The following is a 288,358-nucleotide window of genomic DNA, read 5'->3' as shown; positions in this document are numbered from 1 at the left end:
ACACCCAGACCCCCACCCCTTCAAGCCCCATTCCCCCAGAACCTGGACTCCCGTGCTGAGCTGCATCCCCCCACACTTAGACCCCCCCATGCTGAGCCCCAATCACATTCTCCTAGACTCCCCTGCAGAGTACCTTTCCTCCTGCACCGGGAACCCCCCCCCCCCCATGTACATCCAGATCCTTGCACCCAGACCCCCAACCGAGCTACCAACACGCAGATTGCCCCACACAGAACCTTCTCACCCCACACCTGGATTCCCCCACACTAAGGGCCTCCATACTGGGATACTGCTGGACTGACCCTGCCAGTGCATATCTGGTGTGCTTGCTGCCAAGGGGCTCCAGGGAGTTTCTGAGGCAGGCCTGGCCTTTGGGCTGTGTCAGGCTTGGGTGCAGCATCACTGCCGAGTCCTTGTCCTGGAAGGTGGAGGAGCTGCAGGGTGATCTCCCACCTCCATGCAGCCAGAGGACTGTGCTCCAACTGCCATGTTGGAGCCTCCACATCTATTCACAAAATTTGCAGAATTTTAAAATATTGTGTGCAGAATTTTTAATTTTTGGCACAGAATTCCCTCTGGAATAAGTTGATGCAGAGACTGCAAAACAGTATTTGTGTTGTCTCCCCTAAAACAGAGCCAAGTAGTTATCTGAAAGAAACTTTGTTTCTTCTAATATATCTTTTACTTACTGCACAGGAGTGATGCGAGAATAAATTCATTAACATTTTTAAAGAGCTTTCACTTCAGATAGAAATGCAAAGCTATGCTATGGAAATGCAAAGCTTTCTTATTAGGGCTTTGCATTCACTTTTTGTCCTCTTCTAGGTTACCCTTTATTTCAGATTGCTACTGCTGCCTTTCACTTTTCAACATCAGGTGTAATTAAGGGATCCACAGCAGGTGTTTTGTTACGTTATCCTCACTCTCTGCTCTACACATTTCAACCAGCTTTGTACAGCATAGAGTTAGATCAGGGTCACTTTCAACAGTGAGATCTCTTTGGCAGCTGTCCTAGGGTTTTTCAACATATTATAATAAACAGATAAGTTCCAAGTTTGAAAAGTCACTCAATAAATTACTATTTTAAACATGTAGTCAGCATCACAAACATGGACACAGTAATGCTTTCTAGATTTGCCTGTGGTAGCAATCTTGGTGTATGTTTTTCCAGTGCTTCTCCATACTAAATGAAACAAAAATATGAGGTAGTCATCCAGGATGCTGAAATAATAATACAAATCCTTTAGCCTTACATTGTATCATGTGATTTCATCAGGAATGAACAAGATGCATGGTTAAAAAAAAATCTCTAGCCATAGTCTAGCTCATCCCTTTGACATATACACATGGAGAATACCCTCTGTGCACAGGTTTCACGACTACTGCATGGAAGAGGAGGTCTTCCTCTTCCAAACATCCACAGCTATAGCACTGGGGAGGTGGATATCTAGTAAAAGGATGTCTGCAGAAGGGCTGAAGGGAGCAGTAATTATATTCTTCACATTTCAGCCAGGAGTGTGAAACACAGGTGAGGTCAATATTCATTGTTTTTCTGTTCGTCAAGCTCCTGGTGATACTCAAGCAGAAGCAGTGACTCTCCTTTCCATTCCTCAACTCTTTTCCTGAAGACTAAGTGTAACCCATGTACCTAATAGGGAGATTTCTCAGAGATCTATTAGGGGGTGGTTAGCAATGAGTTGTCACTGTTGCTAGGCAGATGCACAATGAACTCTTCATACTCAGAAGTTTCTGAATTTAGGTGTGGTACTTTTGGGTATGCTCAATAGGTTCCCTCTTGCTGGATTCACACGCGGGCTCAGGCAAGGGCTCAGGGCAGCTGTTTACAAAAGGAAAGGCCGTGTGCCCTGGGTGGGCTGGGAGAAGTTGAGCCTAGGAGCAGAAAACAGGCTGTTTTCCCTAACTCTGAAGCATTTTGCAGCAGGTTAGTGATATTGTTACCCTCCAACAGGGAAGCCCTGGCAGTGTTAATTGTAGAAAGGGGAAATTGGGAGGGAAATAATTTTACTATATTTTAATTGTATACTTTAAATGTTGTGTAATTTTAGCCAAACTGTTTTAGTTAAATTATCTCAACTAGTATGATTCATCAACTTTTCTCTTATTTAAATGTGATGGGGTGTGTGTGTGTCTGACACCAGAGGGGCAAACATTTTCCCTAAGATGTGCCCAGCTGGCATATGTGATACATCCAGACTTAGGTGACCAGCAAAAGCATAACAGAGAAATAGGAACTGGGTTGTCATAGAGGTTGCTTTAACTCTCTACTCCTGGGGGAATCTTTTTTTGTTGTCTATATATGCTTGCTGACAGGTATTTTGAAATAAATTACCAAAATATTTTAAACTGGTGTGATTATATTGTGTTATTTTGATAAATAAAGTATGCAGAATTTTAAAATATTGTGTGCAGAATTTTTAACTTTTTGGTACAGAATTCCCCCAGGAGTAAAAGAAGAGTTCACCAAATACCAGTCAGTTATAGCTGTGCTTTTGTGCGAAACAGTTGAATACAATGAGTTACACATGTCAGTAAGGCATAAACAAAAGATAACAAGATTGCGGAGATGGAATTTACAGCAGAGTGTGGCCTACAGGGCATTTATTATTGGTGCTAGTGCACAAGAAGGAAAGAACCCAGTTTGACTATTTTGGTTCGCGCTGTCTTTGCAGCCTTGCCAAGATGACATATTTTGCAACATCACTGTAAGCTTGTGACCAGAAAGAGACAACGAAAAGCAATGCCCTAAATAGCCCGATGCTAGTACAAGTTTGCCAGGTCTGAGTGGCTGATAAGATTGTTTGCTGTGCCAGTGTTGTTGGTTTTTTCTCCCCGGAAAGTGAGGTTGTAAGTGAAAGTCAACACCAGAGATGGAAGATGCATTTTCTACTTTGTACTATGCTTTTCCTTTCTCTTTTTGTGTGTGTTTGTCTTTTGTTTTTAAAGTCCGGAAACAAAACAAGCATCAATAACAGCTCCAGCCCTTCCTAGCTAGCTTTGTCTCCTCTCCCCAGAAAGGACAGTTATTACCATCTTTAATACCATCAAAGGTATTTTTCTTTCTAAAAACCTCTCTCCAACTACAGGGAAAAGGAAAAGGGATACTGCTAAAATGAAAGCTGTATTTAATAGCTTGCATTTCAAATGCTTTACCTGTTTTTCCTCCTTTTCTCTGTCTTTAAGGGTATGTTTGCCATAGAACCCTAGAAAGGTGAGGTGGATAAGACTTCGAAGTCAAGTCCAGCCCCCTGCACTAGGCAGGAGGACCAAGTAAACCTAGGCCATCCCTCATTCGGGTTTGTCCAACTTATTTTTAAAAGCTTCCAATGATGGGGACTCCACAACCTCCCTTGGAAGTCTGTTTTAGAGTTTAACTACCTTAATAGTTAAAAAAGTTTTTCCTAATATGTAATCTAAATCTCCATTGCTCCAGATTAAGCCCATTACTTCTTCTCCTACCTTTAGTGGACATGGAGGACCATGATCGCTGTCCTCTTTATCAGAGCCCTTTACGTATCTGAAGACTATTATCAGGTTGCTTCTCAGTCATCTTTTTTCAAAACTAACGATGACCTTTCCCGCCCCCAACCTTTCCTCATAGGTCAGGTTTCCTAAACCTTTTATCATTTTTGTTGATCTCCTCTGCACTCTTTCCAAATTGTCCAATCCTTCCTAAATTGTGGACCCAGTACTCTAGCTGGAGCCTCACCAGTGTTGAGTAGAGTGGGACAATCACCTCTTGTGTCTTACATACAACAGTCCTGTTAACGCACCCTGCAATCATATTAGCCTTTTAGGCGGCTGCATCACATTAACAACTCACATTCAGATCCTTTTCAGCAGTACTACCCCCTCTACAGTTATTCCCCAGCTTGTAGCTGTGCATTTGATGTTTTCCTTCCTAAAAGAAGTACATTGCACTTGTCTTTATTGAATTTCATCTTGTTGAATTCAGAACAGTTCTCTAATTTGTCAAGGACATTTTGAATTTTAAACCTGTCTTCCAAAGTGCTTGCAACCCCTCTAACCGTAGTGTCATCTGCAGATTTTATAATAAGCATACTCTCTATTCCAGGGGTCCCCAACATGGGGCATGCAGGCGCCATGGCTCCTGCGGGGGCATCTAAATGCACCCACGTCCTGGCTGGCTCGACCGCCGCCGCCACGGTCCTTCATCTGGCGCCTGCCAGATGAAAAGGTTGGGGACCACTGCTCTAGTCCATTAATGAAAATATTGAAGAGTACCAGACCCAGGACTGACCCCTGCAGGACCCCACTAGCTACACCCTCTGAATTTGTCAGAATACCATTGATAACTACTTTTTGAATATGGGCTTTCAATCAGTTGTGCACCCACCTTATAGTAAATTCATCTAGACCACTTTTCCCTAGTTTGCTTATGAGACTGTCATGCAGAACTGTGTCAAAAGCCTCACTAAAATCAAGGTATATCCAATTGTCTGTTTATTTCTTACAACTAAATTACATGGTCTGTAATCTGTTAAATATTGCTCTGATCTGACATCATCTGTTACAATATCGACATTGTTCTTACTTTCATTGTCTTACAGTGGACAGTCTGGATAATTATAATTAGAAAGACTCTTGCCTCTTGATTGGTTGATGTGGTTAAATGACTCATGCTCAGTTACAAACATACCTAAAATTGAGTCCTTGAGCTTTACTGTAATCTCAGTATGGCATTGCTGACAATTCTCCTCTTTTCCCCAGTTGTATCTTGGCAGTTTATTCCTATCAGACAATTAAAATACACCAGTTTCTCCGAGTTGGAATGCACTTTACTTGGATTGCTAGAAAAGTATTATCACTAAAGTCAAACTCATCTAGAACACATCACATTGCTTTAGGTTTCATATCTCTGTAACTTGGATAATTTATTATTTCAAAAATCTAGGGCATAGGGACACAGGTGAATGGAAAGTTTACCATTCACTGCAGGGGGCTTTGGATCAGGTCCATTTGAACACAACTAATGTTATATAAACAACAATCAGGAATGATTACTGAAATCAGTGCCTGGAAAGATATTTTTCAGGAAATAGGATTCCTTAGCTTTGAGTCCCTTGTATTGATAAAAAGAGTAATTTTGATTTAAAATATTTAGATAGCTTTTCTTTATCTGTACCTGTTTTGGTTAGCCTCTTCTTCTTTCCTAGGATATAATACAGAAGCAACATTTTATCATTTTTCCATCTCTTAAAATAAAAATTACTTTTTTTCCATCAGGCCCATGTAATCTTTCCCCCCAGTTTTGCATCATACTCGCCTGCGAAACTCCACTTCTCAAAGTGCCTCATGCTGCTGGCAGAAGTCTCACTCCTGACTATTTCATGGTTGGGAGTTTTTTTTAACAGGTTATGCCATTCTGGAAACAATTGGAATATTTCCCTTAAAAGTGGTTTTGAATGCTCAGTCTCTCTCTTTGCTGTTCTGCCAGACTTTCTTCAAAGGTTTTGTGCTTTCTCATTAAATGTGCCTGTTTTGGAGGTCAAACATACTGGGAAGTAGTTTCTAGTAGTTTCTAGTTCCATTCTTCTGCAATCTTTATTCTCTCTCTTGTCATTCTCCTGATTATGTTTACCTGCTCATCAAATGCCATTGCCAGTTGCTTAGCACTCTCCAGCCGAGGTTTGCCACTGTGTTTTATTTCAGCCCATTTTTCCCAACTCATCCCTCAGATAGGAAATGGTACCACAGTTTGTTCATCTTATTTTCTTAAACAAACATTACCATTGTCTTGTTTATTCTTCAATCTCCTATCATCACAACATAAGTAGTCTCATTTGATTTCAATAGGGTTTATGAGTAAGGCTAAGATTTTTGTCATGGATATTTTTAGTAAAAGTCACAGACAGGTTAGGGGCAATAAAGAAAAATTCATAGGAGCTGTGACCTGTCCCTGACTTTTACTAAAAATATCTGTGACAAAATGGGGATCTGTGGGTGCCCACACTGCCTGCAGTGGGGCAGCTGCGCAGGGGCTAGGAGCTGTGGGGTTCCCACCACAGGTTGGGTGTTGGAGCTCCTCACCCTCCCCATGGCTGGGAGCTGCCAGGACCCACACCATCTGCAGCAGGTGGGGGCTGTGGAGTACCCCTGCCACCCAAGGCTCCACAGGTCCCACAAGTCCCAGCCGCAGCAGCCGGGAGCTGCAGGGTACCCCCACCTCCCACAGCTCTCGGGGCCCACAGCAACAAGGGGCTTGGGGGTTCCCTTACCACCAACAGTGACCAAAAGCTGCTGGGTTTCCTTGCAGCCTGAGGGGGCCAGGTGCTGCAGAGTTCCCCCACCGCCTGTGGCGGCTTGGAGCTCCGGGGGCCGCCAGAGGCGGCGGGGGTACAGTGTAGCTCCCTGCTCCCTTGGGTGCGGGAGGGACTCTGCAGCTCCCCACTGCTGCAGGCTGAAGTCACAGAGGTCACAGAAGTCACAGATTCTGTGACTTCCGTGACCTCTGTGACTAATTTGTAGTCTTATTTATGAGTAAGGCAAGCAGGGTTTGGCATGAGGTGTCATCTTCAAAGCCTGTTTGGGAGCATTTAAATGCTAATGTGTATGTTTCCCCCTGCCCCCAAGGTTTCCTTTAAAAAAAAATGGCAGGGTAGGTGCTGGGCATTAAAAGACAAAATCTATATTCCTGTGATGTTAAGGTTATATATTTAGACACAAGTAAGAGAACGTAAATGTTAACATTTTCATAGTAACTTTAACACCCATATCTCATACGTATGTATACATTTGATTACCAGCTATGCTATTAAATGTTCAATATATCTAAATATTTAAACACAATGCACAATGTGGATGAGTGAATGACTGTCAGAACCTTTACATTTACACCTACTGTGTTTTTGTCTAAGTAACCTTGTTGTAATACCATAGGTTCTTGTATTTACGTTGAGAAACATTCCTGAACTCACTGTGTGTTCTGTTTTTCTTCCCTTGTTTTCACTGAAGGAACATTTGAATGATGATCGATTTCATCTGCTCCTGCTTATTCCCTATCTGTTTGTTTTTCTTCTACATGTGATATTGGAATAATCTCCACAGCAACCAATTTTGATGTCTGAGTGCCATAACTTCAGCTACATGTGCACTTACACAAGCACCCAGGGAAGTGTGCAACTCACATGCCTCCGGGGTGTGGTGCTCATCCCCTGCTAGTGGCACTGAGACCACTTAGATAAGGCTGTAGCAGACTTATTAACCTCTTTAGCTCATGCAGTAGAGGCTCTCATGCATTTAGCTCCAAAAGGTCCCAGGTTCAATGCTGCCCGCTGATGACTGGGGTCTGTTGGTGTTACACTTGTCCCTGTACTGCTAGTTCACATACCCCACTGAGTGTCCACATATGCTGTGCTGGGCATGGGTATTCACTGCACAAAGGCATGTACCCATGTCCACATTGCCCCTTTTCAGTATGCAACAGTAGCACAACCCAGAGGCCTTTCCAGCACAGGAAACATGCTAGGAAACGCTTTGCTGCTTGTTGCTGGTACTGCACGCTTCCATCACACATTTGCCAATGGCAGCTCGCTGCCATCTCTCTCTTCTATGAAACTGTACTGAAGATAAAGAGCAAGTCCATGATGTTGTGGGTCTGTTCCTGCTACTGCTCAGAGGACAAATGTCTGCGCTGTCCAGGTCTGTATATTGGACGGAATGGGTCCACAATAACTTGAGACAGGCTGACTCAGAGTGCAAATGAAAATTCATTGGGTCCCATTGAAAACCAGATTACAATTGTATGTGTATGGGTGGATCACCGCTTCCGGTCCTGGAGAACCAATATGGTATGGTGAGACCATATCATTTTGGAAACCTGGAATGATGACCAGTGGCAGCACAACTTTTGAATGAGGCAGCAGACCTTCAAGGAGTTATGTGAGCGTCTTGCGCCAACCTTCCATTGCGAGACCACTTGTTTTTGGAAACCCATTGTGGTGCAGAAGTGGGTGGCTATTGCCCTTTGGAATTTGGCAACACCTGACATTTACTGGTCAGTTGCAAATCAGTCTAGGATTGGGAAGTCAACTGTCAGGGTGGTTGTACAGGTTTGCCAGTATTGTAATATGCCCAAAGGTGGTTGCCATTACACAACTCCCTGATGTCACGGTGTCTGGAGTGGCTCTTGAGCAAGAATACCAACCCCAGGGCAGACTGTTAAGAAGCAGGACACAAACCCCAGACTGGCTGTGAGTTCTATACTTAGATTTCACCAACCAAGTAACAAGCATAAACTCCTCAGGCACTATATAGCCTTACCACCGAGTCACAGACAGTCCCCTGGGGCATTCTGATCTATCTGTCTACCCAGGTAAGCTTGAATCTGTGATTGATGTAAAGTGGCCATCTAAGATCACAAAATATTCAGGTTACTTTCACTCCCAAAGGACCACTCATTTACCCCAGGTAGGTTTTCACCTTGGATCTCACACCAAAGACAACACTTGTAGTCAATCCTGTTACAAACTAATGAACAGCTTGTTAACTGGGGGAAAATACGTTATTTACAAGGTTAAAGCAGGTAAGCATACATGCACAATTGAGATACAATCTTAAATTCAAAAAGTGATAGAAGCTTCTACAATAACCAAGCTTTTATGTGTCCTCTGTGGCTAACCCAAGCCAAGCAGCTTGAGATCTCTTGCTTATATTTAGGAATCTTTGCCACTTGGAGTCCAGACAGTGTAGAGAGACCCCAACTCTTTCTAGTCAGGGATTTTTATCCCCACCTCCCTAGAGTCCAAGCTGATGGACAAGTGCTTTGGCATGTAACCTCTTCTTTGGGTAGATGGGGAGAGCAATCAACAAAGTCTTTGTTGACCCCAGCTGAGCACCCCTGGCTCGGGCTGGTCCCGGCCAAGCGGCAAGATCATGTGCCTACATAAGCAAGCTAAGTGCATGACATGTTGGTTCTGAATCTTTTTTTTTATTATTTAAAGGTATATATGGGGGTAGCAGTGGGTGAGGTTGAAAGGCAGAACGGAGGAGTTAGAAGCAGGAGGAGGAAGGAACCGGGGAATGATGGAGGGGAAAGTGTGAAGGATTAAGATTGGTAAGAGGAGGAAGGCTAGCAGCAGAGGCACAGTGAAAGAGGAGTGCAGACCAAACAACTAGTTAGCAGTTAGAAAAGAATGTCTAGAGTTCAACTTGCCCAATGTATTCCATTGACATCATTGGTCCATTGGTGCTGAAGGCGACTCTTCCTGCCATGCTCATGCTGAAGCTGTTTTGGAATGTTTGTTGCTGGGGAGCAGCTGTGCCTGTCGTGGATGAGATGGTTGGCATAGCAGGGATATCGTGAGGCTTGATAACCCGAGGAGAGGATGTTCTGTCCAAATCTGTTGTAGGCACACAGGGTGATTTGTATTATTCATTTTCATATTTCATTTACAAACCTCTAGTTCATTTAAAATGAAGGTGATGCAGTATTTCCAGACTGCCACACCAGTGTACCACAGAAAATAGGGACTTTACCATGGAATGTAGGTCCAGCATGCTGCAGAATATACTGGGTCTGGTGGGTGGTAATACAGCTCTACTCATATGTGATCTTTTGTTTTGAGTGCAGTGTGAATGGGAGTTTCTCAGCTTGTCAGTTTTATGGCTACCCCTGAATCAATCAGCAACTCCATGCTTGTAACTGCTAATTACACAGTTGTTTGGGGGTGATCAGTGCTGCCAGCTTGATGGATTGTGTACACAAAAGTTTCTTCCTCCACCTGATGTGATGCATCTTGATCAGACTCAGTCACTATCTACACAATCACCCTTTTAGAAATGGTGGTTGCTGTTTGATTTTGTCTTGTACGAAGTTCTGAAGTCTGTTGATTTGTAATGACATGAGACGAGACCTATGTGAATTACTGATATTTTTTGTAATGCACTGCCTGAACAGAAAAATTAAAACATAAACAGTGTTTGGGTCAACCCAAAACATTTTTTTTCAAATTCTATACAAATTCATGAAATATTTTTGTTGACCTGTATCTGCATTTTCAGTGAAAAAAAATTTAGCCGAAACAAATTTGCCCAGCTCTACATAGACTATCACTTGACTGACATCAGCCTCGTGATCTTTTTTTTTTTCTTCACAAATGCCAGTTTTTCCTTTTCATGGAGAGCGCCCTTACTTGTAAGGCTATGGTTAGCCACCCTTATAGACAGGATTTTGTCTTTCTAGTAATATTCTTTGTTATACATTTGTAGATTTGTTCAGTTCACTCCTCATTTCTGGGGGCTAGTCTACACTGCACCACAGAGTGGACTATGGAAGTATGAATTGCAGAGTGCATGGAAGTGTTGCACTGTAACTGCCTTATGTGGACGCACAAACTAAAAGGTACCTAGTTCATGTCAACATAGTTGGTATATTTGAAAGAGGACTATGTTAGCGCAAACTAGATACCTTTTAGTTCAAGCCAGCTCTTCATAGGGCAGTTACAGGACAACACTTTGATGTGCCCTGCAATTCAAACCTCCACAGTCCACACTAAGGTTCAGAGTAGACATAGCCTAGGTGATGTAGCTCCATATCCAGTCCTCTGCCAGGTTACAAGAGTTCCATATGAGTGACAGCCATCCCTAGATATTGTCTTCATAATTTCATGGACTTTCAGAAAGCTAATCCTCTTCCATATCATCATCTCGCTCATAAAATTTCAGTATTTTGGCTGTGTCCTCCTACAATGGACATACTCATTCACTGATTAACATTGTGTGGTTTTGTAGATATAAAAAATTATCTGGTTTGTGATAAAACTTCAGGCATGTTAATCTATACCTGATAATTTTGATTCTGTGCTTAATAGCAATAAACTCAACACTTTATCATATTTAGTGATGTTAGTGGCATCTAAGTGGCTACTAGTACTATATTTCAGTTTCATTTGGTGCATGCAGCTGAATGAATGTATATATATGTCACTCATGTTTGTGGCCTAATTATGTTGTTCTCATGTGAAGAGAAGAGCAATAAATACCTATGTTTAAAAAAAAACGCATAATGGACATGTTTTGGCCCAATACTTTATAACTAAGGAAATCCCTGTGTAACTACTTGCAGCGCTATATTGTCATGTTTACGAGAAACTGGTCGGTGGCAGATTCTTTTTGGAAAAGGGGTTATGGATCACAGTGATTGCCTAGCAATTAGCCTATTATCATCTGTGACTGTTTATAGCAGGGCCACTGACATAGGTTTATTCTAAAACAATAGCAAACACTGTTGTTGGGGAAGTTGTTTTGTTTTTTGATATGTCCAGAGTGATTCAATCATATATCACATTTGTTTGAATATATATTTCAAAAACTCTGACAGAGACACGTCACTCATTGCCTTTATTGTGGCATTACCATTCGTTAATTTCTGTGCCTTGCTTATATGATGTTAACTAGCTGTTCTATCATAAAGAAATTGTTGCTCCTTTCTTCTGACTCATTGAGTAGAATCCTTTGAATATGACTATGTGTGGATTAAGGTTCTACTCATCAGGATAAAGGGTGGGAGAATTAGATCCTAACTGGGCCAGCTATCACTGGCCAAATTTACCAAACTGTGATATCCCAGGTCTCGAACCTGGGGAGATCCCAAACAGCCACTGCATCATGGCCTCCACCCAATGTCTACTGAAACCTGGTGGGACGAGAAGCTAGTAGGACTACAGCCGCAGCCAAGGCACCACTCACATAAGCCCTGACTGGAGGATTGCCCAGGCTACACCAATTGGTCCAACCACATTATTTAAGATAGAAGAAGGCACAGGAAGTTGTCTGAGCAACAAGGTTATTTCCTGTTTTTAATGCTTTGGATGCTGCTTGTGTCTGCTCTGCTTCTGGCTCCTGCCTTTTGCCTTATTCCTGCCTTCGCTCCTGTTCCCACTGTGCTCCTGCTCCATGCTTGATCCTTGCTTCTCCCCCAGTTCCTGCCCTTACCTGACTTCCACCATCAGTTACCAGTCTTGGCTCTGATCCCAACTTGCCCCTTGGTTCTGGCATTTGGTATCTGACCTCAGCTCCGCCTTCATCTTCGATTCCTGACTCTGACTTGACTTCTCTGGCTCTAGTAATTGACAGTTGACTCTGGTGCCATCCCTTGGCTTTGTTTCTCAACCTGGCTGCCTGCTCCACCCACTAGACCTGACTCCTGCTCTGACTACTAGGCCAGTCTATAGCACAAACTTGGGTACCTAAATCCATATTTAGGCACTTAATTACTGTAAAAGTGCCCTATTTTTCACAGGCAGTGCACACCCACAACTACCATTCTCTTCATAGTAAATTGCAGATATTCAGCACCTCTGAAAATTGGGACCCCATAGTATTAGATGCCTAAATATGGATCTAGGTACTGAAATGTAGGTACTCACGTTTGAAAATGTTGGCTCTTAGTTATACTTGCACTTAATATTACTCTCATAGGAACAGGTTTGGTCTTATTTCACCTAATGTCTTGGCCCCAAAACAGGCACTGTAGGTTACATGGCAGCCCCAGAACCAGAAGAACTCTCAATGGTGATAGCATAATTCCTTGTGTTTTTCAGAAACATGATACCACCCTCAGCCCAGTAGCTCAGTGCTTCTCCAGTGAAGTCTGTACGAGAGAGATTCTTCTGTCAGGTGCTCGCTCAGGGTGTCAGTGTTTGTTTCCAACTGCAGAGTGGTCTGAAGAGGATACAGAAGCAAAATGAGGACAGACACGTGCATGGAATGAAGCAGCAGGCCACAATTTGTATCAAACTTTAACATGGGGAAGGGCACTACCTGCCCATCAACCACACTTTCCTATACGAGACATTTAATCAGTTCCAGTGCAGGGGTTACAGGGCTCCTTACCATATAAGCCATAATGTGGGGTAGGCTCTCTTCAGCCTACCTGCACCCCCACAGCCTACTCCCCAGCCTCTCTCTGAATCCTAGTACCCTCCTCACCCCCATGAGAAGGACAGCAGGTGCAGCAGGGTGGAGACCTCAGCCAGTGAGGGCCACAAGGTCTGACCTCCACCCATGAAGGCTACAAGATCTCACCCTATCACATGTGCCCAAGGTCCATGACCAAACTCCCAGGTGTTTTACCTCCTGGAATCATTCATTCTGTTCTCTGAACCTCAATAGAAACCAGCCACAACTTGCAACAAATGAACAACTCCACTCCACTACCTCAGTTAGCTCCTAAGTGCATTTCATACTTACCCTATTGTTGCTTGAAGGTGCTACGAGAAGGGCAACAAACTTCCTGGTCTGCAGTTGGCTCATGAGAGAAAAAAAAATCTTTCCCAACTCCCTAAACAGAAAATCATTTAGATTTGCACCATCTGACAGCTTGGATTCCAATTCCTAGTTGGGGTGGGTAGGATGGGCTGCTGAAACAGAGGTAAAAGAGACTCCACATGGCCCCCGGATGGATTAAATCCTGGGAGTTGGGCAATGCTGGCCAATCAGTGCCCCTCTGGCCAATGGGAGCCAAAGAGTTCCAGTGGGGGAGGAGCTACCTATTGGCCCTTGTCAAGTGTCTTCCTGTCTTACTGCTGGGGTTCTCCCCTCTTGCACCACCATCCCCATCAATTTCCCCCACCCGTTGATGTGGGTAGGTCACATTTATCTAAGCTTTCACCTTCTCCTTTGAATTATTCCATTTGCATTTAAATTTTCAAAGTCACTCCTTCAATCCTTCACCACACTGACAGACTGCAGGAGCTTGTCTCACCTTGTATCCTGTTTGTTAGCAGGATTCTCCTTAAAGTCCTGGCATAAACAGGAAGGATAGTGATTGATAATGTATTACACCAGCCCTTGATTTTCTTGTGCACTAAAATTAATCTTCCGATTATTTGCAAGTGTGAACCCAGACTGTGATACCACAACTATTGACCTGTGCTGAAGAGCAGCATGATGAATCATAAAGTACCTGGTAATGAACTGTCTCCAGGCAAGTTTCTAGTGTAATTCCCCTTTTATTTTTTTCTTAAGGAAATAAGGCAATAGTCATTATACAGGAAAGAATAAACTATAATTCCACTTATGTAAAAATATTCAGAGCATTCAACGAGCAAAGGAAGGCCCTTTTTCTGTGTGAACATTTTCTTTCTTTTTTCTGATTGGTACACTCATTCAATAAATGATTACTGGATTCATCCTCAATGTTCCTTAACTTCATTCAGAAGCTATTTAGTCACTAAGTAATTTGCCAGATTTTTTAGATAGACTTTTATATGTCAGGTGTTCAGTGTAAACACTGGCTCTTTGGGGAAAGAAAAAGAAAAACAGGAAAATCACTGTCACAGACTTCACTCCAAATCCCTAATCTCTTGTCTAGTCAGCGCTTTAACTGATGCCCAGTTTTACACCACAGTGGTGCAACGTTTCTCAGATTATCTTGAGAAGTCTTGAGTGCTAGGGATAGATTTCAAAGACTGTCCTGTTTGTGCTGGCTAATTAGAAGTTAGAGATCTGCCCATACTGAGGGTACTTTGGTAACTTTCCTTCTAGAGGCCTTCTCCATGTTTGTGTGAGATTTTAAGAGAATGGATCACACATGGTCTGGTATTGTTTTCTGCCTCCTTTTGTCTCTTTTAATTTTCCTCTAATTAGGGAGGTACAGTAGAGTCAGATGTCTGCTGTTTTCTAGACTTTCCTGATTAGTAGACTTTCCTGGTTGAAAACTGGAATTTCTGCTAGAAAATTTGATTTTTTTTTCATAATTGGAATAAAAAGCCAAAATTTCCTGCAGAATAAAAATTCTTAAATATTTCAATTTGGAACCACCAAAATCTTTTGTTTAAATTTTGGCAAGGTAAAAACATTATGTTTTAATAATGTTGATTCATTGTAGCTTTTATATTATATTAAAATATAGCATGTGTTTTATATAATATTAAAATTATATAAATGTAATAGTGTAATTTTACTATATTATAGAAGTCTAAACAAAATTAATCAAAATGATAGTCAAAGTAAAGCCTTTACCTTGCTGAAATGAAACATTTAATCATTATTGAAATCAATTTAATCAAAAATTGAATCAAATTCACATGTTCCCATGATACATTTTGATTTTGACTAAACTTCATTTTTTGACAGAAAACTGTTTTATCAAAAAAAAAATTCAACCAGTTTTACTGTTTAGTTAGTTTAACATCTGCCCCATTTTCACCGAATACAATGGGAAAATTGTCATTTAATCGCATTATGGGACTTTTCATTCCTGCTGGGAGCTAAGTTTCCCCCTATATTTGTGGACTATAAACCTAATCTTTCCATATTAAATGTGTGTTTTGAGATAATGAGAGGTCCTTCACTTAAGTTTTCATGGCCTATCCCAAATCTTTACTCAGCCCAGACCACTTAGGAACAAAAACAAAACTTCCAATTTCACATGGAGTTTCCAATCTCTTAGATCCAGATTCTGACCCCCTGACACATTTGAGTAGTATCATACAGGTCCTTAAGTAGTCCAATTGTCATCAAGACAAGATATACCAGATAAACAGAATTGCAGTTAAAATAGCAAGAAAGAAACTGAAAATTCAGAAATGTCACAGTCACATTATTTATGCAACATCTGGATATTTTAATAAATTACAATCTTCAATTTTTCTTCACTTTCAATTCCCGCTGATGAAAAAAAGTTCTTAATAAAATTATTTACATTCTGCCTCTTTAATTTTTCTTGGATCCAAAGTGCTATTTAAAAAAACAAAACAAAACAAAAAAAACTTTCCTCCTGCAGCTTTGCTCAATCAGCTGTTACCTTTTTAATCTATGAAACTTTTCATGTTGTGCAGTTCAGATTTCAACCTAGCAAGGGTCTCTATTTTCTTAGTCCTCTTTACTTCTTTCTCACCATCCTTTAGAGTGGAAATAATGTCTTAATATCACTTTCTAATTAAAATAGATAGGAGAATTTCCTCTCCACTTCTAGCTGCAGGAAGAAAGGTCTTCCCCTGGGTATTCTGACTCTCTCTTAATTATGCCCCAAAATTTGAGTCAGGTTTTTGCTGCTCAAACTAATTTTGCTTTCCAACAATTAGAGATAGCATGGTATCCAAGAAAGTGTTTGAAACACTGGAGGAACCTTAGGAAAATTGTTCTTGTGGTATGTAGTCAGGAATGCATAACTGCTGCTGCTTAGTGAGGAAAAATGACACATGCTCAGAACAGAAGATGAAAGAAGCTTAGCAGCAGCAAGATAAAAAGAGGGAAACTGCTTTCTGACTCTAGGACTGACTGATCTGCTTCATTTGCAAATATCATGGAACTGCCAGCCATGCCTACTAGCTATGTGCAGTAAGTGTAGATGTAGTATGTGGCATTTAGTGAAGATGAATTTGCCGTAGCAGAGGTTCTCAGTCAAAATGCAGAGTTATTGAAAGATTTTTTCTCTCTAATTTGACATCTATGATCAATAAAAGATGTTGATAATGTAATGGTGGATCTTCAGAGCTCCCTCCTTTTCTCAGCTCATTATCCATGTGAGAATATGCACATGCCTTTCAGTGTCCTCTGAGCTCTGCTGCAGCCCACCCCAACGATATCACCCGAAGGAGAACCTGTGGAGCCAGCCAATGACTGATTAATTTCCTGCCAGGGTTGAGAGGTAGTTCAGGGAGTCAGTTCTATCTGAAACTCATTAGGTGTAGCTGAGCCCTTTTAGGCTCAGCACCTTGAAGAAAGGAAGGCTGTTCTGAAGGGGTGTGTGCTGCCCAGGAAAAGGGAGATGTGGGAAAACATACCAGCCCCCGAGGATGGTTTGTACTTTTTGAATGTATTGCATATAAAATTGCATGGAAGCTGGAGACTTTTGTCAAATTATAGTCAATTTCGGTTAACCAGAACTCCTGCCACAAAAGCCTACCTGGACAGGGTGAGTTTGTGTTCCAGGTCAGTCTTATGACTCAGAGATCACATGTGTGAGGTGTTCCATGCTCTGAAGGAGACGTGTCTGGATGGAAGCAAGAAATGGATCAGCCCCGTTCTGTACTTGATAACACTTGCAGACTGGCTCTGGGGAGACTGCATGTAGAAGCTGCTGCTTGTGAGCACATTTGCCTAGCACAACTTGCATCTGCCTGATTCACTGCTCTCTAGGCAGAATCTTTCCAGCCACAGCTAACTAGATAGTGTGTCTTGATGACCCCACTCCAAGCACTTCCCCAATACAACAGTGATTTTAGTTATTAAAATTAAAGTGATCTATCAGGCCCTCCCAACTCCATGCTCCTTAGGCACAATCCAGCTCTTCAGATCTGATTTAAAAAAAAATCTTTAATACAGTAAACCACATTCTACCCTCAATTAATTCCATTAAATCTATTTTTATGTTACTTCTGTCAACAGTTCTAGCATATTCTGTGCCAGGTCAAACCAGCAAACTAAACTGCAAAACTCAGATCCCTGACCAATAAAATATGCATTGGCAGATCAGCACAGGTCAAAGGTTACTACAGAACTCAGCAGTAGGGAATAATGCAAAGAAGGCCTTAAGCATTATGAAGTTACATTTACTCTAGTTAATAATGAAAGTAATTTATGTAATTTGTAACATTTTAATTCCAATTGACAGTTTTCTAATCTGGATCTGAAGAATGAGATGGGGATGGGAAGTGCTAAACCAGAAGCCACTACAGGGAAACTTTATTTTAAAATATTTGGGAACTTAAAATAGAAATGTGAGGAGTGGGGAGAGGTTGGATACTGAGTTGGGATAAGGTAAAAATGTTAAGAATTTGTTTCACTTGACTCTCAGAATTATAAACTGAATGAATAATGACTTCAATTTGAATCGCCCCTTTAATTTAGAAGGAACACAATGCTCTTCACAAATGTAGCTACATCTGTTTTCAGGGAAAACACCATTAACTACTGAAATGCCATCTCTTCTGTAATATTATGCAACTCTTTAAATTAGTAGATTGAAAGACTAACGCGCTGAACCTGCATTATCATCCACAAATCTGGACCCCCTAAAGTCATGCAGACTTCAATGGAACTCTGCACAGGCTCAGAGGTCTGCACTACGGGGATTGTGATGCAAGATCAAAGCCTAATACTGTATCCACCTGAAACAGCACAGGAAATTTAGGACCAATTCTACACTATATGCCTGGTCAGGCTGTTGTACCTGCATGGAGCCCCGTTGATTTCATGGAATTAAATGAGGTTGCAGCAGTCCACCTAAGCACCTCATATTGCAAGAATAGGGCCTTAGATCAGCAGAATATAATTTCCCAAATTCACCTTTTAATGAGGAAATTGGGGTGAACACCCCTACTTTTGTAAAAAGTACCATGGAAACTTCAGTAACCACAGATGTTCCTGAACTTGGTTTCTCATATCTTACAGATGATGTGTCCAGTAGCACCAAAGGCCATTGGTTCCGTAGTAAACCAGAAAGAAGACTGACACCTTCTAAATAATCAATGCCACTTCTGCTGCACCTAGCTTCTCCAGCATGGACTGCCATCCAACTACTGACCAGGTCTGAACCTGATTCATTTATTGGTTGTGACAAGATTATAGCCTAAGGTAACATATCTAAAATAAATAGTTTAAAAGTGGTTTTATATCAAAACAATATCATTCCTGCAGTGCATATATGAATTAATTATTTTTCTAATTTGAAATCTTAGCTGCTTAGTATTGTAGAGTACTGTAGTTTTCCAAAGCCACAGTTTAAGATGGTGTTATTTGCCTTTGAGTAGATAATGATCTGGCTGTTTCAACAGATGGCTTTTCTTTATTTTTAGACAATTCTCTTTGTAGTTCTGTTGGAGGGGGGGATAATTTGCACCTAGAAGTGTGTCATTTCAAACTATTGCTCCTTTTACAAATTGTGAGAAGAAACGTGAAAGGACTTAGGAAGATCTACTGAAAAAATTTTTTTCCTTCTTCTGGTCTTCTTCAATGTCTAGACAACACTGAAATTATTTTTAACACATTTTTATCTCCTTGCTCCATACTCCATGTTGTGAAGGGGGAAAAACACATTTATTCCTAAAATGAAATTGCTTTTAGGTAGCTAATCGCTCTCCCACAACCAATCTTCAGCTCAGAGAGACAGACAGTTTTGGAGATCTCTCTAAGTTTGTCCATGCTCTTAATTTTTCTCATTGCCAATGTCTGAACCCCTTCTAATTCTACTATCTCTTTTTTTGAGATAGGATGAAGTGAATAAGGTATTCCAGGCAAGGAGGACTGATTTTTATAAATATGGCATCATATTTTCCATATTATTCCCCATCCCATTGCTTGTGCATCCTAACGTGTTTGTTTTTCACTGCTGCTGCATATTGGGCAGAGGTCTTCATTGAGCAATCCATTATGGTGCCTAGATCTTTTTTTCTGACTTGATACAGTTAATTTAGAATCTGGTGTTGTGAAGGTTCAAATTATTCCCTCCACAATCAACGTGTGGAACTCTTTGCCAAAGGATGTAGTGAAGGCCAAGACTAACAGGGTTCAAAAAAGAACTAGATAAGTTCTTGGAGGATAGGTCCATCAATGGCTATTAGCCAGGATGGGCAGGGATGCAAAACCATGCTCTGAAGTGTCCCTACCCTCTGTTTTCCAGAAGCTGGGAATGGGCGATAGGGGATGGATCACTTGATGATTACCTGTTCTGTTCATTCGCTCTGAAGCACCTGGCATTGGCCACTGTCAGAAGACAAGACACTGGGGTAGATGGACCATTGGTCTGACCCAGTATGGCCATTCTTATGGCCAATGTGATTTATTTTTTAATTTGGAAGCACTGCCATCATTTTGCCCATTCAGCTAGTATGGTTAGGTCCATGTGTAGTTCCTCATAGAGTTCCTCGCACTTTGAGCTGGAGCTCAAAGAGACATACCTGTGCAAGCTCTGATTGAGCTAGTGCACTAAAAATAGAGTATAGCTGCCGCAGCAGGTAGAGCTAGCTGCCCCAAGTATGTAGGCATCCAAGGTACTAGGCTACATTCTATTTTTAGCACTCTAGCTTGATCAGCTCTAATACAGGTATGTCCCCTCAATCTAGAATTTACACCTTCAGGGATAGACATACCCATAGCCTTCTCTGGTCTTGGCTGACCTAAATAATTCTGGGTGATCTGTAAATTTTGCCACCTCACTGGTTTTCCCGATAATTGATTAAACAATACTCTTCCCTGTCCAGATCTTTGTGTCACTTCGATCTTCACCTTTGCCATGATGTAAATTGACCATTTATTCCTATTCCTATTCTTCATTTTCTGTCTCTCAGCCAGTTTCTAATCCACCACAGTAAATTGCCTCTCACCCCATGACTACTTAGTTTCTTTAGCAGTCTCTTTTGGGAAACTTTGTCAAAGATGATTTGAAAGTCTAAATAAATTATATCAATCAGTTCCCCTTTCCCTGAGATATATTTTATTTGTTTTGTTGACACTTTTAAAGAATTCTAATAGGTTAGTGACACACTATCTTCCTTTGCAAAAGTCTTGCTTGTTAAACTCTATAATATCATGATCTTCTAGACACTGTATAATTTTGTTTTTAATTATCACTTTCACCAATTCACCAGTTCTGATTCTAGAGATATTCTAAAGAATTATTCTAAAGAAAAGAATGATATTCAGAGGCTATTAAAATGTATTTGGAAAGGAATAAAGATTTTTTTGAAAACAAGTCAATCTTCTGGTTTTTGGGGCAAAAAATAATTTTCATACATTGTGGAAGTTTATTGCATTTATATTGTGAATTTTTCTCTGTGAATAACTCAAGCAACCAAAGTAACTGGAGTCTGGTGGCCTCCATCTGAGAGAATGACAAGGCAGTTATGTGGAGATCAGTGTCACTAGCACTATCAAGTACATGTGTGGAATTCTCCTGACATCCCATTTGGCAGAAAGGTACTTTGGTTAATAGTGAAGTGACCCCTGATGCTGAGCTGTAGGTCGCTATTTTTATTGCACTCTCTCTGTATTATGTATTTCTTTTAAAGTTTGTTAAAGGATTCTAGAAAACCAAAGGTGTCGGAGCCTTTCCAAAAGTGGGGGGGACAGGGGGCTAGGGGCTCCTGCCCCCTGAGGCCCCACCCTCACTCCCAAGGCCCTGCCCCATCTCTTACCCCCCGCCCCCAAAGGCCCTGCGCCTGGCCAAGCCGGAAGCCAGAGCAGGGGCAGGGAGTCTGTGCCCCCCCACCTGGGGGCAAGGCCCTGATAACAGCCCCCTGCCTGGGTCCCTGACCCCAGGCCCCCCCACCCAGGGCAGGTGGAGGGACCCACTCCCCACAGCTGCCTGTGCAGCTCTCCCCGACCGGGATCCGGCAGTGTGTGGGTGGGAGCTTGGAGCTGCAGCCCAGCCATGATAAGAGGCATGCAAGGCTGGGCAGCTGTGGGGAGCCATGGCCCACCCTCCACCTGCCTGCAGTGCAGGGGGCTCAAGGAGAGCAGCCACCAGCCCATGTCCCCACCTCCCGGACACCCCACCCAGGGCAGAAGGTTGGTCTGCGGCTCCTCACAGCTTACCATAGCTGGGTTGCGGCTCTGAGGGCCGCTCCCCACCCCCACCCCAGCCACAGCTGGGTCAGGGAGAGCTGCGCAGGCAGCTGTGGGGAGCCAGTGCGGAGTTGCAGACTCTCCACCTCCATCTGCCCTGGGCCGGGCAGGGACATGGGGGGTGGGGACATGGGCAGAGGGTGCTCATGATGTCATCATCATTATGATCATCCTCTCATTATGGACAGAGAGAAGCAAAGATGCTTGTCTTACAGCTGCTTTATCCAAAACTTACCCTTTACCATGGAAGCTAGGTTTACACAAAACTCTTACCAGACGTTCTAAGGATCCACAGTGAAGCATTATGCATTTATTCCCTTTAATTTCTGTGTAATTTCACAGCTGTACCTTGAAACAAACTATGTATTTATTTTATTCAATCTGAATTCAATCAAGATGCTACACATTGGGACATACCGCCTGTTATCTTTACTGAACACTGCATTATTTGTCTTGTGTTTGTACAGAAAAATGGGAATTAATTGTTGAGTGCTGGCCTGATAGTGAGAAGATACTGGTTCAGAGAGAACAATCCCCACAGAAATTATTCTGGTGTTGCCTGCTAGTAAGTTGGATAATGAAAGAGGCAAAGATGAATAGGGCAAGGATAGGTTAATATTTGACAGAAAATATAGACAACTATAAAAGGTTAAAAGCTATACTTACCTCTTTGAATGACAAAGGCCTTGATCCTTCATACACTTATGCATTTGTTTAAATTTACTCAAGTGAGGAGTCCCATAGACTTCAGTGGAGCAACTCACATGAATAAAGTTAACATGTGTTTAGTGTATCGGTATAAATAACTATGCTTTATGATCCTCCTGACAGTCAAAGGATACCAACAACTTATGACCTAGGCAGCACAAAGACTGGGTTAAAAATCACAAAAGGGTTAAAACCCCTAAAAGCTGTAGACATGTGAATCTACATGTAAGATATAACTCCCAAGTCCATACTCAGAAACTAATGGAATTCAGATGCATTTTGCTTTTGGCATTATCCAGAAATAGCCACCGATTAATCTTTTGGCTATATACTATGCTGTAGCTTAGCGTACATGATGAGTATTTTAAAATTCAGTAGCATCTAGTTCCACCATGCATCACTTTTAAACTATTTTTGATAAATAGCAGAAACACAGTTCTAATGTGAATTTATTAAGGTAGAAAGCTTACAGTATATTTCCCACTTAACTTTGAACTTTCATTAATCTAAAGATTTTTTCATTGATGTTACTGATGGCCTCTTTGCATCAATTTTCATGTATGCCCTTTTCTTCCTCCATAAAAATAATTTTATTGGTATATAAATTTGAACAGAAATATTGTTTACATTTAATGTTATCATAAAATCATTTTTCAAGACTGTTTTAATGTAATTACTGTATTTATTTGCTACAAAACTTTCAGCGAGTACAAAGATTTAGTCTAAAATCAAACTGATGGCTCAAAATAATTCTTGATAGTAACAGCTTTCATTCGTGCTTGAGAGCGTTACGGCAAACCCTTCTGATTTAAACAATACAAACCATGAGCTAAAATTCTAAGTTTATTTACGCATTCTGTCCATATTCATGAATTTAACATGGAGGTTGTGTTTCAAGAAAACAAAGTTTGAATAATCTGATTCCATATACCGTTTTTTTAAGAACATATTTTTGTGGGTAAAGTTTTAATGTCAGACTCTTGATGGAAGCCAAATTGCCATGGCAGCAGACCACAGGAGGAAAATCAATTAAAAGAATTACATTACTTTTAGCAACTTACTGCTACCACTTATGAGCAAAATGGTAAATTATATTTTCAACATGGGTCACACAAACCCAATGACATCTGTAAATGCAGCAAGAGCTGCATCTATTCTAATCTGCCCCAAAGCCAGCAACAGTTTTACCCAAAAGAAGAAAACTCAACTGTGTGAGTTGCTTTCTTTATTTTCTTTGGATTTTTTTTAAGTATCAGTTGAGCTGTGTACTGAGCTGATATCAGAGTTTGTCTTTTGACTTTTGATTCACTATTCATGTGAATATAAATAAATATGACTAATGCCTCTAAAAAGCTGAATATTTTGTAAGCTGTGCTTTCAGTTTGTTTTCTTCTACATTTCTCCCTTGTCTGTTTTATTTGTTATGTGTAGTGCTGCATCTATGTTTTATAGGAACAAGGTGCCTGAAGTAATCTCTTATTGGATCAACTTCTGTTAGTGAGAAAGACAAGCTTTCAAGAAGTTGGTCCAATCAAAGATATAACCTCACCCACTTTATATCTCTAATATCCTGGGACCAACACAGCTACCACTTTACGTTTTATGTCCTTTTTAAGGTTTATTTTCCTAGCCACACAACCCTTCCTCTGTAGGTCTTTCCACAAAATGGTGAAATGACCATTTCTTTAAGTTCTGTTCATTTACATACCATAAGCCTATTGATTAAAAAAGCTCTCTAGTAATGATACCATATCCACCAAATATGGCCTTTGTTGATATCCCACTATCTCTTTCCCCTCAGAAGCTGGCAGAAGATTTGTCTATTTATAGGATAAGATTTTAAGGAAGTGAAGGCTGAGTGTATTACACCCATACTTTTATGTATGCAAATATCATAATCATATGTGCAAATCTGCATGCAAAAAGGAGCCTAAATGCAGAATTCCTTATGTAATCGTGAGCCTGTTTGTTCGTTGAAATGCCATAATTTTCCATTCAAATAGAAATTTGTGTGCACAAAAACTCCATTTTATCATGCAATTATGATCACTGTACAGCTAAATATATGCCCAGTTTGGGCCTCTGTCCTGCTGTCACTAATGCACATGCATACATTTATACATATGAGCACTCTCACTGAAGTAAGTGTGACTATTTCTTTGTGTAAAGTTAAGCATGAACCTAAGTGTTGGCAAGATCAAGTACATTTTGCATATTCTACTTTTAAAGAAATTATCCAAATAGCCTGACCACTCATAGTACAATGCATCCAGATCGTTATTTAACTTGTGGATTACCACACCAAATAATGTTTCCTAATAACTTTTTTCTTCACCTTTTCCCTGCAATGTAGATTATTAGTTTGTTCTACCTTTTTGTTCTAGTTAATCTGGTTTTACAAACTCTGGCACTGTTAGCTCTATTGCCATAGACGAGGCATATCTTGACTAGTTTTTGGCATTTTCTGTCTTGTGATGTGCCACATCTTACATGCTCCCCTATTCTTTCTGGCATCTCCACAAGTTTTGTTGCAGCACTTATTGCTTTCATGGCCTTTATATTCCTTCAGGAGAATGTTTTTCTGTTTGTTTGCCTTTCATTCTTCTAACAGTATTTACTTTTTTGTCTGCTCTGTCTTAAACTTTCATGTCTTATTGGAAAATGTCTTAAACTTGGAAGTACCGGAAAAATTCATCATATAAATTTAGCCTCTTTCTGCTCACAGAATTTCCCAAACAGATTAAAATGTCTTTGATTTTGTTCTGTATTCATTTGACAAATTGTTTTGCAAATGTTTTTAACTCACAGGATTAATTGCAAATTTCCTATTTGAGTTGTGTTGCTTACTTGAGAGATTGGTCAGATAAGTCACATGGTTTTGGTTCTGTTCCTCAGATGACCAACATTCATGTATGCAAATGTAAACTTCAGTATCTGTGAATATTCATGATCTAGTGTTGACATTTTGTTTCTGTGAACATTTGTGCCACTATGCACTAATATTTCATGAAAAGTGAATGCAAGTGCCATAAGAATGGGTGAAGCAAATTCAATTAAAATTAATTTGAATTTTCACATATTATTATTTGTTTTATCCAGTGAGTTATGCATATTCCTTTGCAGCCTTTAAAGCTGAGGGGATTTTCATCACTTTTGAATGTTGTGGCCAGACATTAGAATTCTCTCTTTTATCATGTTCTAAGAATTGTCAAAAGGGCCAATTGACACTAGCAACCTTATGTGTGACTTGCTCATCTACAGTTTATCTTCTCTTGGCACCTTCGTAGAAGCTTTTCCTGCACACACCTGAAAAACAACATGACAAAACAAAAAAATTAAAAATGCACAATTCTTTTTTTTAAGGGGTGGTTTGTCTGCTTCAAACATCTCCTCATCTGAGTACCCACAGTTTGACTTAGCCTTCAACTTTTGACCAGCACAACTCAAACAGTGCCTTTTCCCTGCACCTTACCATTTGGAGCCTGCTGAGCCTGCTAATATTAGCTCCTTCCATCAAGCTCAGCTTTCTGCTACATCCCCTGATTCTAAATCCTTATCACTTTGTCAGTCTTCTTTCTTTTAGACGTCCTGCAGAGCTAGCATCCTGTGAGTAATCCTTTAGCCACTACATGTCACTGCTCTAGGGCTGCTTCCCTCATCCTATTCCTTGTCACTCTGGAAGACTTCCAATTGTATAGTATATATTGCTCTTCTACACTGTGAATGTGATGATGCCCTGGTACAAACGCTATACAAAAGTTACCTAGTAGCTCTCCTGATTTTTAAATTCAGCTATCTTTATTTTATCTGTCTGTAGCTTTTAAAGAGGGAAACCCCATCTCCTTGTTCAACCTCTGGAACCATCTGACAGGGCTTGATCCTGTAAGCTTTTATGCAGTATACAACAGGTTGCCTGCATGCAAGTGGAGGTTAGGCCTGGGCACCAAAAAGTTTATGCACTTGGTGTAATCTTCTGCATTTAAAAGCCATACGCCTGGACTCCTTTGTGCTCCAGTCCAAGTGAGCATAGCCTACTCAAGGCTGCATATGAGGTTAAGCATTAGCTGTAGTATTCTGCACTTTAAAAAGTTAATTCTCAAGATTACAGAGAAAAAAAAAGGTGATTGAGCTTAAGTAGGATCCTCATTATTCCTATAAGGTGCTTAGCTATGTATTGTTATGCTAGGGGTTGGGTGAAACCTTTTTGAAGCTAGTGGGCATAACAGCTGCCCTTCCTTTAGGATAAATGTAAAAAGCAATTAGGCTTCTTTATGGAATAGAAAGTTGAAACAATAGGCCGCATGGAAGACTAGAGTGCAAGTTGAGCCTTGAAGTTTGAATCCAAATTGAGGTGGGCTGGGTATTGTTTAATGGAGCTGTGTGTTTGTGAGGGAGGGAGAAGTGGCAGAAACATAACAGAAGAAGACAGGGAAGGCTGATAGGAAGCCCCAGAGACGCATTTGTAGCATGACCCCAAGAAAATGCTAAGAGAGGGAACTTTTTGGACAGACTGCTGGCTGAAAGGGGTTTGGAGGTATGAACAAAGAAACCCATTTCCCATTTCATTCCTGCTGTGTTCAGGGAAACAGCACTTTGTACACTCTTTGTAAATAAACAGGATTGCATCAGAGATACTTGACTCCATCATCACTTCTTTCCCCTTAACCAAAATAACCCACAGGGCCCTGAATTTTGGTTAATTGCTCGGGGCAAAGGGGATAATATGATTATTACAGCACTGGAATATAGTAGCTGTGCAATTCTTAATACTTCCTACTGCTCCATGTTGTCTTGTGGAAATTGGGAATTTGCTGATCTGCAGGGCATGTTGCATGGCTCATCTATTTTCCTGGTTATTTAGGCAAAGTTGAGAAACAAGATAACTTCTTGGGGAGAGTTCTTCTTGCATTTGATTGCCTGGAGGGTTGATCAGGTAGTTATGTGGGTTGGGGTTGTGGTAATCTTAATTTGTATGGTTTATTTGTAAAGTATGTTGAAGCACCTAGAGGTCTAGAATAGATACTTTGGTATCAAAAGCAATAAATAGTTTATATGAACATCATTTAGCCACTACATGGTCATGCTGACACCATTTCCTTTTATTTTCATTGATATTTTCTTTGATTTTTCCCTTATTAACAATAGGCCAGTTCTGCCCAGACGTAAATGAGCACAACACCATTGAAGTCAATGGAACTGTGTGCAGCTTGAATTTGGCCCAGAAAGCCTGATCTCTTGATTTTGTTGTGTCAGAACTAAGTATTATGACAAACCATTGTTATGAAAATGGTCACATTTCCCTTTCAGCTACACCAATGCAATCCCACTGAAGTCAGCTGAAAGGAGAATTTAGCCTCTTATTGCCAAGGCAGCAATTTTTTCACTAGGCAATCTCAGTAAGTGTCCTCTGAACACTAACATGACCGAATCCTATTGGAGTACAATTACACTAATAAACTTTCTCTTTTAACATCTTTCTTTACAAATATTTATTTTGGCTGGAGCTTTGCAAAACAAACAAGTCTAGAACTGGCTCAAACTTACATCTTACTTCTCCTAAAAGTGCAATTTCCTATCTTTGACTGAAAACTAAGACACTGGAACTGGCATAATTTAAGGTGCAAAACATTTCAGTTAGTGTGAAGTGCCCTTTATGCATTCTGTGTTGATCAAGGCAGTGGTTCTCAAACTTATTTGATCGCACCCCCGCTTCTTTGCATCTGTAGTAGTTTATGCCTCCCTCCACCCGCCACACAGGTATATTTACGCATTGCCACTCTTACTTCTCTGCTGCTGCTGGCCACAGCGCTGCCTTCAGAGATGGGCGCCTGGCCATCAGCTGCTGCTTTCGCTCTCCTCTTTGCTTTCAGAACTGAATGGCCAAACACCTACTGACATGTCTGGAGGAATCAGCTTTGCTAGTTATTCATTGCTGTGAATAAAATATACGCAGTATATATTTTTTTCCTAAAGTTTCTCACACACACAGAGAATACATTCCACACTCCCCCAGTTTGAGAACCTCTGGGTTAAGGTATTGTGCTGTTGATGTATGTTCCAAGCCTTAACACCAGGGGTTCTCAAACTAGAGGTCGGGATCCCTTAGTGGGTCACAAGGGTATTATATGGGGGGTCACAAGCTGTCAGCCTCCACCCCAAGCCCCACTTTGCCTCCAGCATTTATAATGGTGTTAAATATATAAAAAAGTGTTTTTAATGTATAAGGAGGGGTTGCACTCAGAGGCTTGCTGTGTGAAAGGGGTCACCAGTACAAAAGTCTGAGAACCCCTGCTTAAGACTAAGATCTTTGAGACAGATGTTTAGCAAATCTCAGCTATAATATTACAGCAGTATATACAGTGACAACACTATTTAAATGATAATTTTAGATGCTACAGTTAGTTTCATCCAAATGCAATATCATATAAAAAGAATTTAAGCCTTAAAAATGGGAGTTTAAAATAAACTATAATGCACCCTTAAAACAGCACTGCTATTGTTGCTGCTTTATTGCAGTTAATAGGGTATCAGCATTTTCAGTTTTCCAACTTGGATAGATTTTTATGGGGTATAGGAATATGTATATGCCAGAATCTATTGCAGCTTTAAAAAGTATTTATTGAAGATCATTTTAGACAGGTAGTGTAATGAACTCACTAATTTGCACAACTGCCTGCTATTGGAAGAGGTCAGAACTGCTCAATTTTGTACTGCTAGTAGAGTTACTGCTAAACTAGTAGAGTTTCTTCTTTACCTCAAATGGTAAGATTGTGTGGTTTTGGAGGAAGAAAATCTGAGTTCAAAACATGTTGACACGAAGTTCCAAGTGTTCATGGTATGCAGTTTAGTGACAATAATGAAACCTCAGAAAACAACAGATTCATTATAGTAGATTGGAGATCTGGGCATTTGAGGTTACAAGGGTATAACTGAGAGCAGAATCTGGCCTTTTTGTTTAGGGAATTCTCACTAAAAGAAACACTCTATTCAGTTAAGATTCTTTTTTGAGGGGCAAGATCATATTACAAAAACTTTTTAAGAAGTAACAAATAGGGCTGACTGGAAAAACTTCAACAAACCATTTTCCATTGGGAGATGCAGTTCTGTCAAAATTGAAGTGCTTTGCAAAATCATGAATTTTGAAGAAGATTCATCTTGGAGAAAATGAAAAAACTCCGACTCAAAACATCTCATTCTGACACTTTCAGAACTAAACATTTTGATTTTTCCCTTTGAAATAACTTTTTGGTTTGTTTGAATTTTGTATTTTATTATATATCATAAAATAAAAAGGTAAAAAGTAAAACATAATGATTCAAATTTGTCAAAACAAAACAATCTGCAATGATTTCTTTTCTGAAATTTTCATTCACAGAGGATTTCAGAATCTGGAGGTTCTATTCTAAATTGAAATAAAACAAATTTTGAAATCTCAAATTCCTCCACAAAATGGATTTTTCATTTTCCACACAACTCTAGTCCCAGCACGGGACACTGTAATAAAGGACTACCCATATATACTAGGAATGTTCAGGTCTGCTTTCCTGATTAAAGCCACCAACTGAAATCATGAATATTTCATCAACATCTATAAAATGGAGGCCAATCTAACATTATTGCTAGGTGACATCATTACTGAGAGAGAAAAATACTGTGTCAGGATCTGTGGAAGTAGAACCTAGGTTTGCAGAGCCTGGGACCCCTGACATTGCCACCAGAAGGGCAGGTAGAACCACATCCAGGAAACTCTGTGGAGATTGGGTATTGCAGGAAGTACCACCCAAAGGGTTCAAAGTGACAGTACCCTCTGATTGGTCAAGCACATTATTTAACCCTGGAGGGTGCCCTAGGAAGTTGTCTGGGCGATCACACAGTCTTCTGGCTTGCTATGACTCCTCACAACATCTTGTCTTCTGATAGCCAGTCTCCAGCCTTGACCTGACTCTGACTTTTGCTTATTGAACCCGGCTCTAGCAATTCTTCTGACCTCTGCTCACAGACTATCGGCATGTGGCTGTCCTTGATATGTGAACACAAGCCCAGCAGTACAAAAGTCTGAGCACCTACACCCCAGTCCCTTACATATTAGTTCAATGTTTCATTTTATTTCTCTTCTGTGCACCATGCAACATATAATTTTATACTATATTCTTTATATGCATGTATTTTATGAGCTTTACATGTCGTGCTCCTGTAATATTATTTTTCACAAAATTTATAAAAAGGCACTTTTAAAAAAAGAAAAAATTTGGAAAGTAGATTCTTCCCTAGAATAGATAAAAGAATAAATGATGGGGACTGTAGGAATCATTAACATGTTCCTGGTGACTTTTTTCCATTACCTTATTGCATTAGAAGATAATATTTTCTCATTTCAAGCTTGTTTATTTTTTCTTTCAGTATAACAGTCCTACCCATTAAAGTACCTTGAAAGCTCAAAGGTGGAACAGATTTGCCTTCATCTCACTCTGAGAAAATGATTTTGATGTATATAGGCCCTTATTTGCCTTTAAAATGTCAAGCAAGCGGTCAACACATTTTGCTGCTGTCACTATGCTTGTCCCGCACCTCTTTGTTGACCAGCCTGTTCTGACATCCCTCCCTTGTACCTGATGTACATTTTGACCTATATTATCAAAACATAGTATGTGAGCTACATGCATAAAATGTTTCAGATGCTTCATTGTTGCTCATTGAAATTGGAAGCATGTGAAGGACCAATGTCTGAAAAGTGGGTATAACAGGTCTGTAAGTTATACTCCAACATATGAAATAGGTGCCCTGTAACTCATAAGGAGGAAATGGGATCTCGTGTTACACCTTTTATAGCAATGACTGAAATGTGTAGGTATGGCTGCTATTATTATTATTTGTTTACCATAGCACCTAGAAGGCCTAGTCATGGGTGCAGTACAAAACAGAGGACAAAAAACAGTCCCTGACCAAAATGCTTACAAACTAAGAATAAGTCAAGCAACAGCAGATGGACACAGACAGATGGGGGAGTGCAGGGAAACAATGAGTATCTTGGTTAGCAGTAACCTCAGCACCCAAGCAGCCTAACCGTTGTCCAGGTTTTTTTTGTTTTTTTGTTTTTTTGTAAGCATCATGGCAAAGAAAGTTTTGAGGAGGATTTTGAACATGAAGACAAGCAGCAATAGAGAAGGGGGGGCTAGAGAGGAGTGAAAAAGGTAGACAGGGAAGACAGATAGCACATAGCAATCTGCCAACGACCATAGTAACAGCATAAGTACACAGTCATGAGCAAATAAACCAACACTCCCCTGGTATCTGATAATCTAGTTGCTCAAATACTATAGTGATGTATGGTATAAATGCACAGAAAGAGAGAATTGCATTGTGGATTTTCAACAGTGAAATATAGTTGGCAATGCCTTCCATAATTGTTTATCCATCCCAGGATTTAGGGAAATCCTGTTTGGTGACATAGCACAATCTGTGTTTAATTAATCTAGGACATAGAGAGCAGATTACATTTGTGACCACATGAGGTAAATACAATTAAAGAACCTATAGCACTTTTCACAGGAGTAGGAGTGTTAACACCTCATTTCTGGCCACAAATATAGGTAATTACATTTTTCTTCATTAAATTCCCATAGAGTTCCAGTTAGAGATAGCATTGTTCATCTCTTTTCCTAAACTGCTGTTTTATGTTGCCAGGCACAATTGAACAGCTGCCTTACTAGACCCCAGAAGTGAATACATTTCTCTGGTGGATGAAGTGAACTTTACAAAACCCTTACCTACATCACAAGGGACATTGTGAGTGGTTTAATTAGATAATGTTAATAAACTGTTGTGAGATACTTGGATTAAAAGCATTATGTAAGTGAAAATTTATTATTATTAATAATAACACAACCTTGATCTAAAGTGCAATTTGAATAAAGAGTAAAACAATGAGATTTCTGTGTGAGTCATGCCCAAATTGTGGTAAATCACCAAAAAGATTTTAAAATCTTCAGCATTGATGCAAATCTGTGGTAATATAGCATATATATTCTTGCCACTAAGCGAAATTCAGTGGAACCAGGATTGCACCCACTATGTGTTTTGTGACATGTTCATCGGATGGTAAGCCATGTAGGCTACTACCACAAGAGTAGAAAAAGCAAATACAACTAAAAAGCCTCAAGTGTGGTCCTGACCTGGCATTCTGGATTGTATGGTGACTAGGAACAGTTTCATAGCAACCTTTTGGCCAGTAAGGTTGAAAGTTTTTTTTCAAGAGAGTCTGGGAAGTTAGGTACCCAACTTACATTGAATTTCAAAAGGATACAGACACCTGACTCCTTCATGCTCTTTCAAAACCACCAGCCTAAATTTTTATTTCAGTTAATATTTTTGGATTTAAAAAGAGAAAGATTGAGCTAAAATTATAATATATAATATAAAACTATTAAAAAAGATGTAATTACAAGTATATCTAGTGCAAAGAAGTATACTGCCTTTAGTAGTAGACAATATCTGCATAATTCTTTCTGTGATTACATTTGAACTCAGTAAGCCAAATTATATTTTAGTTACTATGTAACTCACAAACCTCCTGGATGTGGTGCTCTGTCCCCTCTAGTGGCACTGAGACCACTCAGAGATTAATGAGTCTGTTACAGCCTTAGCTAAGAGCCATGTGGCTTTTAGCTTATGCAGTAGAGGCTCATGTATTAAGCTCCAGAAATCCCAGGTTCAGTCCCGCCCGACGACGACTGGGGTTTGTCAGTGTTACAAGTGGGGACTCATCTGGGAAGTCTTTGAAGCTTGGGATACATTTCCTCAGCTAGGGGAAGTAGGTAACCCACACACCCTCCTGGGTGTGGTGCTCTGTCCCCTGTAGTGGCACCTAGATCATTTAGAGATTAATGAGTCTGCTGCAATGTCACCTAAGAGCCATGTGGCTTTTAGCTTATGCAGTAGAGGCTTATGCATTTAGCTCCAGAGATCCCTACTTCTATCCCGCCCACCAACGACCAAGGTCTCTCAGTGTTACAACTGCAAGTAGGTAGCCAATGACCAAAAAACAAAATTTCAGTTAAAAATATTAAAACTTTCACATGCAGTCAGAGTTCTCTTTGTTGTTGTAAATGCAAGACTTGATGTGGCTGATTAAAGCATAGCGTGTAAATGGCATTCTTAATGTCTGGTTCACTTATTTTCATTTTTCTATCCTTTGTACTACACTATAATGGGGATTGTCCATTTTGAGTTTGTTAGATTATAATTACTTATATCCATAGCTCAGCCTATTAGAGAATATCATATTATTTTTCACTTTCTGGTTCAAGCAAAAACTAGCCTAGAATGTCTGACACAGTCATCACTCTTAACATTTTAATTTGTTCCCTCCCTGTAACACCTAACAGATTTGTTACATTTTGTTTAATTTTTCAACACAAAAACATTAATCTCCCTGCCCTCTGGCCCTTTTTCATAATAAACTTCAGCAGAGACTCACAGAGGCCCTGAGCTGTTTGCATTCTCCCTGTGAGTGCAAATGCAACATGATACACACGAGCGACTGCATGATCTGTGCATGTGCAATAGGAATGATGGTACAGGAGGATCTGAACTTCACCCAGAGAGAACATGCTTTTCTGAGCACATAGCCAGAGCAAGTGTTCTTTGTGTGGGGAACTCAGATGGGGGCGGGGGCAGTTCTGTGGATCTACATGGCCACTAATTCATCCTATATTTGACAATAATGGCCTCAGGATCTGTGTGTCCCTTATCACCAAATTCTGGGCCATTGAATCCATGTAAGGGATCCATCCAATAGTCTCTCCCTTGGCCCATGATAGCCTATTATTATAAGTTTGCTTGAAGACCTCTCCAGGGCACATAGGGTCTTCAGTAACCTCCTACCCCTTGTGGCCACTCCACTTATAACCTTTCCTCTCAGAGGGGCACTGCAAATAGGTTGGAGTCCCTTACATGGGCCGTCCACATTTGGGTGACTGTTCTCTTCTGTGCGCTGTGAATGAAAGCACAGAAAGGTCTGCGTTCTCTCTATGGACTCACTAGGGATTTTTCCTTTCACACTGTTCATCATTTGCAACTTGCCACGCTGACTCCAGAAAGACTGCACACATTGTGATCACAAAGCAAAGACACATATTATTTGTTGTGCTTAGACAGATTTTTCTTTGCATACCGAACATGGTTTATGTTTTTTATTAAAGTAACAGATTTTTTTTTTCAAAATTCAGCCAAGGGTCCAAATTCAAGCCATGTGCAAGCAGATGCAGTTCCATTGACTTCAAAAGAGTTACACCCACTTACAACAGGCCTGAACTGGCCCACAATCTAAGCATCATCAACTAATCACACAAAATTTATTCCAAGGTAAGTCTTACTGTTTTTATCTATATATTAAAGGAACAGTGGAAACAGTGAAAAAGGAAAGTAAAAGAGCCAGTTGCAAAATATCAAGAATTTTGGTTTATAGCAGAATCTCTTTTAACAGGAAATTTCCCTTAACCAAATTAAATTTAGGGAGCTAATTCTACCCTTTGCTAATTAATTTTTTCCCCTCTTTTATAATTCTATTTCCTATTCCATTATAAGGCTTTGGATAGACAGTCTTGCTTAATTATTTCAACATGTATGGTCTATGGGTTTATATGTATTTATTTGATTTAGGCCTATATCAAACTTGTGTGCTGTTTTCATGTATTTTATTGTTAATGGTAGAATTTACAAAAGAAAGGCTTTTAAAAAATTGGTTTATTCCAGGGATTTCAAACTCAAATCACCAGGAGGGCCACATGAGGATTAGTACATTGGCCCAAGGACCGCATCACTGAAACCTCCCATGAGGCCCTGCCCCTGCCCCCACTCTTCCCACCCCTTCCCCGCCCCCATTCCAACCCCTTCCCCAAAGTCCCCGCCCCAACTCCGCCCCTTCCTTGCCCCTATTCCAATCCCATCCCCATCCCAGCCCCGCCTCTTCTCCGCCTCCTCCCCTGAGCGCACTGTGTCCCTGCTTCTCCCCCCTCTCTCCTAGAAACTCCTAAGCACCACCAAACAGCTGTTTGGCAGCAGGAAAGCGCTGTAATGTAGGCGGAGGAGCGGGGACATGGCGCACTGGGAGGGAAGGAAGGCAAGCTTGGCGGGCCACAGGAAATAACTCCAGGTGGGAGGCAAGGGATCAGGGGAGCTTGGCGGGCCACGTGTTTGAGACCCCTGGTTTATTCTATCTATGAGAAATAAAATATGTGCCCATTTTTCTCACAAGCCAAACTAACCATATAGTCCTATGATATTATTGTTAAGGTTTACTTTACCATAGCACCTGGGAGCCCTAGGCATGGACAAAGACTCCATTGTGCTAGGCACTGTACTAACACAGTACAAGGAGGAGGGTCCTGGTGCCCAGGCTCCAGCCTGAGCCTGAATGTCATACATATCCCTCTATGTATGTCATTCGATACAAACCTGGCTGTGAGTTTCAGTCGTCATTATTTTATTTTCTTCTTCCCAATATTATGATGAAGTTTGAATAAATAGACGTCCGTGTCAAACATTTCCATATTCTGTGCCTTTTCACGTGGTTACTCAATAATGTTTCCAGAGATGATGATAAAATCAATATGTACAACTACGGATGCTGAGAGATCATCACTGTAGGGGAAAAAATGATCTGACAAAGTTTTCACTGTATACGTTCTCATTTTGGATTGCAGCCAACTCTTTGTTGGCAAGAGCTACTCATTAAGAGATCGATCCTGCAAAATGGCAGACATAGTCAATTTAATTTGTGTTTTTTAAAAAAAAAACACAAATTAAAATTTCATTAACTATTTTAGTTAAAAAATTTTTAACAAAAACAAACCTGATATTAAAAAACTTGAATGTTTAACTACATTCAAAAATTAATATGCTTGATTTGTTAAAATATTATGTTTGCTGTTGAAGAAAAAAATCCAGACTACATAACATTGTTGTTTTATTTAAATAAAATAATTTAAATGTCTGTCTGGTGACGTTCTCCTACTAATACAGCATGGCAAGAAAATCTTCCAAATATTAATGATTAACCTGTTGAATTGGAGATAGTTCACCTCCCAATGACTTCATAAATATCTGCTTCAATTACCTTTGGTAAATGAAATAACCAAACAATCATTCATTTTCTGATATAGCTGTAAAACTAATCTGAAAAAATTTCAAAATAAATCACTTAAAAATGTATAGTGTGTACCTTCTAAAAATGAAACCTACATCTATCTCTGAGTTGAGAAGATTATGTATTAAGGTTATAACAACCAACAAGAATGCACTTTTATGTAGAAATCCATGATTAAATCAAGTTTTCCTGACTAGTGATTTAAATCATGAGATTTAAATCAAATCCACCCTGTCCTATTTAAAATTTAGTGGCAACACCACATTTTAAATACATGAGAAGTACTCTGATACTACAGTGAGAGGGGGCAGATATGTACCGTGATTAGAGAGAAATAGAGAGATTAGATAAATTCATTTATCATTTAAATTATGATCCCAGTATTTTCTAAATTTTCCATATTTTTCTATTTAGATATTATGTATTGACTGAGTTGAATGATTGCATAGTTTATAAGCAACCCTTGATCACATCTTAAATTGACAACTCTGCTGATTTTGTAAACACTGCAACCTCTGCATCACCCCATCACATCACATCAGAGAAACAGAAAGGGAAGAGAAGGGTGATCATACTTGTCCACTCATCAGCACTTCAAAGAATCTATACTGAGCTTATCCTGAAGTTGAGTTGAAGTTTGTTACCTTAGAATAGCTATTAAAACATACACAGCACACAGAAAAGCATCCAGCTAGCTAGATTAAAATACTTTGACAGATGTCAAAATACTGAAAAAACACAACTGATTTAATAATCCCTTAGCACCAGCGGGTCCTAGATGCTTGCCAGAAAAATGTATTACCTTTGTTGCAGGAAATACCAGCCCAATGCTATTAGTGTTAAGTAAGTGAATTTGCAGGACTTTCAAAACATTTCTTATCTATTTCTTTGACTTTTTATTTTTTTAATAAAAAATACTTTGCAGGCATTGAGAGAATTTCTCTAGAGTGAATTAGAAAAATTATTGGAACATAGGACATAAAAACTGATATGCTTACAAAAAATAAAATGATAAACTGTACCATCCCACTAGACATTGATGATTTGCTGTCCTTGTGGGACAAGGTATACAGAAAACGGCTCAGTTCACTTCCAGATGGTTTTCGCTGGTGAAACCCAGGAGGGTGTAGGATTCCTGTGGCAGAAAATTTACCTAGAGGTGGGTTGCAGCTGTTCAATCCACCTCTAACTCCTGCTCTGCGAGGTGCCCAGAGTTGGACTCACTGTTACCTCAGAAAAGCACGAGCACAGTGTGTCTTTGGGCAGCTTCCACTAGCTGGGTTTTTCTGCAACCCTCATTCAAGTTGAAAGAGACTTTTCACTGGCAGAATCACTTAGAATCTAAGTCTTAGATGATGGGAGTGCAAACAAAGTCTGCCCTCTCTTGGGTACCCACTGACACAAAGCATGCAATTCAAATCAACATGTGCTAGTAGTGATGACTGTATCTGTGGAGTGTGTAAATTCCAGTTTTTGAGAAGAGGGATAACTGGAGTCTGCCACAGAAGAGCCTTGCCATTAAAGAATGGGGCTGGGCCCTGATAGTGAGCTAAGGAACTGCATACAAAGGGAGAAATCTCTCTTGTATTTAGAGATTTGGATTGTGAGAAGCATTGTTTCTTGGGTTTTTTTTTTTTTTATTTAAGAAAAATTTATTAATCCATTAATATTTCTTCAAAATTATTGCAACAGGAAAAAAAAACACACACACACAGTTAAGAAAAAAAAAATTTATTTTTAAATAATACAACACATACACAAGGAAAAAAAAAAAAAATCAGTTGGAATTCCTGCTGCAGAAAGCCATTTGCTTTGCATTATTCTGTTGACACCTGAATCATTCTCAGTGCTGGTGAGTGATCATTTTAACTGTAGCCAATGGAATCGGTATATAAAGACCCCTCTAATGTAAATGGAGTATTAACCTTCTGAACCCTGAGAGTGCTCATGTGCCTGGAAAGAGATTTCCAGTTTCCTGCCAGCAATCATAGTCTAGCCATTCTCTCCCCTGTCTGCCTCTGTGTGGGCCACACTGAAGTCAGTAGGAGCAGCTGTGTGCTCAGCTCTTGAAAATCAGGCCATTCATTTAGGCACCTAATTATGAATTTGGGAGACTAATTTTAGGCAACCATTTTTTACCATGTTGGCCAAAGTGTGTTGACACCAGCACTGTAAAAACAATCTTTCTTATGGCTAACAGAAGTAATCCAAGCAGCATTTGTGAAGTAGTAAACAATTGGGCAGGGCATGCAGCAGTGTCAGGCCTGGTCTACACTACGTGTTTATACTGAATTTAGCAGAGTTAAACCGATTTAACCCTGCACCTGTCCACACAATGAAGCCCTTTATATCGATATAAAGGGCTCTTAAAACTGATTTCTGTACTCCTCCCCAATGAGGGGAGTAGCGCTGAAATCAGTATTGCCATGTCGGATTAGGGTTAGTGTGGCCGCAATTCGACGGTATTGGCCTCCGGGCGGTATCCCACAGTGCACCATTGTGACCGCTCTGGAAAGCCATCTGAACTCGGATGCACTGGCCAGGTAGACAGGAAAAGCCCCGCGAACTTTTGAATTTCATTTCCTGTTTGGCCAGCGTGGAGAGCTCACCAGCATAGGTGACCATGCAGAGCTCATCAGCACAGGTAACAATGCAGTCTCCTGAGAATATAAAAAGAGCTCCAGCATGGACCGCACGGGAGGTACTGGATCTGATCGCTGTATGGAGAGAGGATTCCGTGCTAACAGAACTCCGTTCCAAAAGACAAAATGAAAAAACATTTGAAAAAATTTCCAAGGCCATGATGCAGAGAGGCCACACCAGGGACTCAGTACAGTGCCGTGTGAAAGTTAAGGAGCTCAGACAAGCCCACCAGAAAACCAAAGACGCAAACGGAAGGTCCAGGGCAGGGCCGAAAACATGCTGCTTCTACGCTGAGCTGCATGCTATTCTCAGGGGGTCTGCCACCACTACCCCACCCCTGTCCATGGATTCCGAGGTGGGGATGGTAATCTCAGCCATGGCAGAGGATTCTGCGGACAGGGAAGATGAGGAGGAGGAAGAGGAGGACAAGCTTGCAGAGAGCACACAGCACTCCGTTCTCCCCAACAGCCAGGACCTTTTTCTCATCCTGACGGAATTACCCTCCCAGCCCTCCCAAGCCACTATCCCAGACAATGAAGCCATGGAAGGGACCTCTGGTGTGTGTACCTTTGTAAATATAAAACATGGTTTAAAAGCAAGTGTTTTTTAATGATTAATTTGCCCTGAGGACTTGGGATGCATTCGCGGCCAGTACAGTTACTGGAAAAGTCTGTTAACCTGTTTGGGGATGGAGCAGAAATCCTCCAGGGACATCTCCATGAAGCTCTCCTGGAGGTACTCCAAAAGCCTTTGCAGAAGGTTTCTGGGCAGGGCAGCCTTATTCCATCCTCCATGGTAGGACACTTGACCACGCCATGCATGTAGCAAGTAATCTGGTATCATTGCATGACAAAGCCTAGCTGCGTATGGTCCCGGAGTTTGCTGGCATTGAAGCAACATCCATTCTTTATCTCGCTGTGTTATCCTCAGGAGAGTGATATTGTTCATGGTAACCTGGTTGAAATTCCGGAATTTAATTAAGGGGACAGAGATGGCCATTCCTACTGGGCTGTTTGCCTGTTGCTTAAAAGAAATCCTTCCTTGCAGGTAGCTAAGCAGGGGGAAGGGGGGCGGGTGATTGGCATTGAGCTTTTTCGCGTTTGGCTAGCAGGGATCTTCCCTGTTACCAGCCATGCGGTGGGGGTGGGGGAGGGTGTTTAGCAGTGATCTTCCATGATACCAGCCACGCGGTGGGAGGAGGAGTAAAGCGATCATCCCAGAGAATTGGATGGGGAGGTGGTTTCTGCTGCTGCATGTTAACAGGAAAGAAGCAGCACTGAATGGGCTTTGCTTGCTATTTGATAAAGGAGGGTCTAGATATATGAAGGCTGCAGAAGACAATGGCTTACCATGGCCGCATGCAAGCCGAATTCTGCTGCCCAGACCTGCGTCTGTGAGATCTCTAACACCAGAGCCACAGGCACTCAATATTAAGATGCAAAATGCGACCTTGTAGTCAAATCACATGTGCTATGTAAGGTGAATAATGTTCACCGTGAAAGAGTATAAGCATTGTTCTGTAAAATGTATCTTTTAAAATACTTCTCTCCCTTTTTTCCCTCCCTCATGCAGCTGCAAATTTTTCAAGCCTCCCTACTCCATCCCGAAGGCTATCTCAGATAAGGCGGCGGAAAAAAAAGACGCGAGACGAAATGTTCTCGGAAATCATGGAAGTGACCCGCAATGAAAGAGCTCATCTGAATGAGTGGAAGGACGTGGTATCAAATTACAGGAAAGATGCCAGTGAATGTGAGGACAGGAGGGATGCTCGAGATGAGAGGTGGCGGCAGGAAGATCAGAGGTGTAGGCAGGAAGATCAGCGGTGGCGGGATGCAACTCAGGGGCTGCTGCATGATCAAACTGACATGCTCCGGCGTCTGGTGGAGCTTCAGGAACGGCAGCAGGATCACAGAGTGCCGCTGCAGCCCCTGTATAACCATCCTCACCCCTCACCATGTTCCACGTCCTCTTCACCCTGACATGTAAGAACGCGTGGGGGGAGGCTCCGTGCACCCGCCCACTCCACCCCTGTGGACAGCCCAACCAAAAGGCTGTCATTACTTTGAAATTTTTTTAGTGGCCTTTTCCTTCCCTCCTATCCTCCTCCCAAACCACACCCAGACTACTTTGTCAGTTCTCTCCCTCTTTTTATAATGAATTAATAAAGAATACATGATTTCTAAACGATAGTGACTTTATTTCCTTAAGCAAGCTGTAATCGAAGGGGAGGGTGGGTTGTTTACAGGGAATGAGTCAATCAAGGGGGGCGGTTCATCAAGGGGAAACAAACACAGCAGTCACATCGTACCCTGGCCTGTGATGAAACTCGTTTTCAAAGCTTCTCTGATGCGCACCGCTTCCTGGTGTGCTCTTCTAATCGCCCTGGTGTCTGGCTGCGCATAATCAGCGACCAGGTGATTTGCCTCAGCCTCCCACCCCGCCATAAAGGTCTCCCCCTTACTCTCACAGAGATTGTGGAGCACACAGCAAGCAGCAATAACATAGGGGACATTGGTTTGGCTGAGGTCTGAGCGAGTCAGTAATGTGCGCCAGCGCGCCTTTAAACGGCCAAATGCACATTCTACCACCATTCTGCACTTGCTCAGCCTGTAGTTGAACAACTCCTGACTACTGTCCAGGCTGCCTGTGTATGGCTTCATGAGCCATGACATCAAGGGGTAGGCTGGGTCCCCCAGGATAATGACAGGCATTTCAACATCCCCAACTGTTATTTTCTGGTCTGGGAAGTAATTCCCTTGCTGCAGCCATTTAAACAGTAGTGTTCCTGAAGACGTGAGCGTCATGAACCCTTCCTGGCCATCCCACATGGATGTTGGTGAAACATCCCTTGTGATCCACCAGTGCTTGCAGCACCATGGAAAAGTACCCCTTGCGGTTTACGTACTGGGTGCCCTGGTGCTCCGGTGCCAAGATAGGGATATGGGTTCCATCTATCGCCCCACCACAGTTAGGGAATCCCATTGCAGCAAAGCCATCCACTATGACCTGCACATTTCCCAGAGTCACAACCTTTCATAGCAGCAGCTTAATGATTGCTTTGGCTACTTGCATCACAGCAGCCCCCACAGTAGATTTGCCCACTCCAAATTGATTCCCAACTGACCGGATTCGCCAGCTGTCTGGCGTTGCAAGCTTCCAGAGGGCTATTGCCACTCGCTTCTCAATTGTGAGGGCTGCTCTCATCTTGGTATTCTGGCATTTCAGGGCAGGGGAAAGCAAGTCACAAAGTTCCATGAAAGTGCCCTTACGCATGCGAAAGTTTCGCAGCCACTGGGAATCGTCCCAAACCTGCAACACAATGCGGTCCCACCAGTCTGTGCTTGTTTCGCAGGCCCAAAATTGGCGTTTAATGGCTAGAACCTGCCCCATTACCAGCAGGATCTCCAAAGCGCAGTGGCCCGCAGTTTGAAAGAATTCTGTGTCCATGTCCTCATCACTCTCATCGCCGCGCTGCTGTAGCCGCCGCCTCCTCACCTGGTTTTGCAGGTCCTGGTTCAGCATAGACTGCACAATAATGTGCGAGGTGTTTACAACGTCCATGATTGCTGTCTTGAGCTGAGCAGGGTCCATGCTTGCCATGCTATGGCGTTTGCACAGTTCACCCAGGAAAAAAGGCGCGAAACGGTTGTCTGCTGCTTTCATGTAGGGAGGGGTGAGGCTGTATCCAGAACCACCCGCGACAATGTTTTTTGCCCCATCAGGCACTGGGATCTCAACCCAGAATTCCAAGGGCGGGGGAGACTGCAGGAACTATGGGATAGCTATGGGATAGCTACCCACAGTGCAACGCTCCGGAAATTGACACCAGCCTCGGTACATGGACGCACACCACCGAATTAACATGCTTAGTGTGGCCACGTGCACTCGACTTTATACAATCTGTTTTAAAAAAACGATTTCTGTATCGTTTATAAAATCGGTATAATCCCGTAGTGTAGACATACCCTCAGTTGGTGGAACAGAAGATTGCTGCAAATTGTAATATGTCTGCTCTGAAGAAATATAAACACATGGGCACAATGGAAATGCAAGATAGCAAGGAGAAAGGTGTGTAGCATTTTAGGGTTTCTCTACACATGAAAGTTAATCTGGAATAAGGTAAACTGTGAATTTAAAACAGATTTAGTATCTCCAATTAACTCCATATGTGGATGCTCTTATTCTGGAATAAGAGTGTCTGAATTACAGATGAGTTTAATCCAAGTGAAGGCAAGACTGTAATTTTGTATAGAGGGACTTTGATATCCCAGACGGGGAGGACTATAGTGACTTGGCTGGAGGGCTGAGTTATGAAAGAGCACCCTGATTCTCAGAGGAAAAGAGAGATCACAGGAAGAGGAACCAACAGAACGAGGTGTAGAACCTGTAAAGAGCTAATCCCCAGAGAAACCAGGAGGAGGTGCCCTAATGGTGAATGGGACCCATGACACAACCGAAAATCAAGATTGCAAGAACTCAAAGAAACAAACAAGAAAAGTCCAGAAAGTATCTGCCTTGACAGAAGGCCCCCTTGGAATTGTAGGCATTTAGCTAATAACAGGACCATTTAACTGATTATCTTAAGCTATTTACATTTAATTCATCTGTTTTCTAATTCAAAGACTTCAGTAACAAGAAGTCAATAGTACATTAAGTTATGAGAACAATGCATCAAAACTAACCTGCTCTATCTGATTAAATACACTGAAAGGAGAGTATTGCAGCCTTCAGCATATCAAAAGAGATTGGGTTTTTTTCATTTTCTCGCCTCTGGCAACATGTAACATGGGGAAAAGAAAAATGTTGTCAGTTAACAAAACTTCTAACTTTGATAAGACTAGGATTAGAAAGAATATAGAAACATTTTGAAAATTAACACATTAAGAATACAGTAACAAAGGCAGCCTTAGGTTTCATGTTAATATTTTTTCATTTTGGTTATTAGTCTGTAATATTAGCAAATGTTGGAGGCTTGAACTACAAAGTAAGCTCCAGTCTAATCAGTCTTACTTGAGCTACCAACATTTGGGGAAAAGGGATAAGTACAGGTGTTTGGACATTTCAAAGTCAATGGAACTGTCTTTGGGGAGAGGAAGGAGGAGGGGGTGGTTTTTAGATTTACTGTGAAAAAATTATGCTCCTGAGAATTCTAAATTTCCTCTTTACTAAGGCTTAAAGGCATAGATACATTCTGTATGTACAGCAGTTGACAGTTCAAATGCTTGGAAGCTAATCTCTCTGTGTGTTTACTTTTCGTTCTGTGTGGGGAAAGCCAGCCATACACGGCGCCTATCTGGACAGCAAAGAGGGCTCAATCTAGCAGTCTAGACCATTCCCAAAATAAAAACCACTTTGCATGTCCTCTCCTTCCCTTCTAGGGGATTGGGAGGCAGCCAACCAAGGAGACCAGGTGGAGTCCATACAGACATAGTTTACCAACTATATCAGTTTGCTTGTGCAGTCTTTAAACTCTGGGGGAATTCCTGACACTGAACAGTCCTAAACCTTGTTCTTGAAAGGCAATTCCCAGACTAACAACAGTCATTAAACAGGACTTAAGGCTGTAAACATTTATTAGTTATTTTGTGGGGGCAGGGGAGCTTTAGCAGAGCATGGTGTATCAAATCCTGAAATCTTTGTCCTCTTCTTATTTGGGCAAAATTCTGCCTGAAACCAATAGTCCTGTATTTCTGAGTGTGCTAAGTTCTTTTAAAGACCCACAGCCCATTTTTTAAAAAAAATATAGATACCTACCTTAACTCCAGTTTAATGAGTTTTTACTTGGAAATTCAGGATATACTTTCCACTGAGACGTTAAATGTTATTATCATTATTTAATTAATTGTATTTTGGTAGCACTTAGGAGCCTCAGTCATGGACCAGGACCCCATTGTATTTGATGCTGTATACAAACAGAACAAAAGGTGGTCCCTACCCCAAAGAGCTTACAGTCTAAGTAGCCCTGTTGTGCCCGATGATAAGGTTGAGTGGGTGCAGCTCTGAGAGGCAAGTCAGAGCCCAAAGAAAAATATTTATGTCATGATAGTTAAGTTTCTACATTTCCTAGAGAAAGAAAATGTCAATGTCTTGCATTGTTAGTCTGCCACCACTGACCTCTAGCTTATTTCTCATTCCAAACATGCCCCCAAATCTGAACACATAAAAGTGACTTAAAAAAAATTCAGTGAGGGACTAATATGTGTGTGTAATAGTAGTTCCCAAAATCCCACTGGGTGCCTACCTGCAACTTTAAGCATCTAACTACCGTTAGAAATCTGTCCCAAAGAGCCTGGTATCCAAACACCCTAATCTTTCTACACTATAGAAAAATAATTTTCAGTGAACTACTGAAAACAGAAGGCTTTTGTTAAGAGAAATCTGGCAAACCAGAATCTGTACCTACATAAAAAACAACAAGTCTGGTGGCACCGTACAGACTAACAGATTTATTTGGACATAAGCTTTCATGGGTAAAAAAACACTTTTTCAGATGCATGGTTTTTTAGATGACCCAATAGCCCTGCTCAATACAAACAAGTTTTCTTGCAGTGAATGACATGCAAGCAAAACCTGTGCTGAGCCCCAGTGTAGTCAGTTCGACTCCCAAGCGGTAGAAGGGTCAGGTTGCTCAGGGCCCATTGTGCTATTAGGGCCTAATCTTTCATTTTGTACTCCCAGCACTTTCCAATTCACTCTGCTCTACAAGGAATTGTGTGTTCTGTCAGGCAAATAGAAATATATAAAAATCATTCCTTTCCTGCAGTGCAGAAGGAATCTTAAAGGGCCAGGACTTGAAGGCTGGGATTCTTAGAAGTGCTCAGCATTAGCCTAACTCTACTCCTATTGAAGTTAATGAGAGTTTTACCATTGACCTCAGTGTGAATGTAGTTTGGCCAACATTTAGCACTTCTGAAAATCACATCTCAAGTTGTTGTTTTTTTCAGTTTATGATTTTGAGTAATATTTTCTGACTCACGTCACTATTTTGCTAATTCAAATTATCAGTGGTGAAAAATAAAGTGAAGTTAATTGTTTAAGCCATACTTGCCTCTAATTACAACCATCTGATTCCTTGTTGCAGCCAAATTTGCTCTTCTCATCTTTCTAATAAGAAATAATTTTGCCCTGGTATATATCAGAATCCTTCTGTTCCCAGCTAAATGTCCTCCCTTCTATCTTTTCATTAGGTCTCCCATCACTGTGGTAACTAACTGCTTACTACTTAATCTACAAGTCAAAAACTCAAACAGAACAAAAAGAGGCTCTAGAAAAAAAACCTAGATTCTAGTAAAATTAAAATATTAATTTTGGTGAGGTCTCTGTTTTAAAAATAATATGGCAGCAAAGGTCTTAATATTCTAATAGTTTGAATATAAGCTGTAAGTTCACCATGCCGAAAAAAATGGATTTGTGATTTTTTAGAGACTCTAGTGAATGTAAAGAAATGTTCAATAGATATTCCTGCCTCTAAAACTTGTCAATTTTATAAATTGTTATTTTTAATAAATTGAAATGTTACGTTTAATAAACATGATAGTGTCACTATCAGAAAGCCATGAGAGACAAATCTTGATGTGCTAAATATGGCCATGATCTTGCACTGGATCTGTTCAGACTAGCCCATGTTTTTAGTGGGCCTCTGTGGAGGTATAAGGGTCTACACACGGTTCCAGTTTAGCGGCTGCTGTTTGGAGGTGTTAGCTGGACTCCATTTAAACCCACTTTCGACCTAAATTCTATTTTTAATAGAAACCGTTGTTTGCAAATATTATACATCTTTACTTTTCCTGTTAACCCACTGATGTAAAATACATTTTTACATTTTGCATTAATGAACTTCTCCTCAACAAGCCCAACAAAACAAAACAATATGAAGTTTGGAAGCCAAGCCATTTTGACAAGCCATTAGCAAGAGTATCAAAAAAGTCAATAACAAGTAGATGTTTTAAAAACACTATCATTCAAAGGTGTCTTCTGATTTCCCCCCCAAATATCAAAGAAAATTTCTACCTTGGTTATGATGTATCATGTGGAATTTCAGAAGGATCCGTTTATTTTGGGAGAATTTAGGGGATCTACTTTGTAAATCCAGCTTGTAATGGGCAGTGAGCTTTGCCTCTAGCTAAGAAGTGGTTACTGTAGATCCATAATATTACTTTAATGCTAGCCAATGTATAGCAACACCCAGTGCCCATTTGAGTCAGTGGGCGTCTTTCCATTGATTTCAATGGGAAGTTGGAAGACTTCTAATGTCTGCTCCAAAGAACTTAATTCTAAAAGAAGAAACACGTGAAAGACAGGTGACTGGATACAACATAGAAGCAATCTTTTTTTATACAACTTGTGAAAAAGATACTATGAAAAATAAATTTGTATACACTTAATAGTTTATATTAAGATACCAAATTCTACCTGCAGTAATTCTAATTCTTTGATCTCCATATCATTTACTATAGGCTCCTACTGTACAATATTAGATACCTTGCTTACCTGGCATGATGGTGTGGCCAAATGACAGAAATAATGAGTTCACTAGTACTCTATGCCACATGTGTCACTACAGGACACTATCCTGATCTCAGTAAAGCTGATGGAAGATTTGTGTCCTGTGTGACAATATCAACTAGGTGATATTCTATGGTGAAGTTGATTTACTTCATTTTTATTTATTGCCTCAGCTGACTGTGGGTCCTCTATGTAGAAGATGGAATTAAAACAACTAAATAAGTTGTGATTCAGACCTTTAGTTAGTCTCCATATAGACATCCTTTGTTTGGAATAATAGTGCTCTATTTTGATACAACTTAAGTCAGTAAAGAGCTGACTTAAGCTATATTGAAAGAGGCAACTCTTAGTCTGAAATATATATACACACAGAGACTTGCACCAAAATAACTAAAGATGTGAATTACAACTGATTTAGGGTTTTTCAGTTCCAGTTCCCATGTAGACAAGACCCGAGTTCCAAAATGTAATTAGCAGCTATTTACCAAGAAAATGTCATATTATGACCTTTCAATATATTTTCAGGTTAGATATTATGAAGCAGGTAACTTGAGTGAAAAGATAAAACACCGGACACTCTAAAAGGAAATGATTACTGATGTTATCTTTAACATTATTGGATTTTTTTAATCAAAGATTTCCTTTTCTGTGTAATTTTTTTAACATTAACAGTTTTATAGTATTTGTAGTTTATTTAATATAGCTAAAGCTTAAAAAAATTTAAACAGCATACCATTTTTCTTTTTTCCCCCATCTGTTTTTTAAATTAAGGGGTCTTTTTGGTTTGCATCTCACTAAAAAGCATCTTCTGAACACCTTCAAAGCAATTTCTAAGAAATGATCATAGATATTAGAAATGGACAAAACCTATGAGCCTTTACCAATCTACATTGAAAAAAATAGTTCTATAAACAGCTTGTGCCTTTAAGCATTTTATTTTTATGGAACACTGGATTTCAAAATTATTCTGAGGCTTGTTTATTTTAATGCTTTATCTAAAATAACTGTCTTTCATCACTTTGCCTTTTAAGCTTGAACTATTTAGAGTGACTTTCAGGGGAAAAAATGCTTTTCTAATACTACTATCTCAAAAATCCCTTTCAAGGATCTACTTTTAACACTCATTGACTAAGCCCTTATAAACGTATTATTTGAATTACAGTATTGCACTTATGCTTCTACAGTTAAGGGCCTTTTGATATTTCCATTACAAAGTTCTGTTTTCAAGGGCTTTTACAGCATAGTTGGATCTATAATCCTTTTGGGGTTTCGAATATTTGACAGGATTTTGAAGGGTTTCTGTGAAACCATGTAGACATTGTGCAGGGGACTTATTTAGCAAGTGTATTGTAGTGAATATATATAACTAATGTAACTTAAGGGTATCTCTTTTAGTTACAAATGGTGCAAAACTTATTTTCTCTTAAAAACTTGTAAATACTGTAGCTTGGAAATGTACAGATGATATTTACATAAGAACATAAGAATGGCCATACTGGGTCAGAACAAAGGTCCATCCAGCCCAGTATCCTGTCTGCTGACAGTGGCAAATGCCAGATGCCCCAGAGGGAGTGAACCTAACAGGTAATGATCAAGTGATCTCTCTCCTGCCATTCATCTCCAACTTCTGACAAACAGATGCTGGCTAATAGCCATTAATGGACTTAACCTCCATGAATTTATCTAGTTATCTTTTAAACCCTGTTATAGTCCTAGCCTTCACAACCTCCTCAGGCAAGGAGTTTCACAGGTTGACTGTGTGCTGTCTGAAGAATAACTTCCTTTTATTTGTTTTAAACCTGCTGCCCATTAATTTCATTTGGTGGCCCCTAGTTCTTATATGATGGGAACAAGTAAAAAACTTTTCCTTATTCACTTTCTCCATACCACTCATTTTTTATATACCTCTATCATATCCCTCCCTTAGTCTCCTCTTTTCCAAGCTGAAAAGGCCTAGCCTCTTTAATCTCTCCTCATATGGGACCTGTTCCAAACCTCTAATTATTTCAGTTGCCCTTCTCTGAACCTTTTCTAATGCCAGTATATCTTTTTTGAGATGAGAAGACCACATCTGTATGTAGTATTCAAGATGTGGGCGTACCATGGATTTATATAAGGGCAATAAAATATTCTCCATTTTATTCTCTATCACTTTTTTAATGATTCCTAACAGCCTGTTTGCTTTTTTGGCTGCGGCTGCACACTGCATAGACGTCTTCAGAGAACTATTCACGATGACTCCAAGATCTCCTTCCTGATTAGTTGTAGCTAAATTAGTCCCCATCATATTGTATGTATAGTTGGGGACATTTTTTTCCAGTGTGCATTACTTTACATTTATCCACATTAAATTTCATTTGCCATTTTGTTGCTCAATCACTTAGTTTTGTGAGAGCTTTTTGAAGTTCTTCACAGTCTGCTTTGGTCTTAACTATCTTGAGCAGTTTAGTATTGTCTGCAGACTTTGCCACGCCACTGTTTACCCCTTTCTCCAGATCATTTATGAATAAGTTGAATAGGATTGGTCCTAGGACTGACCCTTGGGCAACACCACTAGTTTTCCCTCTCCACTCTGAAAATTTACCATTTATTCCTACACTTTGTTTCATCTTTTAACCAGTTCTCAATCCATGAAAGTCTCTTCCCCCTTATCCCATGACAACTAAATTTACATGAGGGACTTAATTTGGTGAGGGACCTTGTCAAAGGCTTTCTGGAAATCTAAGTACACTGTGTCCACTGGATCCCCCTTGTCCACATGTTTGTTGACCCCTTTGTGACGTTATTGATATAAATTGGGACCATATAGAACATGGGTTGCAACCAAGGTCCTGCAGTGGCACCAAATCTTAGATAAAGGGGGTCATCTAAGGTGTCTAAGACCAGATTATGGGTTGCTGATTATAATTATGCTGTCTATATGTCTGTATCATTTGTAGTTAAAGTTATAAGTATTGGCTCTGTAATGTCTATAGTTTGTATTCTGCTCTGCCTCTGGGAAATGTCCCAGACAAGCTGATGTTAGCCCGGCATAGCTGGATTGATGGCCCATTAAAGGGCCATCGGCTACACAATTGACCCATGGAGAGAAGGCAGACACGCCTTGTGACTCAGCAAAGTATGCAGGGACTGGCCCATGTGACTCTAGGCTCCATGTTGCTGTAAATTTCCACAGTGAAGACAAAGGAATTCTTACACCTGGAAAAGTCTATATAAGGCCAATGCCTCATCTCCATCTTGTCTTCAATCCTGCTTCTGACCTCTGGAGGGACTTTGCTACAAACTGAAGCTTTACACAAGGGACTGAATGACCCATCCCAGTGGGGGATGTTCTCCAGAGACTTATTCCAAACCTGCAGTTTACTCCAGCACTGCTGCAAGCCTGAACTAAGAACTTTGACATTACTGTATGTAATTGATTGCTTTTAACCAATTCTACCTCTCTTCTCTACCTTTTTCCCTTTGTAAATAAACCTTTAGATTTTAGATTCTAAAGGATTGGCAACAGCGTGATTTGTGGGTAAGATCTGATGTGTATATTGACCTGGGTCTGGGGCTTGGTCCTTTGGGATTGAGAGAACCTTTTTCTTTTATTGGGGTGTTGGTTTTCATAACCATTTATCCCCAGGACGAGTGCACTGGTGGTGATACTGGGAGACTGGAGTGTCTAAGGAAATTGCTTGTGTGACTTGTGGTAAGCCAGTGGGGTGAGACCAAAGTCCCTTTTGTCTGGCTGGTTTGGTTTGCCTTAGAGGTGGAAAAACCCCAGCCTAGGGCTGTAACTGCCCTGTTTGAGCAATTGGTCCTGATTTGGCACTCTCAGTTGGGTCCCGCCAGAACAGCCCCGTCACAGTGGCGTAGTCGTGCTAGGATCCACAGAACCAGGTCAATTAAGCTTTGGGTCAGAACCCCACGCTATTCAAATTTTGAATTTGGGATTGAGAGTTTGGTTGGTTAAAGATCAGTGACCATGAGACAGAAAGCAAGGAAACTGCAAGCCTTGAGAGACAGCCTGCAGTTTGATTATGAGCAAGAACTGGCAGAAATTCGAATGGAGAAAGAGGCTGATGAGAGAAAGAAAGAAGTTGCTAAGAGAGAAGAAAAAGCTCGTAAGAGGCGTCTGGAGCTGCTGGCTGCTGAGGAGAAAACTCGACAGATGCAACAGGAGACAGCTAGACTCCAACTCCAAGTCAAAAAAGCAATGGAAGAACAGCAGAGACTGTATCCTCTTGAAAGTCCAGTTTGTAACAATGTTGGTATGTTGTATAACTCTGAGCAGTTGTCTGGGGTAACCAAATGTCCCCCAACAAGGCCACCTTTATGTCAATGCTGTTACTGTGTGTTCAGTAGGGGGTGGCCCCATAAATTGTGCCAGTGCTATGTATGAGAGTGTAAAAGTCAATGGTAAAAGCTGTTTAGGGCAAATTATGGCTTCTAACATCACTCTTGTTAGAGCAGATCTGGTCAAAGAGGAAGATTATTTACCAAATCAGAGTGTGAATGTTGTGATCCTCTGTGAGTTTACTGTCCTTGTGCCTTTAGCCAGAATCCACCTTGAGTGGAATGGGGCTCAGCATGAAGTGATAGCTGGCGTCAGGAAGTTATTGCCTAAAGATCTTTTAATTGGGGAAAATGTTAAAGATTTGTTCAGTCCAGGTAGCCAGTCACAGGAGAGGAATGATTTTAAACCTGTGTCTATTGTGGGCAATGATTTGCCTGAGGTGGGTTGCTCCAAAGGTTTGTCTGTGCCAAGAAGCAGTGTGTCTGGGAATGAAGTTTCTGAATGTCTGTCTGATGTCTCAGAAGTGAATCTGGAGTTAGATCAAGAGCAGAAAGATCTCATTGGTGAGGAAAATGTTTCTCAGGAGCAGATTAAAGTAGATGGTCAGGTTAAATCCCTAACTGAGGAAGGAGAGGGTAAATTTGTAATGGGTAATGGATTGGTGGCTAGTGCAGCTTGTAGAAGTAAACCTGAAATGGGTAACTGTGATTTGCTAAAAGTAGCTCAGTGTAGTGAAAAGAGCAGCAGCTTATCTGTTGGGAGAGGCAATGTGCCTGGTAGGGAAAGTTTGCAGGAGCCTAGGCAGCCTTGTGAGCTGATGGCTTTGTCTAATCAGCAGTTTGGGAAGGGAGGGATAGTGGAAGATAAGTGTCCATATCCCTACCTGTTTCCTGTGTGGAGAAATGTGACAGTGAGGGGAATGTGCCTGTCTCTGTCAGGGGTATTGACTTGCCTATGAAGGGAGCTACCTCAGTCTCCAAGCAGTTGTCTGTGAACAGCCCTGTGTGCTGGGACAAGGGAAATGAGATCCCAAGCTGTGTGTCTGGTGAAGGAGAATGTGTCTCCGGCTCTTCTGTGTCTGTGGAGCAGACAGAAGGTGCCTGTCAGCCTGTAATGGTTAAGGGTGATTCAGTTGTCTCAAAGTTGGTTGTAAATACAGCTAAAGCCCAGGAAGGGAATGGTCCTGAGTTTGGGTCTGCTGGGGAGAATGGCACTGTGACTAGGTTGCATCCAGTTAGTGTCATAGCAAAATCCCAGAGAACAGACAATTCTGGTGCTTGTAGTTTGCCAGTTGCTAATGTGTGGTTGGAAAAGGGTGCAGCAACTCTGTCTGATCAGGGTGATACAGCCAGGGCACAAGGAGAGCATAAAGGTGATTTAATTGTGTTACCGACTGACAGTTTGACAACTTGTAGCAAGAAGGAAAAGATTCCTGAACTTGTTCATGGCCAAGGGAAGGAGACTACTTCTGACCTGTTATCTAGAAAGTCTGTAGCATCTGTGGTTGCTCAGGGAAGTGTTCCTTTAGAGCAAGCCCTAGGTGAAGAGGGGAAGGGCAGAATTTCTGAGAGGGGTGAATTGCTGCTTAGAGAAGCTCCTAGGGAAAGGAATCCTCATGGTAGCCTGTGCAAGCAGTTTACTGCAACTGAAGGGTGTAAAAGTGATTTAATCAAGAAAGTTTCAGTTCCTAACAGCCAGAAATTTTCTGTTGTGAATGGATCCACTGACTTTCCTTTTGAGAGATCCAGTGTGGGCAGCTTTGAAAAGGTCTCAGGTGGAGTAGAAGCTGTTAAGGAAGTTGAGCAGCCCTATAACCACCTGGCTGTGTGTGGCCAGCTTGTTGGGGAGACAATGCTGTTGGGACAGGAATGTCTCCATGCTGAATCGGTAAGTGAGCAGTCTGTGCTTCAGGGTCTGAGGACAGATTCAGTTACTGGTTTTTCAAAGCAGAACAGTTTTATGGCTGAATACTTGAGGAGGCAGGGGAGAGCAAGCCAGCTCTCACCCTCAGACTCTTTGGATTTGTGTGGTATCTCTGTAAGACAAAGTCCAGCCGTGGAATCCATAGCAGCTAAGAAGTTAAAAGCTAGTGTCTGTGTTGATGCGAATTACTTGGCTGGCAGGGAGAAGAAAGACTTGCTAATAGCTGTTAGCACAGAGGGCCCACCCCATCAGCCGGTGATCTCTGTTAAGCAAGAGAAATCAGGGTTTAATCCTGCAGGACAAGAAGGAAGAGAAGACTGAATTTTGCAAAGGAAGCCACAGGTTAACCCTAAAATGCCCAATCTCCAATGGTATTGAGCCAAGGGTATGGCATGACAAATATGATTGTAAATGGACACTTGCAATGAATTTGTTGTTATTGCTGATGCTAATTTTTGTAACTAATGTGTTGCTATTGCCAAGGACTGTAACAATGTACAATGTGCCTAATCTTTTGGAAAATCCCTTAAACATGTTGAAAGGAATACATGAAAACACACTTTATGTTAAAGGGCCTTGCTATACTGATGTTTCACAGTTAATGCGTGTAAACAATGTTGGAACTTTTCACAGGGCAAAATACATTCCAGACCTGATGTGCTGTATGAAAGGGGAAACTGAGGCACACTACCATATTGCTTTCATGGCTAAATGCCAAGAGTCCTGTACTATGAACAACATCAATATCTACATTGGTTTAATGTTAATTGGGTTCAAAACATTGGCCAAGGCTGGTATGGATAAAGTAGCTGTTTTCTTTAGCTCTTGGCAAGATCACATGAAACATACAGGAACCATGCTGCAAAAGCTAACCAAGTTATACCTTAAGTTTGTAAAGAGATCCATTCATGTTATTGAACATGACTTTGATAAACCATTTCGGTTATACACTGGTACGGCCTCTAGCCCAACACTAGCTGTAGTGAGACAGACCCAAGGAATTGGGATGCAGTCAGCGATGTTTTGTCATCCCTTCCTGCATCAATTTTGCGTTGGGGGTGTGACGTTATTGATATAAATTGGGACCATATAGAACATGGGTTGCAACCAAGGTCCTGCAGTGGCACCAAATCTTAGATAAAGGGGGTCATCTAAGGTGTCTAAGACCAGATTATGGGTTGCTGATTATAATTATGCTGTCTATATGTCTGTATCATTTGTAGTTAAAGTTATAAGTATTGGCTCTGTAATGTCTATAGTTTGTATTCTGCTCTGCCTCTGGGAAATGTCCCAGACAAGCTGATGTTAGCCCGGCATAGCTGGATTGATGGCCCATTAAAGGGCCATCGGCTACACAATTGACCCATGGAGAGAAGGCAGACACGCCTTGTGACTCAGCAAAGTATGCAGGGACTGGCCCATGTGACTCTAGGCTCCATGTTGCTGTAAATTTCCACAGTGAAGACAAAGGAATTCTTACACCTGGAAAAGTCTATATAAGGCCAATGCCTCATCTCCATCTTGTCTTCAATCCTGCTTCTGACCTCTGGAGGGACTTTGCTACAAACTGAAGCTTTACACAAGGGACTGAAGGACCCATCCCAGTGGGGGATGTTCTCCAGAGACTTAATCCAAACCTGCAGTTTACTCCAGCACTGCTGCAAGCCTGAACTAAGAACTTTGACATTACTGTATGTAATTGATTGCTTTTAACCAATTCTACCTCTCTTCTCTACCTTTTTCCCTTTGTAAATAAACCTTTAGATTTTAGATTCTAAAGGATTGGCAACAGCGTGATTTGTGGGTAAGATCTGATGTGTATATTGACCTGGGTCTGGGGCTTGGTCCTTTGGGATTGAGAGAACCTTTTTCTTTTATTGGGGTGTTGGTTTTCATAACCATTTATCCCCAGGACGAGTGCACTGGTGGTGATACTGGGAGACTGGAGTGTCTAAGGAAATTGCTTGTGTGACTTGTGGTAAGCCAGTGGGGTGAGACCAAAGTCCCTTTTGTCTGGCTGGTTTGGTTTGCCTTAGAGGTGGAAAAACCCCAGCCTAGGGCTGTAACTGCCCTGTTTGAGCAATTGGTCCTGATTTGGCACTCTCAGTTGGGTCCCGCCAGAACAGCTCCGTCACAGCCTTCAAAGAACTCTAATAGATTAGTAAGACATGATTTCCCTTTACAGAAACCATGTTGACTTTTATCCAACAATTTGTTCTTCTATGTGTCTGACAATTTTATTCTTTACTGTTGTTTCAACTAATTTGCCCAGTACTGACAATAGACTTACTGGTCTGTAATTGCTGGGATCACCTTTAGAGCCCTTTTTAAATATTGGTGTTACATTAGCTATCTTCCAGTCATTGGGTACAGAAGCCAATTTAAAGGACAGGTTACAAATCATAGTTAATAGTTCGGCAATTTCACATTTGAGTTCTTTCAGATTGAATCTTTAGGATTGAATATGGATTAATGACTCTGATATCTGTAAGAATACATATATTTAATTTATAAACAACTTAATTTATTAACTCAGTTTTAAGAGAAAAAAATCATGAGCACCTTTACCACATACATATCTCTGGAGGAAATAAATGGTGAGGTCACATGTGGCTACAACCTGACTTAAAGATTTCAGAGTGGTAACTGTGTTAGTCTGTATCAGCAAAAAGAATGAGGAGTACTTGTGGCACCTTAGAGACTAACAAATTTATTTGGGCATAAGCTTTCGTGGGCTAAAACCCACTTCATCATATGCATGGAGTGGAAAATACAGTAGGAAGATATATATGTGTATATATATATATATATATATACAGAGAACATGAAAAGATGGGGGGTTGCCATAACAACTCTAACAAGACAAATCAATTAAGGTGGGCTATTATCAGCAGGAGAAAAAAAAACTTTCGTAGTGATAATCAGGATGGCCCATTTCAAACAGTTGACAAGAAGGTGTGAGTAGCAGTAGGGGAAAAATAGCTTTTAGTTTGTGTAATGACCCATCCACTCCCAGTGTTTATTCAAGCCTAATTTGATAATGTGCAGTTTGCAAATTAATTAATTTGCTTCAGGTTGGGGAGCTGTCTGTAATCGAGGACTGGCCTGTCTCTCAAGGTCTGTGAGAGTTAGGGATCATCCTTCAGGATAGGTTATAGATCCTTTATGATGTGCTGGTGAGGTTTAGACAGAGACAAACACCTACAAGATCTCTATCAAGCATTCTTAAAACTACAATACCCACCTGATGAAGTGAAGAAACAGATTGACAGAGCCAGAAGAGTACCCAAAAGTCACCTACTACAGGATAGGCCCAACAAAGAAAGTAACAGAACGCCTCTAGCCATCACCTTCAGCCCCCAACTAAAATCTCTCCAGTGCATCATCAAGAATCTAGAACCTATCCTGAAGAATGATCCCTCACTCTCACAGACCTTGGGAGACAGGCCAGTCCTCGCTTACAGACAGCCCTCCCAACCTGAAGCAAATGCTCACCAGCAACCACACCCCACACAACAAAAACACTAACCCAGGAACCTATCCTTACAACAAAGCCTGTTGCCAACTCTGTCCACATATCTATTCAAGGGACACCATCATAGGACCTAATCACATCAGCCACACCCATCTACCACTGTTCAAGCAATGCCCCTCTGCCATGTACATTGGCCAGACCAGACAGTCTCTACGCGAAAGAATAAATGGACACAAATCAGATGTCAAGAATTACAACATTCAAAAACCAGTCGGAGAACACTCCCTGGTCACTCAATTACAGACCTAAAAGTCGCAGTTCTTCAACAAAAAACTTCAAAAACGGACTCCAATGAGAAACTACAGAATTGGAATTAATTTGCCAAGTGGACACCATTAAATTAGGCTTGAATAAAGACTGGGAGTGGATGGGTCATTACACAAACTAAAAACTATTTCCCCATGCTAATTTTCCCCCCTACTGCTACTCACACCTTGCCACTTTAACTGGGGTTACCAAACAGTTCATTTTAAACCCAATATTGGATTAGTTTAAGGGCTTGCCTATACTTAAAACACTACAACAGCGCAGCTGCACTGATGTAGCGGTGCTGCTGTAGTGCTTCAGTGAAGATGATACCTATGCTGCAGGAAGGCTTCTCTCATCCGTGCAGGTACTCCACCTCCCCAGGAGACAGTAGCTTTGTTGATGGAAGAAGCCTCTGTCGACATAGCGTTGTCTACATAGGAGTTAGGTTGGTATAACTGTATCACTCAGGGAGTAAATTTTCCACTTGGCCACTTGACAGGTGATTGCCAATCAACTTTTACACCTGGCTAGAAACACTGAGTTGTCCTTTGTCTTTGAGAAATCAGTTTACCCACTCCCCAGACTTGTCTGCTAAAGACACTGTTATAATTTAAGCTTGTTTTCATCACTCAGTATACATTTCAAACATACATTACACAAGAATATTAATAATTAGTGTGTTAGTTTTTTAATGATACCCCAGAAGGAATATTTTGCACAAACATGATGATGATGATGTCTAGGGTGTGAATACAAGGGTGCTTTTAGTAACACAGGGCAAAATACTATTTTCTTTAAAACTGTGAAGAACAAGTCCTGACAACAGGGACAGGGGTAAGTACTTTTGGATTGGAGGGAAACATGTTCAGCAAAAGATATCTCAGGTCTGGCAAAAATGCTAGGTCCAGCCGAGATTCCCTTCAAAGTGGACTGTGTCTTAAAAGCCCTTCGTACTCGGAAGCATTTAAAATGTTGCTCCTTGAAGGTATTTATCAGCAAGATATACTGTTCTGGGGGCTAAGTAAATATTTAAAATTAAGAAAATGTGAATGTATAACAAAATAGATTTTGTAGCTCTTAGCATCTCTCTTGCAATGGCTACAGTTATGGTTGAGGAGGCAGTTCTATTATAAAATCCTATTTTATGGTACTTAGAGCTTGTCAAAAATATGACCCTTAGCGCTAATATTTTTCATGTTTGTTCACCATCCAAACACGAATTATTTTTGGAAAATGTGGTAGAGTTCAACCTGGCTGGTTGTGAGTTATGAGAATATGAAAAAATAGTGTTTTTCATCAGCTGAAAAATGTTTCAGGTGCCTTTTTACACACTAATTCCAGTAACTTCAATTTATTATGGGGATCACTACAGGCTAACATGGGGCTTACTAGTCAATTGCCTTTGGCATGTTCAGAGAAATCTGGTTTGGAAATAATAAAGTCACACATTTTAAAATTGCAAAATCTAATCATGACAGTGCCACATTGCACATAAGTATCCAAGTTTGAGATCCCATTTTCCCCTGAGATCTGTGCTTGACTTCTAATGAAGTCACAGGGGGAGTTTTACATGCACATATATGTGCAGCATTTGGCCATAAAACATTAACATTATATGCAAACTACAAAATACTGGAGATGAATAAGGAATGAAAGTTATGTCTCCAGGACAAATAACTATGTTCCAAACTAACCTAACTGTAGATATAACAGGATTATCTCTACAAATACTTCACATGGTACAATTTCATCCTAGGTAACCAGAGATCAGTTCAGAGATAAACTGATTAAATTCCAGTTTAGCTCCTTAAAAACCTTAAGTAAGTTCCATGTAATACATATATCAAGATATTACATAGAACTCAGCTTTCTTTATGTTCTCATGCTAATTACCCAAATCAACAAAGTAAGCAATTGCCCCTTCTAAACTGCAGTTTTCTCCTTCTCTTTTTTCCATAGAACCCAAAAGAATTAAAAACATTTTCAACTAAATATGTTACTTACCAGTTAAGTGTATAATAAAATCTAGTACATGTACAGCTTAAATCAAATGTTGCAGTTAAAATCAATAAGCAGTGATTTTACAAATTATAATATGAAAAATAAGACTCTTTTAAACCAAACCCTAACATAAAAGGAGCACTGCAATTAATATAACACTTTTTGTTTATGAACTATGCATGTAAAATAGGTTTCATGGATGTACAAGGAAATGTCCTACAAAGGGGTTTTAGTGATGATATAAGTCATGACAGCTAAATTTAATTGTAAAAGTATGCATACTGTAAAACCTAGAATCATTTTAACTGCATTGTCTTTCCATCCGATAAGGTATTTGTAGAATAAACTGCTAAGCTATCTCAATAATTCTTTCAGGAAGCAGAGTTGACAACCTTGTAAAACTTTTATATCTTCTTGTGAAGTTATAGCCAAGTATAGTTTTTCTTTTTGAGAACAAATATGGTTAAAGGCAGTATAAGCTATAAATCCTAGCAGATAGGTGACTGTCCATTCCATGGGAGAATTTAAGATGCAGTCAGGGAGGCTGACTGGTATCTTTCCACAGTGGTAAAGGCATCAGCTCTCTCTGCTGATACAGTTTTCAGTAAAGCAGTGGTGTCCGACTTGAGGCCCCACTGATGGACCTTGAGGCTCTAAACCAGTATTCCCCAAACTTTTCACGGTCATGCCCCACCTCCTTACCCCTGTGCACACCCATGGGAGCTGGGGCCAGAAGTGAGGCCGTGGCTCCTGGGAGGCTGTGGCTCCTCAGGGGGGCTGAGGCCGCAGCTGGGGGCAGGGCCAGGAAAGAAGCTGCAGCCAGGGGTGGGGCTGGGACTGGAGGAGAGCCAAGGCCGGGGACCAAGGCTGGGTCCGGGACCTGGAGTGGAGCAGCAGCCAGGGGGCTATGGCTGGGGGCCGAGCTGAGGGTAGGAGTGGAGCTTTGGCCAGGGGACAAGGCTGGGGACGTGGCTGGAAGCTATGGCTGTGCCACAGTCTGGGGTCAAAGCTGGGGGCAGGGCTGGGGCTTGGAGTAGAGCCATGGCTGGGAGTGGCTCTGGAGCAGAGCTGGGGGCAGAGCGGGCCTGGGTGGCGCTTCCTTCCTGCCCCACCTGGGGGTTGGCCCAGGTCCTGCCATGCTCTCTCAAACATTGCTCCATGCCCCACTAGGGGGATGCTCCCCACAGTTTGGGGACCACTGCTCTAAACAGTGGTCTTCAAAGACAACTGTATTAGAAAGAAAACTTGTATTTGGTTAGGATTAGGAAATGTTTCCTGAGCCATACCATGTCATTTTTAACTGATATGTTTGAATCAGCCCCATCAATAAGTGGAGGAGGTAGTATTATTTTTTTCATTATTATTTGTATTGTGGTAGTGCCACCACTTCTCCTGCAATCTCATGAGCCACAATGGTGTGATCTGAGAATGCTGTAAGCAGCTGCTCTCCCTTCGCTGCTGCATCTGCTCAGCTGGTCAGCTTCTGGGAGGGAGGAGAAGGAAGTTTTGAGTGCTCTATTGCCTGTCTCTCTGGTGGGCTGTGGGAGCCCCAGGAAGAGCAGGTTAAGAGCTTGACTGGCTTTTCCTGAGCCTAGAGGAAAAGTTAAAGCATAGATTGTGACTTTTTGAAATAATATGATCAGCCCTCAGCTGGAAAAGTTTGAGCACCACTGAATTACAGTATGCTTTGTTTATCTCCTGATGCGAGTTGACATGTTTGAAATTTGTTGCTCAGGCAACAAAAATGACTTCTAATTCCATGGCTTTTTATGGCAAACTGCTCCACTTCATTTTAAAATGAATCTGTTTAGATTAAATATTGCACTGAGAACACTAGCAGTATTTTATTAGCCTTCCTAGTATTCCGTGAGCATTTCGGAGTTGTTACCTCCTTCTCTGTGTGTGGAAGACACAGGATCGGTGCAAGGATGTTTCGTGTCCTAGGCGAAACTTCCACCTTGCGCCCTCCCCTCCCCCGCACTCCCGACCTGAGGCGCCCCCTGCGGCAGCTCCCCCACTCTGCCCTGAGGTGCCCCCCCATGGCAGCTCCCCCCCTCTGCACTGAGGCGCTCCCCTTGCAGCAGCTCCCCATCTCCGCCCTGAGGCACCCCCCCCGCCCAGCTCACCCCTGCCCCGCCTCCACCCCGAGCACGCCGTCTCTGCTTCACTTCTCCCACCTCCCAGGCTTGCGGCGCCTAGGCTGATTGGCACTGCAAGCCTGGGAGGCGGGAGAAGTGAAGCAGCCACGGCGTGCTCAGGGAGGAGGCGGGGCAGGGGTGAGCTGGGGTGGGGAGTTCCCCTGTGTGCTGCCCCCCCCTTACTTGCTGCAGGTGGCCCTCCCCGCGCTCCCCTGCCCCAGCTCCCTCCGCCTAAATGCTGGCAGTGACTGGGGCGGCTGAAGATCCGGCCGCCATGGTCGCTGCCGAAGAAAATGGCGCCCCCCCAAATCCTAGCGCCCTAAGCAACCGCCTAGGTTGCCTAAATGTTTGCACCGGCCCTGGGTGGAGACAGAGAAACCTTTCCTTCTCTGGGCTTTGAGATGCTAAATTTTTGACCATCTAATTTAGTAACCATGTTTGACACCAGGAAAAACTAACTGATTATCTTAAGCTTAACAAATGTACTGACTTCAATTCAGATATGACAATTTACACCAGCTGAGAGTCTGCCCCACTATTTATAAGGGTAAAGCAACAAAGTTTATGTAAGACACTTCACTTTTTCAGCGTATCAACGGTGAGGACTAAACTGGATCAAATGTTCATTCCATAGAAAGAGGACTATGTAGCATGCAACTATATATGTGGGGTAAAGAATGTAAAAAATAGCCCAAAAGTGAGAAAAGTTCTCTGGATTTACTATAAACAAGGTGCAAAATCTTTCTTTCACCAGATGTGAATGTGTAACATGGATCTTTTATATCATGGGTTAACTATTTTATAGCTATTTCTTCCTTTCTGATTCTGAAACTTCTGTATGAATTTCATAGATTATAAAAAACTTTTGTATAACTTTCATAGATTATAAGAGCAATGACAACTACAGGAACTCCTCACTTAACATTGTAGTTATGTTCCTGAATAATGCGACTTTAAGCGAAACGATGTTAAGCGAATCCAATTTCCCCATAAGAATTAATGTAAATGAGGGGGTTAGGTTCCAGGGAAATTTTTTTCACCAGCCAAAAGACATATATATATATATACACACACACACACACACACAGAGTATAAATTTTAAACAAACAATTTAATACTGGTACACAGTGATGATTGTGAAGCTTGGTTGAAGTGGAGGAGTCAGAGGGTGGGATATTTCCCAGGGAATGCCTTACTGCTAAATGAACTAGCAATTGACTGAGCCCTCAAGGGTTAACTCTCACAACACTCTACAAGGCAGCAGGAAAGGAGGGAGGGCAGACAGAGAGACACACCCTGTGTGTGAGAGAAAAAATGTGCATTTCCCCTTTAAGTAGCTGACCCCAGGATTAAGTACACTGCCTTGTTAATTAAATCAGCTTGCTGAGACCTGAGAAGGCTCCCTCCCTCTGTCTTGTGTGTCCCCTGCTCTATGGAAGATGGGGTAAGTGGGGTGGAGGAGCAGGGGAGAGGGGGAGACACCCTGACATTAGCCCCCTTTTTCCCCTCTCCCCCTGAACAGCAAACAGGAATCTCTGGGAGCAGCTCCAAGGCAGAGGGCAGGAGCAGCACATGACAGTGGGGGAAGGGACAGCTGCTGCACAGGGAATTTAGGGGAATGGGGAGCTGGTAGGGGGGCTGCTGGTCCACCCTGGTTCCAACCACCCACCAGCTAGCTGCAATGGGCTGCTCTTCCTGAAAGCAATGGACAAAACAGGCGGCTGCCAAACGACATTAGAAGGGAGCATTGCACAACTTTAAATAAGCATGTTCCTTAATTGATCAGCAACTTAACATTGAAACGTTAACCAGGACAACTTTAAGTGGGGAGTTCCTTTACTTTTATGCAGCATTTATTTATTTTAATTTTATTTTTTTGCCAGAAGTCAGTTGTTTTGTATGGAGAGAATAAAATAATCCCCAAAAGTGTATTGATATTCTTCGATTAGTAGTGAAATGTAAATGCCATATCGTCCCATCCATTTTTAAGCAAAAGTCCCACAGAAGTCTGCCTGTCATTGTGACCACTTGCTGATATGTTTTATGCTTTTCTTTCACCCTTACTAGTGTCTTCCAGATTGTAAACCAGGGGTCGGCAACCTTTCAGAAGTGGTGTGCCGAGTCTTCATTTATTCGCTCCAATTTAAGGTTTTGTGTGCCAGTAATACATTTTAACGTTTTTAGAAGGGCTCTTTTTATAAGTCTATAATATATAACTAATCTATTGTTGTATGTAAAGTAAATAAGGTTTTTAAAATGTTTAAGAAGCTTCATTTAAAATTAAATTAAAATGCAGAGCCCCCGTCCCCCCGCCCCCAGACCAGTGTCCAGGACCTGGGCAGTGTGAGTGCACTGAAAATCAGCTTGCGTGCCGCCTTTGGCACGCGTGCCTTAGGTTGCCTACCCCTGTTGTAAACTTTTAAGGCAGGGACCCTCTTTCTAGTATTAGTACAGTACATAACACAATGGGGCCTTTTAGAATGACCAAATATAAACAATAGTGATTTTATTAGCATAATAAGGGTACAGAAGGTGCCAAAATGTAAATAAAGTATGATTAGATATCTGCCCAGACAGTGTTTCACAATAACCAGTTGCAAACTGTTACATATTATGAGGGTATTTTATTTGTTTCTTTCATTTCTCCCAAAATTAAGCTTACTTTATCTGCCTTGCTTCTGAATGGGAGATTTTTTTTTTGGCATAATAAGTTATAATAGTTTATTTCTTTCCTATTCAGTTTTAGAATTGGATGTTAAGATGGTTTAATACTTAGTTCTGTCATGAGGTCAGGGAACTGGACTAAAGACCTCTCCAGGTCCCTTCCAGTCCTACACTTCTATGATATAATCCTTATAATGTCTACTGGTGAATAACAATATCTTCTGTGTAAAAGACAAGTTATGTAAAGAATATCATTTCTGATAAAAGTTATCTTAGCTTCTTACTCCAGTTAGGGACATAGTGGCTGAATGTCTTTAAGCTGGTAAGCTTTGATCACGGTTCTTAAAGCAAAGCACACATTTCTTATGCAGAGCTACATAAATGTTGTTTTGAAGTTTTAAAAACAAAACTGTTTTTGAGTTATCCAAACACAAGTGACTGAAATTATTTAAGTGAAAAATTATTTTTAAAAGCTCCCCTGGTCCCTCAGAATCAGTTGAACAGAGAAACAGAGTTGAATAATATGAAAAATATATTTCCCTTTTAACAGAGGAGTGTGGGGGCGCCCATACCTAACATTTGAGAGGTTCTTCCTCTCCCAAACAACACCTGTCTGTATCCCCCAAACTCTAGCAGCAGCAGGGCCGGCTCCAGACCCCAGTGCGCCAAGCGCGCGCTTGGGGCGGCGTCCCGCGGGGAGGGCGGCAAGCGGCTCCAGCGGACCTCCCGCAGGCATGCCTGCGGAGGGTCCGCTGATCCCGCGGCTTCGGTGGAGCATCCGCAGGCACGCCTGTGGGAGGTCCACCCGAGCCGCGGGACCGGCGACCGGCAGAGCGCCCCCCGCGGTGCGCCGCCCTGCTTGGGGCGGCGAAATTACTAGAGCCGCCCCTGAGCAGCAGTGAGTTCATACTCTCCTATATTGTTTATTTGTACTACTGGACCAGGACCCCATTGTGCTAGGCACTGTAGAAACAGAACAAAATGATAGTGCCTGTTCCAAAGAGCTTTCAATCTAAGTATAAAAGAAGGGACAACAGCTGGATAGAGACAGACTGATGAGGGAGTAGCTCAAGTTTAAGCACCTCATCACTTGGAGAAGTGGGGTACTCTGGTCTTAGATGCCCATTATAATATCTGTGTCAGCACAAAATATTATAAGCAGGGACATTTCAGGTGACAAATAGGTACCTTGGTGATAAACTAGATGAATGGAAATCTGGTAACTATTCCCCTTCAGAAACAGGTCTGGCCCACCCAAGGAGGTTGAGTTAGCCTATATGAACTTGTAAGAGGTGAGGGAGGGTCTGGAAAAGAGTCCCAGGCACTGGCCATCTGGTATAGTGAGTGGTGTGGCAGGCGGGCCCCCACCAGAGCTGACTCCTGGCCAGGGGAGTAGCAGAGCAGGTGCGGGGGGAGGGTGCTGCAGGCTTGTTGGATGAGGGGGGGGAGAGTTGCGGAGTCCCTAGGGAGGCTCCACCTGTTCAAGGCAGCGCACACTCAGCAGAGCTGCCCAGAAGCTGGGTAACCGCGGCTTTGCGCGGACACGGAACCCCGCAGAAAGTCTCCAGGAGTGTCCCGCGCAGGGACCCGACACCGCGGGCAGCCCCGGGACCCACTCCGCCGCCTGTCCCCCTCCCGCGCGGGGGCTGCGCTCGGGTGCCGGCCCGGCGGGGCCCTGCAGGGGGCCGCGTGCCCTGCGCGGGGCCGAGCGAGGCGGGGGAGCGTGAGGGCGGCGGCTCCTAGACTCGAGGCCTTCGATGGAGCCGGCGGGCAGCGCGGGCGACCCGGGCTCCTCTGCAGGTGGGTGTCGGCGGGCGGGGCTGGCCCCGATGCGGGGTGTGGCCTGGCCCCGAGGACGCGGAGGAGCCGGCGGGCTGCAGCGGATCGCCGCCCTGAGGGGCGGAGCCGGGGCTCATGCCGGGCGGGCCTTGCAGACCAGCTGTCGGTCCTATCGCCGCCGCAGGCCCCGTGCGCGCCCTCCGGCCCGCCCGCGGCGCCGCTTCTGGGCTGCCTGGCCCGGGAGGGGCTGAGCGCTGCTCAGTGCGGGCTCCCGCCCGCTGTCAGCCGGCGCGGCTCTGTCAGGGCTGGCGAGCGGCGCGCACGGCCGGGGTGGGTCTGCCCCTTTGGTGCCGCTGGCAGTGCTGGACTCATGGAGGCTGGTGTCCCTCCGGCCGAGGGGATACTGACCATAGCTGGGACCTCTGTTGTAGCAGCGAAGATCCCGTGACATCTTTTCCTAAGTTTAGGGCCGGTATCCTGTGTGCAAATAGGCCTTCTGCTTGTAGCAATTCTCCCTGCCGTGGCAATTGATAGCTGCAGATTTGCAGGGCTCTCTCTGCTTTTTATCCACGGACCATTTTTGTTGAGCGGGTGCAGATACACATTTTGTATTCATGCAGGGCTCTATCAGTTGGGTACAGCACTCATCGCCATGTGTGCTGACCTCTTGTTATGAGCTGTTCTTAACTGCCTCTTTTGGTCCTGGGAATTGCTCTATTTAGGGTCTAGGTGAATAAGTTCCTTAAATACCACACAAGGATGTTTAGTGGCCTAATTAATCGCTGTAAATTAAATTATTGAATGAAAGATCTTATGGCAGTGCAAAGCGTTATAGATAATAGAGATTCAGACATTTGTAGTTATGATTTCTAAAAAAAATGTGTATTCTTGGCATATTTGCATACTGTAGATAAATCTGCAGCTCAGGCCTCATTCTCCATCCCCTTGCGCCAGAGTTAAACCTGAGCAATTTGCACCTGATCTCAAGACATCACTATTCCATCTGCCACAACATACACATTTTCAAAAATATCTCCAGCACACCCTCCAGTTATGCCTGGTTTGCCATTGCTATTTTCAGGACTGATTCTAGGCACTGTACATTAGTCACTGTAACAGATTCCCAGCAACCTTTTTCTCTCTCTTCTGACCTCTTCTGCAGATACTTCCTCATCTCCAAGCAGTCCCACTTTACATTTCGTAGAATTACTGATATATGTATAATGGGTGCAACAGAGTAGAGAATTATGGCCTTAAATTCTGACAAACTGTTTCTAAGAGAAAACTCATTAACAGGAATTAATCTGGTAGAGTTGTAATTACTGCGAATCTCATAAGATTCTTGTTAAAATTTAAACTTTTATAAGCTTGTCGGTGTTCACTTGCATAATTATCTCTACAGCTGCTAATATAATAATGCATAAATAATGGTAGTGTCCACCAGCTTATTTAAAGTTTAAAATGGGAATTAATGCAGCAAAGTTCTGTTCCTTGTAACTTTGTTAAAGCAAAGTTTCTGAACTGAAAATTGGCATGTGTGTTCTATACATAGGAGTTAATATCTTCCTGTTCCTATGTAAAAATGTAAGCCAAGAAGTTTGTTATAAATTAAATAAGTACAAAATAATTGGGGTGGAATATTTATTTACATTTTTAGTCTTAAACTGCAGCAGTTTTTCTAGAAATGAGACAGTCTTTGAAAGTAATAGGAGTAACAGAGACTAAATGCACTAAATAATTCTATTTTAATATAGTCAAACAGTCTGTCACACATCACAAATCCGATTAACATTTATGTTAAAGATAAGTCAGTATATCGACACTGAGTGGGTTTGACTCTCATTGTTTATTATAGGCAGGTCTGGCAAGGGGAAGAATGCTAATTGTTTCTTAAGATTAAGGTGAAGATCAAGGCACATGGAAAATTATCTCATGGGAGTGAGAATGGAAAGTGAAGAGACACTTTTTAAAATATTCAAACAGCCATTGCATGTATTTCGGGAAATAAATCTGGGCAACAGTTTGACACATTTGCTGTTAAGACAGAAAGACAAACTAATATTTGGCATATTTACTGTTTTATTTATTTCTATTACTGTTGTGTCCACAATATGCCAAGCACTCTCCAGACATATAGTGAGGCACGGACACCACTCTCCCAAAGAGCTCACAACTGAAGAAAACAAATGAAGGGATGGATTGGGAAGAGCAGAGACAACATACTATCAATGTTTTTATTATTAAAAAGGAAGAGACAGTTATCCCCAATTGCTGCTCCAGCTAATTTCTTGTAGGTGTTATGGTGGAAGTGATCATAGTAGGGAGGGGTTGAAGGAGAAGAGGTTAGGGGTCTGCCTTGCAGACCAGTTCAGGGAGGGCATTCAGTATGGAACTGTCTCTTCAAAAAAGAGGCCGAAGGGCCAAGGCAGGCATAATTGATGGGACAGAAGGTTGGGGACAATCAGAAAAGACACAAAATCAGGTAAGAAAGGAAGCAGAGTGTCAAAGATTTGAAGGTGAAGATGAGAAACTTCAACATGATTTGGTGGAAGATGGGGAATCAATGGAGGGATTTAAATGGGGGGTGACACAGTGAGAATGATAGGTAAGGAAGAGGTTAATGGGGTTTTTGTCAGTGTATTGATTTGATATTGGAGAAGGAGAAATGCACAGTGATTATCAGTTGCAGGATTGTATCCTTTACTTATGTGAATAATCCTGTAGGCTGATCAAAGCAAAGAAAGAGGTTAAGGAGGAATCCTAAAGATCTGCTGTAAGTGGAGTATTTTCTTAAGCATGTGGAGCTTGGTATGTACCACCACATTCGCCTTCTAATATGGCAAACAGAAAGGAGGATATACTGGTAATTTCCCACAGTCCCAAATGGCTTTTGTAAACGTAGTCTTTCTTTTTTCATCATTTAAATTCCATAGTGGCATTTCTGTTTGTATTTTATTCTCTTCTCTGTTTTACCTTCTCCAGTGCTGACTTTCTCCATATTGTGTTTTCCCCCTTTCCTTAGATCTTGACTTTTAGTCATAGTGACTTCTGCTCACTTCTTCTTTATCTATCAATAGAAACCTTTCACTCTTAATTTTTGTCAGTCCGGATACATTTGCAAAGTTAATTGTAAAATGAACTAAAAAAAGCATGTTTGAAGTTAATCCTAGGATCAGTAATGTCTGTTACAGTCTTATATTTTATTAGGGTGGAGTTATAGTTTATCCAAAATAAGATTAGCAGCAAGCATGAAACTAGGCACATGACATAGGGCCTGTGTTATATGACCTGTCTTACAAAGCTATGATAAGAAATGTAATTTCATGTCTCCAAACAGAAGAGGGTTTAGGCCATTTCAGATGAAACAAACAAACAAACAGAAAATTGCTGTTATGCGTTTAGTGAGAGAAATTCTAGAGGGATGTAGACAGGATAGATTAGAAACCTGCACCACTAAGTAATTCTTTAGTTTCTGAAGAGTGAACTTTATGGGACAACGTCCCTGTGTAACTGTGTGTGTGTGTGTAAGTACAGGTGGGACAGGGGAAATCTGTGGTAATGGTACATGCCAGATTCAGTAGATATTCTAAATGACACAGCAAAGAGAGCTTGTCGTGGGAGATAAAAGGATCACAAGAGGAAGAACAGCTTGTAGGGAGAATATATACATAATTTAAAGTTGATCAGAAATCTCAAGATTACACTAGGATTTTGATATTTGGCCTATTCTAATGGGAATAAAACTGAAAAAAAGAATCCTTTTATCTCTGTAAGACTCCAGTAGTGCACGGTCTCCCTTGCCTCAACACTTTTAAAGTCTTTTCAATTATTGAGGGACTTGAACTCTTGAGTGACTACATATTCTTATATGTAAAATTTGTATGTTGTTTCTCTAGTGGGTACGTCACTAAACACAATACGCCAGAGATATGATAGCTAGGAAACCTGTCAGCTGAAGCTGATCAAAAAGAGCTAGGCCAAACCTGTCCAAACTTCTGGAGTTAATTCAAGATGTATCATAGAGTTGTAGTAGCACCATTAGTTTTATGGATGAGAAAACATCTTAAAATAGGGGTTTATAAACTTTCAGATGGGAAAAATATCACCTTGAACTAAAATTTTCTCATATAACCTTTCACTCCAAATGTATGTCCCTTATGCAAGTGGGGCAGACTAAAGTGGCCCATGCATCTTTAATTCTATTTCTTTGGTAACTTCTAAATGCTTGATTTTGTAACTTTCTTTGTAACAGAGGGGTTCTTTAATAAAATTTTAAAAATGTTTGTGTGTGTGTGTGTGCATATTTATGGATTATTTTTTTTTAGTTATTCAAGGTGTAGGTTAAAATGATCAAAAGGGTGTTGTTTTGGAGCCCAAGTCTCATTTTCTATAGGAGTAGCCATGTTGCCACCTAAGTCCTATTGAAAGTCAGTGGCCTTCCTCTCTTTTGAATGTAGAATTTGGGTTCTTATGTCACTTAAGGTATGTCTACACAGCAAGAAAAACCCCACGGTAGTGAATCTCAGAGCTCAGGTCGACTGAGGGCTTGTCTACACTTAAAACACTTCAGCAGTGAAGCTGTAGTGCTTCAGTGTAAACTCTACCTATACCAACCGGAGGGTTTCTTCCCTCAGCATGGGTAATCCATTTCTATTAGAGGTGGTAGCTAAATTGATGGAAGAATTCTTCCATCGACCTAGTGCTGGCCTACACCAGGGATTCGGTTGGTATAATTGTGTCTCTTGGGTGTCAATTTTTCGCACCCCTGAGAGACGTAGCTATGTAAAGTAAAGTTCTAGTGTAGACCAGGCCTGAGTTGCACTCGTGCTGTGGGGCTAAAAATAGCTGTTTAGATGTTTTGGTTCAGGCTGGAGCCTGGGCTCTGAGATCTGGTGAGGAGGGAGGATCTCAGGCACTTTTGAAAATTGTAGCTTTGGTGAAAGTAGAAAAACTTGGGGAACTTAAATGGCTTTATTTTTAAAACCTGAAATAACTTTAGAGTTGAAGTGTTTGATATCAGTGCAACTTTTGATCAAGATTTGACCTAATATTTTAATCTTTATAATTTGCAAAATAACTGAACATGCTCACCATATAAAAAGATGAGTATGTTGGAGCTTTCATTTTGGGCTCAAGGTAGTAAAACTGATTTAGTTTCTCTCACAGATATACATTGTGGATATATTTGCTAGGTGTTATTGAAAAAGGTCATAGTCAAGTATAAATACACATTTATACACTAGAAGCTGCTTAATTGGAACATAAGGTGGATTTGAGTCCATCCTGATTATGCAGCTGTCTCATTATTATTATTTATTTTTTACATAAATAAAACACTAGCATCATGCTAGGTGCACCAATTAAACCAAGTTTATTTAAATGTTACTTAGTGTCATAAAACAGACAGCCACAAAAACAGAAAACCCAATAATAATGGGGGATTTCAGCTATCCCCATATTGACTGAGTACATGTCACCTCAAGATTGGATGCAGAGATAAAATTTGTAGATACCATCGGTGACTGCTTGGAGCAGCTAGTCTTTGAACCCATAAGGGGAGAGGCAATTCTACAAACTGTGGTATGTAACCTATCACTTAAATCAGCCTCTGTGTTGCATGACTTGGAGGGTAGCTAACGTAACACTAGTGTTTTTTAAAAAGGCTGCAGTGACGACTCTGGCAGTTACAGGATGGTAAGCCTAATTTCAATTAATATGTGGCAGGTTTATAACATAAAGAAGTACTTCTTTATACAACACACAGACAACCTGTGGAATTTGTTGGCAGGGGATGTTAGTAAGGCCAAAACTATTAGTGGGTTCAGAAAAAAATTAGATAAGTTCATGGAGGATAGGTCCATCAGTGATTATTAGCCAAGATGGTTAGGGATGCAACCCTATGCTCTGGGGGTCCCTAAATATTTGATTGCCAGGTCCTGGGACTGGACGACAGGGGATGGACCACTCAATAATTGCCCTGGTCTGATCATTCCCACTGAAGCATCTGGCCACTGTCAGAAGACCGGATACTTTGCTAGATGGGCCATTTGTCTGATCCAGTATGGCCGTTCTAATGTTCTAACCACATGTGGAAAGTTTTCCCCTCTTTTGTAGCAGTTAAATGAGAGTTAGGATAGGCCAAAGGTGCAGGACTGGGCATGGCTAGAGGCTTTCATCTTTCTTACCAGTGGCTGGGTTGGGAGGGGCAAGGAAGAGAATTCCTTCTCATTCCTTGCAGGCAGGGGATGGTTTTGGGTGTGGGGGAGGCTTTCCCAGGTTTCAGGCTTCTATCACTCAAGGCTGGTATGAAAGCTGGGGGCTATTAGTAAGGTCCTGGGACAGCCTTTTGTTTGCATTATTCCAGCTACTTAATGCCTGTCTACTGAGCCCCTGGATAATAGGGGTAGGGGCACTGGACTGTCTCAGGAAACCTAAAGGTATTTTCCCAAATTCCCATGCTTACCAACAATTTCCCAACCTTACCAAAGCATGCATTTTATATTAAGGACTTCATATTTTGCCAACTTTGGTGATTTTAAAATGAAACTGCTTTAAACTATTCATGTGCAGAGAGAGTCTGAGCAATTTTTTCTTTATGCTATACTGCATAAAGAGGCTGTTCTCTAGAGCTAATTATTGGAAAACTTGCACTTCCTTGAGCTTGACACAGATGTGAGCTTACTCTCTCAGCCTCGTTGACTTTTGACTGTCCCTAATTTAGTGGACTAGAGCATATTTATGGTTCAGAGATTTCAGAAAACATTAAGCATGCCACCCTTATTGCCCCTGACATGTGGGAAGAAAAACAAGGAATGTGGTTTAATTAGGCTGCAACTTTATTAACTGAACTCATCTGGGAACTATCCTAAAGTAACTCATACAGTGCAGGTCATGATTCCTTCCTTAATGGTTTCCACCAGGTGGAAGGCTGCCATTAGTCTCCTACTTCTCTGCAGCTGGTTCATAGCCTGCTGCTGTGACTCCTCTGCCCATGCTTTGAATGAGGGATAAGGGGCTGAAAAAAGGGGGTTGTCTCCTTGCTGTAGCTCCAATTCTATTCCCCAATTTCTTTAGGAGATGCCTTCCCCTAAGTCCCATTCCAATTCCAGTTTATCAGGGAATTGGACCCTCTATAGAATGAATACTTGTGCTAGAGATGCCATCAATCAGAGTAGCTGAGCTGCTCCTTCCCCAGAGGAATTCCCAGATAGTTACCAAAAATATATCCACTCCTTGGTTGGAAAAGTGTAGCCATATTTCCTGAATTTCACAGGTATCAAATATATTTTTGGTGTGTTATTACTGATCCTTGCTCTTTATGTACCATCTGGCCTTGTCAACCTGTGGAGGCTTCATGGTTCCCCATCCTACCCTCTGCTGCTGCATTTCAGATGGGCGGGGGAGGTCCCTGATCTGCCTTAAATTTCTGTTTGTCCTAATGACGGGCCACTTCTATACTAGAAAGTTGTATCTGTAGCATTTGTTCTTGCAAACAGTGGTTGACATAGCTATTTTGTTAGAGTTCATTTAGAGTTTACTGGTGCATTGCATCCTCCGAGTGACATGTTGTATCAGCAAAAGATGGGTGGCACTGTGGGTAAGCATCCCAGTACACTGCACCACCACCTGGTTTGCTAATTTCAGGGAAATTTTTGCAGTGTATCAGTTCTCTCAGGGAATCATGGGAATTTGGGGGCAAGTTCCTGCAGTTCCCTTTGTCCCATCTAATAGTCTTTTTCTCATGCTTAAAAAGAAAATTCCCACATTCTTTGTTACATCCCATAATATGATCTTCCTCGTACTAGTTTTCAATCTGGCTGCCATCTCACTGTCAAAAGCATGGATGATGAACTGGTCAGCGGAGTTCTGTCCATTTTAGAGACACGGTGCCTGAGTTGTCATCGTCTTTGTGGAACTCGAGCTACCAGCCCAGCAGCTGGTCATGCAGCAATGGATATGAGAAAACAGAGGAAGAATGGATGATGAAGACAGTGAGTGAAAGTGACTAGGTGCAGCTGCACACAGGGGAGCGGTGCTTCTGGTCCCGGGAAACAAGTTTCAAGTGGTGAGATCAGATCAAATGCAAATCTGTGAGGACCAGCAGTGGCTACAGAACTTTTGGATGCAGAAGGCCACAATCTTGGAGTTGTGTGCTGAGCTTGTCTCAGGCCACCGGTACAGAGATACCAGAATGAGAACTAATTTGACAGTGGAGAAGTGGGTGGCGATTGTGCTGCGGAAGATTACAACACCATTGCTGTTGGTGGTAGGCAATCCATTCCATGTTGGAAAGTCTGTAGTCAGAGCAGTTGTCTAGATATGCAAGCCCATTAAAACTGTCGTGCTGCACTGGATTATGACTTTGGGCAATGTGCAGGTAATAGGAGATGGGTATGATGCAATGGGCTTCTCTAACTGTGTTGGTGGCAGCATTGCTTCTGAGTACATAAAGAGAAAAGGGGTACTTCTCCACAGTTATGCAAGCTTTGGTGCATCACTGAGGCTATCTCACTAACATTAACATTGGGTAGCCAGGGAAGATGTATGAATTGTGCATCTTTTGGAGTACAGGACTTTTCAAAAAGCTACTAGCAGGGACACTGGCACTGCAACCCCTCCAATGTGGGGACCCAGCCTACCCTTTTCTTTGCATCATAAAGCCATACACAGGGACAGGAGCAAGGAAAGATTTAACCTGAGCGGTGCACTATGACCATGGTGTATATGTATCAGAGGGGTAGCTGTCTTAGTCTGGATCTGTAAAAGCAGCAAAGAGTCCTATGGCACCCTATAGACTAACAGACATATTGGAGCATGAGCTTTCGTGGGTGAATACCCACTTCGTCAGATGCATGTCAGTATTCGTCCATGAAAGCTCATGCTCCAATACGTCTGTTAGCCTGTAAGGTGCCACAGGACTCTTTGCTGCTTTTACATGAGGTATATGTTTGGCAGATTAAAAGGGCCACTGGAGATGGTTTAGCACTAGGCTGGATCTACGTGAGCCAAATGCTGTTATTGCTGCATGCTGTATTTTTTATAATATTTGCGAGGCCAAGAGGGAAGTGTTTCAGAAGGGTAGAGGGAGGAATTGGAAAGACTGATGATTTTGAGAATTCTGGCACAAGGACAGTTACCAAGGCCTGTTGAAGCACATTACAGCTGAAGGAGGTCTTACAAACTCACTTAGACCATGTGCAGGGGCGGCTCTAGGCACCAGCAAAGCAAGCACATGCTTGGGGCAGCCCATTTGCAGGGGCGGCAGGGATCTAGCATGGGAGCTGAGAACCAACAGGGGGCTCTGGGAGCTGTAGTTCCTTGGTTAGTTCCCTGCCTATAGAGCCAGGCCTGGAGCAGGGAAAGAGCTACATTTCCCAGCATTCCCTTGGCCACTACCAACTGGAAAGGAAGGAGCGGGACCTCATGCGGCAGCGTGCTGTGAATGGTAGGGAGACCATATTTTAACATTCAAAAAACAGGACACTCCATGGGGAGGGAAGCCCCACCCTGCCATCATCCACTCCCTCCGACTGCCCCCCACAGAAACCCCAACCCATCCAACCCCCACCCCCGCTCCCTGTCCCCTGATCACCCCCTCCCAGGACCCCTGCCCCTAACTGCCCCTTGGGACCCCAGCCCCTATCTAAACCTCCCTTCTCCTTGTCCCCAACTGCCCCCTCCTGAGACCCTCCCCACTTCTCCCCTAGAACCCCACCCCTTACCCGTCCCCTGACAAACCCCTGAGACTCCCATGCCTGTCCCCTGACTGCCCCCCGACCCATCTAACCCCCCCTCTCCCTGCTCCTGACTGCCCCCCGAACCTCCTAACGCTTCTCCAACCACCCAGCCCCCTTACCGTGCCACTCAGACCAGTGTGGCTGGCTCCGCGCAGGTCCAGACACGCGCCTGCATACATGCTGCCGTGCTCCCCTGCGGAGCCCACAGCCCCCCCCCCACACACACACACCCAGCACCTGCCTTCCAGATTTGAACACCTCAAAATTCAGGAGTGCTCAAGCTCAGTTTGGGCAGCTGTTACTTCATTTCTCCTAAATCAAAGAAAAAGTAGGATAAAATTGGGCAAGAAATGCTTCCCAGTAGTTATTAGGACTGGGATTGCTATTTTCAACAGCCATTGCCTTTTTTTTGTTTGTTTGTTTGTTTAAAAGAAAGACAGTGATATTGCTTTGGCAAATTCCCCATAGAAAGAAAGAGTGAAACAAAAGAATAATAAAGACTCCTCAACTTTTCCTCATTTATGGAGGACAGTCTTACAATATGCATCCAGATATCCTCCAATCACGCAAGCTGAAAATTGTTCCACTTTACTGCAGGGGGGGAGAGGGGAGCCCAGGGCTGGGGCAGCAGGGCGGTGGTGGGAGGGCACTGGTGGGGGGGAAAGGGGGAAGCCCAGCGCTGGGGCAGCAGGGGGTGTGGGTGGGTGGGGGAGAGCCCAGGGCTGGGGCAGCAGCAGGGTGCGGGGGGGAGCCCAGGGCTGGGACGTGGGGCAGCCAAAATTTTTTTTTGCTTGGGGCAGCAAAAAACCTAGAGCCGGCCCTGACCATGTGCTGTTTTTTGTGTTTTGTATTACTTTGTGAATAGACAGTCCAGATTATGTCCATAAATATGTCCAGATTATGAATGATTATAAACGTTTATGTATTTGATGAGGGACTATTGATTTGGAGGGTTACATCTCTATTGTAAGAGGTATAGTTGTCCCATAGCACTCCATCTTAGCAGAGTGTGATTTTGGAGGTGCTCCCCGCCTCAATTTCCCTTCAACAGGCTTTTTAGTCTCAGGGATTCACATGGCTCAGCCCTCTGGCTGGATCCCACTCACAGTTCAGTCCCCTTCCAGGGTAACAGAAATCCAAACTATCAAAAGTTCTCCTCCTCACTTGTGCTTCTCTTCAGCTTGCCCTCTGTGCTCAGTTCTCAGCTCCTTCTGGGTTACCTTTGTCTTTCCTGCTCTGGGATAGAGCTCTGACTCCACTGATTCTTCTTAACCCTGCTTTAGGGGTCTGTTCATAGTAACCAAACTTGCTGGCTGTGGTTCCTCTACCAAACTGAGTTCTCTGGCATTTTATGAGGCCCAGGTGTTAATCAGGCTATCATTTGACCCCCGTTAGTCCTTCCCTGCTTAGCCTTGGAGGCAGCAAATTATGGCACATATGGGCTTATTGAACAGGGCTGACTAGTTCCAGGCCTCCTGGCTCTTGAAGGGCCAGGCTGCCCTATTCTAAAGACAAATAAATCCTGGTTTTCACCACACAGAATTATTGCAAAGTAATAAGCAGACTATTAAAGATTAAAAAACAAAATGCAAGGTGCATTTTGCTTTGAGATTCATCTCAGGTCAGTATAGGTGCAAGTCATAGCAGTTCTCCTTTTTTTCCCCCTACTGGGGTTGAGTGGAGGAGATAGTGTTGCAGGGACTGCTTCTGCCATGAGTGGAGGGATAGATGGCCCAGGCATCATGAAGAGGATATTGTCCAGGCAATGTAATGGCTGCTGTGCTGTACACCTTCAGAGGCTTTTCTCAATAATACTTTCAAGCATCTGAGTTTGCTGTCTGAGGATGATGTCTTTGTGCATTTCCTGATATACACCTTAGTCCTTCTGCCTTTCCTTCAGCATGTTCCCCCTCTATTCCCTGGCCTTGTGGGTGCAGAACTCTTGATCAGGGCTCAGAACGTGCCTTGCCTTATCCATTTCTTTTCCTCCATATTGAGGTCAATCTTTCAGGTGGTGTGGTGAGAGGTACCTCTCAAGGATGCCTCAGCTGAGACCACTAATAATCAGCCAGAGAGTCCTTATTAGACTTAAGGGACTAGCAGACACCAAATGAGTGTCATAACTACCTACACTTTTCCCCGTGTATGAATAGGGTCACATTCACTACTGCTTGCTTTCAGGGATGTTCAAAAACATACAACATGGTAAATATATGGGGTTACTTTTCAACACTCTAGCCAGGAGGGGTGGGAGGCTGGATGTAGGGTGTCCCAGGTAAATGTAGAGAGAGTTCAGTGAACACTGCTAAACTTATTACAGGCAGTGATGATCCTGGTGGGTATATTGCTTATGAGGGTGCCAAAGGCCCAGAGAAGGTAGGTCCTGGAGATGGCTTGAGGACACTGGGACCATGTGCTACTGGCCTCTTCACAGCAATAATGCTGCTGGAGCTGGTTGTAGAGGTGTGGATAAACAAGGCCCCTAATCCATTCAGTGTGGTTGTAGTTGCTGGCACCTAGGGCTAAAGCAAAATCCATCAACAAGGTATCTAATTTCCTAAACTGGTCTCCTCAGTTTAACATTCATGCATTTTACACAAACAATAAAGATGAGATCATCTATAAAGATGTTCACATTTTCTTTTTATCATATCCATGTCTAAACATCACCAAAATATACTTTGAGACAGGGCCGCCCAGAGAATTCCGGGGGCCCGGGGTCTTCGGCGGCGGGGCCCCCCCCCCGGCGGGTAGCTCTAGACCCCAGCGCGCACCTGGGGGGGGGGCGGTGCTTGGCGAGCTCCAGCTCCATGACTGCGGCGGGCTCTGGCTGAGCCCGCAGGAGCCCGCGACGGCAGCGGCGGGCGCGGCGCCGTGGTCGCGCTCGCGCCAGCCGCTGCCGGCGGGAGGTCCAGCCGGAGGTCCAGCCGAGAGCAGCCCTCGCAGTCATGCCTGGGCGCCAGGTCCAGGGATCCCGGGCCGGGCTGCCCTGGGCGCTGCCGCAGAGCCGCCGCCCGCCGCTCAACCGGGCCCCAGCCCCAGGGGGGGGCCCCAGGGGACGGGCCGGGGGCCCCTGGGAGCCTTGCCCCTGGGGCGCCCTGCTTTGAGATCATCATGTTAATGAACGGATACACCCATTATTACTAGCTCAAAAAAGAGAGAAACTACAGATACCAAGGCAAACATGCTTTTATCTCTGCAAATTTGGAACTAAAGGGCTTGTTAACATGAGAACAGGACACATAGCACACAAAGGAGAGAGCAAGCTGTACTTGAAACTAGAACGAAAGCAAGGGATTCCAGATGCATCAGAAGTAAATGTATTGCAGGTTTGGTCAATGAAACCAACACTAACAGCCTCCCCCACCAGGCAAATCTCTGCTTTCAAATATGGTTCTGCTCTGCAAAGTAACATTGTAAAAATAGGTTTTGTGGGAGTCCATGCTTATTGTCTCAGTAATTTCCATATGAAATTTATACAATTTAGAAGACATGATGTTTTGTTGTTGTTGTTTTTTTTTTTCTCTCTTCTAGCCTTGCAAATTCAGCTTTGGATCTGAAGACCAAGAGTTGCTCTTTCTTTGCGTCACCCTAGTAATTAAGATCCTTACCCTGCAAGGTGCTCTGCACAGACAGACCCCTATGTTGGTCCCCATTGACCTCTAGAGTCCTATGGAGACCCATGCAGAGCAGTTTTCAGGATCACAGTAGAAGATTTTGCAATGTACTTGTTGCCATCTGTTACACCTGTGCAGCTTTGTTGTTTCAGTGGGGTTACACAGGTGTAATTTAGGTCATAATTTTGAAAGCAGTGGAGTTGCACACACGGCCCTGCAATTGGAACAAGAAAACTTCTGTTGATGTATGAATCAGGAAAAAATCCAGTTTGCTATCCCAGAGCTGTGTTTAATTTTGTAGAACTGATAATAGTAAAACTTATTAAACTTTATTTTTTCCACTGATGTCAGATATAACTGAAAACTTGCAGGAAGCAGACTGGTAAATAAGTTATGCAGAAATGACACCTCAAACTGGAACCATGTTTTAGGAAAATAATTTTAAGTATACCATGCATTTTTCAGTGAACTATTCAACGCCTAAAGACCAGTTATCTTACTTGTCTCTTTAGCCATAGAAGAGAGGTTTCATGGTACATAACAGTTAAACTTCAGTACAAAACCAAAAGAAAGTATTAGAAGAAAATGAAAAAAATAAGTTTTACAGACTTATTCTCAAATGTACTGTAGTCTCTTTCCTGTCTTTAACCGTTTGGAGTTAAAACAAGCAAATTCATTATTTTGTTTTGAAAATATAATTCCAGCATATAATGGCTGTACAAAGTTGGTTTTCATTTTGACAAAACTGTCAAGTCTTGCAGAAATGATTGATAAACATATTTATTTGAATCCTTAATGTGCAGTAAAATTGCCCTAAATAAGTAGATGATAAATTGGATAACATACCTTCTCATATAACATCATCCATCTTTCACAATGATTAAATTAACTAATTTAAATGAATTCAGTGTTCATTTGTTTATGTTTCTACATTGTTAAATTATAATGTTATCTAAAATGTATGGCAAAATTAAGGCTCTTCAGTGCAACTTGCAAAATATATAAACTTTTTTGGGAAGTGTATATCAGTGTTTCTCAAACTGGGGTCGCAGGCTGAGGGACGTACTGGCCGCTGCTTCTAGCAGCTCCCATTGGCCTGCAGCGGCGAACCGCGGCCAGTGGGAGCTGTGATCAGCCGGACCTGCGGCTGGAGCAGGTAAACAAACCGGCCTGGCCCACCAGGGGCTTTCCCTACACAAGCCGCAACCCCACTTTGAGAAACGCTGCTGTACATTATCTTGGCTTTGAATTGACCCCAATCCAGTAAAGGATTTTAAGAATATGCATAAATTGGACCAACTTCAGCGAGACTACTAAGGTGTTTAAAGTTAAGCATATGCTCAAGTGCTTTTGCTATATGGAGACCTCTCAGGATCAAGCTCTTTTATATCCTTGCTTGTTGTTAAAACTGACTGGAATATATGAACTGAGATTGTAAATGTAGGAATTGCCTGTCTAATCTCTTGCTTTGTCTGAATTCCTTTTCAGGATCCGCACTTGGCAAAGTATGTATTGTTACCCAAAGTATATTATGGGTGCTATTGGCATTTGGTAGCGCTTAATTATTTAAGTAATAGATTTAAATCAGCAAGCAAGAAACCTTTGATTTAAATAATCAATATTAATCATGTTTTGTATTTGTACATTTTAGTTACTTTCCTAAAGAGTGGTAGATTCTCATTGGTTGGTAACCATTAAAATTTGTTGATTTGCAACTAAATATAGTCTCTATACTAAACTTGAAGCTTCTTTTGCTAACCATGGTGATACATTATTTATTTAAATAAATATATAGCTTAACTTACATTAACTCTCTTTTGTGTTATGTTAGTAATGGTGAATTATGAATTTCTCATTTTATGGGACAATTAATTTTTTACTTGTGATTTGTGTCATTTCATTTGGATGAAAAATTAATTAAAATGTACAAAACCAACATTTAAAAAAATAAAATAAAACTATGTTAAATATGCTGGATTTGTAATAAAAATGTTTATCAAAACATTTTTTGCATTTTAAACTAACAGTTTATTAAACAAACTTCCTTTGTTTAATAAAGGATTGGATCAAAAAAAATCTGATGAGGTTCAGCAGGGACAAATTTAGAGTCCTGCACTTAGGACCCCATGCACTGCTGCAGACTAGGGACCAAGTGGCTAGGCGGCAGTTCTGCAGAAAAGGACCTGGGGGTTACAGTGGATGAGAAACTGGATATGAGACAACAGTGTGCCCTTGTTGCCAAGAAGGCTAACGGCGTTTTGGGCTGTATAAGTAGGAGCATTGCCTGCAGATCAAGGGACGTGATTATTCCCCTTTATTTGGCATGGTGAGGCCTCATCTGGAGTACTGTGTCCAGTTTTGGGCCCCACACTACAAGAAAGATATAGAAAAATTGGAAAGAGTCCAGTGGAGGGCAACAAAAATGATTAGGGGGCTGGGGCACATGACTTATGAGGAGATGCTGAGGGAACTGGGATTATTTAGTCTGCAGAAGAGACGAATGAGGTGGGATTTGATAGCTGCTTTCAACTACCTGAAAGGAGGTTCCAAAGAGGATGGATCTAGACTGTTCTTAGTGGTACCCGATGACAGAACAAGGAGTAATGGTCTCAAGTTGCAGTGGGGGAGGTTTAGGTTGGATATTAGGAAAAACTTTTTCACTAGGAGGGTGGTGAAGCACTGGAATGGGTTACCTAGGGAGGTGGTGGAATCTCCTTCCTAAGAAGTTTTTAAGGCCTGGCTGGACAAAGCCCTGGCTGGGATGATTTAATTGGGGTCCTGCTTTGAGGAGGGAGTTGGACTAGATGCCCTCCTGAGGTCCCTTCCAACCCTGATATTCTATGAAGTGTCTGTAGTTAGTGAATTGAACTGATGATTTCTGGTTACTGTCTTTCAAGATTTTAGAACTAGCAGATCTCATCCTCTCACACCTAGTTTTTAATCATAGATTAGAAGAGGAAACAAGCTTCTCTGCTTTTTCAACTTCCAAATGATTTCTTAACTTTGACTGAACTGAATAAACTGAAATGGAGAAACTATTCTCTCTGCACCTGCAGAAGAGGCTGCTGCTGTCAAAAGCTGGTTTAGCACTTCAACAAACTCTGGTTCCAAGTGTTTTGCCAGTGACTTCCACTAGTTGAGGGGTTTGACTTTTAAACTTGGTAGCACACATGTAGTGCTTAATATTATTTTTTGTATTTAATTTAAATGATTTTAACAGACTGTTATAAGTTTAGACCTTAACATAGATTACCTATTTAAAAATCAATTTTAAGTTGACATATTTAAAAACATAAACTTGTAGTTTAATTTAAATTTTTTAAAAAAGTAAAAAAAAATATTTTTTTAAAAGAGAAAAATCTATTTTTATTCACTGCAAAGTTTAGATTTGGTTGCCCTTGGAGAGGTCATGTTTATTTCTATAAAAAAAATGAAAATCTTGTCATGATCCAATGCAGAAGTTCCCTGAAAAAAAAATCCAGTTGATGTGGTGAGGTCTTGCTAGAATAGTATTCCATTCAAACCATTGTTATGAAGAGGTTAAAGACAGCTTCCCTAACACCTCACCTCAAACTTCTCGCTGGCAGTTATATCTCTGTAGAACAAAGGTCCCCAATGTGTGGGGTGCACCCCTCTAGGGGGATGTGGAGGAACATCTGGGTGGGCACGGAGGGGCATGGGTCATCCCTGACCGGAGTTGGGGGAAAGCACCTCCCAGTCCCTCCATGCCTCCCACCCCCAGCTGTGTCCCCAGCTCCTGGCCCTCCACCTGGCTCCATCCCCAGCCTTGGCGTGGCTCCGCTCCCGGCTAGGGGCAAGACTGGAAGCAAAGCCACACCTGGCCGCAGGCCTGGCTGCAGCTCTGTTCCTGCCCCAGTCTCAGCCCAGGCTGCAGCCCCGTTCCCGGCCCCAGACCTACCTCCAGCTGCGGCCCCCTTATCCTTGTCCGCATCCCCCCTCCCCGTCCCCAGAGCCACGTCCTGGCTCCGGGAGGTGGAGGGGAAGGGGATGAGGGAGTGCGGACAGGGGTAAGGGGGGGCATAACCCTCAAAAATTTGGGGACGGCTGGTATAGAAGCTTCCATGCTGATGATCATTTAAAGTAAAGTGTTAATTTTGAGACTGAACTTCTTGGGGGAGAATTGTATGTGTCCTGCTCTGCAGTTTTACCCGCATTCTGCCATATATTTTGTATTATTGCTGTCTTGGATGATGACCCAGCACATGTTCAATTTTATGAACACTTTCACTGCAGATTTCACAAAACGTAAAGAAGGTACTGTGAGATTTCTAAAAATAGCTACAGCACTTGACCTAAATTATGGAGTCACTGTCATTGGATCCAAACATATCAAGTGTACAAAAAGACAAGCGAGGGTCATTTTATAAAGATCTTTTTATAATATTCTTTTATTTTTAACACTTAACAAAATTATGTACTGGATAAAGTATGTACGATCCAGTACACATTCTGCAACCATGAGGTTGGAACTTAGTGTTGGGATAAAATGTGCATTAAAATATTCACTAGAATATTTTTCCTCCTAAGGTAAGTCTGTTTGAGATGCATACTAGTCACACAATTAGTTTCAAACTACCAAACTGAATATGATTACTGACATTGCCTGCGTGCTACTTTTGCATGTTTCATGTTCATACTATATGTAATTGTTTAGATTTGTGTTTCTGTTGATTGATCTAAGGCCACACGAGAAAAGGATAATTAGCCTCACTGTGGAATATAGCCATCAGTAAATGAGATACATAACTCACTAAACAAAAAAACTTACTGTGACTTTTTTCATTATATGATAGGAATAAAAGACAGAAAAGAACATCAAGCATGGTACTTGAAAATATCAAAGCTGGCACTGGCTTTGGCAATTATCCACTCAAAGCCTCCAGAAAAAAGCAGCAAAGAATACACAGAGCATCTTGCTAAAATTATTTCTGGACAGGATTTTAAATGGAGATCAAAAGTTGAAGCATTAGAAGCTGAAGTCCTTAGATTACGTCAGCAGCTTCTTTTGAACAAGATCTGTCCAAGATTCTGCTTGGAAAATAGTAAGTCTCTGAAGTTGTTTTTGAAAAACATCTAACACTGCACTAACACTTGAAAGACAAAATATCAGAATGTTTTTGCTTAGCAATAGTATATTTTTATGCGTAGGTAAAGGTGTCTTAAATGCAGGAATCTTTGTTTTTTTCCAAAAAGTGTACAGTGGCGAGACACTAGTTTCAGTTATAACAGGAATTCATGTAAAAATTTTGAGATTTATTCAGTTAATAAAAAAAAATCTTTATTCACAGTGGAAAATAAAATATCATAGGATTTGGCTATCAATCTTCAGTCTGTTGTTGTCTACAGCATATTGGATAATTTCAGAAGATATCATGACAAAACTTTTTAAATTTTCACAGCAGAGCCTACTAGTTTTAATTTAATGGGAACATTAATGTACCATATTTAAATTTGGAACTCTATCTTATGAACTTAGTTTTCTATCTCTCACCACATTAAATAGACTTAAAAATCAGCATTTGGGCCTAATATGTAATATATTGATCTATATGGAAAAAAAAGATAGAGGATAATATTTTAATCATTTTCTAATTTGTATCTTAAGTCTAAGAAGTTCTGAGACCAGAAGTTATGACTGGTTGGTGGGGAGGAAGACTGAGTTGCAAGATGCTGCAGGCTTATGCAATATGCTGTTAGATCTCTCTGCACCTCTCTGTGATTTGGCTCACAGGAAAGTATGATTTAAAACCAAAATGTGGTAAAGTTTTATTTAGTGGCATGATTTTTTTTCACACCAGTGTTTTAGTTTAACTTTTGTCTATGGGAGGAGTTTCTTTCCCCTATTTTTTGAAATGGGGAGGAGGCAATTTTATGCTGCTCATCCGCATTCAGTGTTATTTGGGGGTCTCCATTCTGGCAGTTTCTGGACTTTGTCCCCGTTTTTTGTACATCTCTGCTTCCCTTCTTGGTATATTCCCAGCCTCCTTTCTCAACACCCCCATCCCATACACATTACTATACTTTAAGCCAGGGGTCCCCAACGCGATGCCCGCAGGCGCCATGACGCCCGCCGGGGCATCTAAGTGCACCTGCGTACTGGCTGGCAGACGAGCATTCTCCGAAATGCCGCCAACAAGTAGCGTCATCCAGAGGCGTCATTGCTTAAATACCGCCGAAAATTGGCGGCATTTCGGCGGCGATGCCTCTGGATGACGCTACTTGTCGGCGACATTTTGGTGATGACGCCTATTGACGTTGCCAGTTGTCGGTGGAATTTCGGCGGATGCTCATCCGCCACCATGGTCCTCCATGGCTCATCGTCTGGCACCTGCCAGACGAAAAAGGTTGGGGACCACTGCTTTAAGCAGTATTTCAAGAAGAGGAACTCTCAGCTCTTCAGAATACTAAATCAGTCGCTGGCCATCTGTGACAAGAAGAGCTTGAAAGATATGAGTGTGGGAGGCTCATTATCAGGATAGACTGCTCCTCTGTATTGGCTACCAAGGATATTGTAATTGGGGATGTGTGGTCTGCAGAACATGTCGACCAACTGGAAATGAAATCAGTTCACCTGGAACTTCTGCATTTCAACCTTTGTATTTTACAGTCTTGTTCATGGAGGCGTCTTACCTCCTCAGTCAACCAGTGGCTAGGAGTGAAGCTCTGCTTTGAGAGGTACTATTAATCCTGCGGCAGAGAAGAGCAGATATGTTCCAGGGAATGAAGTCTCTATCAAGAGATATTGAGTCTCTCAGCCCTAGTTTAGTCACAGTGAAGGTTGTTCACATACCTCACCCTGATGACTGTAGCCAAGTTAGCCTTCGTTTCATCCTTACATGGATTTGTGTCTGTTGTAGAAGAGTCCTTTAATCGGTGCAGATCAGGCATCCAACTCCAGACATCCAACTCGGACATCAATACACTTTTTCAAATCTCACTGACTAGTACAGAAGAGTCTGGAGTTTCCCTACATTGTGTTGTGCAAATAGGGGGCATTTCCTCTTTTCATATACTACCTATGAATATTCTAATTTTCTCCAGTTCAGCCAGAAAAGAATAATTGTGTCACAGTACGTAAAGCAGAGGTGGGCAAACTTTTTGGCCCAAGGGCCATATCTTGGTGGGAAAATTGTATGTAGGGCCATGAATGTAGGGTTGGGGCAGGGGTTTGGGGTGTGGAAGGGGTGTGGTGTGCAGGAAGGGGCTCAAGGAAAGGGGTTGGGGTGCAGGAAGGGGCTCAGGGCAGGGACTTGGGGTGCAGGAGAGGTGCGGGTGTGGCCGGGGGTTCTGGGATGGGAGTGGGGTGCGGCAGGGGGCTCAAGGCAGGGGGTTGGGGGATCAGGGCAGGGGGTTGGGGTGCAGAGTGCAGGAGGGTGCTCAGGGCAGGGGGTTGGGTGCAGGAGGGGTGTGGCAGGGGGCTCAAGGCAGGGTGTTAGGGGGCTCAAGGCAGGGGTTCGGGGTGCAGGAGGGGTTTGGAGTGTGGGCTCTGGCCCACACCACTTATCTTGAGTGGCTCTGGGGTAGCAGTGGGGCTAAGGCAGGCTCCCTGCCTGCCCTGGCCCTGCGCCACTCCCAGAAGTGGTCAGCATGTCCAGCAGGGGCTCCTGGGGGTGGCGTGGGGCAGGGCAGGCCACCACCACGTGCTGCCCTTGCCTTCGGGTACCACCACCACCCCCGAATCTCCCATTGGTTGCAGTTCCCTGTTCCTGGCCAATGGGAGCTGCGGGGGGTGGTGCCTGCAGGTGAGGGCAGTGCGTGAGCCCTCTGCCCCCACCCCGTTACCCTGGGCTGCAGGGACACGGTGCTGGCTGCTTCCGGGGGTTGTGCAGGGCCAGGGCAGGCAGGGAGCCTGCCTTAGCCTGGCTGTGCCACAGGGCTGGCAATCCCGCCCTCCCTTGACTAAAGAGTTTGCCCTTCCCTGACCTGAAGAGTCAAATTCCATCACTTACTACTACCAGAGGGTCTATGGATGGCTTCTTTGTGGGGTTTCATGCCTCGTTAAAGTGTTTCTAAAAGCCATCAAGCCCTACATACATTTCATGGAAATTCAGTCTAATATTCAAAACACTGTACCACTGTTCAATGGCCACTATTTCTTTAGAATTGCTTTAATTCAAAGTGGCACTCCTAGTTGTGATTACCTGAGCCAGGCAAGAAATGAGCTAGCTGCCTCCTCTAATTTTCCATTTGTTACCTTTTATCCTAACAATTTTGAGAACTGTGCCAAGCTTCATTTCATGGACGAATTCAGGTTTCATATTAATCAAGAGGTTTTTATCCCTTTCTTCTGCTCAAACCTGAAATATGACAAAGACGGGATTTTTGGCAATTTTCCAGGGAAAAAGGACACAAAACATTTAGGTCAGCTGACGGTCTCTCTTTGGTTTGGAGAAGCACAAAAGACAAAGTGGATACATTTAGCTATCCTCTGAGGCAGGTTTCCTTACCCATCATTAATAAGAGCTCATCAAATCAAGGATCATGTTGCTTCTTGGCAAGCAAGTGAGTCAGTCTCTGTAGCAGAGATTTGAAAAGCTCACACCTGGTATTCCAGCTCAGGAAGGCATTGCTAATCTTAAAATGGACAGAAAATTGCAGATTGGCTCCAATCGTTCTAGCATACATCTGGTGAATGGAGTATTAGAGGGTAGATACAGCTTTAGATTAATGCATTTGAAGGGCTGTAATTCAGTTAGCCAACATGTATCTTAGCAAAAGTCATCAAGGGGTACATTCCCCCCACCCACATCTTCTAATTTAGCTCATCTGACTAATCACAGTCAATTGATTTGAATTACTGGAGATACTTGCTGTAGCAGAAGGAATCTTTCTGTACCTCCAAAACTAGTTTGTTCTTTTTGCTAAGGCCCATAGATACATTACTCCGGTCTGCTTACAGCTTGGGGGCAGAACAAGAAAGGAACCAGGTAGGATTAGGGAAAAACTGACTTCAGGGCAAGCAGCCCCTGCTTTCCCACTTCCATTAGGACAGTGAAGTCAAATGGACAGATGGAGAGCTTTTTGCTTTTAAGCTTTACCATACCATTTTAGATGTGTGCTCTCCCCCACTCCCTGGTCTCTCTCCAGAATCATGGTAGCAATAGTACTGTCTTTACCTCTTCCTGGACAAAAGCAAAGCACACAGAGTGGGATGGTTCCTGGAATATCTTGGATTTAGGACAGACCCAGACACATGATGCAGGGAAGCCAATCACAGGCTTGGGCTGAAGATGAACACACTTTTGCTGATTCACCTGTGTTTTTTTGTGTGAGAGATGGGATTTAAGAGGGGACAGGCACTCTTCTTGTGATGATGCAAGAAGCTTCAGCTTCCTCTTGAAGTTCATCCCTGCAGGAAGAGTTTGTCTCTTCACTTGCAGAGCTCACAGGAGGTGAGAGTAGGAGGAGGGAGCAGAGAGCTCAGCAGCACAGCACAATGCTGCTCCCCCACCCCTCTCCTTCCTTGCTGTGGGCAAACAGCACCTCCTCCCCCTCACTGCAACACCCACCTTGGGAAGGAGGGATGGGGATAAGCTCCACTGCAGCTCCCCCGGGCTGGTGGGGGGGTGCGAAGATCCCCGGGGGCTGTAGAAGAAGTGTAAGTGGTGGTGGAGGGGTGCAAAACTGATTGGGGGGAGGGGTTGGGAGGCCTGGCAGATGTGGGTTTGGGGGCGAGGTAGATGTGGGCCTGGGTACGGCATTGTTATGGGTGGTGGGAGCTGGCGGAGAGACAGTTGGTATGATAGGCAATTGTGGGGGCAGAATTAATTGCTGGGCAAGGGATGGGCAGATGTATTTTTTTTTGTACAAATCCCAACATTAAATGCTTCCATAGGGTGGTCATTGACCTTATTCCAACTTTGCAAGGAGAAAGAGCATGGCCTTTGAACCTCATTCTGCTCCTCACAACACTACCCAGATTGGACCTCTTCAGGAAACATTGTTACATTTCCTGTCTTGATGACTATCTCCGATCAGCTGAGACTTTGTATTTAAAGTTGGGAGCATTCTCTAATGAGATGTGATATAGTACTTTAAATTCAGACAGCTAGCTCTCACAACTATCTCACAACTATCATAGCATTCATTCCGTAACTAAATTCAACAAACATTGCTTCTCCAGTTAAGCACTGAATTCCAGTCCTCAGGAGCACTGACAGTCTCAGGGTAGAGTAGTTATGCCTCTTAGATTGAGTTCCATTAGATGTACATTAATTCTCCAAATTCTGCACATTGATCATCCAGACTTACATAATCGTTATGCGTATAAGAAGCACACAGAATCTTTTTCAAGAGTATAATCCGCGGCATTTATTGAGAGTACAGTTTAAGCATTAAAATCAGCATATGCTTCCATTCTCTCTCTCACTCACACACACAAAAGTTCTGCAGCTGGATCTTATAGTTACCAGTCCTTAGTGTTGCTTGGTCAGTTTCAGTGGCCAGCTGAAACTGCACAAGAGGGAGAGGAGGAGCTGAAGCTGGGTCTTTGTTGGACGCGACGGAAGCTCCGATGTTGATGAAGAACGAACCCAAAGTCCCCTGGCAATACACCCTTCCTTTATAGTAATACATTCCCATACAAGTCTGTGGACCTTGCTGTGTCGCATCGGAGCTGTTAATCACAAGGTAGTCAAGGTTGCTCCCAATCAGCATTATATTGGGTTGTTACTGGGAGTATCCACAGTGGTTTCTTATCTTGTCCCTCTGGCTCCACTCTTCATCTTGTCCTTGGGGTGTATGCCTTTGCTTTAGGGTCGTCAATCTGCCATTAGGGTGATTCTTATAATAAGGTTGGTGCCTCTTGACTTCCCCACTCCCCTCTCGACCATCCGGCCCATTAGTACTGGTGCCTCCTGTCTCTTCTCTGTTAGCATGCCATACGTTCTTCATTCATACACAAAACAGTAAATAATTTCAGAAGCAAGAATTTCAGCCATAACACTTCTATTATTCTAAAAACAATCATTAACATGTAAAGCAAAGAATAAAACCAAAACAATTTCTTCTTACTAATTCAAAGCTAGCAAAACGGAGTACAATTTGCATGAGACAAGTTCTCCCCATTAGGCTTTTGGCGTACACAATGCCATTTCCTTTCTTTTGGTAGAACTCTTCTTCATATCTTAATATCTAGGTTTAAACGTATATCCGCCTAGTTTCGGATGTTTTTCTGTAAAAGGTGATCCTGCTTCTCACACTGAAGGTAAACTGCTATGAAAATCTCATTGTAACAGACTTGCGGTGCTTAGCAAGAATAGGAATTCTGAATGCCTGATTCATGCTCATTTCTCTGAGTCTGTTCTTAAATGGGAAATCTGTAGTACAACCAGCTTTCTTGAATCACAGTCCTGTGTTTTTAATCAGAAAAGACCATTCTTTCTTTATTTTTTTTGTAAAGGTCCACTGAAGTATATAAGCAAACCCTAGAGCAGGGGTCCCCAGGGCAGTGCCCGTGGGTGCCATGGCGCCTGCCGGGGTGTCTAAGTGTGCCCGTCTACTGGCCAGCAGACGAGCATCCGCTGAAATGCCGCTGAAATTTGGCGGCATTTTGGCGGTGACGTCTCTAGATGACAGTACTTGCCAGCGGCATTTCGGCGGATGCTCGTCCACCACCATGGTCCTCCGTGGCTCGTCGTCTGGCGCCCGACAGACAAAAAAGGTTGGGGACCACTGCCCTAGAGTACTTGGTGTAAAATCTCTCTAAAAAGAAAATGTGTTGCTTGCTCAATATAGAGAATCTTGCAAGCATTTACCATCTGCAGAACTATTCTGAAATAATACATAGAGGGTGTAAATAGGTCCTGGGCAGAATTTATTTTGTTGACTCAAAGAAATAAGGTCTATAAAAGCAGATTTTGTTTCCAAGGGACCATAACTGCCATAACCATATTAGTGTGCTAAACAGATAAAAGTTCTTGAAGTTGTGAAGGAGGGTGGTTGTTTTTTTGCAATCCCAGCAGCTTAGTTTTTAATGAATTGAATAGTTACCAAAAAAGTAATGTGGTAGAGAGAAGCTTACATAATAAGCCATTTAAAAAAAAAAACCCACAAATACAAATAGTTGAAAGGGTGGAAAAATGAAGTGAATAAACCTGATTCATCATTCATGAAAGTCTACCTAGCAATATTTCAGTCACTGAAGACTTAATGAAGGGTAACAGGGATGCCTCAATGTGAAAAGAGAGACAGCAATAAAAAATAGATAAATAAACCATTCTGGTTTTTGGTATATGATTCCCCTCTCTTCTCTGAATGTATTGACTAGTGATTTCATGTTTGATTCACCAAGTGGGTATTGATAATTTGGATCTTGGTTTTTTATTATTAGTTTCATTGTGTTTTATTAGATCTGAACCATTTGATTTTCAGAAGAAATTGAGCTAAATTAGAGGCTCCCAAACTATGGTTCATGGAGCCCAAGACGGTGGTAACAGTGCTAGCTATCACGTGGTGCTGGATCTTCCTCCTCCTTTCCAGCATTACCAACCAAAAATATATTCCTAACAGCTAAGCAACTGTTGTCATTGCCACAGGGATGATATGCGAAACATTGAAATTAAAATATTTTATGATTGGGGACCTTTCTCTGATCAGCTATGATATTTACAGAACTAAAGCTTTTCACTGCTTACAACAGAGTTCCACCTCATCCCAGCTTTTAAAAAGTTACTTGAGATGTTGTAAAGCTTAATTTATTCTAAAAAAACCCCAACTTTATTTCAAAAAATCATTTAATGTTCTTAAGTGACAACACTGTACTTACCTATCATACCTTTTACAAAATCCAAGCATTTACAAGCATGGATATGTATCTAGTACATAAACATAAAATTTTTAAAACCACCTAGGTTCCATTTTATCAACTAAGGCACTTAGTGGCCTATCGGTCACTGAAGGTCAGTGGGTTTTAGGCTCATTTTTAAGGTGCTTTTGAAAATTTTAGCATAAACAAATTGCCCACTGTGGCAAGGCACATTCTCGGTCTCCCCAGCCTCCGCTGCTTTTAGCCCTGGTGAGACAGGCTTGGGTAATATGGTCCCCTTTGGGGCACAGGGGAAGTCCCTTCCTTCTCTCTTCCAGTCCTTTTTAGCTTATTTTTCTCCCTTGTGGGAGGGAATACAGCCTCTCCTCCTGGTGAGGCTCGCTGTCTTGTTGCTCCTAACCTCCTGGCAGCAGGACTCCTTTCTCTCTCTTCTCTCCTCCCCTCCTTCCTCCCAGGGGAGGGTTTAAAAAGGTCTCAGGCAGCCCTTAGTTGGAATCAGCTGATCCTAATTAACCTCAGGTAGCTCCCTCTCAGCTGATTCTGATTGATACTTTGGTAACCCCTTCTCAGCTGAACCTGATTGACCTGTAGTTACCCTCCAGTTGATAGGGAGGAGGGCCTTTTAACCCTCTGAGACTGATTTCTACCCCCACCCCCCCTTGCAGTTGTCTGTGCTGAGTTTATCACACTACATAATAAATGTAAACACATTTGTATCAAGCAAAAAAGAATGGACATTTCAGCCCAGTCCAGCAATCTTAACTCTGACCCCTTAATTTTTTTAAAAAGGTATATTTTTGTTGTCTTGATTTTGGTATCAAAATATTTTCAAAGGATACTGTTAAGTGACAAATATTAATTAATAAATATATACTGATATTTTAAGATTGATGATGAAATAATAGTATTTATTTTGGGGCAGAGCTAAAGTTTGCACACTTTAATTATCAAGGGAAAAAGGTGAGACTCTGTGCGTGTTTTTATATTCACACTATTCATCAGTCTGGAAATGTGCTGCTCTTGAGTACCCACATCTGTAAGCATTTATGGAGACTGGTCATCATGGGATAGAAGTGTTGGTGACCAAATGATCAGGAACTGAGTCATGTGCCCAGTACTCTGTCTCCCAGTGATAAGAGCAGCTCATTGTACATGCTCTGCCTGTTCTTTGGAGTGGGGAGGAGGATGGCCTCAAATTTGGTTCTGGCAGACCATTCCATATCTTGTCTCTTTCCTTCAGTATCTCTTCTGTTCCTCGTCCTCGCGCCCCCTCGCCATTCTGCTGACCTCAGCAGGGGACTTATTTTGCCTCGGTCTTCACACACAAGATCAACTCCCACATTGCTGCACTGGGCAGCACAGTATGGGGAGGAGGTGAGCAGCCCACAGTGGTGAAAAGAACAGGTTAAGGACTATTTAGAAACACTGGACATGCACAAGTTCATGGGGCTGGTTGCAATACATCCAAAGGTGCTGAGGGAATTGGCTGATGTGATTGCAGAACCATAGGCCATTATCTTTGAAAACTCGTGGTGATCGGGGGAGTTCCCGGATGACTGGATAAAGGCAAACATAGTGCCCATCTTTAAAAAAGGGAAGAAGGAGAATTTGGGGAACTATAGACCGGACAACCTCACCTCGGTCCCTGGGAAAATTATGGAGCAGATCCTCAAAGAATCCATTTTGAAGCACTTGGAGGAGAGGAAGGTGATCAGGAACAGTCAACATCGATTCACCAAGGGCAAGTCATACCTGACCAATCTGATTGCCTTCTATGATGAGATAACTGGTTCTGTGGATATGGGGAAAGCAGTGGATGTGATATATCTTGACTTTAGCAAAGCTTTTGTTATGGTCTCCCACAGTATTCTTGCCAGCAAGTAAAAAAAGTATGGATTGGATGACTGGACTATAAGGTGGATGGAAAGCTGGCTAGATCGTCGGGTTCAACAGGTAGTGATCAACAGCTCGCTATCTAGTTAGCAGCCAATATCAAGCAGAGTGCCCCAGGGTTCTGTCCTGGGGCCAGTTTTGTTCAATATCTTTATTAATGTTCTGGACGATGGGATAGATTGCACCCTTAACAAGTTTGTGGATGACACTAAGCTGCGAGGAGAGGTAGCTACACTGAAGCGTAGGGATAGGGTCCAGAATGGCCTAGATTGTCTGAAATAGATTGCGGTCCGTTAAGCTTGGTATTGAGTGAGGAAAAACAGGCAGGACCAGAATAACAGTGAAAAGCCAAGTGGCTGCATTTATTTGGGGGATAATTACAACTTGGGCTGGGGGAGTAGGCAACTTTGGCTGGTATGGTATCAAAATTACAAACACACCACAAAACACAGTAATACACTTTATACTGCTCACCACACCACACCAAATAGGCAGACACACCAATCTTACAAGATAGGAATCGGGTTTGTCAGGGCGGTACCCTGACACAGAACAGAGACCCACGGGCCACTGCCTCAGCCACACTTGCTTTCACACTAAGGGTAACCCAGAGGGTGGTGCGGCTGCAGCTGGGTAGATTCCACTCACTCAGACCGCGGGGACGGGAACCCCTTGGTCTGCTAATCTCCAGGTGGAGACAGCTCCCAGATTCATGCACTCTGGACAAAGACAGAGCAGTGATTCACACACATAAAACAGTTTGCAATTAACAATTTACTAACAACTAGAACAACTATACAAGCTAGCTAAGCAATTGTGCAATTCTGAGCTCATTAATACAATCCTGATATCCTGAGTAGATACTTGGTACCGAGTTAGGGAGGGAAAAATAAGAGGCTAACTGTCAGATATCAAAAACCAAATACCGCACTCCAGGCGCAGCTGACCAGCAGAACAGAAACCAGAAGCATGACGAGCTGACAGGGATCGGGTCCAAACGACAACGAATCCAAATGATACGACACGAGCGCGCTTTACCGGGAGGAGATCCTGGCCGAAAGGCTGATCAGGTCCTTCAGCTAACACGCGGATGCTCCACACAGATTTTGGGGGGAAATCTAGTTTTATAGAAAGGTCTCACTCCCTCGTGTCAGTATCTGATTGGCTCCCTGGTCCCTCCTCCCTCCAGGCTTTGAGCTGTTGCAGGATTTGCACACGGCACACTGGAGTTGACAAGTAAACAAGCTTGACCCTTAGATGACTGGGTCCAAAAAGAGCGGGAAAGTGAGTCGCTGGGTAGAATTAACCCGACCTCCAGACGACCGGCCCAAAAAACAGGTTGCCGGGCAGAATCAGGCCTTCACACACAGAATTAGCCTGACCTTTAGATGGCCCAACAGAAAAAAAAAAAAAGCAGGAAAGTACACACAGCACTTTAGTGTTGCTGGGCAGGATTAGGTCTCTGCCCTTTCCTATGCAACAAGAACCTGGTCCAAGATGGAGGCTGCCTTGTCCTTTTAACAGGACAAGATGGCCGTGGACCGACAATTGGCCATACAGAGCCATAACTTCGTATCGGATTGCGACATGCCCCCGTGGCCGATTGGCGGTCCATCACGGGATGGTCAGCTTACACCTAGGAGGGAACGAACCTAGGGAACATAAGGGAAAAACAAATTCAAGCAGAAAGCTCAGTGTCTGACTGGTCGTCAGCTGATATGAAGGCAGTGTAGTATACAGTTTGAATAGGAAGTGCTGTCACAGCTTTGTTAATTAGAGCTTTGGTACATGCAAGGCTTAAGCAGAAAACAACAATAACTACTGCTGCTGCAATTAGCCAATATTTAAAGGATTGTGCCCATTGTCCAAGTCCCCAGCCTGACAAGGTTGTTTGCCACCAGTCCCAGGATTGACGCTCCTCACGGATGCGGACAGCCAGGGACAACAGTTGCTGGGTGATGGCAGAGACGTTGTTCCAGTCAGGACGCAAGCGGAGGCAACATTGTCCCTTGAAACGAGAATCGAGATTCTCAAGGGCCTCGCAAAAGTCCTGGTGCAGCAGGGTCTGTATCATTAGGCGGTTCTGCTCAGCATATTCAGCTAGGATAGTAAGGGAATTGTCAACCTGTTGAAATCCAAGGGCTGTGAGATTAGTAAGGGTTTCTAAATTTTTGGACAGACTGCGGAGCTGACCAAGAGTGAATGCATAACTATAAGGATTGAATTGTACATAACCCCAAAAGGGTGTTTCAGTGGCAGATTTGAGACGAGTCCACCAAGTGAGTTCACGCTTCTGTGGACCAAATATGGGGGGAGGCCTGTGGAAAACACTTCCTCCTTTAATGTAAACCTGGCCAAGGGCGCAAATGCCCTTGGGGAGGCGAAGATGATTATAAGCAATGCCATTGCCACAGAACCAATAGATTCCAGGAGGGGAATGCAGGCTGAGGGTATTGCTTTCGTTTATAGCTGTGGGGTCGCGTGCTACTGTAATCCAATAACGATGTGTCCAATCAACAGCCCTAAGGCCAACCGTTTGCTTTTTAGTAGGAAATACGAGGCTAGGAGAGGATAACCACGAGATAGCATCGAAAACAGTAACGGGGACATTAAACTGTTTAAGGGTGGCTTCAACCCTAACTTCAGGCCGGGGCTCGACACTATTGAGCCCTTGAACATAAATAACCCGACCCGTGCGCTTATGGGGGATAGATGGGGGAACAATGGATACCTGCGCCCCTGTATCCAACGAAAACTGAACCTTTTGACCATCGAGAGTGACCGGGGAAAATACGGCCTAGAATCACCGGACCGGGTGTTGGCCATCATTACACACTCGGTCCTGTAGCGTTTTCCTGATTTGGGTCCCTTGACTGTTCCTTCCACCCCAGAGCTATAGCCAGCTCCCTTTGCTGTGCAGGGCTTAACCTGCGGATAGTATCTTTGCTGAGCCCCCCCTTTGTTAAGCAAAAATCCAAAGATTTTCCGCTCTATATAAGAGCGGTCAGGGAATTTGGGCTTGGGCGCAGGGGGTACGATGCCCGCAGCTACTGCAGGTGGTCGGGGGGCAGGCCACTTCAGGCGATCCATAGCCTGAAACAACGACGTTACTGGCCGCCCCTGGAACCCCCGCATCCATATCAGCTTGCTAGTATCCCCTAGAGGGTTGCTATCAAGGGCCATGTCTACCCCCTGTTCATGCACGGGGATAGAAGCAGGGTCAGTGACGTAGCAATACGCCTGAAACGGCCGGAGCTGTTGCTGTTCTTGTGTTAAACCTAGGGGGGTTTGGTCAGGGTCCCACCAAATGAGGGATGCCCCTGCAATAGTGTAGATCAGATCGCGAGGGGTAGAAATCCCACTGGGGGGCAACTGAAATGCTGTGGCACTGTTCTGTATTTGCAGATAAGCGGCCGCTGGTACAGAGATTGGCCAGACAGGAGCTGTTAAAAGTATCCCACGGCCCGTTCCCCTTGACCAGGCAGCACTCCGAGATATAAGGGTTGCTTCCTCCTGATCAACCAGCTCCTGGCTATATTCTAAGATAAGCCGTCCCAGCCAGGTGAATATGGGTTCGTTTGGCCCTCGCCCTGTGTCATTAATGAACTCCTTCATCTCTGCCTTGCTGCGAGTACGCCACTCATAAGTAATGTTCTGTGCCCCAGTGGGGTCCACTTTAGTACAGGTGAGCTGTACCGGCATAGCCTCGGCAGGACTGGGAGCTACCACTTCGGGGGTTAATGATGGTAAGGTTGAATACATACTGGGTGCTGTCGGATATGGTGGAGGAGAGGGCTCAGGAGTTTTAGGATCTGGCAGAGAGGGAGAGGATAGGGTCTTGGGTGGGGATTGAATCGTACCGGGAACCTTAGGGGTATCAATCATCTCCCAAGCAGTAGACGCCAGAGCCCCCATAACAACAGTCAATTTGTCCAGAGCCAGGCCTAAGATCTTGTGATAGGTACTGGCTACAACCTTAGATTTATACTGATCAGGGAGGATCTTTCTGGACTTTTTTCCCTTCCTCCAACTCCTGAATCAGCTGGACTACCAGCTCATGTGCAGGGCCTCCGCTTGGGAGTTTCAGGAGTGGTGCGGCTGCAGCTGGGCAGATTCCACTCACTCAGACCGCGGGGACGGGAACCCCTTGGTCTGCTAATCTCCAGGTGGAGACAGCTCCCAGATTCATGCACTCCGGACAAAGACAGAGCAGTGATTCACACACATAAAACAGTTTGCAATTAACAATTTACTAACAACTAGAACAACTATACAAGCTAGCTAAGCAATTGTGCAATTCTGAGCTCATTAATACAATCCTGATATCCTGAGTAGATACTTGGTACCGAGTTAGGGAGGGAAAAAATAAGAGGCTAACTGTCAGATATCAAAAACCAAATACCGCACTCCAGGCGCAGCTGACCAGCAGAACAGACACCAGAAGCATGACGAGCTGACAGGGATCGGGTCCAAACGACAACGAATCCAAACGATACGACACGAGCGCGCTTTACCAGGACGAGATCCTGGCCGAAAGGCTGATCAGGTCCTTCAGCTAACACGCAGATGCTCCACACAGATATTGGGGGGAAATCTAGTTTTATAGAAAGGTCTCACACCCTCGTGTCAGTATCTGATTGGCTCCCTGGTCCCTCCTCCCTCCAGGCTTCGAGCTGTTGCCACCCCACGTTAGCAGGATTTGCACATGGCACACTGGAGTTGACAAGTAAACAAGCTTGACCCTTAGATGACTGGGTCCAAAAAGAGCGGGAAAGTGAGTCACTGGGCAGAATTAACCTGACTCCCAGACGACCGGCCCAAAAAACAGGTTGCCGGGCAGAATCAGGCCGTCACACACAGAACTAGCCTGACCTTTAGATGGCCCAACAGAAAAAAAAAAAAGCAGGAAAGTACACACAGCACTTTAGTGTTGCTGGGCAGGATTAGGTCTCTGCCCTTTCCTATGCAACAAGAACCTGGTCCAAGATGGAGGCTGCCTTGTCCTTTTAACAGGACAAGGTGGCCGTGGACCAACAATTGGCCATACAGAGCCATAACTTCGTATCGGATTGCGACATAGATAAATTGGAAGCTTGGGCTAAAAAAACCTAATGAGGTTCAACAAGGACAAGTGCAGAGTCCTGCACTTAGGATGGAAGAATCCCATGCACCGCTACAGGCTGGGGACTGACTGGCTAAGTGGCAGTTCTGCAGGAAAGGACCTGGGGATTACAGTGGATGAGAAGCTGGATATGAGTCATCAGTGTGCCCTTGTTGCCAAGAAGGCTAATGGCATATTGGGCTACATTAGAAGGAACATTGCCAGCAGATCAAGGGAAATGATCATTCCCCTCTATTCGGCATTGTTGAGGCCACATCTGGAATATTGTATCCACTTTTGGTCCCCCTGTTACAGAAGGGATGTGGACAAATTGTAAACAGTCCAGCGGAGGGCAACAAAAATGATTAGGGGGCTGGGGCACATGACTTATGAAAAGAGGCTGAAGGAACTGGGCTTATTTAGTCTGCAGAAGAGAAGAATGAGGTGAGATTTGATAGCTACTTTCAACTACCTCAAAAAGGGGTTCCAAAGAGGATGGATCTAGACTGTTCTCAGTGATAGCAGAGGACAGAACAAGGAGTAATGGTCTCAAGTTGCAGTGGGGGAGGTTTAGGTTAGATATTAGGAATAACTTTTTCATGAGGAGGATGGTGAAACACTGGAATGGGTTACCTAGGGAAGTAGTGGAATCTCCATCCATAGAGGTTTTTAAGGCCTGGCTTGACAAAGCCCTGTCTGGGATAATTTAGTTGGTGTTGGTCCTGCTTTGAGCTAGATGACTTCCTGAGGTCTCTTCCAACCCTAATCTTCTATGATTCTATGACGAGGCAAATGCATCTGGACCCTATGCTCCTGCCTCCTCTGGCTGTGGGATAAACTGCCTCCTTTCCCCTCCTCTTCCGGGTTGATCTTAGATTTTTGTCCCATGGGAGTGAGAACTGAACAAAATAGGTTTGCAGTTATTCTTCTGGGATTAGAGAAGACTTATTTTCCTCAAACACTGACAAAAACTTATATGCAGGGATTTGAGCAGGAACGCAGACAGTGGAATGTATGGAGGTGATAGTGTAGCGGGGCGACAACTCACCGGCCCGGTGCCTCCTGCTGGTTGTCCAGGGAATTAGCTCTTTCCAGCCCGGAGCACCCTCTCCAGGCTGGCGTCTCGCCTGCCGCTGGCCTCCGTGTCCCTCCCAGACCCCAGTGTCCCTCTGCACCAGGGTTCTGCCCCCAGCAGCAACCCACCCAGGGGAACCCCCAAGCCCCTATCTCCATCTTGTCTCAGTGGCTACTGCCAGTCACCACCTAGTCCCTGCTCACTGGGGCGGACTGCATTCTGTAAACCACTCATCATTGGCAAGGGGGGTTGGACCAGCTGCCTCTGCCTATTCCTGGGCCGCCCCTCTGCAGCCTTAGTACCGTTTTGTGGGCCCTTAGCTCGGCCTGCAGCCTGGTTGACCAATACTATGTAGCAAATCTGTGAAGAGACAGCTATGGTATGAATCCTTCTAATTTCCCCTTTCTCCTGGGAACATTACATCCCTTTTCTTTGCCCAACAAACCAGCAACATTTTCCAGACCCCATGAGGAAGTGGGGAGGCTTTTTCTAGACAGTTTCCTCCCCATCCCCACTTCCAGGGACAGTACATTTTGTCTGCAGTCTGACCAAATGTCCCTGCCATTGAGAAAGAAGCAGGGTTATTTCCCACAAATGAGCTCCATTATTGTCCTTCTCAGAAAATTTTGCTTGTCTCTCAAAGGATAAAATGTTGTTTTGTACATATTGAACATAATTTGATATATAGATTTCTTAATAATTGGTCTTCAGTGAATCTTTAGAAGTACAATGTTTTGATTGTTTAGGTTTTTATCTAGGTGTTAGGAATCTTGCAAATGATGTAATAATTCTTAATTATTTATATAGGATATATTGTCTCAAAAATGACAGGCTTCCTAAAACAGTTGTTTTAACCAGTACAGTAATCTAGATCTTCATGTTGAAATAATGTAGGCTTTTGCACCTTCAAATCAGTTTTAGCTTTGCTGCTGTTAGTTAGATGTGCATTTGAATGGTTTTGGGCAGTGTTCATGAATAAGTTCTGCACGGGGCAGGGCAGTGAGTATTGTCCTCATTTTCTGTTCTATATAGGTTTATATGCTGTGATCATCGCCTAATATCAGAATGACTTGCAGTAGAGCATTAAGCAACGTGACTACACATCTGTCTCATATTGTTTGTTCTCTCATCCTCTCCCAAGAGGGAGAAGTGTGTGCTGTGGAATGTCTTATGTCTTGTTTGGGTAGTGTATGTGTGTGGGTTTTATTAAAAAATAAATATACCTGTTGCTGTTGCTATTGCTATGTGTTCACATTAGAGAAAGCAAGTCAAAAAACATGCCTTGCAACTGCTGTGGACAATAGTGAGATTTATGATGTTCCTTAGTTCCTGGGGGAGTTCATTCCACAGACTCAGACTGCCCCAGGAGAAAGTTCCACCACACACATGGACAAGCTTTACTCTAACTGTTGAGAGTTCCATTGTTCCAGAGGAGTGGAGGAGTTGACCATGGCCTTCATCCTGGAGCTTTAGACAATTTTTTAGATATCCTACTCGCAGGACATGGATTGCTTGAAGATAAAGACTTAGTCCTTGAACTTGTTTCAAAATTCTGTGGGAAACCAGTGCAGAGTAGAGGGCAGATGGATGTGTTTGCAGTAGCCTGTCTTGCTGAGCAGACATTCTGCAGTGTTTTGAAGTAGCTGGAGTTTCTTAGATGCTGATGGCATCATGCCCAGGTATATTGCATTTCTATAATCCAGTTGAGAGATGACAAAGGTATGAATAACTGAGACCAGGTTTTCATCTGCCAGAATGGGACAGAGTTTCCTGAATTGACCAATTGTGGGTGTGTCTTCAACTAATGGAGACTGCACGGTGGCTGAAATCTCCTCAGAATATTTTCCTGTGCCTCCTGGCATCACCACTGTCTTGCTCGGGTTCAGCATCAGCCAGCTGTTCTTCATCCAGGACCTGAGCTCATCTAATCACTGAGGCCATCGTGGTGGTAACGGTGTGGTCACATGTCTTGAAGGATAGGTAGAGTTGTGTATCATCTGCATGTTGCTGGCTCTTGAATCTGTATCATCTGACTAGTTCACCCAGTGGTTCCATCTATATGTTGAAAAGGACTGGAAAGAGAACTGATCTTTGTGGTACTCCATAAGTAAGAGGTCTAGTGGTGGAGGCGCAGTTTCCCATTACTACTTGTTACGTGCATCCATCCAGAAAGGACTCAACCCATTTTAGCACATTATCCAGGACCCCTGCCCTCTCTGTCATGTGAAACACATCATGGAGGATATGTCCATCAGTGGCTATTAGCCAGGATGGGTAGTGATGATGTTGCTAGCTTCTGTTTGCCAGAAGCTGGGAATGGGTGACAGGGGATGGACTGCTTGATGATTACCTCTTCATTCCCTCTTAGGCACCTGGCATTGGCCACTGGCAGAAGACAGGATACTTTGGTCTGACCCAATATGGCCATTCTTATGTTCTTGAGACAGCATAATATCATGGTCATCAGTGTCCAGTGTTGCAGAGGGGTCCAGGAGGATGAGGGTGGATGTCTGTCTTTTATCCATTGACAGGAGGAGATCATGCATCAGTGCCACTAAGGTGGTTTTGGTTCTGTGTCCTGGCCTGAAAACAGATTAAGATGTGTATAGAATGTTCACTTCAGTTAGAAGAGCTTGATGTAGCCATTTGCTATCTTCTCTACAATCTTGCTCAGGAATGGGAGGTTTGACATTGGGCAGTAGTTGGCTAGGACTGATGTACGCAGGGCATTTTTCTTCAGTGGTGATTAGGCTATTGTGTGTTTGAAAGAGGAAAGGAAAATTCCTGCTCTGGATGAGGTTGTTGGCTATTTGAGGCCTGGTCTACACTTAAAAATTAGGTAGACATAGCTAATAGACACATAGGCGGCGAGTTCTATGGGCCCGTGGAGCCCAGGCCCCACCAATAATCCTAAAGGTGGGCCCAGCTCCACCAATGTTTGGGCCCCAGGCCCTGTGCTTCGGGGGGTCCCCGCGTTGCAATGCCGAGCGCTCTCACGGCAGCGGCAGCTCCTGGGAGAGGCTCCAGCAGCGACTGGGCTCACAGCCCATTGGCCGGGAACCCCAGCCAATGGGAGCTGCCGGGGGCAGTGCCGGAGCTGCCTGGCCGCGCCTCCACAGCAGGGAGGGGGAGCGAGCCACCGGCAGCGTCTGAGCCCTGAGCAGAGCAGCAGCAGCGTCTGTCCCTGTCAGACAGACTCAGCCGGTGAGCTGTGGGGGCAGCCAGACACATGGACACAGCCGGGGAGGGGGGGTTGGTGGGGACAAACAGACACAGCCAGGGGGTTGTGGCACAGACACACACAGCGGGGGACAGACACACACAGCCGGGGGTGGTGGGGCAGCCAGCCAGACACAGCCAGGGGTTGTGGGACAGACACACACAGCGGGGGTGGGGTGGGGACAGACACACACAGCCGGGGGTGGTGGGGGCAGCCAGCCAGACACAGCCAGGGGGTTGTGGGACAGACACACACAGCGGGAGGGGGGGTGGGGACAGACACACACAGCAGGGGGTGGTGGGGGCAGCCAGCCAGACACAGCTGGGGGGTTGTGGGACAGACAGACAGACACAAGGACACAGCCAGGGGGTTGTGGGACAGACACACACAGCGGGGGGGGACAGACAGACACAGCCGGGGGTGGTGGGGGCATCCAGACAGACACAGCCGGGGGTTGTGGGACAGACAGGCATAAGGACACAGCCAAGGGGGTTGTGGCACAGACACACACAGCCGGGGGTGGTGGGGACAGACAGACACAAAGACACAGTCGGGGGGGGGCGTTGGTGGGGGACAAACAGACACAGCTGGGTGGTTGTGGGACAGACAGACACAAGGACACAGCCAGGGGGTTGTGGGACAGACACACACCAGGACACAGCCAGGGGAGTTGTGAGAACAGACAGACGGACACAGCTGGGGGGTTGTGGGGACAGACAGATGGAGCCGTGGGCGGGGAAAGGATCAGCAATGGGCACCCCGGGGCTGGTAGAAAATACACAGGATGGGGGGAGCTTCCTGAGGGGACTATAGCAACACCCCCCGCAGAGCAGACCCAGGTTGCAGCTGGCTCCGCCCATTACAGCCCCCTGCCCCACAGAGACCCACACAACCCTCTGCCCCCTCGAGAGACTCCCAATGACCCCTGTCACTGCTCTCCAGAGAGCCCTCCCCTTTGTGCCAGCCCACTCCCCTCCCGCACTGCCTCCCCTCCTCCAAAGCTCCCTACAATCTCCCCCTTTGCCTTCCGCCCCCCAGCCCAGCCCAGCCCATTCCATTGGCCGGGAGGCTCCCAGTCTAGTGGCTATCAGGGCCCATGGGAGCTGCACATGAGGCAGGGTGCCTGCCTGCAGATGCAGACCTGGCTGTGCCTCCACAGCACAGGGAGGGGGAGCCACAGGTGAGCAAGCCCTGGTCATCATCACAGGCCCAGTAATTCTCTGGATATTTAATTTCACTGAGGCAAAATGTGTGCAATTTTATGGGTTGAATGATTGAATGACATAATACCCACCTGCCCGCATTGTCCATCACTAAGTCCAGTAATTTTGTCAAGTGTTTGTCGCACAACATGGTGGTGCCCTCCCCTACCTTGTGCTTTAGGGGGTGATGGGGTCCAGGGCAGCCTGTTATAGCCTGTTATAGAACTACCTGATTAGTAATTGGATATGTTGGCTGGCATCTTTTTTTACGTGTTCGCTCCCCCTGATGTTAGAACCTGGCTACACCACTGGGGAGGGGAGCTTCCTAAACCTGTGCAGCTGGGGCTTAGGTGAATTTTGTGGTACTGTGCCCCTCCCCAGCTACCACCCTGCAGTCCCCACTCCTGCACCATGCTGGGCAAGGGGCAGCCCCATCCCCAGTGAGGCTATGGTGAGGGGTGGCAGCAGGGGAGGCCACACGTGATGGCAACCTCCCCCCTCGGTACCCACCATAGGGGAGGCGAGTGGGCTTTCTGGACCTGAGAGGGACCTAGGAGCATGTGCAGTGAACTGTGATGGAGAGGAGGAGTCCCTCCCCTGGAGCTTGCTGCTGCCAGGGAGGGTGGAGGGGAGTCCTCTTTGGCCCTAGCCCTGGGGCAGCCTGTCTGCACCCCAAGTTCCTTATCCCCAGCCCTGCCCCAGAGTCCTCACCTGACGGGAAAAACACGCAACTTAAATTTGGTGGTCAGTTTAGAGTATCATAGAATATCAGGGTTGGAAGGAGCCTCAGGAGGTCATCTAGTCCAACCTCATGCTCAAAGCAGGACCAATTCCCAACTAAATCATCCCAGCCAGGGCTTTGTCAAGCCGGGCCTTAAAAACCTCTAAGGAAGGAGATTCCACCACCTCCCTAGGTAACCCATTCCAGTGTTTCACCACCCTCCTAGTGAAAAAGTTTTTCTTAATATCCAACCTAAACCTCCCCCACTTCAACTTGAGACCATTACTCCTTGTTCTGTCCTCTGCTACCACTGAGAACAGTCTAGATCCATCCTCTTTGTAACCCCCTATCAGGTAGTTGAAAGCAGCTATCAAATCCTCCCTCATTCTTCTCTTCTGCAGACTAAACCATCCCAGTTCCCTCAGCCTCTCCTCAGAAGTCATGTGCTCCAGCCCCCTAATCATTTTTGTTGCCCTCCACTGGATTTTCCAATTTTTCCACATCCTTCTTGCAATGTGGGGCCCAAAACTGCACGTAGTACTCTAGATGAGGCCTCACCAATGTTGAATAGAGGAGAATGATCATGTCCCTCGATCTGCTGGCAATGCCCCTACTTATACAGCCCCAAATGCTGTTAGCCTTCTTGACAAAGGCCAGAGGAGGGAGTGTTAGTGCCTGTGCGGACTTCTGGGAAGTGCATGGGGTGGAAGGGGATGCTGGGATGCTCTGGAACCACTCCTTCAAAGCCAGTCAGGACTCTGGGGGAGCCTCCTCTCTGAGCAGACTGTCTCCAGGGCAAGAAGCTTACACCTTCCTGGGTCTGACCTCAGAGCATTCAGCATGCCCTTCCATACCATGCACTTTCCGCAGTGAGTCCGCCCAGGCGGGGTCCTGGGGCAGCCAGAGGTCCCTGCACCCCAACTCCGCAGTCAGATGTGACTCTCAGCCAGACTGTAAAACAGAAGGTTTATTAGATGACGGGAACACAGTTTAAACAGAGCTTATTGGTACAGAAAACAGAACCCCTCTGTCAGGTCCATCTTGTGGGGTGGGGAGCCCAGAACCAAGTTCTGGGTTTCTCCCCATTTCCCCAGCCAACTCCAAACTGACACTCCCTCCTCTGGCCTCTGTGTCTCTTCCGGACAAGGAGGCCACCTGATCTCTTTGTCCCCAACACCTTCAGTTGGCATCTTGCAGGGGAAACTGAGGCACCCACACAGTATTCAGAGAAAATATTAAGAACATTCCCACTTCATCACAACAGGTGCAACAAAATATAATACTGTATATTGAAGTAGGCAAGTGCTGCTTCTGACTTTCCACTTTTAATTGACCCTTGTAATCTTGTGGCGCTGACACATTGTAGCTTCATTTTATATCGGTTTACAGGGCGGGAGCGGGGGGGCACAACCATTTTGGGCCCCACCAAAAATTATACAAACCTGCCACCTATGAATAGACATACCCCTGACTGACGTAGCTTTGCTGACTGAACCCCCAGTAAGATGCAGATATGTTGATGGATGAATGCTTCCTTCAGCATAGCCACTGTTGCTCAAGAAGGTGGTGTTCCTACCCCAGTGGGAAAAACCATTATGTCAATGTGGGCTGCATTTACTCTGTGGGATTATGCCAGCATTGCTGTGGAGATTTAGCTATGCCAGTATAGTCTCTGTAGTGTAGACATACCCTCAGTTAGTTGTTCCTGACTCTTGCTCTAGTGCATGAGATATTAAGTACATGACATCAGAGACTAGTACTGTAGAGTGTTTTTTAAATGCAGAAAGTAAAGTGGAAAAAACCCTGAGAAATGTTCTGCTCTAATCTTTTTTTCAGTTCTCGTATTTAGGTGTTGTTATAACAACTGTAGGTAACACATTTCCGTCCAAAATGTTCTTTGACTTTTTCCCCCCCCCAAATTGAATGTTTCTCTTTAAAGGTTAATTGTGATCAGTTTACACATTTTTAACCAGTTGAATCTAGATTAGCTTCTAAATTGTTTAGGAACATATTATTTAAAGCATGTTAACACATTCTAGAATGGTACGGTAATGCAAATAAAAAGTAATAGTAATCCATTTTCCAGGCATAGACAAAATCCAAGAATTTTTTTTTTCCTAACAGCACCCATAATGTGATACCTGCATAGACTCATATTCGTAAGCTGTCCTCCCTTGCGTAGTGCGGAAGAGAGTAGAAGAACATTCATGTGTTTTCCCATGCAAAGCATAATTTGATTTGCTTGAATGACAAAGTAAATAGGTCACTTTCGGGGATACTTGACAACGAAAAAATTGGAAAGAGATTACTTAGTAGATACAATTATGTTAATTAACTTTAAAATTTACAAAAATACTATTCTTTAAGCGGAAAGAGTAGTGAAAAAGGTAGTGGGAGATGGGGAATGGCATACAGTTCATTCCTTTGGAACTGATAGTAGCCTAAGTCCTATTGTATAACCAATTAAACTTACTATATGAAGTCTTTGAACCATCAGAATATTTAAAATCAGATTAAAACTGTTACTCCTAAAATGCTCAAAGGATTTTATCAGAGATACAGGTTGGGCTGTCTATTTAAGGCAGAATCTCAATAAGCATTGTTTTCAGAGATTTCTAACTTTATTAAAATGTGTTTTAAATTCCATTAGTATTAAAATTGATGGCTGGAAAACAACCTATTCTGTATTATTCATTTTTTGCATTTAAGATTTATGTTATAGTACATTCTTTGTGAAAGTGTCTCAGAAATATAAATATAACGTTCATGTTTGTATTTCAGGAAACCCAGATGCCTTTACTGAAATTCTGCTGGATCAAGAACATATAAACCCTATAATAAATTGCTCAAGTCAGCTAGAAGATTCTGGGTGTGATGTATCTAGTGACTGTGTATTTGATACTGTAGACACATCCCATAACTTTGGGCACTCTGAGCATAGTTGTAACACTTCATCTTGTACATTTAATTCTGAAGTACTTCCCATATTGAATACCCATTGTACTAGCAAGGAAAAAACTCTGGCTGCTCACATGCAGTTCTTGCAACATCTACTTGAACTAAGAAAACTGACTGAAGCAGGAGGTCTGAAAACAGTCTTTACAAAGCTTGAAAGCGACTGCTCCACAATATCAGATTCTGTTTCTCGATTGCTTGATGGCCTGCTTACTTTTTACAAGAATCCTAAATTTCCTGTCTCAAATTTTCTGACAGAAGGAGTTTCTGTTTTGATCAATTTAATAACTGATGCTAATTTATCGAATCATGTTCTGAAAATGTGTTTTGAGAAGCTAGAAGAATTTAAGAAAAACCTAGTTCAGGTTATTTTAAGCAACAGCAATATCAATAGGGTAAGTGAAATAACTTCCAACCTCACTATCTACGTTTGCACGAAATCCAAATATACAGTTTACATTAATAGTATTGTTAGTTAGAAATAAAATATTATGCCTCCTTTGAACTTTCAACAGAGACTAAGAAAAAGTAAATATGTAAAAAAGAGAGCATGTTGTAGCACGTCTTGTTGTTATTGCTTAAGAATAGGATTTCAGTGAACATCAGCATTTGAAAATATTTTATTTGAATGTATGCAAAGTTCTCCTCCAGCCACAAATTTAGGGTTTATCCTCCAACTAGCCGGTTATATGCAGATCAAAACAAATTTGCGGAAACCAGAATAAATACTGTTTTTTTTGCTTTGTTGCATGAGGCGATTGTATAGTTTGACACAAGCTACTAAATATGTCTAATGATTTTTTTTCTTTTGCCTGCATTAAATATGTGGGGTCAGATCCTCAGCTGGTGTAAATCTGCATACTTGCATTGAAGTCTGTGGAATTATACTGACTCACATTATCTGGGGATCCACTCTCCTGAAGCTTGAAAATAATATTTAAAAATAAAACACAGGAATTAAGGAAGGAACATAGGAATTGAATGCCCACTATTATGATAGTAAAGAGGAGTGCATACTTTACCTTTTGTATACCATACATCATTTTATATTTTCTATCATGCTATTTTTGATTAGTTGTCTGTTACCTCAGAATTTGACATTCTTGCGTGTACCTCAGAACTTGACAGTACTACTCTCAGCCATTTTGTATGTTCAACCACTGCGAGCTAAAAACCAAATACCACAAAGTGAAAAATAATCTTGTCTTTGTAAGACAAGGTCAAACAGCTGCATACTTTCAGTTTGCTAATGAAAATATTTTTTGTTAATTTTGTTTTATTTTTTATTTAAAAAATAAATAACCTTAATTTTAAATACTCCTAACATTATTATTATAACTAAAATGCTAAAACATTTTAAATAATAAATATATTCAATATAAACCAATTACTATACTAAAATCACTATAAATTATATATTTTGTATTAATATTAACTATAAAAATAAACAATTTGCTTTAAAAAGTCCAAAAAAGCATTTCTTCAAGCAAAAAGCTAACATCTAAATTCCCCATCAGCTAAACTAAAAAAAAGCCTCTAAAAGCCTGGCTAATAATCACTCAAAACCATCTCAAACTATAAATAACTATATCTAAAATATCCTAAACCTATTGCATGTCTGTGTGTATGCGTGTGTATAATGCTTAAAATCTAATAAATAACTTTAAAAATTTTTGCCAGACAAAAGACATTATATGCGGTTTGACTCACAGCTGTGGCTAGGTAAGTGAATATTCTCTGGTCCCAGAGCCCAGGTAAGGGTGTGGGCCAACAACACCCCCACTCCTAGGCCTGCAGAATCCTCCCCGTGCAAGCTTTGTGGGTTTGGGCTCAGCATGGGAACCAGGCAGAGCTGGCAAGCGGCAGCACATAGGAAGTGACACTGTGCTGCATCCTTCCCCAGCACCGATGGGGATGTGTCTGCTAGTCTCTGAGCAGCAGATCACACAAATGCCTGCTCCAGTTAGTCACTGAACGTGCCGCCCCTTCCTCCCACCCCCAGAGTGCTGGGGAGGCCAGTCGTCTCATAAGGGAACCAATCTGCCTGGTTGCATAGTACACTCAGAACACACGACGCAGAGGCACTGGACCTCTAGATCCCTGCACAGCTGGAGACAGCCATAGGCTTCTGGGGCTACAGCTGATTGTGGGAGGCATGGAGAGGGAGAGGGGAGGCGCTGATGGTGGTGGAGGCTTTTATAACAGAACATTGCACAACTCTAATAGAACAAAAAGAACAGGAGTACTTGTGGCACCTTAGAGACTAACAAATTTATTTCAGCATGAGCTTTCGTGAGATACAGCTCACTTCTTCGGATGCAGTAGCTCTCGAAAGCTCATGCTGAAATAAATTTGTTAGTCTCTAAGGTGCCACAAGTACTCCTGTTCTTTTTGCAGATACAGACTAACATGGCTGCTACTCTGAAACCTCTAATAGAACAGCTACTTAATAATGAAACAACTTTAACTGGGACGACTTTAAGTGAGGAGTTACTGTACACTGAGCCTTTCCTAAAGCAGGTGACTTCTCTTTTCTTTGCTCCTGGTCCCTCCACTCTTGACTCTTGATGCAGAGCGAAGTACTTGGAACATTGTACTTCTGAGCAGCGGAGCCAACAGCAAAGATAATGAGGGTAGTTTAAAGAGAGGGAGAAGAGCAGATGTCGAGTGGTTTTCAAGGGCTCCTTGAGGATCGATTGTATCTAGACTTTCCCTACTTGGAGGTGGGTGGGTGAGGAGAACAAGTGGACTTTTATAGAAAAAAACAAAACTGAAAAAATGATACATCACAATAGCACACCAAAAAACCAAAAACAATCTGTGGAAACTAGGTAGAGTTTATGAATAGAATCAGGAGGATATGGGAGGGAATCCAGGAAGAGGGATTCATTGTTGGGATGGGGAGGAAGAAGAGAGAAGGAACTATGGCTTGGGCGAAAAGTGGAGTTAGCGTATTTTATATAGGAAGAAAGCTGGGTGTGGGATTGGAAGCAGTTGTTTCCCACTGGGCAAACCCAGATAGAAGCCTCCTGAGTTCCAAGTCAGCTTCATCTCTACTATTTAACCACTGGTACATTGAAATAGACAACTTTTTTTGCCAAATTACAAATGATATACGCGCTACAGTATATTAATAGAATTCATTACTGCATTCAAATAGTTTGAGTGAACATCTGTTTAAACATATATTAATAAGTTATCCATGCTGTAGTAATTGCTAAGTTTCTGAAAAACTATTTAAATTGATATAGTTAATACCAGTAATGATGTTTGAGTGATACTTTAAGTAGAAAAAAATGAAACAGTTTATTTTTAGTTTCAGTTTCAGCTTCAGCGTTGAAAGAAAAAATAAGTAGGATGGAGTGTAGAATTTTTAATAGAAGTTGTATGTCTTTTATCTAATATCACCCAGGGACATTTTTGCTTAGTTTTTAATTATTGCTATTTACCCAGTGATTGAAATATGGAGGATATTGATTTAAAACAAGATAGCAAGTGTGTGGCAAACTGGCAGCTGGTGAAAATTCATATCACTTAAACACCTTCAGAATAAAGTAGAAATTTTTTTAATGTCTAATCTTAATGTTCGTGAGGATGACTTTGAAAACACGAACCCAGTACAAACCAGTACAGTATTCTCTGTTTGACGTTGCAGACAGCCTGAAATAATAGTTGTAAAAGGTGTGAACTTTCCATTAATTTCAACAGAGAATAACTGAAACCTAGCGATGAGTGATGGCAATTTAGGGTAACACTTAGGTATTTCACTGATGATCCTGTTAGTAGAAGTATCAAGCCATTCTTATTCAAGTGCTAGTCCCTACATGTAATCTACTATGGGTATGAATGTACTCCATGCACCCAGAGTGCCACAGAATCCAAAGACCTGCTTCAGAAATTTGGTCCAGGTGGCTGTGGAGTATATTAATTGTAACTGCTTAGAGCACCAAAGGATCTCAGCAGTTTATAAATAGTGACTTAAATACTTTAAAAAATTGTTGCAAGGTGGGGAAGAAATATCTCCATAGTATAGATAGGGAGAAAAAAATGAAGCAGAGACGTTTGATGTAACTTACAAGAATCCCATTGCTTGAGTTATTCATCACTAGGTTGGACAAAGCACTAGAAAAAATATACTGTAGGAACCGATAAGACCACTTATTCAAGTTAGGCACTTCAATTACAAAATTTTTGGTCTGAAATTCTAAATTCACATTTAAACAAAAAATTGCTTGTTCTTCAGGATGAGGGAGTTAGAATTAAGGAAAATGCTTCTAATTTTAAAATATAAAACCCCTTTGTCTTGTAAAACTCTAAAATAAAAGAAGACTAAAATACAGTAGCTACTTCCATTTCCTTTTTCTTCGGCAAATAGTTCATAGGTGCATAATTTTCAGAGACATGCACAGATTTTTTTGAAGGTGTCCTATAGATCAATTCCAGAGTATCCATGTAACTGTAAAGTTGGAAATCTGAAGTGTTACTTTGTCTTTTTCCACTGAAGGTGTTTACAGATTCCTTAAAATCTGTTTGGATTGGCATTAGTCTCCTCTAGGTAAACTTCTTAAGTCTTTGTGTCCTCCCTGACCTTCTCAGTGATTACAGTCTATGGTGAGTTGTGCTTCAAGGGCTTTGCTTGCCTTCTGGTTTGAAGGCAGTTGTGGTGTTTGTTTAATTTTGTTTGGTGGTGTTTTTATTTCTTCCATTTTAAGACAAGGGACAGTATCCCACAAAACTGTAGGAAGTTTTCAAAATTGAATAATTCTGTTCCATGCAATTCATTTTCAGGATTATATCCAGTAGTTCTGTAGTGGAGCTTTTTTTTTGCTGTGCCTCTTATCTGGCTGTTGCGAAAACCTATCCCTAAGAACCATTTTTTTTTTCAATAGGCCACAATGTAATTGTATGTTAAATACAGTAACTGTTTGCTTTTAACAGTTTTTAAGTGTTTACGAAGTTGGAATATGCTTATAGTTAATTAAGATTCAGTGAAGCTATAGTTAAAAATATCAAATTGTCTATATAAACTGACATTTAAATGAAGTTTTTCTTTGGGGTTAGAGAACTACTTCAGTGGAACTATTTTACAGTATTTATTTTCAAAATTTTGAAACTGGAAAGCAATTTTTTGTGACAATTTCAGCCTACTCAGGTATAGTAGGTTAGCATCATTTCACTGACATAAAATAATATATAGTCAGGTCCATCTTATAGAACTTAGTGGGCAGCAAAGGCTTTTATTAGCTACATCATCTACTATGCTTTGGTAGTAGTCGATTATAGAACAGTACATAATTACAAAAGAAGCTCTGTATCTGCTTTCCTTTTATGTCTCCTCATAATTAGAATTGAAAATAGCAGATGGACTTTCCTTGTTGTTTTTGAATGACAACATCATAAACAAATCCTTTTTTGAACATACACTAGACATAAACTGAGGATTTTACCATTTAACTATTGGGTGCAATTATAGGCGCCAATCTGCTTGCTGTAAATGTCTCCACTCTGCCTTCGACAGTTCTGAACCATGAAAATAATTGAACAATCATTTATCTTACAGTGGAACCTAGGGTTTCCAAATTATTGTTGAAGGAAGAAACTCACTCCCATGCCACAAGTCTGTCACATCAGTTACTTCAGTGATGGCATAAATTGTTAATAATTATGGGAATTCCCTGGTGCTTGGAATCAGACTTTTTTTTCCCAACTATCTGAAGTCCACTGGCCATAATAGATGTACTGGCAACACTGAATTCACCTTTTTAAATAAGCATGATTGATAGGGCACTTAAAATAGTACTTAAACAAAGCTAACTCAGAAATCCATTGAGGAATAACAGAAGACACATGGTGAAGTATATCACCATGCTGTGTTGAATGAATGGTTTTTTTGTTTTTTGTTTTTGTTTTTTGGAGGCTGATGGTAGCTGCAAGATTGTAGGTGGGGGAGACAGTCCAAAGAGGCACCAGAATTTCACTCACTCCCTTCATTGTTCCTATGAATAAGATCTGCAATACCTATTTCCCCTCCCTTGGAATCCATAAGTAAGGTCCAAATAGCCTGGCTCTATTGATCTGCAGGACCTGCTGTAAGATGTATTTATTGATTCCACACATTGGCAGGGGAAATTGTTTGACTGTGCCTGAGGTTTTTATGAAAGCAGAGTTCTGCAGGAGTTTTGGAGTTGAGCTGTGTAGGTTGTATAGTTAAATATTTATTATTTATCTTGTTTCTGTAATTTGTTGAACACAGAGTCTCAGGTGCCGTCTTAAACTTGCTATAAATTCTCTGCACATGGCAAAATAATTCACCTTTTCTCTACACTGTCTAGAGGATTTATTGTTTCATCAGGATGTTCAGAAATTTTGGAAAGATGGATTGTCATGGGGCCCTGCTGTCCTTAGGTTTTTAAATTAGGAAGCCTTCTATATTAATGGGTGACTTGGCTTGTAGGTCTAGAATTTATCAGGAAAGAATGTCCATAAAATCCAGCATACAGTTCTTCATTTTCAGAGTTGCTGTAAATCGTGTTTTTGGTTTTAACATCACCTATCTTCTAGCTTGCTACATTTTTGTTAAAGTTCTTCCTCCCTGCAAAGAAGGAATGTAAGAAATAGTTTTTCCTTATAACACCGTTGTCTTCTCCAGTGCTTTGTTCCACATCTCTTTGTTGGTTTGAAGAGAAATGACAGTCTCTTTAAAATCTGACAGTGATAGTCATCTCGTTTAACCCCCTGTTATTTGAAGAGGAGAATTTTTGCTCTCAGGAGCTTTACCTCTTTGTGGGTTGCTCACAAACACACACACACAGTTGCAAGGGAAGGCTGAACAAATGTGCTATTTATTGTTTTAAAATATTGTTTATGGGTTTGGGGAAAAATCGGAAACTTTTCAAGTTGGGGAGACGTTTGATCCCCACCTGCAGAATGGGTTACCTAGTTATCTTTTGCAACTGTCCAGCAAAAATTGTTTCTAAATATATAATGTTTCATGAGACAACAGTAGAGATTCATTTTATATAAGTGTGAGTCATGAATTTCAATTGTAGAGTGTGTTGCACATTCATAAAATCCAACAGGTGCTTTTTACCAATAAGTTATGGGGAAATATCTCATACGTAGACTATATGTCACAGCAACAGAATAATCTCAGGATAAGGTAAAGACTATTATGGATTTTACAAAAGCAGCAAAGAGTTCTGTGGCACCTTATAGACTAACAAACGTATTGGAGCATGAGCTTTCGTGGGTGAATACCCACTTTGTTGGATGCATGTAGTGGAAATGCATGCATCCGATGAAGTGGATATTCACACACGAAAGCTCATGCACCAATATATTTGTTAGTCTATAAGGTGCCACAGAACTCTTTGCCGCTTTTACAGATCCAGACTAACACGGCTATCCCTCTGGTGGATTTTACAGTGAGTCAACTAGTAGAATCTCTTTCTTGCTTGCTAGAGTGCTATAAAAGAAGGTTAAAACCTATATGTAATTATGTCATAAAGCTTCTCCAAAAAAAGTTTTGTAGTATTCTATAAAAGCATGAATCAATATTTCAAAATAAGTATGGGGGTAAACGTTATCAAGAAAATATTATGAAATGTGAACAAGCAACATAAATGGAACTCAAAAGTGAATTCTGTATTGTTCATCACATTTTAATTCTAGATAATGTAAATTAAGACCATAGGGAAATGTAATAAAAGTATTGTCTTAACTATCTTTTCTGCTTAGCTTTAAAGTAGATGGGCTGTATGCAAGATTTTAATACAATCTAGCATGTGATTGATAATGGGTTTAACAGGAATGCAGATACAAGAGTTGCAAGCATGGGATTAATGTCTTTATAACTAAAGGGCTTGACAACAGGATAGCCTGCATACTTTGGGAAACATCATTATGTTGAAATAAGCATAATGAAAAACACAAACAGAATATTGGATAACTCAAGAACAGGCAACTAAATTATGAAATGTGTGAGTGTGTTTATATATAAAAATACACCTTAAAGTAGTCAAAAACAGTGCCTGAAAAATCAGGAATCTGTGTCATATTCAGGTATAATTATATGCATCACCAAGGTTTAAGATTTTCAAATAAAGAGAAATCATAATCTTATATAGATAGCTTTATTATGTTACACAATAACTAAACTTGCTGTAGGTGACACTAAATTTCTGTATACAATTGTAACCTGCTGTCTGTGTTGTCAGCAGTCACATTGACATTACCTGACTCATCAATGTACAGGAGCCTCCCGATTCAGGGACAGATAATATTTAAAAATAGACTAAGGTTATCCTGTTTCTCCAGTTCCTTTCAAGTACAGTAGAACTTTAGAGTTACGAACACCAGAGTTACAAACTGACTGGTCAACCACACACCTCATTTGGAACAGGAAGTACACAATCAGGCAGCAGCAGAGACCAAAAAAGCCCAACCAACCAAACAAAACAAAAAAACAAATACAGTACAATACTGTGTGAAACACGAACTACTAAAAAGATACAGGGAAAGTTAAAAAAAAAAAAGATTTGACAAGATAAGGAAACTTTCTGTGTTTGCTTCATTTAAATTAAGATGGTTAAAAGCAGCGTTTTTCTCATAGTAAAGTTTCAAAGCTGTGTTAAATCAATGTTAAATTGTAAACTTTTGAAAGAACCATAACATTTTGTTCAGCATTACAAACATTTCAGACTTACGGACCACCTCCGTTCCCAAGGTATTTGTAACTCTAAGGTTCTACTGTATACAGCTAGTGGGCTTCAGTTCTTCTTTGAGTGATGGTCTCCACTGTGGGGTTATGCATGCACACCATGCATGTGGAGCTGGAGGATTTGAAAATCATGTATGTTTCTCTGTGCATGCACCCTGGCTAACCTCATGCCACTGACCGATGGGATAAACAGCGGAGCAGACTGACTACCTCTCCAGTTTCTTCTCACTGTTGTCCAGGTTGGAACAGGCTTTGTCTTCATCTCTTAAGATAAGATTTAGCTTTGTAAATAGTTTTAGCTTTTATACAGTTTATAGTTTATGTTTTCATAGTTTTAGTATTAGATTAATCTTTGGGGGAACAGTGCCCCATACCTTTTGTGGGTACTGGATGATGCCCTGCACTCCGGACTTCAAACTCTGTGTTTCTTGCCCATGATCCTTCTTGGTCATAGATGACCACCAATGCTGCCTACACGGCCTCAGAGAAGCTCACTTTGTAGTGAGGTGCAGTATCTGTTGCTCATTCCCCAGCTGTACTCAAGAAGGGCTGGAACTCTGTCTCCAAAACCACCTCATGGACAAAGCTATGAGACTTTAATTGGACCCAGGCCCTCCTCCCCTATGCATTGGCCTGACGCAGGAAGGAATGAGCCTCCTGCTGCTAAGTCTGACACTGGTGCCAGAGAATCGATTCCCATAGACTCCCTGGTGGGATTTTTTCTCCAGAAGCACTAGTACACATGAAACTTAGGCTATGTCTACACTACAAAATTAGGTTGAATTTATAGAAGTCGTTTTTTTAGAAATCATTTTTATACAGTCGATTGTGTGTGTCCCCACACAAAATGCTCTAAGTGCATTAAGTCGGCGGACTGTGTCCACAGTACCGAGGCTAGCATCGACTTCCGGGGCATTGCATTGTGGTTAGCTGTGGGTAGCTATCCCACATGTCCTGCAGTCTCTGCCGCCCATTGGAATTCTGGGTTGAGATCCCAATGACTGATGGGGCAAAAACAGTGTCATGGGTGATTCTGGGTACATGTTGTCAGCCCCCCGCCCCCGTGAAAACAACGGCAGACAATCTTTTTGCACCTTTTTTCCTGGGTTACCTATGCAGATGCCATACCGCAGCAAGTATGGAGCCAGCTCACCTCACCATTACCGTATGTCTCCTGGGTGTTGGCAGACGTGGGACTGCATTGCTACACAGCAGTAGCTCATTGCCTTTTGGCAGCAGATGGTGCATTACGACTGGTAGCCATCGTCGTCGTACTCCTGGGTGCTCTTTTAGCCAACCTTGGTGAGCTCAGTCAGGGGCACCTGGGCAGACATGGAGTGACTCAGCCAGGTCATTCCCATCTTCTGCTGAGCACCCAGGAGATGATGATGGCTAGCAGTCATACTGCACCATCTTCTGGCGAGCAGCCAGGAGATGATGATGACTAGCAGTCATAATGCAGCATCTTCTGCTGAGCACCCAGGAGATGATGATGGCTGGCAGTCAAACTGCACCATCTGCTGCCAGCCTAAAGATGTAAAATATAGATGGAGTGGATCAAAACAAGAAATAGACCCGATTTGTTTTGTATTCATTTGCTTCCTCCCTGGCCGGTACATCTGAATTGAGAGTGCTGTCCCGAGCGGTCACAATGGAGCACTCTGGGATAGCTCCCAGAGGCCAATACTGTCGAATTGCGTCCACACTACCCCAAATTCAACCCGGCAAGGCCAATTTCAGCGCTAATCCCCTCGTCAGAGGTGGAGTAAAGAAATCGATTTAAAGAGCCCTTTAAGTTGAAAAAAAGGGCTTCAACATCTGGACGGGTCCAGGCTTAAATCGAGGTAACGCTGCTAAATTCGACCTAAAATCGTAGTGTAGACCAGACGTAAGTCTTACTTGAAATGCACTTGGATATTTTCAGATTAATCTCTGAGCAAGCCCAGTACCTCAAGAAGACTTAGGTTGATTCTGCTTTGAGCACGGGATTGGACTAGATGACCTCCTGAGCTCTCTTCCAACCCTAATCGTCTATGATAAGTCCCAGAGGCTTGACAAGAAAGCCCAAAAACATCAGGCTCCATTGTTACCGGAACATGATCCATTGATACTGTCATCCTTGGCCCCTCCTTGGGATTCATCGGCGTTGACAAAAGACTGTTCGCAGCCTATCCATGGCACCACCTTCGACAGCACCCTTTCCGGCTCCACTGGTCTGGGCACAGACAACCCCTCTTACTCCAGGGGGAGCTGGGACTCTTGCTTCCCCACAGGATATCTCCTCATTCTGGATCTGGATTCCTTTCCAGGGATGTCATAACACCACCTGTGGAATCAACTGCTTGGAGAAGTTTATCGTCCATTCCTTTCTTGAAATACAACTTCCCTCCACTGGCACTGGCGGTACCGCCTCTAGAACAGGAATCATTTTTCTCCTCACTGGCAGACTTTAATCAAGAGGAGCATAAGTTTTGTTACCTTATGTATTCTCTGCCATCCAAAAGACTTACATCACTGTGAGACCAACCTCCACATTTAGCTTGGGGCTGCTGGCACCCTATGCCATGTGGGCCTCTGCGTCCCCCTTTGACCCTTCTTGCTTGCCATATTGGGGGCCCTGAAACCAGAGTCAGTCAGGTCAGCTAGAGTCACCCCTCCCATTGAAAGAGGCACTCAGACTCCTCTCCTGATCCTTCCAAATAGGAAGACCTAGATGCACTGGATCTAGTGGCTTTTCTGAACTGCCATCTTCATCTCTGGATGAGGTGGTAACCCCTACGTTTCCCTCTCCCACACCATCTGTTCAGGCAGTTCCAGGATCATTTTTGTAGAATTGCTGGTGAACTTCAGATTCCTCTTGAAGAGGCTCAGGAATCCAAGCACAAACTCTTAGACATCCTCCAGGCAAAATAGCGCTCCCCATTAATAAGGCTATAATGGAGCCAGCTAGGGCTGTGTGGCACAGATCAGCTATCTGTGCTCCATTATAGCCTCATGTGGACTCCGTGTTAAACTGAGGAGTGATAGAACATGTCCCTCCTCCATACCAAGGGAGTGGATTTTACTTGTCTTACTTCCTTATACCCAAAAAAAGGGCTGATGAAGACCAATTCTCGACCTCAACCACTTCATTTTAAACTCAAGTTTTGTGTGGTTATCCTGGCCTTTATAATACCATTCCTAGAAAAGAACATGGTTTATAGCTGTCAGTATGAAGGACGCATACTTCCATGTCGATATTCATCCTGCTCTCAGATGCTTCCTCAGATACGTGGTGGGCTCTGATTGTTTTCAGTACAGAGCACTCCCTTTTGGGATAGCAACCACCTCCAGAGTCTTCACCAAAGTATTAGCAAAAGTGTCAGCTCACCCCAGATGCCTTGATCTCTCTCTTCTTCCTCTACCTAGACTATTGGCTCCTTGTTGCCATGTGACACCAGGAGGCCCATGTAACAACTCTAATAATGCTACACCTCCTTTCTTCCCTGAGGATCAGTATAAACACCAGAAAAACTGTTCTCGCACCCACACTATCTTTGGACTTTATCATGGCCACCCTGGATTCAGTCACTGCAAGAGCTTACTTGCCCACAGATAGGTTTCAGACCATGAGCTACTTTATAGCCTAGATCACAAACAATCCTTGAGTACCAGTCAGGACATGCCTATCTCTCCTAGGTCATATGGCCTCATGCACTCATGTCATGCCAATTGCAAAACTCCACCTTTGTTGCCTTCAGGCGTGGTTCCAGTTGATATGTTCTCTGAACCACCACCCCATGAGCTCCATGATAACAATCCCTGCCAAGATGGTTTCTTCCCTACTGTGGTGGATGAATCCTTGCCAGATATGCGTGGGTGTCCCTTTCTCCCTCACTCCTCTCCAGACAGGACCATTACCACAGACCCATTTCCTCTCAGTTGGGGAGCCCACGTGGACAGCCAGAAAACACAAGGCACCTGGATTCCCCGAGAATCCAGAATGCACATAAATATTTTAGAGTTACGAGCAGTCCGGAAGGCATGCAAAGCTTCCTTCCATTCATCGATGCTCACCATTGATACTGTCGGAAAACACCATCACCATCTTTTACATCAACAGGCAGGAGGAATGAATCCTGTTTCCCTGTATGTGACTGAGGTCAGCTTGTGGAACTGGTGCGTCAGCAACCAACTCACACTATCTTCCCAGGAAATTAAATACACTCATGGAGTCTCTCAGCAGACCTATTGCTGTCAACCATGAGCGAGAACTCCATGACTTGGTGCTGCACAACATCTTCAGTCTATGGGGAACCCAAACCAGAGATCTGTTCACCTCTAAAGCAAACTGAAAATGCATCGCATACTGCTCCAGAGGAGTTCTACGTCGCCGCTCTCAAAGTGATGCTACACTTCTTTCTTAGTCAGATAACCTGAACTATGCATTCCCTCCATTACTGCTTCTACCATGAATTCTACACAAAATCTGGTAGGACAGGGCACTGGTTATACTGATTACTCTCTACTGGCCCCAACCATTTTGGTTCCCAAATCTTCTGTGCATGTCATGCTGAGTACCAATCCTCCTCCTGATGTTTCCTGAGCTTCTGAGACAGCAGAACAGTAAGATAAATCAGCCTGATCTGCATTTGATTCACCTCAGGGCTTGATTTTTGCATGGGCACCGTCCTTAGAATGCTCATGTTCTGCATACTTTCCAACTTAGGAAGGATTCCCCAAGATGATATTACCTGGCTCAGTGGAAATGTTTTTCTTCTTGGGCACATCAAAAGAATGTTCTTCCAGAAAATACAGATATCCCTCTCATTTTAGTATGGAAGCCGTGTAAGTATGTATCAGCAAAAACAATGAGGTGTCCTTAAGGTGCAACAAGGACTCCTCGTTGTTTTTCCTCTCATTTTAGACTGTATCATTTTCTCTAAAGATGTCAGGCCTATCCATCAGCTCTTTATAAGTCCACCTGGCAGCAGTCAGTGTGTACCATCCACTCGGTCTTCGTTCACCCACTGACCTCAAGATATTGGAAGGGCCTAATCAGAACTTTCCTGCCTATTCACAAATCTACCCCTCACTAGGACTTGAACCTTATTCTCTCTGCACTCACAAGACCACCCTTTGAACTCCAAGCCTCCTGCTCCATGTCCCTTCTCTCCAGGAAGGTCACATTTCATGTAGCCAATATCTCAGCCACAAAGTTGGTGAGCTTGGACCAATGATAGCAGATCCTCCTTACACTGTATTCCATAAAGATAAGGTTTCATTACACCCCAAATTCACCCTCAAGGTTGTTTCATAAATTCACTTGAACCAATCCACTTACTTGTGTTCTTATTGGAACAGAGACTCCATGCCCTCAGTGTCCGGTGAGCCTTGGTATTTTATTTACACAGAACAAAACCAATCAGGAAGTCCCTAAGACTGTTCATTGCAATAACAGAAAGAATCAGGGGACAAGCACTCTCCACCCAGAGGATCTACATATGGTTCTCTGGCTGCATTCTACTCTATCAACTATTGAACCTCTCCCCACCCCGATGGAGTAAGAGCTCATTCCATGAGAACACAAGCAGTGACTATGTCATTCCTTCAGGAGGTATATCTCTCCTTGAGATCTATAAAGCAGCCACGTGGGCTCTGTTCACATGTTTACGAGACACTGTGTGCCGTAGTCTATAACTCCTCTGCTGATGCCTCCTTTGGAATGACTGTCTTTCGTTTAGCTCTACTGTCTACCTGCTTGCACTCTGCTCCTGCTTAGGTACGGCTTATCCGTCACCCACAGTGGAATATAATAAGGGCCATCACCGGAATAAGAACCGGTTACTTACTTGTAATTGGAGGTTCTTCCAAATGCGTGGTCTCTATCTGTATCCCACTGCCCATCCTCCTTCCCCTCTGCTTCGGAACATCTCTGATTCACAGTGGAAAAGGAAGTGGAGAAGCAGTCGGTCCACCCCACCCTTTATTCCCTGTATCCGAGGCTTGAGATAAGCCAGGGTGCATGCATGGACCAACGGACACTATTTTCAAATAAAGGAAGCAGGTGGCAAGGTGGAGGCTAATAAAAGAATAATGGTAGGAAAGAACAGTTACAATGAATACCATTCCTGTAAGAGTGAGAATTTTAAACGGACAACACAAGTGAATTGAAGTGAGTGAAGTGGAGAAACCAAGAAAGATGACTAGAAAAGTAAGTGTTAAAATTAGTGTTTAGGAATACCAACATAGTTAGTCATTCAGGTGCTGCGTCTCCAAGGAATTAAAGGTGTATATCAGTCAAACATACAAGTATGAACACAATCCCTTAGTTTTTGATGTAGTGCACTTGTTTTTGGATAACCGTGCAGAGTTGAAACATGAATTGTGCTAGTACTCACAGTATTTGCCTTTATGAAACTTGCTACTGATTAATATTTCTGAGTTTCAGACACCTCTTTCTGAAAAGGAGTTATCTTAATACAGTCTGATCAAACTAATTCTAAAATGAATAATTCATATCTTGGGATTTTTCCTGTGGTAAAGAAATACCAAGAAGTCCAAAGTCCAATAACATTTTTGCCAGTACATTTAAAAAAAAAAAGCTGATAGATTCCTAACAGCATAAGTTTTATTGGATCCAAACTATTAATCCAGCTCTAGAATGGGCTGAACGGATTCTTGTTTCTTTTACTTTTACTGTATATTTTTGTGAGCTCAGTATATTTTATATTTTTTTACTGATAAAAGACATGTAATATTTTGAATTTTACAATATATCAATTTGAATATTTAAGGACAAATTCATTTTGCCGTTATTTCCTGACAGAACTAAAAGATGATCCATGAATAGGCCACTGAGAGATGAAATTATTTATGTTCACTGTTTGTAGATAACTTTATTATTTAGCCAATGCTGTTTGCATTTGTAGCTGTGTTGATCCCAGAATATTAGAGAGACAAAGTGGGTGAGGTAGTATCTTTTTCTGGACCGACTTCTGTTGGTGAAAGCTTGTCTCTCTCACCAAAAGAAGTTAGTCCAATAAAAGATATACTAAGCAGCTTTTGTGGACAGCTCTGCAGTCAGGAAAATGTAGGGCTGGGCACAGGAATCAAGATATGGAACTGACGCCTGGTCTACACTACGCGTTTAAACCGGTTTTAGGAGCGTAAAACCGATTTAACGCCACACCCGTCCACACTAAGAGGCCCTTTATATCGGTATAAAGGGCTCTTTAAACCGGTTTCTGTACTCCTCCCTAACGAGAGGAGTAGCGCTAATATCGGTATTAACATATCGGATTGGGGTTAGTGTGGCCGCAGATCGATGGTATTGGCCTCCGGGCGGTATCCCACAGTGCACCACTGACTACTCTGGACAGCAATCTGAACTCGGATGCAGTGGCCAGGTAGACAGGAAAAGCCCCGTGAACTTTTGAATATTTCCTGTTTGCCCAGCGTGGAGCTCCGATCAGCACGGGTGGTGATGCAGTTAAAAATCAAAATAAAGAAAGAGCTCCAGCATGGACGATGCGGATGTGATCGCTGTAAGGGCAGGCAAATCTGTTCTATCAGCGCTCCGTTACAGAAGACGAAATTCAAAATCATTTTTTAAATATCTCCAGACAGATGCCATAGCAGGGACTCAGCGCACTGCTGCGTGGCAAGCGTAACGGAAAGCCAAAGAATCAAATGGATGCGCATCTAAATGTTATACCAGCATACCCTTTTGGATGAGATGTTGCAGGCTGCTACTGGAGAAGGACAGCAGTGTGTGCATTCTGTTGTCTTTTAGGGGACTCTATATTGGAAAAAAAAGGAGGTGGGCTGAGGTTTGGAGTTTCAGAGCTAGAGACCAACTGGTATTCTTTCTGATTTTCTCAGATTTAAAGTGTTCTCTTCATCCGATGTAATACGCTGTTCTGAATTTTCAGTTTTCTTCTGATAATTTGGTCATTGTAATGTGGAAGGTGGTCTCAAACTTTTCTTTTTTAGGAGCAACATATTTATACAGGCCTTTAGTCTTAGAATGCTGGATTTTTTGATGCAAGAGATGAGGTAAGTACTCCATGGATTATTTGTAAGTCAGAAATTCCAGTTGAATTTTCACTTAATTATTGCACCGGTAGCTTGACAGATTCTTTCTGAAATTCATAATGTTGCAGTTTTGCTTTGTTCTGTGCAGCCTGTGTTTTATGATCTGTTTATATTTTCTAAAGCTTTCAATTTCAGTACTCAGCTCTTTCGATTTCTTTCTTAGGTATCTACTTCCTTGATTATATCCTCTCTAATGTAATCCATTTCAGCTTCCCAGCATTTTGTAGGGTCTAACTATACCTCTTTTTAATTCTGGAAAAAAGACTCCAATTTGCTTCCTATCATGCATGAAAATGTTTTTTCCTTAATAGAGAGGAGTTTATTCTCTCCTCATTTGATTTTATTTGACTGATACCCACATTTATTATTAATTCCACAGATCTATGATCCCTAAACACTGTAATGTCTATTTGTCATAAAACAGTTCCTTGACGTAATAAATGTGACATTATGAAAAATTGTTCCCGAGAAAATATTGTGTAGCGTTGAGTGGAAAGTAAATCCTTTATTCGTCTATAGATCTTCTAGACAAGTGAATACATACAAAGACATCAGTGAAGATGGTATTGTGAGTTTAGTTGTCTTAAGATGGGTGATATTTTTGTAATGTTGGTGGCCTAGATCTGCCTAAAAGTGGACCTGTGACTATATTTGAATATGCCTTTTTGATAATGGCAACTCATGTTATATAATTAGGAATTGATGCAGTTAATAAACACAATCATCTAGCTGATTCCTTCAGATGACAACTAGGGATTATCTTCAAGGACTCACGGAGAACCCAGAGGACTGGAGATGGGCAAATGTAGTAGCTATCTTTAAAAAGGGAACAAAGACCATTCAGCCTAACTTTGAGACCTGGAAAGATACTGGAACAAATTATAAAACAATCAGTTTATAAGCCCCTAAGGGATAACAGGGCGATAAGCAATAGCCAATATGAATTTGTTAAGAATAAGTCATGCCAGGCCAACCTAAATTCCTTCTTTGACAGGGTCACTGGCCTAGTGGATAGGAGGAAGCAGTAGACATAGTCTTGGTTTTTATTAAATCTTTTGACACAGTCTCACATGACATTATCATGAGCAAACTAGGGAAATGAGGTCTTGATAAAATTACACTAAGATGGGTACATGAGTGGGTGAAAAACCATACTTAGACTAATTATCAATGGTTCGCTGTCTTACTGGGAGGATATAGCTAGTGTGGTGCTGCAGGTGTCTATTTTGGGTCTGTTACCATTCAGTATTTCATTAATGACTTGGATAATAGTGTGGAGAGTATGTTTCTGGGAGGGGTTGCAAGCACTTTGGAGGACGGTATTAGAAATCAATATGACCTTGACAAATTGAAAACATTGTTTTGAAATCAGCAAGATTAAAGTTTGATAAAGGTAAGTGTAAAGTACTGCACTTGGAGGAAAAATCAAATGGACAAATACAAAATGGAGACTAACTGGCTAGGAGTAGTACTGCAGAAAAGAATCTGAGGGTTATGGTGAACAAATTGAACGTGTCAACCAACATAATGCAGTTGTGAAAAAGATTAATATCATTCTTGGGTGTGTTAACAGGAGTGTCATATGTAAGACCCGGGAAGTTATTGTCCTGCTCTGCTTGGCAATGATGAGGCATACTGTGTCCGGTTCTGGGTGCCACACTTTAGGAAAGATGTGGACAAATTTGGAGAGAGACCAGAGGAAAGCTACAAAAATGATAAAAGGTTTAGAAAACTTGAGCAATGAGGAATTTTTTGGTTTGTAAAAAGGGTTTGTTCTATCTTGAGAAAAGAAGACTGAGGGTGGACTTGGTAAGTCTTCAAATTTCTTAAGGGCTATTATAAAGAGGCTACAGATCAAGTATTCTCCATGGCTGCTGACAGTAGAACAAGGAGTAATCAGCTTAATGTGCAGCAAGGGAGATTTAGGTTAAATATCAGGAAAAACTTTCTAACTATAGGGATATTTAATTCCTGTAATAGGTTACCAAAGGCGTTTGTGGAATCCCTGCTATTAGTGGTTTTTAAGAACAGTTTAGACAAACACATGCTTGGGGTGGTTTAGCCCCTGCCTCAGTGCATGTTGATGAACTAGATGACCTCTCAAGATCCCTTCCAGCCCTACATTTCTGTGATTCTCTGATTGATTCTATAATTTGAAAGCTGATCTTGTAGCAATTGAAGTAAATGGGAATTTAGTAGGGCTGTCAATCATTTAAAAAAAATCACAATTAATTGCACTGTTAATAATAGAATACCATTTATTTAAATACTTTGGATGTACAAAAAAAACTGCATTCAAAAATAAAATGATGTAAAACTTTAGAGCCTTCAAGTCCAATCAGTTCTACTTACTGTTCAGCCAATTGCTAAGAGAAACACGTTTGTTTACATGTAAGGGAGATAATGCTGCCTACTTCTTAATTACAATGTCAAGTGAAAGTGAGAACAGGCATTCGCATGGCATTGCTGTAGCTGGCATCACAAGATATATATGTGCCAGATGCGCTAAAGATTCATATGCCTCTTCATGCTTCGGCCATCGTTCCAGAGGACATGCTTCCATGCTGATGATGGGTTCTGCTCGATAACTGGCCAAAGCAGTGTCGCCCGACACATGTTCATTTTCATCATCTGAGTCAGATGCCACCTGCAGAAGATTGATTTTTCTTTTTTGGTGGTTTGGGTTCTGTAGCTTCTGCATCAAAGTGTTGCTCTTTAAGACTTCTGAAAGCATGCTCCACCCCATCCCTTTCTAATTTTGGAAGACACTTCAGATTCTTAAGCCTCGGGTCGAGTGCTGTAGCTATCTTCAGAAATTTCACATTGGTACCTTCTTTGCATTTTGTCAGATTTGCAGTGAAAGTGTTCTTAAAACAAACAACATGTGCTGGGTCATCATCTGAGACGGCTATAATATGAAATATATGGCAGAAAGAGGGTAAAATAGAGCAGGAGACATGCAATTTTCTCCCAGGAGTTCAGTAATAAATTTAATTAACGCATTATTTTTTAGAGTGTCAACAGCATGGAAGCATGTCCTCTGGAATGGTGGCCGAAGCATGAAGTGGCATATGAATCTTTAGTGTATCTGGTACGTAAATACCTTGCGACTCCGGTTAGAACATGCCATTTGAACTCCTGTTCTCACTTTCAGTTGACATTGTAATTAAGAAGCAGGCAGTATTAGCTCCCATAAATGTAAAACAAACTTGTTTCTCTTAGCAATTGGCAGAACAGTAAGTAGGACTGAGTGGACTTGTAGGCTCTAAAGTTTACATTGTTTTATTTTTGAATGCAGGTTTTTTGCACATAATTCTACACTTGTAATTTAACTTCTATGATACAGAGATTGCACTACAGCAGAGGTTCTCAAACTGTGGTCCCTGGACTACCAGTGGTCTGCAAGCTCCATTCAAGTGGTCCACGGATAGTTCCCTCTAAGGTGCGTGTCTGGGCAGCTGCACATGTGAGAGTGAAGGGCCACCCACCTAATTAGGTGGAGCCATGCAGGTGTGGCTACACTAATTAGGTTCCTGGACCCTGGAGAAGACACACATATAAGGTGAAGTGGTGGCCTTGGGGGGAATAGCGGGAGTGGGGTAAGAAAAGGGGGTGGGGGGAATTTGGGACGTACAGGGCTGCAGCGGCCAGAGAAAGAGGAGACTTTTCCCAGCTCCAGGGCTGTGGCTCCTGGGGAGAGATGGCTCTCCTTCCCAGCCTCAGATCTTTGGCTGCACTGGTGGGTGAGAGACCCTCCTCCTTCCTAGCCCCAGCTCGGGGGCTGCTGCCGTGGGGGAGAGAGGGCACATCCATTGCATTAGAAAGGTAAGACTACTGATATTAAAATATGAGTTGTGTGCTTTTATTTGTAGAACAAAAAAAAGTTTTTTTTATATAGTGCTTTTATCCAACGTGCTTTACAATAGTTAGCTAATGGTATAAACAACATTTGGAAAGATCATTAAGTGATCTGCTCAGACCCTCAGCAATTTTCAAGTGGTCCATGAAATAAAAAGTTTGAGAACCACTACAGTATTGTATTAGGTGAATTAAAAATATTATTTCTTTTGTTTATCTTTTTACAGTGCAAATATTTGTTATAAAAATAATATAAAGTGAGCACTGTACACTTTGTATTCTATGTAGTAATTGAAATTGATATATTCTAATATATCAATATTTGAAAATGTAGAAAAACATCCAAAAATATTTAATACATTTCAATTGGTATTCTAGTGTTTAACAGTGTGATTAATTACAATTAATATTTTTAATTACAATTACTTTTTTTGAGTTATTCATGTGAGTTAACTGTGATTAATCGACAGCCTAGAATTTAGCTACATTGGTAGCAGGATTCATTGAAGTCGGGGAGCTGTGGGTGTCCAATGCCTCTGGAAATCAAGACAAGAATTTCTAAAAACATTTGTATAGTTTTAAATGTTTTATTTCAGTGGCTTTTATAACCTTTGGAAAAAATGTATAAGGTAAAAATAAGAAGGGAGAAGAGTGAGGAAGTTGAAGGAGAAAGATGATATTAACATGTTAATTGTTTAAAAAATGTTTGGTATGCCTATATATTCTTTGGAGAAAGACAACATCAAAGGTCTAGTCCTATGCTCCTAAAGTAGGTCAAACTCTCATTGAAATCCTATTTCTCAGCGTTCACTGATTCAGGTGGCATTTGCCATGTTTAAGAGGTATGTGGTATTACCTTAAGTCTAAGATGGAATTTCATTGATGTATAGAATTATTTTGAGGGTATGGAATCTGTTCTGTAAGACAACTTTTAATTAGTGTTGTAAACTTTGTTTGTGCGGCTCAAATAGTAGACCCCCAATATATTGTAGAATTATCTGGGACAAACGGTAGCAAAATCTGCTTTATTCCAAGTATAGTCCCTTTTTAACTTTCCAAGGATTGTAAATAACAGAGTGGAGTGAATTAAACTTTATTTAACATAATCAGACCAGAGGTTTTGTGTAGAATTATTAATGGCCAGTGCCAGGAAAAAAATCAGCAAGTAGGTGATGGTCTTTGCTGTTTAATTTAGAGAGTGGTTCAGTGACTCTCAGCAGTCATCAACTTATTGAGGGAAGAGCTAGATCTCTTCAAAGCTTTATTTTATTCCATGACAGTCAGTTTGCTTATTTTTCTTCCTATATCTTCATCAGTGATATTTTAATCTTTTAGTTTTAAACAGTAATTGCAGATTTTTCTCATAGATCATTTGCCACTACTTACTGAATACAACTGCTACTTGTGCGAACTGCCACAAAGTAAAAAGCTATTGTTTGTTATATCTATTAACAAAATAGTATTCATAAAGTGGGACTTTATAGACTAGCTACATATTTGTATCAGGGTGGGTTTGATTTAAATCAAATTGATTTAAATCACTAGTCAGGAAGACTCGATTTAATCATGGATTTCTACATAAAAGTGCATTCTTGTTGGGTGTTATAACCTTAATACATATTCTTCACAACTCAGAGATAGATGTAGGTTTCAAGTTTAGAAGATGCACACTATATATTTTTAAACACTATATATTTTTAAGTGATTTATTTTGAAAACTTTTCAGAATAGTTTTACAGCTATATCAGAAAATGAATGATTGTTTGGTTATTTCATTTACCAAGGGTAATTGAAGCAGATCTTTATGAAGTCATTGGGAGGTGAACTATCTCCACTTCAACAGGTTAATCATTAATATTTGGAGGATTTTTTTGATTTTTTTTTAAAAAACATTGATTTTTATCCACCCTGATTTGTACAAAGTTAGACCTGAATTCTGTATAATGTTTACATTACCTCTGCTTTGACCAACCCATATCCAATAGTATATAAGGAAATTGTCATACAACTTTATATACAAATGTTCGTTGTAACTACAAATCATGCTGCTCTAAACTCTGCAAGCTGTCAGTGGTCCCAGAGATCACAGGGGCTCACCAACTGTTCACTCTGTTCCCCAGCCACGATTGCTGCACCAGGTACTGGTAGACGGATAGCACAGGAGTTGCTATAGTGGCTCTTCCCTACATTGTGGGGAATCCTCTGACCAGTCACTCTGTTTTTGAGTCTGTTTTTTACTGGAACAGTAGCTCAAAGCCAATTTAATAAATCGGAGGATTATGGTCAAATTTCAGTTGAAGCTTCACTTTGAAGGTGGCCACTTTAGTGAGATATCCGAATACAGCACTGGCAATGACTAATTATTTAAAGCAAAATGACTAGGAATCCGGTATTAAGGCTAGAAATGAAATGCTGGGTAGTATTTGAGGTGCCTATAGTTGTAGGTAATAAGATTTTTTTTTTAATAAAATTTCTTTTATATTTTTTCCATCCCAAGAAATATTTGCTAGGCTGATAGAACATGTTGTGTAAATAATACAGAAATTGACTTTTTATAGCCTGAAATAAATGACATTGGAAATCATGGTGGTTTGGTATTCTTGACTGCCAAAGGCAAGTTAGTTTGCTAACATGCTCAAGGTTATACTCTAAAAGATATAGAATTTGTAAAATATGTATCCAGCCTTAATGCATAAAAATGAGAAATGAAGTCAGTAAAGATGACTGACATGCTAAAAATCTGAAACATGTTTGTTTGTGGCGTTGCCTAAACCTCTGTGTAACAATTTGCAATGTACTTAACCTTATCTAGAGCTACAGGGATTATGTAGGCTGTCTAGAAGGCAGAATGATCCACATACAAGTGCTGCTCCAGTTATATATTATTAGTGGATACACTGGAAAATCTTTCAAAACTGTAGTTGTCTAAATTATTCCTGCAAAGTGCAACAATAGCATTGTGAATGATATCTTGTACAAATGCCACATATCATTGTGTCCTGGTTTAAGGCAATATAAGATCATCGTGCTTGTGATCTCAAATTACAATTACATAGACTTAATTGTTAATGGAAATTGAATCATTTTGTTTTGCATGAAGTAGTCATACTAGCTTTCTGGCATACGTGCACCCTATCTCAGCAGGAGGTACTCTTATGCTGTTCAGCTAGTGATAAATACTATAGTTTGGGATGTGTGGGGTGTGTGTTTTATTAAAAAAAAAATACCTTCCATATGTATGCCCTGCATTGGGACAGTCGAGAAAACGATGGATGGTTACTTCCTGCATGATTTTCCTCTTCAGTAAATGTGTGTGTAAAGTAATATGGTGTGATGGGACATCCTGAAGGAGTCAAGATATGAGATGTTATTTTGTGACAAGTCTATAACTCTGAAGCCTGCTTGCAATCAACTCCACACATGCTTTATAAAGTTTTAAGATAATATTGTTGCCAGTTTTATATGATCTATCTCTTAATATTATGATAAAGTTCCAAGTAATTTTAATTGTTTAGAGATTTATTTACCTTTTCCTCACATAAATTTCATATTTATACTGTTTCCGTTTATCTGTGAAAATGTAATCATATTAGAGGACCTTACAGTATATTTTTTACTGTCATGATGATGATGATATTTGGATTGGTTTCTAGTGACAATAAAAGTGACTTTACTGAATGAATCTGTGAATGAGTTTTGCATACAGCAGAACCTCAGAGTTACAAACACCTAAGGAATGGAGTTAGTTCATACCTCTGAAATGTTCGTAACTCTGAACAAAATGTTAAGGTTCTTTCAAAAGTTTACAACTGAACTTTGACTTAATACAGCTTTGAAAATTTATTATGCAGAAGAAAATGCTGCTTTCCCTTTATCTGTATTGTTAGTAGTTTACATTTAACACAATACTGTATTGTATTTGCTTTTTTGGGGTGAGGGCGTCTCTGCGGCTGCCTGATTGCGTACTACTAGTTCCAACTGAGATGTGTGGTTGACTGGTCAGTTTGTAACTCTGGTGTTCTTAACTCTCAGGTTCTATTGTATTATGACAACCAGGTTTTGTTGGATCTGGAAATACACAGATTCTCATCTGTATATCATGTTTGAAAACTGCAAATATACATAAAACTAACAAAAAACAAACAAAAAAGCAGCACACGGGGATTAAATCTATGGCTACCCCCATTTACTATGGCTATTAGGCGGGGTAGAATGAATGATAATGTATGTGCACAACTTGTTCAAGTGGTGTAGGGCAGACCAAGGTAGAAAACAGTATGGTATTTCCTTCCAACTTGACTGATTGCTTCATTGCAGCTATAGGTGGGCTCTGGCTGATTGGCCGGATCTGCTATCTCTCCCCTGCTCCTCTCTGTCTCTTCCCTCCATCCTTCCTTCCTTTCCTCCCCTACCACTGTTGCCTCCCTCCCCTCATTGTCCTCTCTCCATTCCTGTGTTGTTCCTTTTTAGTTAATTCCCTTCCTTAACTGCCTTTGTCCTATAATTGGTTGAATGTCATAAAATGAAAAATAACAACCCTCCAAATTGATATGTAAACCAAACAAAATATTATGTCACTCATATGCTGGTTGTGAACCATCACTCTTTCTATGTGTATATTTCTTTCCCCTTACTGTGTGTCTGTCATGTCTATTTAGACTGCAAGTGCTTTTTCTTTAAGAAAGAGACTGTCATATACTGTTTTGCACAGTGCCTAACACAATGAGATCTCAATCTTGGTTAGGTGCTCTAAATGCTATTGTTCCTTCACTGGTTTCTGTGAATCTGTTTTTTCAAAATATGCTGACGTGAACACATTTATAACTGTATGTTCGATTTTCTTCTACTTCCATAATTTTTTTTTCTTCTACTAAGTGGAAGTTCATTGTTTCCTTCATGACCATCCATTTCTGAAGGTTTTATAAGAAGTCGTTCCTATATTATATTGTCTGGTGTAAGGCAGTAAAGTTAATGTGATTTATGTATACTTTTGATATGCACAGAGGCCACATAGCCATTCTGGGTTTAGTGAGGGAAGTAAAGGCTAATTACGTTAATGTTGGTAATGCGGTTTGAGAGCCTGAGATGGAAAGTGTGATTAGAAATGCAAATTACTATTTTCTGTCCACAGTGAACTAATTTGTACAACCTCTTCCTGTCCTCACTCAATATTTTTATACTGCTTTTGTCAGCAACCTGTTCTGAACATTCTGCCATTGATTATTGTTGGTGATAGTGTGCTTTGCACTATATAAGGTATTGAAGACATGACTCTGCTCCCAGGATCTTAGAGTATCCTAACAGACAGCACACAAACCTGTTGAGACAGCCAGAGTGAGATACTAAATGTGAGAAACTTGAGTATATTGGGTGGGTGCTAGAGGGGTGGGGGAGCCTGGGCACACTAGCACCCACCCGTTTCCAAAAGACACCAAGATCCTCACATTTAAAATCTTAGTGTGTGTGTGTGTGTGTGTGTGTGTGTAGGGATATTAAAGAGGGTACTAACAGTGATTCCCCCAAGTGACAGTGACCCCCCCCCAGTTTCACCAAGTGCAGAGGTCTTTTAGTTCTTCTGTTGGGGCTTGTGGGCTCCTGTCTGCAGAAAACACTGATTGTATCTGTCCTGTGAAAGATACTCTATTACTATGTAACACTTACAAACAAGTTAATTGACTTTGTTCTTGAAGTAAACACTATGCTAGCCTTAAGCTGTAATTGATACAATGTAAACAAACAGACTCCCACCCTCTGTGATTACAGGGCCGGGAATCTTATAGGAATTAACACACACCCCAAAAGTGGTGGAGACAGTAAATTAAAATATGGTTAAGATATGGAATGTATGTTAATGAATGTTTGATGTACGTGAATGGTTAGGGAGGTGCCAGCCTGGAAAGGATCCATCGGCCGAAGAATGTGTCAAGTGGGCCACCAGACAACCCCCAGAGGGTAAACTGGGATCCATCCCAAACACCTGGAAGGAATGTGCCACTTTATACAGTGTGGAACCACCAGGAATGTGCCATCTGCTAATTGAGCCAACAACTGCAGGATGAAACGGTTCCCATAGACTAACATAGGAATTAATCCCTATAAAAATGAACTCCAAAGACTGAGAACTTTGAGTCACTGCTTCTGCTGCCAACCTCCAGGAGCATCAGGTGCATCTGACACAGACTCGGCTCCATCCTCATGACCAAGATACCTGGCCAGTAACTTGGCATGAGCAACATCTAGGCTGGTAACTATAACACCTATACAGAACCTGAATGAATGATTGTGTGATATATATGTATGTATATGTGTGTATAAGGAATAAGTAGTAATAGGAATAAGTAGTTAAACAACATTGTTTGCTTGTATCTTTTGCTTTATTATTATATTTACAATAAATGTGGCATCTTTGCCTTATCCCTCTGAATAAGATCATGCTGGTTTTTATTATATTGGTATAACGTGTGTGTGTGATGTAGTTTTTAGCTGTCAGAAGTAAGTTTTGAATTTATCTTCATTTTTCCATGTCTTCCTTTTTACATATTTATTTTTTTAATTTAAAAGTGTGTGTGTATGTATATATAAGTAAAGAGATCATACAAAGTAGGGGTTTGGACAGATGTTGAAAAGATGGAACTTACAGATACTTATATTCAGTTTCAGGTGCAGTATCCTGTGTCCCACTCTCTTGTTTTGCTGGGAAGGTGCAACAAATTAAGAAAGTCTATAATATCTCTGCTGTTATCTGAAGTAAATCAATTTGCTGATGAGTTGCAGCAAGCCCACCAGGTACTGTTCTATTGAAAATTTTATATTGTCGTGAAGCAAAGTAAACCATAATACTTATTTAAATGGTACAACTTTTTAACACTAGAGCTCTGTTTCAGTCTCTTAATTTGAAATAACAAAAAGATCCACAGAAGTTGTTGACTTTCAGATTTAAATTTATATCGTCTACCAAGTTTCAGATATTTTTGAAAGTTAAATTTTTCATTCTACAAAAATAGTGTGTGATTTTCTTAAGTGAAAGATCAGCAAATTGAAGAAATTTCCAAACTAGGACCAAGTCGCAAAATATCTTAAATTCAAATACATGCACAATATACCTCTGATCTGTTTGACACCTGTTTTGGTCTGGTTATGCTGTAGAAACTGCACTGGTGGTGGCTGTGGTTGATCCTTTGCTAGTGATTCATGGAGGTCAGGCATTCATTTTTAGATCGATCAGGTATCTTTGATACCATTGAGCACAAGGTATTATTTGTTTACTGACCCTCATTAAAGCTGACTGGGTTGTTCTTGAGTGGCTTTCTTTCTGGGTGATCCCGAAGGGCAATTGTTTATCTGTGGCTATTGTTCTTGTATGTTGTCCCACAGATTCTATCTTTTTACCCTTTCTGTTAAATGTATGCATGGGGCTTGTAGAGGGTTACTGAGGAAGAATGTCTTGAGAAGCCTTCAGAATGTTAACACTGAATTTTATATCTCTTTTCTGTCCCTGCTGGTGCAGTGGAGCAATTTTATAATTGGCTAACAGAAATAATAGATGTGCACTGTTAGGAGATTTACCTAGCTGTAGAGCAAGTAGTTAAAACAAGACTGAGATGATGCTTACAGGATTTGAGAAATAACTGAAAGAGATGGTAAACATTGTATCAGCATCCCTGAATGTTGGGATATGCAGTCATGCAACCTGGGGAGTTTTTTGGATACCCAGGGAACTATGTGCTTATCATGATCTGGCACAGACAGGGAAGCTACATTCTTTCCTTTCAGAGATGGCTTTTGCCTTGGTTATCTAGCTATAAAAATATTTATACCAGGCAAATTGCCCTTATTCCCTTGTTAACACAAGATTAGATTATTGCAATGAATGAGTTATGGAGAGCAGAATGGAATGGAGGCTGTGGCTTGGGCAGGGCTTATTTCATAGGAGATTAATTTAAGATTTCTTGTGCTGGCTGTATTTTGAAATAGAATGATTGAATACTTGGGCTAAGCATACTTTTTCAAGTACGAAACAAGTGTTTAAAAAAAATTACCTCCGGGGAAAATATATATACCGTTAGTATCTGCTTCATTTGTCAAAACTATCATTGACTTCAGAGGACATCTTGCTTGATTGCAGGATCAGGCTCCAATAGGCATTTCAGATATCCTATTTAAACAGAACAAAATTGAGAATCTGAATCTTAGTTATGATCCAACTAGGTTTATAGTGTTTTGACTTAAGAATTCCAAAAGATCTAAAAAGAATGGAGCTGTGTCAGTTGAGCCTAGACCTATGTCTCTACATCTCACAGCTTTTTCAAAGCTGTATGTTGAACTTGAATTTTATTGACTAAAAAATAGATTCTGTGTAGGAGAATGGATCAAATCAAATGAAACAAGAAAGAAGTAGTAATTGTTACCTGAAATTGTTATACTGATCTTTTAGAAACCTCCTGAATAGTTAAATCCTGTGGTCTTAGAGGCCATAAATGAAAGAGAAATGTATGAATAATGGAGGTTTGCCTAACATTTTATAACACAACTCTCCATATTTTAATATATAAAATAAAACCAGCCAAGATGCTTATATAGCAATAAACCACTTTTAAATTTTTACTGACTTTCATCCTCAGAATACCATCTTTTTCCCAGTTTTTGTTCAGTCATTGCATATTGGATTATATCTAATTAAAGGGCCCAGTGCTGCAAACTCTGAAGCAAGTGAGTAACTTTACTCACATTGGCCCTGGTTCTGTAAAGTTCTTAATCATATGCTTAAAGTTAAGCACATACTTAAATGCTTTGCTGAATGACAGTTTAATAGGGTCTTCGGTGGGCTGGGAGGCCTACTGGTTAACATCCACTCACTTGTGGGGCAGTGGTAGGGGAGCCCGGGCCCACCTGCTCCACCAGCCTCTAACCCAGGGCCCTAGGAAGGATAGCAGGATTAGAGTTACCCTCCCAGAGTTACTTCCTACCACTTCTCTCTGTGTCCGGTACCAGTTAAGAAAAAAGAAAAACCAAACAGTCAGCCCCAGCCGGACTCAGCGTACAGGCCTGTTACATCAGGGAGCCATCACTAGCCTCATCCTGGCAGGTGCCTTCAGGGTAGGTATGTACTCCTCTCCAGCCTTCTGAGCTTTTCAACCCTGTTTCCAGTTGGAGCACCCTCTGCAAGACTGAAGGATGAAGCTAGCTGGGCCCAATACTGTCCTTTAACCCCTTACGGCCCAGTGTGGGTTTTGTATATCCCATCAGACTGGGCTATTGTTTTCTATTTAGGTACATATATTAACATAAACAGAATTGGGCCTCTTTGATTGTTACTTCTGTGGCATATGGCTTGTTGTCTTTGACTGTAAAGCAACATGCCCACCTATGTGCTGTATAATTTAATAATTGTAACTGATTGTAAGAGCCTTATATCACATCTATCCTACAGGAACAGGAGTGTCTTGTCTTGTCTTGTCTTTTTTTTTACCAAAAAAAAAGAAAAAAATTCAGAGTTGCTTAATATTATTTACTCTGTAGAGCAGATGGAATTTATGGCCCCAGAACTGTATTATAGAATGTAGATTATTCCTTCAATCAGAGTGCTTATGTAGCACATTTTCCTTGGTGATGCCTCATAATCGCTTCAGAGACAGAGGATCAGAAATGGAAAGCACATATTGATTGAAAGAATGTTTCTAACCTGCCAGGCTTTCAGATTTTCATTTTTTTTTAAAAGCAGCAAAGAGTCCTGTGGCACCTTATAGACTAACAGACGTATTGGAGCATGAGCTTTCGTGGGTGAATACCCACTTCATCAGATGCATTTTTTTAAAAGAGTTGTTAAATAGAAAATAAGTTGAACTTAATTGGTGAGACCTTTTTTAATAATATTAGGTTTCACATCACTAGGATGTCTTACCTAACTTTTGAGAACAGGTGTGGGCCAGACATGATGTAAGCTATTCAAAAGATGTTTAGGCTCTTCTTTAATTATTCCTACTGGGTAGTTAGATTAGTAACATTTTTGCACAATATATAAATTCTATACATTGTTTTTCCAAATAGGCTGTCCATATCTTCTTAACATGTAAAATATTTATTTTAGGCATTTTTAGTGACATTTTTGAAATGGTAATTTTCATGCTAACAAATACTTTTTTATATCTTTTTATATACATAATGTGTGTGCATGCAAAAACATACACACACACACACACACACACTCTATGAAAACTACCACTACTTTGGAAGACTGCCAGAATATACATATAAGCACATAATTCTTCTGTCAGTAAGGACCTGATTCTGCAGACCTTCTGTATGGAAAGCCATCATAGTCTTAAGTAAGAGTTAAGTGTACAAAAACATTATATGACGTCTTAACCTATGCAAAGCTATATAAGAAATTCCTATTACCTATCTGGTGGAAAAGATAGAATTATAATATATCTTCAAGTTCCATTCACAGTGATTCATTTGTTAACTTATGCCCTACTTCTGCAAAGTATTTAAGCACCTGCTTAAGTCTGTCCATAGTAAGTTCAAAAGCTTGTGTCTCTCACCAACAAAAGTTGGTCCAAGAACAGATATTACCTCACTCAGCGTGTCTCTCTCATATTCAGCAAAGCACTTAAGGTCATGCTTTGTTAAATAGAGATGGACTGCTGAATTGGGACCAGGGCAAACAGAAAGGATAAAAGTGCTGCAGAGATTCATGTTCTAGTCTAGATCATATGCAGAGGTTATTGCACCCAATACATTCTGTTAGACTGAGAAATCACTTGGAACAACTATTTGTGGAGTAACAAGGAAAGCCACGCCAGAGGGGGCTGAAGGCTGGGAAATGATCAGTGTGCTGAGCCCACTGATGTCTCTGGGCAAAAGCTGGAGACATACCTCAGAAAGAAACAGGATGGGGAAGCACCCTAGTAGAGGGGCAATGAGAGATGCTGGAGCTGTACTTAACAGGTGAGCATGGTGAGAAACATCAATGCTATACTGGAGAGCCAGAGCATGGTGAGAGATGCCAGAGTTGTATTTGGTATGTTGATGGACTACAGGGCCTTGAAAGACTTAATGTACTGTTTGGGCTGTGCTGAGGAATTCTGGATTGTGGCTGAGGAACTTCTGTAATAGATTAACCCCACAAGGGCGATTCATATGTAGAGAGCTTGCATACACTTACTGGGGACTCTGGAAGATGGGGGGAAACTGATGCAAGAACACCTGTGCCACAGCCTGCTGCTGTAGGGTACACCAGGCAGGGCTGCCTTTTCACATATAGAGGAGAATGCAGGTACTTTGATCAGACCCTGGCACAGTGTAGCTGAGATTTCTAAGGATGAAGGCTGGGGTGTCAGTGGACAAGGAAAATTGAGGCAAGAGCTGCTTGGAGGGCCACCCTGAGGCCACAAGAGAGCATATTGGAGATGACCACCCTATGACAATCGCCTTTAAGAAGGCCTCAAAACTGACCCCAACTATCAGAGATCCTAGTTCTCATTGTTCTAGGAGTCAGGCAGGTTGTCTCCCTTTTCCTTAGATGTCTGATCGGGGAAGGAGCAGTGTAACCAAGTTCATTAGGCCTTTATGACAGAGCCTAGAGTCACAGCAACCAAATGTATAGTCAGAAAACAGTTTCTAAGGCCCAGGACAGGCTAGTGTCCTGCAACCCATAGCAGCCAGCATGGCTTCTTTTCCCTTCTCTTTCTTGCTCAGCTTCCTTTTCCTGTTTAGATCCAACCCTAGCCTCAGGGCAAAGCAGGGTTCTCCTTGACTGTGCCCAGACTGTTTTGGCTGGAGGTTTCAGACTGTACCTTAAAGGAATCCCTGTACCCACTACATACACTCTCCCATCACCCATAGGAAGGGAAGGGTTCTTATCTGAAACTCTGCCCCTCTTCAGTCAAAACTCGATACCGGTCACAAGTGTCATAAACAGACTGGGGATCTAGTTTTACTGCTAATGTCTTCTGCAATTCCAGATTAGATTGCAAGATACATACAAAATAATGTGGCATGCCAGACAAATAGGGAAGTGATAAATGGGCCATACAACCGCGCAGTTCGCCCTGACACTATCATGGAATCTAGTAAGGAAAGAAGAATTTAAAGTATTCTTAGGCAGCTGAGAAGTAACATTGCTTTGGCTATACTTAGGTATAGCACAAAATTGAAGATGACACATAATCAGAAAACTCAGGTGCTTTTGTGAATAGAAGAAGCAGGGATATCGATTTCATGAAGAGAGAAAGGATCTCTTTATTACTGTTGACTAGAGAATTATTTGCTGGAAGAGTTCAATGTTGGTGAGTCATCTCATTCATTAGAGAATAAGTGATGGAGGGGGAGGAAAGCCACCATTGTAAAAATCAGAATGTACTGTATCATAACAGACAAATGGGTTTATGTTCTTAGAAGCCTTTGAGCTTATATTTTATGTATGATTTGAAAAAGACACACCATACCATGATTATAAATTATTATAAATAATTTTAATTCTTGCAACAGGGAAAAGGAATGTGATTAACATCTAGCTGGATGCTGCTTTCTGGCTTTACTTTCATACAGTCTGTGTTAATTAATTCCTTTTTTTCCCTTTGACTACTGCTTGCTTCCTCTCAGTAATTCCTCTGTGTGATGGATAGCTGAATGAAAACAAGACAGAATTCTACCTTTTAACCTGCTTTGGTCACTGAGCATTCCTGCTTATTTACAAAAAGAAATGTACTAGAGAAAAGTAAGCACTGCTTCCTTCAAACTTTGATTAGATATTGAAACCCTTACTTGCATTGGCAGCAAAGAATCCTGTGGCACCTTATAGACTAACAGACATTTTGCAGCATGAGCTTTCGTGGGTGAATACCCACTTCGTCGGATGCAAGTAGTGGAAATTTCCAGAGGCAGGTATATATATGCAAGCAAGAAGCAAGCTAGAGATAACGAGGTTAGTTCAATCAGGGAGGATGAGGCCCTGTTCTAGCAGTTGAGGTGTGAAAACCAAGGGAGGAGAAACTGGTTCTGTAGTTGGCAAGGCATGCACAGTCTTTGTTTAATCCTGAGCTGATGGTGTCAAATTTGCAGATGAACTGAAGCTCAGCAGTTTCTCTTTGAAGTCTGGTCCTGAAGTTTTTTTGCTGCAGGATGGCCACCTTAAGATCTGCTATTGTGTGGCCAGGGAGGTTGAAGTGTTCTCCTAAAGGTTTTTGTATATTGCCATTCCTAATATCTGATTTGTGTCCATTTATCCTTTTCCGTAGAGACTGTCCAGTTTGGCCGATGTACATAGCAGAGGGGCATTGCTGGCATATGATGGCGTATATTACATTGGTGGACGTGCAGGTGAATGAACCGGTGATGGTGTGGCTGATCTGGTTAGGTCCTGTGATGGTGTCGCTGGTGTAGATATGTGGGCAGAGTTGGCATCGAGGTTTGTTGCATGGATTGATTCCTGAGCTAGAGTTACTATGGTGCGATGTGCAGTTACTGGTGAGAATATGCTTCAGGTTGGCAGGTTGTCTGTGGGCGAGGACTGGCCTGCCACCCAAGGCCTGTGAAAGTGTGGGATCATTGTCCAGGATGGGTTGTAGATCCCTGATGATGCGTTGGAGGGGTTTTAGCTGGGGACTGTATGTGATGGCCAGTGGAGTCCTGTTGGTTTCTTTCTTGGGTTTGTCTTGCAGTAGGAGGCTTCTGGGTACACGTCTGGCTCTGTTGATCTGTTTCCTTATTTCCTCATGCGGGTACTGTAGTTTTGAGAATGCATGGTGGAGATTTTGTAGGTGTAGGTCTCTGTCTGAGGGCTTAGAGCAGATGCGGTTGTACCTCAGTGCTTGGCTGTAGACAATGGATCTTGTGGTGTGCCCGGGATGGAAGCTGGAGGCGTGAAGGTAGGCATAGCGGTCGGTAGGTTTTCGGTATAGGGTGGTGTTAATGTGACCATCACTTATTTGCACTGTGGTGTCTAGGAAGTGGACCTCCCGTGTAGATTGGTCCAGGCTGAGGCTGATGGTGGGGTGGAAGCTGTTGAAATCGTGGTGGAGTTTTTCCAGAGTCTCCTTCCCATGGATCCAGATGATGAAGATGTCATCAATGTAGCATAGGTAGAGAAGGGGCGTGAGTGGACGGGAGCTGAGGAAGCATTGTTCCAGGTCGGCCATAAAAATATTGGCATATTGTGGGGCCATGCGGGTGCCCATAGCGGTGCCACTGATCTGGAGATATATATTGTCATCAAATTTGAAATAGTTGTGTGTGAGGATAAAGGCACAGAGCTCAGCAACCAGTTGTGCTGTGGCATCATCAGGGATACTGTTCCTGACAGCTTGTATTCCATCTGTGTGTGGGACAGGGGCGGCTCTAGGCACCAGCAAAACAAGCTGGTGCCTAGGGCGGCAAAATCTAGGGGGCGTCCCCTGCTGCCGGGGGGGGGCGCCAGGGTGGGCTGGCGGACCTGCCGCAGTTATGGCTGCGGGAGGTCCACCGGAGCGCCGGAACAACTGGACCTGCCGCAGGCATGACTGCGGAGGGGGCGCTCGTCCCGCGGCTCGGCTGGACCTCCCGCAGGCATGACTGCGGCAGCTCAAGTGGAGCCGCCGGACCCGCGAACCGTCCGCAGCCGCGGGAGGTCCAGCCGAGCCACGCGGTCATGCCCGCGGGAGGTCCGCTGCTCCCGCGGCTCTGGGGCGCCTCCCGCGCATGACTGCTTGGGGCGGCCAAAAAGCTAGAGCCGCCCCTGGTGTGGGATGTTTGTGTAGAGAGCCTCTACATCCATGGTGGCTAGGATGGTGTTTTCTGGAAGTCACCAATGCATTGTAGTTTCCTCAGGATATCAGTGGTGTCACGGAGATAGCTGGGAGTGCTGGTGGCATAGGGTCTGAGTAGAGAGTCCACATATCCAGACAGTCCTTCAGTGAGAGTGCCAATGCCCGAGATGATGGGGCGTCCAGGATTTCCGGGTTTGTGGATCTTGGGTAGTAGATAGAATAACCCTGGTCGGGGCTCTAAGGGTATGTTGATTTGTTCCGGTGTTAGTGTAGTGTTACTTGCATTGAGTAGCATTCATGGAGTCAGTGCAAGTAAGGGTATTACAAAGGGAAACATTGTACATTTGTGATAGTTAAAATATTTAAGTTACAACTGATAGTTATATTTTAAAAGACTCTGTTACCGGGTCCTTTCCTCGCCCCCCTCCCCCCCCCCCCGCCGCTGAGCTCTTTGCTGTTCCAATAAAGCACTGCGAGCCTTTTCTTGATGCAGCACCCATGGCTTTTATTCACACACAGTTCCCACCACCAGTGATACTATTTACAGAGTATTACAGGTCTTACCATCTCCTCTTTTACTGGGAGTCTCTCCCAGCCTGGAGACTACCCTTTCCCTGGCCATTCCCCCCTTGCTCTGGCTGCCAGCCAGCCTTTATGGCTCTTCAACCGGCAGGCCCACCGGTGCAGCCAGTTCCAGAGGCCAGGCACCAGACTTCTATTTCCCCTGATTGGAGCTGCCTGAGCAGGGGCTAATTAGGTGCCCTTGCAGCAGCACCCTGCTACAGACCCTCTATCTCTAGATTTGTTTAATATTACACTTGGAATTAACAAAATTGGAAAAATTTGAGATTTGGTATTTTAACTATATTTTTAAAAGATTGTTAAAAATCTGTGTTATTTTAAGACAGCCCTCACTGAAATATTTTATAGAAACCAGTATCAATACACAGAGTTTTATTAGAAGGGCTTTTCTTAGTTTTTATAGCCAAACCAATCTGTGTGGTTACAAATACTTACACAATAGATTTACAATATGGGTTTGTACCTATTTGTTACTTTTTTGATTCTTTAAAATGTATTTCACCAATATAGTAAACAAACTGTTTAAATGTTTCCACTTTTATGGGAAAAGGTTGCTCGTATTAATGCATAAGTCATAAAATCTGTATCTCTAGCATTAATTATGGTTGTTTAACATAGCTAATTATTAAATTGCCCATTTTCTTAAGTATATTAAAATACAAAATATAGAACTATGGAAAGATAATGGATTGCCAATCAGATCTTAATTTCATTTTTCATTTTAAAAGTGTTGCTGCTTTTACAGTACATGATTACTTATTCTCTCTCTCTCTCTTTCTCTCACTCACATACACCCTCTGGCCAGGAGGGATTTTACAGTACTTTATACAGAAAGGTGGTTACCCTTCCCTTTATATTTATGACATGCCCCCCAAATCATAGATAGTGTTGGATAGCCAGTTCCACACTGGCTGTGATTTCTTCCTGGAGCTCTAGGAGAAAACAGAGTTAATAAGTCACACGTACCTTTAGATATCCTACCGACTATATAAAAACTAGCAATATTTCCCACATTTCAAGGACGATTTTAACCAGTTGATTCGGGGAAACTTTCACAGGAGAGTGCATCAGCCACTTTGTTAGAAGCTCCCAAAATGTGTTATATTTCAAAATCAAAATCTTGGAGAGTTAAACTCCACTGAAGAAGTTTTTTTTTTGTTATTGTCCTGGATGGGGTGAAGCCACTTCAGTGCAACATGATCGGTTTATAGTTGGAAACGCCGTCCTCAAACGTATGGGCGTAGCTTTTCCAGGGCGTACACAATGACGTAGCATTCCTTTTCGCTGATTGACCAGTGGCTTTCCCTCTCAGACAGTTTCTTGCTGAGAAACACGACAGGATGGAATTTTTAAAACTGCATTAAAACTGCTCCCTCACCACACTCGGACGCATCTATGGTTACTAGGAACGGTTTGTTAAACTCTGGGGCCCTTAGGACAGGGTCAGACGTGAGTGTCGCTTTAAGCTGGTTAGAAGCCTTCTGACATTCTTTAGTTACTGAACTACATTTGGCTGTTTCTTTTGGTTAGGTCTGTCAGTGGGGCAGTGATTTGGCCGTAGTGAAGTACAAATCGCCTGTAATATCCGGCCAAGCCTCGGAAGGATTGGACCTATTTCTTTGACTTTGGGACAGGCCACTTTTGGATAGCATCCACTTTGGCCTGTAGGGGGTTGATAGTTCCTTGACACACCTGGTGTCCAAGGTAAGTCACTCTGTTTAGGCCTATTTGACACTTTTTAGCCGTAACAGTTAGTCCTGCCTCCCTTATATACTTGAAGACTTTTTGTAGATGTGCCAGGTGTTCTGCCCATAAATCAGAAAAGATGGCCACATCATCAAGGTAGGCAACTGCAGATTCTCCCAGTCCCGCTAAAAGACCATCTACAAGTTTTTGGAAGGTGGGAGGTGCATTTCTCAGCCCAAAAGGGAGCACATTAAATTCATACATCCCTGCACGGGTGATGAAGGCTGACCTTTCCTTGGCGGGTTCATCTAGCAGTACTTGCCAGTACCCCTTGGTTAAGTCTAAGGTAGAGATGAACTGGGCATGTCCCAGTTTCTCCAATAGCTCATCTGTGCATGGCATTGGATAGTTGTCTGGGTGAGTTACAGCATTTAGTTTACGATAGTCCACACAAAAGCGTATCTCCCCATCTGGTTTGGGAACTAGAACCACTGGAGATGCCCATGCACTGTTAGTCACCCATCTGTAGCATGTTCTGGATCTCCCGTTCTATAACTGTTTTGGCTTGAGGAGACACCCGGTAGGGTTGGGCTCTAATTGGGCGAGCATTACCTGTGTCAGTGGAGTGGTATGCCCGTTCGGTCCGTCCTGGGGTGGTTGAGAACATTTGTGTGAAGCTAGTGCACAGCTCTTTGATCTGCTGTTGCTGCATACTTCATAGGGTCATGGAGAGGTTCACCTCTTCCACACCACCGTCACTTTTTCCTTCGCAGTAGACACCTTCAGGCCACTCAGCATCATCTCCTCCCTGAGCTGTAAACTGACAAACCTTTAACTTTCTGGAATAGAAGGGCTTTAGAGAATTAACATGATACACTTTAGGTTTGAGGTGGGGTGTGCTATGAGATAGTTAAGAGCTCCCAGGCGCTCTTGGACCATGAATGGCCCTTCCCACGATGCTTCCATCTTATGGGCTTGGAGCGCCTTCAAGACCATTACCTGGTCCCCTACTTTGAAGGAACGCTCTCTGGCATGTTTATCATACCAGGTTTTTTCTCTTCCTGAGCATCTTGTAGGTTTTATCTAGCAACGGCTAAAAAGGTTTGGAGGGTGTGTTGTAGGTTGTTTACAAAGTCCAGAATGTTAGTTCCTGGAGAAGGCGTAAACCCCTCCCATTGCTGCTTCACCAACTGTAATGACCCCTTAACCTCGCGACCATACACAAGTTCAAATGGTGAAAACCCTAAACTGGGATACGGCCCCGTAGGCAAAGAGCAGCTGCTGCAACACTAGGTCCCAATCATTGGAGTGTTCATTTACGAATTTATGTATCATGGCCTCCAAAGTTCCATTAAACTTATCCACCAGGCCATTTGTTTGATGGTGGTAAGAGGTGGCAACCAAGTGGTTTACCCCATGAGCTTCCCACAGGCTTTTTATGCTGGTGTTGTATTTCAGGTTCCTGCTGAGCCTCTTGCGTAGGTTTATCTGCGGCCGCCAGTGCAGGCTCGCTGGTGCCCTCTGGCGTTGGAGTTGTAGACGGGGTTTCAAGTGCTGGATTCAGTGCTGGCAATGGTTCTGGTGCTGGTTGCACTGCCAGTTCCAGTTCTGGGACTGGCTCTGTCTGGGTCTCTGTGACTGGATCCATTACTGCTGCTGCAGACATGGGCATGGAGTCCAGTTCCATCACCTCAGTCTGGGTCTCTGGTAACACCAACTGGGCCCCTGTAGAGGGTGCAGGAACAGAGCTAGGTGTGAAGGTTTGCTTAGCCTGGCTGCGGGTGACCATTCCCACCCTCTTGGCTAGCTTCACATGGTTGTCCAAGTCTTCCCCCAGCAGCATGGGAATGGGATAATCATCATAGGCTGCAAAAGTCCACATTCCTGACCAGCCTTTGTACTGGAAAGGCCACTTGGCTGTAGTCAAGTTTAAAGAGTTTAACATGAGGAGTTGAATAATCACCAGGGGCTCTGGGTTGATGAATTTGGGGTCCACTAAGGATTGGTGGATAGCTGACACTTGTGCTCCAGTGTCCCTCCATGCGATAACCTTCCCCCTGCCCACACTCACAGTTTCCCTTCGTTCTGAGGGTATCTGGGAGGCATCTGGGCCTGGGGACCTTTGGTGTGATTCTGGTGTAATGAACTGCATCTGTTGGGGTTCTTGGAGCAGTTGGCCTTTATATGCCCCAACTCATTACATTTAAAACATCGCCAGAGGACTGGTCACAGGGGCAAGGTGGTTTCCTGGAGACTGGTGTGGTGGGACGATAAGGGGTTTGGGGTTTTCCTTGGGATGTAGGTGGGGCCTTGGGCTGCCCCCGGTGGTAGGGTTTTGTTTCAGGTTGCCCCTTCTGATATTCGCTCAACTGCTACTAGCTTTTTTCTTTTCTGCCACTTCCACCCATTTAGCTCCAATCTCCCCCGCCTCAATTACAGTTTGGGGCTTCTCATCTAGGATGTACCTTTCCGTTTCCTCAGGAACACTCTCTAAGAACTACTCCATTTGCATTAGGAAGGGCAACTCTTCCAGAGATTTAACACTTGCTCCTGATATCCAGGCATCCCAATTTTTCACAATGTGGTAGGTATGTTGGGTAAATGACACGTCTGGTTTCCACCTTAGCGCTCTGAACCGCCGACGGGAATGCTCAGGTGTTAGCCCCTTTCTGATTCTGGCCTTTTTAAAAAAAAGTTCATAGCTGTTCATGTGTTCCGTAGGCATTTCAGCCACCACCTCTGCTAAAGGTCCACTGAGCTGTGGTCTCAGCTCTACCATGTACTGGTCGGTAGAGATACTGTACCCAAGGCAGGCACTTTCGAAATTTCTACGAAATTTTCTGCCTTGTTGGTGGAGAACTTTCTGGGATGGGAAGCGGTACCTGGAGAAGGATTGCCAGGTTTGTCTGGTACATGCTGTTTAGCCCTTGCCTTCTCTAACTCCAGTTCATGCTACCTCTCTTTTTCTTGTAACTCCAGGGCTGTCTTGTGAGCAGCCTCTTCTGCCTCCATAGCTCTCTTGTGGGCAGCTTCTTCTCTGGCCATCTGTCTATCATGTTCTTTTTGTTTCTCTTCAGCCTCAAATCTGGCTAATTCCAGTTTTTTCTGGATGTCACTTTCTGTCATCCTAGCTAATCCCTAGAGTAAGAAAGAAAGAAAAAACCTGCTTGTGAATTCCCTTGTAGAAAGTTAACTACCCTTCCCTCAGTTACAGGACAAAAATCTCCAGCTGCTCTCAGCTTAAAAACATCCCTTTGTTACAAGAACCTGATACCTTTGCCTCCAGGCAAAGAGAGATAAGATCTTTATCTGCCCTGAGCTCCTGCTTTCTAAGCAGCTAAAAAGGAAAAAAAATTGTCCTTTAAAAATCCTACTGGGCTTTTGGTTCAAAATGATCTCTGGTTCAAAATGATCCCACCGCTCTGCCACCATGTCAGGGTTCCTTCCCCACTCTGAACTCTGGAGTACAGATGTGGGGACCTGCATGAAAGACCCTCTAAGCTTATTTCTACCAGTTTAGGTTAAAAACTCCCTTATTCCTTGGATTAAATAATGCTGCCACCACCAAGTGATTTAAACAAACATTTAGGGAGGGCCACTTGGAGCCCTACCTTCCCCAAATATCTTCCCAAGCCCCTACACCCCCTTTCCTGGGGAGGCTTGAGAATAATATCCTCACAAATTGGTACAGGTAAACACAGACGCAAACCCTTGGATCTTAAAACAATGAAAAATCAATCAGGTTTTTAAAAGAAGAATTTTAATTAAAGAAAAGGTAAAAGAATTACCTCTGTAAAATCGGGATGGTAAGTACTTTACAGAATAACAAAAGACTCAAGAACATAGAGGATCTCCCCTCTAGGCAAAACCTTAAAGTTACAAATCCAGGGATAAACCTCCCTCTAGACAAGGAAAATCACAAGCCAAAATAAAAGTAATCTAACACATTTCTTCACTAGTACTTACTAATGGAGTTGGATAGCTTGCTTTCTTGATCTGTCTCCGGCAAGCACACAGAACAGACAGACAAAGAATAGACAAAACAAAGTGTTTTTCCCCTCCCCAGATTTGAAAATATCTTGTCCCCTTATTGGCCCTTTTGGTCAGGTACCAGCAAGGTTACTTGAGCTTCTTAATCCTTTACAGGTAAAAGGATTTTGTGCCTCTGGCCAGGAGGGATTTTATAGTACTGTATACAGAAAGGTGGTTACCCTTCCCTTAATATTTATGTCACACACTCACACACACACCATTCTCATTCTTCTCTAAACGTTTGGAAAAATGCTGCACATAATAAATAGTACCTGTACCTGCCAAGTGTCCCACATTTGGGGGACACAATTCCTACTAACAATTCTGCTGAACAGAGAACTTTTAAACATACTGCATTACATTTATGTATAGAGTTTATGAATAACTCTAACTACTTAAACAATGAGGAGTCCTCGTTTTTGCTGATACAGACTAACATGGCTACCATTCTGAAACCTCTCACTACTTAGACACATCACCAGGGTGTTATGAGGAGTAGCTGACAATTGCGCAATGCTTGGAAAAATGTGAATTAATATCAAGCCTTAGATATACAAACATAAACTGGTACAAAACCTGATAACTAAGCACTGTAAAGCTATCATCATCATAGCGCAGGGCCGATTGAGCTGTTAAATACACAAGATGACACACATACTCATTTTATTTACAAACACATTATGTGCTTAAATTACTCTTCTGAAAATACTGCTATTTATGTGCTCAAATGTGCACTCAGATGGTCACTGTTGAGTTGAAATGCAATTACAGTACAACCTCAGAATTACGAACACCTCAGGAATGGAGATTGGTTGTAACTCTGAAATGTTCATATCTCTGAACAAAATGTTATGGTTCTTTCAAAGTTTACAGCTGAACACTGACTTAGTACAACTTTGAAACTTTACTATGAAGAAGAAAAATGCTGCTTTCCCTTTATTTTTTTAGTAGTTTATGTTTACAATGGTACTGTATTTGCTATTCTTTTGTCTCTGCTGCTGCTTGATTGTGTACTTCCGGTTCCAAATGAGTTGTGTGGTTGACTGGTCAGTTTAAAACTTTGGTGTTTGTAACTCTGAGGTTCTACTGTAGTGCAAAAATAAATAAATAAATAAAACAGAGTTAAACTAATTCCAGGGAGTACCTGTACATCTGAATCCATATCAGGTGTTCCAGTCACATATTCCTGTTATTTACAGTGGGATTTGTCTCCCTGATATAGTATAGAAAATCCAGAAAAATAAGAGAATTGGACTACATACAGAGCACTGTCAAAGGCACAAGTTAAACAAATTGGAGAAAAATAAAGGATAATATTGTCTCTAATTTCTTTCATATATAGTAACCTTAGGTGCTACTCTATAAAATAGTATGTAAATTATATTCAGGCAGCCATTTTTTTTCTTTCAAAGTTAAGTATGTCGCTGGGATGCTTGAAGAGCAGTGTTTGAAAATTAACTTTTATGTTTTGTAGTTGCTGGCATCTGCTACCCCTTGAACTGAGTTGGTCAAAAATCCTATTGTATCTCTAGGATTCTTGTTTTGAAACAAGATTTGTTTGGCTCAGTACCTTCCTCAAAATTAATTCCTTTAATGAAAGTTACTTTTAGTTTATCTGGGTTTTCAGAGTATAGGTTTTATAGCTCAAGTTCCAATTGTAAAGAACCCTTTCTGATTACCAGTTCCCTTATTTACAATTTTGAATTACACATGTTTCCAGTAATTTATCTCAAACACTAGGAGGTTAATTGCAGGACATTAGATAAAGCTATTTTAGATTTCCTAAAGTGACTTCCAAAATTAACTGGAAATAAACCCATAGTAAATCTGTATAAATCATGAAGATCTGAGCAGAGGGAGAACTTAAGCTCATACTGTTTTATAATAAGAAAACTTTTGTCCTTAGTTCAGCCTTCACAATTAACATTCGAAGTCATATCAGGCCCAAAAAAATATTCTTCTTCCCCATTTGGGAGAGTGAAATACAAGGTGTAAATTTGCAATATAATTTGCTGTATATACAAATGAAGCATGTAACAAAAACAAATTGTCCCTGTGTTTATAGAGTGCCTTCTTGTGTGTGCGTGCATGCACATGCATTAGCAGCTGTCCTTCATATTATAGTACATTCAAGTGTGCAGAGAAGATGAGAAAGAACAATATATTGAATAGAGCAAATATAATGGATGCTGTTTGGTTATGTTTTGGCTTTATCACTCTATACTAATTCAGGGATTATTCCTGCCAGTAGGAGAAAAATGGGTATCATTTAAGGCAAGGGCATTCTTTAGCCTCAGTTCTATTTCCTTGGTTAGCTGGGGAACAGATCGATCAATTTGTCTGGTTCAGGGATAGTACCTAATTCAGTTTACAATTACTATTTCATCTGTAAGTGTTACCTTCTTCTGCAGCCAATACTTGCTGCTACCAGTTAAATGACTTCGAAGAAGTCATTTGGTAAAATGCACACCCCCCTAACATAGGTGAGGGAAGCAGAATTCACACACCCTATCCACAAGCAACTCCTGTTGTCACTAACCCATCCAAGCCAATTGCTGCCTTTTTGGAGCCAACAGAAAGTTCTCCCTCCGCAACATGTGGAGGTGTTAGAGGCCCCAACTTGTGTGGCCATGCCACCTGACCCCACCTTACACAGGGGGCTTTAAGTGATATGAAGTGGCTTGAGCAGCTCTGGGTCAATTTCACCTATGCTGAACAGACATCAGTCTTTTAATTGGTTTTAAGATTTACTTTTCGGACCGTTAAGTGGTGTGCCACTGAGCACTGAAACAGTGCTATTAATTTTACACTTTTCATTGATCTAGCAATGCAGCAGAAATCTCAGTGGGAAATATTATAGACACCAGCAGTGGTGCAAACGTGCCCAGATTTACTGGATTTATGGAGGTAAATGCAATTACTGCCAGGCTTCATTTTCGAGCTAATTGTTGCTTGTAATTTTCTGCTTCCTCTACTTTTACTCCAACTTTTCAGATTCATGGACATTTTTAACAAATTGGCCTCAGAATTCTCATTTTAGGATAAACTCAGGCATGAGTACCACCAGCAGATAATTCATTTCCCTCTTCAGTGATCTGACCATGTGTTCTTCCAGGTACAAGGGTGCACTTCGGGAACAGGTCAGACTCCTTCCAATGGACAAGGTTCTCCTTGTCAGCAAGATCCAAGTCACCCTTTAGAACATGTTTAACTCACCGTTTGGATTTTCTTAGGAACAATTACATACTTGATTCCAGCTTTACGTAACAGATTTCAGCTAAAGAGAGACCCAAAAGTAACTGTATGTGGTGGAGAATTTTTCCCACTGTTATGGTAAAGAGTGTTTCCAACTATGTAAATCAAAAGAAAATGATCAATGACAACTATTCCCTGGTGATACTGTACTGTGATACAGACCGGTCAGCCTCACTTCAGTCCCCGGAAAAATTATGAAGCAGTTCCTCAAGGAATCCATTTTGAAGCACTTGGAGGAGAGGAAGGTGGTCAGGAACAATCAACATGGATTCACCAAGGCCAAGTCATGCCTGACCAACCTGATTGCCTTCTATGATGAGATAACTGGCTGTGGATATGGGGAAAGTGGTGGATGTGATATATCTTGACTTTAGCAAAGCTTTTGATATGGTCTCCCACAGTATTCTTGCCAGCAAGTTAAAAAAGCATGGATTGGATTAATGGACTATAAGGTGGATAGAAAGCTGGCTAGATTGTCGGGCTCAACAGGTAGTGATCAATGGCTTGATGTCTAGTTGGCAGCCAGTATCAAGAGGAGTCCCCCAGGGGTTGGTCCTGGGGCTGGTTTTTTTCAACATCTTTATTAATGATCTGTATGATGGGATTAATTGCACCCTCAGCAAGTTTGCAGATGACACTAAGCTGGAGAGGGAGGTAGATATGCTGGAGGGCAGGGATAGGGTCTGGAGATACCTAGACAAATTGGAGGATTGGGACAAAAGATATCTGATGAGGTTCAACAGGACAAGCACAGAGTCCTGCACTTAGGAAAGAAGAATCCCATGCGCTGCTACAGGCTGCGGACCCACTGGCTAAGCAGCAGTTCTGCAGAAAAGGACCTGGGCATTACAATGGATGAGAAGCTGGATACGAGTCAGCAGTGTGCCCTTGTTGCCAAGAAGGCCAACGGCATATTGGGCTGTATTAGGAGCATTGCCAGCAGATCGAGGGAAGTGATTATTCCCCTCTATTCGGCACTGGTGAGGCCACACCTGGAGTATTGTGTCCAATTTTGGTCCCCCAACAACAGAAGGGATGTGGACAAATTGGAGAGAGTCCAGCGGAGGGCAGCGAAAATGATTAGGAGGCTGGGGCACATGACTTACGAGGAGAGGCTGAGGAAACTGGGGTTATTTAGTTTGCAGAAGAGAAGAGTGAGGAGGAATTTGATAGCATCCTTCAACTACCTGAAGGGGGGTTCTAAAGAGGATGGAGCTAGGCTGTTCTCAGTGGTGGCAGATGACAGAACAAGAAGCAATGGTCTCAAGTTGCAGTGGGGGAGGTCTAGGTTGGGATATTAGGAAACACCATTTCACTAGAAGGGTGGTGAAGCACTGGAATGGGTTACCTAGGGAGGTGTGGAATCTCCATCCGTAGAGGTTTTTAAGGCCTGGCTTGACAAAGCCTTGGCTGGGATGATTTTGTTGGTGTTGGTCCTGCTTTGAGCAGGGGATTGGACTAGATGCCCTCCTGAGGTCTCTTCCAACCCTAATATTCTATGTTGGGAAGTGATGACACGTGAGACTTTTTTCTAACCTTGAAATATAACAATTACAGCAAAAGCCACACGTGTATATTATGCTGGTATTGGGAAAACTGACAGTTTTTCTTATAGAAAGGTCATCAGCTCTAAAGTATCTTTGAGCTTATGGAATGGAATTTACCATAAAGAAATATCCCAAAAGTCATCTGTGCACATAGTTCTTGATTCTATCTTTCTGGAGAAAGTTATAGTTCAAGTGCTGTATGGGATGGACCACAGGAGATTCTCTATCCATCTCTAACTTCAAGAAGTTGAAATGAAGTTAGCTATCTCTGGAACATCTAATATTTTTTTTCAGGCATTTTATCTGTGGAGTCAAGACACTTAAATGTCTCATAAATATTATAATGAGTTGTCTGAGTTAATAGACACGAGACAATACTTTCATCATACACCTAGTGCATTTACCTTGCAAAATTGATTGGAGGATGTTCTGGCCTAGGAAGTGTTTTGAAAAAGCAGTAAGTCCAAACTTCTCTCACTTTGCAACAGCTAGAGAGTGAAGGTGCCTAGAATGAAGCCAAGTAGAGCAGCAGCATCCCACATCCAGGCTGGGAATGCTCCTGACAGAGAATTGTTCTTTCAGCAATGACAGTCTCTGAAATTATTCATGCAGGACATGCAAATGAGTTAATTTATCCCACTGCAAAGTTACCTTCCTAAAACCTTTTAAATACATAAAGCACAAGTAGTAGAGTGGAAATATGCCATTAGGTATTGCACAGTGGTGATATTTTCCAGTTGCTACACAAGAGATATATAAAGACTTGAAAGCTAGAGAAACTCTTTGCTTTCTCCTTCCAAATAACCGGAGGCCATTCACCAAGTTTTCTATTAGAGATCACTGACATATGATTCCGTATGGTATTTCCATAAGCACTTTTAGCTAAGTCTGGATAGTGTGTTGCATTTCTTTTAGATAAATGCTTTATGGTTGAGAGGCTAATTGTGTGCTGACTGCTAAAAACAAAAAAGGTCACAGGTATACTAGGTATGAAGAATGCTTCTCCCACTTAGTTCACCTAGATGCTAAGGAAACAGAAATGGCTCTCGAGTTGTGAGACTGAGCTAGACTGTCGCCTAACCATATTGTTAAGTTTCTCTGACTTTTTTCATTATAAGACCCTATTTTCAGGTGTTTATAATTTTGCTAAACTTTAACCATTTTGACTGAAATTTTTCATGCCAGGTGACTGCCTCAGACTTTTTTATTTTTATTTTTGTTTTTTTTGAGAGGGAGGAAGTTTCAAATATTGAGCAGTCATAGTTGCAACTGAAATTAATGGGAGCTGCACTTTGAACATATACAATTCTATAAAACGTTAAGTATTCTGAAAAATCAGGTCCTCTCTCAAATTGGGCACCCAAAATTAGTGAACATTTTTGTCTTCAATCTCTCTGTACTTCAGTTCCCCATCTGTAAAAAGACTGTAACACCCACTCCCTCACTTCCCGGGGATGTTGTAAGGATAAATTAATTAATGTTTGTGAATTGCTTAGATACTGTAGTGATGAGTGTCTTAGAAAAGCCAATGAGGAAATTAAGAATTCTTTGTTCAGATCATAGTTTGACTAGCTTGCAGTATAGAAGGCCTCATTTAACAATATAAATAAAAGAAATATTTAATAGCTGCTCATCAGTTGAGCATCATTTATCTTGTGCACTGAATGAGGTAGGGGCCCTGTGGAAAAAACACGCGATCATATAATTAAAGACTGTATTATACTATGTACATACACGCAAGTAGGCCGAATTAAGGTTCCACAGGCAAAAGACTCATTTGCTTTTAGATCTTGCTATTCATGATTGAAACCAGCTAATTACCAGTATATAGAGAAGCGTATAAAAGTGAGAGAATTAATTTGAAATATTAGAGATAATGGTCTGACTAGTCCTTCTACAAGAATTAGAGAGTTATGTAGTTAACTTGTCAGCATTCTGCTAAGAAAGTGATTATTCTTTGACTGCTTTTCAGGATAAATCCTGGTAGGCTACATCTACTGAGGGAAAATGGCATATTTTTATAGTGATATAACTATCATGTGATAGCAATCTCACTGTAAAAACATGCCTTTTCCCCCTGAGTATAGATACCATTGTATAAGTCAGTGAAAAAAAGTTAGCTTTAACTTTCAGTGGAAGTAAAATGCCTCAGAAACTTCTTCAAGAGTCCTTGATTTAAAGTTTAAAGAAAAGGAACAGGATTTTAGCTGCTGTACGTGTTTTTTAAGACTGTATGTGGAAATTAAACAACATAATTTTTTTTTTCTAGAATATTTTGTCATATTAGGTCATCACTTGATATCGATATAGTGTACTTGCTATATAAGTAGTAAGCCTCGTTATTACTTTTTTCCTAAGTTCATCTATTTTCCAAGCAGATAATGTTAGGGAATATGCAAAACTGTGTGAGGTAGTTTAATGACATGGAGTGATATCTATTGATCATTAAAACTCATTTTAGTTTATAACAAGATTAGACATGATTTATAGACTCCACTGATCTAAATGGCGAGTGTTTCAATTTGCCAAAAATAGTGCCATGTCATTTACACGCTTTTATTTCTTCACTTTTATGGTTTCTCTTTACCCATTTGATATTTTTTTAAAAAAATCTGTATATGCAGGAAATACAACACTCCCCATCATTGATGAGAACCTTGCACATGATTTCCATATATTCAACTTCTATCAATATATTTCTAAGGGGGAACAAAGAGACAAAATCTAGTTGTTCAGACAGTGTTATAATGTGGACTTACCAAACTAAAGTCTTTTTATTGTTTTGTGGTATTGTTCCGTGCATACCTAGGAGTTGTACTTGGATGCCAGTTGCTGCTTTGTGTGTATCAGTCATTAGTAGAGATATTGTGTGAGCTTCTGCTCTAAGGGTACGTCTTCACTACCTGCCGGATCGGCGGGTACCAATCGATTTCTCGGAGTTCGATATATCACGTCTCATCTAGACGCGATATATCGAACCCCGAACGCGCTCCCGTCGACTCCGGAACTCCGCCGGAGCGAGTGGCGGTAGCGGAGTCGATGGGGGAGCCGCGGACGTCAATCCCGCGCCGTGAGGACGGGTAAGTAATTCGATCTAAGGTACTTCGACTTCAGCTACGCTATTCACGTAGCTGAAGTTGCGTACCATAGATCGACCCCCCCCTCCAGTGTAGACCAGGCCTTAAGAGGCTGATCAAAAGCCTATTGAATTCAATGGAAAGGCACCATTAGTATCAACTAAGGTCCTTACTGTTGCAATACTTACTCAAGCCATACTCAGTGTGAGTGAATATTTAACAGGAAAATAAAATAGTTAACAACCTTTGAAAAGAGGAAGTAACAGGCATCTTTAAAAATATCACCAGTGGGTCCTTTATGAAAAACTCAGAATAAAAAAAATGTTTGGACTAAAGTCAAAATGTTATGAAAAGCACTCTTAAGGGGAGCGTGATAGCTGAGTGGTTTGAGCATTGGCCTGCTAAACCCAAGGTTGTGAGCTCAGCCCTTGAGGGGGCCACTTAGGGATCTGGGGCAATCAGTACTTGGGCCTGCTAGTGAAGGCAGGGGGCTGGACTCAACTCAACTCAATGACCTTTCAAGGTCCCTTCCAGGTCCAGGAGATAGGTACATCTCCAATTTTTTTATTTTTTTTATTATTATTATTGTTTTTTTACTGGAGTTATACCACTGTTACTGATTTCAGTAGCGTTTCAGGGGTGTAACTGGGAATGGAATTGATTTGATTTATCTCTGAAGTTAACAGAGTACAACAATCCACAAGTGGAAGTTTTGAATACTTTGAAATTAATGATTTTATTAATATTGTTACCTTTATATGGAGCCTAGGGTATTAGCTTGGTAAAACCCAATTTCAGGACTTTTTTTGTGGTGGCTTTTTTTTGTTTGTTTGTTTGACATGGTGCTGAGCACTCTGACATAAGGCTAAGGTAAGAACATTATTTTTATATTGCCATGGTAATGGAGAAGGGCGTAGCAAAAATGTAAGAATTTTTCACATGTAAGTTAAAAAAGGATTGGCAGACCTGTAAATCGGGATTTGTGAAACACAGGATTCTCAAACTCCCTTCTCCTTCAAGCATTTGTGCAGTTCAGTTGTGGAATAGATTGGTGGATGATCTTGCTTCTGAATGTCAGTTCTGCTGCAGAGCAAGCATCTCTGTTTTCTGGATTTCTGTGATTTGGAGTCCTGTGAATACTGTGTTCTGAAGCAGCTTCTCTGTGCTAATTCAACCTATACTCTCAGTTCTCTGTAAGACTTGTCTGTCATATAATTACTGCTTTCTGTAACTCTGTACATGTAATATAATATACATACAATAGTATTATATTTTAAATGTGATAAAGTATATCCCTGAAAAACTGGCAGAAACATTAGCTGAGAACTAGTGGAGTGTTGATTGTAATGTGGTGCTTACAGAGGTGATGGCTGTCAATATAAGAATTTTTATAAATATCAGTTAATAGCAACTGAGTACAGTTGAGTAGTATTTTAAATTATACTGTAATTTTTTGCTAATCACAGAATTCACCATATTTAAATTCTTCTTTTTTGCTATTTATAGCATACTGTTCATCTTAACTTTAAATATTTTGTTTCATCATAACCATGTTACTCTAAATATACATTAGTGACACAATAAAGAAAATAAAGATTTATTTTCAATATGTTCTGTGTTTGAAATATGTAGTGTACAACAAAATTTCAGAATGTCTTAATGTGTTTGCATACAGGTTTAAACATATATTTGAAAGATAAAATAAATGAGGTATCTAATGTATTGATTTTCTCCATTGTTTATAATTATTATTTTCCTCCCAGCTTAAGAGCAGCTCACAATGTCTGACTTTCTAGCCCTGAAATGTATTTATTTTATTTCTTTCAATTTAAGTAATAGTAAAAAAAAGATTCCTTTACGAAAGCTCTAGGGTGCCCTGACAGTGACTTAAAAATTACAACTGCGTAAGATACCGAGCAATGTTCTTTTTAGAATGTGAACAGGAACAAATTAATTTTGCAAGCCAGTGAATCAGACACAACAAGGCTTTTTTTGTACTCTTGCTTCATCTCCAGGAATATACTGTTACCCTTCTCTAAAAACTCTTTCAAATTACACACCATTTGTTCTTTTGTGGCAAGAATGTGATTTAGCATTCTGCCTATGCATCACTTACACATTAAAATCTTAAATTTAACGCATGGATTTATTGCTTTGGCAGACATGGTTCAGTTGAAATGTTAGAAAATACGGTTTAAAAAGGGTGAAAAAAAATCAATTAAAACAAGTAAAGGTTATGAAGCAGCTTATGAAGCAGCTAAAACTTTATAGAGGAACTTGAGTCAATAAAATTAACCCAAGCATGGGGGTTTTTGTTCAAAGAGAGCCTTTAGTTTAGAAAAGTTAGCTAGTGGTAACAAAAATGTTAGTATATCCAGTTCATGCATGTGTGTTCTCGCATATTTTAGTATATTTGCTAAGGCACACAGTATAGCCAAAATATGTTAGTTTGCATTTCTGCCATGTTTTATACACATTCTGTATTCTACTATGCTTGTACTAACTCAGAGGTTAAATTTCTGGGGCCCTGATTCAAAGCCTGCCATTAATGGAAGGACTCCCAGTGATTTCAGTGGGGATTGGATAGAGCCTTTGATCTGATGGTTTGGTATTCTTATCATGTTTGTGTGAGGGCACTACCTGTAAAATAATATGTTGATAAGTATTTAAAATGATAGACTCAGGGTTTGGTTACAGAAATATAAATCAGTTTCCTTTTATAAATTTGAGTGTTCACCATATTCACTTTTGAGTTCCCATTTTCTTCCCTTTAGTTACTCATGCTTCTTAGAAGCAGTGTGTGCTGTGATGCTTGTGGAGAACTGGGGAACGTATCATTTATTTTTATGAAAAATTGTGTGACTCAGTTTTCCCTCTCACATTGAATTGTTACCTGCTAGATGTAAAGAGGTTAATTTCTTTCTTGAAACAGGACAAGCAATGTAGTGACTGTGGAGAGGTCATGTAAGCATGAATGAGCTATCAGGAACTGGGAACCTGGGAAGTAAGCTACAGAATCATAGGCTATTCAAAGACCATTGTATCAACTTTATAAGTATTATATGATCTATATGGGCTGAGGGAGTGGCCTGAGTTTCCTGCAGGAACTAAAGTCACTGGGAGGGAAATTGCATAGACTTGTTATGCCTGGTTAGAGAAGCTTGGCAAACAAAGGAGTGACGAATTTTATGTGACCAAGTTGATATAGGAGAATATACAGAAGATGGTAAGCTAAGACCTGTATATAAGCTGTTTATTGTTTTCAAAATACATTTTCTCTGCAATACTTTTGTTCTTAATAAATCTTTGCTTTATGAAGATTGGCTGGCCACTGTTTAAATCGGTCATTGTCCCTGAGAGAACTGGATTGCAGTTACTGAACTAAATTCAGACTTGGTAAGGTGACCTCACTGAATTGTAGGAGAAATTGCAGCCTAAATCCCCAGCCTAGAGGGAAAGAGTAATGGGATTCTGCCCTGAGAAAGGCGATGGCTAAAGATTCAAAACCTAAGTGGGGTGCCCTCAAAGAGGATTATAGAGAGCTCAGAGGTGCAATTACTTTAGTAATTGTGACATCCCTATCAACGACTCGCTGTCTGCTCAGTTTTATAGCATGTATTGTACTTCAGAAAAACCAACTCTTCAGAAACATCTTACTAAGAACTTTTAGCAATGAAATACTTGTATTCAGCAGGAATTGTCATGCATTAGGTTACCATTGCTCTTGAGAATAATGTGCACTTTTCCAGCCTGTAGTGAAACTTCTTCTCTGCATCTAAATGAAACATGACATTTATTGAAGGTGACAATTATTTTTATATTTATTTTCAGAATACATCTAAGAACATCATCTATTTGTGCCCAGAGCTGTCTCTTCAGTTTTACTTTTCTAGAGAATCTCTTTTCTCTCTTCCATGTACATAAATAATTATTATTGACTATACTCCAGAAATAATTCAAGGTCATTACTGTTGTTTGTGGGTTTAAAATAAGAAGTTTAGCGAAAACTATTTAAAAGTCTTAAGTATTCTTGTCTCTTATGGTATTGCCTCTGTTCCATCAATGACAGCCAGCCTTGGTTGTCCATCTATCTGTTTCATTGTTTAACATCTCCATACTTTCTTCATGTCTCTTCTCATGCATGGAATGTTCTCCTTGAACTAATGTGCAAGGACTTACTCTCCTTTAAGCCCCTCCTTAACATCCAGAACTGTTGTGATTCCTCTAAGAAATTGACTAGCTAATAATGTCTGTGTTGAGTGGAAGGTGAGCATATTTGATAGTATTTTTTCTTTTGTATATAAAAAAAACAAAAGATTTGTGTTTGCATAGCTAGCCTATGTAACTTTGTGATCATGTTAACATTATCCTTGTATTCCCTCCCTCCCTCCTTCTGTATGGTTTGTTACACATACTGAGTTTTGTTTCAAATTAGAATGTAAGCCTTGCAAAGTGAGGACTGTCTCTTACTAAGACTTTTTTTCTTTTTTGGCTGATCCTAACTGGAACCTTTGGGCATTCCCATGATACAAATAATAAAGGCAGTTCAGGATGCCGTGTCAGTTTAGTCCTTGTCCTACTTTTTAAGTGGTGCTAGGGTTAGGGAGATTTGTTTACAGCTTTTTAGATCAAATCCTAAATTATATGACCCAATTATCGGGTCCTAATTTAACAATGATAACAAGCAAGTGGTAATCCCACTTTCTCAAACAGGTTTTCATAGGTTCCTACCAACCTTTAAATTAGTCAACTCCAGTGCAGCGTATAGTACTCACTGTTTCTTTCATTCTACATATGTACGGGAAGGTTTCAGCAGTCCTTGCCTAGAGGCACAGCAGGTCATATTGCTGAATCACCTGCCTGTGTAGCTTCGCCAGTGAGGAACTTACTGCTGAGAACTTCGAGTCTCAATTTGCTCAGGTCTCATCACTAATGAATAGGTCATATCAGTTTCACTCTTCCCATCTTTTCTCTTTCCTGCAATATCCACCATTAATCATAACCGTGGGAGAATGTGTTCTTCCAGCTGTGATGTATGTCCAGCACCCTTATTTGGCTAGCACTTATGCCAGTCAGCAGCATGCTTCTCCTGTCTAGATAAGCAGCAGATGTATATTCCACTGTCTCTCCTCTAAGGCTCATCTCATGAAATCCTGCTCTTGTTTGTCAGAAATGCTGCAGCAGTGGGTTCATCAAGTAGCGTCTCTACTCCCCCCACTTGTAGCACTGTCCAGCTCAATCTGTGGAAATGCTTGTTTCAAATATTTAAATCAATGCATGTCAGTTTTTATTTTGCCATATAAAGAGTATATGAAACCTGCCTTGGCTTATTAAAATTGTTTTCAGTATTGGCAAATAATTGAGAAGTTATTTGTTAGTCTTTCATGGAAGCAAAGTATAAAGGATTGCACCTGAACAGCGAAGAAATATGTTGTTTTGTTCTAGTTGAGTTATTTCGAACAAAACCTTCAGGCCTGCTTCCTTACCATAGTCAAATATTAACAGCTAATGTGACACCTAATAAATGCACTTCTACCAAGTTAATAAATAAAACATACAATTGCATGAATACCATAGTTTTATTAGCTGCCAATTGTAGCCAGAAACATGAGCAGTGAACTGTGGCACTTAAAATAAATTGGAATGTTATAAATACTATTTAAGAAATAATTACAGTCCCAGCAATGATGATCCATGAATAGTATAGATCACTTATCCATTTCTTCATATCATTTTTAACTTCATAAGTGTAAAATAAGATTTTGGTATTTAATCATATCTATTAGTTTGAAGATCTTGTTAGGCCGTAATTAGTTGCAGTCCAAACCATAAACATTCTCTTTGCATTGATCCCAGCATTGTTTGCAAAGTGAATTTCTATTTCTATACTGTTTCTGGTACAAATATGGGGTGGGATGTGTGCTCCCTTTCAGTCCTAGCAAAATGGCCGTGTATTAACATTAAGGAGCTCTTCATAACGGAAGGGTTTCCTCACCTTTTGGGTGCAGGGCCAAATCATTGCTTTAGAGGCATGTACAGAAAGAGTCAATTTCTGCAGCGTAGATCCTTCCAGCCAGTGATTTGGAGGTCAGTGCACACCTTTGTTTGACATTTTTAGAAACTGTGTTGAACACAGTTCTCAGGACTGTGGTCTAAGAGAAGTCACACACCCTCTACACCACCCATTCCCAGCATTCCTGCATAAGCCTAAACCTGCCTATGGTTCACCTGGGATTCTGTTAATTACAGTCTAGATTTCAGATTGGTGAGCTCACAGACAGAAAGAAAGATCTTAGTCCTCCCTTATAAAGTAATTTTCTTTGAGGGAAACTAGTAGTCTGGAAGCTCCACCAGGGTATAAATGGCTATACCTGCAGTTAATGTATCTACAGGTATGTTTCAGGATTTTTTTTTTTGAGTTAATGTTTGTTTGAGGCTAAGAAACTTTGATCAGAGGTTTGCTCAAAAAGAGGAGTCTGCCAGGATGAGGGGTTTTGCTGAGTGCTAAAACTTGGAAACCAGGGAACGGAGCTACCTTGTAACAATATAATGAGAAGCAACAGCCAGATTCTAGTACATCAAAGGATTCCTGTTCTCTAGCATGGGTTATTGCTTTTTCAGATTGTCAGTGGCATAAAGACCCCTCAGCCACTGCAAGATGGTGCCTTACCCTGGTGCTAGTTATGCATCTTTGTTCCAGTGTTAAGGAGCAAATAATGGCATGCTGAACATAAACTGCAACTTGTTTTTGACAAAAGTACTAGGTTTCACAGGCTGGGAAGGTGTACCATAGTATAGGCAGAAAAAACATCAGAATTACATTCAAAAGTGTACTTGAAACACCTGCTGCAAAAGAACATAAAGTTCTTGCACATTCTTTTCAGTATCTCAATGATATTAACTGGTATAGGAACCTAATGTAGCAATGTCACCCCAATGCCAATTGATAGCAGATGGGAGTCAAAGGACCTTGCAGGTCACTTCACCACTGAGCAGAAATCAGTGATGTGGAGTCTGGATATCGTCTTAGTGCAACTTGTTGATTTTATGCTATGGGAAGTCCTTGAATAAAAGTGGTCAGAGGTTGCACACAGACAGTTCCCTGTTTCAGGAGCTGCCGCCAATTATACGTAATATAACAGTAATAACTCTGAATAGAATAAGGCTAAATTACAAACAGCTTCGGGTAGTTAGTTCTGAGAGTGGGGATGAAGCTGGAAATAAAAGAGGAAGTTCAGTTCAATGAGTGTGGTCATCTTAGCATTTGTGTAAATTCCAGTTTTTTCAAGGGTTTGGGAAAGAACTATCACTCCTTTTACCTAATTATATTGTACTTGTACCATTTAACTTTATGAAAAAAATGCCATACCTAAACTCGTGTTGGGTTAATACAAACATAAAACAAGAAAAGCTTTGTTGCTACAGAATGATCCCTGTCATTCAGCCACTAATTTCTCAAAGGAGTGTGATAAAGAGATGCAGGAGGAGCACTTAGAAAGACTAGATAATTGACTGAGATTCAAAACTGCTTACAAACATAAATATTATACAGCCAGCATAACAGCAATTGCACTGTGTGTAGAATCTTAATATGCTTCTTTATATGAGATAGATCTTTGTTATAAGCTCATTTTATTGATTAAACCATTGTAATTTGTTTTCAGTATGAATCATGGCATACATTTGCATTAATAAACTTGTTTCACATACTGTATTGTCTTGTCTTGATATGCTGTTAAGTACATTTCTGAAATAGCTAAAATAAAAATTGTTCTGCAGAGCAAGTGTATTAAATTAAAAATCCCTGTAAGCATAGTACTATTTTGTGTCGTTAGCCTTTCATCAATTAGTTTAGCAAGTTTATGTAAGCGCTTGTAAATTTAAATCTGAAGAGATTATTAGTTGTTGTAATTTTATCTGTAATTGTGGTATATGATTATTTTGTTTCATACTTGAACAGGTTGAACTTGTTCCTGAAGACAAATTTAATTTATTGTCATTTAACAAGTACAGAAAACAGATCTTGAGCTAGTATACTTAAATGCAAAGCAACTGTATTAAGATATCATTAAGATTATGAGATATACCCGTAAAGTAAGAAATTCTGAGTTAGGGAGATTTGGCCTATTGTGATGATCTCATCTCAAGGGGGAAAAAGTAGTAGAAATACATAGTTTCAGATACGAGCAACAAAAATAATTAGAGGCATCAAAAGGCTTCCTTACTGGCTGAGATTGAAAAGATTGGGACTGTTCATTTAAAGATGAGACAGATAAGAGGGTTATTGATGGAAATATACAAACAGTGAATGGTATAGAGAAAATAAATTGGGCACTCCTATTAACCCTTTTTCATGATAGAAGAGCTAGGGGGCATTCATTGAAATGGAGACGCAGCAAATTTACTCTGATAAAAGGATATTTTTCTTTGAACAAACCACCTGGCAGATTCTCAGTTTCAGATCACTCACATGAGACTGGTAGAACACACTAAGGGCAATAGTAGCAGGACGGAGCATTTGCCATTTCCCCTGCTGGTGGTAGTGCACCAGCTGTTGGACTTAAAAACTGCCTCTGAAACTTCCCAGTAAATCTCTCTGTAATGGCACTTGGTAAAAATGCTCTGTAAAGGAGCTAATCCTCTGCAGTCGCTGCTCTTCTTTTCTGCTTCATCTTTCCTCCCTGGATTGCTCAAATCAATCAGGTATCTTTTCTAGTAAAAGTCCCTTTCCTCCAATTGGATCCAGGTATGTTTTACATTATTTTAGTGAGGTTTTTTGCCTTGGGCACTTCGGCTGGTTTTCAGATGCTTCACTTTCATGCCTATTTTTCTCTCTGGTTCCCTTGTTCAGGTTTTTGTTAATGCTTCAGTACCTTACCTCCGTGATTCAGGTCCCACTTCATTGCTTTTTGTTAGTTGGAGAGCCTGCTTTGGAACTTCATTGCCTCTATTTGCAGAACTTCTGTTGCTGCCTCAGTGCCTATATTTTTTTGGTGCTTTGATGCCTGCATTATCACTCTTGACTTTTTATATTGCTTTTTATGCCATGCGCTTCATTTTATTAGCTGTTCTGATTATTATTCCTCATGGGTGTTTAACCTTATTACAACCAGTAATTTATTAGGTGTCAACTGGAGTCTAGCAAGGCAGCTTTGTGTTTCTTAATTTTGACAGAGTTTGACTTTGTTTAATCCCTATCTGTTTAATTATTTATTTTATGGTAACTTCCTGTCATATTTTTCTTATTATGCTTTCAGCATTCAGCTGAAATCATTCTGAAGACATAGGTGGTCTGTATTTTTAGCTTGATTTGTTAATATGAACTTTTACGTTATTGCAATTTTGCAATACTAATTTATTGGGAATAGAGTGGCTTTAATCATGCTTAACAATTTAAGAAATCATGATAAATCAGTTCTACAATATCTGTCTAACAAAGCATAATGCATGAGCAGAGGACACTGTTCATGTGCAGTTAAAAGCATTGTAAAGAAAGCCTCAGTTATTTACTCATCTACAAAGTTTAAGTATTTGCTATCTGTAATTTCACTGTTAATTATTGGATAGAATTACCTACTCACAAGCAATGAGTATGGAGAGAATTGAGTAGCGCATATTTCTAATTTGGCACAGTTTTAATATCTTGGGTCTCTTGTTTTTGTAAGGCAAGATGCAAGGATTTCTTTTAGTTAAGAATGCACTTTAGCAAAAGTAAACCACCTCCTCTTTTGTGAGATTCAGATATTATTTCGGCAGCAGTTCCAAGGCAGGGGAACAGAGGAGTCTCCATGCGCTGCTGCCCGCTGGCACCTCCCCCACAGCTCCCATTGGCCACAGCTCGGGGCGGGGACAGCGTGTGGAGACACGCCCCCCCAGGGGCCACAGGGATCATGCCACCCACTTCCAGAAGTGGAGAAGTGGGCAGGAAGCTGCCTTAGCCCTGTTATGCTGCCAGTGGTGGTGGTGAGGGCCCCAGACCCTTTTAAATTGCCTGAGGGTGGCAGGAGGGGTTAGGGGGGGACGCTCCAGGGGAGGCATGTGGGGGCAGCAGGTGGAGCTGAGGGAGAGACCCGGTTCCGAACTTTGCTGGAGCCGGGCCCCCATGGTCTCATATTGGTGGAGCACGGGCACCAGTGGCACCATACAACTTGCCGCCCCTGCCTATCTACTGGACTACATTGTCTCTCAAATGTGTGCTTCAGAACTACACTGAGTATTCCAGTAGTAGTCATACTAATGCAGTATACACTCCCTGCTCATACCTGATATGCCACTGTTTATACATCCAGTTTATCATCCTGATCTTTTGTTTGAGTAACTTCCAGATTTGTAGGCCATCTGGCAAGAAAAATAGGTCTTTTGCAGATGTGAGTTTCATTTTTGAAGTTTACAAGTAGCACATATCTGATCATGTAGGGTGAGACAATCCTTTATGTAGCTTGGGTTCACTCCATGGAAGCCTTTGAAGATAAGTACCAAAACCTTGAGCTTGACCTCATATTCAGTGGAGAAATAGTAAAGAAAGGGGAGCCTGGGGGTGCTAGCTCTCTGTGGTCTGTGTTGCTGAATAGAGGGGCTGCTGTGTTCTGAACCAGTTGTACCTTTTTTGTATGGTTGGCAGTTGATGTAGAACATGATGTTGGTTTGATGACTGTCTTAAAATACCAGGTCTCTGAAGTTCATTACTGCATTCAGGATCCCCCTTCTCACCAGAATGTTGATGTGCAGTTGTTAATTGACAGACAACATTCCCTAGTTTTGATGTTCTTCTACATGGGATCATCAGTCGAGTTTGGATACCACAGTCCATTGCTACCTTCTAAGTTCCAGGGGGGCAGTGGGAAAGAGAGAGAAAGAGTAGCAGCCAACAGATATAAAACAGTCAACACACATTTTATCTTCCTCTGTTGTTAGAATCAGATCACTAACACCAGCATGCTTTTCTTACCATACACAAACCTTGAACCTGTCTGAGCTAGGTCAAAGAAATCAGAGGACCTCAAATTCTACAGGAGTTGCTTCATCACAACCTTCTCAATTAATTTGCCACAGAGCTGAAGATTTGTCAGAAGTTGATAACCATTTGTTTAAGATAAGACTGTGTAAGGCTTGCAGAATATGGCCCTTTATTATATTAATTTATATTATTGTTTAATTCTTTATTCTGTTACCAATAATATTTTAACTTCCTAAAAGTGGAGGAATTCTAAATATCTATTTTTTGTTACATAATGCTGTCTAATTTTTGCATATCTCTCAGCTTGGCTAATGAAGAAAGGTTCTAGTTTTAATCCCCGTTCAAGTTAATTTTGCTTTCTCTGGCACTAGCATGATGATGCAGTGTTCACACATCACTACAGTAGGATGGTTCCAATGGTAGCCCTGGCAGAGATTTGCACATTGTTCTCTCCTAAGGAGTGGCAGGGGAGTTCCTGTGCTTCCCAGGAGCTGTGGAATGCCTCCCAGAATTGGGGGCAGTGTGTGGCTGTGTGCCACTGCCTCTCTGTGTCAGTGCACATTGTTGTTCAAAAATACCATGAAGCTCAGTTAGCCCTGTCTTTCTACAACACTATGTTTATGTGAAAAAATTGAAAACACTTAGAAGTTTCTCTTTGAGATGTAGAAGATCTATAATGAAACTATTAATGGCAAACTAAAGTTGTAGGAGAAACCCTACTCTGTCACAGTCAGACCATTTTAGTTTATAGAAAGTCCAGAAACACATTAGAAACAAATCTATTGACTTTTCCATCAATGTCATGTTGAAATAGGAGTAATTGCATCCAAAATTAAGCTTTACAGCATGTTTTAATCTTTTAGATGTACCAATTTATTGTATTCCATACCTCATAGGCTTTGCAATCAAATATTCTGTTCTTATAATTTTTCATTTTCCACAGATTTCGGCTAAACTGCTAAGTCATTTTAACTCTGTTGAATCCTAATATTCTATTCAGAATTTGATTTTTCACACATTCAGGCTTTTATTCTTCAGAGACTTACACCTTGCGTAACTTTTGCATAACTAAACAAGAAAAGCAGCACAGCTTGATTTTCTTCTCTATTTTACATGAAATTATATATTTGCACCATGCCCCTTTAGGTTTCCCACTGAAATCCAGTATTCGGTATTAGTGTCAGAAACTTGTTAGAAAATAATGGCTGTTTGGTGGACTATAGTCAATATGTAGGGCCTTGCTGGGTTGTTTTCTTTAGGAGGAGAAATTTATTATAATCTTTTGTGCAATTTTGTGAAAAGAATGTACACAGAGTTCTGTTTCCCTGAACGCAGCAGGAACAAACAACAGCAGGCCAGTCTCATTGCTCAGAAATACAAGCCTGCGTTTTCAGCCAGTCCTGTGCCAAAGAGCTTTGTCACTGTTGCCTCTCCAGAGGTCATGATTGCTTCTCTTTCTGTCTGTGGGCTCTCTTGACTTTCTGGTTGTTTTTTGCACTTCACTTGCACACAGACACACACACAGCTCCAACCAATCAGTGCACCAGCCCCTCCATTTGCAATCAGTCTCTAGGGAACCTCTCTTATTCTCTCTGTGTGAGTGCTTGCTCAGGTCTTCCTTTGTAGCCCAGTACCTTGGGCAATGGTTTCTGATGTTTCAGGCTAAATGAAAGGTGAGTGGCAAGTCTATCAGTTTTAAGGAGGTCTGTGATTTCTTCTAGATGTAAAAAAAACAGGAGTACTTGTGGCACCTTAAAGACTAAGAAATGTAAGACGGTCATTAAAACCTTCCAGCGTAACAAGCACTTTAGGAGCATATTAAGTGGAAAATGTTCAAAAGGAGTGGGAACACAAATACATTACAATTAGATAACATTATCTTCTATGAAATGTGCTATCAATGCTTGACCCATAAATGGTTCTCTCCGTTTCTTAAAAGATATTGGAAAAAATAAAGCCCTGTGTTCCAAATTATGCTGTAGATTTTACTGGTGCAACCATATTGATTTGGTGAAGCTTCATTACTTTGATTGAAAGAATTTGACTCAGATTAACCTTTGGAGGGAGTGCAGGAATATTTCAAGAAGAAATCCCTGAAAGAAAACTCTCTGGAGGAATCTCAGCATATGAATGGGAAGATAGAAGTCTGGAAAGAAATGCTGAGGCAGAAGACTGAGGTGCTTGCAGGATCCCTGTGAAAAGAACAAGGAGCAATTTGCTTTGCCTCCATAGGAGTGGGCAAAATACAGCATCCAGGCCTGCTAAAGCATTGGACACCCATTCAAAACATTACATTACAGATAAGCTAATTTTACCATTTCTTTATTTGGAGTGAAAATTTAAAATGACTTCCCAGACATCCACCGGTTCAAAGGACATAAGGGGTGTTGCTTACCTTCCTTGCAAATAGATTCAATAGCCCTTTGTTGCTAATATCTCTCCAAGCAGAAAGAGGGTTAAATTCTTGCCATAGTTATTTCCTCCACACTCGGCCGGCTGTTGGCTTTTCTTAAGGTCTCGTGCTGGGAGTCTTTTTTGACCTTTCCTAGAAGAGAGAAAAAAAATTCTGATCTAAAATAATTCACATTGATAGTGGCTGGGGCATAGTGGTATTATTACTTCTCTGAGACCATAAATGGTATTTTTCAATCAGACTGAATCCTTGCTCTTGTGAATAGGTTTTAAAATATTACAATATATCCAACCTCTAAAAATTAAGTATGCATGTACTAAGAATCAGCTATTCTAGACGAGCAAGTACAGCACTCAGAATGGTACTCAGCATATTTGTTAGATGACCTGCCATTACTGGCAGCTTCACACTAGCTAGAAGTTGGGCCTCAATAGGGTTAATTCCCTAAGGAAATACTGTTTCCCTACTGTCTGCCAATGAGTATGGAGCAGAACCTGTTTGTGATCCTAAAAGCCTCTTTATGCCAACTGGCAAAGGGTACACACAGCACATTGTTGTCAGAGTGTTTAGTCAAACAGTGTCTTGTAAGGTATCATACAACAATTGATGACAAGCTGGTCATAATATCATTGTGTGATGTATGTGCAGTTGTCTATAAAGAGTTATTTATGTGTCCTGGAAATATGTTATATTTTGGAGGTAGTGAATAGATCAAGCCTGCCTTAGATAAAGGAATGTGGATTTACCTGTCTGCTTGGCTCAATTACAAGCAGAGGACAATGAAAGTATGTTTATGTCTAAGATAAACAAAGCAATCAAGCTAACAAGCGGTGGAGGAAAGAGCCTGGTGAGCACAATCGGGGACACACCGGAGTCTAACCCCCCCATGAGCAGAGGCTCCAATTTTCTATTGTGCCATGGGGTGCTTGACCCCCTGCTGTGTCCCAGGCCTCTCCTCAACTCCAGCCCTTCCCCAAGGCCCCACCCCTTCCCTGCCTCTTCCTCGCCCCACTCCACCCAGACCCTGTTCCGCCTCCTCACCCTGAGTGCATCCTGCTCTTTCTCCTCTGCCTCTCCCCCTACTGCACGCCACGGAACAGCTGATTTTAGCAAGTGGGAATAACCCACAGAGAGACCAAATGCACCACTCACTAAGTTCCACTACCTCCAAGCAAAGAGTCTGCAGCTGCTCCCTCCAAAGCTCCCATTACTGTCTCTGTTCACAGCAAGATTCAAGAAAAACTTGTTTAAAATAGAGCTCTTGTCAAGAACAACAACCTCCAATCCCTTCCCAGGACATTTGACTGTAAAGGAGAAACAGCAGACCCCCCTGCAGCCCTTTCTTCACTTCCTCAGAGCCAGCAGCTGGGGAGGGGAGGAGGAGAGGGTCACAGAGACATTTCCCCCATTTACAGGCCTGCCTTTCTTCGGTATGAGAAGAGTAAGGATTTCACTCTTAAACTTATTTAAAAACCCTGATGTTAAAGCTATTTACATTTTTACCCATTATCCCTGTTAACAAGAGCATGTAGAAACTTATTCAAATTAATTTACTTAGGGAGAGCAACATTTGAAGCATCATCAACCCTCCCTGTCTTGACCATATGAAAGCTCCTCCACTGAAACTTTATAGGGTAAGTGACCTACAGGACTTTAAGGAGAGGGATGGAAAAGCATACTGTGGTACCATCTCTTGCTGCCCCAGATTCTTGTGTATCCAGTGGTGCTTTTGAAGTAGCATTAATGCATTCCAGAGGGAACTGTGCTGCTTGAGGGGAACAACAGAACTGTCTTAAAGGTCCGGCCTTCTGCAGACGTTTTTCTCTCTCTATGCAGGATTACAGTTTCTGTCCTCTGTGGGCTTGCAGGAGTAGGGAGCTGTTCTCCCCTCCTCCCTCCTTCCCCCCCACATCCCACTGTCCAATCTGAGGGCACCCTAATTGAGAATTTCCATGAAATCAACCTTAGAGTTTCCTGGTCCTTTTGCCTCTTCCCCTAAGATCTCCATTGGAGTGGATAAACCAGCCCTAAATAAATTAAACCTTTTCAACTAGGAATATTCCTCAGTGGTTTCCTCTAGTTTGGAGAGAAAGTATTTTAGCAGCCAGTTTTACACTATTTGAGCTTTTCTGTTATAAAATGTATTTCAAGCATCAGCTGTGAAGAATGATATTGATTTTTTCTAGGCATACATCATACAAATAACATAATGGAATGTCAGATCTGACAGTTGAGGTTTTTGCATCGTAAAGTAGAGGGAGATTGGTTTATACATTCTTAGTCCTGTTACCACAGGGACATAAAAGCGGGCTCATACATTCACTTTAAGTATGCTTCTCTCTAAATGAGATTGCTTAGTGACTCATATTTTAGCTGTCTTTTAAAAGGATAATGCAGATTTGAATTTGTATTGTTAATCTTTTTGTTTCCTGGTCAGGTTGCTTCCAAGATGATTGCTATTAGAATTACTATTCTGAAGTGAAAGTCTTAATATGTTATTGCTAGTATTTAATGTCCCACAATATATCCAGAAAATCACATTAGAAATAAGAGCAATACTGCTTAAGAAGGTTTAAGAATTTCATGTAATTCACAACATTGTTTTATATATTAGATATTAGTAATAGATGACCCTGCTTAATGACCTGGGGGGAATACAATCCACAGATGTGCTCTTCTTATATGTCTGTAGAAAGAGCATCTTTGCTTTTATGGGGTAGGATTTTAAAAGTGCCTGTTTCATTTGCTACCAAAACTGTCTTCTAGTGTTTTGCCAAAATATTTTTACTTTATATATGCTATTAGCACACTATTTTTACTCTTGGTCCTCAAGCCTCCAAAGTGAGACTGGCTGGAACTTCTGAAATTTTGTTGTCAACATTTTGCTTAGATTTGTAATTGTGAAACACTCTGCTGCTACAGATTCATGTCTTGTGTGACTTTTTTCCTGGAATGGACTGAAACTATCACAGATATATTAATTTAGAGGATGATTCTACTATCCTTACGCTAAATGAGTTTTACCGGACCCTGCAAGTAGTCCCTGTGAGGAGAAAGTGCTACTCATTGTGGGTAAGGATGGCAGAATCAGGCCCTTGGTGCCCACTGAGTCAGATAAAATGTTTTACAGGGTTTCTGTACATTTTATAAAAATGAATGCTTGGGGATGTGACATTTGTCTAAACACTGAAATGTAAGAGCAACAAAGAATCCTGTGGCACTTTGTTGCTCTTACAGATCCAGACTAACACGGCTACCCCTCTGATACTGAAATGTAGAATTGATCACTTCAAATTTTCCTGGCAGGTGAATATAGTATTGGTATTGTTAATTAGGATTAGTGGCAATGATGTCAGACTGGACCAGATATAGAAATCTGAATTGAAAAAACAGAAAACAAAAAATGCATTCAATGGGGTTTGCTCTTAAAAGAAATGTTAATTAGTAAAATAATAAATCCTGAAGCATGATAATTTGTACGGTAATTTAACTGAAGACAATGGCTTTACAGTCAGAACAAGTAGACATCCTGTGTATTCTTTCATGACTGCCTGTCTTGGCTGTTTCTGAGGTACTTATCACCATGGTATCTAAGCCCTAGACAACAATTAAGGATAGCAGTGAGCAGGCTATAAAGGGTGTATTATATTCTCAATCTTTCCCTGCCTGTGCCCCCCCAACCCTGTTTCAAGTATTTTTGTTTGTTTTTGTAAGTTTTAATTATCCAGATAAATATTCACATGCCTTTGCAACATTATTAGAAAACATTCCCTGTTGCTTTAAAATGAGAAGTTCAGGTAACTTGTGTCTTAACAGCGCTGTAAAAAGTCAGTTTGTAGTGTCTTTATAACTGCCACATATTGATAAGGAGACTGAAATAATTTCTGAAAGAAAAAACAATGGTGTTGGGGTGAAAGTCCCCTGGAAGGAAAAATAAACATTGGCCATATGAATGGTAGAGAAAATGATCACTATCTGAAGAAACAAATGGTCGTTCTCAGATCATTTCCAATATCCTCTGAATTAGAATTGGGGGAAGAAGAGAGAATCTAATAGCCTCCTAGATGTACATTACTGTAGAAGGGAGAGAACAAATAACTTCCTGACCACTGTGACAATCAGTTTACCCCTGAAACATGATATGTACAAAATGTATACCTGGAGACATTCTGTCCCCAAAATTTTAAAATTCTGTGCACAGTATTTTAAAATTCTGCAAAGTTCTGCAGATTTTATTTGTCAAAATAACACTATATAATCATGCCAGTTTCAATTATTTTGGTAATTTATTTCAAAATACCTGTCAGCAACAGGGGCGGCTCCAGACCCCAGCACGCCAAACACGTGCTTGGGGCGGCATGCCGCGGGGGTGCTCTGCCGGTCGCCGGGAAGGCGGCAGGCGGCTCCGGTGGACCTCCCGCAGGCGTGCCTGCGGAGGGTCCGCTCATGCCTGCGGGAGGTCCACCGGAGCCACGGGACCGGCAACCGGCAGAGCGCCTCCTGCGGCATGCCGCCCTGCTTGGGGCGGCAAAATGTCTAGAGCCGCCCCTGGTCAGCATCCCAGATATCCCAGCACCCCATCACCTCTCAGAGCCCAGCTGCGTGGCCCTCCCCTTGCCCAGACACCCATCCCTCTTCCCCCACAGAGCCCAGGGATCCAGAAGGAGAAACTGTCTGATGCTCGGTTCCAGGTTTGCAGAGTTTCCTGTGTGCTGCCCTCTCCTTCCTTCAGGGCATGCTGGGAACTGCAGCTGCCAGGCTGTGTTCCCTGTAAGCTGCGTGCTTGGGTGGCTGTGCAGGAGAGATTTAAGTGCTCCCCAGCTGATAGCAGAGCATGCACAGCCAGCAGCATGTGTTCAGGTGCCCTTCTCCCTCCACGTTGTTCCATCCTGCAGCTGCTCCCGGGCCCCCTCTGCTGGCTGTGCAGAGTGGGGGTGGAGGGTGGGGAAGGGAGGAGGGTGCTGATGTCAGGGTGTCCCCCTCCCTCCGCCCCTGTACGCCATCTCCCCAGAGCAGGGCAGGGGGGACAGCCTGACTCAGGATGACTTGGAGCTGCTGAGGTCTGAATGGTGAGTGGCTGAGTGCCTTAAGGAGACATTGCACTGTTTCTGAGATTTCCCCAGCAGGCAGCTCACAGTGTGTGTGTGTGTGTGTGTGTGTGTGTCACACACACAAACACACTCTCTCTCTCTCTGTGTGTACTCCATCTCTGCAGAACGAGGGAGGGAAGACAACAGGGCTCAGGACAGAGCAGGAGAGCCTTCAGTGAGTGTCTTAAAGAGACAGCGCACGGCTTTCCCCAGCAGCCAGCACACACACACACACACACACACAGAGTCTGTGTCTCACACACTCGCCTCCCAAAACATACTTGTGTTATTACTTCTTGGTACTTCCTGCAATGCACATATATTCTCTGTAATTTTATTCTTTCAAAGTGTTGTTTTAGTGTTTTGACTGGTCTACAGATTTCATAATTTTTATTTCTCTTACACTTTAATTTAATTCTTTGAGTAGTGAGTTCTAAAATGCTTAACCTCTCCTGGCTGGAGTAATTATCCCTGTGATAACTTTTTAAAAATATATATTATATCTAGATTTTTTGTTTCTGCTGATGGCACACATAGGCACATACTTCGGTGCACATAATATTTATTCCACACAGGGATGGAAAAAATTAGAGGGAACATTGCTTCCAGGAACCCTTTTCCTCCCTCTCCCTCCCCCCAGCAGTGTCTTCTGTGTGCAAGCTGGGCTCTGCCGAGTCTAGTGGCCCCTACCGGCGACTAGCAGCACTGCAGCCCATTTCTGTGGGGGAAAGGAAATTCTGCACACGCATTAATTTCTGCAAAATTCTGCATTGCGCAGTGGTGAAGAATTCCCCCAGGAGTAAAAATGGTGGGTTGGTTGGTTGTTTTTTTTATAGTATACAAAAAATTGCTAGGCACAGAACAAAGTGTCCTTCCAGGCATTCCCTGCATAGCTAATAAAGGAGCATTGTTCAGCTTCTGAAATCCTAAATGCAAAATCCAACAGTCGGGCATCATTTGTTTGAGATACTCTTAAGTTTTCACAAACACTGTGGTTCACAAACCAAACTGGATTCTTTTGGAATACCCCCCATTATTCATCTCATCTCTCATATATTATTCTTTTCTTTTTTAGTAATTCAGAACTGGTACTTTAGTTGAAAAAAAAAAATTTTTTTCATTTTGCTGACTGATTGACTTGACTGTAGCAATCTAAAGAGCGAGATGTAAGCAGAGCAAAGAAGAGAGAGAGGAAGAGAAAGAGGGGCAATTCTACTGACTACTATACTATTAAGGGGGGGAGGCATTTTTGCATAATATACAAATAGAAATAGAGAATAGAAAGAGTTTTAGATTCATCATTAAGAAATAAGGTTGGGATTTTCAGGAACTTTGTGGATTTTATGTAGTTATAGTACTAACTTAGGTTCCTTTGAAAATCCCACCCTAAACAAAGAATATAATAATAGAAATGTGTATTGCCACCTTGTAATCAGAAATGGGATTGCAGAGAATCTGTGATAAACAGACATTTCTTTTTGGAATACGGCTATTATTCAGTGCATCTGAATTAAGAAGCATCAATGGGCATGCAGTAGTAATGTCTAGAAAGGGAAAAATGCTTTACGTGCCAACACTGTAAGTCACACAGGATATTTTTTCTGTACCGTGGTTGAATGACCTAACCTTTATAAACTGCTGCTGCCTGAAATGTATTTCATTTTCTCATGTAGCTAATTTTATTTTGTGATTTTTACATTAATTTTGACTTATTTTCCACAAACATTCTTAAGAACAAAATTTTCATAGAATCATAGAATTCAAGATCAGAAGGGACCATTATGATCATCTAGTCTGACCTCCTGCAAGATGCAGGCCACATAAGCCGCTCCACCCACTCCTTAGCAGCCGCCCCCCTCCCCCCATGGGAGGGAGGAAAAGGAAAAAACACCACACTGCCAATCTTCCTGGAGGAAAATTCCCCCCCGACCCCCCAGCCATGGATGGCGGCTGAACCAACATGCAGCATCTACTCTCATCTATATACCTCTGAAAAAAAAAATGTTATATCATTGACCCATTGTACTATTTACTTCAGTGGTGTGTAATTTTGACTGATTTATTGAGCCAGCCCTATCATCACCATCTCTCATCTCAATCTTTCTAGCTTATAATTAAAGTCAAAGTCTGTCCTGCTTCTCACCCCTGTTTTCCGGTATTGCACTGTTCCAGGTTAGACCTGTCGGTTAGAAAAAAGCCTCTCCAATTTCCCTGCTGATCTGACTGACAATTTATATCCGTATCCGTCGTGTGGTTCACATTGCACTGATAATTCTCCTTCCCTTCCTTCCTCCTATTTATTATATATTTAATATCCTTCTTGTGCAATCATATCTTTCTCCTTCTTCTTCTTTTGGAAAACAAACAAACTCTCAAGTCTCCTCCTCTCTTCACAGGCCTCCTTTCCTCGGATCATTCTAGTGGCCCTCATCTTTACCCTTTCTCTTTTTTAAACAATCATCCTCCAAAACCAAATGAGAAAAAACACACTCCAAATGATAAATCACTAACGTCTTATATAAATCTTATATATATACTTAGCTACTCCCTATACTACCTATACTATCCTAATGCATCCCATTGCCAAGACACGCAACATTTATTTAGCAACCCATTCATATATCTCTCTCATATCTCCTATGATCAACCAGGGTCCTCCTCCTCCCTTCTCTCCCCCCAATGTTAGTCATAAGCGTCATACATGCTAGGTCCCTAATGTCATATTTAAATACTTTTGCATAACTATTTACATCTTTGTTCATTGAATTACATCCACTTACTAATACCTTTCCAAATCTCCTATCTGAATCCTCCTGGAGGATATCCCGATCCCCAACTTGGGCAAATCCTCCCAACTTGGGTGTCATCCGCAAACTTTATCAGCCCAGGTACTCAATTGATATTCTTGAATAATAAAAATAAAAAACCCTGAAGACCGCCCTCCTACAACTCTCCCCCTCCACACCGGACCCCTCTTCCTCAATACGACCCTCACTCCCCTTTCACCTCTCCCCCTTTACCTTTCATTTTTCCCCAGCTTCCTTTCATTTTCAATTTTATTTTTAATCAATGTCCTTAATCATTCCAATAATACTCAACCTTCAAAAAATCAGATCGAATTTATCCATTAAGAAATCTGTTACTACTTTCAACTTTCTCAAAGAAGGAGAAAAGGTTGGTTTCTATTTGGCATCAGGTTGGTTAATAGTCGATCTACCATGCTCTACCACAATCCGGATCCATTTCTTTCCATACTTTCTCTTTTACTTTTTTTTTTCACTCTTGCATACTACAGATGTTAAAAACTTACAGCCCTATTTTTTCTGTTTCATTTTTTTCTTTTTTTTGAATATCTTGATTAAAACTATACAATTATCAATGAATACAAATATTATTAAATTTTAATTTTTAGAGAAAATATCAATTAAATTTATCAATATCATAATATAACTTATCTTATTCGGGAATATTGATATTCTATAATTACCTCTATCTTTAGGTCTTTACTACTGATTTAGTTTCAGATTACCCCAGATACCTATTCCTCTACCATTCTCTACCATTATTCCTCATTATCTATTAGCCTTCCTTTCGCCTCAGCCATCTCAATCTTCGTTCTATAATTAAAGACAGCCTACCTTATCTCCAATTCTTTTCATTATTTCTTCTAAGTTTTAAGTTTTCCACTCTTTCTTTTTTTTTTTTTTTTTTCTTTATTCTTTCTTTCAAAACCGTTTTCTAGGTTTGCTTCCTCACAACAAGGTTGAAACATGAATTACAAAGTTCTGTGAACAGAATCTGTCTAAACATCTAATTTTATGAGATGAAATAAGAAAAAATGAAGATTAAGGAAAGAAGTAAGGGTTGATAATCAACTTTCTGAAGAAATAACATTCACTTAATTATCTTGCTTAAAATCCAATTTATTTATTAAGTCAGGGAGCAAAAAAGAAATTTCTCTGGCGCTGATGAGCTGTTTTGAATCGGAGTTCTAAATAAAGAAAAATAGATAAGAACTTTCAGTTCTAGTAAAGAGCCTTTGCTCTTTTATACAATATATATTATACTTCAAACAACTCCTCTTGCTTCAGCAAGGCATTCTTCTGAGTGGTTTTCTTTGTATCATAGTTTGTTAGTCTTAGTATAGTTGTAGTGTATATATTGCAAATAGTACTAGTATAGTTAGAACCCTGCCCCTTATCGTCGAGGGGCATCCTTTGCCCCTGGGGTCAGGCATGCCCCAGTCTCCAGGCTTCAAACCTTGTGCCTATGTGACAAGCCTATGCCCCTGAGAGAGCCACACTCCAGTTGTCTGAAGTGTCTGAGAGAATCTCACATGAGAGACCGCTGTCGAATTTGTTGAGACTGCAAGCCTCACACAAAGAAGGTCAGAGAGATCAGACTGGAGACTATCTTAATGGAAGCCACTCTTAGACTGGCTTCGCAGCCAAGCCATTCAAATTCGGCACAGAGCATTTTAGCCTTGGGGTGAAGTGCTCCTCCAGCACTGCATGCATCCTGGAATGGTGGAACGCACTAGAGAATGAGGAGGTCAAGGAATTGTCTCATGGCCTCATTGACATTCTGGCTGCAGCAGCACCATGTAAAGTGACTCTACCCATTAATGAGGCAGAGCAGATGGATATGAAACTCCACAGCCTGAAGGTCTCAAGGGCCACCCTCAGGTCTCTGGGCCTTTATGCTCCGTCCACTTCGAGGAAGCACTTCAGGCCTCAACTGCCCTGCTTGTCGTCCCTACCTCCAAGACAGGACATCTACAAAGGAAAGGGCAGAGATTACAAGTGCTGTCAACTACTTCAATCCATCTCAGTCTCACTGCCTGGGTTGCATAGGTTCTCTGGTGGGCCCAAGCAGGCCTTTGAAGTTGCTCCCGAGGGTGCTATACCAGTTCCCACTTCAGACGCTGCCTCTCCCTTATCTTTTCATCCAGCTGTCCAACTTCACCCCAGTGTGGTCCCGCACCACATTGGACCACTGGGTTCTAAATACAATGGTGGATGATTATACCCTTCAGTTTTCATCCAAACCTTCCTCCACCCCTCAACTACGTCCCTCTTCAGAGACCCTTCTCATGAGCAACTCCTAGCCCAGGAGGTACAGTCTCTCCTATAGATGGGGGCTGTGGAGGAGGTGCCTCAACACTTGAGAGGGAAGGGGTTTTACTCCCGATATTTCTTAATCCCAAAGGCCAAAAGGGGCCTTCGACCCATCCTGGACCTACATCACCTCAACAATTATTTCACAGAACTGAGGTTCCACATGGTCTCCCTGTCCTCCATCATCCCTTCCCTGGATCTACAGGACTGGTTTGCTTACTTTCACATTTCCGTCTTCCATGGCCACAGAAGATTCCTCAAATTTATTGTAAACCAGACTCAGTTTGTCCTGTTCACAGCCCTCTGGGATTTCACAAAGTGCATGGTGGTGGTAACTGCCTTCCTCAGATGGCAAGGCATTAAAGTCTACCCATAGCTCAATGATTGGCTGATTAAGGGCAGTTCAGAGGCTCACGTAAAGAACAGCATCAGCGTGGTCCAAGCCACCTTCCAAGTGCTGGGCCTGTTGATAAATAAGCACAAGTCAACTCTTATTCCAGTCCAAAGAATAGAATTTATCGGGGCAGTACTCACTCAACCCAGGCCAGAGCCTTCCTTCCAGAGACCTGATTCCAGACTATGTTGGACCTGATATCTAAGGTCATGATCCACCAGCTCACAATAGTCTGAATTTGCCACAAGTTCCTGGGACACCTGGTTGTGTGCACTCATGTGGTCTGGCATGCAAGGTTCCACCTCAGGCCCCTGCTGATGATGAATGTACTCCCTGAATACACACTGCTGGGATTCGGTCCTTACTGTTCTGGTCCCGGTCCTGGCCTCCTTCAATTGGTGGAAGGACCCCCAGTCAGTAGTGGTTGGTGTTCACTTTGTCACCCCCCAGAAGTCTCTGACACTTCAGAGCTAGGTTGGGGAGCCCACTTCGGCTGCCTCAGGACAGTGATCCCAGGAAAAGTTCTCCCTGCACATAAATGTCAGGGAGCTCAAGGCGGGTTCCTTCCCCAGATGACAGGCAAGGTAGTTCAGATACTGACGAACAAAACTGCGGCCATGTTCTTCATCAATAAGATGGGAGGAGCTTGATCCTCCACCCATCTGTCTATGGGACTTCTGCGTGAAGCACACCATTCACCTCAAGGTTTCACATCTAGTGGGAGCCCGGAACACGCTGGCAGATCACCTCAGCAGATCCTTCTCCTCTCACCATGAGTAGTCTCTTCACCAAGAGGTCACCATGTTCATCTTCCAAAGGTGGGGATCTCCCCAGATACAGCTCTTCACGAACAAGCAGAACAGAAAATGTCATCAGTTTTGCTTGTGGCGCGGGCACAGCCTGGGCTCTCTCTCTGTCACCTTCCCACTTCCATTCACAGAGCTTCTATTCTACATATTCCCTCCAGTTCCCCTGGTTCACAAGGTCCTGAAGATCAAGCAGGAAAAGGCAAGAGCTATTCTTATAGCCCCGTCGTAGCTGCTCCAGTAGACCTATAGAATGTCATAGGGTTGGAAGGGACCTCAGGAGGTCATCTAGTCCAACCCCTTGCTCAAAGCAGGGCCAATCCCCAGATTTTTACCCCTGTTCCCCAAATGGCCCCCTCAAGGATTGAGCTCATAACCCTGGGTTTAGCAGGCCACTGCTCAAACCACTGAGCTATCCCTCCCCCCTATCAGTAGCACCCTGCTGCTGCTGCTCCACCCAGACCTGATCTCACAAGACCATTGTTGGTTACTCCACCCAAACCAAAGCTCCCTTCACCTACCTGCATGGAAGTTGCATGGCTAAACACAGAGGAGCAGGCTTGTTCGCAACAAGTTTGACAGATAAGAACATAAGAATGGCCATACTAGGTCAAACCAAAGGTCCATCCAGCCCAGTATCCTGTCTACCAACAGTGGCCAATGCCAGGTGCCCAAGAGGGAGTGAACCTAACAGGTAATGATCAAGTGATCTCTCTCCTGCCATCCATCTCCACCCTCTGACAAACAGAGGCTAGGGACACCATTCCTTACCCAACCTGACTAAGATCGTGCTGGGCAGTGGGAAGCTGTGCACTAGGGCTACCTACCTCACCAAATGGAAGCATTTTTTGGTATGGTCATCCCAACGAGACATCTCTCCAACTTAGTCTTCCCTTCAGTCTATCCTGGACTACTTGCTCCATCTAAAGCAACAAGGTCTGCCACTCACATCCATCAAAGTGTATCTAGCAATTCTGGCCTTCTGCCAGCCAGTGGGTGGTAGGTCAGTGTTCTGTCACAAGATGACAGTGGGTTGTTTGTTTTTTTTAAAGGATTGGAGAGACTTTACTCTCAGTTTGCAAGCCGATCACCCCAGGGGTCTTAAACCTGATCCTATCGAGGCTCACAAGCATTCTCTTTGAGCTGCTAGCATCATGTCCTCTGCTGCTTCTCTCCTGGAAAGTTGCTTTCCTGGTAGCGATCACCTCAGCCAGAAGGGCCTTGGAAATCAAGGCCATTACATCAGAGCCACTGTACACAGTGTTATTCAAAGACAAGGTCCAACTGCGCCCCCACCCAGCCTTTCTGCTAAAGGTAGATTTAGAGTTACATAGCAACCAGGCCATTTTCCTGCCAGTCTTCTTCTCAAAGCCTCAAAATAATTCAGAAGAGCGGTGCCTTCACACATTGAGTGTTAGGAGTGCCCTCGTCTTCTACATCAAGAGGACTAAACCCTTTCACAGATCCATGCAACTCTTTGTAGCAGTAGCAGAAAGGATAAAAGGCCTCCCAGTGTCAGCCCAGAGAATCTCATCCTGGATAACCTCCTATATTTGGGCATGCTTGAGCAGGCAAATGTTCTACCTCTGGCCATCCTGACCACTCATTCCACGAGAGCTCAGGCCTCTTCAGCAGCGTTCCTTGCACAGGTTCCAATCCAAGACCTCTGCAGGGCCGCAACCTGGTCATCAGTGCATACCTTCTCATCCCACTACACCATCACCCAACATGCTGGAGATGACACCAGGATCAGGAGATCCAGGATCAGGAGAGCAGTGTTGCAGTCCACATGTCCGTGAACTCCAAGCCCACCTCCTTGGGTACTGCTTGTGAGCCATCTAATGTGGAATGGACAGGAGCAAGCACGCGAAGAAGAAAAAAAAACAGTTACTAACCTTTCCATAACAGAACACTGTTATTCTTTGAGATATGTTGCTCGTGTCCATTCCATGACCCACCCTCTTACCCCACTGTCAGAGTTAGCCAGCAAAAAGGAAACTGAGAGGGTACGGGGCTGGCGTATGCACACCTTATATTAGTGCATAAGCACCAGAGGGTGCTAGAGCTGACGCGATGGATACCACTGAGGGGAAAATTTCCGACAGTGGTGCATGTGGTGCACATATACCTAATGTGTAAGGGACATAAGCAACACATTTTGAAGAATAACAGTTATGGAAATGTTAGTAACTGTTTTTTCTATTTCTTGACAGAAGATCATTGTACAACATTTTTGGTAGTAAAACTCAGAATTTAAACTGTAGTTCTAAATTGCCATATTGTGAAATTTAATATATGGAGTTATACCTATCTCATAGAACTGGAAGGGACCCTGAAGGGTCATTGAGTCCAGCCCCCTGCCTTCACTAGCAGGACCAAGTACTGATTTTCCCCCAGATCCCTTGCAGGTCACAAAGAAAATAAAGATGAAAAAGAGACTGATGATGAATATGGAAATAGGTGAAGAAAATGTAATTTATTAAAACATTCCTTTTTTAAATAGTATCTCATTTCTGACCATTATATGCTGCTAGCATCAACTACTGTAATCATGATTATTTTGATCTTGGACTGTCATGTCATCATCAACACTTTCTTCAAAGTGTGACATTTCTTTGCCCTCATAAAACTTATTTTGGGTTTCTTCACTTTGTAGCACTAACACTGCACAACAGTTTCTTAGAAGTCCTCAGCACTTACGTTCATTTTGACTTATTTTTAATGAGTTTAGCTTTAAGTGCTGTAATATGTCAGGTCTTCTTAAGCACATTTTTAAAAAAAGAGATTAATTTATGCCAATGTTAGTTTCTAAATAAAATAAACTCATCATTGCAATTTTTAGCAGTAAAGAAAAGGAGCGAAAGTTAGACAGACTAATTTATTTAGGATGAAGCATTGCTGATGAGTTACCAGTGAAGGACAGACATATTGACTATTATTAAAAGTGGATTGATGATCTGAATTTGGTCAACTATCTAAACACATGGAAATGTCATGCTGTTTTCATTGACTCCTGCTGATCTTTGTATCTGCTATTTGTACAGACTGCATTTCATGCTGCTTCTGGCAAATTTATCTAAGTCTTGGCTGAGCACCCTTTAACACTGCTCTGGGCAATTTTTATTTAGCCTCTGGCTTTCGTGTGCCTGAGCAGTCACTGATGCTGCTCCAGGAAATTTTTATCTAGTCTTTGGCTTCTGCCTGGTTGAGCAGATTTTGATGCTCTCTTGGGTAATCTTTGAACAGAAGTCTTATGAGAGCAGCTCTTGCTGATTTCGCCTCACTGAATTTTTGGAAATATATTTCCCATTATTAATGGGCCTCTTGTAGGTCCTTATGTTTTGAATCTAACATTTTCAGTGTTTTTCTCAACTTGCTTTGATTTCTTCCACCAATTAAATTTTCAAGCCGGAATCACTGTTATTAAATCATTTAATTATTTAAATTTGTGAGATAAGATTGAAACATGATTTACTTGTTGAAAAAAAATAATCTGGCAACCAGCACTGATCATTATCTACTCTTCATTCACATATTTCTATCACCAGGTCCAAAATGTTGATTGTACACTAAATTTTTAGGTTTAAATAAGTAAAATATTAATTTATTTATACATACATACTACCATAGTACTTGGGGCCCCCGTCATAAACTAGGACCCCATTGTGCTATGTACACAAACAAACAAAAAGATGGTCCCTGCCCCAAGAGGCGTACAGTCTAATGGTAAGACAAAAGACAACTGATAAATATAGACAGGCAGAGAAGTACAAGTAAACAATGAAACAATATTTGTTCCAGGATGCTGGAACAATTTTTACAGTAGGGGTGCTGAGAACCATTGAACCAAACTGTAAACCCTCTATATAATGGAAACCACTTCAAGCCAGGAGGTGCGGCAGCACCCTTAGTTCCAGCACCTATGATTCATCCGCATCAGAGGCAGCTCTCTTCTCCCATCTTACAAAGGATCTATCTAGAACAGCAAGTTGTGTTGTTCAATAATTTGAAAACAAGGTAAATTAATTAGCTGTAGATTGTATATAAATCCTTCCTGCTTCCCTCCTAGCTAAGACTGCTATTTTACCTGCACCTTCTGAAAAAAATAGTGTTTGCATTCCCTGGCTGATCATATCTTTCCTCTTCCCCATACTGCCTTTAGAGGAAAATAGTGTTATGCCAAAATAAACAGCTAAATATTCTAGATGGTAACTGCACTCAGTGAGTCAATAATTGTGTGGGTTAAAGCAGTTTTTTCCCCACACACCTGGACCTTTCTGAGGTTCTTTTGTATGCAAAGCAGTGCACAAAAAGTAGGCAATGCCCAAGTACAACTTTCCAGGATACATGGTCTTAATGAGCAGCCTTGCTGTTGAGGTTTCCCAGGTGCAAAGTGGAAGGGTTTAGGGAGGAAAAGAGGTATGAGGTAAGCAGAGACACAGATTCCAGACAGCTGCTTCTGGGACAGGACAGAGATGGCTTATCTGAAGTTTCTGCAAGAGGGAGTCTCCTTTGTGCCATTTGTTATCATCCTTATTCACAGAAACAGGACATGTGAACATTTGTAAATAAACAAATTACACTAAGAAAATTCCTTACTTGGTGTCACCGATTTTGGCTCCAAATGGGAAACTTATCTACAAGGTCCCAAATTCTGCTGTCATCATTAAAGGGGCAACAATAGGAAAATGAGGCAGCTTCCAAGAGATGACAACGAAGAGAGACAGATAAAACCCGACCTACTCACACAAAGACAGTTCTGCAATAACATAAGGAACATTTGGTATACAGTTGCTAGATGTTCCCTGAAAATAAATGGTGATACTGGCAAGCTTTGTCTGACACAATTCTTGTTCCAGACTATCAGAATTCCTTTCTGTGCTGCTGTGGTTCTGCATGGATTTCTGTTCTCCTGCAGCTGAAATAAGTTGCACTTCAGGAGTCTGTGAACATGACTATGAAAGGCCATAAAACCCCTGAAAATAACCTACAATAGCATTTTGTACATAGTCTTGCCATTTTCATCTCAGATCCTTACTGGGTTAGAAGTCAGTGCCATAAATTACTGTGAATTTCCCTTTTTCAGTATTATAAAGGTCAAGTTTCTAACCCTATAAGAGCCCAAGATAACACTTTTTGTAGCCATAATATTTTAATGTATGGAAAGAGCTATCCTAGGACTCAGTTTTGCACATTCTGGTATCTGCTGGAATATTTTTTGAGGAAAATGAAATATTCATCTAACAGATAAACATACACATTTCAAAAGATTCTTTGCTTGAAGTTGCTCAGTGAGTCAGAGTATTGGAAATGAATCAATGGGCTGAGATGGCCAAAGATGCATGATCAATCTATTGCATGAATCTGCACTGTTTCACATGAATATCACATCTACGCATGCCTGTGTGTATGTGTATGTATGTATATTACATGTGCATTCTGTATTTGTGTGTGGGTCACTTTTGACCCAAGTGACTAATTATGCAAAACTCTATGCATTGTTCCCACTAGGAGGATAAACTGATGATAGAGCCAGGTATTTTCTTTGACACAGTCTTGTTTATTTACAAAGATTATACATAAAGTCCTGTTTCCCTGAACACAATAAGAGTCAAACAGCAGGATACAGTTCATGTGCTTGCTCTTCCCAATGTGCCTTTCCCACCAGCTCCCTGTACACCAAAAGCTTTTCCTTGGGGCCACATTACCAACACTTCTGTTACTGTATGCTCGGCTGTCTGGCCAATTCTGTCTCCCTTCTGTCACATACACCCAGACAAAAAGTTCCAACAATCAAAGCACGAGCCCCTGTATTTGAAACCCCTTGGGCCACCTGGTTCAGCTTCTACTCAAGCTTTTCCATATGCCTATGTTTTGGAGGCTGCTGCTTTAGTTTCAGCCACTGCTTTACAGTTACCCTGAATGAAAGGTGGCAGTTATGCCCAACCTATAACAACAAAGGTAGGGTCCAATCTACATATATATTTAATGAAAAACATTTACAGGGATGTTGTAATTATCCATACCAAGAATTACACAAGATAACCTTTGTGATACAGGAGGGCTGGGGAGCAGTGGGAGAGTGGTAGAGGGGAAGTATATAAGCCCTAGGCTAATTAAGGCATGATTCCCTGTAGAGTAGGGAGGGTTGCTACAGGTTAATTGGAGCACCTGTAGTCAATTAAGGCCCTGTTAGCAACCTAATAAAACCCCCTGCTTCAGGCAGTCAGAGGAGAAGGAGGAAGGACTGGAGGTGTGCTGTGAGACTTTGAAGAGCAGAAAATCAGAGTAAGGGAGATTCCCTCCCCCAGTGTTTAAGGACCGAAAGTACAAAGAACCTGCAGGGATTCAGAGGGGCTGGGGCTCAGAGTAAGGAGCAAACCCAGACCCCTCCCCTCCTTTACCACCTTCACGGGCCACTAGTGGGGCCCTTTGTGCCACAAGAGCAGGGATAAGGGGTGGAATCTTAGCCCCCCACCAAGAAAAGTGCAGGACCCACCATATTACATTGGCCATCTTGTCACACCTTTCAATTATGGTACAATAACCTTACAGTTATGACTAAGACGTTTTAGTGTGTGTAGTCTCAGGTTAGATGAAGCTGAGATTAGGGGGTTTTTTTCCATATTTTTCCTCTTACGGTGTCACTACAGGACAGAGATAAGGTAGCTTAGTGTCTTAACTGTGTATTTCCATACCTTAATACATTTGAATTTTATTTAAGTAAAAGTAGATTAGTTTCAGTTCAGAGGAAGCGAAGCAGTCAGAGGGTGAGACAAAGTATGGTCAGGAATGAAAAAGTGGTTGGAAGCCAGGAAACAAAGAATTAAGAAGTCAATTTTTATCGTGGTGAAAAGTTAACAGCAAGATGGCATCCACTATTTAATATATTTATTAAAGACCTAGAAAAGGAGGTGAGCAGTGAGGTGGCAAAGTTTGCAGATGATACAAAGTTATCAAGGATAGCGAAGACCAAGAAGGATTGTGAGGAACTTCAGAGGAATTTAACCAATCACAGAAAAAGGGCAACTGAAAGCCAATTTAGTTCACTTTTGATAAATTCAAAGAAATACACATTGTAGAGAAAAAATAATCTTGTGGGGGATCTTACATGTTTCTAAATTAACCATGGGGCTCATTAAAGGAACATTGTGTACAGCTCAGTGAAGATCTCAGCTCCATATGCAGCAGCAGCAGCAGTGGGGAAAAAAAGCAAATGAGATGTTAGGCTGCATAAGGAATGGGATGGAGAATAATATTGAAAATACACCATTATACAAATCATGGTGTGGCCTCATCTGGAATTCTGATGTGAAAAACTGGTCAACACATCTCAAAAATATATTATGGAATTAGAGGGTTTTCAGAGTGGACCATCATGAATGATTTGAAGCCTGAACAACTCTCATACAAAGAGAAATAGGAAACTACTGGGATTGTTTAACTTAGAAAGGAGACAAAAAAGAGGGGACACAATAAAACTGTGTAAAACAGTGAATTGTATAGAGAATGTAGATTAAGAGCTTCTATTCATTCTGTCTCATAACACAAGACATGGGGATATTCAATGAAGTTAGAGTGGCAAAATCAAAATTTTAAAGGTAATACTTTTTCATACAACATGTAGTTTGGCTGTTGGAGTCTTGTCACAGGATGTTATTGAGACCAAGAATGTAGCAAGATTTTAAAAAGGGCTTGGATACGTCTATGGATATGATGAATATTCAGAGTTGTTAATAGTTAATCCCATTTTGGAAAGGATATTAAACCTTATGCTTTAGGGTTTAAACCAATTGCTAATAAATAGGGTTTAGGGTGAGACTCATTGCTGGAGACAGATTATTCCATATCTGCATACTGCAGGTTTTTTACATCTTCTGTCTGAAGCATCTGGCACTGGGCACTGTCCAGGATTCTAGACTGATCCAGTGCGGTGCTTCCTATGAATTTCCTGTGCCAAGTAATCTATCCAGGAGAACATTTGACACACATCCAGGCTCTGTTATACTACTGAATCATTACTTCCAATAGAATTGTTCCATGCAAATTTCTTGTAGAAAAAAGGTATTGATTGTTACCTCTTAATGTCTCAATGTCCCTATTTAAGAGTTACCTGTGCGGCTGAACTGACCCTGTCCATAGCCTATGTAGTCATTATGTGAATACAGTGTTCCTGTTAATGTGCATCACAGAGAATGCACAGGAGTCTGACAGAGATTTCCCTGCCTCTAGAGTACTGCTAAGTGATCCTTAGTAGAACAGACTCTCATCTATGGGCCTTTAAAGATGCCTTTTCAGAACATTTTCATGTATTTATTTGTTTATATGTCTTTGGAATGCACTCTATTGTATCTAATGGCAGGTATCATGGGGAACGTACCACAGAGCTCTCAAAACATCTACATGTGTGAGTGTACACAATTACTTGTATATGTCCCTTTAGAACGCGTGCTCGGTGTCCAAATATGCTCTGCTGGGCATGGTATACGCTGTGCACCAGCATATACCTGCATCCATATTACCCCTCTTCGATATGTGGTGTTAGTGCTAAAATTTCAGGAAGAGTATCCCAGAGTCCTGTGCATCACAGGAGACATTCTAGGAACTGCCTTGCTGCATGTTGATGGAACTGTATGCCACCTTCACACATTTGATGACAGCAGCTCCTGCTCATCTCTCCCTTCTGCCAAACTGTATTAGAGACATGGAGCAAGTCCATGAAGATGTGGTTCTGCTACTGCTCCCAGGATTAATATTCATTCAGTGCAGTATCGGATACCAGATGGAATCAGTCCAGAAAGCTGTCAGATGGTAAAGATAGCTGACCTAGAGGGGGAATGAAAATCCACTCAGGTCCCATGGAACAGATGCTTTGAATGCCAGGATTGCAACAGTACACCCATGGATCACCAATTCTTGTCCTGGAAAACCAGCATGCTGTGGTGGGACTACATCGTCTTAGAAACCTGAGATGGTGACCAATGGCTTGAGATTGAGGAAGCAGACTTTCATTTTGTTGCATAAGGAGCTTGCATCAACTTTCCAGTGCCAAACCATTTGATTTGGGAAACCCATAGCAGTGCACAAGCGGATGGCTATTGCCCTTTGAAAGCTGGCAACACCTGACAGCTACCGGTGAGTTGCCAACCAGTTTGTGGTTGGGAAGTCAGCTGTTAGAGTGGCGGTTGTACCAGTTGCTGGGATATCAATACTATATTCTACCCACTGGTGGTTGACATTACTCACATCTGAAATTATAGCAGGATTTCAGAGGATGAGGTTTCGGAACTGTGGGGGGGGGGGGGGCTCAGTGGAACACACATTCCTATACTTTGCCTACCAAAAGGGGCCTTTGAATATGTGAACTTCTATCCACTAGTTCTCTAGGGCATAGTGGACCTGAGTGGTCAGTTCATGAACATGAACTTTGGACACACGGGAAAGATCCATGACGCCAGGTGCTCAGGAGCATTTCCATGGCACCAGATTTTTAATGCAGTTACACAGTCATGTTCTGTGAATCCTGCTACCTCAACCCAAACCTCTGGGAAGTGTCCCATTGATCATAGTCAGAAAACAAGGTGCACATACAAGGGAAGTGAACAGTAACTTTTATTTACATATGTGCATGAAAAACAGAGCTAGAACAGTTTGTAACAAGAACAAATGAACCAAAAAAAAGGCCAAATTCCCCCCAAAATGGCAAGCATTGCTTTCTATAGAGATGCCGCCTCATTCTTCCCCTCACCCTTTCTCTGAGAAGGGAGGAACACCCACGGAATATTGTGGGAGCAATAAATGGGGATGTCTTCTGCATGGGGTTTGGGAGCTGAGCACAGGCTGGTCTACGGGGACAAGATGAAACTCAGCATTCCCCTCCAGGTAAAGGTGCAGAATCACATGCTCCTCTTCCTCTGGGTCTCTTGGGCTTCCTCTGGGGCATTGTTAGAGGTCTCTGCTGTCTCCTTGCCCTGCTACTCGTCAGCATCCTGCCATACGATGCAGCTGGTGGCATTAAGAATGGGGTCATGAGTCACTTCAGATTCAGGGACCAAGCACTGAACAGTACTTGTGTGTGCTCCAGAAACCCAGAGGCTGCTCTCAAACCATGATTACTTGTCTGAATCACAGTTTGCTGCTACTAGTAACATGGTACTCGCTCTTTACTCCAATCCACACTTGTGATAAATGAAGGGGGGAGGTAGGTTCCTTTTATGGACATCCAGCCAGCCAGTTAGCTATAAAGTCCCTCTTGGTAGCTGTTCTTTACTTGCTTTACCTGAAAAGGGTTTAAAAAGTGGGCACCTGACCAAAGAGCCAATGGGAAGGCTAAAACTTTTTAAAATGGGGAAAGAAACTTTCCCTTTGTCTGTTGATCTCTGGGCTGGAGGAACAGCAGCCAGGCTATAAGCAACTTTAAGCCAGGTATGATCATAAATCATCAGATCATGCCTAGAAATACTTATCTGAACTCCAAATGTGTAAGTAGATCAGAATGTTTAGCTAGACGTGATCAGGTTTATTTCTGTTTTTTTTTTTAAGGCTTGTGGATTTCCTCTGTGCTAACCCCAGATGCTTTTGTTGCTTGTAACCTGTAAGCTGAACCCCCCAAGAAAGCTGTTTTGGGTGCTTAATTTTTGTAATTGTTTCTTTTAAGATCTAGCAAAAAGCCTACGTTCCAGATGTGTTTTTCCCTTTTTGTTTTAATCAAATTTAAAGAACAGGATTGGATTTTTGGTGTCCTGAGAGGTTTGTGCATGTTGTTTGATTAGCTGATAGCCACAGCTAATTTCCTTTGTTTTCTCAGCTTTTCCCCAGGGTGTGTGTGCGAAAGGGCTTGAGGGTGCGCCACAGGGAGGAATTCCCAAGTGCTCCTTCCTGGGTTCAAAGGGTGTGTGTGTGGTAGGTTTGTTTTGTTTGTTTGTTTTCCGCATTTGGGTGGTGGCAGCATTTACCTTGCTAAGGTCAAAGAAAAGCTGTAACCTTGGGAGTGTAATACAAGCCTGGAGTGGCAAGTATTAATTTTTTTAAATCCTTGTGGGTCCCCACTTCTGCACTTGGAGTGACAGAGTGGGGATTCAGCCTTGACCATTGAATGCAGGTGCTAGATTCATTTATACTGCATGTCAGGATTCTGGCTATTGGATGGAGTATAACTACATCAGTGAAATTCTAATTTAATATTTTAGGTATTTTGCCATGCTCTGTGACTTAATTTTATATTAGGTAACATTCTAATTTCCTCCTTCAGTGACATCTTGCTTTTGTAGTATTTAAAAAAAGTGTTTGAAGTTGTATTTAACACTTTTTGCTACACTGTATTTATTTCAAAGTGTCTTGTTGCATTTTAAATGTTCTTCTTTTGCTGTTTCTGAATTCTCGATAGTATTCTTTGTATGTTTTATGGCTATCCTTGACCACAAAAAGGAATCTGTGGTTTTGGCGTTACAAAAGTTCCCATCAGCTGCCATACCAAGAAGACCACAATGTTCAGTAGTACCATGGTGGTAACTTCTCCCTCTCCCATTTTGCTGTGGGGAGCAATGAAGGAATGTTTGTCCAATTCATCAATTTTTGAAAAAGCCAGTCAATGAGGTGAGATTTAAATTGGAAGGGGGTGATTACAATAAGAGGTATATTTTCTGGAAGGGGCCAAATTACATTTTTAATTATGGTTCCTGGATGGGAGCAGCAAGCAAGGTTAGGGCCATAAACCACTGTTTAATTACAGGAGAGCTCGTACTGCTATCAGTGGGAGTTTGTCACAAAGAACATGGAAAAAACTTGTCCTCTTTTAGGTCACAATTTTCATAAAATTGGAAGCTAAAGTTGTAAGATCCTAAATCCACATTTACACACTTGCCTGGTTTTTCAAAAGTGATTAGTGACCAACAGTTCTCATTGAAGTATTATTTCACACTATTTTATTGCTGTATGATCTGTGCCATAATGAAATTCGGTGCTGACATTTTTGGTGCTATAGACCAAACAGTCAGAAACTAGAGGTTGAGATCTGCTTGTGAGCATATGAACATGCAGATACCCAGAGATCCAAACCATTTTTTTAACCCTTACCAAACATATTTCTATACTTTCTCATGTATAAAGTTGATTTCCTACAAGCTATTGTTTTAGCTAGAAGAATCAGCTAGCTAGGAACTTTATTCATCTAACTGTCATAATTATGGTCTTTTCAGGACAAGATAGTACTGAAAAAAGAATAGGTTTTGCTACTAAGCAGAACACTGCCTTTTCATTTTCTCTTATTGTTCCTTTTTGTTCCTGACAGCCTAATACCAAATGGAAAGGCAACTCCACATGCTGGTCATAAGAAGGGATTAAAATTTTACTTTAATAAACCCAGTGCCCGGAGGATTTTAGATAATGATCCTAAGAAGCCCTTCAATGAATTCAAAACAGCAATTTGCATATAGAGATACACCTCTACCTCGATATAACGCTGTCCTCGGGAGCCAAAAACGTATAGGTGAAACCACGTTATATTAAACTTGATTTGATCTGCTGGAGTGCGCAGCTCCCCCACCCCCCCAGAGCGCTGCTTTAACACCTTATATCCAATTTTGTGTTATATCAGGTGGCGTTATATAGGGGTAGAGGTGTAATTGTATATCATATACAGTTGTCATGCTTGTAACAAATCACCACCTTGGTATATGACCTCATTCAACAAAGATGACTTCCCTCACTATTTAGTAATGGCAAAGAATTAGGAATTTTCATTTAACAACTGGCGATTTCCTGGTGATTTCCTCTCTCATAAAATGACAATGTTTCTTTCTTGTAATTTTGGTTTCCCATAATAGAGACATCTACAGGTTTGGATTAAGCAATTGCATAAAAATAAACAATCAAAACCTTTGCTTTATTAATTAAACTAAATAGGAATTATTTTGCAGAAGCTCAATGGCTTGTATTGTGGAGGAGGCCAGTCTAGATGATCACAATCGTTCCTTCTGGCCTTAGACTCTACAAATCTGTAAAGAATCCTCATTTTATAGTTGTTAGACGTTTTAATTGGTTAGGTTTGGGCAGTTTCTGATTATGTGCCATTAACAGTGATCGTTTACTAAACAAAATTGGACTGTTTCTCCTGAGGGTCTATAGAGTGCAATAGGGGGTGACTACCCAGTTTACCTCTCTTCTTGGGTGGGCCAAATCTGGTATGATCTCCAGGTTGGCAATTAACTCTTTTATGAGAAACCAGAAAAGTTTTCTGTCACTCTTTTAGGTTGTGATCCTTCACTACTTGTCAATGCCAGTCTTGCAACTGACTGCAGAGTAGGAGCAGGACTGGATTCATAATCCTCAGAAACAGAATTCAATTTTATGATGAACTGCCTATAAATCTACATAATTATTCATTTGTATTTAATTAGTGATGGCCTCAGGTTAATATGTTTGCCAACATGATACAATAACAAAAATGTAATTGTACAATAAAATTGATATTTCCAATATAGCACTTTAAAATTGTAATATGTTTTGTAATGTAATACAAAATGCAATTACTAAAACATTACCTTAATATGTATATTATGGGCTGAGTTTTCAAAAGTGAAAATTAATTTGGAGTGACTTCATTTTTGGGTGCCCAAGTTGAAACACCTAAAAGGTGTTTGATTTTCAAAGAGCATGTATGCCCAACATTTTCTGATAATTGGGTCCCTTTGAGTTGGACATTCAAAAATAGAGCCACCTAAAGTCATTAGTCACTCTTGAAAATTGTACAAATATCTCAACAATATCAGTGTTTTCTCCTCTAGAATTTTAGTGCATTTACAAATAAACATATTTTTACAATATATTGTTAAGGATGTTTTTGGAAACACCACCAGGATTAAAACATGAACGGAAACTATCAGACCACGTGTGACGAATATGAATAGCAGGTACCTGTTCTCTTTTCCATAGCAGAGGAAAAGAGTTGTAAATAATATTCGGAGAAAATCTTACTATGAGAGTGGTCCCTCAAGAAAGACACCATTCTATGGTTATCGGTCACAAGATTTTATATACAGCACTTCATGTCTGTATTGCCATTCTCTTTTATACAAGAATCTTGTATAATATTCAAGGAAATTGTGTCTTGAAGAGACTTGTCTCTATATATTTGTTGTTTTGCATACAACCTAGGTCAGGGATCGGCAACCTTTGGCGCACGGCCCATCAGGGAAATCTGCTGGCAGGCTGGGACAGTTTGTTTACCTGCAGCATCCGCAGGTTCGTACAATCGCAGCTCCCACTGGCCGCAGTTCACTGTTCCAGGCCAATGGGGGCTTTAGAAAGCGGCGTCTAGCACATCCCTCAACCCGTGCCACTTCCTGCAGACCCCATTGGCCTGGGACGGTGAACTGCGGCCAGCGGGAGCTGCAATCGGCCGAACCTGCAGACGCTGCAGGTAAACAAACCGTCCCGGCCCGCCAGCAGATTTCCCTGATGGGCTGCATGCCAGAGGTTGCCAATCCCTGATTTAGATCATGCAAAAAAAAGAAATACAAAAACAAAAACTCCTTTAAAATAGATTTGAATCACACTCCATTTTGTTACATCTGTGAACCCCTCTACTGCAGTATTCTCTCTAGGTGGTTACATGGGTTCCATCATCATAGTAGCTGAGTGCCTCACTGTAACGGGTTGGGACTCACCCCAGCAGCGCCTCCTCCTGGTGTCTCTGGGAATTAGCTCGTTCCAGTGGAGCGCCTCCTTCTGGCGGTGTCCCGTCCGTCATTCTCTCTGTCGCTGTCTTTCTGGACCCGCGTTGCTGCGTGCTCGGCGGCGTCCTCTTCGAGGCCACTGCCCTCCGGCAGTGCCCCTTAGTCCATCTGCGCCCCCTTCCGGGGGTCGGTGCTCAGCAGTCCCACACCTCAGTCACTATATTCCACCGCCCTCTGAGTCTAATCCCTCTTGTCAGGGATCTGGCGTAGCAATATGGCCGCTCCCTACGGCCAATGGCTGGGTGCACTGCAAGGGGTGAAGGGGGGGACCCAGGCCCGCCCTCTACTCTGGGTCCCGGCCCAGGGACCCTCTGGCGTCTGCCTCGCTGTCCTTCTCTCCCCTTCCACTGTCTGTTTCCCTGGGCCGCTTCCCCTACGGCCCCTTGCACCCGCTAGGCCCTTCCCTTCAGGGCCTGCAGCCTGGCAGGCTACGGGTTCAAGCTCCCTAGCCTCCCCAAGCCTGGCCAGCACTGCGCTGTCCGCGGTGCTAGTCTCCTCTCCTAGAGACTGACCTTCCCCTGTCAAAGGCCTGGGACAGACTGACTGCTCCTGCTCTGGGCAGCCTTTATATACCTCTGAGCCTGGCTCTGATTGGCTGGCTCTAAACTGGGCCCTGATTGGCTCACAATAAGCCCCTCTCTGATTGGCTCACTGTCTGCGCAGGCGCCCTGGCCTGCCGCAGCCCATTCTCACAGGGAGTGGGGCAATCCACCCCACTACACACCCTCCCCCTTAAGAGCCCTCGGAGGGGGGGGGAGAAGAGAAATCCCCTACCGCCCCTGTGCTCCTCGCAACTGGGCCCTCAGGGAATCTCTTTCAAAGCGCAGGTCCTCTACCAACTGGAGCCACCTGCTTCCTTCTTCTATTGTTTGGGTCCCCACCGTAGACCTCTCTGGTCCTACGTGGGTTCCCATATCGGTTTGGGTTCCCACCTCAGCCCTCTTGGCCCTTAAGTGGGTTCCCTGGTTAAGGTGGGGCCTCTCTGCCCTAGCCCCCTTCTCTCTGGAGGCCTCAGTCTGGACTACCCCTTCCTGGCGGCTAGTCCCAGACCGAACCTTAGTTTCGGACACTCCCCCTCTTTGCCTCAGGGGGCAATGCCTCTTTATGTGGCCCTTTTTGTGGCAGTGGAAGCACCCTCGGCGCCTTCCCCCTGCCACGGACCTGCTCGTGCTTGTTTGTGCCCTAGCCCTTTCTTATGGGCTGGCCCAGGCCTTGGGAGCCCTGCAGGGGCACTCCCTTTTCAGGTGTCCCGACTCCCCACAGACCCAACAAGCTGGTGGCCCCCCTGTTACTCTCACAGGGGGAGCCTTGTCTGGGTGAGGCCTCTCTGCCCCAACCCAGTAGGGACACTCCCTCCTGAAGTGGCCCTTTCGCCCACAGGCATAACAGTTCCTAGACCCAGGCCCCAGCCTCTCGCCCTGGGTGCCTGGTCTCCTATATGGTCTCTGATATGGTCTGGGTGCCCACCCCCGCAGCAGCCAGAGCACCTCTCTCTGCTGCTCGGCAAGCCGAGCCACCCAGGCCCTCCAGTACAAGTCTCGTTTCTCCACCATTTCTATTTCTCAGTCTCCTTAGTCTCTCAATGTGGCACAACTGCCTAGTCCTCGCTCTTGTCCCTTGTATCAGGGACGGACCGCTCGTGCCCGCATTCTCCACCACGTGTAACGGGTTGGGACTCACCCCAGCAGCGCCTCCTCCTGGTGTCTCTGGGAATTAGCTCGTTCCAGTGGAGCGCCTCCTTCTGGCGGTGTCCCGTCCGTCGTTCTCTCTGTCGCTGTCTTTCTGGACCCACGTTGCTGCGTGCTCGGCGGCGTCCTCTTCGAGGCCACTGCCCTCCGGCAGTGCCCCTTAGTCCATCTGCACCCCCTTCCGGGGGTCGGTGCTCAGCAGTCCCACACCTCAGTCACTATATTCCACCGCCCTCTGAGTCTAATCCCTCTTGTCAGGGATCTGGCGTAGCAATATGGCCGCTCCCTATGGCCAATGGCTGGGTGCACTGCAAGGGGTGAAGGGGGGGGGGACCCAGGCCCACCCTCTACTCTGGGTCCCGGCCCAGGGACCCTCTGGCGTCTGCCTCGCTGTCCTTCTCTCCCTTCCACTGTCTGTTTCCCTGGGCCGCTTCCCCTACGGCCCCTTGCACCCGCTAGGCCCTTCCCTTCAGGGCCTGCAGCCTGGCAGGCTACGGGTTCAAGCTCCCTAGCCTCCCCGAGCCTGGCCAGCACTGCGGTGCTAGTCTCCTCTCCTAGAGACTGACCTTCCCCTGTCGAAGGCCTGGGACAGACTGACTGCTCCTGCTCTGGGCAGCCTTTATATACCTCTGAGCCTGGCTCTGATTGGCTGACTCTAAACTGGGCCCTGATCGGCTCACGATAAGCCCCTCTCTGATTGGCTCACTGTCTGCGCAGCCCATTCTCACAGGGAGTGGGGCAATCCACCCCACTACACTCACAAACATTAAATTTATCCTCAGAACACCCCTCTGACAATGGGAAGTATTCTCTCCATTTTACCAACGGGGAACTGAGACATTGAGACATTAAGGGTAGGATTTTCCAAAAGTCAAAATGATTTTTGGAGCACCAGTCCAATTGAAAACAATGGTACTGGTGCCCCTTACTCACTTAGATGTTTTTGAAAATTCCAAAAGTAATTTGGCTAAGGTCACACAGAAAATATTTGGAAGAACGGGAGTTGAACCCAGACCTCCAGTACCTTAACCACAAATTCATTTTTCTTAGTTCATTATTCTGTAACATTTATTTTCATTTGTCTTGGGAGGTGTCTGACCACCTTTGTAATTATACAACCAATTACATCTGTGTCCCCATTCCCATCACTAAATCAATGACTGGGATATCCCAGATCCACAGTAGGAAAACTCCACGAGTTCACACTTGTGGAGTTTCCAAGGTATCTGCAAATGGAGGACGGAAAGGTTTTTCTCACCTAGCCTGCAGGTGTCCCAGGGAGAGCTTTGGTACCAGAAGCAAAACAGTGAACAATATTTTCAAGATATAGTCCTGACTATGCAACAGTTGTTCCAGGACAGTAAGTGGGAGTTATGGTTGAGAATGTATTATCCTCTTATAACACTAATATAATGTTATATTAGAGTGGGACGAGAGGGAGAAACTAAACGCAAGAAACTGTGGGAATTTGAACTTAAGGTTCCAGCACAAACCTTGACTGTAACTCCATATACCCACCTATCCTTGGTGCTTCGGGTTTATCTCGTATAGTTTCATATTCTGTGATGTTTCAATCCTCTTACTTTCCCCTTTATGTCCTTGGCTTTTTAATCTTGCTGGGTCTGAAGAAGCAGGTGTTGAGCTTCATAGATTCCAAGGCCAGGAAGGATTATAGAGATCATCCAGTATGATCTCCTTTATAACACCAGCCATAGAACTGCCCCAAAAATAATTCCTAGAACATATCTCTTAGAAAAATATCAAATCTTAATTTAAAAAGTGTCAGTGATGGAGAATCCACCACAACCCTTGGCAAATTTTTCTAATGGTTAATTACACTTCCTGTTAAAAAATAATGCCTTATTTCCAAACTGAATGTTTCTACCTTCAACTTCCAGCCAAAAGATTGTTATACTTTTCTCTCCTAAACTGAAGAGCCCATTATTAAATATTTGTTCCCCATATAGGTACTTGTAGCCTGTAATAATGTCACCCTTTAGTCTTTCTTTTGTTAAGCTATTTTAATTAAAGATGACACTACCATTGCATACTACATGCAAAGTGTGTATATAGATGTTGAATAATAATTGAGAGAAAGTCAGAGGCTTTTGGAGGTGGATGGACTGTTGGTATAACAAATTTTAGGGTTCAATCTGAGAGGAACCATTCCATTTAAGGCTATTTCTGCTCCTAAGCTAGATTCTGAATAGTTTGGTGATCAGTGGTATCAAGTGCCAGCTAGAGGTCCAGCAGAATGAGTGTTAATGTCTTAATGGACAGCAAGAAATCATCCATCATAAGAACTGGTGTTGTCTTTCCATGCCCAATCTTGTTGCCTGAGAGAGATTCGGTAGCCTTCAAATCTGGCTTTTTCCATGGAAAATATAATTCTGCATTATGATGTCTAATTCCTTGGTGCTAAATTACCTAATTTCTCATGTAAAAGTATAACACTATGCTATTTCAGCAGCAAAGAGTCCTGTGGCACCTTATAGACTAACAGACGTATTGGAGCATGAGCTTTCGTGGGTGAATACCCACTTCGTCAGATGCATGTAGTGGCATGTATTCACTCACGAAAGCTCATGCGCCAATACGTCTGTTAGTCTATAAGGTGCCACAGGACTCTTTGCTGCTTTTACAGATCCAGACTAACACGGCTACCCCTCTGATACTATGCTATTTGGTATCTGAGGGCTTAAGCAAAGATTTATTCAGTTTATAATGTATTTGTTTTTAAAAGCTGATCTGAAGGTACCACTGCATTGATTTTGATCGGCACATCCATGTATCATTATAGTATGTCATGGTCTTTCTATGGCTAAGTGGAAAAATAAGCTTTCTTAAACCGTTTACTATGGAAGCTGGTAAGCTTTGGATTTAAAAATATATTTAATTGCTTGGAGGGTGGCATGTATAATGAAAAGGTTATTTTTTGTGGGGAAATCTAACTAATTGTACAGTTATCCTCAATTATATCAAAATAAACATTGCTAAGAATTTTAAGAACATTCTCTGGAGCATTGATGGACTGCAAAAGCATTTTCAGTTTACGCTTATGCACCTCTTTTTATTTCTAGATCGAGGCCAAGTATAATGTTACCCAGTATGAAAATATTTTTTCTCTCTGCATGATTTTGGAACAGCTTCTTCAGAAGGGGACAGGAGAAGGTAACATTTCAAGCTCGGACTATGATGGAGAAGAAAAAACCAAATTTCTGCAGAACCTTGATCAAATTATTCTCCATCTTGCTGATGAATTCCCATTGTTTTCTGTTTATATGTGGAGACTGGGTGCTCTTTTGAACTCCTCTCAAATGCAAATTGTTTAAAACAGCCAGGCTTCTTTTTAGCAGTATATTCATTATAGCTGTGGAAAACCAGAGCATGAAAATGGTCACTATTGAAAGACTTTCAATGATTAGACTAAACAACAGTATCTAAGATAATGTGGTTGTTTTTTTTCTCCATTCTTCATATAGAAAAGAGTGATATCTTGAATGCCACTGTGTAGTAACTGTGGGTAAATACTGGCTTTTATTATGGAAACTCCTGTGTATTACATTGTCTACATGAATGGAAGCTGAGCAGCAAAGTCATTTTATGTGATATTTAGAATAGGTACCTAAAATGAACTTTTAGATTAAGTCCAAGATTTTAAAAAATTGAGTGCCCAAGTTAGGCTCATGAATCCATATTTAGGTACATAAATAAGTGGCATGACTTTCAAAAGCACTGCTCATCCAGCAGTTTCTGTATGTTTCAGTGGGAGCTATTGAATACTCAGCACTTTTGACAATCACACCATTTATTTAGGTGCCTAAATATGGACTCACAAGTCTAACTGTAGGCATCCATGATTTTATTTTATTACTGTTTTAAATCTTGGCCAATATGTTAAGGTTAAATTGTATATAGCGAAGATGTCTATGCTGTGGTGGAAATACAGATATATATTCATATGCAGAAGCGTTGTTGTTTTCAGAAAAAATTATTTTAGCTAAGTACAGCTATAACTTAGATAATTTTTTCACATTCTCCTAAGTCAGTTGGTCAACTTAACCAAAATATTTGTTTTATGTCTGATATAACCAATGCTTAATTTGTCTATTTTTATCCTTTTCTCATTTTCAGCAAACATTGCATATACACTAATTGTACGTGCATAAACACGGAGCCAAATTCAATCTGAATTAACTCAACTGAAGTTAATGGAGTTGCACCTGTATTAATTTAGCTCATTTTGTAATTGCTTGAACCTAAAAATCCTAAGCTAGACAGGTATAATGTATGAACATTTAAATGGGATTTTATCTAATTTTGGGATTTTCATTTCTTTATACAGGATTTACATAAATATATACATACTTTTGGTAGGAATCTTCTTAAACCTAAAAACTTTAAAATTTGGGGCCAACAGTTATTACAGTGATCCAGAATTTTTGTTATATTTGGAGGGTAATTGCTAAAATGTATTACAATTTCTCAGGGAGATCAAACAATATTAATATTATGAGTTCTTATTAGTGAGATTCACTTAAAATTAAATATTTGTAATATTTGTACAGTTTCTTCCCATCACAAAGTTTGCTTCATATAGATTTTAATCTGTTTTTATCCGTTACTAAAATTCAGTGAAACACATCTTCAGTAACATTGGAAAAATGTTTGTATTAAATGTGAATACATGTTATTTTAATGATCAAAACTGTATTTTCTGTATTGCTAAAATATATTAGTATTATGTTGCAACAAAACAACACTGCTGTATAGGCATAACTGGGCCACTAAGAAAATTGTCTTGTGATTTCTGTTTTACCACTCTCTAGTATTATGTTCGAGTTATTAAACTTGGGTTTTGGTTATAGCATAGGGGTACCATTTTTTTCATGTTTTTATATTAATAAATTTCAACAAAAATCCATTTGATGTATAAAACAGATGAACTACTATTCGTGAATAGCCACATCAGAAAATCAGCTAATTCCAGTAGTGACAAGTTACAGATATCACTAAACTTTATATCTACTTAAGCTTGTCAACCACTCATCCACTAGCATGATTACTTTTTGAGGGAGTTGCTTTTGGGTTTTTTCTTCTTTTCTTAGTCAACTCTTCTACTCATTGTGTTGGAGGAGAAAGGTAAAAGTGACATTGAGATACAGGGTGGTGGAAAAAGAAGAGAGATACAAAAAGTGAACAAAAATAACAACAGCCATACTGGGTCAGACCAAAGGTCCCTCTAGCCCAGTATCCTATCTTCCAACAGTGGCCAATGCCAGGTTCCCTAGAGGGAATGAACAGAACAAGTAATCATCAAGTGATCCATCCCCTGTTGCCTATTCCCAGCTTCTGGCAAACAGAGGCTAGGGACATCATCCTAGCTAATAACCATTGATGGACCTATCCTCCGTGAATTTGTCTAGATCTTTTTTGAACCCTGTTATAGTCTTGGCCTTCACAACATCCTCTGGCAAGGAGTTCCACAGGTTGACCGTGTGTTATGTGAAAAAAATACTTCTGTTTGTTTTTTAAGCCTGCTGCCTATTAATTTCATTTGGTGACCCTTAGTTCTTGTGTTATGAGGAGGAGTAGATAACACTTCCTTATTTAGTTTCTCCACACCAGTCATGATTTTATAGACCTCTATCATATCTCCCTTAGTCATCCCTTTTCCAAGCTGAAAAGTCCCAGTCTTATTAATCTCTCCTCATATGGCAGCCATTCCATACCCCTAATCATTTTTGTTGCCCTTTTCTGAACCTTTTCCAATTCCAATATATCTTTTTGAGATGGGGCATCCACATCTGCACACAGTATTCAAGATGTGGGCATAACATGGATTTATACAGAGGCAATATAAGAAGACAGAAAGTATCTATCTATCCCTTTCTTAATTCCCAACATTCTGTTTGCTTTTTTGACTGCCACTGCACATTGAGTGGATGTTTTCAGAGAGCTATCCACAATGACTCCAAGATCTCTTTCTTGAGTGGTAGCAGCTAATTTAGACCCCATTATTTTAAATGTATAGTTGGGATTATGTTTTCTAACGTGCATTACTTTGCATTTATGAACATTGAATTTCATCTGCCATTTTGTTGCCTGGTCACCCAGTTTTGTGAGATCCGTGTGTAGCTCTTCGCAGTCTGCTTGTGATTTAACAAAGCAGAAGGGAGCTGGTATAAAATTTTTAAAGATTTTCACTCCTCCCATGGGCAGAAAACAGAGAATAAATTGGATCAGTTTTTAGCAATAATTGATCAGTTTTCTCAAGAAATAGTATTTTCCCCAAAATGCTTTTGCTTCAGTGAAAAAAAGGGGACAGGTGAAGAAAATTAGTTTGAAAAATGGCAAAATGCAAGTCATCTCAATACTTCAAGCTGTAATTGAGAGAAAGAGTGGGTTCAGCAGTTGGTCAACTACCAGTTCAAGATGGTGCCTTTCTTACTGAGTGTTTTTAAAAAATGCCAGTAGCTGCATCTTGTCTCACAAAGGATGGGATATATATTTTCTCCTCTACGGATCGAAGCTTCGTCTTAGACATAGAGATATTGGATTTCTGTGTGTCTTTGATAAACTTAGAAAATAGCTCACACCAACCTGATGGCTGAGTCACCTCAGAGTTTTCATAAAAGGATCTGGGGTCGGACCTTTCTGGCCAGGGAGCGGGTTAATTCTGTCACCCAGGTTCCACGAGAATAGACTATCCAGCAAGTCATTATTATGTAACTTTCAGAGTTTGGGGCATAGTTTCCTGTAAAAGCACATTGGTATGGGTTTATCTTCATGTGGGAACCTTTGAGAGCATAATTGTCAAATATTAATCCAAGGGCTTCTCTTTGGACAAGAGACTTACAGTACCCTTAGGGTCACAGATTCTGTGGTGGGGAAAGCAAAGTATGACAGGTATATTTTTACAGCTTCCAGAGAATGTGGGGTGAGACCCTCACAATGGATGTGAGCCTGCTATGTTGGGTAACACACAAGAATTTTCTTCTCACAGTTTCAGGTCAATAAAGGATAAAGATCCTCTAAATGACTGCAGAGTGGTAATGCTAGCTATAAAAGTTTTGTAGTGCTCACTATTTATGCAAGGAAGCCACCCATTTAAACACATACATGCTATTCCTAAAATCTTTAGGATACCTTTGTCTATGATGGTGTGATCAAAGTGGATGAGGATCATATTTATTTGGGAAATTGTTTTGATGTGCCAGCCAAAAATGCTGGTTCAGCTTGTCAACATTTTTGCTCCTCTCTGAAGCTGCAGCCAAGCCAGCTGTTGCTTGCTGTACCTGCTATTGCTACAGCCATGGCAGCTGTCATAAGAGGAATATCCCTCCTACTATCTCCATCGCTGCAACTAGGTCCTCGCATCATTCCCTCCTTCTTCCCTGACCATTCCAGTTGCAAATAAGATAGAGGAGATGGAAGCTGCCCTGAGTACTCTTGCTGCCCTGAGTAGCCATTGAGCTGTTCTCTCTGCTGTTGCATGCCCACCCAGCCAGGAGACTAAAGAGCTTGTACTGGGAAGGAGCCTTGATCCCTGTTTTCCCTTCCATCACTAGGGAATAATCCCACACACGTGCCATGGTACAACCTTTCCCCACGCTGCACATTAGTTAGGGGAGTTCACCAGCCAGGTTAGACCCAACCAGCTCAAGAACCAAAGTGGACTCATTCCCCAAACAGCACTGTCTACCTGACAATCCACCCCCACCCCAGCCAGAGCCTGGAGGGGAAAATTATCAAGTTGATGGGTTATGAATAGGTTGAGTGTGAATTGATGTTTTCTGGGGAGTGGGAATGACTATGGAATTGATGCATTTTTACAGAAGTAGGAATATTGAGTTGATAGATATTTGGGAGTAGGGGAAAGGTATTTCACCTAGGGGCTGTCACATATATCACCAATTGAGGCAGAACTTTTTTTTTAAGTAGTCCTTTGTTAAAAAATTGTGGTAGCACATCACTGATCTCTAGCTATGTCTTCACTATTAGGGTTACTAGTTGTGGCCTTTGCCGGGAGAAGGGGCATTTCTTCTTGCCTGATAATTTTTCTTCTATAAAAACCCATATGAGTGCCTGTGGTGGGGCATAAATTCCACATTGGTGCTGCGTTACCAGGAGCCTCAGAGGACAATTAACCCACCTCCTGGCACCTGGAGGGGTATTAAGCAGGTCGGTGAGCAGGTCATTCTGGAAAGGAGTCAGGTTTCCTTAAAAGAACTGAAACAGCTCACTTAGGGAGAGAGGAGATTGGGAGTTCCTGACTGTTAAGAGTGGCATGATAGAAAGAGTAGTTCACTTCTGTGGTAGGTCTCAAAATAGGAGTAAGACTCCAGGGAGGCAGCCTTGAGATGTCATCATTCAGCTGAGGAGCAGAGTATTAGGGAAGACTTGTGAAGAACTAAAGATCAAGGCTGGGCTAGATGGACTTTTCATTTGGGATTTCTTGGAGAACTCCAGCGGGGAATCCTGTGAGCCACTGCCCTGAAGGAAGGAGGGACCTTGAGATATCAGGGAGCCTGAGAGAAACTCAGGTGTGCAGTGAGCCCAGGAAGAGGCTGGAGGGAAAAGGCCTGTAGACAGACTGAGGTAGAAAAACACCCCGGAAGGAAGCAGGGGGCCTGAATAGACAGACCTTGCCTGCTTCTTACAAGGTCCCTGGGTGCTGGACCTGGAGAAGAGAGTCTGGGTTCCCTTACTGGCCACTGGAAAAGGTAGTATGAAGATCCCAGAGACCAGTCATGGAAGAGCTATTGTGTTGGGACTTGGGCCAAAGACTCTGACTGAGGCTACAGCACTACTGTTTGTTGGACTTAGTTGCCTCAGAAAGATCAGACTTTAAAGTGAGGTGTCTGGAGGGCTGAGACATGAGAAGAGGCGGACCACAGCAGGCCTGGAGCAGCCTTGGAGGGGTGTGCGAGTGGCGAGTCCACTCTTCTACTATGCCTATCTGCCCTTCCTTATGTATGGGAAGATTTTATTATAAATACTGTAATTTGCAGCTCGGTAAAGAGTAATTCTAACAGTTCAGTATATTCAGAGTTAGCGGTAACATAAAAGCCTAATAGTTTAATATACAGCTGTGTAGAGGTTTGATATTGTGGTTCTCCAGAATTCATGGACACTGTGATCCATCCAGTAGCCACCTAGTTGGCTGACAGCTTTGTGCATCTCTCCATCTGGCAAGGAAGGAGATACTCCAGTATTAGAATTAATGGGTGTATCCTGTTTTACAGGAGAGAAATTAGTACTTAAGAAAAAACTCCCTTTTCACAGTTGCTGTAATGGCATCTGCTTCTTCTCCAAAGACTATTTCATTGACCAGAAAGTTTTACCTACAATGCCAATTATGGTAATTGGTGTTATCTTGTCATTAACAGTCCTGTCATTGTTGTGGATTGGTATATTTTTGTATTTTTCACATGAGCTACATGATTTGTTTTTCTTGAACTGCAGTTACAACTAACACTCCAATCTATTGTATGACCTGGCATACAATACAAGGGGAAATTCTACCTTACCAATTAATTTCTCAGTAAACTTTCTCTCTCCCTTTCAGCTAATGGATTACCACTAGTTATCAAAATGAAAGTAATGCTTTATAATTTACTATCATACAGTACCAGAAGGCAGGAGTGGAAGACAGGGATCGATCACTCCATAATTGCCGTGTTCTGTATGCTCCCTCTGAAGCTGTGGTACTGGTCACTGTCTGAGACAGAATACTAGGCAGGATTGACCATGATCTGACCCAGTAGGGCAGCTCTTAATCATGTTCTTATGAGGAGACTAGATCCTTAAAATATCACTTGCTTAAAAGACATCAATGAAAGATCACGATCTAGGCTATTTGGCAACTTTCCAGTAATGAATGATTCAGGTTTCTTTACTGTTCCAAAGTAACTAGGTTTCCAGATTCAGTATTAATATCAGATATCTGATATAATAAAAAGATTATTTAATCCAAAATCCAATTTGCTTTAGCTAGTTTTTAAAAGCCACAGTATCTGAAGTGGCTAATTCATTTTTCATATCTTATTGATATAGACAGGAAAGTATAAATAAATAAGGCTTTTAAACTCTTGTGTCTGGTGTGAGAACTGTGGACTAATGGATATTTTACTTCTGCCTTATAAGGAAAAAATATTAACTGTTGGGATTCTTATTTACTCAGTAAGCAGCCAACTTGGGACATAAATATCTAAGACAGGAATTACAGTAGGGTAAATAATTAAAGGACTGATTTAATATCAGAAATCTTATCTCGGTTGAAACTATTTTAAAGCAACTGTAAGGGAGTTTGACAATATTTTCAATTCATATTTTTTAAAAGAGTCTTGTGATACGCTATTTTAAAAAAAGCGAAGAATCTACAATCTTTTTATCTGTGTTATTTTAAATGACCCTGATCTTGGTTTGAACTCTACTCCAAGGGGTTTGTTCTGCTCCCATACATGCACATGGGACTTGCTGAACATAACCTCGGTTAGCATTAATGGTTGATTCTACTGTAAATCCTTCATTAAAATAATGAGAAAAAATTATCCTTAATAGGGTGTATGGTAAATGCCTATAAAAGATTATAGTCTAGGGTAAGGCTGAGCAATCTGTTATGACAAATTTAGTTGAACTTGTTAACTTTAAAAAAAATCTTCATCTGAAAATGCTGCTCTTGAGATTAAAATATCCTGAAATTACCCATTTAAAAGACAGATTATACATTTAAAATACTGAGCTGTACTGGATACAGTACAAAGCCTCCCTTATCTCAGGATCTCTCTTGAGGTTTCAAGGGTTACCTTCACGACTTTAAGAATTCAGAACAAATTAAAGAATGCCTTCATCCTGTAGAATCTGCCTCTCTGGTCCCTAGCATAGTGTCTGAGTGCTTTAACAATAAAAATAATCTGAATCTGAATGTTGGGTGCCATGGAAAAAAACGTTAAATAGCCAGGCCCGGTGTGCAAACTGAAAGTTTGACACCCTCATCTGAAGATTTCTAATGTGACTCTCAGCGTAACATCTAGCTGCCTTGTGCACAAATTGAGGAACATTGATTCTGTCAGAATTCTACTCCTTTTATTCAGGGTAGCAGATGTCTGAATAAATCCCAGAAGATGGTCATCCGAGCAATCAAGTTATTCAAGTTACTGTGCTAATTTGGTCCTAATTTGCAGTCCTGGAGCAACATTTTGAACATGAAGCACTTGTATTTTCCCTGACTATGGCACCAACAATTTTTACTTCAGCTCTGCAAGACTATTTGCTCACACACCCCAGCTAAATAATTATATTTATTGTTAATGAGTGAAATAACTTAGCTTTTTATTATCAGTCATAATAAAGGAGATGTGCATAGATTTTGTGCATGGTTTGGTAAATTTTCATGACAATATTCCAAAGTATCCTTATTTTTTTCAGTTATTAGTATTTTAGAGCACCCAAAAGGTGAGGGCTCTGGATAGAACAAATGGAAAGTCATGGACCCTGCCTCAAAGAGCTAATGATCTAATTTTAAAATTTGACTCTGCAAGTGACGTTAACACTTAGTATGTCTGCACTGCAGTTGCTGGTGTGATTGCAGTTCAGCTAGGCATATGCCCACACTAGTTTTAATCAAGTGATCATAATTAAAAATAGCAGTGAAGACATGGCAACAGAGGCTGTACAAGCCTGTCCAAGACCCTGGGTATGTACTTGTATTGTAAGCCTTTGATGAAGCCGGCACCACTGTGTTTTCACTACTATTTTTACTGTGCTTGCTAGATTAAAGCCTGTGGTATGCCTAACCAAAGTTGTAATCACACTTCCGATTGCAGTGTAGACATTAGGGAAGGAGTTGGGATGAGGACAGACAAGAGTTCCAAGAATGAAATCAAATAATTACTCAGGTTAAGGGGGCTCATATCTTGAAGGAGGCTCTAATTTTTCCCAGAGACTTCATCAGCATCTGTATGGATCAGGATTGCAGGATACAAAGAGCCTCTTCACATGTGCGATAGTGACTTGTCCCACTTACTCTTTGTCCAGAGATGACATCCCTCCACCACTGCTCAGTTTAATTTAATTTTACCATTATTGCTTTTTTATTTAACAAATTTGAATTAGAAAAAATGACTGATCATTAATACATGATGAGAGGACAGTTTAATTACCCCAAGGAAACAGTTTTCCAACACTTCTTTTAGTTTTTGTAAAGAATTATGAGTCAAAAACTCATGAGATGGAGACTTATGTAAATGATTATTACTTAGTTAAGGAAGAGACAGTCAAACTAAAGATTTTGTAAGTGAATGAAAATCTTGGGCCTGACTCTCTTCTCATTTAACATCAGTAAATTCCATTGCTTGGTGGAGTTATTTCAGGTACAGAGTTTATCAGAAGGTCCATCATCCTACAGATGAGATGAGGTGTATATGATGTTTCAGAAATCTGGTCAAATTGCGATTTATTTTACTGATATTTTAAAGAGCCCAGAAAGAAAATTTAAAAGTCTGAGAAAAGAGATTTTAGTAATGGCATCTTTTCACACTGGCTGCTGAAATGGGTAAAACAGACATATTTAAGGGCTGCCTTGCTGTTTCTCTTCCTGGAATTATATAAAGTGTTAGGTGGATAATACCAAACAATGCAAACTTTTGAAGCTTTACCCATCTACCACAATTTGGACATTGGACTATATATTTTCATGTACTTTGTGTGTAGTTCAGGGATATACCATAAAAGACAGAAATTTGGCCAGGTGTTACTGCAGGATCTTTTTGCAAGAGGGATTTCAATGAATGATACTCATGCCTTAAAAATATACTGATATATTAGCTAATAGAAGCAGAAGAAAATGCCTGCATGGTATGAATACTATCTGATTCCAAATTCTTATGTAGTTTATAATAAGGTACAGTTATAAGCATTCACATATATTGTATATTTTTTTGTGCAGAGTACTCCATTTCTCATTTTCTCCCAAGTAACTGTACAAAATGAAATTTACATCCTAAGCTGCAAGCAGTGAATTGACTCCAGTATAAACTTGAGGATTGTGTTTGACATTTCTAATTCTTACCTCAAAATGAGAAGGAAAATCTGCTTAAGCAAATTTATACCATAGCATGAGAATCACTTTAGGCAGTAATTCAAGCAAGCAATATAAAGAAGTACATGTCAGTCAGGTATATCACTATAAATGTTTTTGACACTTCTTGTTTACTCATTCATTAGTTTCCAATAATGCTGGAAAGGATAGCAAGGGCCACTAAAAAAATACTCAAAACACTTCACTGCTAAGCTAATGATCCTGTTTCATTCAAAGTGCCCTGATGGTTTTTAACAGGAAAGAAAGGTAGCATATCTGGGGTTTTGGTGAGCTCTGTGACAAGACCAAATACAAATGCCACATCCAACATCCATCACCACCATTAACTTGTTCTGTTACTTTTGCAGCTGTATTCATATAGATCATGCAGTGAGTTTGATTGTACCTGTTTAACATGTAAACATTCACCTATATGAACCATCCAAGAGTCCACGCTATCTGCTTCAATTTTTCATGATGGTTCACCTTTATACAAGCTGCCATTGTGTGTGCCATCCCACCCCAACAAAATTAAGGGACATATCCTGCTCTCCTTACTCAAGCTAATTTAGGACTTGTCTACATTACCCGCTGGATTAACAGGCAGTGATTGATCCAGTGGGGGTCGATTTACCGCATCTAGTCCAGTCGCGATAAATCGACTGCCGAGTGCTCTCCCATTGACTCTGGTACTCCACCAGGGCAAGAGATGCAGGCAGAGTGGACAGGGGAGCTTCAGCCATCAACTTACCGCACTGAAGACACCGCAGTAAGTAGATCTAAGTACGTAAACTTCAGCTACGTTATTCACATAGCGGAAGTTGCGTAACTTAGATCCTTTCCCCTCCCCCCAATGTAGACCAGGCCTTAATGAGTGCTTTGCTTTGTAATGCAGGATTCAGGAGGAAGATGGATATTGAGGGCCCCACAGGAGTAAATATAACAGAAACCAAGAGAAGAGGATCTGCAAGAACTCCACTAAAGATTTGAACTCTGGTGAATAAGCTCCTATAACCGCTTTCACCTCTTTATTTTGCTTCTGAGTTTACTTTGCTTCTTCACCTTCCATTGATTTGGTTGCATTGATTGTTGACAGTTGGAAGGAACAAAGAGGCAACAAGGAGACCTACAGCCCTTCTCGGCTATGTGTCTAAAATGTAACATTTAGTCTCAGCTACTCATGAAATTGTTGCCAAAACCTGTTGCCTTTTGAAGGACCATTTTGTAAAAAACAACATTTGGAAGCACATCTGAGGCTACCAAATCACTGAAGCTGCCCTTAGGCTCAGTGACCAAAAAAATCCTGAGACAATTAGAAACACTTTAATGAAAATTAGAACTTAGAAAGGCTTCATTAATAATTTTGCAACTAATGAATGGCACATCGTTATTTTCAAGATGTACAGGTGATATTCTAATCTGTTACAAAGCTCTGATAAATAGGAGTACATGCCCATTATTATTTCATGTCCCTTCTCACATCTTACATTTTTTACTTCATTAGCCGTTTGAATTTTTCCATGAAAGTCAGCCACCCATTAATTTTTCCTGCTTTTATATGCACCGATTTGTTTGTATATTTCAGGTAAAGTGGTGCTTAGAACTGAATGCAGCATTCCAGCTCCAGGAGCACTTGCACTGCACTGTATTTAGTGATTGTTGCCTTTCTTGTCCACATCATGCAGACAGCCCTATTACATTGCATACTCTGATTTGCTGTCCACTATCACCAATAGGTCTCTTTTTGCATTACAGTTTCCCTGGGTTCTCCCTCCCATTGATTGTTTGAGATTGTCCCCACTCCCTGATGTATTTGTGAAGAAGGTGGAAGATGTCTGTATTTTTATGAATATGTTGTCACTATTTAGTTTTTATCCTGCTGTCTGCTACATGGGTGCAAGGAGTTAACTTGGTCCTGAGGGGTTGCAGGAAGGCAGAGAATGGTTATAGATAGCCCAATCACCGATACTTAACCAAAGAGTACAAGTGTCAAGAGCTGTTGTTGTTTTGCCCAAGTCCAAGAAACGCACAATGACATTCAGCATAGGATGGATCCAGGGCCCTAGTTGGGGAGTGAAGACTACTGCCCCAAAACTATTGACTTGCTAATGACTCTTCTCCACTGTAACAAACACAGAGGATTGATGAATGGAAAAGCCTGTGAGGAAGGATGGGAAGAGACAAAGCTGTTAGAATCTGCTGTTAAAAGGGAGTGTCTCTCTAGCAAGGAGAAACTGGACCAGAACCAGAAAACAAGACTGGGCAGGAGGAGAAGATGGTGCAGAAAGATCTTGGAGGACACTGACTAAGACCCTACAAGCTCTCAGGAGGGGTGAGGAAAGTGAAAGCAGGGTCTTGTGTGCAGCTGTTGGTTGTTTTTTTCCGTAGATCTGTATATCTCTTGTACTTTGTCTGAGGCGCGTGTGTCTGGTTTAAAAATTCCTTTGCAAAGTCTCTGTGTCCCTTGCTTTAACTGTCACATAGTTCTCAAAGAGTTAAATGGCATATGAGGGCTCCTCTGAGGGTGGAGCTCTTCAAGGGGCATGCATGCATGACTGGGAAGTCGTGATGTGTAGGGCACCAAGAAGAGGTACCATCACAGGAGTGGAAAATGCCTGAAAGATTAAATATAGAGTCTGTGTCTAGAACTGCTCAGACCCAGTAAGCTTAAAAAGGCTGGGTCCCATGCAGCATCCTGGTGACCATCGAAATAGGGAAGCTCAGCCAGGGATGTATGCGAGTATGTCTGAGATTATTTTCTTCCCATATGGATTAAGTTTAGTTTGCTCAGTGACTGAATATCTTTGTATTCTGTGGCTCCAATCACTCTGTCCCCGTTGGTATAGCTATGTACTTATTTGTGTTTGTAACTCCTCCCAAGATATTATCATTGGAGTCACTAATACGCTCTTTACGCCCACTGAATAAGGCCAGCCCTATCAGCCTCTTCAGACCACAAGATAGCTGCCTAGTCAAACCATTGCCATTTGTCACTACCCTTTATTTATGCTCCTTTAGACAATTTTCAGTCCACATGGAGCATTGCATGTATCAGGCAGTGAAAGCCTTCAGAGTACATGCAGTTTGAATGGAGCTGTCAGCCGAAGGCCTGGAGGAGAGTGAGCCAGACCCCTGGGATGGGATTGTGACGGGTTGGGTCACAGAAACTCCCTACACTAACACCGGAACAAATCAACATACCCTTAGAGCCCCGACCAGGGCTATTCTATCTACTGCCCAAAATCCACAAACCTGGAAATCCTGGACGCCCCATCATCTCGGGCATTGGAACTCTCACTGAAGGACTGTCTGGATATGTGGACTCTCTACTCAGACCCTATGCCACCAGCACTCCCAGCTATCTCCGTGACACCACTGATTTCCTGAGGAAACTACAATGCATTGGTGACCTTCCAGAAAACACCATCCTGGCCACCATGGATGTAGAGGCTCTCTACACAAACATCCCACACGCTGATGGAATACAAGCTGTCAGGAACAGTATCCCTGATGATGCCACAGCACAACTGGTTGCTGAGCTCTGTGCCTTTATCCTCACACACAACTATTTCAAATTTGATGACAATATATATCTCCAGATCAGTGGCACCGCTATGGGCACCCGCATGGCCCCACAATATGCCAATATTTTTATGGCTGACCTGGAACACTCCCGTCCACTCACGCCCCTTCTCTACCTATGCTACATTGATGACATCTTCATCATCTGGACCCATGGGAAGGAGACTCTGGAAAAATTCCACCACGATTTCAACAGCTTCCACCCCACCATCAACCTCAGCCTGGACCAATCTACACGGGAGGTCCACTTCCTAGACACTACGGTGCAAATAATTGATGGTCACATTAACACCACCCTATACCGAAAACCTACCGACCGCTATGCCTACCTTCATGCCTCCAGCTTCCATCCCGGGCACACCACAAGATCCATTGTCTACAGCCAAGCACTGAGGTACAACCGCATCTGCTCTAACCCCACAGACAGAGACCAACACCTACAAAATCTCCACCAAGCATTCTCAAAACTACAGTACCCGCACGAGGAAATAAAGAGACAGATCAACAGAGCCAGACGTGTACCCAGAAGCCTCCTACTGCAAGACAAACCCAAGAAAGAAACCAACAGGACTCCACTGGCCATCACATACAGTCCCCAGCTAAAACCCCTCCAGCGCATCATCAGGGATCTACAACCCATCCTGGACAATGATCCCACACTTTCACAGGCCTTGGGTGGCAGGCCAGTCCTCGCCCACAGACAACCTGCCAACCTGAAGCATATTCTCACCAGTAACTGCACACCGCACCATAGTAACTCTAGCTCAGGAACCAACCCATGCAACAAACCTCGATGCCAACTCTGCCCACATATCTACACCAGCAACACCATCACAGGACCTAACCAGATCAGCCACACCATCACCGGTTCATTCACCTGCACATCCACCAATGTAATATATGCCATCATAGGTCAGCAATGTCCCTCTGCTATGTACATCGGCCAAACTAGACAGTCTCTAAGGAAAAGGATAAATGGACACAAATCAGACATTAGGAATGGCAACATACAAAACCTGTAGGAGAACACTTCAACCTCCTGGCCACACAATAGCAGATCTTAAGGTGGCCATCCTGCAGCAAAAAAACTTCAGGACCAGACTTCAAAGAGAAACTGCTGAGCTCCAGTTCATCTGCAAATTTGACACCATCAGCTCAGGATTAAACAAAGACTGTGAATGGCTTGCCAATTACAGAACCAGTTTCTCCTCCCTTGGTTTTCACACCTCAACTGCTAGAACAGGGCCTCATCCTCCCTGATTGAACTAACCTCGTTATCTCTAGCTTGCTTCTTGCTTGCATATATTACCTGCCCCTGGAAATTTCCACCACTTGCATCCGAAGAAGTGGGTATTCACCCACGAAAGCTCATGCTGCAAAACGTCTGTTAGTCTGTAAGGTGCCACAGGATTCTTTGTTGCTTTTACAGATCCAGACTAACACGGCTACCCCTCTGATACTAGAAACCCCTTTGGGAGCTGCCACCTGATGTGCCAAGACTACTCCTACCCCTGCCTTCCCTGCCAGCTCAGGACCCCAGCACCCTGTCTTGCTGAGCCAGACACTTCTATCTGCTCCAACAAAGACCCAGGGTCTGAATGACTTGCCCCAAAGCTGCAGTTTTACCTGAAAGCAGCTAACAGAAGCGTGCTTGTTTTTAACACTCAGATGCCCAACTTCCAATGGGGTCTAAACCCAAATAAATCTGTTTTACCCTGTATAAAGCTTATGCAGGGTAAACTCATAAATTGTTCACCCTCTATAACACTGATAGAGAGATATGCATGGCCGTTTGCTCCCCCAGGTATTAATACATACTCTGGGTCAATTAAGTAAAAAGTGATTTTATTAAATACAGAAAGTAGGATTTAAGTGGTTCCAAGTAGTAACAGACAGAACAAAGTCACCAAGCAAAATAAAATAAAATGTGCAAATCTATGTCTAATCAAACTGAATACAGATAATCTCACCCTCAGAGATGCTTCAGTAAGTTTTTTCCTCAGACTGGACACCTTCCAGGCCTAGGCACAATTCTTTCCCCTGGTACAACTCTTGTTCCAGCTCAGGTGGTAGCTAGGGGATTCTTCATGATGGCTCCTCTCTCCTCTTTGTTCTGTTCCATCCCTTTATATATCTTTTTTGCACAAGGCAGGAATCCTTTGTCCCTCTCTGGGTTTCCACCCCCTCCTTCTTAATGGAAAGACACCAGATTAAAGATGGATTCCTGTTCAAGTGACATGATCACATGTCACTGCAAGACTTCATTGCCCACTTGCCAGCACACACATATACAGAAAGACTTACAGGTAAAACACACCCATCTGCAGACAATTGTCCTGGTTAATGGGAGTCATCAAGATTCCAAACCACCATTAATGGCCCATGCTTTACATCATTACAATAGGCCCTCAGAGTTATATTTCATATTTCTAGTTTCAGATACAAGAGTGGTGCATTAATACAAATAGGATGATCACACTCAGTAGATAATAAGCTCCGTAATGATACCTTACAAGAGACCTTTTGCATAAAGCATATTCCAGTTACATTATATTCACTCATTATCAAATTTTTGTAAAATCATATAGACTGCAACGTCACAGGGATCATCAAAGGTAGAGTGCCAGTTATATGTATATATTCAAGTTCCATCTTCAGCACCTGTTTAAATCTTTGATGAGCACCAATGAGTTGATCTTTATATCAACTCTGATATTTATCATCTCTCCTAAAGGAAATAGTTACTGCTGTAATTGGGAACAACTGAAAGTAAAATAGTTAAATCCCTGGGGAGGGTGCAATAGCTCAGAAAAATATAACTCTTGTAGCTTTGCCCTGTGTAGAGGTCACTTTTTTAGTTGAAACTGGGCCTCAAAGCAGATTTTGTAAAAGCAGGCTTTTACAAAACCTGAGGTGGCTTGAAGTTACAGTGGAAACAGCTATTCTCCTGAAGTGTTTCCAAACAAAACATTGCAGCAGAGAGAGCCTGCAAGTAAAGTGGAGTGAGTTCATTGATTTCCTTAGATCAGTCTGAGAGGCAAACAAACATAATAAATAATGACCAGTAAAATCAATTTTTATTTTTCCTGTTCTTAGTATATGGGAGGGTGTTGTTAGTGCCATAGGTAAAGAATGTGTTTGTTTGTAATCGGTGACTATGTTGACACTGCAACTAACATTTTTATTTTTCACAGTTTACAACACTTTAAGACTATGTAATTTTTATAGGACATGGTTTCCCATTAATGGAGTTTGAACAGGGAATGGAGCATTTGTATTTACTATTCTTAAATGATGGTTAATAACACAAGTGTTGTGCTGCTGTGTAGTTTTTTTTTTAAGCTACAAGTTCTTTTTTCTGTCAAATTCCATCACCTCTGATTAAAAAGGCAGCATCAGAGCCATCTGTGATGGGGTATTCATCCCACACAAACCCTGAAAGGTTTAAAGAAGCTCAGAAAGGGACAGTTAGTGTGCTTGGCTCCACATAAGGAATAGGCTGAAGGCACAACCTCTGACTGGAAGATGAAGCTCACCTGAACAGGTATGGACTGGGCTAGTGTAAAGCCAGGAAGCTGGCAACAGAAATGGTGGTAGTGAGGAAATCTGCAGCCACCTTCTGTGTATTAGAGAGGGAAGGAAGTAACCCAGGAAAAGAGTAGGAGCCTGGCCTGAGGAAAAGGCATACCCCAAAGGGGAAACCACATAGTAACCTGGACAGAGCGCCAAGGCACGAAGAGGAAGCTGCACCTCCTAGAGTGAAAAAGAGGACAACAGGTGGTGAGACCACACGGGAAGGCGTTGGTCCTGGAAGAGAGCTAATCCCCCTGAGCAGCCAGGAGGAGGCGCCACTTGTGGTGAGTGAGAACCCCATGACATGACCATTTTAATTTTCACTTCTAAGAACTATTTTTAAAAGGGATTATTTGCCTTGGTAAATGGAAGAGCTCTACTATGATCCTAGACACAAGGGTAAGCCACAAACTTCATAACTAGATTTTTAACATCTAGAAATTCAGCGGTGTTCGAGTGTGGTTCAACCCATTGTAAGAACAAGAGGTAGTTGTATCAACTTTCCCACACCCAAGGTTTGGGGTTGTTCAGATCCAAGATTTAGGGTCAATCCCTTTTCTAGCATATACAATATATGCATGTTGAATTACAAATTGTAATTATGTGAAGAATTACAAAATGTATTGAAATGTCTGTGAGTCATTCCAAGTAGAATATTTACAGAATAAGCCAAATTTCTTTTAGTGATGAGAGAACTTCAAGAGACTGAAAGATTTATTTATTACAGTTATTTCATTAAACTGCAATTGCAGTGATTTTTCTGACAGAAAAGTCACTGCAATTGCAGTTTAATGAAATAACTGTAATCTGAAATGCAGTAATATAAAAATGGCATTTTTTAAACACAGATCTGGGCTCTTCCTTGTGCATAGTGAGAATCCTTTATGTAGTAACAAAAATGGTATTTGGGGGTTTTGTTTCTAATTGCCGTCTCTGCCGATTAGCACTGCAGAGTCACCACAAGTATGGGACAATATACTGAATTCTGTCCTTTCTTGCACACTGTAGTAGGTTATATATCTCTGGTGCCCTGCTGAGGAAAGGCCAGGCATTGCTCTTGTCTCAGAGTCTGGAGGATTGTGCTGTTCAGGTTGTCTGCTCCCCTTATAGGGGGAGGGTAAAGCAGTCCAAATGAAAAAAGTCAGGATGCTTCCGCAACCCACAAAAGCCCTTTGGAAAACCAAGGAGAAAATAAAAAGAGAAAAGAAATGGACCTTCTCCTTTCATGAGGCACCTGGGCAACCAACGCTCTCAAGAGGTTTCCCCAGTCAGAAATTCCAGCTTTCTGGAGCTGGGGAGCTCTGAGTTCCGGCCTTGCTCCTTCAAAGTGGCACCCCACACTCAGCAGGGATCTGCTATTTAAGGACCTGTTCATCTCCAGGCTTGACAAGCCTCACTGGTGTGCTGGGTTGTGGCTGATTGTGCCCAGAGGAGGTCTTTGATCCCTTCCTGGCTGATGTGGGGTTCACCACACGCACCTACAAAATTGTGACCTTCAGTTCCAGTTCTGCAATTTACAAGATGCACAGAGCTCCACTGCCTTCACTGGGGTTCTGTGTGGTCTGGGGGACCATCTGCACATTTCAGACTTCAAACTTTCACAGCCTAAATTATTTCAGAGTCAATTAAAGCTTTGCCATCTCTCTGAAAACAAAGAGGTGTCATAGGTGCAACCAAAGGCAGAATCTTCTCCTACAGAATCTTTATTACTGGTAGTGATGTGAAGAAAAAACATTAACTTCATTTTCAGATCCCAGGGGGAGTTTGCAAGACTGGCAGTCTATTTTTAAAAAAAATATCTATGTATAAACTGAGCAAGAATGGGGGAACCACTCTTTAAGGGCTGGTCTACACACAAACTTGCACCAAAACAACTAACTCAGATTTAATTCAGATCATTGGCTATTCTGCTGCAAGTCTGAATGTGGACACTTACTTTGAAATAAGCCTTCTACTTCAATTTTGCTTATGTATCCTCCAGTTTTCCTTATGTAACCCATATCCTCAAGAAGGGAGGAATGAGGAGTCCTACCACCCTGGAAGATCAGATTGGCCTCAGGAGGAGAAACATTTGGTTGGCCTGTTTATCAGATGGACTCCTGGTTTTGCCCCCACAGAGGGAGTTGGCAGGCAGTCTCTTATTCAGTTCCCCCAGCCTCTGTGTCGCTGTCTGTGGAAACTGCTAAGAACTGCTCTTCTCGCACCCTCAAGCAGGATGGGGGGAAGCTACACTAAACCAGCAGGGGTGCTGAAACAATTTGTATAGTGGGGGTGCTGAGACCCATTAAAACAAACTAAACCCTGTATATGATGGAAACCACTTCAAGCCAGGGGGTGCAAGAGCACCCCTAGCATTCCTAGTTCCAGCACCTATGTAAACCAATAAAAATGTCTTGAGATAACATTTTCTCTTCAAGTATCAGAGGGGTAGCCGTGTTAGTCTGGTTCTGTAGAAGCAGCAAAGAATCCTGTGGCACCTTATAGACTAACAGACGTTTTGCAGCATGAGCTTTCGTGGGTGAATACCCACTTCTTCGGATGCAAGTAGTGGAAATTTCCAGGGGCAGGTTTATATATGCAAGCAAGAAGCAAGCTAGAGATAATGAGGTTAGTTCAATCAGGAAGGATGAGGCCCTGTTCTAGCAGTTGAGTGAAAACCAAGGGAGGAGAAACTGGTTCTGTAGTTGGCAAGCCATTCACAGTCTTTGTTTAATCCTGAGCTGATGGTGTCAAATTTGCAGATGAACTGGAGCTCAGCAGTTTCTCTTTGAAGTCAGGTCCAGAAGTTTTTTTGCTGCAGGATGGCCACCTTAAGATCTGCTATTGTGTGGCCAGGGAGGTTGAAGTGTTCTCCTACAGGTTTTTGTATATTGCCATTCCTAATATCTGATTTGTGTCCATTTATCCTTTTCCTTAGAGACTGTCCAGTTTGGCCGATGTACATAGCAGAGGGGCATTGCTGGCATATGATGGCATATATTATATTGGTGGACGTGCAGGTGAATGAACCGGTGATGGTGTGGCTGATCTGGTTAGGTCCTGTGATGGTGTCGCTGGTGTAGATATTACTGCAAGACAAACCCAAGAAAGAAACCAACAGGACTCCACTGGCCATCACATACAGTCCCCAGCTAAAATCCCTCCAGCGCATCATCAGGGATCTACAACCCATCCTGGACAATGATCCCACACTTTCACAGGCCTTGGGTGGCAGGCCAGTCCTCGCCCACAGACAACCTGCCAACCTGAAGCATATTCTCACCAGTAACTGCACACCGCACCATAGTAACTCTAACTCAGGAACCAATCCATGCAACAAACCTCGATGCCAACTCTGCCCACATATCTACACCAGTGACACCATCACAGGACCTAACCAGATCAGCCACACCATCACCGGTTCATTCACCTGCACGTCCACCAATATAATATATGCCATCATATGCCAGCAATGCCCCTCTGCTATGTACATCGGCCAAACTGGACAGTCTCTAAGGAAAAGGATAAATGGACACAAATCAGATATTAGGAATGGCAATATACAAAAACCTGTAGGAGAACACTTCAACCTCCCTGGCCACACAATAGCAGATCTTAAGGTGGCCATCCTGCAGCAAAAAAACTTCAGGACCAGACTTCAAAGAGAAACTGCTGAGCTCCAGTTCATCTGCAAATTTGACACCATCAGCTCAGGATTAAACAAAGACTGTGAATGGCTTGCCAACTACAGAACCAGTTTCTCCTCCCTTGGTTTTCACTCAACTGCTAGAACAGGGCCTCATCCTCCCTGATTGAACTAACCTCGTTATCTCTAGCTTGCTTCTTGCTTGCATATATAAACCTGCCCCTGGAAATTTCCACTACTTGCATCCGAAGAAGTGGGTATTCACCCACGAAAGCTCATGCTGCAAAACGTCTGTTAGTCTATAAGGTGCCACAGGATTCTTTGCTGCTTTTACAGAACCAGACTAACACGGCTACCCCTCTGATACTTGACACCATGCAAGGCACTGCATTTAGCCGTATGGAGTAGAAATCCATCAACCTCATGAAGAAACTTGCACAAATACAGACGGATATCATCTTCCTTTCCAAATGTAAATGGATGGACATCATACCTAATGGACTAAAGGTAAAAAATCCACTGCTATCTACATACTACACAGACCACAGTGAGAGATTATGCCATACTCTATCAAAGAAACTGAGGAACCACCTGATCAGCATCCTATACAGCAAACAGGAAAACATCAAAAAAGAGCTCTCCAACCTGGAGACTCTCATCAATAACCAAACTTCCATACAAACGGACTTCACTAAAATAAGACAGGAGATCTACATTACTCACTTCACCTCTCTACAAAGGAAAAAGGACTGTAAGCTGTCTAAACTCCTACCTGCTACATGGAGCCACAACTGTAGTACCCCTAACCCACCCAGCAATATCGTCAATCTATCCAGCCACACACTCAGCCCAGAAGAAACGTCTGTCCTATCTCGGGGACTCTCTTTCTGCCCTGCCACCCCCACCAACATGATACAGTTCTGCGACGATCTGGAAGCCTACTTTCGCCGTCTCCGACTCAAAGAATACTTTCAGGACAACACTGAACAGCGCACTGATACACAGTTACCCTCCCACCAACAGCACAAGAAGAAGAACTCCACATGGACTCCTCCTGAGGGTCGAAATGACAGTCTGGACCTATACATTGAATGCTTCCGCCGACGTGCACAGGCAGAGATTGTGGAAAAACAACATCGCTTGCCTCATAACCTAAGTCGTGCAGAACGCAATGCCATCCACAGCCTCAGAAACCATCCTGACATTATAATCAAAGAGGCTGATAAAGGAGGTGCTGTTGTCATCATGAACAGGTCTGACTACCAAAAGGAGGCCACCAGACAACTCTCCAACACCAAATTCTACAGGCCACTTCCCTCAGATCCCACTGAGGAATACACTAAGAAACTGCACCATCTACTCAGGACACTCCCTACACCAACACCGGAACAAATCAACATACCCTTAGAGCCCCGACCAGGGCTATTCTATCTACTGCCCAAAATCCACAAACCTGGAAATCCTGGACGCCCCATCATCTCGGGCATTGGAACTCTCACTGAAGGACTGTCTGGATATGTGGACTCTCTACTCAGACCCTATGCCACCAGCACTCCCAGCTATCTCCGTGACACCACTGATTTCCTGAAGAAACTACAATGCACTGGTGACCTTCCAGAAAACACCATCCTGGCCACCATGGATGTAGAGGCTCTCTACACAAACATCCCACACGCTGATGGAATACAAGCTGTCAGGAACAGTATCCCTGATGATGCCACAGCACAACTGGTTGCTGAGCTCTGTGCCTTTATCCTCACACACAACTATTTCAAATTTGATGACAATATATATCTCCAGATCAGTGGCACCGCTATGGGCACCCGCATGGCCCCACAATATGCCAATATTTTTATGGCTGACCTGGAACAACGCTTCCTCAGCTCCCGTCCACTCACGCCCCTTCTCTACCTACGCTACATTGATGACATCTTCATCATCTGGACCCATGGGAAGGAGACTCTGGAAAAATTCCACCACGATTTCAACAGCTTCCACCCCACCATCAACCTCAGCCTGGACCAATCTTCACGGGAGGTCCACGTCCTAGACACTACGGTGCAAATAATTGATGGTCACATTACCACCACCCTATACCGAAAACCTACCAACTGCTATGCCTACCTTCATGCCTCCAGCTTCCATCCCGGGCACACCACAAGATCCATTGTCTACAGCCAAGCACTGAGGTACAACCGCATATGCTCTAACCCCACAGACAGAGACCAACATCTACAAAATCTCCACCAAGCATTCTCAAAACTACCGTACCCACACGAGGAAATAAGGAAACAGATCAACAGAGCCAGACGTGTACCCAGAAGCCTCCTATTGCAAGACAAACCCAAGAAAGAAACCAACAGGACTCCACTGGCCATCACATACATTGCCTAGCTAAAAGCCCTCCAGCGCATCATCAGGGATCTACAACCCATCCTGGACAATGATCCCACACTTTCACAGGCCTTGGGTGGTAGGCCAGTCCTCGCCCACAGACAACCTGCCAACCTGAAGCATATTCTCACCAGTAACTGCACACCGCACCATAGTAACTCTAACTCAGGAACCAATCCATGCAACAAACCTCGATGCCAACTCTGCCCACATATCTACACCAGCGACACCATCACAGGACCTAACCAGATCAGCCACACCATCACTGGTTCATTCACCTGCACGTCCACCAATGTAATATATGCCATCATATGCCAGCAATGCCCCTCTGCTATGTACATCGGCCAAACTGGACAGTCTGTAAGGAAAAGGATAAATGGACACAAATCAGATATTAGGAATGGCAATATACAAAAACCTGTAGGAGAACACTTCAACCTCCCTGGCCACACAATAGCAGATCTTAAGGTGGCCATCCTGCAGCAAAAAAACTTCAGGACCAGACTTCAAAGAGAAACTGCTGAGCTCCAGTTCATCTGCAAATTTGACACCATCAGCTCAGGATTAAACAAAGACTGTGAATGGCTTGCCAACTACAGAACCAGTTTCTCCTCCCTTGGTTTTCACTCAACTGCTAGAACAGGGCCTCATCCTTCCTGATTGAACTAACCTCGTTATCTCTAGCTTGCTTCTTGCTTGCATATATAAACCTGCCCCTGGAAATTTCCACTACTTGCATCCGAAGAAGTGGGTATTCACCCACGAAAGCTCATGCTGCAAAACGTCTGTTAGTCTATAAGGTGCCACAGGATTCTTTGCTATTTTCTCTTCAGATATCCTATACTAGTTTCTAGTTTTGGAATACACAGGAAAAGTTACTCTTGCAGTTATTGTTGCCAAAAGCAGGAAGCAGAGAAGCATGCAAAGTGAGGTAAGGAATTATTAACAGACATTTTCCAAGTTTGATTTCTGTTTGGGCTGAGGGGCCTTGTTTATTTGAACCAGTTCTCATCCATAGTACTCATCTAGTTGTTTCAGAAAACCTTCAGGAGCGAATTTAAAAGACACAAGTGGTAGCTAAGCACCTAACTGTCATTTGTGCCTGTGAAAATCTCCTTATTTTCCACAGAGGATTTGTCATGTTGTATCAGGTTAAGGTTTGTCCCTGGTAAAGACCCTGATTCACAAGTCCCTTTAATGGGACCACTCATTTCCTTAAATTTAGGCCTGTGCATACTACCTTGCAGAATCAGGGCCACTCTGTCTCAAGAAGGGGCCAATATCTCACAATTCAGAAAGTTAAAAAAATGTAAAAGGGAAAGAAAAAAAATCACATCTAATAATACCTAGCTTTCCATTAGTAAGTCTCAAATTGCTTTATAAAGGAGGTGAACTTCATTGTCCCCATTTTACAGACTGAGAAATTGAGTCACAGAAAGGAAGTGACTTGCCAGAAGTCAAACAGCAGGCCAGGGGTAGAGCCAGGAATTGAACACAGGTCTCTCAAGACTCAATCCAGTATTCTCTCCACTAAGGCCTGGTCTACACTAGGGGGGTGGTTCGAACTAAGGTACGCAAGTTCAGCTACGCGAATAGCATAGCTGAACTCGAAGTACCTTAGTTCAAAGTACTTACCCGTCCTCACGGCGCGGGATCGAAGTCCGCGGCTCCCCCGTCGACTCCGCCACCGCCGTTCGCGGTGGTGGAGTTCCGGAGTCGACGGGAGCGCGTTCGGAGTTCGATATATTGCGTCTAGATGAGACGCGATATATCGAACTCCGAGAAGTCGATCGCTACCCGCCGACCCGGGCGGGTAGTATGGACGTACCCTAAGCCCCACTGCATCCTTTATCAGCCATCTTTTGTTATTTTCACACACAAAACATTACCATGTAAGAATGAAGGTAGTTGTAGAGAGGGCTTGAACAATCCTGAGGCAGGAACTGAAGAATCAGCTGTTCGCAGCTGTGCCCTGATTACTTTGTACCAGAATTTCCCTCTTGTGTTCTAGAGGAGAACCTGATACAAAACCATCCTTTAACTTCTCTGCTGTTTCATCACTCTTTTCTGTTACTCCGTCCCCCTTGCTGGTGTGGTGGGAGGAAGACATCCATGTTGTTTTAATAGGTTTAGAGATAATATTTACCTGGGTTGCTGAGGATACCTATATTTATTGTGTCTCACTTTCTTCAATTTCCAGTTTGAACCTTAGCTGGCATTGTTTGCATTCCAGTCTATTAGTGTCATTCAGAACCTAGCTATACATACCTTATATCTCACAAACACTCAATCTACTATAAAGCAAGTCTGTTTCAATACTTTATATTCTAGAAGACCCTAGACTGAGAATGGCTCAGTGGAGAAAGAGTATAAATATTTCATTCAGCATATCAGATTCCATTAACTGCAGCTCCTAGTTGTTTAGAGAAATGTCAACAATGAGCTCTGTTGAAACAAATGCTATTCAGTAATGAGCTGAAACCCATTAATATAAAAATCTTTGTAGGAATAAGTAGTAATTATAACGGAAACATAATCCTCTCATGGGGCAGTTAAAAAGCTTTCCTAATGCCTCACTGGTTCCCATTTCCCACTCAATAAATTACGATTTCCCAATGACCCTAGTTCTTGATTAGGCAGGAGCAGTTTCCACATTTAAAAAAAAAACAACCTGCTTTTTTGTTACATATTTCTATTTGCCTTTAAGGGAGTTTATTTAAAAATAATGCCATTGGAAATAGAAGTTGCCACTCCATTTACGGGAGTACAATGCAGAAGACATGAGGGGCAAGGAAATTGCTGTAATTATGCACCTACATAAGCATTTACTGATTGCCATTTGCAGCTGCCCACAGATTGTTTAAAGATGGGGCTGGCCAGAAGACAAGTATTGCATGTCATGAAAAATGTTGAGGTTTTGAAATTTGTCACCATTCTGATGTGGAACGAGGCAGACAATGAGCACACCCCAGAACAGCCAGTAGTCCAGAGCACATACCTGGATAGTGGGAAACCCAGATTTGAATCTCTTTTCTGCCAGAGTCAAAGCAGGTAGTTGAATCTGGGTCTCCCGTCTCCTAGCTGAGTGGTCTGACCACATTCAGCAGAAAGGTTCTCCCTGGTTTGACTAGAAATTCCCCCAAGGACCTGAGAAACGTTCCCAACAAAAGTTTTCTCACAGCCTAATTAAGAGTTCTTACCACTGGGTTCTATAGTCAGTCTCTATGGTATAATTAATATTTAATTATTTATGCAAAGTGGAAAGAATCCAATGGGTGTTGGGAAGGGAAAAGGAAAGAGGATGAGAGAGAGAGACCAAAGCCACATTGCTAGGGCACTTGTCTGGGATTTGGGAGACGCAGGATTGAGTCCCTGCTCTGAATAAGGCAGAGCCTCCCCCCATTGTTTTTGACAAAATTTTGTCTGGATGGATTCTCAGGTCCAGGATTGGAAATTCTAATCAAAACCAGAGAAAGACCTGCCTCAAAATAGCTAAAAGTTTGGTGGTTAGGGGACTCACCTAGATATAGTAGGCCCTCATTCAAGTTCTGGATCTGAATCAGGCAGAACAGGGATTTGAATCTTTGTCTCCTACAACCCAGGGGTGTGCTCTAATTACTTGGCTATAGGCATTTTAGGAGTGGTCTCACCCTACACCAGAAATTCCAACCTGGACCTGAGAAAAGTTTCTTAACAAATTTCATTAAAATCAACTTTTTCCTACAAAAAGCTTCAGTTTTGATAAATCTGCATTTTTCAACAGGAAGAACTTTCATCAAAAAGTTTCCAACCAGTTCTGTTTAACGACCTAACAGACACTAGGGGTGCAAAGTTTGAAGGTAATTTCCAAAGGGGACAAAGCTGTTTGCTACCACATGTTGTATAGTATTCAAAGAGCATTTGTGGCACAATTAAAATAGCTAGTAACGTTTATGCTTTGTAATTACATTTTTTTTCTTTCAGAACATCACTGGGAGGAAGTGTAAATAAGGCTTGATTAAACTTGAAGGGGTCAGAAAAACATAGCATGCAAGAGTTAAGGAAAAGATGAAATGCACAAGCAATTCTTTATTAATGCCTTCTTCATGCTCATTCTGAGTTTCTCGAGCCCTCTACAGAATCAGAATGCAAAGCCCCGCAACCCTATTGAAAGTTATATTCCTATCAGTTACAAATCTAATTTTTAATTAGCAATAATTACAGAAAAAGCACATTGCATTTAAATAAGACAGGAAACATTGAACATACATTAACATTTTAAAGCCAATGTTTATTTAATGGTATGACATTTACCTGTTACTTTACATTTTCAACTGCCTTGAAAATGTGCCCATATGCCCCACTTGTATTTGCAACTGGTTTATAGTAGATTACTGCCCATTTTCTGTATGTAAAAATTCAACTCTTTCCAGGGGTATCTGGGCTCTGATTCAGCAACATACTTAAGCACATAGCTAACTTTAAGCATACGAGTAGTTACATTGACTTCCAAAGGACTTCTGATAAGCTTAAAGTCAGACTCATGCTTCAGTGCTTTGCTGAATCAGGATTTTGAGGAAAAATAGTGTCAAACTTTGGATCCAGTTCTGCAACCCTTGCTGATATGAATAATCTTCTCAAATCAGTGGGGCTGCTCATCTCAGTATGGGCTACTTGTATGAGTCAGCATTGCAGAAGTGAACTCAGTATTGAACTCAGTGTCTTCAAGCTGAGCCACTCTCAAACATCCATTTTCTCCACATCTCCAGACAAGGCAGTTATGCCTCCACTGCCTTCCATGGCTGACAGTTTTCAGCAATTTCAAGACCTTATAAAGAGGGTAGCTGACACTCTTCAGATTCTACTAAAGAGGTCAAGGATTCACAACACAAGCTGTTGGATCTTCTGCAGTCAGCAATGCCCTCCATGCATTACCCATTAATGAGTCATTCCTGGATCCAGCTAAGACTGTTTGACAAACACCTGCTACTATCCCACCAACATGTAAAAGGTATTATATTCCCCTGATTTCTTGTTCTCACAACCTCCACTTAACTCCCTAATAGTGGGTGGGGTAAACGAGTGGGGCAGGCAACACTTCTCCACATGACAAGGACCAAAAGAGACTGGATTGGTTTGGACAGAAGTCCTATGTGCCAGCAACCCTGCAGTTCAGGATCATGAACTATTAGGTGGTCGTGGCCAAATACAATTTCACAAACTATAATAGGTTGACAGCCTTTATTGAACACCTGCCACAGGAATATAGGGAGCAATTCCAGTCCATTATTTGAGTGCCAATTATTGGCCAGGACTGCTCTGCAAACATCCCTGAACGCTGGAGATGTTACTGCCAGGTCCATCTTCACAGTAATAGTCATGTACAGGACATGTACAGGCTTCAGCTCTTCATCTATGAGATGGCCTTTTTAGTAGCCATCACATCATCCCATAAAGTTGGGGATACTGGTGCCTTGATGGCAGATCCCCCTTTACAGTATTCTTCAAGGATAAAGTTTCTTTATGCCCACATCCTAAATGCTTACCTAAGGTTCTCTTGGAGTTCCACCATAACCAACCTATTCATCTACCAGTATTTTTTCCCAAAGCCACATAACTCTCTTCAGGAGTCCTGTTTTCATACCCTAGATGATAGAAGGGCTCTGACCATCTACTTGGATAGGACCAAGCAATTTCGAAGGTCACCCAAGTTGTTCATCTCTTGCAGATAGATCCATGGGATCCATGAGCTGTGCTCAGAGACTTTCAAGATGGATGTCTGGAAGGATTGTCACTTGTTAGGAAACTACAGGCATTCCTCTTCCTTAAAAGGTGCTAGCACATTCCAGCAGGTCACAGACAATATGCACAGCATTGCTTAAGAACATACCGATGTCTGAGAGATGTATGGCCACTACATGGGCTTTGGTACATATACTTTCGAAGCACAACGCTTTACTCCAGGCCATCAGATCTAATGCAGCTCTGGGTACTGCAGTACTACCTTCAGTTCTGAACACCCTCTTCCCTCTAGGGAAACTTCTTGGAAGTCACCTGATGTGGAGCACCAATGGGGATGCTACTGGAGGAAGAAGAGTTCTTGGAGATGTATGTCCCTTTGGGTGCTCTACTATTTGCACTTCCTCCTGCTTTGCTCCAGAGTGTTCTAAGTGGAGATGTTCGGGTGGTGAAGGAACTGAGGGCCGTTCACCTGTGCATCCCTATATAGCCTCAGTGTCCTGCATGTGAAGACATATGGCATATGTGTGGGCTGAACAGGCACAGCTAGTGGAAAAATCACCAATCAAGGGCTCAAGAGGCGCATCACCTGAAGTGGAGCACCCATAGGGGGACGCATCTTGAAGAACTGCAGTCACTCCACAGGGTGAGTAAACTCTTCTTTTTAAAAAAGGAAATAAAACCACATTTATTTTCAGTTACTACAGGAACAAACTTGAGGGTAAAACTGGGTAAATCACTGGACATGATACCAAGCGCTGAAACAAAATAATTTTGTGGTGGTCTTCAGACATACCATTCCTAGCATCATATACAATACAGCTGAAGGTGCACAAATGCAGTGAAATTAAATTGGATTTTCATGAAATTACCCATGCAAGGAAATCTTGGTATGAACGAGAGAGCACAATTTGAACTTTAGTTTTAATACATGCTTTGATCGTTTACTTTTGTATTCAGTGTACATTCATTTTCAATAGTTTCATGTTCAATATTTTAGTCATGCTCAGTTGTTTTGATACAAAAATATAGAAGCCTTATGGTGTCTAAAATACTGCAATTTTCTGTATCTATTTGCTCAGCAGGTGCCCAATTCTGTAGTAAATAAGACATTCTGGTTTCAGTAGGAGAAGGGGAAAAAGTATTTATATTTCAAGTTTATCACAGAAATGAGACATAGAGAAGACCTTTTATGTTGTGACTTCAAGCCCTGAACAGGGACTGCTTTCTGCTGGTGCCACTGAGCTCAGGTCTCTCAAAGTGGAATAAGGAAGAGGGACATGACTATGCATTCTATCTCCATCAGTCAGTGGAGCTCTAGCTACTAGAAGGGAAACACATATTGCAATTCTGAGGGAGTCATACAACCTCTGTGCTCCCCAGAAACTCCATGAGGCATTGTGCACCAGTTTCTAATGCCATAGAGGCACTGTCTAGTCCCAAGCTTTCATATTTAAAACATAACTTAAATATCATTTTCTATTGAAAAGATAAATAGTAGTTATAATAATAATTGTGACTTTACGTGCCTACACTGTGCACGTTGCTTTAAACAACATAAAGGCAGACATAGGGTACGTCTACACTACGGGATTATTCCGAATTTACATAAACCGGTTTTGTAAAACAGATTGTATAAAATCGAGTGTGCGCGTCCACAATAAACACATTAAATCGGTGGTGTGCGTCCACGGTCCGAGGCTAGCATCGATTTCTGGAGCATTGCACTGTGGGTAGCTATTCCGTAGCTATCCCATAGTTCCCGTAGCCTCCCCCCCCTTTGAATTTCCGGGTTGAGATCCCAGTGCCTGATGCGGCAAAAATCATTGTCGCGGGTGGTTCTGGGTAAATGTCGTCAGTCACTCCTTCCGCTGGGAAAGCAACGGCAGACAAGCATTTCATGCCTTTTTTTCCCTGGATTGCCCTGGAAGATGCCATAGCATGGCAATCATGGAGCCTGTTTCGCCTTTTGTGACTGTCACCGTATGTGTACTAGATGCCGCTCACAGAGGCGATTCAGCAGTGGCACACAGCTGCATGCTTTTGCTTTTGCATGATAGCAGCGATGGTTATCAGCCATATTGTACCATCTACCATACCATAAATTGGTAATAAGATGGGCATGGCTACCAGTCCTTTTGCACTGTTCCATTTGCTGCTGTCATAAGTGCCCCTGGCTGCTCTTAGCCAGGGCGCAAAGCAAAATTGGGAATGACTCCCTGAGTCAATCCCTCCATTTTGGTATCTAAAAATAGAATCAGTCCTGCCTAGAATATGGGCAAGTGTACTAGAGAACCACTGTATCAGAGAACCAGAGAGCACAGCTGCTCTGTGTCAGATACTGCATAGATTATGAGCTGTATGCTATTCACAGGGGGTGCTTCTGCAACAACCCCACCTATTCATTCCATTCTTCCCCAGCCTTCCTGGGCTACCATAGCATTGTCCCCCCACTTGTGTGATGAAGTAATAAAGAATGCAGGAATACTTGTTAGTGAGAAATGAGTGGAAGGCAGCCTCCAGTTGCTATGATAGTCCACATAGGACATTAAGGAGTGTGGAGGAGAGGAGCCCAGCATCCTGCTGCTAGTCCAGGGGCAATTGAATCTTTTCTTTACACATGAAGGGTGGGGGCTGATGAAACTCAGCCCCCTGTTGCTATGATGATGATGGTTATCAGCCATATTGTACCATCTACCAGGAAAAATTAGGGCCAGGCGCCCTTGATCGACCTGACGGATGCTAGTACGCATGGTTACCAGGCCTTTTGCACTGCCCCATGTGCCAATAGGCTGATGATGACAATGGGTATCAGTCTTATTGTACTATCAGTCACCCATGGCGGGGGGGGAGCAAGGATGTTGGTGTTGAGTGCTGCACCATCGCGTCTATCTGCAGCATTCAGTAAAGATAGGGTGACATGTCAAGACAGGATTGTTTTCCCTTTCACTTCTGGGGGTGGGTGGGGAGGTGCGTAAATTGCTTAGCTATGCCCTGACCCACCGCGGACACTGTTTTTGACCCTAGAAGCATTTGGAGCTCAGCCAAGAATGCAAATGCTTTTCAGAGACTGCAGCAACTGTGGGATAGCTTGAGTCCTCCAGTCCATGAGTGTCCATTTGATTCTTTGGCTTTCCGTTATGCTTGCCACGCAGCAGTGCGCTGAGTCCCTGCTATGGCGTCTGTCTGGAGATATTTAAAAAATGATTTTGAATTTCGTCTTCTGTAACGGAGCGCTGATAGAACAGATTTGCCTGCCCTTACAGCGATCACGTCCGCATCGTCCATGCTGGAGCTCTTTTTTTATTTTGATTTCGGACTGCATTGCCACCCGTGCTGATCGGAGCTCCACGCTGGGCAAACAGGAAATATTCAAAAGTTCGCGGGGCTTTTCCTGTCTACCTGACCACTGCATCCGAGTTCAGATTGCAGTCCAGAGCGGTCACTGGTGCACTGTGGGATAGCTCCCGGAGGCCAATGCCGTCGATCAGCGTCCACACTAACCCTAATCCGATATGTTAATACCGATACTAGCGTTACTCCTCTCGTTAGGGAGGAGTACAGAAACCGGTTTAAAGAGCCATTAAAATCGATATAAGGTGCCTCCTAGTGTGGACGGTTGTGGCGTTAAATCGGTTTTACGCTCCTAAAACCGGTTTAAATGCCTAGTGTAGACCAGGCTATAATCCCAGCTCCAAGGAACCTACAGGTAAACACTCAGATACCAGAAAAAATGATCTGGGAAACAGAGGATACTGCTAATATAGGTCCATCTATGTCATACTCTCAGCTGTTTTAAGCAACCCAACTGCAAACAGTTCTTTATTGTAGCACAGATACAACTGAATGGTGTCCCTGAACCATGCTAAGGCATTGTATATTTAACTGGTTTTAGTGTTTTATAAAGAAAATGTTCTGTTAGTAAGGGACATAAACAATTGGAGGGCCAAAGGGAATAAGAGACAAAGCTTACATTTCATATAAGTAAATGTGTGAGAACATTAGAAGGCAATGCAAAATGAACATATTGACAATATTCTTATTCCTGTCATCTAAAAATTCTGCCTGGCTTTTGTGATTGATTCCTTTAAATTACAGTAAGGCCGGGGGTTTGGAGTTTGACAGATTGTGTTATCTGATAAGCAGTTTAATACGTTTTTTATTATTGCAGGAATGAATTCAGGACCAATAACAATGCCATCTGTACTGTCTGACTAAGTGCATCTAGTACAGGGGCGGGCAAACTTTTTGGCCTGAGGGCCACATCGGGTTTTGGAAATTGTATGGGGGGCCGGTTAGGGGAGGCTGTGCCTCCTCAAACAGCCAGGTATGGCCCAGCCCCACCCCCTGACGTGCCCCACTTCGACTTCTGCCCCATCCAACCCCTCTGCTCCCATCCCCCCCCTTCTCCCTGTCCCCTGACTGTCCCCAGAACCCCGGCCCCTGACTGCCCCGCCCCCCATCCAACCACCCCCTCCTTCCTGACTGCCCCCATACCCCTATTGAACCCCTATACCCCACCCTCTGACCGCCCCAACCCCATCCACACCCCTGGCTCTGACCACCACCCCGACTTCCTCTGCCTCTATCCAACCCCCCTGCTCCCTGCCCCCTTACCATGCTGCCTGGAGCATTGTTGGCTGGCTGCACGATAGCCGCGCCGCCTTGCTGGAGCCTACCAGGCCACCGCACAGAGCACTGGGTCAGGCCCCAGCTCTGCAGCTGCGGTGCCCCAGGAGCTCACCGCCCAGAGCATTGCGGCGGAGCAAGCGGAGGCTGCGGGGGGGGAGGGACATCAGGGGAGGAGCCAGGGTAGCCTCCCGGGCCAGGAGCTCAGGGGCCGGGCAGGAGGGTCTCGCGGGCCAGATGTGGCCCACGGGCCGTAGTTTGCCAACCTCTGATCTAGTACATTCCTCATGGTCAAGACTTGCCATTTGCTTCTTCAGATGCCATTTAAATGGTCTGAATGAAGTTTGGGGTGGTGGAATTTTTTCTTTAAAGACAAGATCTAGACAGTATATGTCTGCAATCTATATCTATGGCTTGTTTCTATTCCTGCACTGTACTATCAACTAAACTTATCCACCTATTCTACTATTTCTCTTTAAGTTAAAGATACTGAAGCTAATTTAATTTAGTATGTCTTTCTTGGCTTATAGTTGGAAACTGTTTTTATGGTTTTTTTATGGTAAAATATGATCAGGGATGTACGTAGCAAATTTGTAGCAATTAAAAACAGCAAACAAACTTCTGTTTCATACAGTATAGAATATGCTTCTTTAAGAAATCATATTTACTAGATTCCTACTTTGGTATAGTCTGTTTCCTAATACAAGATAGACCAGACATCCCTAGCTGTTAAAGATTGTTGACAATCAGGCAATTCAGGTCTGTTGCGCCAGTACCATTAACACATTTTGTTTCTGCTCCTTTCTGAAGGTGTTAGCTAAGGACTTCTCATCCTTATGTCTGTCAGAAGTGAGTCCAGGGACATAACTTTAGAGGGAAACAATATGTTCCCCACAACTTTCAGCTCCTTGTGCAAGATCAGGAAGAGAGAAACTTGGGGAGGGAAAAGAGGAGTCCAGCAGCTGAGCCTACTTAGTCTCTGTGGCTTCCAGCTGACTCACCAGTCAGCTCCTGTTAAATAGAGAGGATGAGCTCCTGTTCAACAGTACAGAAAGAAAGCTGCACCACAAGCGGCCAGCAGGGTCAGTGATAGCTGCTTCCCTCCCTCTAGCTTCACTACAGAGAGGAGAGGGAGAAAGAGGAGGCACAGACCTTGGCCTCCTACACTAGTTAGGAAAAGGTACAGCTATATTAGATCAGGTCCAACACAGTGAGAAGGGAGACAGGAGAAGAGAGACACTGCCCTCTCAAGAACATTGAGAAAAGGTACTGCTGCCTGGGGTGGAGACAGAGGGAGCCTGGGGAGAAGGAAGCCAGAGATGGTTGCGTGGGGAACAGAATATGAGGAGCCAGACATGGGAGAACAAAGGGAGTCTGGCCAAGAGGGAGCCAAAGATGGGAAAGCAGAAGGCAATTAGGGATGGGAAGTGCGGCGGCAGAAAAGGAATCTTATGGGACGAAGGGAAACAAGGGAGATAAGAGGAGTTTGGAGGTGGGAGGAAAAGGAATTGGGGGCCAGAAAACTGATGGGACGAAGGGAACTTTGGAAGGGGAAACCAGTAAGATGGGAGTGGGGAGCAGAAGGTGAGAGACTGGAGGCACATGGTAGGAATGAGGACATCATCTGAGTGGTGGATGGAGGAAAGGGGAACCTCAGGTAAAGAAGACACAAGAAGGAACAGGGTAAATAAGTTGAAAGCGTGAAGTTGGTAGGAGCATGTAAATGAAGGTGTTATGCCCCATACTAATACCCTGAGATGGGAGAAAATATGCCGTCTCTTCCTGAAAACACCTAGCATCCACCCCCAGCAAATTTCCATAGGGAAAAGCAGACCATCAGAGCTAGCTCCCATCCCTTAAGAAGGGATAATAGGTCAAATAAGAGCCGTTTGCTGAAGGTGGAGGGAGACCTATGAGTTATGTAAGGAGGTCAGGTCTTGGTGAAGCCTTCAGGGTATCTAATTCTTTATCCTCCTGCCCTGTCAAGTGCATGGGTGTCTGTCAGTTCTTCTTCAAGTAGGCGTGCATTCTGCTTAATTGTGTGCACACCCAGCGCATCAGATCTGGAGTCTTTTGCCTTGCAGCATCCATAGAGGGGTGGCACTTGCCTCGTGGCTGTGGCCCCTCCCCTGGCTTTATGAGGCAGCGCCACCCCAACCCCCCTTGGTTCCTTCTCACTGCGTGTGGCTGGAATCGGAGCTCTATGTGGATGTACTCTCACAACTGCGCATTTAGTCTTAGCCTGGTTTATTATATATAGTTAATTAGTGTTAATTAGTAGTTAAATAGTGTTAGTTGACAGCTAGTGTTTCCCAATGATGCTCTCATCAGGATTTAAACACTGCCCTTCATGTTGATCCCCAACAATGACCCCCACATGCGGTGCCTGCTTTGTCTCGGTGAGGCCCACCTTAAAAAGCACTGTTCGATCTGTAAATTGTTTAAGAAGCAGATTCGAGTGGCACGCGACCTTCACTTTAAGCAGTAATAAAAGATGAAGAGCTGAAGCTATGATGTCCTGTACATGACAAATTCATGGAGGATAGGTCACAGGGAAATGCCTCTGCTTCCTCCAGGAAAATCAGAGACCAGCACAAGGGATGGTGTGGGTACCTCTGACCCTTCCTCAATACCAAGTGACTCCAGTTTGGCATCCATTGAGTCTAGTACCACCAACGGAGATGCCAGTACTGACTGGGTCCATGTTGTTGCCGGACCGCCTCTGCCTCTCAGTCTCTGTTGATCCATGGCTGCACCAGCTATAGCTGTTCCGATGAACTGAGCCGCTGAATCTGTGTCTGTTGGCACTGCATCCAGATGCTTTTCTTGTGATGGAGATGGAAAGGGTACCAGGATCGATGTAGGACATCTCAGCACCGGAACTCTCTTTGGCCCTATCACATTCTACGCCGCAAGTACTCCGATGGTGGCTCTCACCACCATCAACAATGACACTTTTGGGTGCACCAATACAATGTTTGTGCTGAGACCTACGCTGCCTGTGGCATCACCTTCATTGGGGGTGCCGATTTCTGCCTCGTTCTGGGCAATGGATGAATCAGACCACTTGTTGATTCCCTTGGGCATCACTCCACCCACATCGTTGAGATTCCAGGGCTCTGATTCTGAGTCAGTCGTCTTTCTCCCACTCCTCATCACCCAATGAACTCAAGGAACTGCTAATGGACCAGTTTGGCTCCCAGGGTTGGCATGTGCCTCATGACTGGGATGGAGGTCTCTGGCCCAGCCCCTACTGACCACCAATGCCCTACCCATATAAGCGGCCTTGGACTCAGTGGGATGCTCCTTGTTCATGGAGATTCCTCTCATCATCCTACTCAAAACCAAAGTCACCCACATGATTTTCCCAGGCACTGAGAGTAACGTGGATTCCTTGCAGTTTACTGCAGTTAGTAAGGTATTTTTTTGCGTCTTTTCCACCCCAGGAAAGTCTGGAGGGCTATTTTGTCATTTGCTTTAGGCATCTCTCCAGTAATATTCTCTCCAGATGCTTTCCCAATTTTAAGTTTACTGATGACTTTTCTAACTTCTTCCATTGTAATATATCCTAAATCAATATCAAGCTCTGTTGGTAGATCTTCATCACATATTTCTAGTAGTTTGCTTGGCTTGGTCTATTTAAAGCAGCCTGCAAATGTTCTGCCTATCCTTTCCTTTGTTCTTCTGTACTAAGAGTCTTTCCATCTGCAGCTTTACTAGGGTCTCCAGTACCACTATTAGCTGTTTGATTGTCTTATACAAGGTTGTAAGGTCACTTCTTTGGCAAGCATCTTCAGCCTCTCGACATTTTCTGTCAATATATGCCTTTACATCTCTACTCGCACTCCTTTTTGTAGCTCTGTCTAGAGCTCTGTATTCTTCTTGCCACTTGTTTTTCTCTTCATATGTCTTAGCATTCATGAGTTTTTGCTTTACACTTCTCTTTCCCACCACTACACAAGTTGCAATAATCCATTCTTCTCTTTAGATTTTGTTTTTATTAGGACTAACTTTCTAGATAGCAGTCTCTGATGTTTTTCCACAGAGTATCAGTGTCTTGGTTTTCTTCAGCTGACTTCAATAGAGCACTGAACTTCTTCTTCAGTTCAAGCTGAAAAACACTTTTTGTGACTGGGTCTTTTAATTACGCACTGTTGGTGCATCTTCTTTTAATCTTCTTCATCTTCTTTAACTGGATTTTTAGGTTAGCGATATAAGGGTCTTTGTCTATGTCTGCTCCCCTGTACACACTGCCAACTGTAAAACTTTCAATATGTGCAGATGTGATCAGTCTTGTTCTTTGTAGTATCATTTTGGAGTTCTGTGTCTCTTTATGGATTTCATTGAGGGAATATTGTTCCACCTATCAGTAGGCTGGTCACACTACAAATTTCTACTAATCATTCACCATTTTGATTCATGTCTAGACCCCTGCCGTACTTGCCCATAACTTTATCCAAGCCATCAGTGTTACTTCCAATCTTTGTGTTAAAATCACCCAGTCACTATGATATAATGTTTTGGGACCTCCGTTAACACATTCTGTAACAAATCAAAAAAGGCATTTTGTTCCTCAGCTAACTTTTTGTTGGTTGGTGGATAGGTGTATGACTGTTAGTTTGAAGAATCCAATTTATAATCAAGCTCTAATAACTCTTTCTTACTGACTCACACTCAGTCTGTGTCTTCTCGGCTTCATTCAACATTAGAATTGTTATATTAGTTGAATGTCTATCATCCACATTCCTGGAGTACATGATGGTCTTATTGGTTTCCCTAAAGTGTACTTTGTTTGAACCTGTTCTGATTCCAAGGACATCAAGAAGGTATCTGTACATTTCTTGAATTATTTGAGCAGTTTTTTTAGTTTCATACATTGTTCTCACATTCCAAAATCTGATTTTCCTTACTGATCTGGCCTTAAGCAAGTGACTTTTCAAAACATGGGCTTCCTTATGGGTTTGACCATGGCTGTTATATTCATCACATGAAGTTGATCTCTTGTTTAAGACTGCTGAACACCACTATGAATCCTAGTGTTCATTTCTGTAGTAAGTTTTGTTTTACATGATGCGGTTAACAGCCCCATGTACATTCTTAGTGCCACAGCTTCTTATTCATTATTTGGAGCTGTCCACATATGAACACTCCCCCATCCGGTAGAGGGAAGAGAGGATGGGCAAGGATAAACCTGGTGGTTAGGTAAGGGGGGGAGGGGCGTGACAGTGTGCTGGGTACAAACTGCTGAGCCAGCCCTCTGTCATGCCAGCTCCAATTAAGGGAGGTAGATTGGAGCTGCCTGTGTCTGATTGGCAAAGGGGAAACAGCTGCCAGCCTAATTAGCCTGGGGCTGCATAAAAGCCTCAGAGGAAGGAAGCCAGGGTGGGTAGAAAAGGGGAAGCCAGAGAGTGGAAGGAGAGGGGTTGCTCATCCCTCCTGGCTGCAGAGATTGAGACGCTCTTAACACTGAAACCCCCAAGTTGTAGATGGTGAGAAGGTGGTGGGATTGCACACTGTAAATAAACTGCACCGCTGATTGCTGAACCTGAGGGTCTCTGAGTGGCTTCTGGAGCAGAGCAGAGGCAGGACCAACGGGGGCCCTGCTATGCCCTGTTACACTCTGATTATCTCAAACTATATATCTATATTCTGTGGACATGGGCAAAGACCTTTGTATTGCTAAACTGAAAATCAAGTTAAAGATGAAGATGGTTAAAAGACCATGGAATTGTCTTTTATACTTAGACCTTGATGGATTCTCTGCTTCCTGTTTATCAAGAAACCAAACCAGAAAGTTCCAGAAAGAGGATCCAAAGCCTGCAGTTCAGCATGTCATTTAGCTTTGGAGCAATGCGGGGGGGGGGGCAGTTGGTTTGTGCCCCCATTTATATGCTCCATTATGTCTTCCATTCCCTCCCACCCACCCCTTATTTTTCAGGATATAATAAAAATCACATAAAATGTTCAGACACAATACAGACGCAATACCCTGAATTTTTCTGAAATGATGCTCCTGCTGCCAATTGGTGTCAGAAGGGAGCTGCATTACCACTGTCTCAATGAGCCCAATGTTTTTGAGAGCTCATGGTGGTCTGTGTCTTCTGTGTCACATTAGGGAGCTGAGACCCAAAAAGTAGAAATCCAGTCAAAGAATATCTTCAGAGAAGCAGAACTACAAGTGAACAATTACCCCTTATAGTACCTTTTGGTGGGGAAATAATGAAAAACGTTGCTGCCCCTTCACCTACAAAAGCAGGTCCTAAACAAATAAAACTGTTGCTATAATCTGCATGCCCTTTAAGGATACGTGTCTTCACATTTCAAAAATGGGATAGGTTTCCTGCCAGATTTTAAATGATTTTAAAACTTAATTTCCTGGGGAAAACATTTTCTCTGAATTTATTCCAGTGACATTAGCATAAGAGTAAATAATTGTATAAATGATGCATATTTAATATTCTGAGTCATCATAAGCCATCATTTCGTAAGAGAAATTTTACTCAATGTGGGAATGAATACTCTGAGATTTGATCATTAATATGCTGTGCGAGTTGGAAGAAAATACCATAGAAAGTACACGCACTCTCCAGATTAATTTTAGAACTCAGACCTCAGCATCAGATATTTAGGTAGAGAACCAGCTGCGCCATAAAAGACCTGACCTTGCATTTATTGTTTACCCAAAGTTCCCACTGAAGCCACTGGGAATGGATCAAGGAGTACAGGATTAGACCTAAAGTAACTAAATAATGGTTGTGAAATAAATTGCAATTCATTTTACAATACTGTTATGTATTCCCACATAATATACCCTAGAAGTTTGTTTAACAACCCCATAAAGCAGGAACAGTGTATATTTCTGTCTAAATTAAATGCAGCTGTAGAGAAACACAGTTCAGCTAGTCCAGGGACATTGTAGCTGTTAATTGATACTCCAGTGTTACAGATAATTCATACAGCTTTGACTGGTGAGTTATGTCATTTCTTCCGATGTGGTGATTTATAGTAGTGATTTGTAGTAGCAAATGACACTGGGATTTACTATCCCCCATTATCCTTTTCAAGAAGGCCACCGAGGATAAAAGAATGAGAGGAAATAACCTGAGTAATAAAACAAAAAAGAGGCACGGCAACAAACTGTATGTTTCCCATCCATAATAAAAGGTGATACAATGCAATTCCATCTATTTTTATATGGTGCCCTTTGTGCAGAATACAATACAGGAAGAGGTGCATTAGAGAGTTGATGCATCACCGAGCTATGAACAGCAAGTCTTACGTCAGCAGAGAAGTCAAACCAATACATGGAAATGGCAAAGAATAAAAGGACAGAAGACTGAAATTTAAAAGCTGCAAAGATGCAAATAATTGAAACTTCCAGAAACTAACTAGTCTGAGGAGAATTCAAGAAAGTAGTAATGAGAGAGAGAGAGAGAGAGAGAAAGTGGACCCTGATTTAGTATGAAAGGACCAGATCCAACTTAGGGACCTAACACCCATTTTTAGGCACCACAGTGATCCACAGAACTCCCGTTCAGCTTCCACCTAAGCCTGGAGGTGCCTAAATTCACTCAGCACATACATTTTCTGCAGTAAAAGTCCCGTAGGTGCCTGTGTTTCTGCCTTTCAGTATGTGCAGTGCTGCCTAACTCTAGGTGCTGGATGCCTATCTCCTGTGCCAGAGCAATTCCCGAACCAGGTGCTTGTCTGCCTAAATTGATGTGTGGGGTCTCATTGGGTAGGAATACTCAGAGGCTGCCTCACTCCACCCAAATCAGCTGGGAGAGGGGAATGGAGCAAGGTGGACAAGGACATTCCACTTATATCCAGGCTTGGCAGGATTCAGTTGAAATTGATAACTGTCATTAGATATTGATTTCGGCTAACGCACTGAAATAAATGACAAAAAATACTGGTCAGTAACAGGCGGCGGGAGTGCAGCCTCCTCTCCACGCCTGTCCAGGCAGAGCCATCCCTAGAGTATGGTGAATTGGGGTGACTGCCACGGGCCCTGTGCTTTGGGGGACCCCACAAGAGGCGAGTGGGGTGAGGAGGCGAACGGGGAGGTGAGTGGCAGGAAGGCAGGTGGGGGGGGCAAGGAGGAGTCCCTCTACCAGAACTTCCCCCTCTCCCCAGCGCCTCCTGTCTGTCAGCGGGCCCCACCAATCAGCGCCTACCGTGATCAGATATTTCTCCCAGGGCATCAGGAAGCACTGGGCGGGGAGGGGAGAGGGTGAGGGGGCAGAACTGGGTAGGGTAGGCGCAGGAAGAGGCGGGGTGGGCCCTGGGGGAAGGGGTGGACTGGAGGTGGGGCCTGGGGGGAGCACCCCCAGCAGATTAGAAGCTCAATGCCTGTGTCCCAGGTCCTGCACCTATCTAGGGCGGCCCTGCGTCCAGGGATTGGGTGTGACCAGCCTTGCAGCATTGTAGAGAGCCCTCTGCACTGTCAAGGCTGCTGAGGGCTCCCAGCATTGCCAAAGGGCTGGTGACACCCAGTCACCCAGCATAGACGGCTCCCTGCATAGTGTGCTAGCTTTGTGGATCATATTCTCAGGCATCTATCTCTTCCTCAGTCATTGTATCGGGAGCCTCATTGCCTAACTCAGGCTCTGTGAATCAATGTTGTTCCTGTGATTTTTCTAGGCATCTAAAAGTTAGGCATTCTGATGCTGAATGTCGTAATGCCTAAATTCCTTTGTGGATTCAGGCCTAAGGCTAAAGTGAAAAGGAAAATTTTAAGACAATCCAGTGGCTCAGCTAGTGGAAAAATCTTCCAGCTATATAGCACCAATAAAAGACCATTGGAGGAGACAAAGAGGAGGACAAGACCAGAAGCACAAAGTAATCAGGATGGGAAGGTCAGAGAGTCCACTGAGAACTTTGAAAAGTAGGAGGAAAACTTGATTTGGAAATGGCTAAAATGCCAAGGAAGTGTAAGGAAATTGGATGAACAGGTCCAGGCCCTTGAGCAGTGTCTGTAGACACCAGTGTTTCGGAGCCCTTGACATATAGCATATACGAACTTACGAAGACCTTAGCAGAGGATGACTAATAGTCAAAATGAGAAGTGCTTGAGACATGAAAATGGATAAGCATGTTAGCAGACACAGGGGCAATGCAAGAATAAATTCTAGAAAGGTTTCACAGATGGTGACAGACAATGAGGATGTGTGGGGAAAGTATGTTCATACTTAAGGAGGAATCTAGGGTTGTCCTAATAATAGGTGAGCTTGGGTGCACATTTAATGTCTGAAATAAAGAGCCTGAGATATTTTGTTTATATCAATAAATAAAATATGCTGAGATGAAATATTATGGGCTAAATGGTTCCATCCAGTCTGGGGTACAGAGAGTAACAAAATTTGTTACACTGCTAATTTTGTGCCATGAGCCTAAAAGTAGTGGAAAAGGGGAGTAGAACCTATAGAGAGCCAGACGAGCACTGAAAAGCATTGAGGTTTGGTGTGGGGAATCTGACCAGCCAGAACGATGCTGCTCACAGGGCCCCAGTCCCTCTTCTGTTGGAACTATTCCACTATGTATAAATAATTAAATATGCCTTGGGCTGGAGAGAGAGAGAGACTGATTCTTTATAGCCCAGTGTCTAGGACACCTCAGATGTGGCTGACCCAGGTTCCAGTCTCCTTTCTCCAACAAATACTTAATTATTTCTACCCAGTGAAACAGGAGAAATTGAGCAAAAGCTGCTCCAGAATACCCCATAACTCAGTGATTAGGCACTCTCCTGGATGGTAAGACCCAAATTCAAATATCTGCTCCATATCAAGCAGCCTGGGGGAAGTGAACCTGAGAGTCCCACATGCTGGTCAAGTGCTCTGCACTGGGCTAAAGGTCATAAGGGGGCACTGCCTCTTTTTTTTTTTTAAATGGCGGATTTGGTTTACATGTCTCACTCCTGGAGAGGGATCCTGGCTATAGAGATTGGCATCTAACTCCCTTTGACAGACAGGGCCTAGGGCACACACCTCTCCTTGACATTTCCTACTGGCTGGTGTAGGGGCTCCCCACTCAGCTTTCTGGCATCTGTGAATCCCATTTGTAGGCGACTAACTAACCTCAGGCACTGTGTGCAGATCCTGGGCACCTAACTCAGGGTTGCAAATTCCACTAGTGTATAGGGTGTTGAAAAGTTAGGCTCAGCAATGCAGCACCTAAATCCCCCTGTGAACCTAGTAGCCAAGACCCCTTTCAGTGCCACTCACCCACTACTCTCACAAATGGTTAAGATTTTCTTCAGCGTTAGCACTGCTTATATTTGTATTACTTTTACCCTTCCATGTAGAAGGGGATAATGTTTCTTCAGATGTCGAGGTATAGTTGGTAAATGCAAAGTTAATCTTATCATAGCTGCTGCTTGATTCATGAGGCAGCCCTGATAACGTCTGGACTGAGGTGAGAGAGGGAACCTGGAAATTATTCGGCTTTCTACCAAGCTTTGCAGAAGACTGGACTAGAAAAGAACATTTTGTTTTTGCTGAAGCAGGTGGAGTCACACCATAGGTAAAATTGGCCCCTAATGTGGTAGGGGGGAAAGTCTTAGTAAATTAGGCAGTGCATAATTATCCACAAGCAATTTAAGTTTTACAAAGCTGGCAACAGATTTTGTAATAGATGCTTACGTGTAAAATGTTCTCAAAGGTAAAAAATGTGGAAAAAGGGTTTTTTACAGAATTCTGGTAGTAGTGTTCAGAGATTAAATCAGAGTGCTTAATACACTCTTAATATATTATTAATATATGGCATGCTTCAAATGTATGAGTTACAGAATGGGAGGAATACCAGCAAGGATAGCTATGGGATGTGTGCATTGAAGAGACAACACTGAAAACACAGGATGGAGTAAACATCAGAAACTGAATAACTGTGGAGAATCTGTGGAAGAATGGAGGTACAGCAAAGCTCTATATGAAATAACTGTGTTCAAGTAGGTTCCAGTCACTGGTTGGTATTGATTGCAATTCAATGTAAGTTGTAGCACAATTCAATGGATTGATAAAAGCAAAGTATGGTATATTTTTTGTTCAGGACCATTTCTGCAAAAGTAGGATGAGCTAACAGGAGAGTGATGAGTTATCCAGACTCAAAAGGTATAGATGTTAGCGAAAACAAAAGGCTGATCAATTAGTCTGATAAAACAAGGATGAGTCTGTTGTACATATTGGCATAAATGTTACCTAGTAACAACTACAGATATAAAAGGTAGAGACACTTCAGTAGGTGTAAATATACTTGCAATTTGGCTGGCACTTCCTTGGCTAACGTTTATCAAAACCTTGTCAAGAGATGTCGTGGCCAGGTCCACCTACAGTAAGCAATTCAGCATTCCTCTGGAGAACTGGTTAATACAAGACTGGAATGGTATCAGGGTTAATGATCTTTAAAAATTAGAGTGACCTTTTTACTATTAATTAACTACAGGTGCTTAGATAGAAATGGTGAAGGTTTGTGCAACAGAGCTATGGCCTGTTCTTACAGACTAAATCTTACTTTCATGTAGCCTAGTACATGCAAGATCCAGAGCACAGAATAAATAAATACAGTATGATCAGTGTATTTTTAAGCTAAAATGTCAATCTTTGCCTTAGACGTGAACAGAAATTTTAAGTTTGAAAAAAAACTCACTACTCATACGTTATATAATAACAGACAGATTCTAATTTCTGGTAGTATTAGCAACATCATCAAGGCTTTCTTAAAAGGAAAGCTTGTGTAGGTTATAAGGGATGCATTTAACCAATGGGCACAAAACCACTGTCTAACAAGACATGAAAAACTTTGATTCACATTAGTATTTAGTGTTCTGGCATGGCAAGGAAGGATTGAGTATGTGCGGGGGAAACACCTTATTCTAATTTTCACTGAGATGCAGAATTCATGTCTTTCACCAAACCACCTAATGATGTGTTGGGGAGGGAATTATCTTTTTCTAAAGGTGCTCCATTAATTTGGCAGGTGAAAGAAGACATAAATGGTCTTAGGGAATTTTTTTTCAAATTGTGACATCTTTCTCTGATATTGCAAGATGTCAACGTTGGTGCTATGAAGAAGACGCATCTGCCACAAACAGATATTGTCGTACAGTAAATAAGGAGATTGATGCATCTTTGTTAAATAGAAGAATGGGTGACATTAATCACCTGGTATTAAAATACAACTGGTATCTCTAGTCATACTGCCTGCATGGGGTATAATTAAATTGCAAATGTAATGATGTCTTCCTAGAAAACTTCTGGAATTTTTAAATTATTATTATAATTTATAATCTCACTTTCTGATGTGTGTTTAAGAATTTTATAAAAACTCTCCATTATTGTGCTCTTGCAGTGGATCGAGAAGCGAAATCACTGTATTAAATCTGTTCTATCCTATTACTTTAGTTTCCTGTTATCTTTTTTAGTGAACCAGTTTTCCTTATCATTACTCTCTCTTGCAAGATTTATGCCTAAATGATACAGTGCTTGTTCATGACACTAGTCTTACTAGGTTAGGCCCAGAATAATTTCTGATCATGTGCAGTAGATGGTGTAAGTTGCCAGCATGTGGGTGTCCTACCTAATGGGTGGAACAGGACTTTGACTGGTGGTTGTAGCGGCAGTTTGGAGCACTGGTGAGCATAGGCCCAGGAGTCAGGTACCATTCCAAGTTTAAGGGGGCAACCAGGCTGGAAAACCTCTTCAAGAATCACTTGTAAATGTTTGCAGAGCACAGGAATTTCCCCAGGAATATCTGAGAAAGCCTTCCGTTCTATGATTGCCACTACCTTGCAGGGGCCCATGGTGAACCCTGCCGGGGAAGTGATGTAACTCAGGAACTCCACTGTGTCCGTGTCAAACTCTCACTTTTTGGGCTAGGCATAGAGTTGATCCTAGCAAAACTGATCTAGAATAATACGTCATGGAGATCTGGTTCTCAGAGAAGATGAGAATGTTGTCTAGGTCCATGACCACTAACTGATCAAGGATATCCCTGAAGATGTCATTCATAATGTGTTGGAAGGTAGTGGCTCTGGAACAATTTGTATAGTGACCTTTAGTCTTTAAAGATTCTGGTGTAGAGAAATAAACACAAATACTTTTGTTACTCAGGACATCTGACTCAGGACATCTGTCTTTGGGGAAATATCTAATTCACCAAGGAATTTTAAGCGGGTTCCTACAAACATAAGAACTCTGCAGATAATATTACAAATATTGAAGATACTGTAATTAAAATAAACCAGCTCTATATGAAAACAATAAGTGGAGAACTTTCAGAAAGACAAGCACTATAGTGTGGAGAATGATCTGTAAATATGAAGTGATGAACGTTAGAAGGATAACTAGGGGCAAATATGTACATATTTACTGTTTAAACTACAGAAAATACCCTAAACTAACAATAAAAGTTTATTAAAAAAGGCTGAAGTGACGATAAGGAAAATTGGTGCACTAAAAAAGATAATGTGAGAACTGGAGTCATAGGACAAGGATATAGCAGATTTAGTAAACTGATTTTGCTTCTCCCACCATTGTAAAGGCATAAGAATAGAATCAGTTTTGGGGAACAATTCTGGTAGGATTGAACACTTCAAAGGGCATAACTCATTAGGCAAGGAAGATTTCACAGAAGGAACCTCACGTAATCTTTACAGTGCTAATCCCAAACCCTCTACGCTGAGCGGCTGATGGGGGCTAAACTAGTTTCCACAATATCTTTCATATCCCCTTTCCCCCAGCAGGAGCTTCTACCTCTTCCTTCCGGCTTGCTAAAATAATAAAATAATTCTTGAGTAAAATAATCCCTCTCCCTTAACCCTGCTGTCTGTGACAGCTTGTGCTGACTCCAGCCCCTTCTTTTTGTGACTCGTGTTTTCTCTACTCCCTCAAATCCTTTGTCTGCCAACCTCATCTTATTCTTCTCACATGCTCTTCTCCCAAGAATCTTGACCTGCTTGCCTCCCAAGAGCCAGAAATCTTCCTGGCGTGTGACCCATACTCTACAAAAATGGTCCCTTGATGATCAATATGTGAAGATCAGCCAGTTTCCTGTGAGATAATTAATTAGTGGGAGTTCTTTAGAGATGTTATATGATATAGCCAATAGTATGATCTGGGTGAGCACATCAAATATAAGATATACTGTTAGAGTCAACTGAGATATAATACACAGTGATGCTACCAGATTCAGAGAGACTTGAATCTTTTAGGAGATGGGGATTAATAAATTTCTGTTTTTACTGTGGACACATGTGAATAACCACCTGTATGCTACTGAAAGTATCTGGTGCATGGGGGTGTTTGGAAAAAACCCTTGTATCTGTTTTAAATGTATTACCTTTAATTTTTATTAGCAATCGTCTTGCTGTTGTATTATGAGTGGGCATAAGTCCCCATGCTGAACTGACCTTCTCTAAGTGTTTTACATAGTTGTATCATGTTCCCTCTTATTTGTTTCCTTTTAGCGCTGTCAAGCAATTAAAGCGATTAATCGCGCTGTTAAACGACAATTTGGGGTTTATTCTACAGGCTGCGCCCTGTGTTCTGGATAAATCCTTCAGTATGTATTGCCCTCCCTAATTGGATTTTACCTGACATTGCCCTTATCCAGTTTTCTACATACCCAGATTGCTCACAAGGGGCTACCATTAGATTAGCACAACAAAAAGGCCTGGGTTATTTCCTCTGGACAAAAAGGGAATTGACCAGATCCCTGTGGGCTGGGTTATTTCATCTGGCCAATAGTGTGGTAGCCATTTGGACTATTCTTCCAGGCCAAGAACATGATAAGAAATTGGGGCAACTAGAAAAGGCCACTAGTCTTATTTTTGAAGCTCAGCTATCTTCAGTACAGGCTGGAGTTGCTGAGTTACATGTAATTTCCACCCTTAGTTCTATGACCCAGAAGTTACTGACAGAGATAGTATTGAATATCACTGAGGCTGGGAAGGCATTGCAGTGGGATCTGGACTAGACTTGGCCCACTGCCCTTACAGACGTCAGGAGTACCATCTGATCTGTGGTCATGAAGACATACTTGGACACTTTCTGAATGGAAGTGTGGACATTCACAGTGCTCCTTCCAAGCATATGGACCGGTTAGGGTGGGTGTGGGCTCCCACATACCGAATCCTGCTGGGTCCATGGGGAGGATGCCTGTGGGACTGTAATTGTTTACTGAGACATCTGGGGAAATTAGACCACCTGGTATCTCCAACTGATTTCTAGACAGTACCCCTGGAATGACACCTGACATTGTGGATAAGAATAGAGAGTCAATGGACATTTTGGCCGTTAGAACCACCACAGCTCAGTGTATCTATAAACTGAAGCTAGGGGAAGTTGTCACTGTTTATGACAATATTTGTTGAGAGGGTGGAGGTCAAGGAACTACCCTGACGGGACACCCACTTTTTCAAGCTAATGATAGCTGTGTGTGCGTTAATGACACCACTTTACAAGATATACATATTGATCTTACCACTGCTGCAGGCAATCCTATCATTTCCTGGCCTGCAGATAGAATGTTACATGTAGCTCTTAGATTTCAGGTATATTTTAATTGGACTAGAATAGTACCTGATTGGTTTCAAAATTTGCTTTCATTGTTATCAAAGGTTCGAAGAATCTCTGAATTGCAAGGGCAAATTCCCATGTTTTAGAATGTATATCAAGCTGGAAGGAATGCCTTTCATACAGCTTATAGAGTGTTTACTTTATGTACTAGGTATGATGTTTTGTGCTTTGTGTTCACGATTGTACAACACCCCCATTATATTATTCCTATAGGATTGTTATTATTTGTAGTGTTGTTAGTTAATTTAGGATTATATTGTTGTTGTTGTTGTTGTAAATAACGTAAGAATAGCAATACCTTTCATGTTCATGCTAATCATGCATTGTCATTACGTCCCATGACGGTTGACATGTTTGCTGTAGTATCTGAAGTCCATGGTTTCATGCGAATTGAGATTTGAAATTGTTTGTTGTACTAGAAGGGGGGAGTGTGGAAGCCAGTAAATAATTAACAAGGTTTTGAAGAGATCTTAATGAATGTTAGTTAGCATGAATTAGGTTAACTGTGACCCTGGTGACGTGAGGAAGCAAGATAATGTAAGACAGAGTGAATTGTGTGAAAGTTATTACGACCTTGCAATGTGCAGTCTTGCAGTCTTGTTTTTCTAGTGAGATAGCAGGAAAGCTTATGTATAAACAAAATGTATTTGTTGTTTTTTACTGTCTGTATTATTGCTAGAAATTGTCTGTAAAAGGTATAAAGGCTTGCTGTGATTGTTTACCAGTTGAGAGACCTGTCCAGGACCCTGTGTCCTATGGCACTCTCTCCCTCCATGGTAATTACTGGAGAAATAATAAAGTATTTGATTTTGCTGCATCCAAACAAAAAGTGAGAACTGAGTTTTTCTTCGACAATTGAATTCAATTTATTTTAAATATTTTTGGATGTTTACCACATTTTCAAATATATTAATTTGAATTACAACACAGAATACAAAGTGTACAGTGCTCACTTTATATTTATTTTTATTACAAATATTTGCTCTGTAAAAAAAAAACATCGTATTTTTCTCATACAAGTACTGTAGTGCAATCTCTTTATCATGAAAGTTGAACTTACAAATGTAGAATTATGTACCAAAAAAACTGCATTCAAAAATAAAACAATGTAAAACTTTACCTACAAGTCCACTCAGTCCTGCTTCTTGGTCAGCCAATCACTCAGACAGACAAGGTTGGTTACAATTTGCAGGAGATAATACTGCCTGCTTCTTGTTTATAGTGTCACCTGAAAGTGAGAACAGGCATTTGCATGGCACTGTTGTAGCTGTTGCAAGATATTTACATGCCAGATGCGCTAAAGATTCATATGTCCCTTCATGCTTCAACCACCATTCCACAGAACATGCTACCATGCTGATGATGGGTTCTGCTTGATAATAATCCGAAGCAGTGCTGACTGACGCATGCTTATTTTCATCATCTCAGTCAGATGCTACCAGCAGAAGGTTGATATTCTTTTTTGGTGGTTTGGGTTCTGTAGTTTCCATATCAGAGTGTTGCTCTTTTAAGACTTCTAAAAGCATGCTCCACACCTCGTCCCTTTCAGATTTTGCATGACACTTCAGATTCCTAAACCTTGGGTTGAGTGCTGTAGCTATTTTTAGAAATCTCACATTGGTACCTTCTTTGCATTTTGTCAAATCTGCTGTGAAAGTGTTCTTAAAACGAACATGAGCTGGGTTATCATCCAAGACTGCTGTAACAAGAAATATATGCAGAATCCGGGTAAAACAGAGCAGGAGGTATACAATTCTCCCCTCAAGGAGTACAGTCACAAATTTAATTGACACATTATTTTTTTAATGAGCATCATCAGTATGGAAGCATGTCCTCTGGAATGGTGGCCAAAGCACAAAGAGGCATTTGCATGTTTAGCATATATGGCACATAAATACCTTGCAACGGCTGTAAAAGTGCCATGCAAACACCTATTCTCACTTTCAGGTGACATTGTCAATAAGAACCAAGCAGCAGTATCTCCTGTCAATGTAAACAAAGTTGTTTGTCTTAGCGATTGGCAGAAAAAGACGTAGGACTGAGTTAGGATGATCAGATAGCAACTATGAAAAAACGGGACGGGGGTGGAGGGTAATAGGCGACTATATAAGAAAAAGTCCCAAAAATGGGACTATCCCTTTAAAAATGGGACATCTGGTCACCCTAGACTGAGTGGACTTGTAGGCTCTAAAGTTTTATACTGTTTTGTTTTTGAGTGCAGTTACATAACCAAAAAAAATCTGCATTTGTAAGTGACACTTTCACGATAAAGAGATTGCACTACAGTACTTGTATGAGGTGAATTGAAAAATACTATTTATGTTGTTTATCAATTTTACAGTGCACATATTTGTAGTAAAAGCTAATACAAAGCGAGCATTGTGCACTTTGTATTCTGTGTTGTAATTGAAATCAATATTGAAAATGTAGAAAAACATCCAAAAATATGTAATAAATTTCAATTGGTATTCTATGTTATTAGTGTGATTAGTCGCGATTAATTTTTTTTTAGTTAATTGCTTGAGTTAACTGCAATTAATTGATAGCCCTATTTCCTTAATAAACTAAACAATTCCTATTTTTGTGGTATCTTCTGACATGGAAGTCTTTCCATGTCTCTAATCATTTTTATTGCACATTTCTAGGAAGAATGAAGTACATTTACATGGGAAAAAGTACCCTGTCCTTTACCATACGGAGCTATTCCTTTCAGAAAATTACCATCTGCTGAAATAGCAAAAGCAAAATTGGATTTTTCCCTAGTACGCTTTTTAAAAGCCACTTCAAGTTCAAACCCATATATTTAAGTCTATTCATTTCAGCATCATTCGGTAGCAACCTTAATCTATTACCACCATTCACTATAAGTAAGTGCTTACCTTTGCATAATAAAATCATAAATCATGCAGATGAAATTCCTTAGTAATAAGGGGAATCTATAATAGGTTTTAGGAAGTAATTTCGTCTCTTTGGTAATTAATAAATGCCTTAGATGGCAGCAACTACTTTGATGGACTGTCATATTTTAAGAATGGAAAAAAGTGCGGAACATAAGAACAGCCATACTGAGTCAGACCAATGGTCTATCTAGCCCAGTATCTTGTCTTCCAACAGTGGCCGTGCCAGATGCTTCAGAGGAAGTGAACAGAACTGGGCAATTTCCAGTGATCCATCCCCCATCACCCAGTCCCAGTATCTGGCAGTCAGAAATGTAGGGTTTATGTAGAAACCAGTTTCTTGCTTTACCCAGCTGAAATAATTTGTCATGACTACAGAACTCTAAATATACCCATATTATGCAGTAAGTGTCAAGTTTAAACAGACAGAATTTCATCTAAAGTCAATCTAAAGTTGCACCTGTGTAAGTCAGGTGAGAATTTGAATAAGAGAGTGTATTCACTGGGTTAAATTCTGCCTTCTTGCACATCTGTGCATTGAAGTCAGCGGGTTTGCATAAGTATAACTAAGAGCAGAGAGTTTTGAGGCATTTGGTGTGGTAGTTTTTGGGTTCTCTCTCTCCCACCCCTGAATCTCCAAGAAACAGTAGGCAATGATTTCCTTACACTGGAAACTGTCTCCTGAAATTGCATGGGATTGTGTACTTGATTTTCTGTTTTGGCTACCAGTCTTAAAGCAAAGATGTGTTAGATGGTTTACCTAATTTGTACAATGTAACAGTCCAATATTCTTATAGCCCAAAATGGCTTTCAGTTTTCAGCCTCAAAACACTGAACTTCAACTGACTTTAGGAAATAGTGAGTCAGTGGAGTTTTTTTGCTTCTCCTGTGTTGGCATCAGTCCCTAGCACACATGCCAGTTAAAGAACTGGAAGCTCTTAGGCCTGGTTCCACAAAGATACTTAGGTGCCAAAGTCCTGTTTTTGACACCACTGTAACAAAACTTCTGCCCAGCTCCCACCTAACCCTGCAGTGCCTAAACTTACTTGACATCTAAGTTTTTACAGTAAACGTTCCCTATGTACCTAAGTTCCTGCCTCTGAGCATGTGCATTGCTGCCTCACTCTAGGTGCCTGGGTGCTTCTCTCCCACCTAAGCCGCAAAGTGATCCACAAACCAGGGAAAGATAGGCGCTCCTCTGCCTAACTCAGATGCAGGGCCTGATCCAGTAGGCTTGGGAGCCCTGTAATTCCACACAAATCACATGGGGGTGGCAGAGAAAGCCCTCCCCATTATTACATTTACCCAGTGTTTAGAGTACTCATCTGGGATGTGGAAGACCCCTTGGTTCAAGTCCCCACCTTTGCCTGGTGAAGAGAAGAGATTTGAATGGAGAGCTGCCACCTCTTAGGTATGTGGTCTAACCACTGTGTTGTAGAGTGAATTTCACTTTCTTGGCCCAATTAATGTGTAATTATTCAATTATTTATTTGAAGTGGAAGAATGTCAACAGTACAGAATGAGGGAGATGCATATCAGAATATCTCACAGCTCAGTGCTGAGAGCACTCACTGTAGAGGTGGCAGATCCCTGTTCAAAACCCTTCTCCTCAGGCAGAGGGGGGAATTGAACAGATAAGTAAGCTAACAGTAATAAGGGGAAGTCCTGTTCCCCACCCCACTGTCTGTTTTGTTGGAGTTAGGTAGCCTCTGAGCACACCTATCAGATCAGGCCCCGCACATGAGTTTAGTCGATGAGAGTCTAGGTTGCCCTGGTTCACGAATTGCTAGAGGAGATAGGCACCTGCCTGCAGCCTGACTTAGCCACCTATCTCCATGAGAGAGACAGGGCTTAGGATCAGAGGCGGATTAAGGTCTCCTGGGGCCCTGAGCCAGAGGAATTGGGGGGTCCCAGCACTGGAACAGCGGTCCTGCCCCCCCTTACACCTGTGGTCCCTCCCCCATTCCACCCCTTCTGCCCCTTCCCCCACTACCCCACCCCTGTTCTACCCATGGTCCCACCCCATTCCACCCCTCCCCCTGTCCCCCTTCCACTCAATTTGGCTCAATTGCACTGGTGTAAGTCCAGAGTTAGTCTATTGGTTTCACTGGTGTTACCTCAGATTTATGCTGGTATAATTGATGCAGATGTGGCTCATCTGTGTGGTCCCCCAAATTATAAACATTTACATTATTTTGACATAGTTAAAAATTATAGAAATCATAGTATGCGAGGGGGGAGGGCGGGTTAACAAGTAAATGCTAATTTCTGTCTTGTTGGCATTGAAAATGCCAAGATTGCAAGCAAACTCTGAGCACTTTTTATTTCTCTCTAAAGCTTAGTCTTTTTGCATTTAAAAGGTTAGCCTATTCCGGTTTTCTTGTTTCCGGAATTCTGAATTAAAGATGGTTTCAAAAGTGAGTGAAGTAATTCCTATAGACATAGCATGTAGAGTTCGATTTTACCAGCCTGCTGCATATAGAACTTGTATTGAAATTATTTCCAAAGGAAATGAAGCCTCATGGAATCATGGAGCTAGATGAGTGCAACTCAGAAATATTAAGATTTCAAATCTTTTGGCCTATCCTTTCTGAATACATGATATTTAGAAACCCCATTTTATAATTTATAGTAAGTATTAAGGGCCTTGATAATACTCCATTAAAGTCAACTGTAGTTTTCCCATTACCTTTGTGATGCTGGCAGAGCAGGTGTCAGCTCATGCCAGAGCCCCCCAGCCAATTCACTGGTGTATTAATATAGATGAAAGTGATTGTTAAATGTATAAGAGTGTATTTGGTCTTTAAACTTAATGAAAACTAGTGGGATGTTACTTGCATTGTTTTCACTTATCTGTATCCCATTATAATGTAGGAGCAGACATTTACTTTGTGTATACATCTGTAACTAAATAACCCAACAAACAAGCCATCAAACAAGAAAGAAGTGTTGTGTAAATAAAGGACTTTAACAGAAAAGTGCTAATTTCAAATCAAGTGGTCATTGCGTGTGATGATCGGAGGTCACAATGCATTCCTCACTCTCCTCATCAAAGGAAAAGTCCATGTGGGTAGTGACACTGTAAGCTTGTTTTCTGTGAGAAGAAGCTATAAGTAGGGATTCAAAGCAAGATCCTACATCTCTGAACTGTTTGGACTCTTACAGGGAAATGTACCAAATCCAAAGCAGAGGTCCCCAGAGACAATCTGGGTACCCTGAAAAGACTTGGGAAACTAGCAGTTTATTACATCACTGCCACCATCTGGAATTACAAACTGTGACTCACCTGTGCACATATTTTACCTGCTTGAACCTCTCAATAACTCTCAGATCCTTTTCTTATCTAATAAATCTTTAATTAGTTTACTATAGAATTGGCTCCCAGTGTTGTCTTTGGTGTAAGATTGGTTTGGGGAAATGACTGGTCTCTTGGGTCTGGAAGCAACCTGATGTGGTGTGATTTTGGTTTAAATGACCTTTTATCACTGAGTCCAGTTTGTCTGGGTGGCAAGATAGACTGGAGATTCTACGGGGACTGTCTATGACTCCATGGTAAGACTGGTATGGTGATCCAGGAGTTCACATTTGTCACTGGCTTGGTGAAATCTAATTGTGGTATCTTCTCTGTTTTCTGATAATCTGCCCTGAGGTAGGCGCACTCAGTTGTGAGCCACTCCAGACAGCATGACAGCCTTCAGTAGGATCACAGGCAAACCCTAATACTTTACTTTTATGTTTTTATTTTATGTTAAGTCAAAATAAATATTGCTCACATCAGCCAGTGATCTAATCTAACTGGGAAAAATAGCATGTGCCATAATTCAAAATCCCCCGCAATTTACTTAGAATGATCTTGTCTCACATAAATATGCACATGTCCATTTAAGGATTTAGTAAAAGTGCTTTTATAGAGTGCAGTTCTTCTCTTTCCTCTTCTGACAATATGTTTGCATTCCAGATGTCAGAAGAACTATATTTAACCTGGAGATGCCTGGATAGATGTGTGTGCTGTCATCTTTTTCCCCCCTGTACTAATTTATTTCAGTTATACATCACTTGTACAATGTGAAGGACCAGCTTTAGAAAAGTAATTTTGTAATAAATTAATAGGTTCACTTAATAGCATGTCTGTTTGAAAAGAATCTATTAATACTGTGCAGTGAACATTCTTATTTTATCCTACTGAATATATTATTCACTTTGTTTTAAATTATATTCTACTGACAAGTGAAATGATCCTTTGTCGACAGTTGTTCTACTCTAATCAGACAGTGCTAATCTTGTTACTACCATGTCAGCCCTTCTACTGAGGGAGATAATGGGCAAGTCAAGCTGGCAAGCGAGAAGAAGGCACAAGGGTGTCGGAAGGAAACAGCAGGTCCCAGTGAAATTTAAACTGAAATGAGTGACTGGTAAAGCTATATGTAGCCTGGAAGAGTGCTGTGTGTCATTTCCAGATGCGTTCCCAGCCAGTTGAGATAGAGCATAGTTGTCTTTTACACTCTGCCTCTAGGGCTGACATTCTGGTGTGTAGTTGAGCTTCTGTTGAATTCTAGATAGACATGAAGTGTTGAAAGCACTCGATGATCACTATGTTCAAATTAGAGCTGAAAAGGCCAATTACAGCTGATTGTGCAACAATAAATAGTTTTTCATTCCAGGCTCACTTTGGAGAATATTTTCACCCTCTAAAGCTCTGTTGTGTATGAAAGTGTTGTCTCTAAAGGCCAAATCTGATTGATGAGAGACTGAGAGGAGAGAGGTACAAATCCTCAGCTTGTGTAAATCAGCGACAGCTCTGGTGAAGTAATGGAGCTACTACTGATTTACCCCAGTTGATCTGGTCCATAATGCTCATATGTTAACATCCTTGCTGGGGGAGTTTTGGAGCATAAGAAGTTGGAATGCCCTACTGTAGTTCAAAGTGCGTCTCCGGTTGAGAGAATATTTCACCTCTGTAGTCTGCTCATGTATTTGAATTAAGATCCATAATACAACATTTTCCTCTTTTTCTAATTCACCTCAAGACTTTTATACTTTTTATATTCTTTTTAACCTGATCATGAAACTATATTATCCAGCCTGAAAGTCCTTCCGGGGTTGTGAAGTCTGCAGACCTCCTAGGGCTTCATAGTGACAGTGGCAGCTTATTCCTCTGAGGAGAATTACCCTTTCTGCTGCAGCTACATAAATGCTATTTTCTGGCCTGATGCACAAGTCCACTATCTTCTATGATGCTCTCCTGTTCTGATTACCCTGTCAAGAAACCAGGCTGCAGGTAGAGGAGTGTTTGTACGTGCACATTTGTACATGCCACATATAGCAACAGAGACTGTTGCCAGTGAGCCAGGATAAAATGACACCACACAATTAAATGTAGCTAACTCAAAAATGGAGCACAGCTAAAGTGACATGACACCCTAGAGCTTGTACTCTATAATTATAATTATCTTTGTCTACGTCCTGCCTTTACATTCTGCCTCCTCAGCCCTAAGTGTTGAGAACACTGAAGCCTCCTTTCCTTGGCCAGCCCAGCATCCAAAACCTTAAACACAGAGAACAGTCCCAACATAGGCAGCAAGCACATCGGTGATCTCTACATTTAGGGTGTACTTTTAAATGGTTCCTTTCTCCTTTTGATGCCTGCAGAGCTTCAGATAGCACTACGGTTTATTCATACATGGAGGGGAGACCAATACTCCTTTTGTACATTGGTGAATATTTGGCATATGTCAATGGCCTGATGATGAACAAACATTTCTCTCTCTCTCTCTCAAAATCTGCCATAGCAAGATGTGCTGTTACTATCTTAAACAGCTTGAAATCTTGCTATGAAAACTATCTACGATCGGTTCCTTGTCCCTGTAGTAACATGCAGGTTTTGGTTGTTAATTTACAAAGAAAAAAATTAAAATTGTTTTTAGGCTACAGGAAATTCTAGAAGAGAGATGAAGGGGTTATTCGTGATTCAGAGTGGAACAAGGTGCTTACTTGTGAGAAGCAAAAGAAAGTCAGAAGCTTGTACAGTGTGCCAAATATCGCCTTCAAATTCTGAATGAAGCCAAAATCCTTGTATCAATCAGGTAGTGGATCATCTAAATTCCTTTCTCTGCCCAGTGGGGAAAATTAAAATACAGTTTCCTAGTTTCCTCTCCACTCCCACTGCCAGCCTTGGCTTTGTCTTTGGCCCTTGCCCTAATTCTTGCAGCCCTCCTCTCTGACTTACCATTTAATACAGTACCACATGGAAAATTGCTAATTAAATGAGAGAAGATGGGGATTAATACAAAAATTGTAAGGTGTGTAAGGAAATGGCTAATGGGAAGATTGGAAATGCTTATGCTGAAAAGAGAACTGGATGACCAGTTGGACCGGAGTGATAAAAATCAGATGAAATTTAAGAATACAAAGTACAAGGTCATTCACTTGGGCACTAACAGCAAGAACATCTCCTATCAATTGGGGATTCAGCAGTTGAAAACAAGAGAGGAGGAGAGAGACCTCTGTGTATTAGTCAATCATAGAATGACTATGAGTCACCAGTATAACACAATTGGGGTGGGGGGGAAGGGGAGTAAATGCAATCCTAGGCTGTGTCAGGTGAGGTATTTCCACTAGAGATAGGGAAATATTAATTCCATTGTACAAGGCACTGGTAAGACCTCATCTAGAATACTGTGTACAGTTCTCGTCACCCATGTTGCGGAAAGATGAATTTAAATTGGAACAGGTGCAGAGAAGAGCTGCTAGGATGATCACAGGAATGGAGAGCCTGTCTTATGGGAGGAGATTAAAAGAAATTGGCTTATTTAGCCTAGCAAATTGAAGGGGATATGATTGCTCTCTATGAATACGTGATGGCAGTAAACACCAGGAAGGGAGACGAGCTATTTAAGCTAAAGGACAATGTTGGCACATGAACAAATGGGTACAACTGGTCATGAACAAATTCGGCCAGCAATTAAAAGAATGTTTCTAACCATCGGAGGAGTGAGGTTCTGGAACAGCATTACAATAGGAGTAGGGGCAAGAAACTAGCTAGTCCTGCAGTGGATTGTGATTTCTTTATGAATGGGATTATAGGATAGAATTGCTTGTGATAGCAGGGGACTGGACTCAAGAGGTCCCTTCCAATCCTATGTCTCTATGACAAATTTTGTTTTTAATAGCAACTACTGTCCTAACAAAATTTTTCAATTGAGAGGAACTGGGGGAATTAAAAGTCCATTGAATGTTTCATACCCTACAATGATGCTTATATCTGCCTAGTCTAGCTGGCATTGTAAATATTATACTACTGTGTACTAAAAGAATCAGCCATAACAAGCTGGGGTGAGGGAAATGACACAAAGAAAAAACACAACACATGAAGTTCTGCAGTGAGGCTTCTGTGCCTCACCAGACACTGGAAGTGTCACTCCTCTCACTTCTATTGGTTCATTGATCCTGACCTCTCTGGCTGTCCCATGTTAGCTCTAACTAAACATTGCTTTATATGCATCTTGAATGTTAATGGCATCACCAATTGATTTCTGTAATTCTTTTAATCAGTGAAGACATCCTGCTTGTTCTTTCAAGGAATTACTCTGTTTTATAATAGATAAGTGGCATGTATGAATTTTGAAGGCTGAATATGTTTAAAGATGAGGAATTTTTCTTTTAAAAAATGCAAATGGTTATATAGTCTCCTCTAAACCCTTTACTGCCCATTGGAGCAGTGGATGAAGTGACAGATATAACAGATGTGCTCTCCACTACATGCAAGAACACAGGATACCTCCAAACCTGCAGACTGTTTAACTAAGTATAGAATAACCTTTAGCTGTTTTTTAAAAGGCTGTGAATGTTCTTAGTTTAACTTTCTTACTGATTTTCAGTCAGCTGATTGATACCATTAGGATATTCTGCTTATTTCTGCTGGCTCATTCTTAGGAGGGAAATGTGCCTTTTTCTATGTCTGGGGAATGCAGAATCAGGGCATTCTACAATACCCTTTTCCAAGGTCAGAATCTGTGACGACTGCCCTAAACTTGTATATGGGAGTTCAAGTTGGGGGAAGTAGGTTTGAGTGAAAGAGAAGGAGGATCCCAGCAAGAGAAACATGTCATCCTAGGCAAACTAGGCAGCCGCCTAGCGCGCCTAGTGGTTGAGGGTGCCTAATAGCCCGCTCAGGCGAGGAGGTGGAGTGAAGGTGAGCAGGGGCGGGGGGAGGGCCGCCCGCAGTAACCGGGGGCGGCGCACAGGGGAACCGCTCCCTGCCCCAGATCACCTCCACTCTGCCTCCTCTGCTGAGCACACAGCCCCTGCTCTAAGTCTCCTCCAATCGGCGCCGCAAGCCTGGGAGGGGAGGAGAATTAGAGCAGCGCCAGCGTGCTCAGTGGAGGAGAGCTGGGGCGGGCTCCCCGGGCAGGGTTAACTGCCACGGCAGGTGGGGTTAGCTGCCGCAGAGGGAGGCAGGATTAGGTTCCACAGGGGGCTCCCCGGGCCAGGTGGGAGGAGTGGGAGGAGTGGGTGGGCGTGGTTAGCTGCCACAGGGGGGGCAGTGGGCAGAGTTAGCTGGGGAGGGTGGCACAAGGTGGAAGTTTTGCCTAGGGTGCGAAACTTCCTTGCACCGGCCCTGCTCACAGGAGAGTTAGAGATTACAGCTGGCTTCTGTGCCACTAGCTTTATGGGGGCAAGATTGAGTGACCAGAAGTCTGGAGAATCGTGACTAGTGAACAACAGGGTGTTATTTGCTTATGCTCTTTGGACTGGATTGTGGCCTGTGGCCACAGCCTTGCTATTTTTGCAGAGGAGGACGAGGGGGTAGGTGCACTATCCTTCATTCCCTGAGCTCAAGGATTCTCATTCTGCTCTCTTTCTGTGGGGGTTCAGGGTAGGGGAACAGAGGAGGAAGGGACACAATTTGGAAAGGTCCTTGCATTCCTGCACAGGGTTTCTTTTCTTCTTGAGTGGATCCATAGCTCTCAGCCACGCCTTAGTTGGTTTCTTTCTTTTTGGGACTGCCACAGTTGGGCTGATCTTTCCATTGATTCTAGTTTTCCTTATAATGGTTTCCATGTAATACTATCATTTTCTTTAGCATACTCACTGTATAACTTGTGTAGTCATTGTCTGTTTTCTTTGCCCTTGTCTTGGTGCCAGCTGAGTGGTACCATGCATCACTGTTTGCTCATCATCAAGCACACTCGGGTAATCCATGTTTCACTTCTGATTTTAAAAAAACTCACACTTCCTGCCTAGTTTAAAAGCTTTTTGTGTTCCCCTCAGTTAAATCGGAGAAAATAATTTTCTGAGAGCCCTATGCATGCTGGACAGTGCAAAGCTATATCACTTGCTCAACTTTGTAAAGGTTATTTAAGGAATAATCTCTATTGATTTGTAGCATACAAAGTCATAAGAAGCACTGAAACAGATTAATAGATTATATGAAATTGAAGCATTTAATCAATCTCAAAGGCCACTTTATGGCAGTATATTACAAAGTTACAGTTGCTATTATACAATGAGCCATAACAGGAAGAAAGAATCAGAGGGGTAGCCGTGTTAGTCTGGATCTGTAAAAGCAACAAAGAATCCTGTGGCACCTTATAGACTAACAGACGTTCTGCAGCATGAGCTTTCGTGGGTGAATACCCACTTCTTCAGATGCAAGGAAGAAAGAAGAATATACATAATTTCCTTCTCTTACCTGTGCTCTGGGAGGGCTACATGCTCATTCTTAGGTGACCAAGGTACTCTTAACTGTGTCCTTTGCAACTTAACCATTTTAAATATCTGATATATTTCTAACATAGCTGTGTTTATAAGCATCCCAAACTAGTCAGTCCTTGCATAGGTGTGCACAGCTCTCACTTAAGTCCAGGGGAATTGTGCCTGCTTACACCAGGGCAAAATTTAGCTCAATACCAGTATAAGACTGATCGGTTTTTCCCCCAGTTTGTCTTCTTAACAGATCATATGTTTTGAGTCCAAAAGAGCTGTTTTTCACTTTTGCTTTCAAAAACTGTTAAAGAACTGATGATTCCTTTTAACTTGTGCTGACAGCCAACTGTTTCATTTGGCATGGAGGGTGGAATTCAGGTGAATGCAAGATCACATATGCTAGTAAACTCCATTTCGTTCCAGTGAGAGTGACTCCTCGTTACCTAACCCAGCAGACAAGGTGTCGAATGGAGTGGCTCCTGAGCTCCCTGTAGCTGCTTCTTCAACCTCTCTGTTGGAATAGGAGTTGTGCCCTACTGCATTCCTGGGCTTTTTGTAATCACTGCCTCCGCACATTGGCCAGTCCCCACTCCTGACCACCCCAGTCTCCACTCTGTGCTGGCCTGGGCAGAGCTGATGTAAAACCAGCTGTGTTGAGCACAGGTAGAGTTATGTCTTTTTTTTCCCCCCTGCTTGCTAGACAGTTACCCACTCACTCTGCAGTCGAACCAGGGAGGCCTCACTGTGTTTGGAGACCTCTTCACTAGAAGATGAATTTGCCCTCTGAACTAATTAGAGGTAAAGATATTTCTTGTAAAAGTCTAACTCCCAGGATTTGAGTCCCCTGTCTGTGCAATACAAAACAGATGCTTTGCTTTGCTTTACTTTCTAGGTCTGTGACTTTTCACCTATGGGAATACAGAAATGTTAAGTTAGCCCTGAAAGACATCCTCGCTCTTTGACTGGAAAAAAAATACTAAAATGATGAGAAAATCATCTACAAAGTCTAGAGTTCAAAAAAATTCCCTACCAGAGTACTCATGAAGAACACCGTGCTGCAAATTGATTGCAAATCAGACATAATTGTGTCTTCTATATTTTTGATAAAGCAAGAAGATGTTTTCTACTTTTGGCTGCCAATTTCTTCATAAGTAGTGTGTGTGTCTATTTCAATGCTTTTGTAAATGCAGTGTTAGTGACTAAATGTGTAAAAAGTACAACGTTTCAAAGTTACACATTGGCAGGGCACTATACCGAGAATCCAGTCCTGTGTAGATAGAAATAGTTGATCTATTTCAAACTTGGTAAGTCATTACTGTGATTCAGTCTGTTACATTTCTCTTGTTTTTTCTTTTTCAGTTGTACAAGTTTTTCTCCAGTCTTGCTGAAGGGTCTCAGTTGAATACTACATTGTTTTCCTTCAATCTCTGCTTTGAATATCGTGTTTCCAACTGTGCTTCCGTTGTACGTCTGTTCATCATGTCTTATTAGCATTTCTTTCCTGCTTCTAAAAACAAAGGTTCTTAAACTCGATATTTTTGACATGTGAAAGGAAAATGATAGGCCAAAGGTTGAGATTCAGTTTTCTTCAGATGCAGTCAGAGGTAACCAAGACCCCAGCCTGGTCTGGGTGCATAAAATAAATGTCAAATCCACTCCAAATATGGCATGGTGAGTTTTCATATGTCATTTCAGACCAGCCGCCAGTGTTCTCTTTTCCTGCGCTAAGAACTAGATTCTGCAAGCAGCTGCGGGCCTCCTGAGAGGTCATGAGGTCCCACAATGCCAGCTGATTGTCAATGGGAAAGTCAGTGTGAGTGCTCAGCCATCCTCTCAAGATCCTGTGACTTCCCTTCCCCACCAATACATAGCTAAACCTCTAAGCAGAGGGACATGGCAAACAGTTTTTCTCTGATTTTTTTCACCACTAACTGCATCCAAAGCACAGCTTATCACCAAGGACTGCAACTTTCTTTGAACATGGAATCAAATGTCTACTGCTTCACTCGTGTTGGAGGAGAGGTGATTTTGCATGTCTTTTTTGATTGGGTTAAAATACTCAAATCAAACTGTAATTACTCCTTTTCGGAAACCATGTCAGATCAAGGGAAGTAAAGTCTGAGGGTCTTTTTCTCCTGCCATAGACTTCGCTGAAGACAATGGAATTTACTCACATTGTGTGGCAGAAGAGTAGGGCCTTTGGAAAACAAAACTGACCCCTAGTTTGTAATAAAGCTCAGCAGTGAGAAACGGAGAATGTTTCTGAAATCTATGCAGCTGCTTTACCTTCTCATGAGTGTATGTGTCTTTCAAACACCAAAAATCCCTCCCAGGCAATTCCCACTCTTTTTCCTGACTTTCTAAGTTATCCCCCTTTCAGACAGCATTAGCTGTGAGAGATGTTTGGAATGATAGCCTCAAGTTTTACTGCTCAAGCGATTTTTTCTGGTGTTTTGAAACTTTCCTGTTAGTGCTGGAATTGATAAGAATTCTCTGTAGCTGAACTGCACAGATAAGTTTGCATTCTTGATATATGCTCTTAAAATTTCAGTTTTAGAGTACTAGGAAAAATCTACAGATTGACAGAATCTTTAATTTAGGGCTAGATTCTATGCCTGGCAGGCACAGCTGCTTCTACCCCATATTATGGGGCGCAGTCCTGTGCTCCGCTTCCTTCCATTTTTCATTCTGAAATTCCTTATGGGCTTCTCTAATCTCGATTAACTTAATTATTTGCTGGTATCTGCAAATTTTCTCACTTTACTGGTGATACCCCTTCTCTCCACATCACTAATAGATTTATCTTCACCAGTCCTAAGTGTGGAACATTAGGCACCTGGAAATTGGCTATTTATTCCTTCTTTGTTTCTTGGCTCTTAGCTAGTTTCTGATCTAGGGCAGTGCTTTGCTTCTCACCCCATTACTATTAAATGTATGTCTTCACTGCGGAGTTAGCTCGAGTTATTTGCACTTGAGTGCAATATTTGACTCCCCCCAAGTTATCCTAGGCTGAGTGAGTGCATCCACACTTCAGAACAACACTTAAGCAACACACACTGTTTGGATTAGCAGCACAGAGTAGCTGTATCCCCACTGCAATACCAGCTTGAGTGTTAGCAGCACTCAGTCTTCAACATCTAGCCCCTGATGGGCCAGTTAGCTCACGTTTTAAAGTATCATCTAACTCCAGGGACAGATTTGTATGTGTGGGCGGGAATTGGGCTGGGGCAAACCTCAAATTATCTCTCAAGCTAACACTGCAGTGAAGGCAAGCCCTTAGATTCCTGACTAGTCTCCTGTGAGGACAGTGCCCCCTTACAAATACCCCCTCACACCCATTCTGACACACTTCATCTCCCTGGGATGCATCTAACCCCAGTGCAGGAGCATACACAGGAATGGCTGAGCATGGGTGTGCTTTGTGCACCATCTGTTCTGGCTTATGGAGCAGCCTGTTGGCAGCTGTGAGAAGCCACCCTTATGACAGAGCAGGCCCTGGAGCTATTCTGTCTTACACCGGAAGCCATGCCAGTCCCTAGTCCATCTCACAATGGTGGAGGTGCAAAGATGGTATAAAGTCTCCATTGTCCCACACAGCACACAAGCTGTGCTTCCAGCGCTGTATCGCAGAATCTGGCCCTAGGCCCAGGAGCATACTGACACAAAGAGATCATTTAGAGTTTCTTCAATATCTTTGTCCTTGCTATTTGCTCCCTTTGCATAGTGTGAAAGAATAAAATCTAAACTGGAATGTCTTCTGTCTATAATATCCTAAAGGTACAGTAAATACTTTAGATGCCAGGTAGTGTGTAAATATTGTAGATACAGTATTTAGTGTAAGTTAGTGTAAGAGAAAGTTCTCAGAGAAAGTTCCTTCACTCTGCTTTCCCTGTTCAAAATTTCAGCAGGGAGAAAACATGCACCAATCTTTGCAGTTACTAATCATCCATAAACTTCTTATCAAAAACTATTCTGAAAAGAATACTGCAACTTATATTACTTTGATATTTAATTGTAACAAAACAAGAATGACAGTGATTGCAGTCAGAGAGACACATGTCAGAGCACTTTTCAGTGTGCTTTTGCTGAATGACACTAAATTAGCATAGTTTTATTAACCTTATTGGATACAACAGTAAATAGTTTTCACTGTATGCTGGGTGAGCCACAAGTCCCTTGGGAAAGTACTGCAGACAGATTTAGTCTAGAGAAGAGCACTCCTTGATCTGTCTGTGGAAATATAGATCTCTGATGAAACCTAAAAATGAGTTAAAGCACATTGTAATTACCATGTATGGTCACATAATGAGTTATTAATGGGGAAAGAGGGTGAGATGCATGTAGAAAGACTGGAGGAACTGCTAATGTGATTCTTTGCTGACACAACTCTCTTGTCTGTATGAGAAAAGTTTCACTCCCATGGGCACAGCTTGAGAGATGCTCTAAATCATTGGGCAGGCCTCTCCCTAGCTGGTATCAGTGAGGGAGCTAATAGACGGTTGGAGGTGGGGGGCGGGTGGTGATTGTCTCCCCAGCTGCTTTTAAGTGTGTGTATGTGGCACCTTTTCAAGCCAATAGGTATAATTAAAGGTGGCACCACTAATGACCCATCACCACTACTCAGAACTTGGCTCCACTACTGCCTGAGCCCATCCACTTTGTGGATTGTTCCAGGCAGCTTCAGGATTCTCAGTGAAGCGAGGGTTGTGGGCGGTATGCACTGCTGTGGCCCTTCCCGCTGAGAGCCTTCAGACAAACCCAGGTAAAAAATCTATCCCATTATATTCAAGGTGGAAAGGAGTCCAAGGTGTTAATTTATATTACTGTTTGCAGTATTGTTTTAGCTATGTTGGTCCCAGGATATAGCAATCTGTCCCAACTCGTATTTAGCTGTGACATTTTTGTTTTCTTCCTGTGATGGGGTGGACCAGGCCCTAAGGCCCCCTGCTGGAGGCCTTACGGTGCTGCCACAGCCCACCCCAGAAAAAGGGCAGTAGAGAGGTCTTCCAAGCTGCCCAAAGTGGCTGTGTGGGAAGCAGCCAATCAGAGACTGTAGGGAGCAGCCAATCAGGCCCAGCAGGCTAGGATAAGAAGAGCTGCAGGGCCAGCATGAGATCAGTTCCTTGCTGACCTAGAGGAGAGCAGATGGTGTGCCTGGCTGGCTGATGGAGCTATGGGACCTCGGACAGAGCAGTGCTGGCAGAGGCCAAGGGGAACACAAAGGAGCTCCGGGCTGCCTGCTGGGACTCCACCAGGACAAGGCCCTGAGATATGGATGAAGAATGTGCTGGAGCCACTGGGAAGTGGCCCAGGGAATTAGAGCAGCAATGCATCTTAGATAAAGAGACACAGCACTACTGCTATCTATACAGTCCCTGGGCTGGGACCTGGCATAGAGGGCGGGTCTGGGTCCCCCCACCAGCCACTGGGAAAGTGGCCTGGACTTTGATACACCCAGGATGGGAACTAAATTTCAGTGTTCCAGCTGGAGAGCTGCAGCCAGAAAGGCCCTGAGAGGGTGCAGACATTGCCTCCAGAGAGGGAGCCTTGGGGTACCGCTCTCTACCAGAGCAGGGACAACTTGAGAGACATTAGAGAGGGCACTGAGAGAGGTCCCTGTTGGACTCGTACCCCAAGAGGGGTTTGCTTTGCTTTTATCTCACAGACAATGTATGACTTGACTGGAGGGCTGAGTCAGTGAAGACCCACCACAAACACGGGGGGAACGGGGACAGGCACATTCAGCCAGAGGGAGCCCATGAGGTGAGTGCACCACATTATACTTCTGCAGACCTGAAGAAGGGTTCTGTGAAGCTAAAAGCTTGTCCCTTCCACCAACAGAAGTTGGCCCAATAAAAAATATTACCTCACCCACCTTGTCTCAGTTTCCATTAATGTAAACCCAGCCTCTAACTCTAACAACCCTTTGAATTTACTGTTCTGCCACATCTTCTGTCTAAGAAATCATTCTTCCTCCTACCCATACTACTACTTTCTCATGAGCCTTTGGATTTTTTTTTTATTACCACCATTCAGCTCTACCCATAAACATAGCCCAAAAAAAATTAAATACGGTCCCTTCTGCCTTTTCATGGAAGTGGGACAGTCTTTACCCTCTTCCCATTGGAGGGAACAAACTAGTTCAGTATAGTAAATAACAGGGTCCATTTCCAGAACATGCTAAAGGAAAGTAATACCCCACCGGCACATCACGGTGTTCAGGATCTTAGGCACCAATTTTAGAGCTGACAGAAAGATCTGTGGCAACTTTTGAGGGTTCAAAAATATTTTTGCTCTGTACAGGAGGGAGGGACAGCTCAATGGTTTGAGCATTGGCCTGTTAAACCCAGGGTTGTGAGTTCAATCCTTGAGGGGATCATTTAGAGGTGTGGGGATTGGTCCTGCTTTGAGCAGGGGGTTGGACTAGGTGACCTCCTGAAGTCCCTTCCAACCCTGATATTCTATGAACACCAAATTATGTCACTGTTTTAAATTGAAAACCTGAGGTTGTTTTATTCAAGAAGAGTGACTAAGTAATGTGGTGGCTAGGACACTGGTCTGGGGTGTGGGACACTTAGGTTCAAGTCCTTGCTTTGCCTCATTCAAAGCAGCATTCATCCCAGATCATGCTGATTAAGACAGAGCAGGGATGCAAATATAGGTGTTCTAACCAGCAGGCTATAAAGTACAAGTGTTTCTTCCCACCTGCAAACCAACAAAAATTTTGTTGTAAACATTTTCACCAGTTCTGACCATCATCATCTTACTCTAGCCACAAATAATGACATTTTGACCTCTACAAGGCCGTTCCTTCCCCCATTGTCTACCCAAGAGCTCCTTGGTTTTTGGATAACCATCACTGTTTGAAGATGAGAAGGACAGATGCTTGAGTGCTGGGGGCAGAAAATGAAGACTGAAATAAGCTGAAACACAAAGGATTTATCCAAGCCTATACCACAGATATATTACAACACCACAGAGCTTACTCCTTGGCTTCTATAACAACCATATTACATATCAGAGCAGTAAACCACTTCATCAACCCTGATGGCCTACAGTCCACAGTAGAACACAGAGTCAAACATTCCAAAGAATTATCCTCCTTCACGGAAATGTCTCCTTCATTCAGAAAGACTTCTCAGGATCTGATTCCCCTAAGCTAGCATACTTATTTTTTTTGTATTTACAATAGAAAGTAATATTTTGAAAATATCCACACAGAATTGTCCCTTGGGGGAGGAGATAAGGAAATTATCACATATGACAGATGCTAGTCACAATTTAGTACACTTCTGGCTCTCAGGTATGACAGTGATGGGTGCATTATGTGAACCTGAATAGAGTAGAATGGATTCTGGACTGGTACTGATATATGAAGCCTGTGCTTATAAGTCATTAGCACAAATATGTCTCAAATACTGACCAAAAGTTCTTGCCATCTGATTTCTATTTTACACTTTGCCTGATGATTTAAAAGTGAATGGACAGGAATATTCTGGAACTTGGGAATCCTCTCTCTGTGTGATCTGTTGTGGGTGCAGCAAGCACAGAAACTGGAAGCTTTTCTGAGGAGGCTGAGGTGGAAGCAGGTGGCTGCAGGAGGGAGAATAGGTGAAGAGTGATAAGGGGAGGGACTGAGAGAGAAAAAGGTTTCAAGAAAAAAGGGAAGTGGAAAAACCAGAGTGGAAAAAGTCTGTAGGAAGGAGAGAGCAAGAAAATAAGTGGATGAGAGAAGCAAGGAAAGGAGAAGAGTTGATAGGAGGGAATAAATTAGAAATATAGAGCAACTATTGTGGCTTTTTAATGGCTAAGAGAAATGTGCAGGTGCTAAGCATATCACTGGAAACAGAAAAAATAATTATTACCCTTATTTTTTTAAAGTTGCCACACATTTCTGAGATCTCCTTATGCATCTGACAGTTAGGCGGCTGACTGGTGTGGATCCTGCACCACGTGTACTATTTGTTGGTCTGTGTTTATCGTTCTCTGTTAGAATGTCGTGCATTTGGACAATAAGCACTTCAGAGCAGGCTTTCTGTTATTTGTTTGGCATGTTTGCTCATTGTAGAATACTGTGTACATCTACTGAGCTATAGAAATAAAAAAGCTGGGCCCAAATCAAACTGGAGATCATATGAAGTTAAATGAAGGTAAGCTGGAGTGTGTCATTGTGTGGCCATCATCACACTGTCAAAGGTTGAAGCAGTATCTTCCAGCAGTATTTCAGATAAACAAAGGTGTTTTAAAAGTCATGTCGACTTAATGCCAACCAAATAATATATTAACTAGCAAATCTAGCTCTACTTTCTCACCTAGACTCACATCTAAAGAAGTCAGACTGTTGGGGAAAGTTCCCTTTCTATCTATTAGTAGACATTTTTGAGATTGGAGGAAGAGGTAATTAACATTATTACAAAAAACAATGCAAAAAGGCATTTCTCACCTTTCTGAGAAAGAAAGGGAAGTGGCAATATTGTCATCAAGAGACGCAGGGTTATGGGTTCCAGTAAGATAAACAATGTATTTTTCTAAGTGTAGCACTGTATGTGTTATAAAGATACAAACATGATTACATAGCACCAAAGGGCATGTTTCTAGCCGTTTTCTTTGATCCAAAAGAAATTATTGGGTAGGAAAAAAAGAATAATTCAAAACAGTTGTAATACCCTTAAGGTATATGAGGCATCATGCAGTAAGCTTTACAAACTTTCAGCAGTTACCATCCTATTAAATTTCTTCTGTTGGCTTCCGTTTTCTCAGAAAATGTTTTGCTTTTAGTTTTAAGGGACTTTCTTATAATTTGAAGGAAAAGACACACTACATAGTTAAAAAGTTGTTGTTAATTTTGTATTTATAATACAGTAGACATCGGTCTCTGCTGTCCTGCACCTTGTACATAGAAGCGGTAAAACGCTACCATTGTGCGTGGGTAGCATTTTGGGGCCACTTTGAACTGCTGTAAAATGGTTGCACAAGGTTCAATACAAGAGAAAATTAGGTTCAGTATGTATTAGATTGGATGACTGTGATTAGATTAAGGCATTATACAATAGCTCTACTTCAGCCCCCAACTTGGTTCTGAGTTGCCCCTTAAATGTGACTTGATTTCTGTGAATTAATCCACAAGACTTCTTCTATTTCCTCTTTCAAATCTTTCTTCAATAACTATTTGGCACCTAAAAGACATCACTCAAAGAACGTTGGCTAGATGGAGTGGCATTTGGTGATAGCAGATTTCAGTGTGTGTATACACCACTTTTTTTCTTCACTATGATAGTATAACATAGTATAAGATATTTATATAAAATGGTTACAAAAGTTTGCATTTTATATAAATACTGTTTTAGGTTTCCTGGCTATTTGAATCAATAAATCATATCTTCATTACTTTGATCAGTCACATAATAATACCCATGTTTCCTTACAGATCTGCAGTGTCCAGTGAGACTGAACAATTTCTTAAACAAGATTCCCTTTTCTAAAAGAAACCAGTAAGAATAACTTTCCTCTTCCATGGCGTTTTCTATATCTGGTTAAATTAGCTATAATTTATATAGGCAGTCAACAATTAACAGTCTCAGCTTGTCACATGATGCTAATATTCCCTTTAATGTTTCCCTAAACTAGAGTAGGGTGAATAGTTAAAAAAAATCCTTTTATATATTATTTCATTTTTTAAATATTATTGTTTCTGCCATGTTCACATCCAGTTTGCATTCACTTTCTGTAAAACCTTGTGAAGTTGGGTTCTGCTATCAGAAATGCTCTCACAACCCAAATGTTAAGCTTTTCAGGATCGATAATTTAAAATTTTGATTCCCTGAGTGCTGATACCTGCACTTCTTTAGTCTGTCCCTCTTTAGCAACGCAAATAGGCTTGTTGTTTGAGTACTTCTCTGAATCAGGGCAGTTAGGTTTTGCTAGCAGAAATGGTCTGACAAACCAAATGTTAAGCTCATGTTAGAATCCTTAAGGAAAAAAAATAAAAAATTCTCATTTGCTGTCGGGAGTTGGGCGTGGGTGGGTGCTTTTCAGAATCAGAGCCTTGGGCTCCAATTCTCCACCCACTTATGTCAGTTGAAGCTTTGTCAACAACTTCAAGGACAGCGGCATCAGTCCCCTTAAGTTTAATTAATAAAAGAACTATTTAAAGTTAAACTCTTTACATTACTTTGTTACCTTCTGGTTGTCAATAACTTGTTCTATTCCTACCCTTCAAAAATGTTTCACATTGTAATTCTTCATTGTTTTTTGTTTCCTGATACAGTAAGTACAGAATTGGAGCAGTGTTTCATTAGAGTCCTTCTGTTTGTCCTTTCGGACCTGATTCTGCAATCTTATACATGCTGGTGGTTTCCTTGTTTTGCAGGGCCCCGCTGAAGTCAGTAGTGCTCCATGCAGTCACACAGGTCTTCCTCAATGCCTCAGCACTTTAGTAATTTGTCTGTCACTGTTATATACAATGCCCTCTGGGCCCACTCAGCCCCTGAGGACTGAGAGTCTCTCTCCCAAGACTGCTGTGTTCCATTTTTCCCAGCTGATAAAACTGGTTATACAAGTCTTTCAAGTGTTCCTTTACACTAATGGTAAAAAAAGGAAATGTTTTTCTTCTGTTTGTAAATTCAGTATCTTGTTTCTCAAGTTGGAGTAACATTTTCTTTTAACTCTTATTAAGACTTGAATGAGGAAAGCACTTAAGCATATGTTTATCTTTAAGCATGTGCTTAAGTCCTATTGACTTCAGTGCTTCCCTGAATAGGATGCTTTCCTTAATCAGTGTCAAAAGGGTGCCATGGTTGTTTGATTAGGCTTTACCTACATACCCGCAAGTGAAGAATTGGGTCCCAAATGGGCTTGTGTGCCATATCCCAAAGTAGTAAAAGTATAAACACTATCATATTTAACTTCCATATTTCTGTGAGTAGATGTTTCACTTACTGCTTCAAAAGAAATTGAGAACTTAGTGCTTCAAAATAAATGATTTTAAAAAGCAATTACTTTTTGAGTTAATCTGTTATATTTGTTTAATATGTAAATCAGATCACAGTGCATATTGCCTCTTATAAATACCAAATCAAAAGCTGGCTTAATCTAGCACTGACTTCTCTCTTGTTTTAATAACTTTCCAGTTACCTAAAAATGTCTAAGTTCTCCTGTTTTAACATTAATATTTTGCCATGAAAAGCCATAGTTTTAGACTAGCCTTTATATATTATTGTTCATTCCCATAGTAGCTATATGGCAGCATTTTCAGTGCTGGCATAATTAATAGTGCTTTTAGAATATTTAATAACAAATATGCATGTTTTAAGAAGATCCAAGGCCATTGCAGTTGTTGAATTAACTCATCATATCATAGTTAGACTGATGATTTTAACATGTACGTTTCTTCTTCAACATCTATTTCAATTAATTTTCATGGATAGTCTATAGTTTTCATTCTAAGTGTGTCTTTTATTGAAATTTGGAAAGAGAACGAGGTTAGGCTGGATTTAATAGAAATACAATGAACAGTTATACATTATCGCATGATTGCACCATTTGAACTCATGAGAAGTATTAAATTTTTAAACAATATTTTGTTTTCTGATGTTGAAATTAACAGATTTGTTGTTACTACACTTTTTAAATATAAACAGAATTATGGACAGGACAAAATATCCTCTTGGATTATTAATGCAGGGTGACAAAGACAAAATATGGCAGTTGAGGTAGTATAGGTTATGAGTTACAGTAGCGTTAAATTGTTTTTATAAATATTATATCAGTAGTATTTTCTCTCTTCATTCCATTTGGCCCATAATTCCTAAAACAGTTCTGATGCTAATCCCATGCAGGCACTCAGGGGATCCATTTTTCTTAATTCTTTTTTTCTGGCAAACCACACTTCTACAGACAGTATTTGCAGCCACAGAGATAAAATACGTGTGCTGTCTGCAGTCTCTAATATTCTGAACAGAAATCTATCTCTTTATAATTAACGGATCAGAACATTTTCCTAATGCCACATGTCATGGGACACAAGGTGATCCCAACACATACCCAACCCTCAGTTTCCCCAAACCATGTGCCCTGAAGTGTCCAGCCCTGTTACTGACCCCTCAAAGAAATAATAAGGTTCATTTGTTCCTTTAAAGAGACAAAAGCATAGCACAGTTTATTAACTGGGGCAAATGCATTCTTCCCTTCAAACACAGGACTGAGCTGGTTTATAGTAAAGATACTTTTTTTTTTAATTAACATTGGGACATAAGCTAAGTGGTGCTGAGTAAATGAAATAAAAGTAGAGATGGTTACAAGCAAATAAAATTTAAAACAAACATATAAAAGTCTAAAATGAATCTAAAAAGGTACAGTCTTTGTTCAAGACGGTTTTGCTCACTTATATTCCTTCTTCCCAGGCATGGCTGACTTTCTGTGTCAAGACCTTCCACAGAAGCATAGGGGCCTGGCTTCCCTGGTCTTCCCAGGTGAAAGATCTTTGCTGAAGCATGTTTCTCACCTACATTCAGTTCCCAGAGACTTCAAATCATAGGCGCTGACTCTGTGAATGCTCCGGGGCTGGAGCACCCATGGGGAAAAATTGGTGGATGCTCTGCACCCACAGGCAGCCAAGCTTCCCTCCCCGCTCCACCTCACCTCCGCCTCCTCTCCTGAGTATGCCGCATCCCTGCTTCACCTCCCAGCATTTGCTGCTACGAAACAGCTGTTTTGTGGTGTAACAAGCTCCAGGAGGGAGTGGGGAGGAGTGGGAATGTGGCACACTCAGGTGAGGAGGCAAGGCCGGGATGGGAATTTGGGGAAGGAGTTGGAGTTGAGGCAGGGGACTTTGGGGAAGGGTTTGGAATGGGAGCGGGGCAAGGGTGGGAGGGGCAGGGCAGGGGTGGAGTAGGGGTGGGGCCAAGGGCAGAAGTGGGTCGAGCACCCACTGACGCCAGCAGAATTCAGCACCTATGCTTCAAATCCTCCCACCTTGTGTGAAGGACCCATCTTTCTCAGCTCACATGAGCTTTGACCCCTGGTGTCAGTCTAGTGATGGATGCCAAAGATGGCTTCTGTCTTTGCTTACATCTTCCAAAGATCAATTACCTTGCTTCAAGAGTCAGAACGACCTCATGCCGTTCTTCCTCTCCTGTGGACTTCCCATTCCCCTGCTGATTTTCTATGTAAATGAGGCTTCCGTTGTTTTTGGTCACACCTTGATTAATTTACGTAGATGTCAGGTAGATAGCTGCCTTCTTTCCCATCTGAGAGGGAACCTGTTTCTCTCTGTTTGGCCACAGACTTTAAAGCATAATGGCATTGTTTCCATATTTTCTCATATAGTGCTAATACACACATTACACAATGATGTTAATCACCAGTGTGTCATTGGCGTTCAGGCAAACCCTCACTCTATACACTTTTATAATACAGTAATATTGTGTACAATGAGTTAATTCAATGAATTAATTGACCAGTAAGCCATTGAAATGGAATCTTCTGAGGGTTACCCCTCAAAGTAAAGTTTATTCAACCTGTGAAGAAGGCAACATGGAGTCTGATGGTGAAGAAAACTCCATACTCTTTCTTCCCTCCCACTGGTGTTTGCTGATTGTTCTGTTTCCTGAAATCTCTCCCTGCTCCCACCCTGTTTACTGCCTATTTGTAAATTGAGGCAAACCCACATTTCTTTGTCTAAGGCAAACTGTGCTTATGCATTGCTTGCCAAACACATTTTAAGAATATAATTCTAATACATACCCATAACTTTTGGTACACGCCCTGTGCATATATCATACAAGAACATAAATGAAGAGTGAGCAATTAGTTTTCCAATAATATCTCACAAGACATATTTTGTACAAAGATTATTACAACAGTGTGTAAGGTGTGAATACAGGAATGGTTAGAACCATAGTAATAGGAATTTGAGGGACACATTGCTGCAATAACTTCTATATCAATTTTATAATATCAAACCAGAAACCTTTCAATTTGGGATAATCCCAGAAGATACTAAAATGATTCTTTATATCAAGGCATCTCCTTCAGTATTTTGCTGTAAATTTTGCATCTCTTTTCTTTTGCAAGATGTGAAAATATCCAATCATAATTTTCAACTAGTATTCTCTCCATGAGGAGAAACTTCTAGTACACACATTGGCTTGCACCTGTGAAAGTAGAATGAATAATATTGTAAAAATAAGAATGGATTAAAGAAATGCTGTATGTACCTTTAAGCAGAAATAAATGTTGAAATACAAGTGTCAGGAAAAGAAACGTTAAGGCATAAAGAATGAGCCCACTTAAGCTAATGGTGAAACATTAACCGGAGATTGGTAAAAGTTAGTAAGGAAATTAACTATGCATGTCTAGCCCAGGTAAACTTATCAGATTCTGCTTCCTTTGTTATCTTGTTAAGTTCGCGCCCTTTTATCTTTATAAATAAGATAGTTTGTGTCTTGCATGGTGCTCACATTATCTGGGTGTTATTAGCAGAGCGCTGTGCTAATAAAAGAGAGTGGTCTGACAAATTGTGAGTCCTGAGTCTGACTTTGACAATTTGGAGGTTCCACCGAGATGGCAACTGTCTTCACTGGGGCCGTGTGATTCCTGACCGTTTTTGTAGGATAACCATGGCAGCCGGCACCTGGGCATTTGGCCCGAGTGGTTCTCTTCCTGAACGGAAGGGTACATGGCCACAGTGAAGTCTACCCCATCAAACCTGTTGGTTCCTACTCTGTTCTGGTAGGGATCCCGGGATCTGACATCAGGAATCTGGTCACGTAATTATTTCTGTGTTTTGTCCAGACTGAGGACTGTCCTGTCTCTGTGTCTATCCATCCTCCCTGTGGAGTGTTTGAGTCTGGGTGCCGTCTCCATCCGGGGATTGGCCGACCAAGGGGTTCCTGTCCCCACGGTCTGAGTGAGTGGAATCTGCACAATCGCAGCTGCACCACACTTTGGGTAAAATCCTTGGCGTGAAAGCAAGGGCGATTGAGGCAGTAGCCTGTGGGCTCCTTTTGTGTGTTGCACCGGGCATCACTCTGACGAACCTGAATTTCCTTCTTGTGTGATTGGTGTGTGAAGTCCTCTTGTATGAGTAACCAGACTTCTGAGTCGGGACAGTTCCCTAAACAAATGCCAGCTCATTTTATGCATTTTAGGAAGGGTCCAGACTCCTGTAAATTTCTGGAAAAATGGTCTAGGCTAACTCAGGGGAATCCCAAAACTCAGTAGCCACTGTTAAAATCTTGGAACAAAGACTGAGTGGACATCTTAAAGGACAAACTCGGCCAACCTAAAACTAAATTGGCTAATGGAGAGGTTAATTGTTTCATTCAGTGGTGGGAAGAGGCAAATTGTAGGTGGACAAAATCAAAACTTGCCTCTCTCAAATATTCAAATAATAAGTTAAAAGCTTTATTAAAAGCCTCCTCTCCCACCACCAGACCGAGTACTCCCCTTTACCCCATTCTCTGAAAAAAAACAACAACCTTGGATCGATCCCAACCCCCTTCATACTCCCATCTCAAAAAGGACAAAAAGCCCCTTGTTCTGTTCCCCTTTGTTGTCTGCCTCAGAAAATGATTCTTTAGTGTTCCACTACCAATTCAGCAAGAAGGGTGGGCTCCTCAACTAGCCCCCACCCTTCCTGGTCCCTTTCCTTAAATATTTCTTTCAAAATTGTGAAATGACCACAATATCACTCACAAAAACGGTTCATTGGAAAAAGCAGGATTGGGGCCCAGACAAGCAGGCAAGCAACAGATAAAGAAACTGAAAAACAGGTTGGAAGCCCTAAGGGCATAGTGTCAGGAGTAAGAAAAGCAGTAAGTGCAGGCATAAACCCCTGGAACAATACTTACAATGGTGAAATCTGAGTTGATAAAGGTGTCATTTTGGAAGATAAACAAATGATTTAAGGAAAGAGAGTGAAAAGTTAACCCTACAGAGGCTGGAGAGAATTAAGCAGTTAAACTTTGTGAAAATGTTAAAAGGAATTCTTGGTTTCTTTGCAGCCATTCTGAAGGGAAAATGGGCCCTTTTCCAAAAGAATGCCTGTAAATAATCCAAATAAAGAAACTATCTGATTGAAATCATTTGACTATGGACAATTTAGTCAAATTTGCTAAGAACATAGAGGGGGTTCTATTGAAACTCAACTGACCCAAATGTATAAAGGGAAAGTAATCTATATACAGCTATGTAACAACAGAGCAGTGTACAAGGAATGTTAAGGAAAAGAAAATGTGTATGTATCTGTCTGTGGAAATATCTGAGGTTCTAAGAACCTAAACCAACACACCTGGTTTGTAAAACTCCTGTTTTGTAGGTTTAAGATAAATGGTTTGGTTTGGTTTTTAATAATGCCACTAAAAATCCAGTTGACTCTTTAATTCAAAGTTGCAAAACGGACAAGACCTTTTTTCCAGATAGGTAATCAGTGTTGTTTGGCTTTGGGATTTGTCATTTAACCCTTAAGGGGTAACTTGATTCTTTTACAAAATTTAATTTTTTTTTTTAAAAAAGACCAAGTCATGGCTGCAGCAGGGCAGTCAAAATCAGAAGATAGGAAAAGATTCTGGATTCTTTTTGTTTGTTTGTTTTTTGTAACAAAATAGCAGATAAAAGCTGTAGTAAAAGAATAAAGACAGTGTCCTTTGAAGCAACAGCAGGGGTGAGGTGCACAAAACAAAAAGAAGCAATGTCAGGGCTTGGCTACACTTGAAAGTTGCAGCGTTGGGAGTTACAGCGCTGGTCATGCAGCTGTGTAGGGACAGCGCTGGTGTGTGGCCACATTTGCAGCGCTGTTGGGAGTGATGCATTATGGGCAGCTATCCCAGCATTCAAGTGGCAGCAACGTGCTTTTCAAAAGAGGGGGGTGGAGGAGGTGTAGTGTGACAGGGAGCGGGGGAAGAGAGAGAGAGTGGATTTTTGGAGCCAACACTGTGTGTTAGCTTCCTGCCTTGAAAAATCAGAAAATGTTCCCGACCCCTTAGTCTTAACTCTTAATTGCAAACAGCCTGCATCCAACGGACTCCCTGCTGTTTCCCTGCCTGCCTCATTATCTCATTTGATTGTTCACAGCTAGGTACAGATTGATCACAGCAAACAGGAGCTGTGTTTGTTTTTTAGATAAGCAGCTCCGGGAGCAACGGAGCTCCATGGAGCTCCGAGTTCACAACAAAACAAAGAGAGGCAGCATAACAAAACAAAGAGTAATTTAGTTAAAAGCATTCTGGGATATCTGCTAATACCCTGGAGGCCAATAACAGCGCTGGTGTGTGTCCACACTTGACGAGCAGCGCTGGATCACCAGCGCTGCAATCGCTACACCCCAACCAGACCAGGTGTACAGCCAGCGCTGCAGCCAGGGAGTTGCAGCGCTGGATGTGCCTTACAGGTGTGGATGGTTACTAATTGCAGCGCTGGAAAGCCTCCACCAGCGCTACAACCTTCAAGTGTAGCCAAGCCCTCAGAAACACTGAGCCTTGGGATGGCTCTGTGTAATCAGACTGTCACTTTGATAAGGGTACATGAAAACTCTGTAAGAACAAGAAACAGTTACACCTGATGTAAAAATTGACATGCATAGAAGTTAAACTATAGAAGGAACGTGCATTTTCCCCAGGACATGTGCAGTGTATATTATAGAAGGTGTGAAAGAAATGCAAACGAAACATGCTACTTAATTAAAATCCTATTAGGGCTCCAAAGGAGCCACAATAGATTGTGTTTTCTTTTTCAGATCTCTCTGTGTTTTGGAAGCAAGAGTTAAAAGCAATCAAAACTCTAGTAAAAGTTAATTGTCTGCTGATGGCTTTGAATCCAAAAGCCAAGTCTGTGTTGATGCAAATTACCTAGCTGATTGACGAAGGAGAGAACTGCCAGCGTAAAGAAGCTATAGATAAAGGACATACCTAGTCAGCAAACACATTGTCTAAATAAAAGGCATGTTATAACAAGATACCTTTAATTGAAATGAATTTAATGTTAATAAGTACCCCTGTAACAATGTATAGTGTGTATGATTTTTGAAAAAATCCTTTTTGGTAATGATGCTTCTCAGCTATTACCTGTAAATAAACTTAAAGCTTAACACAGCAAGAAAAACATAACAAACTTGGTCTGATGTAGAAAAAGAAACTGAGGCACACCACCTCATGGATTTAATAACTGAACAGTGAAATAATTTCCCCATAACCTTAAAAGGTAGAAGCCATTAAAACCTGGCCTGTCTATAGAACAAAAACACAGAAAATATAAGCAAGGGTATTTGTAAAAGAAAGGAATATTTTAAGCAATAATAAATGCCACCCCAAAAAGGGATAGAAATTTTTTTGTCTTTCATAAAAGGATTTTATAATGTACTATGAGAATTAATGTATGACTTGATTTCATCCTGTCAGCCACCTTTTTTGAATAGCAGAAAGGAATGACTGACCAGAACAATCCTTATGAGCGATTATGGTCACCCTTTTGTTTTAGGATGTGTTATAATGTCTACTATGGTTTCCTATATGTATTACAAATTAGGCACTCTAGTTAAATATACATTTCTTTGTTTTAAGATTTAGTTAGTAAGAAACAGGATTCTCTATTGTGTCTATGTTAAGTAAATTAGAGAAACATTAAAGCCTAGTCTGTAAATTGGTCTGTAAATTGTCGTGGTTATTGATTGTAAAACTTAGCAAGGTTTCATTTGCAATGCCTTTTTGCTCGATATAAAATACTACTGTTTGTATTCTCAATCTGTTTGTGTAAATAAGGAATGTATGCATCAGGAAAAGATAAGATGTGAAGGCCATTGTTATAGCCAGAGTAAAGGAAGAAGTAGTAAAGAGACTTAAAGGACATCAAAGAATCATCAGGTACTGCTTACTACCCAGATGGCTGTTAAACTGTCTGGCATCGCAGCGTGGATACATGCTTCGCATTGTAAGAAGGCACCACCCCCAGCGAACCAATCATTACCTCAGGACCATGCAGAGTCAATTTTGACTCCAGAAGAAGACGTAGAGGAACAGCCTGCAATACCTTACAATCTACGCTCTCGTAAGGGTTGCCAGAAGCAGACAACAATCTAAAGCAAGGCCCAAAAAAGAAGCAGTAGTGAACCTAGCACCTGCTGCCTGGTGGATGTAAAACCATGACTGCGGTTCCCTCAGTTGAAGCTGTCAGAACCAGAAGGGCCTTGCCTCCAACATGCGCCTCTGGTGGTGCCTGTTCCTCGGCTGCTGGTGTCTTAAGGTCTGGGGAGTCCACAATGACAATTCATTTATCCAGCAGCAAGTGTGGATAGCTCAGACTTAATACTTCTAAATGCTGGATCTGCAGCCACATCCCAGCCCACTCTCAAACTGGTGTTCCTGTCCTCGCTATCCCACTCAATTCCCCAGACCTCACTGGAGGACCTCGTCCATTTAACAAAACATGGAACAGCAATGACACTTGGGAAGAGGTGGGAATAAATGTATCTAAATGGATAAGTGTGGTGGAGAGAAAAGGTCACTGGTGCTGGGTGTGTAACGGGACAGGGCTGGATTTGGGGAAAAGCAGTTGCCTTCAGCACATTGTGGCCAATGGTGTATGGGATTATTCAAATACAACTAAAAAGTGGCGGGCCGGGTATGGGAATATGATTTTTTTCTTGACCTGGCATCAAACAGAAAAATCAATCTCATGTTCCCCCTACAGTAACCTTGGTAAAAACAATACAGTCTTTCAATGCCATGCAAATAACACCATTTCTCCTAAGAAGAATTACTGTGTGCCCTTTGGGGAATGTTACTCCTCTTTTGCAGACACTTATATGACAAATGGGTGCAGCCAACCCTTCCTGGCCTTAATAGGCCATCATTGGGTTTGTGGGACTAAAGCTTATACTGCGTTACCAGCTAACTGGTCTGGTATCTGTTATCCCGCCTTACACTTCCCACAATTCTGAGTGCGAGGGTCCTTCCCACGAGAACCCCTCCATAATTTCAGGCTGAAAATAATGGACTTACCAGATGCCCAATGGTATGTAAATAACATAAGCCCCTTAACCTGGGAAGAGGCTACTGGCAGTTCCTTTATCCCACTTGGGGGAATAATACACCATGCAAAAAAAAAAATAAAAAAGGCTCCTGAGGTTACAGGCAGTAGTTAAAATAATGGCAAATAAAACTAGAGAAAGTTTAAGAAGCCTGGCCAAAGAAACAGGGGCGATCCAACAGATGGCCCTCCAAAACCGTCAGGCATTGGACATAGTGCTGGCAGCCAAAGGAGGGACATATGCTCTCACTGGAAAACAGCACCAATGAGATAATAGATTGCGCTACCACTTAGAACAAATCACATATCTTCCCCATGAAGAGCCGAGTTCTTTATGGAAGTGGCTAAGTAACCTGTTCAATTTCTCTGGCATAGGAAACTGGTTGTTTCAGGGAGCCCTGACTATCCTTTTTGGAATCCTAATGATTTTTGTATGTCTTCAGTTAATCTCCTGTAGCATCCAAAATGGTGTAAGACATACCACACAGATAGCTGCCTCAAACCAGAGTGCTAATATGATTATTTTAAATATCACTGATGAACAAAGAAATAAAAAAAAGATTGATTTGTGGAACCCAGTAATTGTTGGTCATTGCGTAAGTTTGACCAAAAGGAGGGATTGTGAAAGTAGAATGAATTATATTGTAAAAATAAGAATGGATTAAAGAAATGCTGTATGTCCCTTTAAGCGGAAATAAATGTTGAAATACAGGTGTCAGGAAAAGAAACATTAAGGCATAAAGAATGAGCCACTTAAGCTAATGGTGAAACATTAACCGGAGATTGGTAAAAGTTAGTAAGGAAATTAACTATGCATGTCTAGCCCAGGTAAACTCATCAGATTCTGCTTCCTTTGTTATCTTGTTAAGTTCGCGCCCTTTTATCTGTAAAAATAAGATAGTTTGTGTCTTGCATGGTGCTCACATTATCTGGGTGTTATTAGCAGAGCGCTGTGCTAATAAAACAGAGTGGTCTGACAAGTTGTGAGTCCCGAGTCTGACTTTGACACACCATATCTTTTAAATCCTCTGGAAAGATTTTCTGGTTCGATTTGCTTTTCCCAACCTAACCTCCCATCCTCAGTATTGCCCTGTAGAAAAGAGTGCATACTTATTCATTTTAACCAGAGATCTGATTTGCTAGTAGTTTCCTTCCATAGTTCTCTATTGTGAAACAATCAGGTTCCATTCATCCTCATTTTTATGATATTGAAAATAGCATCTTAAGCATACTCACATTGCTTTTGCTGTTGTGTGAAGAGCTCACTTGTCACAGACATTGTGTATATAATTTAATTTCCTATTTTTGTTCCCCTTTTTCTCTTACATCTTTTGTAAAAGTAGATATAACATCTGGACTATTAGAAATGATACATTTTGCAGTATCCCTTGAAAATACTAGTTATTTTCCAATATAGATAACAGATATTTAGTGATTATGGATCTTAGCAAATAACAAACTATCCAGTGTGTTTACAAACAAAATGAAGAAAAGTGTTAAAATAGCTTCAAAAGCAGTGAGTAACATAGTGAATTCATCTCATCAGAGTTCCACGAATCCTTTGTGCTGTGTGGGAATCTTGGAATAATATGCTGAATTTACTCATCTAGCATCCTTACTCTGTTGCTTTAGGCTTGCTCTAGCAGCCATGGGGTGGCTTTGTGGCAGAGGAAAGAAGTCGGGTACTATCAGCAGTATCCTGATCCCTGACATTGCTGCAGCCTGAAGAAGGTTGCAGGCCCAGCTGGAGGCAGTTAACCTTTTTGTTGGGGGATTATGAGCACCTGTGTAGTAATTACTGGGCTAATGATATAATTGAGATGATATAAGTGGAAGGAATAGGATGCAAGGATCCCAGAAGGGGAACCAGGGCTGGGAAGTGGAGACTGTGGAGAAGCCACCCCTTGCTGTAAACTTGCATTACAACTTGCATTTGTAAGCAAAGACTAAAAACACACCTGGTGAAAGATAATAACCTGGTGTGTGTTTGTGACCGTGAGGCCACACGCACTGGCCAGGCAGCCGAGTACACTGAGTAGTGGTGAAGGTGCCCTGTGACCATCTCCCATATGTCTTCCCAGCTCTCAACCCAGCTAGTCACCCTGGGAATTGGATTGGGCCTGAGTGTATAATTATGCTGGTGATTAAAGAACTCTCTATACACAATGTCTGCAACATGCACTGGTAATACTATTTGTGAAGTTCTTTTAAAAATACATATAAACATTCAGTAACTTTCGCTATAATATAGTGTAAAATTCCAGATTAAATAACAAAAATTGGAAACATTTGTTAGTTAAAATTGGAAAAGCAACAAATGTCAGCTTGATGTATCCATTTTGTCCTTTTCATCCTCCTAAACCATTGTATTAATTAGTGTGGCTGTTAGTTTAGTTTCAATGAATTTTTTTTAAAAATATTTATTTATTTTATTACTGTAGCACCTACAGGCCCTGGTCATGGAGCAGGATCCCTTTGTGCTTGGAGCTGTACAAACACAGAACAAAAAGATGGTACTTGCCCCAAGGAGCTTTCAATCTAATTATAAGACAATAGATGGATACAGACGGGGAATACAAGTAAGCAATAGTAATAGCAGCAGGGATAAAGTGTAATTTTTCCTAGGTGACTCAGGAGCCTCAGCCCCATTTTCAAAATGGCAGGGGTTTTCAGGACAAGATTTTCAAAGTTGTTTAGGTGTCTAAGGGCATGTCTACACTACGAAATTAAGTCGATTTAATAGAAGTTGATTTTTTTAGAAATCGATTTATACCATCAATTGTGTGTTTCCCCACTTAAGACCATTAAGTCGGGAGAGTGTGTCCACAGTACTGAGGCTAGCGTTGACTTTCAGAATGTTGCACTGTGGGTAGCTATTCCACAGTTCCCGCAGTCTCAACCGCCCATTGGAATTCTGGGTTGAGCTCCCAATGCCTGATGGGGCAAAAATATTGTCACGGATGGTTCTGGGTACATGTTGTCACCCCCCCCCCCCCGCCCATGAAAGCAACGGCAAAAAATCATTTCTCTCCTGTTTTTCTTGGGTTACCTGTGCAGACGACATACCATGGCATGCATGGAGCCCGCTCAGCTCACTGTCACCGTACGTCTCCTGGGTGCTGCTGGCAGACGCGGTACTGCAGTGCTACACAGCAGCAGCTCCGTGCCTTTGAAAGTTAGCAAAGACGGTTAGCATCCGTATTGTACTGTCTGCTGCTGTCTCCTGGTTCCTCCTGGCTGGCCTCTGTGAGGTCAGTTGTGGGCACCTGGGCAGACATAGGTGCTCCTGGCTGGCCTCGGTGAGGTCGGTCGGGGTACCTGGACATAAATGGGAGTGAATCCAGGTCATTCCCTTTGTTAAGTTTCATCTAATGGAGATTCAGTCCTGCCTGGAATATCAGGCAAGCCTACTAAAGAACCAGAGAGTCAAATGGCCGCTCTGGGTCAGAGCCCCAGATATCCTGCTTCTATGATGAGCTGCATGCCATTCTAAGGGGTGCCCCTACAACTACCCACCCCTGTGCTTTCCTCCTCCCTCACCCCTCCCAGGCTACCTTGGCAGTTATCCCCCCATTTGTGTGATGAATTAATAAAGAATGCATGAATTTGAAACAGTGACTTTATTGCCTCTGCAAGCGGAGATCAAAGGGGGGAGAGCGATTGGCTTACAGGGAAGTAGAGTGAACCAAAGAGGCAGGTTTTCATCAAACTGGTTTTCAAAGCTTCTCTGATGCACAGTGCACCCTGCTGTGCTCTTCTAACCACCCTGGTGTCTGGCTGCGCTTAATCATTTTGTCTTTTAGAATGGAGCTCTGATAGCATGGATTCATCTCCCCATATAGTGATCAGATGCATTACCTCCCGTTCAGTCTATGCTGGAGCTCGAGCACTCTGGGATAGCTCCCAGAGGCCAATACGGTCAAATTGCATCTACACTTCCCCAAATTCGACCCAGCAAGATCGATTTCAGTGCTAATCCCCTCATTGGGGAGGAATACAGAAATCGATTTCAAGAGCCCTTTAAGTCGACAAAAATGGCTTCGTCGTGTGGATGGATGCAGGGTTAGATCGATCTAACACTGCTAAATTTGACCTTAACTCGTAGTGTAGACCAGGGCTAAAAATTCACATAGGTGTCTAGCGGCATTTTTCAAAAGCACCTAAAATCAGTGCGGGTTAGGCACCTAAACTGCTTAGGTGCTTTTGAAAAATCTCACTAGGTACCTATCTGTAGCTTTAGGTGTCTAAATATCTAAAAATCTGGCCTTAAATTTCCAGGTTGCTTTTGAAAATGGGACTTAGGCTCCTAAATCATCGAAGCATTTTTGAAAATTTTACCCAAATATCA

General features: G+C 42.0%; 1 protein-coding gene and 1 long non-coding RNA gene across 9 annotated transcripts; one reads left to right on the top strand and one right to left on the bottom strand.

The window, feature by feature from the left end:
* Positions 1–65,868: 65,868 nt before the first annotated feature.
* On the top strand, positions 65,869–214,622 carry MEI4 (meiotic double-stranded break formation protein 4). 8 transcript variants are annotated; one of them, XR_005596471.1, is made up of 8 exons: positions 65,869–66,143; positions 84,291–84,539; positions 108,257–108,825; positions 135,738–135,869; positions 202,290–202,380; positions 212,995–213,062; positions 213,189–213,289; positions 214,431–214,622. XR_005596471.1 is itself a non-coding variant. In XM_039531535.1 (6 exons), exons 1-5 carry the CDS (start codon positions 66,101–66,103, stop codon positions 172,977–172,979), a joined length of 1,035 nt encoding a protein of 344 aa, XP_039387469.1. In that variant the 5' UTR covers positions 65,869–66,100; the 3' UTR covers positions 172,980–173,013; positions 202,290–202,407. The 8 variants fall into 8 exon arrangements, 3 of the variants coding, with proteins under 3 accessions (XP_039387469.1, XP_039387466.1, XP_039387468.1); XR_005596472.1 differs by having other exon boundaries at positions 214,518–214,599; XR_005596474.1 differs by lacking the exons at positions 212,995–213,062; positions 214,431–214,622 and adding an exon at positions 172,938–173,013 and having other exon boundaries at positions 213,189–213,223.
* LOC120401479 lies at positions 171,017–171,922 on the bottom strand. The gene is made up of 3 exons (XR_005596476.1): positions 171,874–171,922; positions 171,362–171,511; positions 171,017–171,158 (listed from the first exon to the last, which is right to left on the bottom strand). It is a non-coding gene; the product is annotated as an uncharacterized LOC120401479 (long non-coding RNA).
* Positions 214,623–288,358: the final 73,736 nt, after the last annotated feature.

The sequence above is a fragment of the Mauremys reevesii genome, linkage group 3 (assembly GCF_016161935.1).
Source record: "Mauremys reevesii isolate NIE-2019 linkage group 3, ASM1616193v1, whole genome shotgun sequence".
Taxonomy (NCBI): domain Eukaryota; kingdom Metazoa; phylum Chordata; order Testudines; family Geoemydidae; genus Mauremys; species Mauremys reevesii.
Note: the sequence above shows the minus strand (reverse complement) of the source record. Positions and strands in the feature narration are given on the sequence as shown.

Excerpts from the sequence above, each read along its gene's own strand:
- MEI4 (XM_039531532.1), top strand. The coding sequence starts at position 66,101 with ATGGAGCCGGCGGGCAGCGCGGGCGACCCGGGCTCCTCTGCAG. Across the intron at positions 66,144-84,290 it reads CGACCCGGGCTCCTCTGCAG|GAATAAAAGACAGAAAAGAA; the intron begins GTGGGTGTCGGC and ends ATTATATGATAG. Across the intron at positions 135,870-202,289 it reads AGTTGCAGCAAGCCCACCAG|ATCGAGGCCAAGTATAATGT; the intron begins GTACTGTTCTAT and ends TTTTATTTCTAG.